General features: G+C 46.3%; 1 protein-coding gene across 3 annotated transcripts; it reads left to right on the top strand.

Moving 5' to 3' along the window:
• Positions 1–73,613: 73,613 nt before the first annotated feature.
• LOC126542473 (lachesin-like) lies at positions 73,614–283,321 on the top strand. 3 transcript variants are annotated; one of them, XM_050189556.3, is made up of 9 exons: positions 73,615–74,320; positions 145,423–145,556; positions 217,857–218,064; positions 222,178–222,333; positions 238,427–238,555; positions 247,218–247,508; positions 264,366–264,479; positions 275,189–275,275; positions 279,679–283,321. In XM_050189556.3, exons 1-9 carry the CDS (start codon positions 74,260–74,262, stop codon positions 279,771–279,773), a joined length of 1,275 nt encoding a protein of 424 aa, XP_050045513.1. In that variant the 5' UTR covers positions 73,615–74,259; the 3' UTR covers positions 279,774–283,321. The 3 variants fall into 3 exon arrangements, with proteins under 3 accessions (XP_054933250.1, XP_050045513.1, XP_054933249.1); XM_055077275.2 differs by lacking the exon at positions 264,366–264,479 and having other exon boundaries at positions 73,614–74,320; XM_055077274.2 differs by lacking the exon at positions 73,615–74,320 and having other exon boundaries at positions 144,843–145,556.
• The last annotated feature ends 5,037 nt before the right edge of the window (positions 283,322–288,358 follow it).

Here is a 288,358-nt window from a genome sequence, read left to right as displayed (position 1 = left end):
TAGTTTTCCGGGAGACGGTCAGAGGTGAACGTGACAGGCCGGAGTGGGGATGAGGACCGGCGGAAGGGCGAAGGTGAGCGGCGTCTGGTGTTGCGGTAACTATTCGGTATCTCGGTTGTTCAGGGCGGAGATGTGGAACGGCGCGGAGGGGAAGTGTAACGCCGGTTTTGAGAACGTACCCAAGCAGAATACGCATCGCCTTCACTCATGTCGTACCCGCGACGCTCATCTTGTTGGCGCTTGCGGCAAAAACGTAAGATGTGGCCGCAATGACCACAGTAATAGCATATAGGACGAGATTGTCGCCAAGGCTGGAAGTAGGGGCCGCTCGATACGCTGGCAGATAGTGCGGTCAGATGGGGCGATAAAGGCTCAAGTGGTATTGAGGGGACATTGGTCGGAGGAGCGACACCAGCCTGCGCGTATGTGGGTAGAGACAACGTTGAACGGACGCAGGTCGGAGGCGCGGTAGCAGCCTGGGCGTATGTTAGTAGGGTGCGAGGATCAGGAGTACCCCCAAAATTAATAATAAGCGTGACTGAACAAGGACGTAGAAAGAGGCAGACACAGAAAGACAGCGCTGTCTCTGTATGTCTGTTTTTTCCTACATCCTCGTTCAGTCACGCTTACACATTCTATCATTGTTAGTTTATTTAGTAAGCGAATATTTACAAGTTTATACGGCTGCTAAAACTACTATCCTTACTTCGTACAGCTATCCACTAATTTGCTATCGCAATCAGTGCTTCGCCTTTCGGGCGAAACTTCGATTTTTTTTCAGGAACCCAAGCTATTGGCCTCAGCAAGGAGACCAAAAGAGTCCCAGTTTATAAAATGGGCGCGAATGTCCTGCCCCTTTGTGATCTACATGCTATATTTTGATCCAGTATTTTTTACCTATGTGTGTAAGGAGGATGAAAGGTAGCACGTAAATCTCTAGAGGGATATTTTCCTAGTCGAGTTAGAACACAATCCTTGAGATTATTAGGGTGGCAAACTGCACGACAGAAAAAAAGAGGTTATCCCCCCTTTCTTTCTTTTTTTTTTTTTGCCGCATAGTTTGTAGCATTGCTTGACTCAAGAATGTAAATCTTCTCGTAAGTCATTTTGTGTTTCACGTATCTCATTTCGCCATCTTGTACCAAAGAACAATTCTTTATTGACTAATTAAAATATCGATAATTGTTTTCCCCTTACATTGTTTAATCTATTTACAAGAAAAACAGACGCATGTGAGTAAGAATCTATATGGAAACTTCCCTACGTCCGTACTGATCGTTTAGTGTATGTATGCAAATATTATTGTTGTGCCCTCATGTTCTTGCTTCGATTGACTTTAACCCTCAAATGCTGCGAACTTGCCTCATGCAGTTTTCTATCTGGTGAAATATTGACATTAGTAGCTCAACTTGAGCTATTTCCTACGGTTAAGTAATGAGAGCGTCACTCATGGGAAGAGAAACATCGGTGCGAAGTGGGGAAGACGAGATTCGACGTTTATACGACCAAAGGCTTTAAGCGGACAGCACCGATATGCCCGACAGGCGTTGGATCGAATCAAATTAGCTTAAAGAAAGGACGTTTCAAGTATTCTTTCTTAAAAAAATAAAGAAAGACGTCAAATATATTTTATTCTTTTAGATATTGCCTTTAATAACTAAACCGTAAATCGCTTCGACGTAACGTTTACTTTTCTAAAGGTTCCATCACACGCATAATGAATGTTCTTTGCGGATCCTCTACACCTTCCGCTTCTCGTTTCTTTTTGTTTCCGTCCTTTCACTCACTGCCGCGCTCCCATTTATTTCCTCCATGAATCCTCCTTAATGGCACCCTTCGCTTGAAGTAGCGATAAGGAAAGAATACTTAAAAGACATAAGATGGAGCTAAAAGGTTTTTCGTCCGATATATCGACGCTGGTAGTTTTAATCAATGCAGCCATACTTTTTCCTGTCTAGGTCGAGTGTTACGGTCCCGTTAGCATGATTGCGCGGGCTGTTTATTGAAAAGTTGGTTCGTACTGCTGAGCATTTTCTTCTGTGTGAATACTGTGCGAGTGAGTGAGTGAGTGAGTGAGTGAGTGAGTGAGTGAGTGAGTGAGTGAGTGAGTGAGTGAGTGAGTGAATGAGTGAGTGAGTGAGTGAGCGTGCGTGCGTGCGTGCGTGTGTGTGTGTGTGTGTGTGTGTGTGTGTGTGTGTGTGTGTGTGTGTGTGTGTGTGTGTGTGTGTGTGTGTGTGTGTGTGTGTGTGTGTGTGTGTGTGCGCGTGCGCGTGTGCGTGTGCGTGTGCGTGTGCGCGTGCGTGCGTGCGTGCGTGCGTGCGTGTGTGCATGCATGCATGCGTCTTTTGTCGCTGTGGAGGTATAGCTGTTGTACAAGTGGGACTTCGTGCGCGTTTGTTCGCACGCCTTCGGAAGTAATTAAACTAGGTTCTTGTCTGACCTTGAGCAAGAGAACCCACTTTTCCAGGATGCCAGATTATTGGTTTTATACTTGCGGGACAGTCGCGATGATCGTAAAAATTTTGGTCTGGTTATAAAAACAGGAAACTAATACGTGGATACATCATTATTGCTGTAACCTTGAGAAATGCGTACATCTTGCATTCTTGTTCATTCAACAAATTTCGTTTAATTTTCTGTGCAGTACTTTAGATGGTGTAGTCGAGTGAAGTAAATGCTGTATGCAAAGTACTTTTACAAGTGCGCGAACTAGGGAATGAATGAATAAATAAATTAATTATGGGGTTTTACGGGCCAAAACCATGATTCGATTATGAGGCATGCCATACTGGGGGACTCCGGATTAATTTTGCCCACCAGGACATCTGTAATGTGCCCCCAATGCGCGGGACACGGGCGTTTCTGCATTTCGCCTCCTACGAAATGCAGCCGCCGCAGCCGGGATTTGATCCCGCGACCTCGTGCTTAGCAGCGCAACACCATAGCCGCCAAGACACCATGGAGGGTGCAAACTAGGAAGTCTGCGAATAGTTTGACTCGTTTCAAAAATAAAGTAAGCGAACGGTGGTGTGTTTGTTCATTAAACTAAAATTAGTTAAGTTCCCTTTTTTTACGTGCCAAAACGACGATCCGATCATAAGGCATGCCTTAGTGGGAGACTACGAATTAATTTTGACCACCTGGTGTTCTACAACTTGCACCCAGGTACACGAGCGTGTTTTGCATTTCGCCCCCATCAAAATGCACCTGCCAGGGCCGGTATTGAACCCACAACCCTGGGCTAAGCAGTGCAACGCCATAGCCATTAAGCTACTGCCGCAGGTAAACCACGTCTCACTTTAGTGAGCATCTATATGCGACGATTGTTTAAGACTGCACGTGGATTTAAAGGTCTTTTAAGTCAACCGCGGCCTATGATTGGAGAAACTAGTGTGTGCGGTCTTAATTGCTTTGGTAGAGGCTTCGGAGAGTGAGTGAGTTGCTTTGAACAGGAGACACGAAAACAAACATATTCGATTCTTCAATGGCCTGCCTCAAATCCATAAATCGTGTCCACTGTGAAGTAAAAATTAACGTCGTCAACAAAAAGCAAAAGCATGGTTTCGAGATATGAGAAGGTATCTAGTAATTGCTCTGAGACAACTACCGAAACTATTGCACCCACTGTTGCATGACTTTTGAGTAGCTTTTCTTTTGACGTGTATTGCCGAATTCCCTTTCTTTCTTTGCTCCAATTAAAGCCTACACAGTTTTGGGGACATGCGTGCTTCCATATTTTGACATGGGCTTTGTGTCAAGAAATCTTTTAGCCTTTACGTTGCTTCGAAAGAAGCTAGATTTGAATTCATGGTAAAATATTCGCTGTCATGTTTCTTCTACCAGTTCATTTGCTTCCTTACCTGTCACGTTTCCTTTTATCCTTTCGTCCATACAGATAACAACCGCTATTTATTCTGCACCTTCCCGCACTAAAAAGAACTATGACAAAAGGATGAAATGGGTGCTATAGTTATGCAGTATCAACAGAGAATGAAGCAGCAGGAGCCGAATAGATTTATTCTCGTACCACCTCTTCCTGAGAAAAAGAAGCGGAATATAGGAGCCGCAAATGTCACGGACGAGTGGGGAGATTAGCAAAAGAAAAACGAAGTTCAATTAAATGTAACGAGATTCATGGGACGCCCATTTCCTCACACCGACCTGATTTCGACAAGAGGTGACAGCCTCTTATCTTGTGACGGGAAGCAGAGAGCTTGTCCGTTCTGTGGACGTACCTATACGTTGTGCACTCGGCTAACTCAGCCTTCAAGATTACAGCACAGGAAAGACAAATGTATTGAGAAGGATGAAGGTCTCAACGATGTAAAGTCGCCAAGACAAAGGAGCCGTCTGCTTGTCTCTTTATTCAGCGCGGAGCACGGATAATGCATTTGAATAAAGCTGCAACAACGGATAAGGTCAGGGGGACTCGTATTCGTATACGAGCAACTGTAATCAGAGCGTCACCGACGGCGCTGTGTTTGAAAATGCGTCTGTAACCCTACTTAGCTTAACTAAGCCGAGCACCCTGAACTGACTCACCTTCCGTGCTTCAACTAACCTGTAAACGTTCGATGATAAATAATCGAAATTCGCCGCACGTAACAAGTGCATTAGTGTCCCGTTTTTCTTGCTGCCGTATTGCACGTGCTGCCGTATTGCAGAAGGGGCTGTCGAGATTACACGTTTGCAAGGATTAATAGAGTGGAACGACATACAAACTTTTTTTTTCTTAGCCTCTTGGCAACAGCACTAAGTTTGTTTAATTCGCTTTCCTTGTGTAACTTTTAGAATTGCTGGTCGGCCAGCTTGTATGCTTGGTGACGATAAGCTTGTGCACTTACCTGGGCAACAGAAGCTGCGTTCCGTCCAATGATGTGAGCCGCCGGAACTTACTGCGAGTGAAAATTTCGACTGGCCTATCTGTACCTAACCGATTATTTGTATGAAATAGACAGTCTTATGCGGTAAATAGCGATGGCTAGCGATTTGATAATTCAAATATTAATCAATGGTATATTTTTTTAGCCCCGTACCTGTACGCTCTGCCCCACTGCAAGACCACGAATAAGCACTTTACCTCTACTAAACTTTGCTGCAGATGGCGCCATACCTCCACGATAGAATGCGTAAGCGCGACTGAACGAGGATGTATAAACAGACACACAGAGACAGCCATACCTCCTTGCGTAACGTAAGGAAGTATGGCTCATAAGCAATCATTCACACCGCGGCTTATTCTGCGCTAACATCAAGTACAGTCGAGTCGACCACAGACGATCCAGAAATTGCGTTCGTTGATACAAGCACACACATGAAAGAGCGAAAAAAAGCTTGTTGCTGAACCGCCTGAACCTCTGATATGGTGGTCGCGAAGTCAATGAATAATAAGATACGAGAAAAAAGAATAATAGCAATGCTCCCTGCTAAGGCCACTGCAAATGTACACGTGCGCTTGTTATCTTTACTTGGTATGCATACTTCATACACCGCCGTGTGGATGCAGCTAATGGAGTCATAATACTAGAGGCTTTCAGCCAGCTTCAATTTTCGATGAGATCAAATCTTGCAAAAGGTAATTACCACTAGAATAGGGTTCCCGTATGTGCATCGCCGCAGACAGCTGTTGGCTGTCGGGGGCGTGCACTCCGTCATGCCTTCGTGGCATGCGCGTAATGGACCGTACACTTACGATCTTGGGCAAAGAGGGGAGCCAGTCTTTCCGACCATCAGACTAATGCACTCTTGCGTCTAATACTGTTGAGCAAACAAAGAAAAAGACTTCCGAAAGATGTCGAATATCTGTTGACATGATAAACATTTAGCGGAATGTCTAGTTGTGTGCCTTGTCATAAGAGTGCTCTTAGACCAATTATATCACCACTTTTTCATCCTGTTTTGCGGCGAGACTGTTTGACTGTATCGTTAAACTGTTTCATTCAGTTCAAGAGCCGTTGAGTACTTTTCGCGGTTTCCAGATTAGAAATATCTTCTGAGTATCCAACAGCGAGTTTTGTGAAACGAGAGATGGATAAAACGTCACCTTTCAGCCATTACGAATGATATATCTACTGCAAGACTAGTATCAATGAAATGACACATTATGTTATCGAAAGTGCATGGTTGCACCGTCGCGTGTCGTGTTGTGTAACAGCGTATGTACGATATCTGCGTGGTTGCATGTAACCGAGGCTCAGGGATTTCAGGGGATGCGATGCTTAGTTGACGAGCTTTTGACAAGGACACTGCTCAGAACAAAGGGATTAAATAAGACAAACATGAATCTCACATAAACAAGCACTGCGCTTCTTTTATCGAGAGAACCTGTTTTTATCCCGTTTTCCTCGTCAACTAAGCAAGTGGCACGAAATAAAGGCAAACAAGTTATAAAAGCTCCCGGTCCCTTCCACGTAGGCTGGTTTGGATCGGGAGCCCACAACAGTAAATAAGGGCTCACAAACAGCTCACACGGGGTTGCTTCCTTCTCGGCCAACGAGCGCGTATAATAAAGATAAGAAAAAGCAACGGAGAAAATGGGCGAAGCGAATCGCCGCAACGGCGGCAACACAATGCAGCACCAGCAACCAGCAGCATCACCCCCATCAGCAGGAGCAGGAGACGCCGCGCCGAAAAAGTCGTTTCAAAATCAGTTCGGTAATTAACCGGATTGAGAGCACGAGAAGTATCGTCGTTCTCCGGCCTTAATTAGGGGTGGGGGATCGTCTGCCACCGGACAGGGGTCAGACCTTTTACGGTCCGAGGGCAGGGAGCGGCTCCGGATGGCTCGCGGGCGCCGGGAATTCCACCGGAGGGTAAAAGGATGCGCCAGATGAGGGTGAGAGGTAAGCTATCTGTGCGGAATCCCGGCGTACAGGCTGAAGGGAATGGGGAGAAAGGGAACAATATATAGAGGGCGTCGTCAGCAGGGCAACAAAGCAAGGCAAGAGCGAGGGGAAAGTCAGCGGCTTTTCGCCTACTGCGCCATCACCGCCTCGGGCCGACCAGACAGACCGGAGACCGAGGAGCTTGGCTCGCGGTTCGGAAACGAAGGAGCTTCACCGCGGGGTCCCATTTAGGAAGTTGCAACTGCGGACCGGCGAGCAGGCCTGAGATTGCGCGCGCACTCGGCAGCCTTACGTTCTCTCCCTTCCCGCGATCTTGCATGGCGCTTCCACGCCGCGCCGCTGTCGTTCTGGTCTTCCCATTGGCGTGCTTTTTTTACCTTCCCTCTCAATACACACCCTCGGGATGCCGCTCTCTCGGACGCGGCTTTGGTCGTATACGCGCCGCGTACGACCATGGGGTGTTTTGGCCCTGAGAACGAGCAATACGCGCGCACCCACCGCTCCTCTGGGTCGTATAAGGAGAAACCCCTGCGGTTGTTAATAAAAGTCGCGCTAGGTTTGGCAGCTAATTGGGAGCGAGAAGGGCTTAATTGCCCGGGCAGGCTTGTAATCTTTCTTTTGTTTTTGTTTCTTTCTATTTGTTTTCAAGGGAAAGGGGAGAGAGCGGGGGCTCACCGGCCGTTTCGCCGGCTACTTTACTGCCAACCGCGCTGTGCAAATGCAACTTATTTGCCGAGTGGTTCGTCGTTCGTGTTCGTCTCGTAAAACTTGAGGAAAACCGCACTTACGACCAAATAATTGGTGTCAGCTTACACGATGTGTGTTTAACTGATACCTTGATATTAGCATCGAGTATGGCAAAATCTGTCAGACAAGTCATGAGTTATTTCAACGACGGTTTCATCTGGGCTAGTTTCGTCACCGTAGGGCACAGCCTATTATCAGGGATAGAAAAAAGGAAGAGACAACACGACACACGGCGTTCGTTTGGCGCGATAACAGGGAGGCACCAGTTACGTGGAAACGATGAAAATTACTGCGCTAAGCGCATTTCTTAGAAGTTGCTGAAGAAATTGCATACTCACTCCCACCTTTTTATTGACCAGCGAGATACGGTTATAAAACGTGCATCGGGGCGCAGCTGGCGGATATTTTTCGGCTCGGAAAATATCTTGTGGAAACTAAATGCAAACAAAAACACTTAAATGAGCAGCAGAGAGAAAATGTGGTGCGCAAGAAGCTTGCATTTACTTCCTTTCTTAACCTCTTTAGCTTTACCCTCCATTCAATGTACCAGGACCGTATCGCTTTGTAGTATTCTGTAACTCCTTGTTGCTATAAGCTATGCTCTCATATTCACAATTTCTGTGAATATGATTGTTAACGTGGTCGTTCCAAGAGCAGTGTCTGTGCACTGCACACTTCATCGTCTACAATCGAATTTGCTTTATAGCAATTTTTGTGGTGCAGGCATTGCTTTCTGTGGTCTCTAGAGCTTGTCCTAGGATACAACTACAATCGCCAATTTTTAAATATTATTTAGGATTCACCCTCGCTACTTCTCGAAGAGGCGCTTGGCCAAGGTTCCGGATAACCCGCCTTCGTATGCATGCGAAGAGCCTCCTCAGTTGTCTCCTTTTATTTATTTTTTCTCACCCTCACTTCCATTTTTATTTATTTCTTCGTAGTACACCACCCTTCCCAAACAACGGCCGGGGCGTTCCGGCAGCCTCGCTCGGTCTGCTATTTTCGTACAGGCCTTCTAAATTCAGTGCCTGCGTCACGCCCTTTCTAGCTCTGTTTCAGCTCATTATTTTTTATGGACCTATACACATCCCTCTGTTTCTAGTCTTCGTTCTCCACCCTGACGTTCTTCGAAGGCGCGTTATTCTGGGTAGCCGTCGATTCACGTCTTCTACATGTATTCCAGGGCAGACCCTCGCTTCTCTTTGAGAGCGTGTAAAAGAGGGGAGCCATTTTTTCCCTTCTCGGCATTCTTCCGTTTCTCTCCGTTTTGATCGTTTTTTATTCAACGTGGTCCGCGTACGCGCATATAATCTCTTCAGTGGCAGACGCGTACGCGTGCTGCAGCCTAGCCTGTGCCGATGGCACGGTAGCATCGGGCAGGCACTTCTTTCTTTCACTATTTCCCCTGTCTTTTTTTCTCCATACCAGAGCGGGCTGAGCCGTAAAGAGGGAGAGGGGGCGAGTGCCGGCCAGGCTTGGCTTTGCCTGGCTGCGATGGCGTGTCGGCAGTGGACGAGGCAGGCGTGGCCGAGGGAACGCTGCGGTAAAGGGGGAGAAGGCGGAGGCTGTATAGCAGGGGGCGGCGGAGGAGGAGGGCACTTGTCTCAAGGGACCGAGACCTGGCGGCGAGCCCCCTAATGGAATCAAGCCCACTCTGTAAATGGCGCCGCCGCTGCGGCCGACGTGGAGCCTCTTTCCGAAGCACTCATAACCATCATCATCATCATCATCGCGGCGGACGCAGTACGGCGCGGGTTCTGGCGGTCGGCCCGGACCACTCAGGCGGAGTTAGCGGTGCGCCGCGCTAAGAAGAAGGCAGCGAGATCCGATCACGTGTGCGGGAACCAAGCAGATACGGTGCCGCCGATGCTACTCGTAGTTATGAGAGAGCGCGGGCACGGGCGAGAGAAAAGAGGAGAAAAAAAAATAAAACACGGCAAAATGGGGGAGTGAAAATGGGGTGAGCGAGGACGAATGCAAAGGGGTAAGCACGAACTGGTGCTTCCCAGAGAGAGCGGCGAAAACCAGGTGGTTCAAAGCGAGCCCAGCATGACAGTGTTCTTCACTGGGAACTCTCTCCTTGCTTGTCTTTAAGGGGGTCAGGGTGAAATACCATAATTGTTTCCCTGTTGATACTCTGTTTGCACGTTTTTTCCTTCATGGTCGAACGTGCCAGTAGTGTTCAAGATATGCTCGTAATGTCGTTTCCAATTTCTTCCCCTTGTCGATGCCATGGAGAGTGATGTAACAGGAAACAATTTCGAACATCACTTACATTCGAGCTATTTGGCTTCTTGAAGAACAATTTCTTTGTTTCTTGATGTTTTTTCTTTCATTTCTTTTTTGTGAGCGTGAAAGGGGTAACACGTCAATGATTTCACGAGCATCACGAACCAACTGTTTTAAAATCCTGTACTTGTGCCACTAAGATGTGCAGTCATATAGAAATGTACGCGCTTCAAGAGTCGATTATTTATTATTTATTTATATTTTCGTTCATTCATTCATTCATTCATTCATTCATTCATTCATTCATTCACAATTTAGATATGTGTAAACATTGTGGGCGGATACTGCCACGATACTTTATTTATAGACGGCTCTTTTAAAATAATATCGTTGCAGATGGCAGGCAGTGGGATTTCCGTTCATTGCTTCAGCCTTGGTGTCCCTCTTTTTTATTTTGCTTTTATTTGTAGAATCACAACGCACGACCAAATGTCATGCATAAGAATGCTGCGTGTGTCGGGTGAAGTAAATTTGTCTTTAGGGCTTCTGAGGAGTATTAAGGCACTTATCGAGTCAATGTGACAGGAGTATAAGCCTTAGTAAAATTCTGATAGAGTGAATTTCCTCAACGTATGTCTGCAAATAACGTTGGATAAAACCTAACAATTTCATAGCCACCTTGTATTTCTCATAGGGCATTTCGCTGTTTATAAACAGATGCTTTGGAAATCTTCCGGTTTGGCCCACAAGAATAGCCCACTGGCAGAAAACACAAATGCGAGCCGTCGTAGTGTGTCAGAGCAGAAACCAGGAGATTTTAAACACTTCTTCTATGCATCTATCGCAGTTTATTTTTCGAAATTTAGGCGAAAAACTTACATAGTTAAATTTAAAGCATGTAACACATTACGTTTAGTTGAAAACGTTAAAAGAGATGTATTATACGTTAAATGAACTTGAAAGCGCGTGTGTTTTCATGGCATAATAAACTGATGGGACACATGAGTGGAATTTCTTTAAGGTTCAGGCTCAATGCTGCCACGGTGTTTTGTTCTGGAAATTGTCGTGCGAGAAGTAACCGGTGAACAATGCCTCAGAACAAGATTATATGTATAAGGAACGAATACGTTTCTTATATGTGTCTCTTTTTGTCTCTTTAAACACGTTTTTTCCTCCCCCTCGTGCAGTGTAGCAAGCCGGATTTTTTCGGGCGATTTCGCTGTCCTTTCTTTTGTGCGTATCTCTCTCTATTCAGGTTGATTGATAGACTTGTACACTTACGTGAAACATGAGAAGAGCAAATCAATTCTTTTTAAATGCCTAACTAGAACTAAGCCGATTTACTTTGCCGTAAAGAGAACGATAAGATGACAAAAATAAAGACGTGCGGCGTCTTTTTGCTGCTGTATATGAATATCCAACAAGCACAAAAATTGTACCGACATATCAGTGTGCTTGCAGGTGATTTCACTATTCATAACTGTTTTTTTCCTCAACTCCATGACTATATGAGCCGTCTGTACAACTCGTTCCTTGAACATAATTGAAATGAAAGCACACCGGGATTAACGCCCGAGGGTGCGTTCTTGTACAGAATATCTTATCTATATGCAGAGACGTAACGGTATAGGATGTCGCCTGGAGCAACTTTCGCTCTGTACAATGTGCCTGGTTTCCCATTTACTGTAGTGAACATCTCGGCAATGACATGCAATGTGTTTTACAGGCGAGAGTAGCGCCTCAAGCCAGCCCCCAGGAAGTATCGAACCTATCCTAGGCATTTTGTTTTTGTTATTTCCGCAGTACATAGGCCAATTGTGTCAACTTGCACAGCATCATCTTCCCACGTTAGTGCTCACCAAGACAGCACATGTTAATGGATGGGACTCACGAAAACTTGGAGGACGCTTTAGCTTGGCCTTTAAGAGTGGAACATGGTATGATTCAAAGATACCTGACTGCTTCGCACGTTCCCGGCAACTGCAGCTCATCCAACCATAACGTTTACAGGGAAACGTTGGCGGCGAACGCTATGCACGAAGGCGAGCTTTCTGGTAAAAACGTGGCCACCTGCCGCGATGCGTGGAGGCAAGTGCCTTCTGGAGGTGTTGCAAGGAACCGGGCAAGCTGCTGTATGATTGGTAGAATCGCTGGAAAAGGGTTGTGTTTCGCGTAACAGAATTATGTTTTCTCATATATTCAAATTACACTCCGACGCTAGCATGTCTGTAGGTTGTGTGTAAGTCGTAATTTGCAATTTTTCTGACGCATTTTACTTTGAGAAGTTCAATTAGTACAGTAGCTTCTTTGAGCTACCCGGAGGGCCTGCGTGGTTGGGCATGCGTGATTCAGAATGATATTTCGTGAAAAGACTGTCGACGCTGTACGCGGGACACCACATCGTTACAAAATTATGTAAAGTGACATCATCATTGCACATGACCATTGTGTACACTGTATATATTGAACATAATTTTGTATAATGCGACAATTAGTTTATGTGTAACTGAGCGTATCCGTGGGTCTATGCGGGTATATGTTAGTGAGTTTGGACTCGGACACTTCTTTCAAAACGTGGCATGTATACAATGCTTCGTACTTTGTATATGTTATCATCCCGATGCAATTGTGCCGTCATTGTAACGCAGTGTTCGTATCATCTTTTGTTGAAATCAACGTTTTCTAAAACAGATATTCTGCGACACGGGACGCTTAGTGCTGTCACGTAATAAATGTAAACCTACTTACTACAACGAGGCATTGGCATTGGCCGAAATGGCAGGGCCGAAATCAGCCCTGCTGCATCGCCTGATCGCTTAGAGATTTTCTCTGCCGCAGTGCAGGCCTGATATGCAGCAAAGTAGATGCGCAGAGGCAGAGAGTACAGTGATGGTAGAATGTCTTGTACGTACGATTAGATTTTTTCTTTGTCCGTGTGTGGGCATTTTTAAGGCGAAAGCCTTAGGTGGCTTGTTGCCCGATGGCCTTAAGAACGTGGCATCTAACCGAGTGGTACAAAAAAAAAAGAAAAAAAAACACGTGAACTTCTATGAGCGCGCAGACAGAAAAAGCAGATGTTGCGTCGCAGACGTCACGCCGCCGCGGCGGCGGTTGTGGCGACAATCGACTGTGAAGCTAGAGAGACGGCGATGGAGGAAGCTCGCCCAGGGCCTAGCGGATGGCGCTGTAGGCCTCGGAAGTACGCTACGACCGTGGATGCTCGCCAATCGAGAAACGAGTTGCGACGTGCGAAGCGGCGGGAGCAAGGTGTTCCACCGCGAGTGCTGCTTTCCCCTGCAGAGAGGATGCACCGTAATTGTGTTCGGCTTGTGTTACGCATTTGTAACACTTACTGGCGAGAAGTATGCTGCACATTTAGGCAGTGCATTAAGTGCTCGCATGTTCCGTTGAGGTCGATCTAAAGCGCCACACGTGTACTTCACACTGCGGCTCGTTATGTCTTGCAAGAAGTCTGTCCCCTCCGACCGTACAACTTGATGCGTTACCAGGTGTGCTGCAGGCTTTCGCCTTCACGTGTTACAAGAGTGTAACATGCTGCTGAACTTTTTTAATTGCGTAAGCATCTTTTGGCGAGTACTCTAACAAAATTTGTCTGTCACGCGAAAAGTGTAATGCCCTGTATCTGCACACAAATGCGCAATTTTCGACAATGAATGGATATAGACATTTAAGACATCGACATCGAAAGACATTTAATCGATATAATAGTCTAAAGGTAGATGATTGGTAGCTTTATAAGCGATAAAGAAGAATTGAAACAAAAAGCCACGGACCTGCGTTGCACACGCAGCACAGTCACAGCGTAAGCTGGAGGAGCGTCTACATAGGAGACCACCGTAAATTGACTGAACACGGTAACTGCAAGTAGTAAGTGTAATGAATGTCGTGCTTTTATTTGGAAACATTTACTGAAGCACACTCAGGTGTATTCTATGTTCGGAAGCGTAGGTCGAGAAGGACATGAAGTGGGGCAATACGGGTACTTTGATGTTTGTATATACAAAGTACAGACAAGAACCAGTGTGCGAAGAACTGCATTACGTATTTGACACAAATTTCACACCGAGGTCTTCTGGGACACAGTGCACGAACCAGGCGTTGTGGAGATCCTTCGTGCTTACGTTGCAAACACCCGTAAAAAGTAGAAGAACATCGTATTGAGGAACGAAGGTATGTGCCAAAAAGACCGTAATCTTCTCATGTTGAGCACCTGGCGACACATACACTGAGGCGACCACAATACCCTCGGAGCTACGCACTGCGCACACGTCCGCAAAGTCTACAGCTGGTGCTCCTACGAGTTTGAATGACACATTCATTTCCTCGTTCGCATATTGTCAAACCCGAGGCCCGGTGCGCGGTTCTATTTGCTGAAACGACACACCTGTAGCCATTGATGTCATGTGAACGACGCCAGGTCTCGGAGAAACAGAGTAGGGACACTCGCATTAAGATGTAGTCGTGCATGACGTCAAACCCGTGTGCGGCCACAGAAAGTACGTTGAGAGAACAAATGGCAAATCGGTGGCGCTGATCGAGCAGTGCAAATCAACGTTGCGTGATTGTGTAAAAGGCAATGTTCTTTGAGTCTATGGAATTTCTCACGTAGTGCTCGATCTGGGTTTTCGGCGGCGTGGTAAAACGTGATGTCGTCTTCAGCGTTCTTGATGTAAAGGCGATCAAGTAAAGTGGCTCGGCTCAGTACCACGTACACCGGTTTCTGGGGGTGACGTTTGTTGTATTCGTAAACAACGCTAGTATATGTGCGACCCTGGTACTTACGAATCGTTATTGCACTAGCCTGCACCGCGGGAAACTGCGTGGTGCGACATGTGATGTCAGCCTTATGGTTCGACATTGTGTTCCCCGTCCGTTGTTCATTTAAAACTTACTCGGGGCGGATCGCGCTCCCGAGTACACTGCGCAACGGTACCGCCTTTAGCCGGGCCATTCCTCCCGTCGCACCACAGTGGAACCCGCGAGTCCCGACTCGTCTACCGAAGTGTGGGCGAGGTTGCCAACCGCACCATTTCCCAGCCCGTCTAATACGTCTATGTTTACGGTTATCACATACGGCGAAGCTTCCGGGCCTCATTCTCGGCTGCTCGCACGTGCGGCTCTGCGCAGCGACACCCCCGGGCATAATTTTCTGCTGCGCACACACGACTCTTCTCGGCGAAGCTGTTGAGCCGTATGTTCGGCTGAGTGCCCTCGGGTGTCTTGGCGGGGAAGCTGCCGGGCCGCATTTTCAGCAGTAAGCACTAGAAGGTCTTCACGGCAAAGTCTCAAGAAAGAACTAAACCGTCCCCCCAGCGTCGACGGCAGCCTGCAGCTTGTGCTGCTCTCTGCACGGTGTTCTGCTGAGCCCGACGTTGCCTGGCTGCAGCCGCACGCCTAGCTCTACGAGTCGCTTCTTCAGCAGCAGTTCGTGCCTTGCGATGAGGCCCCATAACGCGTTTACACAGGTAGCGAGACTACGTGGCGCACATGTCACATCCCTTGATACGTGTCACGATATGATGCAAGTGAAAACTGGAGGGTCCGAAAGACTCAGTAAGCAGGAACAGTAACAAGAACGGTATGTCTTGTCTTGTCTTGTGTCCCAGACAGTGGCGCGTACCCACTATGGCGGATTGGCCAAGGAGCAGGCGGTTTTCCGTAAGGTTAGAAGTATAGAGAAACTAGATTTGAATAGTGGAGCGTGGGACGATAGGACTGTAATTTAGACTTGCAATGAAAGTATTGGTAAGAATGTTTAGTACCGTGCGCTAGTCACTTCTTCCTTTTGTTCGCTATGTTTCTTCTATTTCAATGGCGATATGTCTTCCTTTTGTCATTCTCCTTGCCGCACTACAGACGTGCATTTTCCTCCCTTTCAAAGGATACGCCTTCCCAATGTGAATGTAAAGCGTGTGCATGCAAGAAACTATAAAACGTGGACCCCTTCGATAAGTATGGCTTTATGCGCACCGAAACATGTAACTGCAATTCCAATTCAGCACGTATCGACGCTACGCGGCGCGCCTGTGACATCGCGTGACTTCTCTTGCGCTAGGCGATAGCTGTGACGGACACCGGACAACGGCGGCGGTGGACACCATCGACAGCTTAAACGGCTATTGGAATGAGCCCATAACAGTTTACGCTGTAAAAACGAATTGATCAAATACCCATGTGATCGGGTTTATGCATTCCCGTAGGGATACATAGGGTTCCATAGAAAATGGAAGGGGAAGCTTATAGTAGGGGTGGGCCAAATGAAATTTGGGGGCACGCTTACGCATACTCAGGCAAATCCAATGAATCCAGACGTTCCAGTGGTCGGAACGAAGGCAAATGTGAATGTGAAGTGAAGCAAATGTGAATGTGAAGCAAAATGGATAACAAGTCTCTCGTCTCGGTGGTTGAGCACATTATTAATCTCCTGGTGAAATGCTATAATTTCCATAGCTATGTCGCAGCACCCACGAAGGCCATCTTCATAATGTTGAAGAAACAAGGACGTCATTGACCATACCAGCAAAAGGTATTATTAAGCCTACAGTCAGTTTTATAACGTAGTGGAACACCTAGTTTTGCTCGAGAAGCAATATGCTTAATAGTTGGGAAGACTCAGTGCTCAGAGTTAAGAGTAGTCAAGAACAATTGCCGGTTCCGTCCGTAATGCGTAGAGTGTTGATAAAGCGTATTTGTTTGCCTAGATCCTGGTAACGGTGATGGAGATCGCCTTACAGTCTTGTATACGATGCGTTTTTTTTTCGTCAGGAATATAGAATAAAGAATAAAATGCTAAACAACAAGTTGAGATGGTGGTGATTGTTCTGTTTCAATATTGAAACGTGTACTTATCTTTATCAAGTGACCACGTTTCGCCACCTAACAAATGTAATCGCGCAGCGCGGGACGCGCCTGCATGTATCAGAAGTTTCTGGAAAGTTATCGATGCTTCTACCCGGCTGTCTGTTGTCGCCGAACGTTGTGTTATCTGATTTCATCGCGTGACGCGAATGGTGTAGAACTTTGTGGAAAGTACGCGGGTCCGAACGATTAGTCTGGAACATTCGACGATTGCTGTATAAAAGCCGACGCGCTTGACTCGCTGATCAGATTTCCGACGATCGCCGACCGTGTTCGCCGCTATCGTTCTGCTATAAGTGTAGCCTGTTTTTGTGGGCACAGGTTCGCCCAATAAAAGCTAGTTTTGTATTCCACCGTATTGCTGCTTTCTTCACCGTCACTACCACGTGACAATATACATCTGCAGCTTTACCTCTCTTTGAGGAATGCTTAGGGTAATACAACTGTTATGCTGAACAAAATGTACAGTATAAGATAAAGCAAAGAAAAAGTAAAGAAGACTGCATTGTCGACAGACTTGTCGTCCGTTCAAAAATTGTATTGACGTTTCACTTCGTCCACGCAGGTTACGCGAAAGCCCCCCCATATGAGTGCTATTTCCATACACTTGGACGTAACCCGCGTTCCCATAGTTGGGGTTGGTCAACTCACGCTCTGCCTGCTGCCGCTTGCGTTGCTGCTCCGTCCTTCTTGGTCGCCACTCGGCTTCTCGATCGCCATTTGAACCCGGTACTTTCATAGCGCACACAGAGTACGTAGCAACTGCCATAAGAGGTGAACCCAGCGTGTCTCCACCTACCCTCCTTCTCCGCCTCCTTCCACCTCTTCCCCTCTATCGCACGCTCCTCCGTACCTTCCCCAGCGCGCACTCCTCCTCTGCACCGCCAAGCACACTCCTCATACGGCGATCGCTTCCCTCTCCCAGCTTGGTGGCCTCCGACTTAATCTCGCCGATTTCACAGACGGGACATGGGCGTTTGCGCGTAAAAGTACACTTTTTAACCCATTCAACGCTAATTCTTGGCTCCACGAAAGCCTTCACGAATGCTTGATGTCTTCGCGAAGGAAGTACCAGTGTGCGCAATTATTTACCAATATGTGCGTCTTCGAAGATTCCGTCTCTAACATATTCGCTGAACTCCAGCGCACGTCTGTGAAAGTTCCCAACTAAACACTGCGAAGAGTGAGTCCAACAACGAAGCTGACGGAGCCGCGACCGAAGCGCGGCACTCCCTGTTCGTTACAGAGATCAGAGAGCAGGGGGATGGGTGAAGTTGTTCTGCGGCTTATCGGAAACTCTTAGCGCGAAAACACAAGGCATCGGCCAGCCGCAAAGGGACCAGCATTCGGTTTTCCAAGGCACCAGGGTCAAAGCAAAAGACGGGATCCAAGCTCTACGCACGTACACAGACGAGGCGACTCCCAATGGTAAAGTTGAGGTGTCGAGCGCAGCGGCGTAGATCAAAGCCGTTTGCAGGGGCGGCAGCGGCAGTGGGAGCCCTTCTTCTTCGGTGTGTAGTTTGAGCGACGCACCTCTTCAATATTCCTCAGGGGGTGTGAGGCAGACGGCCGACCCTTGCGCGTCAACGTCTAAAAAAAGAAAAATGAATGAAAGAAAGAACAGTAAATAGAGAGAGTGGCGTGGCTAAGGTTCACCGTACTGGCGGCTGTATAACCGCTGCGCCCATCAAAAATGCGGGCTTTGAAGAAGGAAGGGGCACACGGGAAGTTAAGAAAACCAAACTTCCCACTTCGACCTCACTCGTCGCGGGGCAGCAGGCCGCGTCTTGTCGGCGCCCTTCACCGCGAAGAAGGCAGGTTGCACAGTTGGCATCGAATATGACTTGGCGAAAACGCCGCCGGAATCTGAAACAGAAACTTTGGCCCTTCGAGCTCTCTCTGTGCAGGGGAAGAAAGTGGGAGAGGAGGTAACGAAGAAATCACCACTTCGCTCATATCTCTTCTCCTTTCGGCGCCGACCGCTAAGACGCCTCAGCTCGACCGCAAAGTGTCTGCGCTTCGCCGAACGAAAACAGAAAAATAAAAGAAAAGAAAATGAAAACATTTATATTCTCTTGCCTCCCTCCCTCCCCTCTCTCTCTCTCTCTCTCTCTCTCTCTGTGCTTCCTCCGTCACTGCAGAAACACTGCCTCCGCTTCTTCTTCGCGCACTTTTTGGAGATTTAGGATTTCTAACGAAGTAGAAAAGAAGTTCGCCCATGCTTCTCTGTTTTCACCATGTCTATTTTTCTTTTTTTGATAATACCTCGTTTTTCTTTCTTTTTCTTTTTTGGGAGGGGGAGTAACAACTCTTGTCTGCGGTGGTAGCTAACGCCTAGCACTACGCCGACGAGTGATCGTGACTTGGTATTTAAAAATGCTCCTCTTGCCGAAAGAATAAAGGAATTGAGAAATATATCCTGCTATTGTTACTGCTAAGTCTTAGTGGTATGTCAAGTGCTTGTCAGCTCTTCGTTATTTTCTTTCGGCGTGATCTGGAGGGATGAAAAGAAATATGAAGAGGTGGTTGTGCAAGGGTGAACTAGAAAGAAGAAACCAAGAGGAAGAAAAAAAAAAAACGATGGTGGATGCGAAGTGCGAAGTTATCGATCTCGAGAGATGAATGGGAAAGCCGCCTCTACACACTTCATCGCTCATTCAAGGCATGTTGCCGGGTTTGTCTTTGTTTTCGTTCACGCTATGGTGCATCGCATTATAATTTGAGTTTCATGGTGTCAGCTTTACGCACGCAAACTAAATTGCCTGTGACGTTAAAACGCTCGTTTAACGCGGTTTCAAAAGCAGTGCTCGGCGGTGTGAAAATGAGCAATATTTCATATTCAAAACAACTTTAGACCAGCCGAGCAATATCGCATGAATAACGCCGTAATGGTGTGGCTCAAAGAAAGGTAAGGAACAAGATGGAAAATACATTTTCTTATGTTCGAGGTTAGGCTCTGGTGCATTGGAAGGGTTGTTGCAGTCGAATGAATCCACTTATGCTGATAGGCAAGCTCAAAATGAAATCTCGGTGGCATTTGGAGGGAAAAGTGAAACTTCTTTTCGAGTAGAATTGCTGCCATGCTTTCAAAAAATTATGTCAGATATTTTCCTTCTAAGAGCCGCTCGCTTTGTTTACACAAAGGAAATGCTTAAAGGCATTTCCTTTGTGTAAACAAAGGAAAAGCGCTGTCGACTACGACACGCGGTCTCCGACAGAAGGATATCGCTTGTCGGCGCAATGCAGCTGTCTTGAGTGAGGTTAATTAATGGATTGCTGGACGTCTTAGTTTCCAGAGCGCTACTCACGTGCGTTGCGTGGAGGTCAAGCGCCACACGTTAAACGCTGTCCTAATTTGTGCGCGTTCGTGAATAATGCCTTAACGGCACCACGAATGATGCGGGGCCGAGTGTCACGTGTCTGGCGCTAAGCGAACACATTTGGTCGAGTCGTTGCTACCGAGCTCAAGAGGTTACCACGAAGGTTAAAAAAAAGTCACTTGCAGCAGAATAGGCGGATGAATAATGACGTCAAGAGACGGTGAAACAGAACAGTGTGTTGATTCTCGCCAATTACTCAGACGCGCGTTGTAGCAGCAGTTCCAACGTCCTGTTTTCGCGTTTCATGCTTTCAAAGGGCTCTCCAAAAGGCTGTACTCTCAAATTTTTTATCCGAAAATTAAATTGGGATGCTGCTTTAGTAAGAAAATAGTGGACAGGATAGCTTCGAGAGGCGTCGTTGCATAACGTATCCGGAAAAAAACATATGTACATGGATATTGTAGCGCTCCCGCTCGCGCACCGGGCAACACTGTAATATGGCGGCGAACTAGTGGCCCAAATTTTCAGCTTGCCATTTTCTTGTTTGCTTTGCAAGTTCGCGGCTATTTATGAGATACGCGGGCGATATATAGTCTACTACCATGATACTTAGAGAACACAAGCACCTGCGCATGTCTCACGTGAAGCGGAATCATCTCAGCAGCATATGGGGATGTCTATGCTCTTTGTTACGTTAAAAGCAATTCTGCGGGCGTTTTCTATGGCAAACAACCGTCCAGAGGTGAGCGCTGTTCTTTCGTTAGAACCGCTGGTACTACAAAAGTAGCTTACAACATAGCATAAAGGCTCGCCAGATGGTTAACTGCTTTCGAAACACAACCGTATTTCAATGGAATGCAAATAGCATTCGATCTAAGAGTGCAGACTTCAGGAAGCTTGTTTCGCAATACAGGTTTCCCGTTGTGTGTCTTAACGAAGCCGGTGTAGACCATAATTTCCGTCTTTCGAACTACGTAATATGCTCATCTTCATGAACTCCGAACCCTAGCCGAACTATGTTATGCGTCAGACGTGATCTACCTTCCTGTCTTCTCTTCTCCTCGGACTCTGATGTGCCTGAGTTCGTTGCCTGTAAAGTTCAGTTTAAAAAGCTGCTAGTGACCATTGTTTGCGTTTGCATGCAACCAGCATCGCGCATTACTGATTCAACTTTCATGCATTTCTTTCAAAGGATTCAAGGACCAGTCCTATTCTGCGGTGACTTCAGTGCACATAACGTTACCTGGGGCAGTAGCCACACTGATTCTAGAGGCAGGTCTTTAGAAAAGGCTATAGACTCATGCGGCCTTGTTGTGCTCAATGAGGGATCGATCACCTTTTTAAGAGGCTACAATTACGCTAGTTGTCTTGATCTTACTATAGCCTCCCCTGACCTTACGCGCGATATGAGATGGTGCACAGATTATGAGACACGGTATAGTGACCACTACCCAATCCTCATAGCGCATCCCCTTATGCATCCGGCAAGATCTCCCAGAGTAACTAAACTTACTAATTGGCAGCTATTTCGAGAATATAATTCTGCGGTACTGAACCAAGTGAATGACCTGGACACGTTCATGTCATCGGTACTAAGTAATTACTCCAGGGCTACGCGGTACACAACTGTTCCGGAAGGACAAAACAGTGTCGACACAGACTATGAATGACTCCGAGCCGTTAGACGGAGAGCAGAGCGTTCGTTTCGTCGTTCCGGACGGCTTGAAGATTATCAAGAAAGTCAAGCTACAACCAGAAAATCTAACCGGGACATGCAAAAACTGGGAGAGCAACGGTGGCGTGAGTTCTGTACGTCACTAACCCCCTTCACTCCCTTGGCGAAAATTTAGAGATTAATAAACGCCCTTGGCCATCTGATATCACAATGTAGTCTCTTCAAAAGTCTTGCTACAGCTCTTGGCATATCTGAACGCGAAATTGCAAACACGTTCTGCGCAACACTAGTAAATTTCGCAAATCCTGTATCAATTCAAGATCAATCTATCTTTTCGGTGCAGCAACAGATTGAAAATGCTTGCAATTTACCTCATACACAGTTGGATATTCTGTTTTCTCTAAAAGAACTGCAACACGCTCTCTCGAATACACGCCAAAGAACAGCGACTGGTCCTGACAATATCTCTTATTGTACCTTGAAAAACCTTGGCCCAACAGGCACGTCCACTTTCCTACACATCTTCAACAAGATGTGGGAGGACGCACATGTTTCTATGAGTTGGAGGATCGCTAACATAGTCCCATTGCTAAAACCTGGCAAAACGCCACTGTCTTATGACTCCTTCCGTCCTGTCAGTTTAACGAGCTGTGTTTCAAAGGGATGGAAAAGATGATCGATATTATACTGCAATGGTGGATAGAATCTAGCAGTTGTCTACCAGTTCGAATGGCTGGCTTCAGAAAACGCAGATGTACAATGGACTGCATCTTTGGCTTGGTAACGTTCGTTGACCACGAGATTAGCTGTGGGAGCATTGCTGTTGCTGTGTTTATTGATATTAAGAAGGCCTTTGAATCGGTCAGCCAACTTCACTTTCTGCTTGGACTCTCAACTCTCGGAGTGCATGGCCGATTTCTCAAATGGATCGCTAACTTCTTGAAAGACAGAAAGATGTATATAAATACAAATGACGGCCAAAGCGACGCATACGCCATAAACAAAGGAGTTCCGTAAGGAAGTGTATTAAGTCCACTTCTCTTCAATGCAGCAATAGCAGGTTTACCAGCAGTACTTTCAGCAGACACAAACATATCTATGTATGCTGATGACATTTGCATATGGACATCAGACAAGTCTCTAGAAATTGTGAAGCATCGGCTGCAATAAGCTTTGAACGCAATAGGTGATTATTTAAGAGAACGGGGCATGGAGATATGCCAGATCAGCGGTTCTGCCTTTCGCAATAAAAAAGGCTAGAAATTTTGGTCTTTCAACAGATCGCCATCAGATCGAGCTGGTTCGGAAACATCGTTTTCTCGGCGTGATTTTAGACCACCAGCTTCGATGGACTCATCATTTGACCGCCCTGGAGGACCAAATTAGTTGTGCTATATATGCTCTCCGCAGAATCGCAGGCTGGGGTGGAACAACTGCATCCCTGCTTCACGTCCACTCAGCACTTGTGCGTCAAAGAATTGCTTACTCCGCCCCTATATTGCACAAATAATCTGCGACGTCCCTCCATCGGCTACAGCTATTGCAAGATCGGAGTTTACGAGTGTGCCTAGGAGTCCCACAAGCTACATCCAGTCACCTCACTATTGCAGAAGCGCGGGAACCGCATTTCACGGTGACTCGCAGCCTGGAAACATGCCGACATCTCTTCAGAGTTTCTACTCAGCATACTGCACATCCCCTTCTCTCTCTGACAGAGAACCGTCCGGGTTCACAGATACACGTCTTGTTTCAAGAGCATAAATCACGACTCCTACGATCACTTTTTTGGCACTCAGACCTCGGCTATCCACCATGGCTTCTGCAAGCGCCGAAAATAGAAACGTCAATTAAAGGGCTTAAAAATAAAAGCGACGTTTCCACATTAGCAATAAAACAATTAGCGTTACATCACCTATTTGACAAGTACCAGGAATCTATTCACGTCTACACGGAAGGTTCTGTAATCAAAGAAAGTGTGACTGCGGCTTATGTTATACCATTATTAGAGGTGGAGTACGCTTGTCGACTAGGGCACACGTCGTCACCATCAATAGCGGAATTAGTGGCAATTCTCCAAGCCAATAATTTTATCAAAAGATATGAGACACCAACAATGTGGGTAATTTGCACGGACTCCTTATAGGCTTTGGCATGTCTTGAATATATTGATGACAGCCAACCACACGCACGAATGACATACGCAGTACTGAACAGTTTAACTCAGGCTAATGAAAGGAAACATGAAGTGATATCAGAGTGGGTCCCGGGCCATGCTGGTATAGCAGGCAATGAACTAGCGGACTCATTGGCAAAATCGGCCCAGAAAGATGCAGAAATTCAACTCATTTCTTTATCTCCAATGGACACAAAACTAATACTGATAGTACAAAAGAAAGACTTGTGTATGTCAACATGGTTTATAGAAAACACTAAGGAATCAATCCTTTACGAAGTAGACCCTCAACTCAAATAGCAGCTGGATGTACAACTTTCTAACCGAGACACTAATTCATCGACTGCGCCTTGGGACAGCATACACGAAAAATTTTGTACATCGCATCCAACGGGCTCCTTCCTCGGCTCGCTGCTGTGGCCACGACGATGAGGATGTTCGCCATTTACTCCTCGAATGCCCCATATACGAGATGCAAAGACGGCAGCTAGAACAAGAGCTACACTCCATTGATCCTCACCGGCCTTTCTCACGCGCAAAACTGCTGGGCCCATGGCCATCGAAAATAGCACAGCGAAAAGCATTGAACGCACTTGAAAATTTTTATGATGACTCAGGCATACTTAAGAAATACTAGGTATTGCACTGAATTATCACACGATGTCACTATAACGTTCTTCAATTATTTGTAATTATTCGTGCTTGTATATTACGTGTTATACATTTTTCTTATGCGTGAATTATTTTAACACTGTGTAATTCCTCATCTGTGTATATGCTCATCGAACTCTACATCACGGCTGTTTGTGTGTGTTTGTGACTTGGTTTACGAACTCATTGTGGTGCAACTTGCATTTGACTTTTATACTGTTATATTCATGGGCGTATCTATATGACTGTGCTGTGGATTTCTGACCGTATGAAGTGGTTTCTTTTCATTTCCCTACATATGTTTTTTATATTGTTGTTTCCGCTGTGAGAAAAGTAGTAGCCGTCACCATTATAAAGTGACTACATCTCTTTCTTTTATTTTCATTTAAAAAAAAGGAAAGGTACTTAGGTTTCTGTTGTCGCGGATAGCTTTCTGAAAGTTTCAGTCTTCAGTTCGACAGCCTTAGTCTTAGTGTCGAGTGATTTGAGGCACTTGGCGTAATAGTTCTCCGGAAACCCGCAAAGTCGAGAGAAGTAATTAATAAAGGGAAGAAAATCAGACATCCACCCGTTGGTAGCAGTTTTTACAAAGGAAACCCATACGGGTTCCTCGAAAGAAAAGCCTCGCAGTTTAAGAAAAATTCGTCCTGGTCAGGGACTCGAAGCCAGGACCACCGCCTTTCCGGGGCAGCCGCCCTGCCATCTGCTAGCCGCCTGTGTGCTCAGATGGTAGAGCGGCTGTCTCGGAAAGGTGGTGGCCTCGGGTTCGAGTCCCGTACTAGGACGAATTTTTATTAAACTTCGAGGCTTTTCTTTCGAGGAATTCGTAGGGGTTTCCTTTGTAGAAATTGCTACCAACGGGTGAATGTCTGACATTTCCTTTATTAATTGAGTTGAGGCACTGCATCGTTGTACGCTTGTGGGCTTTAGAAAGCCGTCATGTTCGCATTATAGCGACAGATAATATATGAACTTTTCAGGCGCATTAGTAGCGTCAGCGTCACAACAGCGGGAGTAATTTCCTGGAAGCTCCGTGCAATCTGTTTTCAGTACATATAGACCTGTTTTGTCAGTTTGGCTTATTTTCCATTCCGTTTCCACCGTATTTCCTTAGATGCTGTCCAAGTGCATCCAGCGGTGCTTAACTAGCAGGGCTGTACGAAAGAAAAAAAAAAGCACTAACTTGGGTGACAAGCATAGAAAACAAAAGCAGAGTTCCTCGCAGAGATAGAGAGGCCTTGAAGACAGTGAATTGAAAAGTTTCTACCGGAAGGTCTTGGATCTGCCCAGCGCTGTACCACTGCGCGCGTTGAGCGATAGTCCCGATCTCCTGTGCATAATTTTTATTACAGAGCAAATGTCCTCGGGAATTATTGTAAGTTTTGCTTGACAGTGCCCAAAACCGCTTGCCAGGGATACGGTGCTTTTTTCGCTTTCCTTATTTAACCTGCTCATTTTTAATGGATGCTGACTGCTTTATTAGATACAGGCTACAATTAGCCAACCAGAGTTAGAACGTCTGCCGAAGGTCTACATATATTTTTGCATCTCATCTGTCACAACGCCTAAAGCACACCCCGGGAACTTAACAAGAATAATTTAGGTCTGGAGCGGGAACACCGCTTGTCTAATATTTCGTTTGCGTTCCTGTTCTAGAGCTTGATACATATGAGCGATACACCGGCCTTTACAGCTTACTTCTCACGACGGTGTCCAAGCACCACTAGGAAAGCGCAAGACTGGGCTGTAAAGTAAACGTAAAGGGGAAAAAATAATGGGAATAATAATCTAAGCTGCCAGAGATACGGATACCAGGAGAGAGAGAGAGAGATGAGGGGGGGTGGGGGGCCTCAAGACAGCGATTTGGAAAACGACCCCTGGAAGCCCGCGGCTCTGCCCAATCCAGTTTCACTCCAAGGGTAACACGAGGGCCCTATCGTTCTGGTATGAGGAGGCCATTACCATCGGCCATTAGTTGTCTCAGTGTTCATCCAACGTCCCATTGGCGTTGGTCCGCCTTCTTGGATGGCCGTGCGTTGCGGCCCGGGCTTTGCCTTCCCTTCCGCTCGTCCATCGATCCCTGCCTGCCCATGAGAGTCCAGTGTGTGTGCCTCGCCTCCCTATGATCCCCCGTATGCTGCTCCCTATTCTGAGCGGACCCCAGCTTTCGTTCTCAGATTGGAAGCAAGTATTGCTCGAGAACCTTTGTTGAACGGGCGCCACCCGTTAATGAGAAACAGGCTCGGCGCAGCGCAGTTGCCTGCTGCGGTTTCGGACAGTGGAGGAGGGTTAGCTGCGAGGAGGAGATGACTGCTTCGATATCTCTCCTTTTTTTTTTCCGAATGCGTTTTCTCTCTATTTATTTCCTTTCTTTCTTTCGAATCTGCAACACTCATCTCCTCTCCCTCACACTCCTCTTTACGGTTAACCTTCTTTGCCCATAGCATTCTCCCTTTTGTTCGATCCGTTCGCCCGCTTGTCGCAAGGTCTTAAATGTGTTGTGTGCTCCAGCAGTTGTTCCGGGAGGGTCACATCAGCTCTGAAAACAAAGGAAGCCACTGTGCCCGAAAGGTAGGCGGCCAATGCTTTGGTCTGCACCTACGAAGTCCCTTCGGTGCTGCTGCTGACCAGCATTGCGGGCCGACGGTTTCTATTTCGTGACTCCTGCGCAACAGACCGCCACAAGCGTTGTTTTCTCTTTTACGAAGTATTGGCAGTGTGATCGTGGCTGAGTCACTTGCGCGAAGAAATATTCAGTCCCAGGCACATTGTCTTCATTATTTGGTACATATAGCGTAAACAGAACACTAAATTATTATTGTATGCTAGTGTTGCTAGTGTAGTGTTCACCGTGGCATGCAGTTCAGGCTTGGAGTTGTGGCTCCGGCGCCCCACATATAAATGGGAGCGCAATGTGAGGAGAACCGTGTGCCAGCGCTTTGGGAGTGCGTTAAAGATTCCCAGATGATCAAGATTTTCTATCTATCAGCGGCAGTTTTGCTTTCAGACGTTCTCTCGGCAAACTAAAGAGCCGACGAAGCAGAATGTTCCGCCTACGAACAAGTGCATTAGAGCATTGGAATTACGCGGAATGTGCCAACTCGATGCTGTAACTCTCTTGATCCTTCATCGTGCCTTCGCCTATGGCCTGGTCTGTCTTGACGCTACGCTGCTTTTCTGTGTCGCTGGTGGTTGGGCGTCGCTTATATGCACACCTACTGTTACGGTATCGGCATGATGGGCAATGCCTGTTGCAGTGCTTGTGACTGCGACGAGTCCATACATGTCCTCATATACTGGCCTTGTTTTAACAATAACGGCAGACACTACGCGCCGCTTTAAGCCAACTGGACGACAGAACAGCCACGAGAAAAAAAGAAGTATTGGCACCATGGACTCCGCCGCCATCCGCGCTGCGACCCGTTAGAGCACTGCTGTACTTTTTGGTGACGACTGAGCTTTGCGATGACCTTTGATTACGCGGTGAACGCTGTTATGTGTGCGCGCGTATCATTATTTCAGTTCCTTCTTCCTTTCCTTTTTTTTTTCTTATTGCCCTCTTCTCCTTCCCCCTGTGTAGGATAGCAAATCAGGTGGAACATGTTTAATATCATTGCCTTTCGATTTTTTTATTGTCACTCTCAAACGTTCTCAATATAGAGGTGTGCGCGAACCTCCGTACGACACCTGTGTTTTAGAGGGCGCCTTATAGCGAATGTAGCGTTGGAAAGAAAGGCTAAAGGCACATACCAAGCGGAAGCTTTATAAAGTCGAAATGCAATGAAGCCAAGGAAAGCGCGTGGAAAATTTACTGTATTTCGATTGTGTTTTTGTCATTGTGACCAGCATCATATGCTTGATAGAGGTAAACGGAATGAAATGGGGAGGGAAAGATGACTTGCCGCCGGTGGGAGCTGAACTCACAAAATCCGCGTAACGTGTGTTGTGCTCTACCTATTGAGCTACCGCTACGGCGGTCTCCCCGTCCATTCCTGTTGGTTATTATATAGAGTATTTTAGAACCTATCTCTCGGAACGTAAGTGAGAGTCATTGTACACGTGGCAACCGATCTTTTAAACATCAATTTGCAGAGGAGACAATCGATCCTTTAAATTGTTTAGTTCTTGTCGCTTAGTGGAAGCTTTTCTATTAAGGAGAACTGAAAAACTTCGGACTACAAAGAGCACATCGCATTTTATACTAAAGGTCTACAACGCATCATTGAGACTGCTTTATTCAAATAGACAGCGGGTAACACAAAGAACGCTTGTTGACAAAACATAAAGTACTGCGAAGAATTTTAACGCGAGAACGCCTGAGAATAACGAAAAAAAATATTTCGAAGGTTCCTTAACGCGCACTATTTCTGTGGCACAAGTTAAAACAGCCGCTGGCTTGGGACAGGTGTGACGGGAAAAACCGGAAGAGGCCGTCTTCCTGCAGTGGCCTCAAAAAGGCTTACGCTGAAGTTCGCGGCGAAAGTAAGCGCTTGAAGAGTTAGAGTACTGTAGTTCAGAGCACGGTAACGACAAGAGCTGTTGTGACGTGTAATTTCAAGCTCACGTACCCTTCCTGTCCCACAGTGTTTCCGTTATTACACTGTAATGAGCCGACAGCAAAGGGCAACATCACCCTGGGAGTGCACGGAAAACCCACGGGCGCTCACGCAAGCGATCCATTTGCGAGTGCAGGCTGGTGAGATCGCGACCGCGATCACGGCGCAGCTGTCACCCATCGCCGAAGGGGACTTGCCGAGCCCCGCCGACATGTGGTTTGCGCTAGTCTGGCGGCACCACGCGGTAATACGGGCCGGGGTTGCGTGGCGTGCACTGATCGCTCATGACGCAGCGCGAGGCGTTATGCAAAGTGAACTTCGTTTGCTCTCAAACAACTGCGCGGCTGTACTGTATAGGTGCAGGCTCGCGTATCTAGTCTGGTTGTGTCATTACCGGAGTTCTCGTGCCTGAAAAAGAAGAGAGAGAGGGAGAGAGAGAGAGAGAAGAAATGCTTTATGTCGCTTTATGACTAGTGAGAGAACGCGCACCCAGACTGCAGGATGCACGATAGTGGCTTTCAACTCTATTACCTAATTCCTGCACAGAAAAAATCGATTTGTAACCAAGGACGTTGAAAAAAGAAGGCAGAATTGAGCGATTCCTTCGGCTGTGAACTCATTTAGAGCGACAGCTGCATTTGTTTGGTTTGGTTTGGTTTGGTGCCTACGCATATGGCTCGACCCACTACGGGGGATCGGCCAAGAAGCACGTGGTTTCACATGTGTTTTTATTACAATTATAAAAAAAAAAATATTGCATAGCAGAGTGTGGGTTAAAGAAAGATAAATTTACACACTAAAAAAATAAAGAACCAGTAAGGTAATATTTATTTGTTTGTTTTGGTTGCCTGCGTCTTCATCATATAATTGCATTCAGCCGCTACGAGGAACTGCACAATAACACAGCGGTTATAGGAAGGGCAGTTTGTTAAGGGGTAAAGGTTCGGTGTGTCAAAAATCTTAATATGTAAGAACTAAAAAAATGTTTGCTATAATATTTAAAACGTAATTTTAATTGTACCATAGTACAGAGAGAATAGTGTCGATTAGGAAAGTCCTTACCCTTGATTTGTGATGTGGGCACCTACCTTTCTGCATGACATAGTAATGCATGTTGTGGAATTCAAGCTACGTACATGGATAGACCTCTCAGACTCCACCTGCCTAAGAGGAATATATTTATTTAGTAAGAACGTATAAATTTACCCACCGTGGTGACTTAGCGGATATGGCGTTGCGCTGCTAAGCACAAGGTCGTGTCATCAAATCCCGGCTACGGCGGCCGCATCTGTATGAGGGCGAAATTCGAAAACGTCCGTGCGCCATGCATTGGGTGCACGTCAAAAACCCCCAAGGTGGTTAAAATTAATCCGGAGACCCCACTACGGCGTGCCTCACAACCAAATCGTGATTCTGGCACGCAAGACCCCAGAATTAAAAACAGGAGTGTATAGCTTTATATAACATTTTATTTGCAGTTGTGTGACTGAAAGCGCACGGTAATATATTTTCTTTGCTCGCGCCACTTGAACATTTTACTATTTAAATATATTTGATTCAGATAACCTTGGTGCATCGCGCTTATTCTTGTTTGTTTTGTGTAAGACAATGACATTTCTCTGTTATGCACATTCATTAGGACAACGTTAAGGCACCTACCTGGCCGACATGACTGCAACGTGGCATTTAGACCACCTTCAAATTTGAATCGTTCTTTGAATACCTTTTTTTTTCAATTCTGCTTTTGTGTGAATCAATATTAGGCCGCAGTTGAGGAAGTTGCTGCCTTGTTAAACGCTTCATGGTCTTAAGGCTGGGTGATTCGTTTTGAAGGCCCCGCCTAGGACCTTCACATAGGCTGTGTGGTCAAGACTTCTACTACAACTGATATCACGAGCGAAATGACGCACATTCAGCTACGAGATTTGAACAACTTCATTTTCTGTGTGCATTTGCACGACTACGATGAATTAAGGTGAAGTTAATTAGGGTACACTTAATTAAGTCAGAGTTAATTAAGGCAGTCGAACCCACGACCTTTGGTGGAAGTCGAACCCACCACCTTTGGTGTTAGGGGAAGTTAAATTAAGACGATTGAAAGTGCACAGGCATAGCGCGGTGGTCGCAATGTTTTCTCGTTCATCCCCGTAGGGAGAACTAAGTGCCCTTTGATTTTTTTCTTCAGGATGTTGTCAAAACAAGAGTGCACAATGCTACAATTTTCAAGCTTAGAATGATAAGACACAAATAACGAAATTCGTTAATTAGCTCTCGGCTAGAACTGCCAATGAACCTGCCAGGATGAAAAATACAGCCCAAGAAAACGCAAAGGTAAAGAAAACGTAAAAGAAAAGATATATTGAGAGCTTGTGAGCCAAACTGAAGGTGCTAAGCACTGTAGAAATATTGATACTCATACAGAAGATGGCTTGAGTAGGTCTTCCTTGTCAGGATTAGCTAACTTAACAATATGTTTTGACCAGAAAATGCACGAAGATTAGTTATTCAGTAAAATCTGGTTCACTACAAGGCCTGAGAGAACGGGGCAATGTAATTTACGATGAAAGAGAACAAAAGGGGCAGATCTGTTCATAAATCAGCACAGGAGATGGCCAAACAACCGATAAAGCAGAAGTTATTGTTTGTAGCAAGATAAAGGAAGACTGAGGATCAGGAACTACAAGGACAAGCATAATTATTAACCCCTTGCCCACCTTTTCTAATTAGCCAAAGAGCTTAGCCTTTTCCGATGCATCTTTCTCTTTCAAGTCATTGCACGCAAGAGGGCACATACACTTGCGGGTGTCTCATTTTTGTGTCACACATCACTTACCATCCTTTTTGTTTACAATGGGCTGGCACTAACCTGGAGTGCTATATGGACGTATCTTTATTCTCAATCATGCGAGCAGCAATACTTATGTCGCACAGTGTGAGTTAATGAATTCCTGTATATGGAGCCTAGTGTAGGAAATAAAATCTAACCCAGTGTGTGTTTTACATTAAATATAAAGAATGAAGCAGCAAAAACGCGGTGATAACCTTTTTGTTGAGAACACAGAGAAGGAGAAAATGCTGCAGAAAATAAAAGGGACACATCCTTTTGTGCAACGATCTTTTAACCAGTAAGGAAGCCACCGCGCGGCCAATACGTAATCTGCCCAACAGTTCCTACACTGGCCGTCCCGCTCCGTTTCGGCTCTGAATCCTCCGTGGCCAGGACTCTGCGTCCTCTCTTTCCGCAGTCGGTTTCACTTTGAGGGGTTGTGTGATATCGTGCACCCCAAAATCACCAGATGGCTCCACCGTTCCTCCCCTGTCGGACCCCTCTGTACTTCCCCGCGACATCCCTTCTCATTTCTTTGTCTTCCTCTTTCAATTCACCCAGCTTTCGCTACGGCATGTGCGCGCGACTTTCATAAAGCAGGCGAGAAATTTTCGATCCATCATCCCCCGCTTGTGTGGCGTCCATGCGTGCATCGTCTCTTGTCGCTCTGTGCATTTTTATTCTCCTAATGCTTCTGGAACGCCGCGATCCGTGTGTGGGGTGTTTCACTTTTTTGTGTTTTTTTTTTCCTTCAGGCAAGCGTGTGAGTTACACACAGACCTGTCTGTGGCTAAGCCATACGTCGGGTGTACTGTGAGCTTTCAATGTTATAAAGTTTGAATGACTGCAAGGGAGGCACACTTTTTAGATTGGAATAAGTACATCACTACATGTACGAACCCACCGACCAACCCCTGAGCACGTTTAAATGTATTTTTGCTTGAGAATTTATTTTTATACAGGTCGTCCCTTCAAGCGTTGCTGCAGTTTGCATGCAATTGTCGGCGTTGATGGGTGCTAAACAATGCCGAAATTTTCATGCGTCAGGATTGTGTGCGTAGCTTGGAAGGCCGCGTCGTTAAATGTATTATATCTGAAATGTCGACTTTGTATTGCTATGACAGAGTTAAGCTTGTAAAGCATTCCAGGCAAGAAATGTGGGGAAGAAAGTAAAACAAATGTACAAACTAGCACGCAGCTGCGAGCTTTCGGTATATATAGTTTCATTCCTTGCAGGTGCGCTGATGGAACAATGTGCGTATACCGATTCAAAGCAGAGTCGCAATGATCCGCAAATGGTAGAAATTCAAGCAACGGAATGCGTTTCTTTGAAAATCAGCATTCTGTTTGCATTGATTGGAACCTGCCTTAGACGACACACTTCGATTCTTTGTTGTATTATACAGTCTATATGGAGCCAGTAGATGCAGGCCGTCTGCCTTTTAACAAGAGCGGTGGCGGTGGCCAGCAGAGCAGCAGGCCATCGCCCTGGTTCGGTAGCCTGGAGCGTTCTTGTCCTTGTTGCCTCAAAACATCCCTCTAGCTCACGCCTAGCCGATCGTCCCGTTCATTGGTGGCCATCGCGACCGTCCGCTACTAGCGCCACCGTACGTTCACTTGAGCCGTACGCTGTATCAAATCGAAGAAAGGCACAAGACTACGAAAAGATATACGGCGCACATTGCATCATTTGACCCTGATTTGTCAAGTGATGGGAAAGGAAGCTTAAGCTTCGTGAACGCTGCTCAAACAACGACGAAACCGGCATAGCGCACATGTACGATTTATCTCGGAACATTTGCAGGCTGAGCAGCCATCGTGACGTAACAGCGGATCCGAGTTTCAGGCTTCAAAGCAATTTTTTCTTTGCCAAAGGTGCGAAACAAAGGCCTTCCAACCAAGAACGCGCTACTTTCACCCGTTAGTTTAATTTCGCTAGATTTTCACCCTTTGCGAAGGGATAATGGTCGTTACGTACAAGATACCCTGAATGGCATCGCGTGCAATATTCTATGGGGAAACCTTCGTCAACATAGTGGAAACGGGAGACGGAAGAAATCGAGGAGCGTTAAGCTCACAGATGACATCATCTAGCGCAACGTGTAATTTCGTTGCGCAACCTGGGAACAGAAGACACCTCCTTCCCTGCCTCCCTACACCTCCGTTCTTCCCCATTCGGGTACTAGCCATTGGAAATGCTAGAATAAGCATGCAAGCAGTGAACTTACAGTACCGGCAGAACGAGTCGAGCATCAGACACGGCACGTGCTTCGCCAAATGGATCATTCGTGTTGTGTAGAGTTGTTGCCCTACTTTTTGGACCTAATGTGAGCGGTGGCTGGCTGTGCCGGTTTTTATTGTTTACTTCCTTCCTGACTTTAATTTTTTGACAAGAGCCTTTTTCTGCGTGTTTGTGCTCACAACACATTAAAGGAGCACAGCTAATTACTCTATGTTGAAACCGCAGATAGTATATTGAGTGCAATGGTTCGAAGAATTTATTCTCTTTGCGAGACTGTGTTTGAAAGACTGCAATTTTTCTGGAGAGACGATCCCCTTCTGCCTAACTTGAGTTCCATTGCTCCCATGGCGTAAGTGACTAACGCTGGCGTATTAATGTGAGGAGTGGTGACTATGTGTTTCACAAGGGTGGCCATTCCAAACAAGACAGAATTTCACAGGATGATGTGGACTTGGAGTGATGAGGTGTAGTCGAGAAGGGGTGTCGCTACAGCCAACATGTCGACAAGAGGGCTTGTTGGACTACTGCTCTTGATAAGGGCGGCTAAGTAGGTTTCTAAGGACGCTGCGCCTAGTTCATTGCCTAGCAGCTCTTAGGTGCCAGTTCTTACGTTGAGCGTCGTCGTCGTCGGCGTCGCTTGGTGTAACTGAGTGAATGAGCACAGTGAAGGATGAAAGAGCGAGCGCGGAGCTCAGTGGAGGATGGAGTATGGCGAGTGAAGAGTGTGCGAGGAGGAAAACTGAGGACGATAGTATTTCAAAAGGGTTAGGAGGAAAGCGGAGTGCCGCACGGGACGTGCTTCACGCCGGCGACCAGGCATGCGGCGAGCGCGTCCGCCAATACCATGCACGGAAATAAAGTGCTGGCTTGGGCTTCGGACCCACAGCGCAAGCGCTACTCGTCTGCGCCGCTGTGTCCACCTAGTGTACATGTCCATTTCTTCTGCTGCTGAAGTTCTGGCTGGCTGGGCTGGGTTACGCGTCAGAACAGGAGACAGACACCCTCGGCCGATCAGCCCTTCAGCAGCAGACGAAAGGGACAAGTCCACTAGGTGAACACATACAGACATACCTCTGCTCCACTCCACCACCACTTATAGGCATAGGACAAGACAACGTGTATGCACTGACAGATAAACAAGGTAATGTCATCAGCAATTTCTGATATAGTAAAAGGAGCAGAATAAATTTATAATGACCTATACAGTCTACCTTCATTCGAAGTAGCGATGAATATGACGTGATAGTACTGCGGAAACCCGCAAGGCGGAGAGAAGTAATTAATAAAGGGAAAATCATTGGGTGGATGTTTCATTTTCCCTTTATTAATTACTTCTCTCCGCCTTGCGGGTTTTTGCAAAAATATTACGTCAAACTCTTGCCTTTGCTTCGAGTTGTTGATAAGTTCGACTTCGCCGTGCCATGTGCTAGCCGCCTGGTTAGCTCAGATGGTAAAGCGGCTGCCCCCGAAAGGCATTGGTCCTGAGTTCGAGTCCCGGAGCAAGACGATAGAATTTTCCTTCAACTGCAAGGCTTTTCTTTCGAGGAACCCGTGTGGGTTTCCTTTGTAGCAATTGCTGCGACTGGGTGGCTGTCGCATTTTCCCTTTATTAGTCATGAATAATATACATAGGCTCCCTCTATAACTAGCGATAAAGTTAGGAGCGCCTTGCAATACATGATGCAGGGAAAAGCGGCAGGAGAAGAGGGAAAAGTATGCAGAAACTCCACTGGAGATGTCTAAGTATGTGCTAGCATACCTCCAAATTTGAGTTGGCCCAACCCCAAATTTCAGTTTGCCCCTACCCCAATTTCAACTTGGCTCACCCCCAAACTTCATGTTTGCCCACCCCAAAATTTATGTTCGTCCACCCCTACGATAGCCTTTCCCATGCATTTTCTATGAAGCCCTATGTGTCCCTGTGGGTATGCATGAATCTGATCACATGGGTATTCTCTCTGATCAACTTTTATTTTTGGTTTCAATTGTTCCTTATCACTTATAAAGCACAAATAATCTACACTTACACTGCTATACCGGTTGAATGGGTTAACTTTTCAAATTACGTATTTTTGCGCCGGTACAAGGCATTACACCTTTCATGTGACAGACAGATCTTGCTGGAGTACTCGCCAAAGAATGCTTACGCATTAGTAACAGTCGATTTAGTCGAAAGATGGGGTAGATATCGTGCTATCATGTCATTTATGCGTAATGTCTCACGAGTTCAAGTGTAGCGGAGAGGTGTTAGAATGCCAACATTATAGTAATTCCTAAGTGGGAAGGTAAATAATTGAATAACTATATAGGCCCATTATCTTGCTTTCAGTATTGCATAAAGTATTCACCAAGATAATTTGTAACAGAATGGGGGCAACACTTGACTTTAGTCAACCAAGGGAACAGGCTGGCTTCAGGAAGGGATACTCTACAATGAATCACATCTATGTCATTAATCAGGTAATCGAGAAATCCGCAGAGTACAATAAGCATCTCTATATGGCTTTCATAGATTACGAAAAGGCATTCGATTCAGTAGCGATAACAGCTGTCATAGAGGCATTACCTAATCGAACAGTACAGAACGCTTACGTGGATATCTTGGATAATATCTACAGAGGTTCTACAGCTACCTTAATTCTACACAAGAAAAGCAGAGAGATACCTATAAAGAAAGGGGTCAGACAGGGAGACGCAATCTCTCCAGTGCTATTCACTGCGTGCTTGGAAGAAGTATTCAAGCTATTAAACTGGGAAGGCTTAGGAGTAAAGATCGACGGCGAATATCGCAGCAACCTTCGGTTTGCCGATGACACTGTTCTATTCAGCAACAATGCAGACGAGTTACAACGAATGATTGAGGACCTTAACATAGAGAGTGTAAGAGTGGGGTTGAAGATTAATATGCAGAAGGAAGGAAAAAGTGGAGAAGGAAGGCAGGGAGGTTAACCAGTTTTGCCTAACCGGTTTGCTACCCTACACATGGGAGGGGGATGGGGGGGATGAAAGATGGGGAGAAGAGATAGAGGGCACATAACACGGCACACACATCGTTGGTTACAGTCTGTCACTCTTGTGTGGTACGTGACATCACTGTCACAGTCGCTTGTCCAAGCCCGTATCCTTCATAAACCGAAGTAGTCCCTTCGTCGCCTTCAGCTGCGATGTCTTCAGTCGGCGATATGTGAAAATGGTTGCAACTGACAATGGTCTACTGTCAAGGTGCGCTAGAACGGACGCCATGGACTGTCTCTGAACATTATATTCAGGACAGTCGCACAGAATGTGTTCCAGCGTCTCCTCGCAAAGACAGGCATTGCAGAGAGCGTTGTCGGCCATTCCAATGCGAAACGAGTAAGATTTCGTGAAGGCCACCCCTAGCCATAAGCGATAAAGCAGGGTGGCCTCACTTCGGCGGAGTCCGGTTGGCATACAGAGATGCATCAAGGAGGGCAGGTCGTGTTGATGATCGCTGCGGTTGGTCTGGCTGCTTGGTGTGCACCATAGAGAGAGCGTGATCTCCTGTGCAAGCACTTGAAGTCTGCTGGCTGCGTCGGAACGTGAAAGTGGTATGGCCTCTTCCTGTGTGTCTTCAAGAGCTGTCCGAGCGGCTTTATCGGCGTCTTCATTTCCGATGACGCCGCAGTGACTTGGCAGCCACTGAAACGTCACGCGATGTCCTTTCTCATGTGATGTATGAAGTAGGCATCTAATATCGAATACGAGCTGTTCAGATGGCCCGCGACGCAGAGCTGATAGTACAGATTGTAGGGCTGCCTTTGAGTCGCTGAAAATTGACCATTGTCGAGGTGGTTCCCGATTGACAAAACGAAGTGCAGCTCGAAGAGCAGCTAGTTCCGCAGATGTAGATGTCGTTGGGTGGTCAGTCCTAAAGCTGATGGTAATACCTCTTTCTGGGACGACTGCAGCACCGGACGAACACTGGATGTTTGTGGAACCGTCAGTATAAATATGTGCACTGTCTGCGTACCTCTCGTGCAGAAGAAGCAGAGACAGTTGTTTCAGCACAGGCGACGACAGCTCAGACTTTTTCCCGATTCCTGGCACGTTGAGATGGACTGTGGGGCTGACAAGGCACCAAGGGGGCATCGATGGTTTAGATGCAGCGGTGAAGCCCGAGGGAAGTTTGTCGTTGTACTTGACAATAGTTTTTGAGAATGATGCTTGGTGCCTGTCTGAAGGTAGTGTTGCAAGGTGGTGATAGGGGGCCCGTGCCAAATGTCTGATATGCGTTCTCAGGGTTTCCACCGTGATGTGAGTCTGCATTGGATGGTCCCGAGCAATCGCAATAGTTGCCTCAGTTGACGTGCATCTCGGCAAACCAAGACAAACTCTGAGTGCTTGAGCTTGCGATGCTTGCAGAACACGAATATTTGTCTTGCAGGTGTTGTTCAGTACAGGTAGACTGTATCTTAAAAAACCGAGAAAGAGAGATCTGTAGAGTCTCAGCATTGCGTCTACTGACATCCCCCACGTCTTTCCTGTCAGGTATTTAAACAACTGGGAGGTTGCTGTTAGGCGTCGTTTCATGTAAGCCACGTGCGGGCTCCAACAGAGGTCTCGGTCGATAATTACGCCTAGAAATCTGTAGGTTCTGACATAGGAAATGGTCCGCCCGTTGATTGAGATGACATAAGGCGTCATTGGTTTGCGAGTAAACGCCACTAGGGCGCATTTTTCTGGCGATATGCTGAGACCTTGTTCACACAAGTAGCTCGCTGTCAAAGTAGCCGCTCTCTGAAGCCGTGCACGTATCTGAGGACGTGTGACTGCCGAAGTCCAGAGACAGATGTCGTCTGCGTATACTGAAATTTTGGTGGTAGTTGGCAAGTGTTCAGCAAGCCCAATAAGAGCGAGGTTGAATAGCGTCGGGCTGAGAGCACCGCCTTGAGGAACGCCCTTGCTGGTATAGCGTCGCGTAGTTGGGCCATCGTCAGTTAATACATAGAATGATCTTGCATATAGGTAACTTGCAATCCATAAAAATACTCGGCCACCTAGGCCAACCGTCACAAGAGCGTCGAGAATAGCCTCATGCAATACGTTATCGTATGCCCCTTTCACATCTAAGAATAAAGCTGCAGATAAACGTTTACGGGACCTTTCGTGCTGGACATATGAAACGAGATCAACTACATTGTCGATGGAAGAGCGGTCACGTCGGAAACCAGCCATGGAACTCGGATAAATCTTGTAGTGTTCAAGGTACCATTCCAGGCGGCCAAGGATCATCCGTTCCATTATCTTTCCTACACAGCTGGCCAACGCTATCGGGCGGTAAGAGCTGAGCTCTAGTGGGGATTTGCCCTGCTTCAATATTGGCACCAGGCGGCTCACTTTCCATTCGTCAGGAACATTTCCCTCCTGCCATGAGGTGTTGTAGAGACTCAATAGTGCTGTCCGTGCGGATTCTCCGAGATAGCACAAGGCTCGGTATGATATACCATCTGGACCCGGAGATGATGAGCGCCTGCAGAGAGCTAGTGCCGCCTCGAGCTCCTCCATTGTAAAAGGAAGGTCCATGCGGCAATCTCGGGAATGGGGGACATCATCTCGGGCTGGAGGATCTGGGCGTGTCGCTTGGTCTGCCATTCGCACACAAAAGTCTTCTGCGACATCGATGTCTTGCCGCCCTTGGAAAAGCGCGAGTGCCTTGAATGGAAAACGCTGTTCCGGAAGGCAACGCAGACCTTGCACCGTTTTCCAAATGTGAGACAGCGGCTTGCGGGGGTCGAGTGTTTGGCAAAACGTTGCCCAACGTTCCGACGCTAATCTATTCATTCGACGCTGAATCTTCTTTTGTATCCTCCTGGCTGCCCTAAGGTCATGGATTGATCTTGTACGCCGATATCGACGTTCCGCCCGGCGACGAAGTGCGCGAAGTCGCTCTAATTCTATGTCGAAGTCGTTTCGCGTGTGAGAGATCGTCAGTATGCGAGTGGCGTTCCGCATCGTATTTTTAATTGTTTGTTCTAACCCAGAGGGCAGGCCCTCGCTGCAGGCATCTTCCATATCAGATTTGAAGTTGGCCCATTGAATCGTCCGAATGGTATTCCGTGGGCCAGATCTAGACATCAAGCCTTTGATGTTCAGATAGGTGGGAATGTGATCACTCCCATGGGTCTCAATATCTGGAAACCACTTCACATATCTGGCGAGAGAGTTGGAGACAAAAGCAAGGTCGAGGCAGCTGCCGTATGTCACGCCTCGAAGAAAGGTGGGGCTACCATCGTTCAAGAGAGTAAGGCCATAGTTGTAGGCGATGCTTGATAATCTTCGTCCTCTTGCATTTGTCTTTGTACTTCCCCATGCTGGATGGTGTGCATTGAAATCTCCTATGATGACCCATGGAGCGGGGCAAACACTCAAGATATCCGCTAATCTTTTAGTGTCGAAATTGTTGGAAGGCGATATATACACGCCTATGAGAGTAAACAAGAGTTTGTTCTTTTTAACTGTGACGCATATATACTGATTGTCGTCGTGGGGCGCAATTGGTTGCAAAACATAGGTGAGTTCCCGACGAACAAAAATGATGATTTTGCTGCATGCATTATTTGTTGATGGCATGAAACATTCGTACCCTGACAATCTGATTGGTTTCGACAAGTTGGGCTCACAAATGACGATGAGTGGAAACACATTGGTGTACACATACTGACGGAAATCTGAAATTCGTGATTTTAGCCCTCTGGCATTCCACTGCATGACGGACGCTGCCTTGACTTCTTTTCTGAAGGATGGGGTATGGGTAGCCATCTTTCTAGTTGAGGGATTCAAGCACTGGGCTTAAGGCGTCCAGCACTTTAAGTGCGCTTCGAGCAGACGGTGTCCCCATCTCAACTAAAATCGTTCGGATGGCCTCCATGAGGGAACGTAGCACCAAGATGACTTGATCTGTTTTAGGTGAATCATCAATGGCCGGAGAAGGCTCCGGTGGCGCCGTGACCTTCTGAGGTTCCTTAGCAAGGGAGCGGCTCGGTAGCGTAGGCCATTCCTCTAAAGAAAGAGTCTTATCTGATGCCCTCGTGGAAGTGGTGGGCCCTATCGCGTCGCGACTAAGTGGTACCGTAGTGGAGCGGGTACTATCGCTTCGCTCATGCGCCTTCTTTGAAGACTTACGACGGTGCCGACGTCGACGCCGACGCCGGACTACTTCGGCTGCCTCCCTGTGGGCCGAATTGTCTCTGGCCATTTGCTTCAGAACCGCGCGCTCCCTCTTGATGCGGGGGCAGTCTTTCGACGAGGCTGCGTGAGGGCCGCTACAGTTGGCGCACTTCAGAACTGTGGCACCGCAGGTCACTTCTGCATGAGGTTCAGCGCAACGGGGACACAGAAGCGAGTTCGGACACACGCCCTTTACGTGTCCTAGCCTGAAGCACTGATGGCATTGAAGCGGCTTCGGGATGAATGGTCGAACTGGATGTCGAAAATGTCCGACTTTAACGTGGGAGGGTATGCAATCCCCCTTGAAGATTACTTTTACGCAGCGCGTATTCCCAAGACGGCGCACTTGCGTAATGATCGTGCCCTCGTTTGCCGGCTTGATGAGGCTAGGTAAATCTTCATTGGGAATGGCAATGTCAATGTCGTAAATTACACCGGCTATCGATGTGTCGTCGATCGGGATGAAGGGGCGCATTTTGATTCCGCCAAGCTCCGTGATTTCTTGAAGTGTTCCAAGCGCACTCGCGTTGTACACGTCTATGGCGAGTATATTCTTGCGTGGGTTTATTCTGATGTCTTTAATTTGATCCGGCACCGCACGTTCCAGAAAAATGGATAGGGCTTGCCTGTTCAGCAACCGTAGGTTGCTTGACGGTTCTTCCGGCATAAAGATGATGACGTGTGGCCAGCGCGCAGGCCTTGACTTCATAGTCGTAGTGCTCGCAGGAGGTGACGGCGCTGTGTTGGCGATCTTTCTCTTCGCCCTCTTACTCCGGACGGGTATGAAGCCGTCGTCGGATGAGTCGTCTTCCGACATAGAGTACAGCTCGGTGTCCTCGGTGTCGCTGGGGGAGCCAACTCGCTTCCTTGCGGTTGACAGCCGTGATGACTTCTGGCCAGGAGGGCCTGTGGCATGCTCCGCGTCCATGGTCGCAAGACGGGGAGGTAAGGCACCCCGAAAGGCAAAGAGTTCACCAAAAATGCAGAGAGCACAGAAACAAGCGTTCTGTCAAGAAGACAAAGGTAATGCTCAATAGCCTGGCAAGGGAACAATAATTCATGATCGTCAATGAGCCTCTAGAGTCGGTGCAGGAGTATTTTTATGTAGGTCAATTACTCACAGGACACCCTAATCATGAGAAGGAAATTTACAGAAGAATCAAAAATGGGTTGCAGAGCGTACAGCAGGCATTACCAAATCCTGACTGAGAGTTTGCCGTTATCATTAAAAAGAAAAGTGTACGGTCATTGCACTCTACCGGTGCTAACATATGGGGCAGAAACTTGGAGACTGACAGCGAAGCTTGAGAACAAGTTAAGGACCACGCAAAAAGCGATTGAATGAAAAAAAGAATCTTAGGCGTGACGTTAAGATGCAGGAAGAAAGCAGTGTGGATCGGAGAGCAAACGGGGATAGCCTATATTCTAATTGACATTAAGAGAAAAAAAATGGAGCTGGGCTGGTCATGTAATGCGTAGGGTAGATAACTAATGGACCATTAGAGTTACAGAATGGGTGCCAAAGTAAGCGAAGCGCAGTCGAGGATGGCAGAATATTAGGTGAGGTGATGAAATTATAAAATTTTTAGGCGCAAATTGGAATCATCTAGCGCAAGACAGGGATAATTGTAGCTCGCAGGTAGAGACCTTCCTCCTCCAGTGGACATAAACAAACAGGCTGATGGCGATGATGATACACAAACAAGAACTCTATAAGTAGACCCAGTGTCATCTACAAGCAATCTATATAGAATGTCCACGTTATCCAATTCGGTTCCATAAAATCTGATGAATGTTTTTGTTTTCTTATTTTGGGCTTGTTGCGCTTTTTAATAAAAAACCATAGCCCTAACGAAATTTTAACCACTGTCGTACGTTGCCATGAGGCCACCCTCTGCGATCATCTGCTTGTACCTCGTAAAACCCTGCACAGATACGCTGAACTCAATGTTGTGAGTACTGCCCGTTTATCAACAAAGAGAGGGCAACGCTGATGGCACGTATGGTAAACGATCATGTTCTGCTTGGGAATCACGCGAGCGGATCTTCTGAGTGTTCGTTGCCAAGGACCACTGCAGTGCCTAGTCAGTACATTTCAGAACCGAATAGAAACACGTGAACTGACAGAGTTAACCCCACAGTGATACACAACCTGTCACTTCAACTAATTCATTACAGTGAGCGCTACGCTGTGTAACTGCTAATAGTGTTGTTAATGTTGAATACTAAATATTCCTTACGCAGAATCTTTTGGAGACTTCTGGTTTCTTCTGCAGTGTAGTGTAGTTATTTCAGTACTATGTGGGATTACGTTAAAATAAATAGGGTGTTCAAAAGAGAAATGTTGCATAAAGTGGCAAGGAAGTTAACCAGATGCAGTTCTGGTTGGTTACCCAGCACGGTTGGAGGGGGTAATGACATAGAAAGAGAGAGGAGGGGAGCAAAAATGGCGCAAAGCCCAGGGTACAGAATCCACGGTAGCAGGCAGCGTTCTCAAAGCCTATTATGTAGGCCCGTATACTTCAAGAACATAAGCAGAGCAAGTTACATTCTGGTCAAAGTTAAGTTGGAACGCCGCCTAGAAAGATCAACGCGGCGTTCAATGATTCTATTGACGTTATAACCTTGGACACAACGTATACCGTGCACGTATAGTTGTGGGCTCAGATGCGCATCTTTGTGTCATCAAGCGTGTTTGGCGGCTTAACAAGATAACAGAGAACACAACTTGTTTCCTTCACAACTTGCATCTGCTGGCATCCGGAAAGGGAACGCACATGGCTAACTATAGAGCTCAGAAGGATGACAGAAACAAACGAAACGGAGAGGAAAGAAAAAGAAAATCCGGGATGACGGGGCGGAGAGGCGATACGCAAACACAGAGGGAAGGGACAAAGAAGCCTGAATTTGTGCACGTGTACGTAATGCCCGACGCAACTTTTGCCCAGACGGACGTGCGGCACAAACCATTGATGTCGCCGCTTATTCGCTTTGAGACACAACCCCGTCCCCGCCTCGGCTGGGCTGCTAAAAGTGAGCGGCGCTCGGACGCAGCAGGCGGCACACTCGAAAGAAATCTCCCCGCCAGTCGCCGCCGAATCTCCGGGGAGGCGCAGTGACTCAGAGCGTGTGCGGTGGCGATGGCGAATGAACGAGAACGTTGATTAATCCGACGCGATGGCTGGATCGCGGGGTGGAACTTTGGGGGGAGGGGTCGGGCGCCTGCAAGAGGGAAACGAGCGGCGGGCAACAGAAAGATCGCAGGGGAGGAGCCGCAGCTCATATCTCAAGAATGGGCTACGGGCGAAAGAGAAAATTAAATGATGAGCGGAAAGCGCGATCGCAAAAAAAAAAAAAAAAAACAAGAATGGAAGAATAAAGGAGCAGTTCTGCTGTCCGCGCCCTTTGCACTTTTAGATAATAGAAACTCGATCATGATAACTATAGCTGCTTTGGTGTAGGTTGTCACAAAGCTAAAACAAACTGAACGAATGAGTGAAACTATAATATTGATTGATGAAGAAAAATTTGAAGATCCGCTTTCCGCTTTCCAAACGCATGACTTGCTGACGACATCGGCGGTGTTTATTGTCAGTTATATCAAGTAATTTATATATTTTTACATTTCCAGAGGAAGCAGCTGGCGCACCGATTCATTGCAGGGGCGCTATAATGTAAAGCTATTCCAAACTTTTCTATTCCAATTCTGCAATCAGCTCTCAGCGAATGGTCAAAACCTTTTTTGGACCACCCCAGCTTCGCCTGTCCGCCATGCGATGTCACGAAAACCGCTATAGCTCTCAATCGGGCATGTCATGTACACATTGATTATGCATGATTTGACGGAAGAAACGAAAATAATTTTTTGTGATTCGACGCATTTTGGCCATTAACCTTCTGTTATTTGTCAAAAGCTTTCAGGCCTCACCCACTTCACCTGTCTGTCACTCGACGGCAACAAACCGTGAAAACTCATTGCGTCAAAGTGACGTGCACACGTTAAAGATGCATTCATATGCCGAACAAAACTGGATTTTTTCGCTCATGCACTGGCTACTCGCATCTGCCGGAGAGCATGGGTTTATTTGCGTATAACAAAACTTGTTCCCTGGCCGCATAACGTTATCGAGCCCTTTCGGCACGTATACGACATCACTCTGCCAACTCTTCTTTGCTGAGGATCTGCTTTAGCAGCATTTTTAACTCTCTGTTGCACGCCGCCGCGATTTAGGTAAGACACCACGAGCTAAGTAAGGGAAAGCGGACCGTTCGCAGACGCCGGCACCTCCCTTTTCATCCGGTTGTCTATTTTCAATGCGCTGGATCTGCCCCATCGAATCTTTCTCCACTTGAGCGTGCTCCTCACCTCTTGTTAGCCAATTAGATATAAAAAAAAAACGTTCAATGTGGGCAATGTTATTCCTTTTGAAAGCAAACAAAACTGACCTCCTATAAAGGAGGAGAGCATTTGATTGGGCTGTCCAGGCAACGCTGCGGGTCACCACCCGATGCTTGCGTCAGCGGCTACGTAAGCTTGACGTCAGGGGATTGTAATAAAATCATATTGGGGTAGTTTTACGTTAGAGGGCCCCAGTTCTTCCTAGTAGTGTAGCTACACATCCTGTTACTGGTATCTTTTTCACTGTGATAAGAATCGTAGAAGGAATCGAATTCTTGGGTTTTGCAGGCCAAAACCACGATTTGATTATGAGGCACGCCGTACTGGGAGACTCTGGATTGATTTTAACCACCAAGGGATCTTTACACACGCGTTTTTGCATTTCGCCCCATGGAAATGCGGCTGCCGCGGCGGGATTTGCTTAGCAGCGCAAGGCCACAGCCACTAAGCCGCGGGTAATTGTAGAAGGAGGAGCAGTGGTTAATAATATCTAGGTGCCATAAAACAGCTGCTCGAGTGATTTCATTAAGGAAAACTGAGAAGAAAGAATACCGACTAGGTAAATGAGGGTTGCATTTTGAAACCGCATCATCGCGCAATGGTAATTCAGTTGACCGAATGCTGACGTTTTAATCAGGCAGTGATATGCATCAGATCGCATAAAGACAGTTAGTGGTGTTCAGTCATCAGTTTCATATAATCGTAACAGTGCAACCGAAAAGAGAACAGACGTCAGTCAGTCAGTCAGTCAGTCAGTCAGTCAGTCAGTCAGTCAGTCAGTCAGTCAGTCAGTCAGTCAGTCAGTCAGTCAGTCAGTCCAGTCCAGTCCAGTCCAGTCCAGTCCAGTCCAGTCCAGTCCAGTCCAGTCCAGTCCAGTCCAGTCCAGTCCAGTCCAGTCCAGTCCAGTCCAGTCCAGTCCAGTCCAGTCCAGTCCAGTCCAGTCCAGTCCAGTCCAGTCCAGTCCAGTCCAGTCCAGTCCAGTCCAGTCCAGTCCAGTCCAGTCCAGTCCAGTCCAGTCAGTCAGTCAGTCAGTCAGTCAGTCAGTCAGTCAGTCAGTCAGTCAGTCAGTCAGTCAGTCAGTCAGTCAGTCAAGAACTTCAGTGAGGTCCTGAGGAGTTTTAAGAGTTTGTTTATTGCTGGAGCTCTGGCGAAGCAGCCGAAAGCAACTGACATCACTCTCTCAAACCGTACCCATACTGTTGCTGAAAACACAACTAGTCTTGTAGCGTGGGCAATCATGTTAGAAATATCTCCGGCTCCCGTGTGGTCGAATGCCTTTCCTTGGTAGCAGCAGAACTCGGTTCGTTTAACAAAAAAGAAAAAAAAGAGAAAAAGAAAAGAATGACGGATAACACATTAGAGGCACGCCATCTGAAGTCTCGCACAGAATCTTTGAGCCCCAACTTCAACATAAAATAAATATGAATTGTAAACCGCACACGGAGGCTTGTAATAACAGCTCGAGAATCGACAGAAGTGTGATCTTAGTATTACTACTAGCGCAAGGAACACAGATATTGCAGCGAGAATCGTAAGTGTGAACCATAAAGTGATGTGGCCAACAGAAACCGAACGTTGCACCGCTGAATTCTATTCTTGACTTGCGTGTGGTACAGAGGTTTATTGATAGCAAAAATATTGCCGTAATCCCTTAAAGTCGGGAATAAAACGCTCTAAGATTGTTTCATACGAAGGTGCTAAGTGCGGTAGAAGCATCTCAACTTTAAAGTGAGCATCAGGAAGAGGGCAGCGCCGGAGGCCCGTACGCGTCGGCGAAAGCAAAGACAGGGGATGAAAACGAAGCTCTTCCTCGTTTTCCCTTTCTCGCTCTCCCGCTGGCCTTTCTCTCTAGTGCCTATAAATTTTTCGTGAACAGCCAAGCGCGACGCTCCGTGCTCTCTTCTCTAGTCTCCCCCGCCGCGCCCTGCTCTTTGTGTTTCCCCATTTCCCCTAGGGCGCTCTGCGTGAAATCCCCCGCAGTTTGTATCATGTTTCCTGTAACCCGAGTACACAGGGATTTGTCAACGCTCATCGTCGGATACAGCCTGATGGAAATTTGTGCATTCCTTCGTTCTATTTTGTTCTTTTGTGGGCGTCGGATTATTCCCTATATTTTAGAGTACCAAGGAGGGTACAAAAAAAAAGAAAAAAAAGAGTGGAGGGGGGCGGCGGGGGGAGAGACCGATGAAGATAGGCGTCGTTTACTACGCGCACTCCAGGTATCTTCCGGGGTAATGTTTCTCATTGTAGAAGAACGACGACGCGCTTTTCTCCAGATCGGTAAGAGGAGATGTAAGTAAATCATTAGAACTGCGGTAAGCCTCCTTGCATAAAATCTTTTCTGCAGTAAGTAACGAGCAGCGTCGTTCAAGAGGTTTGTTTTTTAAAAGGTATTTTATAAATTCAAGCTGGTGGTAATAAATCGAAAAAAAAAAACAGGGCCGTTTTGTCCGAAGGGCGATGCTTTGACAGCGATAGCATAATCTCGCGTAGCACCTAGACTGTTTCGTTTGGCGCCTCTGTTATGGGATTCAGCCAGACGCATGTCTGTTCCGCAGTTAAGGAATTTATTATGTAGTCCAGCCGAATGTCTTGTTAAGAATACCCTTCTGAAAATTCCCTTCTGAGAAGGACACTGAGCTAGTGAAGTACCCTTCTATTTGTCATTGCAGTAACATATCTTTTTTTTTTGCGGCTAAGTACAACTCGCTTTGAAGCATTGCACGTTCACATGACTCCCGATTTGAACAGAACAACTGACAAACGAGAAAGCTTGGAAGATAACTAAATGCTCTGGAAGCCCATCGGCTGATTTCACTGATGGTTCGAAGAAATATAATGGCAGTAGTTTCCCCTTCGCGCTAGGCTCAGCTCGCATTTTAATGACCGTTGTGGTGCTTTAGTCGAAACGGCGACGTAAACCAACAAGTACGTGAAGCTTTTCAACTCGATAACGCCACTCAGCTGTTGCACATGGATTCGATGTGCATTGTGCGCCGGGTACAATCTGCAAGTAAGATGCATCCATCCTGTGGAACAGCGCCCACATTTTAGTGACAGCTGCACCGAGTGTTCCGAAACCGATGACAGCAGCTCAGCCACGAGGACTTCACGCGTCGGCAAGTCGGGCTCGTAGTGAGAGAATGCTGAATTAACTCCGAGAGGAGGCAGTCACGTGTTGGTCTCGTGCGCGGCACGCGACAGGAGTCAACCAAAGCTGTAAGCTTGAGCGTGAGAAAGAAGGGGAACGCCTGAATTCCCATGGGTTCTGTCCCACGTGGGCCTCGTGGCCGTGATTTTGTGTGTTGTCTTGTCTACTAGTGGGGCAATTTAATGGAAAAGAGAATGAACACAAAGTAAGTGAAATACATTGAGAGTGCGGGTGTATGCGTGAATGTGGGTTGATATAACAGGCGGCTTCACTTAAACCCAATTGTCTCAGACGGTGGTGGATTGCGCAAGCTTTAATTTATTCTCTTTCCGGGAGAACAGCTATAATATTATAATAATGCATGCATTTATTTTCCTTAATAGACGGCTTTTGGTGATTGAAGGGGAAATAAGAAAAAGTATGCGCCAACTTTCGAGTGAGTGTTTAGCAAAAACACACCGTCACATGCAGTAATAATGCATAATCGTACCGAACACGCTTGGCTTGCAAGTTCACCCATCCAATACGTGAATAGAGTAACATAACAGCCTGATTTCTTAAGCATGCAGTGCAGCAGAGTGGCTAGGATATGGCCGGTATGTTTAATGAAAGAAGCTCTGCAGGTTTTTCCGCTAGTTTTTCTAGTACTTTGCCCAATAAAGCTGATCCACGCAGGCGTCTCTGCAATCATTAATTCTACGGTGGCCTCTCACTTATTGCATTATTTAAATTACGGCCGATCAAACGGCGATGTCTCCCCTGTTTTTATTTTTTTCAAACGAACGTGGGCAACATGATGCCCTGTTTATGTTGTCGCCATGAGGTCAGATATCTGAAACGGCAATAATGAACATCAGTAGGTCCCGCACGTCGCGCTCTACGATGCCATATGAAATTCTTTATTGACGACTGAAAAACACTTTGGCAAGACAAAATTTTTCTTTAGGCGACAGCTGGCCGTGCTGTGAATAGGATATTCTATTCGCTGCGCAGTTAATTAGCTCTCATAGTGTCACGACCAGCAAGGTAGGCGTATTTAAGAGACGGAGAAAAAGTGGGAGGTTCAAAAGGCAATATTTTTAAAGTTAACTTTCCCAGAATGCACGCAACCAAACAGCCGGTCACCCTGAGCAGTAAGATACACCTATTTTCACTCAACGTGGCTATAAACGGTTAATGCGTTGAAAATTTTTAACTCCTATAGTTGTCACTACAAAACGTTAACCTATAAAAAACGTACCAACTATAAAGCTAACCGGCCCGCGTGCTCCTAATTCTACCGTAGTTTAATTCCGTGTACGGAACTCTATCCACGATAAAATATTCATATGCGGTCTACTTGGTCTGTCTTCGCTTCGTTCGTAAAATGACAAAAAAATTAGGTTCATGTTTGTACTCACGCGAGGTTTCTTTCTGTAAGCATAAGACGACAGCATTACCGCTCGCTAGGTTTTCTTCTTTCCCGCATCCCACGCTTCTGACGAAGTTATTGGCCGTTTCCGTCTCATATTATTTCTTCCTTTCTGCAGTCCTTCCTGATGGCTAAGCTCCAGGACTTTTTCGCGATGTCTTAGGTGAAACCACCGAATAATTTATCGCGCGGCTCCAAAAGCATGTCGCTCGGCGGTCCTTAATAATAGAACAAGGAAGGCCTTAGCAGCGGCACCTTCTGCTCCGAGCCGCTCTGCTCTTGCGGCCAGGGGACATCCGAGAAGGCAAGAGTAGAATAACCGCCCAGCTCTACGTCGCTGGCAGGACTTACCGGCCAGCTTTCCGATGCAGCAATGAAAGCTCGTGTTTTCCACGGCACCGGTACATACGTTTTCGCGACGAACGTCGCAGCCGTGTGATTGCTAGGATCCGAAGGCAGCGACCGTACGTGGTCCACGAGAAGTACTTGACAAACGGCGTCAATGCACTGAAAAGCGATTCGTTATTTGGTGTTGAGCAGATCTTCCTTCTTATTTTACAAAATTCTCCGCGGCAGAGCGGTTGCATCAGGTACTGCACGAAACAGTGCTAGGGAGTACAGGACGTAGCACACAGGGCACTGTATTTCGATGGAGGTCATACGTGGCGTTTGACTTTAATTTAGAAGTGCAAGAATGGAGGGAAAAAAGAAGGAACGGCATTTTTATTAATTAACGAAGCGGGGAACCTCTCAGTATGATAAATATCGATAGTACCAAATATCAAATATCAAGGGGCCACGATCAGAAGTTGCAGTTTTTGTAGATTTATGTTTACTCATGTTTCATATTCAGCACGCCTACCTTCATATGTATGATGAAGGGAACACTTCGAATTCGCTTATTATACATGTTTAACTTGATCTGGTCCAGTTGGTCTGTTCCCATTATGAGTTTCTTTCATTTTTTTTTCAGCCATTGTGCGCTCTACTGCCTTCTTGTTTCAAGACGCCAGGTGTGTCAATGATGTTTTTGATGTCACTGTTAGCGAAACAGCAGACGCTTTTGCCAGTGAACCACTTTACGAACAATGGAAGCTCGACGAATCACCAAATATGGGACATCATAAAAACGAATGCCCTCGCGCACTTGCAGAATGGTTGGTTTCGTCGGTAGGATAGTGAGCAAGAAGGTATGGTGACATTTGAGGTAGAGACTCAGTTTACGGACTAATGATGACGCATCTTCGTTACCTGGAAGGAGACGCTTAGGCGAAGAAATTACCTGCCTAGACTGCCAGGCTGATCTCACATGTAACTATCAGCACCAACACCAATACATTAGATGCAGGCTGCATGGTATAGATTTCCCTACTCACGCAAGCGTCATGCGTGCTAACCTCTCAAGAGTAAACAGTAACTTCAGGGTTTCTTGCTGGAGCACATGGCTAACGAAAAACTTTCCATCAGACACGTAGAAGGAAAACACTCGATACACTGCTTTTAATTAATGATGAACATATTGAAGTTTAAAAGCAAAATAACAATCCAGCATGTTTTATTTAAGACATTTATAAAAGCTAAAATTTATTGCAGTGCGCTTTATATGGCTCATTTGCCAAGAGCATTGTTCTATGTCCAATATTTTTCTGTTTTGGTATTATTTACTGGGTTACCTACTAAGAAGTTTTCTACGCTAAGGAGATACGTTATAGTGACACACCATTGCTGATAGCTCGCCTCACCAAATCCTTAGCCCGTTTATGATTGTAGTGCTGGATAGACGAAGCATAAAAGTATTCGGCAATAAGCAGGGAGGCATGCACCTTTATATCATCCAGAGTCTGTGCCTATCCTCTTGGCCGATTCTAAGCAAATTCCGGCACAGGCGGCGTTCTTTGTGTCCAGGAAAGTTTCGATAGAAAACTTGGAACGGGAATGGGTTTTGGGTTTCTTCAAGCAGAGCTTGGAAAAAATCTTATACGTGGACGCTTGCCAAAAATAAAATAACAAAAAAAAATGAAACAGAAAAGAGAAGTAGGTCAGAGAGTTGAGGCAAAATTGTATCGTTAAATTAAGGCACAGCAACAACGAAAACGCTAAGTTGCACTAGTACACAATAAAGATAGGCGATTGTGCTGCAAAAGGATCCTACCATTTACTATCAGGTGTTTCCTTTCTCCTGCCATGACTCTTGCTTTTTCTAGCTCTCTCCCTTCTCTTCTCCTTTGTGCTTTAGTGGAAGCACGCATATAAATCGCAGTGGAATGATTCAGCTGTAACCAAGTCGCATAGGGAAATGGAAAGCCCTGGTTGTTGCCACACCTTGCACTTTTTTCCCCCCAGTTTTATCGCACTATTCTTCAAACGCAGGCCCGTTTCGGTGACAGGGCGAGCCGGTCGAGAAGAAGAGATCTGGTGCACTCGCACAAGATGCGCGCGCACAAAAGACCGCCGCCAGTCGCCAACGGTGGTGGCGGTCGCCGACCGAGTCCACATTAAAGGAGCCCAAGCTCTTCCTGTTATGAAGTTGGTCTCGAAGCGAGGGAGAGAGAATGCACCGTTGCGAGTTAAAAGCGTTTCGCGTACTTATATTTGCGGTTCCCGAGCGCCAACATTGCTCCCCACATTTTTCCGCCCGAAAACTAACATTCGGTCGCACACAGTGGGTTTTAGAAGCTGTATTTCTTTTCTTTCTCTTTTGATTTTTGTTGTGGTACAATTTCTATTCGTAGCTGTTTCGTTTCCTTGCCGATGTCTTCGCCTGCAGGCCAGAAAGCGAGGGTTCGCCAGAAGCGTTGCGACTTCTCCACCACCGCGTTGAATTTGGAAGACGACTCGAAAGGCAAAATTGTGAGCGCCATAAAAAAAAGAAGAAAGAAAAAGAGAAACCGCGGAAACAAACACCCGTATGCAGAGGCGGTTGCGCGCATGCCACGTAAGCCAGGGAACAGGAGCGACGCTCGCGGGAAGAAAGGAATGCGGTGTGCTTTTCATGAGTTTCGATTTTTTTCGTCTTCCTTTGCATACGAAAGGCGGCGCTGTGGAACTGAGGAAAGAAAACGGCACGTGCCGAGTCGGCGAACACAATGGAACGTCTTCTGCAGTTTGTGCTGCACGGATGGCGTACACAGTTTTCTTGATACCCCACGGAAAGCAAAAAAAAAAAAGTACGTAGAGTCAACTTCGGCTAAACTTCTTGAACATTCCCACAATACGGCGCATCTCTCGCTGCGATATCTGTGTTCCTTGCGCTAGCAGTAACACTAAGATCACACTTCAGTCGTTTCTTGAGCTGTTATTACAAGCCTCCACGTGCGTTTTTCTGTCCTTTGCAACTAACTCCGTTGCGGGCTCTCAGTATAGATATGGTTATTGCTGTTGCCATTAGGGGATGGGGAGAGGGAAGGGAGAGCACGAGTGGCTAATATTTTTGTAACAGGACACTGGACTTTTCGGTGCCACGATGCGTTTCTGGAAGTTTTCAGATGTCTATGAAGAAAGCAATTTATGGCATAACACCTTCTGTAAGTGCGCGTGCGTGCGCAACCGGGTGGGCGGAAAGGGAGGGGGGGCTTAGGTCCCCATTTATAAGTTCAGCTGTTAGTATTAGATCTATCTAATAAGTGCATAATTTTTGACAGCCTCTCATAGACAACAGGAAGAAAAAGAAAGTCAACGGAAACGATACATCTATCGAATGGGTCCAACAACCTCACGCGGGCAATCACATCAGGGCAATCACTGCACATACGATCACATGGTGCCGGCACACCTGGGCCTAAATCCGGACTTGCTCACCAACGTCAATGGCATTGCCCACTACTAAGCGCGCGTACTAACTCTCCGCCCGGGAGGAGGTGCTTTGTCAGAATCCAATGTCCATGAGTTCCGGAACACTCTATTCACCTTTAATGAATTCACTAAACATTTCTATCTGGAGACAAGAACCTTTCCTCCACGACATAAAAAGGTCACAAGACCTCAGGCCTTTAGGATGATTCAGACTAGCTCTTATCCTAGTCTGGCCTTCATGCACTGTTTAATCCCGGACGTTTTTAGCTCACAGTGTGCTAGCTGCGGGGGGACATGCAATTTAGATCACGTACTCTGGCGGTGTTCCTCGTTACGAGAGGATAAGGATCGAGATCACTGAACAGAAGTGGAACTCGGCCATCAAGAGCTCGGAATACCATCGTCAGCTTTGGACTGTCCAGAGAGCCTGCGATGCGGCGGTTAGGTTGGGCCTATCTGTCTCCACGTGGGGGCGGCCCGAGGTGTCGCCCTAAGGGGCAGCGCTTCACAGGATGCTTTTAATAAAGTTCTTCGTATCCGTATCCATATTCAGATGGGTAAAAAAGGGACAGGAGGCGGTCTTCATTTGATCGCGTATTCACTACAAGAAGCCTGTACGTATATTGCCGTTTTGGGGAGATCAGGGCCATAAAATCGTACTTAAAAAAAATAATTTTTTTGGTTTTTGGTTGCAACATTACGCGTCAACATTCTGCTTTGGTACGTAAAAAAACCGAGGCGTTTTTTCAATCAGGATACGGTGAAGAAAGACTCTATAGCTGTAATGAGTTCATTTTCCACTTATTCTCCACTCATGACGCTCCCACCGACAAGTTTAGTCCAAAAGGTGAGCCTTCCTGGTGTAAGTACAAGCAAGCACTAATCCTGGCTGGAACCGGCACCACCTCATTCTCCAAGTTTCCCCAGTGTTCTTGTAAAGACCATGCTTTCTACACATAGAGGCCGACGGACAAAAAGTTGCTGTCTTGATATATGTTCAGGGCAAAACCCAAAGCGCGGCTGTCTCTCAAAACCGAGACTTTGTCGCTGTTCCCCAAAACAAGATTCCTTTCACGCACTGTTGCCGAGATGGTCACTTCTGCAGCAGTACTGTAGTTCTAGAAAGGCCCCAAAGGCTTTCGAGGGGTTATACGGGAGCCTGGCGTCCTTCCAACTTGGGAGTTGATTGCTCTGAGCAACCAGAGAGACCAGATTAGAATCGAAAGAATGTCTAGAAAACAGACATCTGAAGCTAAGTCTCGACGTGGTGGCGCAGCAACGAAAGTCCGCCTGTAGGAGGAAGCTCAACAATGTTCTGAAGGTACCACCTACACTGCCGGAGCATTTTCAAGTCTTACAATTCTCGAAAGGCTGGTCTGCGATCTGGCCGAAACACGTGCCAATTGATCATCTTTGTTTAGTAACGCCATTTTGTCTTTATTTCCTTTTTTTTACAAATTTAGATTGTCTTCACTGCCCCTACGAAAAAAAAAAATAAAAAGAACCATTAGTGCATCTAATGTGACTCAGTTTGAGTCAAATTTTGCATGCACATGTACAATGGTGTGCAGAATGCATATATTGAGGTCGTATAGTAATTTGCACCAATTTAGGTTGTGCATTTTTGAGGACACCACTCAAGCATATTCTTGATAAGGCTGCTTGAAATTAAATATTTATCATAATAACAGGCTAAAGGGAAATAAAAGCTTTCAGCTTGTATGCAGTCTGTTTTTAATGAGGTGCAAATATACGTAGACCATCTTATAACACTCTCCTATGCCTGGTATGAAGCCGAAACCTTGCACAAGAGAGCTGATTCTTTCCTCTTTCAGGGGACGCAGAAACATAACCCACTAACACATTGAGAAAATAAAATATATTCGAAGAAAGGAGCATGCATCGCTGGCCTAGTTGTATTAAGATAGTAATGAGGGTAAACACAGCGCATAAAACGAACACAACAGAAGAAACGAGAACACAGCGCTTCGTGGTGTGCGTTCTCGTTTCTTCTGTCGTGGTTTTATGCGCTGCTTTTACCCCCATGACCATACAAAAAAGAAGATTAAATTCAATATTCGACATGGGGAACAATGGATTTCTGAAGATCGCTTCACGTCTTCGTCAGACTGTACCTCCCTTTAATAGCGATGGCATTTTTGGAGTCGCCCCACTATGTGCGCGCATTCTTTCGTGTCTTCACGGTGAACTACTTGTTCGCCTGATTACAGCAGTGACGCACTTCATGCGCGTGTACGCAAGCGCGCGTACGAACGAGCACGACCGCACGACCTGAAATGAATTGTACCCCTCCCGCGCGCGGCGTCCGAGCCCCGTAGCGGCGGTGGTGCGGCTCGTCGAAAGCTCGTAATTGCGTGATTCGAGCGCCCATCTCAATCGCCGGTTCGCAAACACAGCCACACTAGTGACAGACCGGCAGCGAGTTCGTCGAGGAAAGACCGCCCTCTCCTCTCATATCGCTCCCGCCGCATTTCTCTCCGAATGCTTTACCCGCGGGCAACTTTCTGTCCTGTGCTCCCATTGTGGAGGGCGAACGCATTCAATCAGCTCGCCGGACCCCGAAGTTACTCCTTGGCCTCGCCGGGCCACTCAGGAACCCGCTTTTGTGCTCATACACCGCAAACCAGATGGACGTGCCGCACCGGTTGTTTGCCGAGAGAGGGAGAGCGCGACGTCAAATATCGGCGTTCCTCGCAACCGCGTTGGGTTCGAACGTTTCGCGGAACTTGAGGCTGCGTGCGCAACGCTTCGGTTGCGACCGGCTGCTTTCGTACGTTGCATGTTTGATGTGCCGTGAAGAAGCTGTCCTTCACACAGTCGGCACGGTGGCGTCGGTATAGCCTTCTCGACGGCGGCTGGCGCGGAACAAATACTACAGGCACCACCACGGACGGCGCCCTTGCCGGCAAGCGGCGTGTCGGAGGCGACATTCGGAGAACACGTTCTGCTTTCGCGTTGGGTCTCGGTAGATGAGGGCCGAGTAATGGGTTGGTCCGCATTATCATTACCGCAGCGCGCCGCCGCCGTTACCATTAATTCCATCTTGCCATTGTTGAGAGCAGCGCAGTGCATCCCAGCAGGAGGGAGTGCGACGGTTCTCGCGGTGCCGCGGATATGGTTGCCTCACGCAGTTACGTCTGCAGCTGCGCCATGCTGTGCGCGAACCACAAAGTTCGTGGGATCTATTATCGTTCTGTGTTTATTATTGTTGTTAGGCTTTGCTTCATCCGCAGTAAGGTCTTATCGAGGCCTGCTTACATTTATCTTGGCGACATTGCGTCACTGTATTTTTCGGGTCTTTCTTGTGTGAGCTTTTCTTTATTTATCTCAATTTACGACGTTATACTAAAGGCAGTTGTCAAGCTTGCCTGTTTCATTGCTTCCGCATTATTGTTGCAGCGCTCAGAAAAAATTATTTTGTTATCAAGAATGACCAGCTCGATTATGACGCGAATGACAAAGGAATTGTAGCGAGCACGCAGCCTGCGCACGATCTTTGGATAATTATTTAGTGTACCGTATCACTTTAATGAATGCAGTGTTGTATTCGTATTGTTAGGTAATTCATTTGCATCAGCACACAGGGATAGAGCCATTTGGTTGGCACTTGACGATGTGGGCACCTCACCGTGAGGTAAGCAGCAGCTAGAGCCACGAGAGCTAGCGAGAATTAATGGGGATTGCTGGAACTGAAGGAAACATCGAAAGGTAGGCACATTCTTTAATAACCAATAGCAACTATAGTTCGCTCGCGGAAATTGCAGAGCGAAAGGGCGCGTGGTCGGGGACGTTACGGCCGCGCCAGGAGACCTATGCGGAGCTCGCTAGTATCCAGAAGCGCGCACAGCAAGCTGCGTGCAGTAGCAGTTCCCTCGCGGCCAGTTTTCCCAGGTGTTCGAGATTAGGGTGCGCTCACGGCGACGGGGTGGTTTGAGCGCTAACGATGTGTCCGAGACGACGAGGACGGCGACTCGATGGCGCGTACACTTTGTGGCACCGCGCAGCGTTCCACTTTGCGCGCTTCATTTAAGAGAGAGTCGGCAGCGACCGCCATTTGCATACGTCCGGCTCCGCTCCAGGGTCCAGGCCGCCAGAGGCTGCGACGAGGTCGCGACGCGTAATTAGAGAGCGGCGCTCTCTTCTCCGCTGCCCCCAAACCGCTTTGCGCCGCGGCGACGGACGTCGCCAGTTTTCCCTTCTCTTCTGCACTGCTCTTCGCTGGCTCCCCTTCGCGCTCCGCGCGGCGCGGGTATCCGGGCGCCTTGCGGCCGCTGGCCGACTAAATATCACCCGAGGTCTTCCCCACAGCATTTGTGGCTCGACTCCGGAGACGGTGACACGGGCGGACACGGGCGGGCACGGACGGTTGCGCAGCGAGGCACGCGAGAACGCGGTCGTTATTTACGCCCTTCCCCGCGCTACCTCTCTTGGCACGTCGCACGGTACTTTCCTCCACCTGCAGGGTTGGACCGGTTTCATCTCTATTAGCGACCCCGGTGCGGCGTCCTAAATGCGTACTCACAACTTAGTCGATTCTCGTAGCCGATAGTTGCGTTGTACTCTATTGTTTTGACCAAAAAGTGGAATTAGGTGTGGAAGGGCAGCCGAAGATCGACATGGCAATCATGGTGCATTTCGCATCGCATAACAGCAACTGTGCGTAGCGAAAGTTGTGGAATGCTGTCTAGAATACAATTGTACACTCATAATATAATGTACAAAAATGAGGCATGCAAGCCAAGTCAGGAACAGAAATAGCGTTGTGGTTAACAGAAAAGGCTATTACACATGACAGAGTGTGTATGCCGCTATTATGGGACTAAGGTAGGCCGCGAATAGCATTCGATAAAGCACGTCGGCGTCAAGTATAATGTATTTGTACGGAAGCAAGCACTGTACGCAGTAATTCCGGGATAGGAGCCTTCACCGTAGCTTTCATTGGCGTCTCGCTCTGAAGGCGGAGAAGGCGTGGTTGTTAGCCGGCATGACGACTCGTCCATACGCGTCGTCCGCGTGTCACTGTGGAAAACACGACTTGAGTGGACAGAAGGCTTCGGCCCCCACGAGCGACACAATGAGAGAGGGACGGCGGGGTCCGCGGGAACGCCGACACGGTCGTCGCCTGCGATCTTGTCTGGACTTACGCCTCTGAGAAAACTACGCACAAACAAACAGCCAGAACCCCTCGTGGGAGAGATCGCTGGTCGTCGGGTGCACATACACGCACACCCTCGCTCCAACGCCGTCCTGGCGCGGCAAAACGTATCCACACGCGGCGCGCTCCCCTCGGTCTCAGGCTACGAGTCCATTAGACAAGGGACGAAGCAAACACCAGCGGACAGAAACACTCGCGAGGATGGGCGGTGAGGCCGCTTTCTCTGGGAAAGGGGCGGAGGGCCCGTTAGATGGGGAGGCCTCCTTGCGAGGATGTCCTGCGGCGCTGTGTGAGGAGAGGAAGGAGATGCTCTGCTAGAGGGGATGAAGGAAAAGCCCCGGCGTGTTTGCCTGGCCGAGAGAGGAAAGACGAGGCTGGGATCCTAAAATGATGGCGGCGCGCCGCCGCCTTCCCCGCGAATGCTTCGAGTCAGCGGGACGCTGTCGCGATCGACACTGCCCCTCCACCCTGCTTGCTTCTTGCTTGTTGACAGTGTCTTCTTCATCTGCGCCATGTAGCAAGCACAGTCAGCCGCGCTTGTTCCTTGTGTTCTCCTACGCTTTGTCTCACCGCCTGCCTCGCCCCGACCGAGACCCCGAGCCTTTGCTCAGCGTACTTCAGTCTTCCCTTGCTCTGTTTGGCTCCGCCACTCATTTCCTCTGGCTGCTTGCCGCTGATGTCAAGGGTGTGGGTGCCGACTCGCGGGAGGTTTAGAACGCCGGGTTTGGCGGTCGCGGGGTCTCCTGTGTCCCGAGCGAAGTTTCTGTAAGCTGCTTGGAAGTAAGACGAGCCACCCGAGCCATTTCGAGGCGCTTGGTCGCCCGTCAGTTTATGCTCTTAGCGTCCTGCACAGCGTTTCCAATTGTACAACTCACTCAGGTACATCCAAGAGATCGATAATGGTGTGCGCGTTCTCTGACTTAAGTGAGCTGAGTGGCCTTGCGGAGAAACGCATATGAATGACGGTGTCATCGACAGCATTTCTTCCTACTTTTTTTAATGGCGCATGCAATATTGCAGAGACTATCTTTGTCCCTCATTGTGTTGTCGTACGTCTGTTTTGTTATGTACTCCTTTGAAATGATGAAAACACAGTGGAATAGAAGAAAGCGCGAGCCTACGTAGCTATGGAGCAGTGCTTAATGAAATTATAAGCATTTTGCGTGATCTTCACTTCATTCGTATCAACGTAACAACGCCGAGACCCTGCTTTTTATATCCATATTTTGAAAACATACTGCCGGTCATCTCCTGTTGCATGACAGGCAATACAATTGGTTCCTTACCCTTTCCAACTTATATTTCTCTAAGATTTATTTCCAAAGAGGTTCCTACACCAGCAGTCCTGTCTATCATAGCGTTGTCTGACACCTCCACGCACCCGACGGTCACGCCGTCGGGTATAGGCTCTTCTACTTTTTGTTCACTTGTCACGAAAAAAAGAAACGAGGACCACAAGAAGAAAACAAAAAAGAGAAATGTGGGTGAAATAAGGTGGCGCAAGCAGGGTAAACAAGAAATAAAGATTAAGATATAAATCCACTCTTGTCATTCCGAGCACGTCTCTCTTAGCAGCAGGGATCGCGGGGCGTTCGTCGTATTGGGAATTAATGCCTAAATCCATATTGATGGACCCGGGAACCGTCCGCGCGGTGGCAACCTAAAACAAGAAGACGGCACATAAGCCTTCTCAGCAGATAAGAAGGAACAGAAAAGAAAGCGAGTAAACAAAATAGACCGCGCATCCCTTAAGAAAAGAAAAACCCATGCGGTGCAAACGCATCGCAGCCGATTGCCATCCCCCCCGTCGCTATGTGCCTATTCGATATCGTTGCGTATCGGTTTGTCTTTGCTGTAAGATATGGTTGCTTGTTTCGCCTTCCCTCCCGTATCAGCATTGCCAGAAGACACCTCATTTGGCTCTTTCTCGTTTCCTGGCATCGTCAGCGAGGCGAGCCCGAAGGTGTTGACGTGTGGGTGTGTCTGCTGCTCTCGGGAGGTCCATAAAAGTGTATCGTGCCACGCTTAAGCCTGATGTAGCGGAATATGAGCGCCGTTTTCCGGACTGGTTGTTGCTCGCGGCCGTTGGTTTAAACGCCGTGAAACACAGGTGGTGTCGCCCCGCTTGTATAGGCGAGCGCGCAGTCAGCAGTGTCAGCAGGTTAATTGTGTCGTTTCAGGTGTGGAGAAAATGAAATTGAGCCGCCGACGTAGCCCTGCAGTTAGTTTGTGAAGTAAAGACCTGCTTGATTTAAATTTCCGACTTGCAAGCGTCACGTGAACAAATAAATTAAATATGCCATTGCTTAATGGGCCTCATCAGTTTTCAATGAGGAGTACTCTACGCATGTAAGTGCTTTCACCTGTTTCACTTGTCCTGTAAGAAAATTCTTTACGAATTCTTTTCACCACACTTCTTGAGCAATCGCGTTTCCTTAGTGACGTTACGTAGAGGTTATTTTTAAACCTTTGTGTTAAATATATGGAAATCAGAATCAAAATTCTTGTCAGTAATGAGGTAAGATATTTATATAGAGAAGGAGGTCCCATAGTTAGAAAGTGAATTGGGATCTTCTGTGCATGATGGCAAGAATTATTGAAACATAACAGCCATGACAACATCCGAAACTTGTAATATAAAACCCTGCAAAATGTCACGACATATGAATGATCAAAGTACACCGTAATGCTGTGAATAAATGAATTAAGGTGATAAACTACAAAGCTGCATGTCTCAAAAAAGAAAAAAAGACAATCAAGAGACAATAATGCAGGAAAATATTATAAAGACGCGACGAGTTAAAATATACTACGCTAATAAAGAAGGTTAGATTAGTCTGAGATAGCTAAAATAAAACGTTTTAGTTCTGTTTGAAATGTGTGACATTTCGGCGGTTTAAGGAAATTGGTAGTGTGTTTAAGTGATGAGGCTGCAAATTCAATCAATCAATCAATCAATTTTATTTACCAGAAACAAAAGGAACTGGAGGGACACCTGGGCAAAAAGCTGTCGCAGCAGCTTGACGGAGGCCCAGGGTCCCTTACATGGCAGTAGCACTCACATGATATATACACTGAAATCTTTATACACAACAAACATTACAATTTCGCACGTATGCATGAAGATGACATTTTACACTTGAATGCAAATGTACTAAAGTGCCACTATAAAGAAAGAAAGTAGTCACGCAAACCATTTTTATTTAGTGTAGCTGTGTGCTTATATTTGTTTAGTACAGTCGGTATATTATGTGTTAAGGACTGTAGGCTGTAATTGTTTCGGAACCATGGTACCTTCCACACCTCGGGGTTTCGTGTAGTATGTTTCGTGTGAGTGCAGAGTTCTAGCTGAGCAAGGGATGCAATTGCACTGACTGTTTGCCGCAGTTGGCTGAAACATAGGCTAAAATAAACTTCATACTCCCCGGAAGCCTTGTATTGTTAGCATTAAGAAGATATGTTCTTGGGATGGTGTGTACTGGAACATTGCCGTTTAATATCCTATGCATATAACACAAATCTCTTTGAAAACGGTGGTCGTGCGATCAAATTCCGTCCCGCATTTCGATAAGGGCGAAATACAAAAATGCCCGTATCCCATGCTTTGGGGGCACGTTAAAGATCCCCTGGCGGTGAAAAGTATTCAAGAGTCCCCATTACGGGCGTACCCCATAATCAAATCGTGGCTTTACCATGTGAAACCCCAGAATTCCATTAAATTAAATACGGTACTGACGCACTTCCAATAACAAAACGGAACTTAATATTCTGTTTGTTTCTACGGCTGCTAACAGGATAAATGGCGAAGAAGGTGATTTATAGTGATACGGATAAAGCGGAGCAATCGGCGTGGCCACATCTTTAGTAGTCACTGACAACGCCGTCACTATGAACGTCAAACTTCCCCTTTTGGGTCTCTTGAAAGCAAGGTGTCAATTGACTCGTCTACAACGTTCTCTTTCTGCGCACCATGAAGCGGTTTTTGTTTCCTGCCGGCGTAGTTGCATTTGAAGAGTCGCGGCACGTAATAAATGAATAAGTGTAAAGAACAGATAAGATAACCACTTACTGATGGTGTGACGGCGGTGGCTACACCTAAAGGCGGAATTAGCCTAGCGATCGAGGTTGGATATTATTGCCAGTTAAGAAATATAGATAGTCTACTTGACCTCAGAGTCCTGACTACTAGTTTCCGACATATGCAGGGCGTAGATAGATAGATAGATAGATAGATAGATAGATAGATAGATAGATAGATAGATAGATAGATAGATAGATAGATAGATAGATAGATAGATAGATAGATAGATAGATAGATAGATAGATAGATGGATAGATAGATGGATAGATAGATAGATAGATAGATAGATAGATAGATAGATAGATAGATAGATAGATAGATAGATAGATAGATAGATAGATAGATAGATAGATAGATAGATAGATAGATAGATAGATAGATAGATAGATAGATAGATAGATAGATAGATAGATAGATAGATTAACCAGACAGAGAACTTCAAAACCTGGTAGCGGCACACATTACTCTCTGGGCATCTTCAATATCATTATGAAGGAAATCATATTGATGTATAACGGGATACACATCGATCGACGGTGATAGCTGTCGCCTTCTAAATGACGTAGAAATTTCTGCTTTTCTTTGTGCATAATATTGCTTTATTGGCAACTGTAATGCCCTGTAGTGACAGGTATTAAAATAAGGTGCTTCAGCGGAAGCTACGGGCCAAGCTCCGTTACTTGAGACTGTACCCTAGACTATGCTCTAGTCAATGCTCGAGACTGCGCTCGATACTGAACAGATGATGCTCTGACGTGGAGAGACACGTGGCGCATGAATATGTAGTATTCGCGCGATTGCGTTTGTGACTGACTGGCGCCGATTGTAAATTCCGTAATGACCGCACATTTCTAAATCAAACTATAGATATCAACTTACCCCAATGAACCCTGAAAAATGGGTTGTTTTCTATCTTTATTCGGACAGTGGCAGTTTTGTTAAGAGTTGGACAAAATTTTGGGGCCATGCTCTCGTATAACACAGCTACAGAATGTCACAAAAGCACGTCTGCGATTTCTGAACGCAATCGGATAGTGTGATTGTCCAAGACACAGCAGTCTATAACAAATACAGTAAGAGAAACATAGAAGGCGTAGGGATACGTTTGCGCTGCGAAATAAGTATTAGATTTTACGTCCCAAAGCTATAATAAGGCTAAGAGGGGGGCGCAAATTGGGTTATCCAGATTACTTTAACCACAGGCACCACACGTACGTCTTTGCATTCAGACCCTGTCGAAGTGAGGTCGTTGCAGCTGCAATTCTAACCACCAACCTCTCGCTCATTACCGGAACGTCACAGCCAGTGAGCTAACGATAATGGTGCCGTGTGATCAAGGCAATAAACTGCAACGCGTATCCCTTCTAGGAACCGTACTTCTGGGGACCTTTCTGGCAACAGAACTCCCGCACTGCAAGTGTAGGCAGTGGAAATGGAAATGTTCGGTGCCCTGTGTCGAGCGAGATCTTCTGCACACATGTACTGGTCATTTTTATTTAATTGTAAACGAAGTGGTGGTTGGTTACAAGATTAGGGCCCAACTAAGGTCCAATATTTGACCATTTCATCACCCCTAGCATTTATTCTCTCTGGCGCTTTGTATGTAATGTTAGATCTTCTGAAACGCACAAGGCTTGTCTGAAAAGTATCCGACCATGCTCACAGAAAAATAGAAACGTCATTGGCTGTTTTAGTCGTCCTAATCCCTTTCAAAGTAGTTCCCTCCTGCTTCCGCACACCGAGCCTCAAGCTTTTTTCACTTCTCATAACAGACTTGGATCCTCTTTTGGAGCGGTACTGTTAGGGCAGCCGTCGCGTTGCACTTGACGTACTCTCGATTTCGAAAGTGCGTTCATTTCAAGTGCCTTCCAATTTTTGTGCAGAGCCAGAAGTCCCGCGGGCGTATGTCCGGCGACTAGGGAACGTGGCAAACCACTGAAATACTGAGCCGGAGCTAAAAAAAACTACGAAATCATTTTAGCCGCACCAACACGGGCGCTACCCTGATGCAGTTGCCAGGTCTTCGAACTCCTGTGTAAATATCCTTGGCTAAATTTTGCTGGCACCCGATGCGTACTCAAATCGTATTTAAAAACTCAGTCATAGCATCTTTGATGATATTCCAAGCTGTTAAATTTTCTGTCAGTAAACCGGCGATCTCTCTTTATCGTGGTTCGCACTTCGTAAAGAATGGCATCGTTATTGCTTGTTGAAGGCGTCCCATTGCTCGGCTCACTCTCCACAAAGCACATATTTAGCGCCAGCAGATGAGGACAGAAGGAAGACGTTGAGAACTCAATGCGCTCCACATATGTTTGTTCCTTCTTGAAGTGGTCGCACCCCATTTCACTCTGCTTCATGACCATAAAGGTCATATACAAGCGCTGTCCGGATCTACAGAATTGCTTTTGTTTGGCTGTCGCCAGGCTTTGTACACAAATTTAGGCAGTATAACTTGCTTAATGCGCTACGTCCCTTCCGCACACTCAAGATCGCGCCGACACGCGACGGCAATACTCAACCCAACTGCTATGACACAACAGTGCAGCAACTAAAGTACACTTCCACATGCAATCAAAAGATACCACATACCCTCCTCCCATGTCGCAGAGTGCGTCCCACTCACGTCCCTTAGTTCTATATAAAATAAATGCGGTATGCTCCGGATCTGTCTAGGCCTGCCTCAGAGTGCTTCAACAGTGGCTACGATAGCAATCGCTAGAGACCACCTTCTCAAGACCCACATTGAAATTGAAGTACTCAGGACCCATATAAGGCATCTAGACAGGAATCCTCGTCACCATTTAGCCTCTCTACCAGCGGACAGGCCACACACATCTTTCAGCCAAACGATAACTGCATATGATGAATCATTGCCAGCTTGTTTCACTCCGGCTGCGAGACCTTCGATCCCTTTATGGTGCCTCGCTCAGCCAAAAATCAACCTCGCAATACCTGGTATCTCGGAAAAAGCTGATCTGTCATCACCAGCCCTTAGACAGCTCACGCTACTATATTTGTACGAGAACTACCGGGACTCTACGCATATTTACACTGATGGATCTGTCCTTCCAAGCAGCTCCGCGGCGGCAATCGTCATACCAGCGAAAGCTACAACAATCAAATTTAAGACGACCCACGCGACAACATCGACGGCAGCAGAGCTCGCAGCGCTTTTTACTGCCCTTCATCACATTGGTGATGAACCGCCACACAAATGGACAATATTCTGCGATTCGAAGGCGGCACTGCAGTCTCTACTGTCACCTTTACGGCGCGGACCGCACGAACAACAAATATTCCATATTACAGAGACGTTACACCATATAAGTCATGCAGGCCATGAAATAACCTTCCAGTGGCTTCCAAGTCACTGCGGAATTATCGGCAATGAACGGGCGGATCACGCTGCCCGCTCAGCCCATACTGAGGAGCGCCACGTCCCAATTCCTCTTTCTAGAACTGACGCGGCACGGAAGCTCCGCCTATTTGCTCGGCAGTGCACCGCGTCGCAACGGAATGAGCCACATTTAAGAAATACGCGACTGTACTCACTTGATCCAACATTAAGTCTTCGAGCGCCATCACAGCGTCTCCGTAGAGACGCCACGCTTTTATATCGACTTTGGTTGGGTGTTGCCTTTACTAAAGCCTATGCCTTCCGCACAGGGATGACCGACACCCCAACCTGCGACCACTGCGGCCATGAAGCATCAATTGGCCATATTTTGTGCGCCTGCCCACAGTACAGTCCACAGAGGGCATGCCTTAGCCACGAACTTGACCAACTGGACGACCAACCGCTATCCGAAAAAAGAATTCTACAACATCGAAAGGACCTACCGTCACAGAAGAAGGCCGTGCAAGCGCTTTTGCGCTTCTTGCGATCTACCGGCCTGTGTGAACGACTTTAACTGGAACGCCTTTTGTGTGTTTGTCTCCATGTGTGCGCGTTCCTTTCTTTTTTTTTTTTTTTTCGTTTTCCTCTCAGTCATCTTTCTAACCCCTACCCCCATCCCCAGTGTAGGGTAGCAAACCGGAGACTCATATCTGGTTAACCTCCCTTCCTTTCCTCTTCATTCTCGCTCTCTCTCTCTCTCTCTCTCTATATATATATATATATATGCGGTAGGATACGTTTCATACATGCCTTTGTAATTACAGTTTGTTACAAAGAGAAAGCTGGAAATTGCTGCTACGCGAAAACACCATAAAATAATTGAGACATTTTTTGAAAATATAAATCAAGAAAAAAAAAGAAAGATACAAGTCAGTGTAGGAACGCATAATTAGATACGTGCATCGTGCGCGCACCCACGCACGCCCGTGCAGATGTCGCACAGTGCCGATGGTACATTGCGATTTCGAAAAGGTCATGTTTAAGAGCAAGTTTTAGCTCGGGCCCAACTCCAATGCGGCCTATTCAAATATATGTAAAACGCAAAAACGCTTTCCTGAAATAACCCCTGGACCGAGTTTAATGAAATTTGTAGCATGTGAGAGAGAAAGTTAAACTCAAGTGACTGCCGGAAGCGGAATATTGATTTAGGGCCTGCATTTTGTTCAAAAAATTTTTAAGCATTCGCAAGTTAAAGAAAAATAGATGCACGAAGTTTATCAATTAATAGCTCTGCATCAAGAAAAGATATTGTGGTTCTGTAAACGGCGTCCATTAGATCATTCAATGTGGACAAGTCCGATATGACAATTAACATATTACGTGAATTTGTTACCTTGTGTACAAGGGTTCTGCAAAAGCTGTATTTCCATATTACTGAATTTTTTTTTTAGATTCATGTGCAACACGTCAATTTTGTACGCTTTAGATGTACTATAAGATGCAATTCACAGAATTGTGGAATCATTTTTCCTTGCTCAGTTACCAGAGTTGTAAACTTGATATTCTCATTTTCTGAAAATTTTCGTCTTTCGCCAATTTTTAATAAAATATTGACGACTTAAATTGAAAGTTGAAAGCTAACAGTGACTAGATTTTCAGTTTATTTTTAAACCTCTTCATATTTGGCGCAGTGGCTGCCGAGGAAAATGAATTCTCCTTTTATATGTATTTAAATAGGGGCACACGAGCTAAAGCTTCCTCTTAAAGAAGAAGCACGACAGTGCCCAAAGATTTCAGGATGGTGGCGCCTAAAGAGGCAGCACGACAGTGCCGAAAGGTTTTGAATATATTACCTGAAGCCACTAGAAGTCGCTGTGCGCGTTGAGAACGAAGCAAAAGCCTGAGCGCAGACATTGGAACCTTCACTGCGTAACACAAGGTGACACAACGAAGCTTTTCCTTCAGCATACTCTTTGTGAGGAAAAGGACGCTTTAAAGGAAACAATAAATTTCTTGCAGTCATTGTTGCGTTCGCAGAAACAGCGTACTTGACGGTTAACTAGCAGCAGGAACACAGGGATAACGCATCATTCTTATGTTAAACACACTGAATGTTTCAGCGATAGCAGTAAGCAGTGGTAATATAAAAGTTATGGTTTCTTTTATGGGAGCGGTGTAAGCTCTATGAATGGAAACCTCAAAAGAGATCGACATTTGCTTGTCTCCGGATGAGAAGGCAGCTTAATTGAAGATTTTGATACATCAGACATTTGTTATAATATGCACTTTTAACTTTTGTTCGGACATTTCAGAAAGATATTTCACACCTTCATCACGCTTCGCTCCAGCTCCAGCAAATCTCGCCATTGCTTACAGGGGCGCTCTCTTCAGACATAGACACTAACTAAGTTGTCAGTCCTGTCGCTCAGCGGGCTTAACGGCGACCTTTACTTTCACCTCCTATATTATACCGCACCTCATCTGGCTTGGCACATGCTTTTTTGTCTCTTGGGTAACCCTTCGTGCGCATGAATTTCCGGGTTGAACCTACGTTGCGTGTCCATGCTCAATATCAGAATAATAAAAGACTACAGGCACACTGGGCAAAACGAGTTTATTTCCGCTAACCTCCCTTGAATATGCAGCTGAGAGAGAGAGAGAACAAAAAAAGAGAATGAAAGAGGGATGTTAGCTAGTGTAACTGCCGGCTGGCTACCCTGTGCTCGGGAAGGGTAAAAGGAATAAAACGTGAAAGAAGAAACAAATAAAAAAAGTGAAGCGCCTGCAACGTCGCCTACGACGTAAAATATAAAGGGGGGAAGGGGGGGTGCTCCCGTGCCCTGGGAATTCCTCCTCTCCTTCTCTGATTTTGCCGTTCTGCCGTCAGTGCCCTTCTTCAAGCGTGATAGTTTGCCGCCGCGCCAGCCGCCCTCTCGCCCGCTCTCCTCTTACGGCCCGTTCTCTCTCCCTTTTAATGAGCGCTCTGTCGCACGCTAATTAAAGCCCCTGAATAACGGCCGACCTCCGACACAGGCGTGGAGCGAACCTGCTCTAGCCCGCGACGCTCGGCAGCCCCTTCCCCCCTCTTGTCGCCCTCCGCTTTCATTTCGCTCACTTCGACGACGGCGCTCACTTCGATCACGCCACAGCACAGGCAGCGTAGATCGAGCCCACGGCGTCAGGAGCGTGAGGCTGGCTGTCGTGGCAGGGCCGCCTGGCAGATTTCGTTCGCCTTATCACAGAAGGGGTTCTTTAGCAAATTCGCCGCTGTTTACGCCGACAGGCGTTCGCACCGTACTTGAAGCTGCAACTGTACGACTGTTCTCGTACGAGGCGCGAGCTTGTAATAATGCTTTAATTTCGTTTCACATTCCTTCCGAGTAACAATGCCGCTATATTGCCCGATACACTAATGCTTGTTACGAAAGGTTTTAAATAGCTTGAAATTGAAGTGCATGAATGGAGCCCTTGAAAGAAACCTTACATTTCTGAGCCATTGCAATAGCAACCGTTGCGAAATGGTTCCTACTGTTTGTTGAGCATAAGGTACCGTGCCGTAAAATAAGCGCAATTGGGCCTTAATATATTGGTAGCGGAATAAGCGATATCCTTTAGATAAGCTACGAAGATACCATCAAGACAATATGGGTTGGGTAGTTTTTGTTGGGCAACGCGATGTGACATAAACACAACATACGTGAGAGTGAGCTCTAGAGGAGCTGAAAAGAAAAAGAACCATGCAGTAGGGCAGTTTTGCGTTAAAGGTTGGCCATGTAATGTCCGTTATTTCCCTTCTTTATCTTGAATAGGAATGCTGAGAGGTCAGCAAACCACGAGAGGCTATGACCTCATGGCTTAGAACGGCGCGAAGGGGGGGTGATAAAATAAAATAATCGCAGAACTCGTAACTACAGGCATAGGCAACGAATGCGAAAGAGCGACAGCGAAAAAAATTAAACAAGACAAAGCAGTAGCTACTTAATCTTCAGATGTCCCACTTTCAAGTTCCTTTCATCTTGTTCCAGCGCTGCAGCATGAAGGGGAAAGCCCGGAAGAAAAACGAAGTAAAGAAAACGCGAGGTGTAGAGGTAGGGAGGAAAAACCATCAAGCCACCGTACCTTCGCTTCTTCGATTTTTTCTTCTGTTTTGCTTTGTTACCTGACGGGAGTCAACAGGTGTGCCAGCCAGGTGCGGTCGAAAATCGGCGAGGGATGAAAAAGAAAGAAAGAAAAGTCCGCGGAGGGGGAAAACAAAAAGAGTGAACGGGAAAACGAGAGAAACGTGAGGTGAGGGAGCAAGAAGAACGGAAACCGATGGACCCTGGAGTGAAGAGTCTCGAAAAACACTTTGGAGAATCTCCGGCGCCAAGGTGTCCTTAGCATAGCAATTTTCCGCGACACGACTTCCGTGGTTTCGTTTGTTCTTCTTTGCACGCTTCTGCGAGTGCAGGCAGTTGCATTCTAAAGCGATTTTGTTTTTTACTGTACGGATGAGAATATGCAGTAAGGAGTATTAAGTGTGGTGTGGTAGACGAATAAAGAAGTACTGCTCTGGAGCTATCCCTTTGGGAACTGAAAGAGTACCCTAGCTACAATGGGCAACACACAATGTGCTCGATACTCATTCTTTCGCTTAAGGAGAAATTTATTGAAATTAAACAAGAAATATTTATTCACTATATAAAGGTGACGTCTACTCCTCAAATAATAGCAATAAGAATAAAAAAAAATTTAGGATATATACAAATGACGCAGGTTTTAAAAACCTAGAGCAGCGTTGGCTAAAGGAAGTAAATAAAGTTCGCATATAGTCCTTGACGCAGCGTATATAGACAAAAGGCGAGAAGAAGTTGTGTTATTTCAATTCAAATAAAAAGAAAAGAACAAGAGGCAATATACAATTTTCTATATGTCACTTAATGAAGGAGTGCTCACACCAACTCTTAAAAAGCGAAGTGTTCCTTGCGATAAGCCCCAAGGTCAGTGTGTTTTTGTTTGTAAGAGAGTGAGAATATTAACAATTTCGGGAGGGAGATCCTCACTCTAATTCTTGGTCCGTTGTATTAGCAGAAGTTAACTAAGGGCATATAGTCGCTAAGAATATGTTGCGGCAATTCTGAGCGTACTCCGAGGAATTTCTGGAGGATGTTTGAATTAAAGCTGCCGAGACAATTTTCGGAAACGATATGAAGGAAGAAAAAAAAGTCTACTCACAGTTTGGTGCGATCGAGGTGCAATGACAAAAAACCGTTTTAATTATAGTGACGAGGGTTGGATAAAGGTGTCTTCATAGAATCCAATTTGATTCTATGAATCTGGAGAAAGCTGGGAAAACTGCAATGCGACCGGAGCAACACCTGGAGACGTCTGGACAATTTCCAGAGGAAACTCTCTCGGCTGTCGTGATTACTACCGGTCACCAGCACCTAAATTCGACTCGTATTATATGATGCGTTAAGCGTAAGAAATAATGTTGCCAAATGAATTGGCTCTCCATCATCATCATCATCACAGTATGCACACAACGGAGCGCACTGCATGTTGAGTATACCTGCTCCTTTTTCAAATAGGCCTCTGGTAATGAACTGCTCTTGCTGAATTTTGTTTGGGCTCATAGGATTTAGTCCAAAACAAATAGTTTCTCAAGAAGTTTAGCCTTTCCGCCCTTTTAGCTATGAACGACGTAATAGCTAGGGCTGATTCTTCGAGGTGACGCCCCACGAATTTTTTTTTTTTACCCGCGGCGCCATTCTTGGCGATATTGCAGGGGGAAGGGGAGCACAAAGCACTATTAAATGATTCCTCATATTAGCGCGCAACCACATTTGCTTGCGACTTGTTCCATTGGTGTATGTTCCTTAGAAGAAAAGGAATACTTTCAAATCTGCATTGATGCCATATTTAGAAGGAACCAGCTTGAAGAACACACTCTGGAGACACTTTAATACTATCGGCGAAACGGCCAGCAAGGCAAGAGGCTAGACCACATCTAGAAACAAGACGGCTATATGCTTTGCCGCCGTGGAGGATACTGTGCTACGAGGTCGTCGTGCACACGAGACGTCGATGAGCGTCAAAAGGAAAGCACAGAGTTAGGCTGTTTGAAAAAGTGTTTTCATCCACCGAGAAGTGCGTCACTTGTGCGCTGCTTAAGACATAGGGAGTGGCTGATGTGTCTCGAAATGGTAGCAAGAGGGACATGCATCGAAGCAGCAACCAATAAATGAAACCGATCAATACACAGAAAAACTCTAGGATTATTACCTGAGGGGAACATTTCAATAAAACCCAATTTGGAGCGTTAAACGCCGAGATTACAGCACGCTGTTCTTTGTTAAGAGAAGTGTTGTTACACTTATAGCGCCAGTGCACTGAAGGAAGGGAGTCTTTCCAACCTCTCCACCTGATCACCTTGAGAAATTTCGTTACAATAAGGACATAAGGACATGACTTCGCCCTGTTCTCCTCGCGGAAAATTAAGCAACTACTTCTTTGAGCACGCGAAATTTACACGGGCGTCTATTAATATATCGGCGGAGAAAAAGAAAGAAAGGAACAAAAACAAGGATCGCGCCACAACAGACACATTCTAAACAGCGCTGTTATCCGGAGGACATCAACTACTACTGTAATAAAAAGCTGTTAGCACATTCAAGCGCAGACACAGTGTCTCTCCCACGCTGAAGTGCCTCAGTCCGGAGACAAAAGGGCGGGTAGAAAATACAGGAAGTAAGGAAGCACGGGGAAACGAGTAGGGAACAGAGCACGAAAAGGCGAGGGAAAGGTGGGGGCGGATGAAAGGCACGCGCGGTTTGGCGTAGCGGCAGCGGCGGCGCTCCGATCGCAGAGCCACGCGCGAGCGCGCGCGCGCGCCGCCGAGTCCTCAGTTTGGGGCACCGCCCCCCTCTCCCGAAGCGGGATAAAAAGGGACCCGGCGGTCCCGATACCAGTAGCGGAGTGCACCGGCTGCCCCCAAGCGGAGCGCGGAGACGTCGCCCCGGCGCGCGCCCGCCAGACAGACCCGTCAACATGTGAGAGCCGCGGCGGGTGTCCCACCCCCCACCTCACGCCCGGTGTCTCTGCGTGTGTAGTGAGTGAGTGTGCGTGCGCGCTCTCGAACTCGATACTTGGACGCTAGAAGAGGAGACAGGTCGCCCCGGCGGAGGACGTATCTACGTGTCTGTCGCGAGTTTTTGAGACCGGCGAGAAGATCCCGCGTTGTCACTGTGCCCGCGCATTCTCTGTACTTTTCCTGCTTCTTTCGCGTAGCTCTCCCGTGGACAAGCGCTGCTACGGTATCGACTTCTCCCGTCTTCTGTGTCTGCTTAGTTTTCATCCGTTTCCTGCCAGCTCAATCGAGCCGTTGCGATACTGTGCCAAGGGCGAAGACAAGAAAATCGGTTGCGAGGCTCCTTTCCTCTTTTCCCGGTCTAGTTGGACCGCTTTGGTGACGGACGCTGCCTCTTTGAAGCCAGCGAGAGACTTCGAGGGTGATTGTGCACTCTTTACTGACGCCTGGACGGTCGGGCGAAGGTGTCGTGTTGAAAGACGAGAGAGAAGGCAGGACTTGGTCCAACATGACAGGGATGAGACTTCAAACGACGCTCACGGTCTTGCTTGTGCTGCTGGTCCCTTCCGGTATGTGCGAACCATTTTCTTTTGCGTTTGGTCGCGTTACTTTTGTCGGAGACCCAAGGAAACAGGGTGGCCCAACGGCCAGATTTGCTTGACGGGTCCATTCGTTTGTTCGAGAAATTCTATCGCAGAAAAAGAGAAGTGACATAACGAAACAGAAGATGCTAGATTCTGTACTAAGGGATCAGAGGCTGCGGGGATGAGATATCAAGTTTGCGAATTAACAAGAAGTCTAAGTGTCACCTAACACTTGACTGATGTAAAGGCCAGACGGGGGGAGGGGCGGCGTTGTTGGTGAAACGAGGAAGTACGACAGAAGGAACACGACTTGACAGTGGTCATTTTGCCTTTACCGTATCCTGACCTCTCTCAGACCTTTGTCGCGCACGAAACCTGTAGCATCGAAGAGCGAGTGAGCGAGCGACGCAGTGAAAAATATCTCTTGTAGCGAAGAACTGAAGACATAGCAGAAATCTGGGAGGCAAGTTTTCCGCCAGGCCGAAACTGAAGCTGGTACAATTTGCAGTACAATGCAGTACAATGTGCAAAAGTATACAGCCCGCAGTCGTGGTCAGACGTAAACTGATGTAGTTCAGGCAACGTTGAACCGGCTCAGAACATAGTCTAGCTTAAACACTGGTTCAGTTACATTCTAGTTTCGGAATGCCTGTTTCGATTGCCAATAAGGTTTCTCTCTCTCTCTCTTTTTCTGATCTTCTGAGTCTCGAAAACATTTGTGGTCAATATTTTTTTGTATTATCAATGATGAACTGCCATCTTGCACATTGTAGCTTGTGAAGATACATGTCAGTTTGTGCTAACCGCAGTATAAGGAAAAGGCTAGAATATTCCTCTCGTTGGAGGAGAAGGAAAGCGATGGTTGATCTTGTGATGAGTTATGACAGTGCCTTTCGAAGTTTCCAGAGTACTACAATCTAGACGACGCGAGCGCCAAGGGGTATGCTTTTGGACACAGGGCTTATTTGCTTATGAACGGGGACAGCGTAAAGTTTTTCACTGAGTGATATGAACTATACAGAGAACGTAATTAGTGCATAAGCAAGCATTAAGCTAACATTTGCGCCAGGCTCAAGGGCATCCATTTAATTTGTTATTGGACGATTTGTTCTTCAACCATAGAAGCAGACAGGTGAACACCATCTGTTAAAAGTTTGCATGTTCTCTTTGACAGAAAACGTTTGCTGTGCACGTTGCCCCCAAAAAAAAGAAGAAACAGTAAAAGACACAGAAAGACTCATTAGACAACCGCTAGACCGATAAGAATGAAGCGTGTGTTATTCTAGTGCAAAGCGAAAATATTGCAAAACTTTTGTGATTGCTTGGAACGTTCATTTTTTGTGTGCTATCGAAGGTTTTGAAAAAAATAAGAAATAATGAATTCGATATCATGTATAAGAAAACCAACGCCGAGAAACGTTAATATATTAGAAAAGTGCACGTTTAAAATTTACCAATAATTTTAGTATCATTTGAAAAATGAAACTTGCTTTTCACGCAAACTGTGAATTGAATGTTGCGTTTTGCCCCCTTTGAACGCGGTCTCCCCATAGCTGTTTAAAAATATTTTCATAGCTGTTACGTTGCATATATATAAATTAATAAATAATCATGGTTAAAATTTTTATTCTGTTGATTTTCAAATATCTTTTTGAAGTAATTGAACTCCAGAGAAAAAGAGGCATGAATAGAACGATCACTTCATTTAGAGTTATTGTTTTAAATGCCACAAGCTTCATTGAAACTAAATGAACGCTCACCTAAGCAGATAATTTCTACTCTTTATGTGCAATTACATAGGAAGAATGAGAGCAATAGCTTTTTTTAAATAAATAATTAAGAAAACCTGCAGGTTTTTTAGGAGTCTCATAATTTAGTTATTCCCCTATTGTCCTTCACCTTTTTTGCACTAGACATTGACTGAACATGTCATTTATCGACACTCGGCATGGTGATGAACTACTTCTTGTTCATGAACTATCTATGGGGCATTTATGTACGCTGTATATGATTTACCGATGGGGCCTTCACACTATTTATTACCCTAAAGTTGCGTCACGTTCCCACAGTGCTATCTGATACGGTGAGTGTGCAAGCCTTCTTCAAAGTGCGGTTTTGGGCGACGTGTCGCAACAATAAATATAATCCTAATAACCTAGTCGGCATGCTGACGTTGACACATATTTCGGAGAACATAAAACGACATTCGTCAGCATCAAGTTTAGGTGGGCACTGCACGAGCTAACAAGCTTTTACGCCTTTTGTAAATGGCTTCAGAACGGTGCGCAGTCGGGGAAAAAGAAAAAAAGGAAACAATGATTACACCATGAAAGACCGCAGATCGTAATTATCTGTCTAAAAAAAAATCCGGGGAAAAAAAGGGAATGCCATCTTCTGAGCTTTTAAATGTTGCGAAAGTGGTGGCAGTGCAAAAGAAGGAAACTTGAAACGGGCATTGCGCCACACGTTGGTTCCACCGGTACTAAATGTTCTGGCATCGTAAAACGCGCTCCTGTTGGAAGCTTCGAAAGTACAGGCGTGCACTGACACTCCAAAAAAAGAAAGAAGAAAAAAGTTTGAAATAGTGCGTCATTTATTTTCATTTAGAGATTAGGAAGATGAATGAAAGAAGTGCTTCGTACAAGTCATTTCCACTTCATCGTTCAGGCTACATTTAGCAGGCACAGATCATTGTTTCCACCTCGGGTATTGGTGGGACCCGTGAGACCGTTGCAGACTGCACAACGAGAATTATAGGTAGACTTTAGGCTTTCATTTAGCGTCATGTCGATGCTGTATGAATATTTTGTCGGCGATGCTACGGTAGGGTTTGTGTGTAATTGAAGAAGAAACAAAGGAACAGAGCGACCCACAAACCACTGTGAAGTACCTGAAAGAAAGTAATATTGCTTACAATCTTGCGAAGTTCCAGAACGTAGGAACTCGCGAAACTTCTCACTCACGCTACTAGGTCATTACCTTCCGAAGGCCCTAAAGTAAATTTAAGTCATTGGAATGGACCTCTATAACTTAGAAATAACGTATTAAGCGTGCAAATGTTAAAATATATTTTGGAGAGCGTAGTCGTAAAACGACTGCGTGGCACCCGCGGCACTCAATTCATCGCGCGTAATAGTGCAACGCAAACTTTTGAATCTAATCTAATCTTTCAATGGCACTCGTGTACATTCTCCCCTTTCACACACTGCAATGTGGCCTGCATCGGCAGACACAGAGCAGAAAGCGTAAGCTGCGTTTACGTTAACCTGATGCAGTCGGGTCAAGTCGCCTTGCCGGGCCATAATCCGGTCGTCGGGTTCGTGTTAACGCTAGGCGGTCCCGCCAAGCGAGCGTCGGGGTGAGTTCCATTAACCATCCTGCAAGTGTGTGTGTGTGTGTGAGTGTGTGTGCAAAGGAGCGCGGGGGGGGAGGGGGGGTTGACTAGGCCAGCGCACTTCTCAAAATCTATGTAAAGGCAGTGAGGGCGGAGTCGCCTGAAGTTCTGACTCAGCCAACTATAGCGTTGAATAAGTGTAAATGAAGCTGTACCGACGTGGTTTATTCGATACAAGATGAAAAATAATTCTCGCGCATTTAAAAGCGCCCAAGAATGGCCTGGAGCCGACTTCGAAAGTCTTATTTCACGAAATCGTGTTCCACCGATTGTAGGAAGGGAGGGGGGAGGCTTTAGATTTGGGGGAAAGAAAAAAGGGGTGGGGGGAAATGTGCCGCGAAGTTAACTGTCTCTCAGCGAGGACACCTCTACCGCACTGCACTGGGGAAGCAGAGATAAAGGTGAGAGTGCTTGGGAGAAAGGAGCTAGATCCGCTCGGTGAGGTGGCAGTCGTCAACGAAGGTGAGCAGGATGCGGGAGGTATATGTAATGATGGCGGCAAACTGCAAGAACGCCCGTGTGCTGTGCATCACGGGTTCGTCCCCCACCTGCGGCCGATTGTTTTTTCATCGGCTTTCATTTTCATGAATTTTTCAGTTCTTTAATTCCTCAGATAAGTACAGACAATTTTCCCTATGCTGTCCTTGGAGACTTTCTTTGTTGGCTTCTTATGATTATATGACTAATTAAAATTGGCGCTCGGTTTCCTTCTTTTCTTTCGTTCAGTATATATATATATATATATATATATATAGAGAGAGAGAGAGAGAGAGAGAGAGAGAAAGGGTAGATCTATAAGGAAAGGCAGGAAGGCTTGCAGAAGACAATTCCAGTTGTCCAGCTTGTGTTGGAGAAGTCAGATGAAGGGTTAGTTTGTCGATTTGCTCTAGAAAGCAGGCAGTTATCACTGAAGGTATCCGACATTGTCGCCGCCCGAGTTTCCGTACAGCAAGTTGAAATGAAGAGGCAGGAAAAAAATAAAATATAGTAGTCAAGTTGTAGCACGCGCACGCCGTGCAGCTGGCGGCATGTTCACAGTTCTTGAGGCGAACCCGCTGCGTTGAAAACTAGGTACGTGAAAAAAAAAAAAAACGTTTGCGAAATATACGTGCATGTGCCATGCGCGGAATAATGGCTGGTGGGGCGGATCTCCCGCTTAAGAGAGAGCAGCCGTGAAAGCTGAATCGTCAGTGAGCCAGCTTTCATATATAAGGTCCGAAAGTGCCCGCAGAGAACCGCCGCTTTGACGTGTGGGCTGCCCCGACTAGTTGTCACTTTGGGGGCAAGGAAGTCCTGGACGTCCTGCATAATTAACGCCTTTGCGCTCCCTGTCGCCGGAGAGAGCTAGGCGCTCGGGCCTCTGCCCGATTCCATTGAGTTATTATTACGGCTTCAAGCTGTCGACGCGAAATTAGCGGCGCTCCACAGTCCTTCCTGGTTCATCGCGAGTCCAGCAACACACAGTGTCACGCAAGGCGAGCAGGATCGAAGCAGACTGAGATTGTTTGCCCTTTGCTTCTGTCGTATGAATTGCAGACGTGGCACAGCAGCTGGTTTATTTATTTCGTTTAAAGGTGAAGTGTCAGACTAATCGAAATATCAGGCGATAAATTATCGTTTTGCAAGAAATTATGATAGGGGCAGTAGCTGAGAAATTAAGCTTGTATACGGCTATGAAGTAATAAATTTAAGAACAATTCCCCCTTCGTTCAAATTGTGTTTACTAGTTCCCGTCACGTTTTGTTTTAAATTGAAACAGATATGCGCCCTTTGTAATTTTGATAAGGGCAGGATTTATTGCACTACAAAAAAGAAAACAAGAAAACATCGCCCAAGCACACCGTGCAGATGGCTAACCAGCGACGCTGGAACGTGTGACCCCGATGTTTATCACTGGGTTAGTCCCGACAGTTCATTAAATAACGGCTTGGTAGGCTGCTGGATGATTGGTACGCAGTTGCTGCTTCTTGTGGCACAAGTCTGTTCTTGTGCCTGGGCTTCAGCATCGGCACGGCGTAGACGAGCTCGTTTCCGGTTCCATTTTTAATATTGCTAGTTGGTACAGCGGGGTGTGGCGTTCCTCGCGGCACTAGACATTTCTCCGCCTGCACGAGTAAGAGCGGGTACGAGAGAGAAAATCTGGGGGCCTTTGCTCCTTGAATATTCCACTCTGATAGGCAATACGGAGGAGGTTTCTTAGAGCATGTTGCATGCGTTTGTACCTTAGACATGCCGGCATTGCGGGGTGCGGTCGAGTTTGTTTACACTCCGCTGCTGGCTGCCCGCGCGCTGAGGCAGTGGGCAGAAACGCCCCGTTTGGAGTCGCTGTGTCTGAAGGGGCAAGGTTCTGACTGCTGTTGTGTAAGTCGCGGGTCGCTTTTTTCGTCGCAACGATAGATTACATTTTTTAAAAGCACTGCTCCAGGAAGGCACATGTAACCAGCAAAAGGAAGCCTCAGGAGGGCACCTGAGGTTATAATAAAGCAGGCGGCGCAGGATCTCCGGGCACTAAAGGGGTAGCGGGGGGATCAAAGCTGGAAGCAGGGTGGCCCCTGGGTTGGGGCTGCGGAGGCCGAAGCGTGCCAGGGGGTGTGCGCATAACAAATTGGCTGTCCGCGACAGCGGACAGCCGATATTATACATCCCTGGCACGCGCAGCGCTCTCCGAGCCCCAACCCACGGACCAGTCCGGGTTCTAGCTTTGGTGTCCCCATTGCCGCTTTGGTGTCCTAGAAGGGCCGCTAATAATGCTAAATAATGACACGTTGTTTCTATTAATAGAAACCACGAATGAATAAATATAATTACGTCCAGCCTCCAACTCGCGACGCTAAGTTCAGCACTACCGCGCCCCACGACTTCTGCCGGCACGCCTAGGGACAAACGCATACAACACGCGCTCAGAAACGCCTCCGCAGTGCCTAGGCAGAGTCATATATTCAAGGAGCGAAAGTCCCCACATTTTCTCTCTCGCACCCGCTCTTACTCGCGCATGCGCGCACACGTCCATCGTCTCTGCAAGTGCAACGCCCCGCTGTACCTACTAGCAATTGTAAATACGCCTTGTGTTTTTTTTTTCATTTCGTAGTGCACTGTTGGCTTTAGCATACTAGCACTTTTCACGAACACCACATCGTCCTTGAAGGGCAACTACGGCAATTTTTCGATGTGAACGGACGTCGATGAAATTCGCTTGGTACCTTCCTCTGAACACTTCCGTCATGTCCTCAAAAAAGCAGGCTTTAGAGTTGCGCAGAATTTTTACAAATGAATGTAATTAATTGCCTCGAACATCCCACCTTGCCTCCTCCTCAGTTACAGGTCACATTGTGTATGACGTCACGAGTGTTTCATGCACAGCATGCAGACGACAGCGTCGAGAGCGTCGAGGAGTCGACGATCGTGAGCTACTGCATGGCGTGAGAAGTTGCGAGTTGGGAGGCAAGTGATGTTCCGTTGTTGGCTGCACGGACTTCAGCTCTCGCAATCCGCACACACAGTTTGAGCCGATGCCGATCGCGTTCAGCCGAGGTTAAGCCTATATGTCACAGTCGCGTAGTTCATGCGCCTGCTGCAGGCGGACCTGAGCGACTGACCTGAAGCTAATTAAGCCCTCAGAATGAAGAAAACTGCTGTAGATCAGTTTTGCCCTTATGGATTTTAAATAAACCATTCCTCGTTCCGTACACTGCACACACAAAAAGCGAGAAGCGAGGACACGGAGCAGTATCGATATTGGTACGTTGCCGTTTTCGACGGAGAGCTGCCCGCCGCACTCACCGGCGCTTCCCTAAATGAAATGCGACTACGAACATGGGTGTATTTTTGCGTATTGTCATGCAGACACATTATTTAGCTTCCGAGGTGCACTGCTTGCCTCGTATCCCAAATGGGCAGCAAGCGTAGGCCCCTTCGATACAGCGACATAAACAACCGCCTCGTTCAGCTGCCAACGGTGTCTATACTGGCATCGGCGTTTCCGCGAGAAAACTGCGTGTTCTTTAAATGAACGATCACACGCGCAAAGTCGTCATCTATGTCCACTTTACGGAACATATTGTGTGCATGATGAGAGAGAGAGAGAGAAAGCAAGGGTAGGAAAGGCAGGGAGGTCAACCAGAACAGCATCCGGTTTGCTACCCTACACTGGGGGTGGGGGAAAGGGGAAAAGAAAGAGGAAGAAAGGGAGAGAGTAAGTACTGAGTACGTGTGGGAGGGACAGCGTACACAATGACACTATAAGCGGTCTCTTAAGCCCGTGCACTTCAAGTACCGCACTAGTGCACGAATCGCTTTTCGAGCCAGTGACGGTTGTGGCCACGGTCCGAGTATCTTTGACTCGGTGAACGGACTCGAGTCTAGTCTGCGTAAAGTTGCTCGCAGAGAGAGACGTTGGACATCGTAGCGAGGGCAGGTACACAATAGGGGCTCGATGGTCTCCTCGCACCCACAGGAGTCGCACATCGGGCTCTCGGCCATTTCCATACGGTAGGAGTATGCGTTCGTGAACGCCACTCCCAACCACAAGCGACACAAGGTTGCTTCGCCGTGGGAAAGGCTAGATGGCAGTTGTAGCCGTAGCGTGGGGTCCAGTTTACTTAATCTGCAGTCGAAGCCACTTGAAATCCAGAGATCTTGGGACTTCTTGCGCGCAAGTAGGCGAAGTTTCCTGGCAGCGTCCGACCTCGCCAAAGGTATTGAACGCGTCTGGGTATCTTCGATGAGAATGCGAAGAATGATAAGTAGACAGCATAACGCTCCCCTACTACGGTCTGCCACTCGCTGTTCTCGAAGGTGTTTGGTCGCTCATATCAGCACGATTCAGAGTGATGCAACGATGCTTACATGCACAAAATCTGGCTGGTTTGATATGTTCTGACATCATTTGATGTCACCGATGAGCGGGGCTAGCATTATATCTCAAGCGAACGAGTAGTCGCTGTACTTGCCGGTTTAAACAAATGCACAGTTCGGTACTTTGGAGTGTCAGCGGCGTTCTTGCGGGATACAAATACGGAGAGTCGTGCTCCACATCTTACAGTGAGCGTGCGAAGCGCTTCCCCGAGAAGGGGTAGAACACCTCAAATAGCAAGCAGCACGTATAAGATCAGTTGTTAGGGCTACCCTTGGTCTTCATGTCGCAGCACGATATGCAGCGTATGGGCGCTAGCTCTCGTGGTGGCAGGTCGAATGCGAACAGCGATTCGCGGCTATCGAATTCCTCAGAATCATTCGTGAGATCTCTCAATATTTGACAGATCCGAAGAGCTGGTGCAGCTGACATTGTCACCCGAAGGTCCGGCGCAGTCACGATTCAGCCGAGCGTCTGCTCTTCGCTGCCAGCGGGCGAGACCGGCATGCCTAGCGCGTCTTCCCCTGTGGGGACGCTCGTGACGTCACACGACGAAGTTCGTTCGGCCGCTTGGTCAGATTTTGGTTTAGTATTTGCGCTTTTTTGGTTATTTAAAATTATTTTCGAATTTGCGAAACAGTTCTACTATCAGACACGTGACACGGGGGTCTCGAAAACCTAAATATTCCATTACATTGACATGGTCAAAAAATCGCCGCAGTTGCGCTTTAAGAGCGCGCCTAAATGTGCCAGCACGCTAATGGGGCCGCATCCAGTCCCGTCAGAATGCGTCAGCCGTGACGGGCAAAATAACTTGTAACCTTTCACAGAGCGGCAAGGCACGTGCCACACTGATATGCTACAGCAGACAGGAAAAAAGCAGGAAAAGAAGTAATATGAATGGAAACTCTTCAAAGTGGACCGGGCATGAAATGAATCTCTCTCGAATGCTGAACACACCCATTAGGGCAGCGTGCGGCTCCCTTCAGGCGTGTACTAGCTCTGATAGCCGAGCTAATATCGCGCGCCTAGAGAACTATTCTGTGTTCAAATTCATATACATTGCTCCTTAATACTTTCGCCAGTGAAAGAGCTTTGATATATTGTATCTGTAGAGGAACTTTCGAAAGTTCCATTTTAAGATTCGTTGTTTATAGCACAATGTGAATTTTCTTGGATGGTGTTCTGCCTATTATAACTGGCCATCCAAATAGTACAATTTTTCGTTATCCTTTCTTCCCAGAAACGATATATCGCCCTTTTCCTCAGCATTGCACATGAACACTGCACATGAGGTGGAGGTCGGTTCAAAGTGTCTTCCCACTCGGGCCTAATTTTTAACACTATACATGAAAGGGGGCCTAATTTTACTGGGTGCGTTTGCTAAAAGCTGCATTCAGGACGGAAGAACGAAGTTCACATATTCGTTTGTATTTACAACAGAGGATGCGTGTATTATACGGCGTTCTCGCTCCACACACACGCGCACGTACAAGAGCGATAACACGAGCGGGCACGCGTAGGCACACACGCAAAGAAGATTTACTTTTTAATTTTAATTTCTATTGCTTGTTTTCCTTGCCTGTATTTTTCTCTGTTCATGCGACCGTTAAATAGCTCTGAAGAACCGAGAACTGAAATAGGAGGAGAGAAGGCAGGGATGCTAATCAGAAATGCGTCTGCTTGGCTACCCTACTCGGGGTACCGAGAACTGGACATTTCCAATCTGATCTAATCAGTCAGTTATTCAGTAACACACACACACACACACACGCACACGCACACGCACACGCACGCACACACACACACACACACACACGTTCATACGCAAGCCCACAAACATGGCGTAAATACGGGAGGACAAGCAGCAGAAGAGAAGCGACGTATACATTGCCGAGTGAATTACGCACATCTTCATTGTTCTTTCCGGTAGCAGACATCCACTTTTCCTTCAAATATTGCTGTTCTGACGAAATCCTGGCATCCGACAATCCCTACTCCCATTATTTCCTGGTTTCTATGTTCATTCTTTTTTCTCCCACTTATGTTTCCGTCTGACTTGCCTTAAAAGCTTTAAAAACTGTGTAGGCTGCAAGATGCGTGGTCGCAGCTTCAGCAAGGAGCACAAAGAAGAAATTGACGTTTCCTGCGCTGCAGCACAGAGCTCTGGACGAGAGAATACGCGCTGGAGGCAGTTGGTTATAAAGCTGAGCTCCGTATAAGGGTGTTGAAGAGGCGAAAGAAAGAAAAGAAAGCTTTTAAATTGCAAATCTTATGTTAATGCCGAAAGCTTCGCTCTTTCTTTTTTCATCAAAGGCAGGCTCTACGTATTTCTTTATTCTGTTTTTTTCTTTTCGTCATCTCGCTCAGTCTATTCTGTCCACGTGTTTGGCCTAGGCTTGTCTTTGTAGAGATTGCTTTCTGCGGCACTGTAATAAGAGTTGGTCGCCGCTCTTTTGTATCTCTACATGTCTCGTCACGCGCGAAAGATGGAGGCATGGGGAAGGTTTGTGCGCTACGTGGGGAAGGCGTGAAGGTGGAGAGATGGTTTAAGTGCGGCATAGCTGAATGGGCGAACGGAGGCGAACAGGAACTGTGGGAAGAAAAGGAGGGGGGGGAGAGGGGGACTGGCCAAACGGGCGGAGGGGCGGCGTTGTTGGCGAAATGAGGAAGTACGACAGAAGGAACATGACTTGACGGTGGGCGTTTTGCCTTTACCGCGTCCCGACCTCTCTGAGACGTTTGCGGCGCGCGAAACCTGCGGCAACGAAGTGCGACTGAAGCGACGCAGTGAAATATACAGCTCGCAGAGAGAGTTGAAGAACTGGAGAAATAGTAGCAATCGGGGAGGCAAGCTTTCCGCCAAACCAAAAGTGAAGCTGATGCAAAATGAACATGAAATATATAAATGCGCAGTTGGGAGGGACGATCGTAAACGGAAGACACATTCAGAAAAATGAGGGCGGAAGGGAGCTGACTGAAGAAAGCTCCGGGAATGAGGAAGGGAGAGGGGGGACTCGGGGTTGGCGTCTAATTTGCATGCGGCGTTATGTATGCGCCTGGAAATATCATCCCTTGCGATAGCTGTCCCAACATTCCTTTTCACGCCGCCTCGAGCCAGAAGGGAACCCTAATATATTTTGATAGAGCTCCTCTGCCGTCAGGCGCCGCATGGAAAAGCGTTTTGTGTTACCAGGCTCTCTCGCTCGGATGCGCGCGACTGTGGAAGCAGGAAGACGTCGACGACGGCAACAGACAGCGCCGCACTAAGCGCAGTAGACGCTCGTAAAAAAAAATAAAAAAATTCGTAGGTTCGTTCGTTGCTGCAGAGCGCTCCATCGGCCGTCCCAAGACGCGCGCTGTCTGTCACGTCGTCTCTCGTCGCCGTTGGCATTGTGGAATTGCACGTATTATACACTGTGCCGTGGGCCCGCAGTTCTGATGATGTTGCTGCTGCTCCTGATTCACACGTATTTTGAAGTGTGGCTACACAATGCAGAGGAATGTCATCTTTCTCTTTGCTGAGCCATTTTGCTGCTGTCCTCTTGCGAGCATGAGAACTCGCGTGAATTTGGTGAACTGCATCGTTTCGATTATTTTATCATCCAAATTTTCCGCTGGCTGCTTGCAAGGAAGCAATAAATGAAAGCTTTCTGGCGCCAGTGACTACGTGGGGTACCTTGCGTTTGTGCTGTCTCTCATTGAATTTTCCTTCTTCTATCGATCGAGCATACTTTTGCGAAGGCAGATGAAATGAACACAGCGTAGCAGAAAATTCTAAAGCGAGGCTTTCGTTGTCTACTCCGCCGTGCTTGAAGCGGCTGCTATTGTCGCTGCTGGCTGCTGTCAGTTAATGGGTTGGTATATCGGCGGATATGTAGATGTCGATATATGTGCGAGGCAGATAATATGTGTGAAGGTGTTGTCTTGCACCATCGGCCGGTATCAGACATATATAGTGCAAAGTGGCACAGGATATAGTGAAAATTGGGGTGGTTCGAGGCGGAAAGTCATGACTGTCAGCGCGGACGTGAACTGCAACGCAAACACGCTGCCATCGTCATGTCGTAGCCGTTATTTCAGCACCTTCATCGTCATAATTACGTTACGATCGTAACTTCGTTTTCATCGTTCTGCCATCTTAACTATGTCACCTTCCCTCCATTGTTGTTTCGCCGTCGTCATTCCATTCTCCTTCTATCGTCGTTGTGGCATCGAAATTCGGCAATTACCGTCATTACATCATCGTCTTACCATCGTCATCATGCTACCGTAATCACATCATCGTCATTTCATCGTCATCGTGCCATCGTCGCAATGTCATTGTTGTCATCGCGTTGTTGACATACAGTCGTCGAAAATAATTCATAGTCAAAGCCCGTCGTGGTGCCATGGGTGTCTTTCCATCGTCTTCATTCCAACTTAGTCATCCCATTATCGTCAAGCCGTCTTCGTTACTACCGTCGTCAGTCAAGTGTTGTCGTTCCATTGTCGTGATGCCGTCGTCGTCACAGTATCGTAATCGTTCCAGAATCGTCATCCCATTGTCATTATGTCATCGTAATTGCTTCCTCTTCATTTAATTGCCGTCAATATGTCGTAGTCATACAGCCGTCGTTGTGCCATAATGGTCGTTCTTACGTCGGCGTTCTGTGATAGCCATTCCAGTGTCATTATCTTATTGCCGTCATGCCGTCATCGTCACATCGCGCCTTCATCGTCGTCTAGCCAGCATCGTCATTGCATCTTCGTCATCATGTCATCGTAGTGGCCCATCGTCGTCATTCTCTCGTCGTCATGCTGTCGTAGTCATTACTTCGCTGTCGTGCGTATGTATCGCTCGTTCTAGCGCCGCAAGCTTATGCTCAGCGACCCATTTCTCCTTCGTGTGCTCTACATTTGCAAATGGTCGTTAAATCAAAATAGCGTTTTTCGCAAACACCTATGGAAGTTTCGCTGAAACCGATTGTCACAGTGCCTGGGTTCCGCAAGCTCGCTTTGTTGATATAATCTTGCATGTAGCATTGCTGCATCCCGCAGCGCGTCGTATAAGTGCCGTATTTTAGGCTGTCGCATTTTTTAAATACCACTAAACCAAGAATATTTCGCACTTACAAAGCGTTTCGGTGGGACTTACCTAATTAGCTGGGATATAGCCACTTTACTTTGAACCCAAAGGGTGTCGTCTCCATCTGCCCCTCTTTCTTTAGACAAAAACAGTTTCGATGGGACATGTCCTATATTCTTATGAATAACTCCTTCCGTTTGTATGCAGAAGTGTTCCACTCCGTCTCTCTATCATTTGTTTGTTTGTCTTTGGTTTTTTATAAAAACGATTAACCGCACAAGCCGTCCGTACAAATAGCAAAACAGCGAAGCCGAGAAGTGCGGTGGGCTCCGGTGTTTCATGGGGTTTATCCCGCATGATTCCATTGAAATATTTCTCATTTTGCTTACCTCTTGGTGTTTTCTTTACTTTGTTAAGGTTGTTACATACATGTTTATCACGCATGCCGCACACTACCCTTCGAATTTTATCCTGGAGCAGTACCACGAGCGGTTCAAGGTGTTAATGATGCGTAGTTTCCCCAATTTGTTACATTTTGCCTTGCCTTGTAGCATGACCTCGAAGGCTTCCGGATCCTCGGTGAGCAGTTGCCGTTTGCGTTCGGCTGCACGAGCTTGTTCTTGTGCACGTGCTTCAGCATGAGCATGGTGGACATGAGCGCACTCGCGGTTCTGTTCTCGGCGTCTTTCTTCGTACGCGGCTTGCCCTACTGGGGTGCAAACTATATACACGCGGCCTGCCCAAGTCGATGTTGGAGAGAAACTGCGGCGTGCGTGCTCGGCTGCGACGGAGAACGACGACGTCACTAGCAGCTCAGGCAATCACGCGCCTCTCTCTTGCCTTTCTTTAGCTTTCTTTATTGTTGTTAAGTGCTCTCCGCCTACGCAAATGCGCTTGCTCCGTCGGATGCGCCGTTTCCACCTTACCATGCACGTTGATGAAAGAATCTACTTCCGTCATCCTCGAATCCAGCCATTCTCTCCCCTCTTGCATTTACCTTCTCTCCTACGGGGTATTTTCGCGCATGCGCCTGCGGTTCCGATGGAGGAGCTTTCTGTACAAAGGCGCGCACAGAAAGATGTTCGTTTCGCCTAGCCATATCAAGCTCCGCTTTAAAGAGAACACTAGCAGCACTTGCGTCAACACTTTCAGACAGTTATGTCAGAGGGAAAGAAACACAGAGAGCGAAAGGAAGAATTGGAAAGGCAGGGAGGTCAACTAGACGAGTGTTCTGTTTGCTACCTTACACTGGGTGTCAGAAAAGGGGAGAACAGAAAGAGGAAAATAGACATTGAGTGCTCCCTGCGGGCACAGACTGCGCAGGAAAACTATAAACCGCCACTGGACCGGTGCACTTTGAGAAATGCACTAGTGCACGAATAGCCTTTTCTAAAGAAAGAAGGCAGGCGGACAGGAGGGAGGCCTCTAAAGGCTGTTGCTCAGCGGCGCTCTTATTTCTCTGCCGCTGACACGACGCAAATAAACAATTATTTTGCCATGTGTTTGGCCCATGCATTTCTATAATTGGTCTCCCCCTCAAGCATCGCGTGTCCCCTGGCTCCTTGGTCCCTTTCTTGTGCTCCATCTTGCACTATGTATTCCGAGTAAAACCCAAGCGTTTATGCAAACAAGAGGGAAGCACACAGAAAAACGCAGACTTGAAGGGGTCAACAGTTGCACAAGAGTGAATGTCTGAAGCTGGAGCCAACGCTTTTACGAGGGGACTTGGACGAAGACAACCACCCATAGTTGGAACGTTGGATCCCAACAGAGACATATTTGATTCGAAGATTGCTGATCACTCCAAATATTTATACCCTCCTTCATGTGATACGTGGTCATAATCATCACCACCAACATCATCATCATCATATTTCCACTGCAGTACGAATGCCTCTCCCAGCGATGTCCAATTACCCCCGTCTCGCGCTATAGCTGATTCCAGGTTGGGCCCCTCCTCTGATGTTTAGCAATTGTTTTATTGCTGTGGACGTCCTTTTTTTTGTATTTCACACATGCACATGCGCTGCGTACCTTTCCCAGCGTGGACTGTGGTGTTACGTAGAGCGGCATTGCCGCAATGTGATTCACATAATCGTTTCCACGCCAAGTGTAAGTTTCGTGTGTCACGTGGTCTTGAACGTAGCGACCGATCGTGCCTTTTTCGCATTAACCTAAATGTTGCTTTTACAACACATCATTTATTTAAAAGGCATTTGTTGAGCACGCCATAGCGTCCCACCTGCGACGTAGACGAGGACTTAGATACTATCATTTGTATTCGCAGTCGCTTTGCAACTTCAAGGGCTATTTTTAGGAACGCTTTAGAAATGCGACACGACACGTGACCTCAGTCAGCTGCGGGGTGTCCTTGGGCAGCGGAAATGTCCGAAATCTCAACTGCGCTCCACTAAAGCGCTTATAGCATCCCTGCAGAATATAGCAGAATATAGGCTTTAATCAGACTTTGTAAACGACTGTCGTGTTAGTAAGTGTAGTTTCTGCGATTTTTTTTTTACCGCACTTCCTTTTTTTAGCACACACTTGTCATTCCACTTAAAGCAGCATGCCACCTAGGCCTGCCTGTTAATTATTTTAAAGAAATACTTAAACATTCAACCTCTCTTTCTTTTATATCACTTTGCTCCTTCAGTTAGCTGCCTTTTACAGGTGCCCCACAATTGCCGCTCTTGTGCGTTTATGCATTCGATTGCACGATGAAATATATAGCCCAACTTTTTATTGACGTCTACGGTAATTAAGGTTGAGAAGGCTGTTGTTAGTACTTGAATTGAATCCAATTAAAATCAACAAAAATAAAGTCATGGCTGGCTGAATAACTACTCAGCATTCGCAGACTTCCCACAGTCACTAAAAACGCTATCCCTTCACATTTCCATGAGCAGTTAGAAATCTACAAAGGGAGCGCATTGTTGTTCTTGTACTATGGCAGTACTTAACGCTTATACAACTATTTCTGAGTGCAGAATGAACGCGCAAATGTTTGTTTGTAAATTCTTGCGTTCAGCTTTCTGAGCTCTCTGTTTCCAAGTTAACATTTACACATAAACAGCGTCGAAACGCAATCATAAGGATGAACGACTTCTGCGAAGTCGTTCATCCGTTCATAATGTCACAGTCGTTCATAATGTCACATCGACATTATCTGTACAGTATCGTGCGAAAGCAAGAGAAATTAGGCAGAGTCAGAGGAAAAAGAAAGAAAGAAGATCTTTGTACATTTTAATAGAACTCTGGAGTTTCCAAATTAATTTCCAGATCCATACACCTGGTGCCTCCTGCAACCCGCGCAGTCACTTTGCAATGTAAATCCCTTAGGATTCGTTGCTCGACAAATAACCTTCCAGAGGCGAGGCTTCCGCGTACTTAAACTTCTTTTTCCTTTTCTCCTTTCTGAGCGCACTTCCGTACGTACACTTGGAAGGAGGGAACAGGAGGGATTTAATTTTACCGTGAGTTCATGGAATCTTTTTCAGCGGTTGCAGAATTATTCATCCAAAGTATCTGTTCGTCACTGCTGACCGCAGGACATGGACGGGAAGGGAAGTATACAGTGAAAGAACGTGCCCAGTTTATAGCTCGCAAGCTATTTTCGCCCTCCAACGGGGGCGACATCTTTGGTAAGGTATGCAAGATGGAAACCTGGGGGAGGTGGGGGGGGGGGGTAACTATTCTTTTTTTATTATTGTTGCAATTCAATACTTTAACTTGTTCCGAGAGCCGAAAAGAATTCCATGTTGTCGCAGGAAACCTACGTGAATTGCTCGAGAATAGAACGCAAAATGCTGCTTCCATTGACCTTATCACCTGGATAGATTAAACTCGGACAAAAACAACTGGGAAACGGGCTAACACTGCTTTGGTTAATTATTGCGGTTCTTACGACCTGTGTGTATACGCACGTGTTTAGGTATACTGTTGTTTTACGCTTGATGTTCGGGACCGGCGTGAACGCATTGTGTAGAGCCACGCATAAAACGCCAGTGATCACTGCCACAGTACCGTGAAAAGCTTAGAGCCCGGTATGCGACGTTCACGACCAAGCATCATAGAGCCAGGAATAAGAAATAACCATCAGCGAAGTCGGGCCATACATCAAAACCTGGCACGGGCAGGAAATCGAGTTTTAAGCGGAAGCTTTAGCTCGGAGGCTCCTATCTAAATACATGGTAAAAGATGAATAATTTTTGCCGTTAGCAACTGCACCAAATTTGATCAAGTTTGTATCATTTAACAGAAAATAATTTATATCCAGTGCGTGTTAGGAGTGAATTTTTGATTGATGCCGTCAATTGCTCAATAAAAAAAAAAATTGCTGACTATTGAAAATTTCCAGGAAATGGAACTCTAAAGTCTACAACTCCGTAACTCAGTAATAACCATAGATAACGCAATTCTCCAAATTGCATCGAATAGTACTCTTGTAAGCAATGTAACAAATTCAACTAAGAGATGAATTGGCATTACAAACTTGTCTGTTTTGGATGCTCTAACGTATGCAACTTACAGAACTACGATAAGTTTTATTAGCGCACAGCTTTAAATTTGTAATCTGCAAATGCAACTGCAAACTACAAATGCAAAGGGCAATTTGTAAACAGCAAGTGCAATAAATTTCATTAATATCGGTGGAGTAGTTATCTCAGAAAAGCGTTTCTGTTATTTAAATAGGCGGCAGCAGATTTTGGCCCGAGCTCAACCTTCCTCTTGAATCGAAGCTATTTTTGCCAACCCTCCCATACTTTTCGGATTGTGGCTGCTGCCCTGTAGAATATATTTTTGGGTATATATACAAGGGGTTTATATGAAGGTAACCACGAAGAAGTATTTTAGTGATAGGAAAATGTAGAGAGGTCGGCCGGATAATGGAGCATCTGGCCTGCTACTCTACGTAAGGGAAGGGGAAGAGGGGAAGAAAAAGGGTCACAATGGGGGATGATAATGGGAGGAACGAAGTGAAGGACACATTACACAACTGGTATCACAGGCGTGAGTCCAGCCCCGTGTCACCTAGGAAACGTGAAAGTGCACGCATTGTCTCTGTCGTCTGCCAACTCTGTGGCCATGCGCCTAGCAAAAGGTCCTCCGACAGTGGTCCATTTTGTAAATGTCTTAATGTATCAGCCATTGTCAGTCTTTCGCGCGCATACTCAGGGCACACCACGAGCACATGTTCTATAGTCTCTACAGCACCACACACGAAGTGACTCGTATAAACATCGTATGCTGGCCACGAACTCCAAGCTCTGTTTTGCGTAACAATAAGAAATAACGTCCTACACAAATGCTGCATGTATAATGCCGGCGCACAGGCATCTATCTCTAAAGCACACCAGCCTGGTGATGGAATAGTGAATCATATCTTATTATTTTTTTAATTTAATTTATTTTCTTAGATTTAGCCACTCAGCTAGTATGTACCAGCGTCTACTTGACCAATTCTCCAGAATGGTCATGCCCCACAATGTGCAATTCCTACATAAAACGGGAAGCTATAATGTTGGCGAAAAGATATCCCTAAAGCACACCAATCTGTTATTAGTAAGGTTATTTGTATTTCGCCAATTCTTGGATTTACTTTACTTTCTTTGATTTAGGCATTCGGCATGTGCTTATGGGCACATAGCCCATAATGGGTAGTCCCCCAGAATGGGTATGTCCCACTGTGAGAGAAGAGGCACATTACCGCTAAATGTTGCTTCATAAGTGTCGTGCTTTTCCGTACATTCTCCCGTCCTCACCAAATTGTACGCATCGCTGTCAGCTGTAAAACAATTAATCAACCACTTTCCTTAAACTTCGTTTCGCATAGATTCCATCAAGCGTGTTGGATCTGCATGTGTATTTAGTTATGCGACGAAGCTCGCCAAGGAATGGAAGTTTCCCAAGTCGCTTACTCAAATAACAGAATCACTGCTTCTACAAATATGTGCGATACATGTATATTGCGGAATAGTCCGTTTGCAAATACTAATTTAGCCATGAACTGCGTATTCTCATAAAATCCAGAGGCATCACGCTCCGCACTTCGTCAACTCCCACTCGACTGCACTGAGGCAGCCGTATGCAAAATAAATAAATGTGACGATTCACACCATGTATGAACCACCAAGAGTATTATTGCTCCAACACAAACGACTGTCCCAAATTCTGACGACCATTGACAACCACTAAAGGGCAGACAGCAGGTACGCACGATGTTGTGAATGTTTAGCGTATGCTTACTTCTTTCTTTTTTTAAATTCGGCTCTACAAAAGCGGAACATCGGTCGACTCCGGAGTCGCAGCGAGCGCGACCGCCCGACTACAACAAAGGCGTCGCCTACGCCAAAGCTAGCTTGCATCGAGGACCCCCTTAGTAACCGAAGAGTCCGGTTATTCAAGCGCTAAAGGATGCTCCAGTGTCGTCGGCATGAAATTTCCTCGGAAGGCAACAGTAGCCGAGCTCGTCAGAGGATCCACGCGGCTCGTGTTATAGGGGCTCCGGAAACAGAGCCATTCCGGGGATTAAGCGGACTCCCTCTTCATCACAGCCGTAGGATTAACGTGACCCTCAAAGCAAACAATTGTTCCAGCCTGTCCTCACACGATCTGCAGGCGAACAGCTAGTCGAACCGACTTTCTGGCAGGGTTCACTGTACTTTTAAAATCCCAGCGGCGCAGCCTGATCAAAAAAAGAAAACAGAAGACAAAGAGAAAATGTTATCTTACACCCTTTAAAGGACTATACCCCATTAGAGGGTCCTAAAAAGCGTCTACTGCTTAGATAGTTGCGTGGGCTGAGTAAAGTTTCAGGTTAACAGCCAGATAAAGGTCCGCTGCCCATATGTCGCGTTGATTAGCGCTTCGGGGTAATTGGACACGTCTCTGTATACACTTTTGTCTGCGTAAGCTTTACTTTAAATGTGAACCTTGCAGATTTTTATGCATTGATTTCTAAAGTGAACTGGCTCCGATGTTTTGGTTATTCCTTCTCTGTTCAATATGTTTCATGGTCCAGTGTGTGTGATGTATATAAATTTGCTCTATATAGCAGTCTGTCATATCCATTCGTTGCCTTGCAATAACACAACCACTACTGCAATTTGAGCGCAAGCTGCTCCACTATATTTGTTATTTTTTTTGTTTATTGATGTACATACTGCAGACCATGGTTAGGTCCAGGCAGGAAGGGCGCAGTTTTACGAAGGCGAAATCACAGCAACAAAATAATAAGATAATATATTAACAATATAACAGATATATATAGCAATACAGTAATATAACATCGAAGTATACAATATAGTAACATAGAAAGATTGTAAGAGAGCATAGGTTAAATTCAATGGGGTAGGCTAAATGCGGTTAATGAATTCCAGTCACTTATGGTGCGTAGCAAAAAAAAAGAAATTGGTACAGACCGGCCCGTGCAAAAAAAAAAAAAAAGCGGTGATAACAAATCTTTGTGACAGGATCGTGTTTTCTTTTTTTTTTCTTATAATACAAGCTGAGCGAATTGGTACAAAGCAAGGTGAAAGCATAGAGCGCCCTTACTGGGGAGAAGAGAAATTGCAGGATACGAACGAGCGAACAGGTTGCGCTACGTCGCTTCCCGCAATCGACGCATTCGTAGCGGCTAGCCGGGTATTGCGTGGACGCAGAATGAGTATCGGTGCAGCGTTAAGCACAATTCAAAGAGTAAAACAGGACTCAAGTCTTTTCTTCCCAATGCTACCGTTGATCATCAGTAACTACAAGAAATGCCTCTGTAAATGTGAGTGCCGGACGCCCTTGTCAGACGTTATCGGTTAGTATGAAAAGACTGTACCTCCGGCTTCTGTTATAAGGTTCATTTCGCGAGTCATTAGCGCTTGTAGAGCCAGAGGTAGAAGAGTCTCAAATGTTCCCCGCACTCAGCTTTCTGTTGGCTTTCTTGCAGTCATCGCGTTATTTCCCTGAGATCGAAAAACATAAAGAGGTTAGAGAGGAATATTCATCTACTGCAGCTGAAATCAGAAGGAGTAAAATGTGTGTATGTGGTACAAAAAGCGCTCGGCGTTGGTGCAGATTACGAAGGGATTACACTACGCGTTCGTTCTTTCAATTCGAGCCAATGTATAAGAGACTGCACCGGCGCTCTCAACATGTTTACCCGTTACACTCCTTTCATACTTTAATGCATCCACTTGCCGCGAGAGTAGGCTTTATGGGCTGACACCATGATTGACTCCGTTTGTTTATTCCTCTACCAACTATTACATCACACAAGAGCCCTGTATAGCAGGAAAACATGAAGAAAAAAAAGATACACCACTGCACTAAACTCGAGCTCGAAAACAACCGGACAGACAGCGCCAACAAGCAACTCTGAAAGCTCATGCGCTAAGCAGGTTGCGCTGCACGATCGACCAACGCATCGACGTTTCTGAATCGCCTAACGCGCGCTCCGCTCCAAGTTCTCGAACGCGCGAGCTAAGTGCGAAAGAACGCAGCAAACAACAGCAACAAAAAAACAAGAAAAAGAAAAAGCAAACGTGCCACAGTATCAAAGCGCAGAATGATTTGTAAACGGTGGCAGTTTGCGCGCACACACCCACGTTACGCATTTTACGTTTTTCCGTGTGCATAGCAGCGTCACCAACGTACTCGTGCATACACACGGAGTAAGGTAGCGCGGATTTTTCCCGTCAACTGCGCACGGCGGCCTTCTTCGGTGGCGTAAATGCCGGAAACTCAAAGAGGAGTTCGAAGGTCGTTAGCGCTGCTCTCCCCTAGCTGTTTGAATTCCATTCGAGCAAAGTCATCTTCACTTCTTTTTCTCCTCCATTTCCTTTTTTTTTTTATTTGCTCTAAGTTCTCGCGAGAACATGCTAGTTGCGTAAGCTTCGCAGAAAAGCAGTTCTTGATGCCTGTAGCCGATCCCACACACCCAATTTTTAGACGGCTGTCGCGTTGCATATTTGTTTCGTTTTCTCTCTCTCTCTCTCTCTCTCTCTCTCTCTCTCTCTATATATATATATATATATATATATATATATATATATATATATATATATATATATATGTATAGCTGTGACGGCGAAACAAGCACATTGGCTGCCTTAGTATTGCACAAACGAATAAACACGAAGTACGTGAAAACAGGTTCTTTTTTACTGTCATGAGAGAACAGTTCGGAAGTAGCAGAGTTTAGTCGCAGTTGCAAGCGTTTTAGCCCTTTGGAAGAATCTAGGTATGTCGTTAATGTTAATATAGTAAGTTAATCTAATATGACAGTAAAACAGTAAAAAAGAACGTGTTCTCACGTACGTCCTGTTTATTCTTTTGTACCATACCAAGGGACCCAGTGTGCTTGTTTCGCCACCACAGATATATATATATATATATATATATATATATATATATATCTATCTATATATATATATTGGTCTCTCCTCGCCAAGTGGGCCAGGAGAGGCAGGCAGCGCATGTCAGCGTTTGTCAGTAGTCAATCGTATTACCGACGATAGGGATTGGTAAGTGAACGGGGTATACAGTTCGGAAGACTTATTTTATCAATTTTGTTGAAAACGGCAGACATTCATCTTCGAAGTCGTGTGTATGAAAAAATGTACAGGTTCTTATGCCTCATGTACTGCCTACAGACAATTTGCGGACGTTAAGTATGCAGAAGACTATCAACGTATATGGATCTGTGGCATCTCACATTTAATTAAGTGCCGTCTACAGATAATGTAAAAATAAAGAAGTGAGCAATCAGCGCCGACATTGCGTCGTCCGTAGGATTAGTATACAGTATTTTCGCTAGGCTTGACCCATCGTTTTCTTTTTTTCCTCACAGCTTTTTGCATTTCTTGAGGGAGTGCGATTATATAGGTTGATTAGCATTCAGCCTCCAATGAGCAGCACAGATCTAGTGCGCAGGATATCCTCCGATACGAGACGATCAACGACCGCGCAGTAGGTTTGGACCATCGCGTTAGAGAGAAAGAGAGAGAGAGAGAAAGGCAAAGGAGAGACAGGGAGGTTTGCAAGTCATTATCTCTGGTTGGCTACACCTGTACCGCCAAAGGCGAAAAGGGATGCGATATGTGAGATAGGTGAGAGGATAGGTGAGATGAAAGCGCGGTATGCATATGAGAAACGAAATCGAAAGCACGTTTCTAAGCATGCACCTAGTCACGCAAAGAAACGGAATGGCTATGCTGGTGCGCGCCAACAATAGTGCGCCAGAAGACAGAGTTTGAGTTCGCTTGAGTTTTACGAAACATTGTACGCAGCTGCACCCCATATGCGCATTGTTTCTCAAACTCTGGGCGCTGCAGACGACAACTGGGGAGTGAAAAAAACTTTTGATAGTATGTACGCGGCGCCTAGCACATGTGCTTCGGAGGAATTTTGGGCAGACGAGAAATAAACGACGCAGTTGCGTTAGCATCGCCGCATGTGAAGGGGGAAAAGCGCGAACTTTTAATGAGCTAGTAAAGGTGAACCATAGTAAACACGGTGCTCGCCATCTGGATGCGTGCAGGAAAGGATGACTGATGAGCGATATGCTAAATGATGACTAAATTGGAAGAAAACGAATGCAAAAAGATCCCCGGATTACCCAGGTGATCATGCACATTAAGCGGTGCTGAGAAGGGTTGTCGCTGAGCAAACGAAAATTGTTGGAGAAGGCAGGTTTTTTGTCGCTATAGGCGTTCGCTGCGTGACCGAAGACATTTGATTTATGAATGGCGTATCTATCCACACTTTTGTGCTCATCTAAAAGTGCGTATTTGTGTGCACGTGCGTGTGCGTGTGTTTGTGCGTGTTCGTGTGTGTGCGTTTGTGTATGTGCGTGTATGTGTGTGTGTGCGTGTGCGTGCGCGTGCATGCGTTTGTGTGTGTGGGCGGGGGGGGGGGGGGGGCGTGTGCGTGTAAGTATAAACGACAGACACTTGTCTAAGAGATAAGAAAGCGAGACTCCTTAGTTGCTGCCGAAATAAGTTGAAAAGCTGTGCAATGTTATCGTGCCGAATAGGCAGTCTAATTCACCGGTAAGCGCATTTCTTCGCACGACAAATACAAATTCAGACCACCTCGCCTCCTCTGTAATTGCTGCCAATGTTTTCAAGGTTGCTTTCCTGTATTGACACTTATCTCAAGTTTGTTTAAGTACAATTTATATAGGCGGTGATCCAGATTGCAAATAACTGACGAGGTTAGTATGATAAACTTTATCTTTATTCGTATGCAATACCTTCTTGTTTTCACTCTCATGTGATTGTCTTCAGGGGAAAGACGCGCAGAACGTTATTCCAAATACCAAGAGCTTCCTCCAAACTGTCAGGATCACTCGTCTAGAATCAGAATAATGGACACCCTCTTATGCGTCCAAATGCTGGTCATAACCTTAAGCTTCAATAAGGCGACGCCGAATACACGTGAAATCAGCGCGTGCTTATGAGCCCACGAAACGGCCTCTGTTATTTTTGCGAAGCCATGATTTCAGGCAACCTAATTCTGCGTGACTTTTGCCGTAACAAATTCATTAGCGATGGCGATAAGCAAGGCCGGACGAATACCTCAATGGATCCGCGCTGTCCGCGTCTCGATGATCATTGTACATACACACTTACTGGCTTGATTTAGTAACCACTGTAACGGGCAAGGAAGCGCAGCTGCGATAAGCTCGTGTCCGTCAAACTAGTCGAATAGCTTTTGGGAATGACTTGCCAAGCTACGTCGCTAACTGTTTCTAGACGGTTTGTAGCAAGCAGCGGGGCGAATTTGCGAGGTCGACGATGCACGTTCACGGATAAGCATACACACGAGGCTAATACGGTCAGTACGAGTGCTGTCTGCTTCGCTCTCCTTGGTCTTGCTGCTTGCACAATTCAAGCTAAACACAATCTAGCTATATACCGCCCGTTCAAAAACTTCTTCCGACAGTTCGTGTAGAGCAAGTTTGTTTTCACGTAACTGGAAAATTTAAGGACTGTATATAACAGTTTTCTCGTAGGACTGCGTGCATTCGCAAGCTACCTACATACAGCTGCGTACTCTATTTCCAATAAAAAAGTATATATACGGGTTGCGTACTTGTAACAAATCAACCATTTTCTATAGTATCTGAACAGATTACGAATTAGCAAGAGGGCCGATTGTTCGAAAGGTTTTGCAACTGTGAGATGTGCACATGACCCAAGAATGGCCGTTCTAATCTACTTAAAAACGTATCCACTGACGTGCGGGTCAACACGAGGAACGAAATTCATGGCTGACCGATGCTCGAACACTTCAAAGTGATCATTTTGACCTTTAGATTGTATTTTTGAGAGCTGTTCACAAAGTTTGATTTATTCATTATTATGCAGCACTCGTACGCTAATTTAGGTTAGCTGAAGCAGCGGTGCAACCGCAGTCAATCTGAGAGCCAAGGGCGTGGTTAACTTCAATATATTATGCGTAGCGCTGACAGTAGAGGGATAAAAGCAGCTAGCCCCGACCAACGCACAAACTCAGTAGTCATTATTTGTCGCGACTTCACTTAAAGTACATAAATTGGAGATGTTTTTGTCAAGCGTAAATATACAATGCACGCACACGCCATTCAGCAGAGCGTCACAAAGGGGAGCTCATTCCGTTCCCTGAAAATGCTGATTGCCTATAGCTCCCGTATTCATAAACGGGACTCCATTCACGGTTGTTTCTCGTCTGCATCAAGTGGAGGCAAATGCTGGATACTCGAGTGCAAAGGAGACTGCGATTTACTGAAGCTCCTTGGTGATTTCTATGACGAGGAGCTACTTGAGAAAAACACCTTAACTGCAATACTTTCGACTACGCTCAGGCAAAAGTACACCCTTTGGGGTGTATATCTGCCACACAACAATAATCGTCATCTGCCTTGCTTGCGTTTCTTTTCTTGAAAACGCCGCGCCCGCTACTTTTCTGTCGGGAATGCTATGCCATGCTGATAACGCGCATTCCGTTCGTTACTGGGAAGCGCTGGGCATCGCCGCGTTAAACAAAGGAAATGCGGGCAAGACAGATGACGATTATTGTTGTGGCAAAAGGGTGTAATTTTGGATTAAGAGTGTAGGCGCTCGGAGTGCCTAGGTAATAAATGTTGGCTGGCTATGACTGCGGGTGTGATTGAATCACAGTGATCACGTTGGTTGAGAGAGGGTGCCACTATTCGCTTTCCTGAGTAAAGGTAGATTGTCAAATGGTGGGGCGTTCTGTATTAGTCGGGTTCAGGTTAGGTATGCGACTTGAAAGCCATCCGATAATAACTCAGCGAAGGCTTAATTAACCTACGCACGAACACGAACTGTTCATTTGTGCAAACAGTTCTTTTTTTTTATGCGACAACGTCCTCGCTCCTGGAGAGGAAGATCAGCGGAGTCGGGTCACGTCCGAGAATTCACGTATTTCTGATTTCGGTATACTCAAGAATAATCCGGCGCTCTCCGCTATAGCGTCACTGATAAGCCACTCTGCCGTGTCAGAATGTTAAGCATCCCTACACAAGTTGAACAATGGAAAGAACACACCGAAAGCAAGTAAAGCAAAGTGCATTGCTTTCTTTCGGGGTCCTTGCTTTGCTACCATTTGCTCTCATGACAGAGAAAGTGAGTACGACCCGCGCCGCTTTCTATAACCGCCTTTCTTGAACGCTACACCCCTGTACATGTACATTTGTCTTTTTCTTGCATTCGCTACTCCGGTGTTGTCGTGTTTATGGAACAAAGAACCATGCAAAAAGGGGGAAAAACGAACAGGAAACGAAAAGGAAAGCGTCTCTTAACTTTCAGAGTACGATTGTGTATGGGTATTAGTCGCAAAAAGAAAATAACAATAAATACACCCTTTCTCGCATGACCAGAGTGCTGAAGTACATTGGGAGAGGAGGCTGCAACATTAACGGAAATGCGCGGCAGACAGAGGAAGAGGGTGCAAATAACAAAGCGGGGAACGGAATCCGTCGCAAAGCATTTATTACGAGAGGCGATTAATAACATCCGACAACGTGGCCGCTCACCTCTTATTCGCTGCTCCCAACCAGCCCCCTCGTAAGTTGGTTCCTCCTTCCCGCGTTTATCTTATTTTATTTTTGAATATAAAAGCCAGCCCTTCCAGTCAGTTCCGTTCAGAGGCAGACGCGACAATAATATCAGCGCACGACCTGCCAAAAGAAAAATAATCGAAAAGACAGCACAGGAGTAGTGAATGCAGGTGGAAAAAATGTGAGCCGAGCGAAAAAACAGGGAGACGTTGGGCACGCGAACTGACAGCGAAGAAAGCAAGCCGCTGGTGGCGAGGACTTCAAAGAGCCCGGACGCCCTCACTGCCGCGAGCTTTCGGAATGTGAAACATGGAACCAAAAGGCTAATTAGGTGTCGACGGCGGCGGGCGGTGACGCGAGCACCTGTAGTGGTGTTGAGTCGAGAGGTTTTCAGGGAGTACGACTGTCAGCTGAGCTCGCCAATTACGGCGCAAAGCAGCGGCGATGGCTTGGAAACCCGTTGCTCTCAGGAATCCGCTGCGAATGCGTGAAAATGCTTCGCAGAATGGCGTGAGAAAGGTGGGGGCAGCGGCGCCGACGACATGGCGCGTCGACGCAGGCGAGTCTGCGTGCGGGCGTCGCAAATTAGCGCGAGCCGCTCGTGTTATCATGTCTTCGTCCCGACGACGATCGACAAACACGCACGAGTAAGGTAAGGCGTGCGAACTCGGACGACGCTCCCCAAGTGGTCCTTTCCTTCTTTTTTTTTGCTCTGTCTAAACCGGCAGAACGCACTTCGCGATAAATGTCGACGTTAACGCGATTACAGCGTTGGAGCAATGTCCGTGATTTCTTTTGCTGCGAGGGAAAAGGTGCAGATCATGACCACCGAAAGCGCGTGAACTGCTAGGTGTTAACGCGCTGCTAAGATAGCCTTGATTCTTATTTTTTTTTTATACTTCGTGATCCGCTTGCTTTGAAATGTACACGGATGTGCTACAATCTGGGCAACCGAGTTTAGTGTCAAGTAATGGAAAAGAAAAGCACTAAGTTATGTTGAGATTCTAAATCACTGTTTGTGGACCTATAAGTATACAACTCGTGATCTTGTTCAGTGCAGCTGTAGTGCGATGAATTAGGGAAGTCTAGAATTAGAAAAGAAGAATAAAGGATTCAATCCAGGAATGTAAATCAGAAAAATGTTATGCCAGACATTTTGCAGGTACTTTGCTATCTAGCATGGCTTACTGTTCCGCAAAGCGATACCAAGTGGACCAACATGTTCTTATAAATTGCGTAGTTTTCTGGCGGGGTCGCGAGTATACGTGTCTATGCCGAGAACAGCACGACGACGACCCCGTTGAAGACGATCGTATAGAGGCACATGGCATGATTTCTACGCCGCCCATTCGACGTGAGCTCACGACACGAAAATTGATTATTTCTACGTAGATAGCAGACGAGCATAAGCGAGATAAACATGGAATCATTTGGCGTGGTTTAACGAGGAGTGATTTTAAAAGCAGCAGCACGGTATTGCGTCAGGGGGCAAAGTAGGTGTTGTGTTAACGCGACAATATTTGCATCGCATCCGACGTGCGGACTTTCCCGATGGTGATGCGCGCAAAATACATGAGATAGCGGAGCACATATGCTTGTTGCTTTGCATTAATCTCTTCATTGGCGCTACTCAACAACAAAGAGTTCAGTGAAAACTTGTTACTGGGCCATTGACCAAACATATCAACGAAAATCACGGCTCCTTTAGAATATTTAGTTAGACAGTTAACGATGTTTTTCCGTTATGTAGTTAACACAGGCCTAGATTCAAGGCTGTGAATGGGCCCTTCGAACAAGAACGTGTATATAATCACATCCTATTGTGTGTCCTCATAATTACTCCTCAGTGCCCTTTTTTATCTTCTTGCATTTCCCCCTGAGCAGAGTAGCAAGATGGATGGCTATCTTCGTTTCTTGAATATATTCGTCTCTCTCTCTTTCTCTCTCTCTCTCGCAATAACGCTTCGCTTCCCATAGACTTCAGTATTGGTGTTGGATTTCGATAATTATTCTTTTAGAACACGTAAGGCCTGAAGATTAACAGGCGTAATCTTTGAGTACAGCTTAGGAGCAGCGTCGAGTTCCTGTAAAAATAAATTTATGATGTTTTCTTGTAATTATTCTTCTGTTATGCAAATGAGCTTGAACCGGGTTGAAGCGTTATTTTTTTCTTTCGCTCCGGAGTTGAATCGAAACAGAACAGTTTTCGGTGAACTGAACCTAAAACCGGAACGAAAAATATTTCGGTTTGACACTCTTCACGCCCCATCAGAGCGCGAGCTGTCACAAGTGAAGAAGTCGAGGAAGTGGCAGAACGCTTTAAAGAGCTGGCTTGCTTCGGAGCGAGAGAAGCATGCGTGCCATCATGGCCCGTTGGTTAGAACACCGGGCTGCTGTGCTCTACGGCCGAGGTTCGATGCCACAGTCGCTCACACATTGTTTTCTTCTTGATAAAGCGAGGCGACACAGGAACCTACGTGCCACAACATGCCAAGAATGAGGCAAAGAATGCTTCGCATTAAAAGGCGAGTGGAAAGAAACGCTCGAGTGCCTTCATTGCCTTGTGGGCTTACGGTCGCTGAGGCCGGTGGTCAAGCAGCCAGAACGGTGTTTTGCTACTGAGCGCAATAATGTGACGTCGCTGCTCTTTGCGCTTCCGTGGTGTGAAATACCAAAGATGCGAAATAGAAGGGATGACACAAAATTAGCGCCTGTACTGGAATCTGGGACCCCGTTAAACAGGCAATACGTACGCAGTTTAGCTTCGCATCCTTTCTGCAGCCTAAGCAGACTGTCGTTCCATCCACGTTTCAACCGAATCACGGAAATGAAGATGAAAGCGTCTTTGTCGCTTCCGTGAACACTCTGTATCCGATAGCCCGGCGTCGTTCATCGAGGATCGTCGCCACGAATGTGGCGCATTGCGCTTGACAATGACCCAAAACAAGTAGGTCTGCGTAAACAAGACGGGGCGACCCGGAACAGGTTCTCGCCGAGACGGTGCCGGCGCGTATACCGTCGGGACATCAATCTCGACTAAGGACTGCTGCCTGCACGCTTTGATGGATCGCTCTTTTATCCCTTCCCTGCAACCCACGCCTCCCCATCCAGCGCCTGGCTAGACCTCCCCACAGCGCGTCACTCTGACCTATTCTTGCCTCTTTGCCGTTAGATTTGGCGGTGGCCTTCCGCTCACAGCACAGCGAGGGAACAAAACGGGCGGCCTTCCTGCTTCGCTCGTGGGTGGTGTAGCCGCCCCACCGAAGCTCCGGTGGCTTGCCCACTCGGTTCTCTTCTCGGCTTCCCGCTTTCGCTGTTCTCTCGGTGCCGGCTTGCTTGTTGTCAGCGGCGGGCGCACGTGATTCGCTTCAAACGAGCACCCAAGTCACGTGGCAACGCGCATTCTGTCTCTCGCCATCGCCGCGTCACCTTTCTTCTCTCCAAACGGAAGCAAAAGGGGGCGTCGTTTCGTTCCTCACTGATGGCGCCCTCCGCCCAAACTCGTTTGATTGTCTTTCCGCGTGCTCGTGAGAACTAGACGATACCATGGCTCTTGGTACATTCTGTCTTTTGTTGTTCTTTTTGTATGCGGGTCCTCGCAAGTTCTCGATGCCGAAAAAGAAAACAAAATAAGGCAACAACGAGAGTCAGGGACCTTCAACGGCGGAGGTGAAAGTGGAAAGCGAGACGTTTCTCTCTCCTCCTCTCGACCCTATACGCGCTCATTTATCACAGCGTTGAATGCGTTCCATTGTCTCGGCGACCAACTCGGTTCGGTCGGTCGACTCGAAATTAATGGTAGCATTGATTTGCTTGCAGAGAGCGCTTTGACGTCTCCGCCGCTGCCTGCAGCCGCTCGCTGCTCTCTGATTATTTTCCTTCTAGTCAAGCCTGGTCGTTGTACGCAATCGAACCAATATACTCGAGGCTAATATGAGCGACCGAATGCGCGAACATAATGGCCGTTTCCTCTGGCATCCGCTTTCAAGCTTCTCCTCCTTCTCTTTCTCCGCCCGCTCCCAAGCGCGCCGACGCAAACAGACGCACGCAAGCTCTTCCGGAGCCGCCGAGCACTAACGCGGGGCCCCCATGCGAACGCAGTCACTCACCGCACTTGCACCCGCGCTTGCAACACGGCTCGCTTCGTTTGTGTTTGCGAGGCGCGCGCGCGGGACTTTTATTATTTCCTCGGGAGACCCGATGCTTGTCATTGCGTGTATTTCTGCAAGTGCGCGGAGCCGTTAGTTATGATTACTTTTGAGCGGTAAGGCACGAGAAAATAAAAGGGGAGGAGGAGGGGGGGGGGGGCTGCGGCGGGCATTAGCGGACAGAATGGTGGTTTGCGGCACCACGCACGTGGACGGCTCTGTCAGGAATCAATTTGTCGGCAATCTCACAGTGGGGGCCGCACTTACAGTAACTCGCCGATGGATGGTTTTTAAGGGCTGGTCTTAATAACGAGATGGTCTGACAACGTCCCCTGCGCTGCGACGTGTACTGAGGCTGCCTGCGAGAATGCTGAAATAATAACGCTCGGCGCGATTTATGATGCATCGAGGAGCCATATTGTCGAGTCGGTTCGTTTTCGGAGATAAACCTTGAGTATTTTTATTCTATTTTATTCCGACAGGGAAATATATCATTTTAAATATGCAGAAGAAAGAAAGCTTTCACATCCTCGGCGAACTTATAAAAAAATGTGTATACAATACGTGTGTGCTTCCGAATAAACCTTGGTTTGAAATGGGCGACGGTTATGTCCTTTCTTTCTTTTTCTTAGTCCGCGTCTCTTTTGCGCTGTTTGACCGTCAACATGCAACTTTAGCAACCCACCCAGCTTGCCGCGCTTGTCGGTAATGTAAAGCATTACAGTATGGTTGGTTGAGAGAGGACATAGCTGGAGGCCACTGAATGGTGGCAGGAAGACCTGAGGGGTTGCTTAGCTTTTTCTGAGCTTAATTACTTGTCATGACTAATGGGCAGATTAATATTTTTGTCTTCTTTTATTACTTACTTATTATGTCACATATATAAAGCTTACACAAATCGGGTGGCTCAGCTATGGACGATCCTGAATTCATCCCTGCATGCAATTCTCGGCTGAACGAACAGAAAATTTTGTATCATGGCCCAATAATGCATAACTGTGTGCCTAGAATAGGCAGGTACCTGCACTACTTTAAGAGTAGCCATGAACATAAAAAAAAAACTCCTTCCAATGTTTGTTGAAGGGTGGAAAGTATTGTGAACACAAGCGAGTGTGAAAACATTGTCTCAAGTTTGTGTCTGTAGCACCGCGACCTCGCAATTTCTCTGAAGGCGCTGAACTGCGAGCTTCTTGCGCAACACTGCCGCCATAAACACTTGCTTCTGTCAAAATCAAGCATCGGCTAATAAAAAAAGAACATAAGAACAACAACCATCGCTGCTTCGCTTGAATCAATTTGCCAGAATCTTTTTGCTTGAATTTTCAATAAGCGACGAACGTGTGAAGGTGATCCACAGTCAACAACCTAAGGCTGAACGTGCTCAGACACTCTCACTCAGTAGCAGTGTGGTAATACAGCATTATTAGCACGCAGCGATGATATGCAGCGTGTGCTAGACGGTCCACAGAGTTGAAGTATTGTACCTGGTAGACTGCCGAAAATAATTCTCGTGTACGAAGGGGACATTCTGTCTGGGCTTCTCGCGCTTGCAATTTAAAGTCATTTCTATTAGTTTTTCAGGTTATCATAAACACAGAGTAGTGACGCATTCAGCATTTTTAGAGAGTTAGTTGTCACTAAAATTATCGGGTGACGCTGTTCCTTGCTCTGTCCGTTTACTGTCATTTGACGGAGCTGTATTGACGGTTGGCGTGGATCATAAAGCACCGGTGAAGAATTCATATGGCGCGCCGTAGCACTTCCTTTCTCTTCGTCACAGTTCGAGGCAGCCATATTTTCCCTCTGAATCGCGGACTTGCGCCCGCACGCACGCACGAACACGAGAGCGTTAGTTGGCCTCGGCATGTGCTGTCGTGTAGCTAACCTTACGCAAAATAATTTTTGCCGGAGAGGAAGTCCCATTCCGGGGTCATTCGATTTCCGCGCGCCATTAACCCGGTGACACCTGGGCTCCGAGCGCCGCTTTGTCCGCGCTTTCAGCCATTTGTCAAGTGTCATCGTCGCTGGCGGCAATGTCGTCGGCTTGGATGCGAGGGTGGGTTGAAGCGAAATCTGGCGACCGGACTAATCGCCGATCGTGCCGCCATGCCGAAGATAACGCCTTTCTAAAATCAAATGCCGGAGAAATGGTTTGACTATATACGGCGACTGGGCAACGAGGGGAAGCTGCTGCGGAGATTGGAGGTTTCGGCCAGAAAGCTGGAGCAGGCCAATTTGCGTTACTCGAGCACGGAGGAGACGTACGATGAAGACGAATCGCTCATTCCTTGCCTTTCTCTTCCACCATGCGTTACTTCGCCGCGGCCATTTGTGTCATGCGAGCTATAGTGTTTCTTCCGTTGCAAGAGGGTATTAAAATTATCGTACCTAGCAGTATATAAAAAAAATGTGGAAGCTCCCGTTCTCTTGTCAGATGCGCTGCTCGATCCAATAACGCTTTTTGCCTTTTATGCGTTTATGTATTATTAGCTTGCGAGATAAGCTTTCAAGTCGGCATCACGTTCTCTTCTTAATTTTTTTTATTTATATGAATAAATAAGGAGATGTAGGAACCGAAATATGGCACCGGCTACTCTTCTTTACATCGATGACATGCATGACATATTATCATAATACCACAAATTTCACATAATATTAGTTGTCACAAAAGTAAAAAAAAAAGTACATTATAAAATTACACGCTATGAACTGACTCAAGTTCGTGCTCAATTCCAGATTCGGTGAGCTCTAGCGTATACTTTGTGGCTTTTATGCCGCTTGCACTTTTTCTTTCTTTCTTTCTTTTGTTTTTCGGGATCAACAATGACATGCTAACGAGGACAAAATTGGCACTAGCGCATCAGTACTCCGAACACTATGGATCACTAAGTACAGATTTTTTTCTTATGCTCTCGACATTGCTAGGGTTAGGGCACAGCTTCTTGCTCATCGGATGTGGGCATTCGTTTATGTCGCGGAGGTGCTTTTGCGTTTATTCATATCATTACTCGTTGAACCTAATGCAAAGAATGCCCCCCCCCCCCCCCATATCTGATTTTCAGAACAAAACCGAAGGGAGGTTTCCCCATTCAATCCCTGTCACTGGCACTTATATATTTCAACAGAAGAGCCTGCCGTCCCGCGTGCTCGACGGTGAAATAACTTTGACGCTCCACTGCATTTCTCGAAAGAAATGGTTTTCGGCTGTATTAACACAACTTGTGTTAGCGCTGTAGTGTGATGAAATATTCTGCCTCGAGGCGCATGTTTGCTTTTGTCCGCTAAATCTTTCGTCCAATTCGTGAATTTCAACGTTTGTGTAGTCGCTACGCGTTGCCGACTTTACACGTGAGCAATATCGTTGAAGGAACGCCACAGTACGTGATCAAAAAGTTTATGACAAAGTGTGCCTTCAATGTCCTTAAACATGCCCTTCTTTATGTCACGCAGCGGCGCGTAATAAAATAGTGAGAACTGAATTCGGCAACGGTTTTCCTCATTTTGGTTCGCGCACTTTGGTGCATTTCATATCTTCAGGCCCAGAAAGAGGTAATAAATACCAAACGAGATGAAGTAAGCGCATACATTAGCAATGTCCATTCTGCAGGTCTCGCTTGGCAGATACGGTATACATTTCGTCCTGTGGACGACACCAGAAACTGCGGCCTCCGAGATCCGACAAAATTCGTGTTTGGGCCAGTGCAACGGTTTTTTTCCTATGCTCCACAGAGCCTGGCTGCCCGCATACATGCCGACCGCGAGCCTTCCTTTCTGGGCTCCTGCGCGCGAGCCCATCGGTTATTTGTTTCTTGTCTTTCCGCGTCTCTCGGCCTCTCGGCCGGATCAGACGATCATGCGATTTATGCCTCGCATTCGTCATGGCCCCCGGAAAAGCCGCCGCCGGCAGCGTCGGGGTCGTGCTCGGGGAAACGCACACACTCGAGGGGGCAAGCGCGCAGAACGCGCCGTACACCGCACGCCATTTCCTCCCCGTCGCTCTGCCGACGCCGCGCGCGCAGTAGCGCCCTTACTCGCTTTCTCTCGGCCCCTCGCCAGTCGGCCCCTCTCTCCCCTTCGTTACAATGCACTCGGCAGCGAGCAGCCGCGTTGGTTTTGCTGCGGAGGTCTTGCTCCTCGATTCCACCCGCCCCGGTCCTTTCGCGCACATAAGTCAACCGGCGCAGACACAAAAGTATACACACTCGTGGTCACAGGAGCGCGCTCGCGCTCACTGCAGCCATCGGTATGTCTGCAACACGGGCTGCGCGAAACCCGTGTCGGTCTCAGCACGTAAGCGTGTATAGGGAGCCCACCATCCGATACGCGTGTAGGCGCTTGGGCTTCTTAAAAAGCAAGCTCGGGTATACTAAGTAATCGTGTTTTGCAGTCGCTTGGACACGAATCAGCCCCCGTTACAAAGGTACGGGGGGGGGGGGGGGTTGTCACAACTTCCTGCAAAGACAATTTTGCCGTGTTGCTGCTTGTTCACAGGGAAGCGCAACGAGACAAGCTGCCGTTATGCAGCTTTTATCCTGCCATCCTCACCACCTTATGTACATACTTCCCAACCTCTATTTATTTTTCTTGTCTTTTCTTTGTCTCCGCTCTTCTTTGCTCTTTCATTTCGCCTTACCTTTCCCATAGTGCAGGGTAGCAAAGCAGAATCTTCTCTGGTAAACCTTCCTGCCTTTCCCATCCCGTTTATCTCTTTCTCTATCTCTCAGTGCATTTATGTGGTGTATGTACTTCTTATCTTATCTGTTTTGTGAAAGCGCTGTAAGCCACATAACAACGTTGTCAAACGCTTGTGTAAACAAACTGATCAAATCAGACGTGATTTCAACTCGATCATAAATCTCGCTTAAATTTTATTCAGTCTCAAGAGCGACGAGCCTCGCAGTAGGTTTTAAAAGTATTAATGTCGTGCATCCTATGGCGTCAGCGTTTTAGCGACTCGGCATATCAGCATCGCCCGTATCAGTCCCCAAATCATGTAGCGACTCCACTGCTGACTGCAGGTGTTCTTTTTGCCCCATGTTGATCCATTACATGTTCCCTACATCAGATACTAATAAATGCGTGACTTCGTGAAAGTATTCTAGTCAAAAGTATGCGTAAGCAATTATCTTTTTGCGAAACCCACTTTGTCGTAATTTGCATGATGAAGATAATATATATATGACAAGTAACAAATTTTAACATCTGGAGTTACCAAAACGATCTCCCATCCTACTTTCTCCCTTCCCCTCCCTCACCCCGACAAAAAAAAAAAAAAAAAGAGGTACATCTGTTTGCATGCGTCGTTTATATACCTTGCAAACTGCCCTAAAAAAATGCTGATTTAGAACCTACGAGCTCCAAATGCCAAGGAAGAAGGGCGAAATTCGCAAAGCTTGTGGGTGGCAAGGACTCTTTGTTACTGACGGGCTGCATTGGTTAATATCTCGATTGACCGGAGCTTCCCCTTACGAACCACTCTAGCAAGGCCGAACGCTTTGCGAATGCGTGCTCCTATGTTCGCTCTCTCGGCTCTCGTTGCGCATCTAAAAATCAGCGCTTAGAGTAAAACCAACCCGGAAGTGGACTCGGGTTGAACAAGTAAAGCTAACCAGGACGCAACGTCCTCTCCACGCTCAGGTGGGAAAGGCTTAATTACCGGCACCATTTTCCGACGTCAGAGCCCGCGCGCTGTGCCCAGTGGATCGGAGGGTTTGGGGCCAAGTCGGGCGCAAAACGGCGGCTCGCAATTTACTCCCACGTGGCCAGGCCCGCAGCCCTACACTCGCGCGCGCGAAGAATCCGGAGCCGCCAAGCGGGACCTCGCGTCCATCGCGAGACTGCGCTTTTGCCTCGTCGCCGTCCTGTCGGCCGAGGTGGGACGCGGTCCTGCCTGCAGGCCAGGTCGCAGCCAATTAGTTCCCCTTGAACACGGCTCGGTGACTAAGCACTTTTCCGTGTCCGGAGAGAGGCGTCTGGTTTTATTTTTCGGGGCTGAGTGGCTTTCCGCGATGCTCTTGCGCTAATAAGCGTTGCCGAGGCTACACTCATCGGCCTAGTTTTGGTTTGCAGCGTGGCCAGGACCGTTGCTGAAACCAAAATAAAGAAACGAAAAGAAGAAAGCAATGAAAGTAATGGACTCAATCAGTCACATAATTTTTGTTGGTTAATGTGTGTGGCTTTGTCGTGACTCCACGAATGAGTAGCTTGTCATCCAGGTGCCAGAAGTGTGTGTGTGTGTCTTTGTGCGCGCGTGTGCACGTGCTTCTGTGTGTGCACGCACACAGACACACACACACACAGATACACACACACACACACACACACACACACACACACACACACACACACACACGCACGCACGCACATGCACACACACACACACACACACACACACACACACACACACACACACACACACACACACACACACACACACACACACACACGCACGCACACACACACACACACACACGCACGCACACACACACACACACACACACACGCACACGCACACACGCGCACGCACACGCACATGCACACGTACACGCACACACACACACAGAGAGTTTCAGCTAAATTTAGGCAGAGTTTAAAAATATGCCGATGCACTCCAAGACGACGCGACCAAATGCATGCTCTCTTTTGTGTGTAGGGTGTCACGCAGTTCTCTGTATTTTGCTTAATTAGATAATTAGTCAAGATTAATTTACCAACTTCTGAAGCAACGAAGTTATGCAAAAGATTCCGATCAGAAAGTTATAGAGCGCTTTGCAAAACGTCCGATTAGGCAGTTTCTAACCTCCGATCTATTAAGCTATTATTTAGCTCGGGTGCTCCTATGTAAATACATGGAAAAGGAGAATTCGTTTTTCCCGGCCACTACTCCATCAACTTTGGGAAGGTTTGTTGCGTTTAAAAGAAAACTTCAAATCTAGTTTTGTTGAAATCTAATTTTCGACTTAGGTGACACATTTTTAAAAATTGGCAAAAATCAGAAATTTTCCAGAAAACTAAGCTAACCAATTTACGACTCTAACTCATTAGTGAAAAACGACATCACAACTATATGAATTGCATCTAATAGTACACATAAAGCGGACAACATTGATATGTTACACATGAATCTCAAGAAATTTAGTAATATGGAAATACAGCCTTTGCAGAACCCTTGTACACAACGCAATGAATTCACGTAAGATATAAAATCAAGTGCTGCTTGAAGACCCTTCCCATCGCTTGTCGGCCCACAAAGCTGTGAAGGCACTTTTGTCTTCCTTGAGGGCAACCGTCCTATGGGAACTCCTTTGACTCACTCAGGCCCTCCGTGTCCGTGCGCAAGCTCACCGTAGCTTTCCTCTCCCTCTATCTCATCTTTCTATTCCCTCTCTCCCGTCCCCCATAGTAGGGTGAACAATCAGACGCATTTCTGGTTAACATCGTTACCTTCTCTCTTTATTTCCTCCTCCTCCTTGACTAAGGGGTGCGTCGTTGTACAAATGACAGCATAAAATCGATACATGAGAGCTAAAAATGTTAGAGCTACTGGTAGGTTGCTGCTATAATAACTGGCCCAAACGAGGTCCGCAGCGTCAGGGTAATTCCCAATCCATTTCGCTTGGTAAAGATTGTAGGAAAGCTCTTGCGTTCAGAATAACCAGTGACACACATTCACGGCACTTGATGAATGTCGCAGCTCTGGAACTTTTCGTGTATGACAGAGACAAAAAAATGCACAATCGCTATGACGAACGCCGTAGTGGAGGGTTCTGAGTTAGTTTTGGCCAGCTGGGGTTCTTCGCGCCCTGAATTGTAAGTACACGAGCGTTTTCGCCTCTTATCGAGATATGACCTTCGAAGTGAATCTGCCACTTCGCATGCTAAAACACTAAACGCTAAAGAAGGCTAAAGAAGAACGCTAAAGAAGGCTGTTTCACATGGCACGATTTTCACTCAACGACAAAGCAATTTCCGCCGCTCCGTGTCTGCCGTGATCGTCGTAGCTCTCCGCGACTGGGTTCCGACAAGTTTGTCGTGCCGTCACGGAGTCACAGGGATCGGCGCGATTTTGGGCGGTCCGAGAGATAGTGCCGTCGAACTAAGGCTTTTCTGCTGACGTCTGTTTTACGACGTGTTGTTCGGTGTCTCTGCAGTTGAGCAGTAAGCAATCGTAAATGTAGAACGCTATTTATGGTTACAAAGCATTGGCGCCGGTCCTGTCGTTTGTGTTCTTCTTCCTGAGTCCTGGTCTTCTGCGCCTTGCCTTTACTACTTAAAGCATACAACATAGTCTATATTTAAGTAAGTAAAAACATTCAAACGTGTTACCGGTTTCCCTGTTGTTTTCTTGTAACAATAGAGGGTGGGGGGGAATACATCGAAAGCAGGGTTCTATCTTGGGTGTCGCCCTGATGGAAATGGCGCCGTCGCCGAAGCATGTGAAACCTAGCAGCAAAAATTGCTCAGTTACGTGCATGGCAGCAACGAATTTTCTTGCTCGAGTCGCTGCATGCTCCAGATACAATCAATCAATCAATCAATCAATCAATCAATCAATCAATCAATCAATCAATCAATCAATCAATCAATCAATCAATCAATCAATCAATCAATCAATCAATCAATCAATCGATCAATCAATTTCACCGATATGGTTTGCGAAGTCGAAGGTCCAAGTGATCGTGTGGATATATAGAGCACTGAATCAGGAGAACATTTTTGGCACGCTTCTAATGTTTTCAGGGATGCATGTTACCGTGTTGGGATTCTGCTATTTAAGCTATTGCTGGTTTTCAGGAACGCGCCACATTCTCTCGCGACTTCTGTTCGTCCTGCCCTAACGAAACGGAATTTTGTAAATAATATTTTTGAAATGTGCTTATGCGTTTATTGCGATGTGCGTCTTTGCAGGTCTATAACACCGCAAAGAAAGAGAAATAGAGAAGGGGAAGCATGGAAGCTAATTGTGGTTGCAACCGGTTGGCTGTCCATCGCGTTGGGAAGAGGAAAAGGGGAAAAAGTTAAGAAGGAAGAAGGAGAGTCAGTTTGTGTGTGGGGGGGGGGGGGGGGGGGGGGAGGGGGGCATACCCGGAGATGAATGTTTACTCTCAAATAGTCACAAGCGCTTATAGTTCAGTTGCCTTCAACATACGCATTGGCACTTTGCTGGCCTTGTGCATATTAGAGTTCCTCGGCCAAGAACCCTGGGCCTTTAGTAACATCATAGTCATCATGATGCAGTGGTGTTAAGTGCTGACATGCTATTGGGCTGTCGCTCATTGCCGTGAAACACTACACGTGGGTCTTTCAAATCAGGCTGCCGGAATTTCATTTGCAACTTTTTTTTAAAAACTGAGAAGTTTACCGCACTCACGGAAACCAACTTGTAACTTCGAGGAGCGCGAGAAGCCGGGGCGTTAGCGTTGAAAATTATAGCGGGTCAAGCCCCATTTCGCAAAGCGGTAGCGCCCCGTATAAGTCCCAAACTTATCCCTCAGGACCTAAATAAAGTTGCTCATATTATACCATACCATGTATGTATGTACCATGTATTTGTATAGCCAGAAATATTGAATTGTTCGAATTTGGACTACACGAGCCATCAATGGCTCTGGTAAAAAACACATATTCGGTTTAATTGAGAGACCGCTTCAAAATTTCACCAACTCACGCTTGCACTATCTCGACACTAACTTGCAACTTCGCCAGTCACTTGGACTCCCCCGTAGCGAAACAATGTTACTGTGTCGCTGGTGGCTGGATGTCGCATTTCAAAAGGCCCACTCGTTCGTAATAGGCATGACAAACAGTGCGGTGTGCAATTTGTGCGGGTGCAATGAGACGCTAGAGCACCTTCTGTGCCATTGCCGATCCTTTGACGCTCAACGATGTACTCTACACGATAACTCAGCCTCTTAGATAATTGAATTCTCTCGGAGGAAAAGATCTTGTGACCATGGCCTATGCGTTCTTGCATGCGAAAGACCACAAAAGCCCTTGTGCACTTCTTGAAGGCTACTAGACTGTTCGAGTGCCTGTGACGGTGGACATACTCCTGCGACTGACTCAGTGAATGACTGACTCTTTAATATATTTTTTCCGAGGCCCAACGTCGATCTCAACTAGAGCGGCTTACTCTCACGGAAACGGGCCGCAGCATTCTAAACAAGCTTAATATCACCTACCACCGTCAACATGGAGACAAACACCCAATACCACGCGAAATTCAGCAATGGATACACGCCGACCCTATTCCGAAAAACATGCACCCAGACTACAACAAAGAACGCAGGAAGGCACGAGCTACTTCCCTCATCAAAGCTTACGCCAACACAGCGGGTGTCACCTTCGTCGACGCAGCTGAGTACCAAGATGGACGGCGCTTTGCGGCGGTTACCACAGCAGGCGGCTTGCTCCGACATGCTGCCAGCATCATTACAAAAAATGCCGAGACGGCCGAGGAAGTGGCCATTGCCCTGGCCACTCTTGACCCATCCTGTCACACCATACTGAGCGATTCTCGCGCAGCAGTCAACAACTACATCAAAGGTCGTATTTCTCATCAATCACTCCGTATCTTACGACAAGCCCCGCATTCGTCTGAAAATCAAATCACCCTCGTCTGGATCCCAGCACACGCCGGCGTTGTCCACCCGCACCTCACCAACCTCAACGAGGTTACACACTCCGTAGCACGAGGACTAGTCAACCGTGCCGGAGACGGTGCAGGTGCACCCGCAGGGCGCGACCGCCTTACAAGATACAACGACCTTGTAAAGTCATTTTACCTCGCAAGAAGAACCTTCCCCACCCCTCACCGCAAGTTAAACAGGGCACAGGCAACCACCCTTCGCCTGCTACAGACGAATACATACCCCTCCCTCACACGCTATCACACTATATACCCCGACATCTACCCGAGCCAGACGTGCAAGGTCTGTAAAACTGAATCGGCAACACTCCCCCACATGCTATGGGAGTGCAAACGTCAATACACAGACCTTAATCCCGTGACCCTCTCGTCGAGATGGCACGCCGCCCTGCGCAGCTCCCATCTCGACGACCAACTCTGGGCGACCCAGCAGGCCTACGAAGCGGCGAAGAGGCAAGACCTCGACGTCCCATCGTGGGAGGCCTAGGCCCAGCCGACAGAACTGCTGGTGTTCATTAAAGTTTACTCTCTCTCTCTCTCTGCCTTCTTATCTATTCTTCTATTTTCTCCTTCCCCAAGTGTAGCGTATAGCTAACCGGAGACGTCCTTGGTTAAACTCCCTACTTTCCCTTTTCTCTCTCTCTCTCCTTCAAAATTTGTGACGTAGCTTCTGTCACTATTCGTGCACATGCAAATCTTTGTGTTTTTCGAGGTGATTACACTTGAGTGGCATCAATAAGTCAGGAATATTCTAATCTATGGCATAGCATCTGCAATTACACTGTTTTTGAGATCAAATAGCACGACACATATAGCTTTTATTTAACTTTCCTAGTGTTTTTTTTTTTTTGCCCGCGGTACATTTGGTCTGCTTATTGCCTTGTGTTGTATTTGAGATTACGCCAGCGGCGATGAAAAGTGTTGGATGTCGCAGTGCCTTTCGCACGAAACAACTGACCTTAGCAACTCTAGCGCTAGCGACATGTTCACCATATTGAAGCAAGAGGGGGACTCATCACAAGCTAACCTGTTGTGCGCACCGGTTGACTTGCATGAAAACTTCTCGAACGCTACGAAAAGTAGCAAAAGAAGTTTGTCTCTCTTCTTTTTCTTGGTGGGCGTTCTTTAGCGACAGCCACTTCGCAGCGGAGGCGCTTCCAACGCCCGCTTTACTCAAGATGAGCACAAACTTGTTGAGACCTCACTGCGCTGGCAGTATTTGTAGCTCTTGGTGCATACATGCACTTGCCAACTCTAGTGAAGACGCGAAACGCCGTCCTCGCTGGTTGGCCTCTTCAAAGGGAGCCGGCTGAACCGAGTATGGTTGTTGCTATAGCACCGACGCAGAAAACTGTGAGTCGAATGAACGACGTTGTGGTTAGAAAAACGCAACAAAAAGGAAAGAATAGCGAACTAAGCTAACGAAAGGAATGGTACGTGAAATTCAGACTGCTAGGGCTTTCTTATTTTTTCTTTATTTCTTGTAAAAACGCTAGCTCGATACTCGGAAAGAATAACGAATCAACGGGCATATAAATTTGGAGTCTGTAGAGCCCGAGCGGATGCTTTCGCTTTGTGCAAAGAGCGTGTCGTCGTCGTTTCTCCGTACCGAGTGAAAGGCAGAAAACGAGCAGCGGCCCCGTTTCCCCACTTATAACTTTTTTTCGACCGCCGTGGCAGCCGGCGCGTTCGCTGTTGATCTTTCATCGGCGCCGCAAGACGAAACAACGTCGTGCTCACAGTGGTGGCTGCGTCGAGAAGGGCGTGTCGACCTGCTCTGCGGCGCAGCCTCGCTGCTGCTGCTCCAGCAGAGTCAACAAGGGCTTGTTGACGAACCGGGTGCCACACCAAATGGCTCTGGGACAAAGTGAAGCCTCGTCTCGGCTTCGCAACGCAAGCAAGCGCCGCAAAGGCGGCAGGGGGAAGAAGATTCGCGATGAGTTCGCCAATAATGGGAGTCATCCTTTCCCTTCTCACTCGGCCTCTGCGGGTTATCTGGGACATCTGATGAAGACGTCGGGAGCATAACTGTTTCCTCGGCTGTGACAGCGGCGGCCTCTCGGCGCTCCTGTCTCTCCCCGCATGAGCGCCCCTCGCTCCCTCCCTGTGGCTCCTGCGCTGTCGCGAAACGCGTTTGCTCGGAAGACCGCACTTCAAAAGCGGGCTCGTCGGTGTGTGGGTGTGTGTTGGCGTTCGTGGTTAGGTAACTCGGGGTGCACATTCGAGACGAGCGAGGTTCTTCGGTTCGCGGCTTCGTCGTGTTCGCGGAGAAGTTTCGGCCCTGGCTATGCAGCATTAGGCGAAAGTAAAAGACGATAACCCGCGCTACTAGCAACTCGGTATGACTTTCTCATGCGACATTTTTAAAAAAGTCAATGTCGCCTCCTTATTTACTGGCCCGAATCACTATTACGTACGCATGTATAGGAAAGAAGAAGGTAAAAGAACGTGTTTCCTTAATTTATCTTATTTCATTTGAGCTGCATTCTTAGTGACAAGAGAGGAGAGGAGTGAAAAAAAAGAGAGAATGTAGGGATGTTAATAAGGAAAGCGTCTGGTTGGGTACTATACGTTGGGGGAAGCGAATGGGGGAATAGAAAAATGAGAAAGAGAGAGGAGGAGGCGGAGAAGGAAGGACGCGGTGAAATCACGCATGCGCGCGGACAACACCACTTAAGTCATTATGGTGGCAGGAGGAGGAGGAGGAGAAAATAAAGAGAGAAGGTAGGGATGTTAACCAGGAATGCATCTGGTTGACTACCCTACTCTGGGGGGAAAGAGGGAATAGAAAGATAAGATAGAGGAAGGGAAGGGGCGAGGACAGCCACGGTGAGCTCGCGCACGCACGCGGGGGGCCTGGGCGAGTCAAAGATGTTCACATAGGCCAGTCACCCTCGAGAAAGACAAAAGTGCCTTCATAGCTTTGTGGGCCGACGAGTGATGGGGACGGTCTTCAAGTAGCACTTGCTCAGACAACGGCCGATCGTCCTGTCGTCGCAATGCGATAGATAACGTTTGTCTTTCCGACTGAAATTATGGCGAGAGAGACGTAATAAAATGAGTACGGTAATTTTACCTGTAGATAATGATTGCATAACATTCGCGGTGGGTGCTTGACCACAGTGGTAATTCAATACTTCTTTCACATTGATTTTTATCTGTACGAGTAATGCAAACAAAAATTTCGTTTTGTCTTCTTAACGCACGTGTCGTGCCACAATTTTATTTGTATTTGCTGTTTATATCAGTATTTCTTCAGATAATAATGTTTCGTATTTCGCGAAAGGGAAAATAAAGTTGCGTTGTTATTTAGTAAATGATTCCAACTTTCAAAAAAGGACACTCACCGATCAGCTATGCCACAAACTTAAAAAGTAAACCCAATAACTAAAAACTGCATGTGAAAATAGCAATAAAGGGAAAACAATATAGGTGGTAAGCAACATGGATAGAAAGAACAACATCGCGCAAGTCGACCGTAGCCTGCTGTTATAAATTAAAGGTGGACACCAGGCACCTAATGATAGTCAAGGCACACAATATAATTACCGCATATATACGTGCCATCTTATAGTATCTTTCGAAGGAATCCCGCATTCGGTCAGCGCATCAAGGTATGGAGAAAATACTGGCGGTGTCTTAAAATTCTGCAGTGCTTACGTGATGCCACGGTGAGAATGAACATAGCAACAGTGCCGCAGTTTAAACTACCGGTGATGGCCATGTAGAGGTGTTTAGGTATAGGTAGGTAATATTTTGTGTTTCAGTATTGCCGAAAAATATGTGAATAGTGGTGGGTTTTACAGTGAAGGGCGTTGCATAACGAAGTATATTTTTCCGAAAGTGTGTAAAAGAAATACCGTGCAACGACTGCAGATTTCCGCACTGCCTTATAGGACACAGAAGGCGAGGACCAAGCAATTAAAACGATGTTGAAATAGGGCTCGCTATACTTACTAGTGCATTCCGAAGATGGTGGCAAGGTCAGGCGATCGCCGCACTTACGCCACTTAAGCAGATTTGCCGCCCAAACAGCGCGTCAGTAACAGCACAGCATTTACTAACGCGACAGCGTTAAGAGCCTCGTGTAGCAGAAAATCCGTGTTTAGAAGAAGGTTATTTCAACAAGAGACGATACGAAAACTGAGTCACAATGACGGGAAAAATTCCACCAGGACGATCACATATTCAAGGTACGAAGCAATGTATACATGGCACATATTTAGAATCGTGTTCAAAATAGTGTGCGAGACCTCACTACACAGAGACCCACGGAAACGCACAGTTACACATAAACTAGTTGTCATATATATAAAATGATGTTCAATATATACAGGGGTACACAACGGTTATGTACAATGAGGGCGTTGGTGACTGGCGTCCCGCGTACGGCACCGAGCGTCGACAGTCGCTTCGGCAAAATGAATTTCTCCCCACGCATACCCAACCACGCACGCTCTCCATGTGGTGCAAGGAATTTACTGAACTAATGGACTTTCTCAAGGTAAAATACGTAGAAAAATTGTAAAGTACGACTTACACACAACCTACAGACATGATGGCGTCAGATTGTAATTTGAATATACGAGAAAGCATATTTCTGTTACGCGGAAACTCAAACACAAACCCTATTTAACGTAATAGCGTCTTCCGGCTGCCATTTTACGTCTGTCTTAGTAGGGGCGGCGCGGCGCCCTCGGTTCCTTGCACACCATAAAAAAAAAAAAAAAAAGAAAGACCCAGGAAGCGCGCTTTCATGCATAGCGTTCGCCTCCAGCATTTCCCGGTAAACTTTACGGTTACATAAGCTGCAGTTGCTGGGAAGCGTGAGAAGCACTTAGGGATCACTGAATACTATCGCCTTCCTCTCTTAAAGGCGAAGCTTAAGCGTCTTCCAAATTTTGGTGTGTGGCGTGTGCATGGACGGCGTGTTTGATGTTGATGATGACTTCGCTGTTACGTATGAAACAAACAAATAGTTAAAGAAACGTATATGCGTAAGAAAGGACATCTAGTCATCGAAACATTAAACCGGTACCTGACTGAATGACATTAAATACGATTCCCCAGTGTCACTTGCGAGGCTGATATTGAAGTTGACCGCTACTTCGTGCAGGACATTCTGTACAAGTTCTCTTTTGGAACCTACTAGGACCTCAATTTAACCACTGCAGTGGCATGCTTCTCCAGCTTCACGAGGAGCGGCCTAAACGTGACGATTACAGTCAGAAGGGCAGACTACATCAAGAGACACCGCTTCCACCTCGTGAACTGCAGCGATTTACAAACCTACCTCGTGGAGAGACACCGCACAACAACGCGCTGCTGACGCGTGCACGAGAATTCCTGCTAACATGTTTTCGCGGGTCCTCGGAGGCATTACGGGGACTCGTTCAAAAGATATAGCAGAACTTTCGCAGACACGACAGTAATTCAGGGGGCACAATAGGCGCCGTTCAATCCGAGAAGTGGGGTGACGCTGCATACGAGCGTGAAGCGTATGCGTGCCAGAAGAAGTCAGTCAACGAGCTGTGCTCGAGGTGACGAAAGGAAAAAGTCCCTGTTTATTGCGCTGGTCGATAATAGATACACTCTGGGGAACATCACGTGGTAAGTTAGCTGGGCGCACGCAGTTGTTGCCCCGCTATCTGCCAAGACGTAACACGCCGAACACAGGCAGGCGGTAACAGCACAGTAAGTACTGCATTTATGCTTTTTTTAGGAAACATCACCGACCTATACGCACATAAGGAAATCAGGAACCACGCATGAAACGGCAAACTTGAACCGTAATGCGTGGCACGTGTCTCCCCAAATGCGTCCACGACGTGCAGAGCGACGCACTTCGCCAGCTGGGTGGCAAGCCCAACGAGAAGCGGTAAGACCATGTAGAAGCGTGCCAGCTTTCACGTGGTTGGAACGGGAAATCCCACAGATATGCCTTAGAAAAAATGCGAGTTTGATTAGTCAGCACTGCCGTTCGCTGTGGCTACAAATGGCACGTACCCCATCCACAGCTCCTGACACTGTCCATGATTGAACGTAAGGCCTGTCCTGCACACTCGTGCTTCTTCGTTTTCTCGCTGAAGGCCTCGGGTTACGGCATGCGCTGGAAGGGCAGCTAGGAGGCGTGGCGCCTACGTGCTTCCAAAGCACAAGGCGACACTCGTCGGCACGCCGAATCGGTAACAGCCAGTCGGCTCACCCACCACCCTGCATACGCAACCTCCTGTGCAGCACGGAACTCGAACGCTGCTGCAAGTAGCCAAGGGAGAAGCAAAATGTACTTATAAGCAAAACCAGAAACAAAGAGGTGGTTGTTTGAAGCAGGTTGCGAGGCGACTTCTTCCGTTTGTTCGCGCAGTTCGCCAGCCACTGCAGGCGCGATGGTTTTCTGCAAGGTCTCGTTTTGTCTGAGGCGACCTCGAGAGACGATGCCATGCCAGTGGAGCCAGGTGGCGACATCTGGTAGGGAGTAGGGAGAGGAGGGCTGAGCGAAGGGGAGAAAGAAGCGAACGTGGGTCGGGAGCGTGGGAGGCAACGCTTTAGGATAAGTAGCCATTTCACCGCGACAAAGCCTCGGCGCACGGCAGTTGACGCCGGATGCGGCATGGGCTTGCCGCCTCTTGCGGTTCGCTGCGAGAGTCGAGATTACGAGTCGCAGTCACGTTTTCCGATGCCGACTGCCGGTGGCCCAGCGGCATCAGACGAGTGCTGTGGGGGTAGTGATACCTTCCGTTTTCTCTTCGTCTGCATTTTTTTTTCTTTAGCTGCATTTCTTCGCTGTTCTTGATGAATACTATTCTGCTCGGTTTGCACCACCATATGTGTTTCTTTTCATGCTCGTAGATTTTGTGATTGTGTGGACGCTGCGTCTACTGAATCAGTGTCCCGTGGGCATTAAAGACTTCTGTTGAATTCCTCACGCGAATCGCTTGGCATGGCGTTTTGTCTTCAAGTTTTTCCAAATGCATTCACATCACGCAAATTTTCATGATGGCTCGAGATTTCTGTTATCGATGCGAAAAAAGAAAAAAAAAAATCTGATCAAGGTCCTGTAGGGGCATCTTATTTGATAACTGCGACAAGCCTGAAAGTAACGCAAATATAGAAAAAAGAAAAAAGAAAACTAAAATTTTCTTAGCGATCGTTTTGTGCCTTAAGACCTTATCAGGTGTTGTGCTGCAGAAGCAAAGAAAATTATGGTTTGTGGTCACAGTATTTTCTTTTTTTTTTCGTGTGTAAAAATTGCCAGGCGAGGGGCTAAAATAGACAAAATTAAGTTTAAAAGAGGAAAGCCGCATATACTCCGCATTCGACAAAGGAGGTCAAAATACGTTATATAAAAAAGCATGCAGTGGTCGGTCGGTGGGTCGGTCGGTCGGTTTAACACTCATTTTCGCTTCAATCGTTGAATATATAGCGCGAATATATTGATTTAGCAAAACGACATTGTTCATAAACTTTTGCTGAGATGAGCAAAAGAATGGGAACTTGACCAACTAAGTATTGTAAAAACGTACTTTTTCAGGTAATATTGCTAGTAAAACGGTCACACCTTGTTTTCTGCAATACCTAAACTCGCACAGCAACGTATGTAGCATGAAAACAGTATAATACTCCGTCTCAATAAAGAACAGATTAAGCTTAATTAGTTTATTATTCAACAGTTTCTCCTCAGCAGTTTCTTCCTTATTTACCTCGTAACATCCTTCGTGTTACGCATTAGGTTGAGTCAGAGCTGACATATTGGTTTCCTGACTAGATGGTCTCGCTCGGTTTTAACCTAGTCAAGAAATATCCTGTTCCTTAATTTGTAGAAATAGTGGGGTGTGCCTGACGCCTATGTTAAGTGCGGCGTGCACATACGACAAGGGTTACTGTTGTAAAGTGCGCAATCGACTCAACGCGGGGAGAAAGGGAACAAGCAAGGAAACCGGGATCGAGAGGACGCAGAATTACGCGCCCAGTTAACGGACAAAGCGCTCGGGTGGCCGAAAACGGCGCAATCAGAGCCCTTGTTTTCGTTCTTTCTGCTATCGGTGCCGAGACTCGCGAGTCCTTCAAGGAAGACACGCGCCGCTTACAAGGCAGCGACAGCGGGGCGGCAGCGTACGCCGGACGCATAATAAAACTACTTTAAGACGGGTAAAAGGGGCGCCTTCCGCCATCGCTTATGCGCGCGGCGATATTCAACGCTCAGAAACCGTTTATCAGCCGGCCTCGTCGCGTCTGTGTCGAAATCCGGAGGGGCTTTGTTCTCGCTCAAGGGAAGGCAAGAAGACCATTTGGCTTTCCCTCCCCATTTCCTCGCGTTCCACCGGCATGTCTCGTCTATGGCGCGCGCGTGTTTGAGTCCTCTCTTTCTCTCTCACGCGCGTCTTCTTTTTCTCGTTTTCACCCCTCTATCTTTCCTTTCAGACAAGCCTCCGAGGCTTCAGAGACGATGTACACGCCGGATCCATTTTCCTTCGGAGCGGCAGTTTGGCTTAGGACATCCCGGGAGCTTTGTCCTTTCATTCCTTCACCGCATTCGCGTTTGTTTCGTCTTTCGCAAAGCGAAATGGTCCTGCCTTGCCGAATATACAAGGATGGCACGAGAGCGTATTCGTGCCCTGCGCAGCGGCGGTGGCTGAGGCTGCCACTGGTGGCCCGACATTTGCACGAAGAAGAAGAACCGCGCGCTCGGAAGGGGGAGAAGAAGACGACGGAGAAGCGCATACGTCGAACCTGTTTCCACTTCCGCCTTTTCTGTGTACTTCCGATTCCCCTTCAGTTTTCTCGCTGGCCGGAAAGCGCGGAAGTTTGTTCCGGCCTTTGGATATGCGGCCCGTCTCGCTCGCGTATCGGGACTTCGCCGCTCGCTGTCGCTCGTCCTCCGCGGAGCGCGAGTTGCAGCGAGAGCGGCCGGCCGTGTTCTTCCGTGAGGAATGGGCTCGAACGCGCGCGCGCGCTGCGTCGAGGTACACAGAGGCGGGAGGAACGTGAAATATGGCCGAGCGAGCGGGGAATAAAGCCAGGAATGTACGAAAGCGCAGTGTTGGTAAGGGCGATGTGGAGAATACTGTTTTAAACCACTCGTGGAGGACGTTCGATCAAGAAAAAAAATTCTAGCAGTGCATCTGTAGCACTGTTTAAGGGCGGTAAGATTATTAGGGGAAAACAATGACATGTAGTCTCGCCTGTTGTGCGTTAGCGGATGGTATACTACAAACGGTAAGAAAAAAAAACTAACAGTGCTCCTCGTATGAGAAAAAAACTGAAACCCATCAAACGGTTATTAACCAAAGTGTTGATTTGGGCTAGTTGGGAATACAAGATGACAGATTAACGGCGCAAGTAAAAGACACGGACAAAGGAAGCAAGGTTGCTGCCCGTACTTTCTTCGTGTTTTACTTGCGCTTTTAATCTTCTTTCTGCAGAAGGATTACAATGCTCCGCTGAACTCGTTTACATGTGTCATGTTTCTCTTATTTTTTTCTTTTATACAGCGGGGTCGCCTAAATGTACGGTAACGAGGGTGGCCTTGAGAGATTAAATGGTAAAGTGCTTGAGATCCGAAGCGTTTGCAGCTGTCATAATTAGTATTAAGAATGTAGTAGTAGTTTGGCCTCAAAGCAGCCAAGCCATTTTGAAACTTGGCTACGCAATAAATATCCTGCGAAATGTTATTATTGAGGAAACAGGAAAAATCTACGCTGGCTTACAAACAGTCAACGGACGAAAACTGACATCTCAAACAGTTGCTGGGGACTAACGCGAATGTTCGCAGGAAACTTCCAACGAATCAAAAGATCCACTTGGGTTATCTCAAAAAACTTACAACACGTGTAAACATCGCTGACTGGCTCTCACCCGCAGCTGTAATTCGCGTTATTTGATACCCAATACGCACTTTGCCTTCCACCGCATGCAAGCGTCTGCGGCGATTCTGGGCGCCTCTAGCTTCACTGAAAAAGCATAATTATACTTTAGTGCTTTGAATAACAAAAGGTATCGCACACCTTATCGGTGAACTTGAACGAGAATATATTACCCGAGTGAATAAAAGGTGACAGAACATTTTTCAGCGGCTACCGAGAGGGAGGCAGGAAAAGGCAGCTACATAGATCTAGGAAATACTAAGGTATATATCGAGCTGTAGCGCAATGTATGAATAAAAATACGGTTACTGGGTCACCAGGCAACAGCGAACACGGACGCATACCTTTTTTTTTTTTAAGAATGCAAGGAACGCGAAGACTCTATATAGTATGTGCACGCAGACACCTTCAAAGCGCGAAGCCAAACTCAGAGACAACAGATTATATCCAGGTGCCTGGTTTCGTACGATAAGGCGCCTAACGTCTTGGGAACATGAACTGAGTAGTCGATTGAAATGGAAGGGGAATACAAGAACTGAACTCGTAAAAGGGGAGATAGCAGTATCAAATGTTCAGACTTTCATAAAAACTAACGTCTCCTATACATAAAATATACGACGAGAAAACATCCGCAAAGGAAGGCCCCTGCAAAAGGAAAGCCCAACAGGTAGTAACGAAATCCCGAGACAAATAAAGAGGCTGCAATAATGCGAGAAAAAAAAAATGCAGCGGAAATCGCGCTAAGAAGTCGCTATCAAGTGGAAGGCCACGCGCATTTCCGCGTATTCGACCGAACAGGACCATCACCGAAATGATACCAGCTGCCCCATAGGGGAGCACGTTTGCCGTTCCTTGCGTCGAAGGTGCCGTCCTCCCCGAATATTCTTTCTTTTTTTTCTTCTTGTCATGTTCTGCGTAGTCTCTTTCCGTGCCGACACGGCTCCACAATAAACCAACCCAATGCACGAACTGCTGCCACCGCATCCTCACCCAAAAGTGGCGCTTAGTTGGCTTCGGGGTCTCGTTACAGCGATTTAGAAGCCTGGCTCACTTTACACAACTCTCAGGTACAAACAGGACCTTCCAGTCCAGTTTCTTTTTTTTTTTTAGGCCCATAGGCCACCGCGATCCTCGATACTCGCGCACAACGAGGAAACGACGTGGAACACACCCCTCAGCCCTACATCGTTTTTGGGCCCCTAGCCCAGAGTTTTATCTTTCCCGTTATCAAGCACCACGGGTTTGTTTTGGTGCTTCGATGTGGTGGAAAAAGTGGCGTACAAAGGCGATCACTCACATTCGCTGCAATTTATAACGAACGAAATTTCAAGGAAACGGCTACAAGCCAGTCTCTAGAGCCAGTGCGAAGCGTTATTCGGGGCGGAAAATGTCAGGCCGAGTTCAGATAAAAAAAGCAAGCTTAAAGAAGTCTAATGGAGCTTACATTTCTAAATATAACAGTTAACAAGCGCAAAGCGGGCTGTTTCAGCAGTTGATGTATGCAACATAATCGAGTGTTGCTCTCTTTCGCGCACTATGTATGATTTATGATAATGGCAGGGGAACTATGGTGGACATCTTCGAATATGAAATGAAGCGTCGTTTACCAAAATGGAGTTTTCAAACAGTCGCGCAACACGTGTAGGCATGTGTCATGTCGTTACCGTACATTTAGGCGACCATTTAAAACCGTTATTTGGTGCTTCTCGTGCGCTGCATGATCTGTGCTGTGAAACATATATACCGGGCGTTATATTCCAGTTGGCTTTTTTAACAGCACGTCATATGGCCAGGAATAAAATATACATATGCACTTGCATGTCAGAAACAGCCGTTGCTTTCTAGTCATACCCAATTCAACTGCCACACTTGGAACGTTATTTCTTCATGTCTCGAGTAAATGTTTTCTGGCACATTTACTCCGTTTACGTTGTCGTTCAGTATAAATTCTTGCGCCATCTCCAGCGAACGCACTGGGACGTTTCCCAACTTTCTACTGTAGTGGATAGCAAATGGCCCGTCACACCGCTATATATGCGAAATGTGCGTAGCGTTAGCTGTTCGAACACCGACAGTGCAAGCCTGCTACAACAGTCTACATCGCAGGAGAACAGCCTGAAAGGGCAAAAGCACCGTAGGATAACCAGGATAACGATTTCTGTAACGGTGACGCTAATGGCAAATTAAATTGCAGTTTATGCCCACTTTTCTAATCAGCGTTCGTTTTCTCAGCTGCCTAAGATGAAACACATGCATCGTAAGATAGTTGTTTAAACAAGGGATACGAAAAAAAAATAATGGAAGTCTGACATAAACTTTGTCTTGCATTACTGTTCATTTTCCGACACGCTCAGATTGCACCCGGCTGAAGTTAGACGGATTACATTTTCCGAGATTGTGTATTCCGTAAAAGGGCAGCGCACTCAAGTCAACTGTCCTGTAAAAAGGATCGCTTATGCCAACCGAGCGGGAACTTGCAGCCTTCGAGCTAAGTGTATGCTGTTTATCTAGGTGAGTGTGTAGCAACGTGCCTCTATCAAGTTTTTTGAATCTCTGGCTGGCTACAATTCCACATTGTGTCTACTGTCATTGACTGATTAAGTATGGATATTGATTTGTCCACATACCGCGTCCACATTGACTGTTTCGTTCAACCGAGAGAATTGCGAAACCATGTAGCATTGTATGGCTCCGGTCGCGTTTGTTTCGTCGGTGTTACGTTGTGGGCGGATGCCTACTGCTTGTTCTATTTTCCCTTGCCTATCCACTAATTTGAGTGGGAAACATTTAGGTTATTCAGGGTCAGGATAGGGTTGACCAAATTGTGACATCGGGGAAGGAACTGACAGTGTCGAACGAACGATTTCACAAGGAAGTGAAGAATAAACTTATAGACATCCACACTACTATGACAGACGTCAAAACGCGGCTCTCCAAAATTGAGGAACGACTTGAGACTATTGACAGCTTAAGTGAAAGCGTTACGGCTGTCGGTTGTGTTCTTCAGGAATCTCAAGTGCACTTGAAGAGTACTGGACAGAAACAGAAACAACAAGCAAACCTCGTGGTGGATGACCTGAATAACCGAATGAGGCGAAATAATCTCGTATTCCCCTCGAGTCAGGATCAAGGAAGATTTTTCACCGCAGATGCAACTAATTATAAACATGCTTCGTGAGTTCGCGCGCGCGAAGCGACAGCAGAACGGGAAATATAAGCTGCGGTTTGATAACCTTATAATGAGTAACGGAATATTAACCCTTCAAGCAATGAAGTGGTTCCCTTCCCAAGACAAGAGGCTCCCGCAAATGGAAATTGACGTCTCATCTCAGCTGAAGACAAAAAGCTGTCTAATATTCTGGCAAATGTTAGTAGTCTTTTCAAAAACAGCATCACCGTACTGCGTTTGTCGAGCCCTGCTCTACTGAGATCATACTAGGAACAGAGATTTGGTTGTCGTGCGATGTGTCCGACAATGAATTGTCTCTTTCTAAAAACTTTATTTTGGTTCGAAAAGACACAGTAGAAGCGCGAGGCGGTGGTGTTATAATTGCAGTTAAAAAAAATCTTCCTACCGTGCCTACTCGACACGGGCTCCTGTAGTGAAATTTTGTGGGTCATGCTTCAGCTTCCATGTGTAACTTCTGCCGTTGGGGTTTGTTACCATCCGCCAGACTCGCAAACACACTCATAAAGTGCCTAAACGAATCGGTAACGTTTGCATGTAACTGATTTCCTCTTCCACCTATGATTCTTGCGGGCAACATTAATTACCCTGGAATTAACTGGTGGATGGGCACAGCCGTAGGTGGCCTGAGGAAACGTAGATGTAAGGATTTTCTTGACGTCTTTCTTTTTACTGATCAAGCCAAAGAGTTTCCTTGCGAACACGGGGGATGCTATCTTGAACCTTGTGCTGACCAGTGAACGCGTCAACATGTCTGTTCATGTGTTAGCTTGCATCAGTGACCACCACGTCCTCCGTTAGGAATACGAACTGTGTGCAAGAAAAGAAAACAATTTATGATTATGCGCGTACAAATGTTGAAATGACCACCAGTGAGCTCTCGTTTTTTTTTTTTTTGCGTGGGATTCTTGAACAGCATGCATGGTCATGATAGCAATGATACCTGGATGATTGTAACAAGCTGACCGAAGTTAAAGAAAAGTACATTCACAAAATTCAAATAACTCTGTCTACTGGAAGCGTGTGGTTCACCTCTGACGCAAGGCAGTATTCATAAAAATAAATAAAAATATGCACTCGTTCAAAAGAGAAACTATCGACATGTAACGATACCTGCAAGTGCTATCGGGAACAATCAAAGTTATGCAATACCGAAATTGGAAAAGCTAAAGGCAAATTGTTTAACTTTATATTTTCAACATTTTAGCTAACAAGACAAGATAATTCTGGAAATAAACCCCAACCCGTCAGCATCATGCTTCATATCCATAATGAAAGATAACGAGCTCCTGCCACCATCAGAGGTCGCTACTGTATGAAATGCTTTCTTTTGTTCTGTTTTTACAAGTGAACTTCCAGTTCCCGCTAACATTGACTTCGGTGTTGTTATCTCCATCTTGAGTAATATCATAATTACTCAGAAGAGCACAGAAGCTGCTATTGATCGTCCTTCTAACAGCTCGGCTCCCGGTCCTGACGGAACCTGTCCAAGACTCCGAAAAATAACTAAACCAGTAGTATCGCGCATTTTCGCTCTTTCTCAACAATCTATTGATTCAGGGTGCGTTCCTGACGGCTGGATAATAGCTAAATTGATTCCAATATTCAAGTCCGTTGCCTCATCATCTATGTCTCTCTAATTACAGATCCATTTCGTTAACTAACATACAATGTAAACTGTTAGAACACATTATATTATCAGCAATTGTGAAATACCTAACAGAGAACAGTCTTCCCTTCATTAACCACCACGGTTTCCAACAGGGTCGCTCATGCTAGATGCAGTTATTCGAGCTAATCTCCGACCTCTACAAAGTTATTAACGACTCATCACAAATACACGCCATATTTATTGATCTTGCGAAGGGTTTAGACAAGGTAGCTCATAGCTCTTTTTTAATGAAACTTTGCTATTTTAATATACCTATCAGGACTACGAATTTGATTGCTAACTTTTTAACAAACCGGTACCAACTTGTAGGCGCTTATGAATCCTGTTATTCGTGTTCACTAGTAAAATGCGGGGTGCCGCAGGGCTCTGTATTGAGACCGATTTTATGCTTGCAATTTGTCAACGAGATCAGCGATAATATTACATCTACAGGTAGGCTATCTGCAGATGAGTGCGTAACTTATAGACGAATACACCTCCCCCCCCCCCCCGCCCCCCTTCCTCCGTTCAACACTGACACTTTGCAATCTGACCACGCGAAAATTACTTCCTACAGTGTAAACAGGGGCAAGTGGAAATACATTTTTCATAAACTAAGGCTATAGCTTTCACTAGAGTGACTAACCCAAGGCTTACCCTTACTCGATGAAACCAAATGCCCGCACAATTTGGGAATTCCTTTATCTGCAAACGTTTCATTGAATCTACTCATCGATGCGATTACTAGGTGATCGTGCTACAGCAGGCGTAACTTATACTCGGCAAACGAGTCTGCTAAATTATTAGCCTACGCGACACTGGTTTGTTCAAAAATGGAGTACGCGTCTATTTGGAACCCGCATCAGCCGTACCTCATCAACAAGCTCGAGACAGTCCAAAACACAGCAGCCCGATTCATTACGAAAAACTATTCTCGGACGTCTAGCATTCGTAACATTAAAATATCTCTAACGCTACCCTCGGTAGAAAATTGAAGACTGATAGGACTGCATTCCCATTTTCACAAGCTTTATCACTGCAGGTCGTCTTTCAGCGCGTGCCACACAAGGCCCGCCAACCGTCTCTTCCCGCGCGTTGATCCTGCCTTTAAAGTGCAGCCCGTTCTTGCGCGCATTAACTTGTTGAGTCACTCGCCCCTCTTTCTCACAATATGTCACTGGAATATGTTACCGAATGAAGTTGTATCCTCTCCAAGCCATGATAAATTCCTAGCAAAACTATAACATTATTTTATTGAATTGAACTCTGGGTTTTATAACGTGCCAAAACCACGATTTGATAATGAGGTACGCCATAGTAGGAGGACTCCGGATTAATTTTGACCACCAGATCTTTAATGTGCCCATAACGCGCAGGACACGGGTGTCTTTGCATTTCGCCCTCGTCGAAATGCAGCCGCCGCAGCCGGGATTCGATCCCGTGACCTCGTGCTTAGCAGCGCAACAGCCACCGTGGCGTGTTGAAAAAAACGCTATTTTAATGTACGCAAGTAGAATTCTCTTGTTTATTTGTTCATGACGTCAGTGCTTTTTTGTACTCCTTTCCTTGTATAATTTTTTTTTGCATCATACTTTGATGTTCCTTGCGCACTTGGCTTTGTTTTAGATTAGAACCGAGTTCCTTGTACTGCTTTAACTTTTTTTCTGGTTGCGTTATTTTTTTATCTTAACATGCCGCATTTGATGGAATGTGTACTGATATTAACAAGAATTTTCCAGTTTAAATACGCAGTCTAAGCAAACTTGATTTTTTGACACGCCCATTTTTAATGGCCATATGGCTCTTCAAGGTTTAGGACGTGTTGTTATAGCACCTTTACGTTCTCTTTTGCGCGCTTGTATTCTTTTTTTTTTCAACATGGATTATCTGTTTGTATGCGTGTACTCTAACCAACGCTGAATGAGTATAGCACCTCTATGTAATGCTCGTATGGGTCTTTAGGGTACTTGATTAATAAAAAAAAAAAACAGATGTTTACGTGTGCAATAATGGAGAGGATTGGCCATCATACTGACGATCAGACTACGAGGCATATTATTAAGCAGCAAATTAATTTAATCGGTAGCAGTCCGTTATACGAGCGTAAGTATATATGCATTGAGCATGATAAGGTGCCATTAGGAAATAAGTTCTCCAGCTTACTTTAAACGCGCGTGCTCGTTTTCGGGGATCCAAAATATTCTAAGCCTCTGCAATTTTTTTTTTGAGACTCGTTTCTAACAGGCGGAGAAAAAAAAAAGCGAGTTAAAGGAACAACAAGCAAAACAGTCTGCAACTAGTTGCCGAAGGTATTTTAGAGAGGTGAAAGCACACAAAAAGAGTGACGTGTTTTCAAGTCTGCCAGGGACCAAAAGAATGCGCATAGTGCGCGCCACTCAGTAAGAAATAGGAACAGGATCCGAGGAAAATACACCGCATTGATTCGAGGAGAGCTTTTCTGCTCGGATGGTGGATAAGTGTAGCAGAAACTCCACCTGCGCATTCATTCGATGATGCATTTCCGTACCAAGGCTTGTGGAAGTCCTCTTTCCCAGCCGTGTTGTGCTCACTTCGCTTGAAAGGCGTTTCTATGCCTCCCATTCCTCGCCCACTGCAGAAAGCGCTATGGCAAAAAAAAAAGAAAGAAAAGAAGGATAAATCCAGGGTAGGTATTGCGTGGGATAGACAGTAGTAGAGCGGCAGCTTCGCTTCTGTTTGGGATGCAGGTGGTGTCAGGGAGCTAGGGCCAAGGCGGATACCAATATCATCGCAGATTCACGTGTTCCGCTGTCACCACAAAGCTTCCTCAGAGCGCTCACTACTTAGCGCTGTATGACGGCCGGTGTGTATAACGGGAAGAAGAGTGAGCTATATTATGCGCGTTATCACTTTTGGCGAGGACATAAATTATTGTTTTTCATGTCCGCGTGTTTTCTTTTCTTTTTTTTCGCTGCTGGTAAATTTAGTATCGGGATGTAGGTTTACGAGCACGTACAAAACATATAACCTGACTTCTGCGTATTCGTCTTTCGTAGCTTGTGAAGGCGCTGACTCTTATTTGGCCCCGTTGTGAACTATAAAAAAATATAGTCTGGAAATCGTTCTGTCGCCGTGGACAGTTTTGTCAATTTGTATTTGTCAATTCTTAGTTGTTGGAAATGAGGGTGGTGTTACAAAGCTGTGAGTATAGGTACGTGTGCAAGGATGTACGCAAGCATTTTTAATCAGAACATTGGGGCTAAAAGCTGCACTTTGGAAAGCAGCATATCCCCAAGTGGCTTTTCCCAAACATTCGTATTCGATAAAAAAAAAATTATGCTCGAACTCCTCTAAAAATCACTAATTAGCGCATTTGGCCGACGACCTTGGCGCACTTACTGCAATAAGACGTAGCGGGTTACCGTCCGATGCTTGCGTTGGTGGTTACGTAAATTTGACGTCAGGAGATTGGAATAAAGACACATTGGAATAATATTACGTTATAGGGCCCCATTTCAAGCTTTCCCACACTAGTTGTCTTAGTGCAGCAAAGCACGCTTCACAAGGTACAATGATTTTTGTTGCAAGGAGCGGGACGACAAATAATTCTTGGAATTCATATTTATCTTAGTTTATGTTAGATTATAATTCAATGATATATCTAATTCTAGTTGTTGGTGAATATTTTTTCATCTTCAACCAGAAAAATTACCCGGCAGAATGTTCTAAGCTTCCGGAATAACGGGATGGTATTCACCTGCCGAGTTCAATCACTGGACAATGCTCCTCTTACTGCCGAATAAGATTGCGGGCACGCGAAGTAAATATTGTCTGAGAATTTCGTCGCACGCACGGATATATATATATACATATATATATATATATATATAATATTCGCTTTAGCATGCATTCTTCGAATCAAGGGCAAACGGCGGCCGTCCCGTGACGACCTGTGCTCCCAGCCGGATGAAATTAGCGTGTTTCAGCATAGGGCTGAGGTAACTCAGACGTGTACTTAAGCTGAAGGAACAGCACGGAAAAGGCAGTGACGGCGAGTGCGAAATGTATTGCGGAGTTAAATGCTATAGTGAATAATTTTATATTTACAACGAGCGAGAGACTAAAAATATATATATAATGCTACCGATGGAGTGGGCAACGTTACGCGCCCAACAAAGCAATTTTCCCTGACGCTTTTATGGGAGCATTTATTTAAGCAGGAGCCATTTCCCGTGATACTTAATCTGCCCGCGCGCACATTCAGCTTTCACCTCTCTGGCGCGCGCATTCTTATTCCCTGCACTGTCCCACCTCTCGAGCTTTCTTCTATATAAATACATTTTGCTCCTCATTCTCATTGCCTCCCCCCCCCCCCGCTTCACCCTGTCCTTTTCACAGGTACTTTTTTTCCCCCTTCTGTACTTATTTTTTTTCACGCACTTAAAAAAGAAAATCTCGCGTGTGCGCACGGGGGGTGACGTACAAGTGGGTCCATTCGTGGGGACGCTTTCGCAGCCATTCCTCGCCGGAGGTCGCCGAACGTTGACCTTGCAAGTTTTATTACGTGCTCCTGAGCAGGGCCCCGTTCGCCATTCTCGAGCGCGCTGCCGGTCCGCATCCATACGCATGCCGAGAGAGTTACGACGAGACAACGTTGGTTCGGGAGTTGCTCTCGCGAGCAAGCCTCGGCAACGAGGGACTGCCTCCCGGAGCTGCGATTAATGTGCGTCGTAAGACCCTTTCTTTTCTGCGCTCGCGTATGAAAATTACCTTTGCCAGCACAGTGGGTGCTCGCTCGCGCTCAGTAATAACCGGGGTGAGTGCAGGTGGCGCTTAGACTAGGCCGTCGTAGAAGGGATTGGAGAGTCAGAGGAGAGACAGGGAAATCGAGACTTTGTCAAATAGTAAAAAAAAAAAAAATACGGCAAGAAGAAACCGCACACACGCACGCACGCACACTCACACACGCACGCACGCACGCACACACACACACACACACACACACACACACACACACACACACACACACACACACACACACACACACACACACACACGCACACGCACACACAGTCGCGTCTGAAGTAAACGCAGACAGCCTCTCTCTTTCACTACGTCGGATTCTTGCCCGTTCACAGGCCGTTCTCTCAACGCACGGTGCGTGTTGTCTATTTTCCTGTCTTAATCTTTTAAGTTCTTGCTGCCACATATTTTTTTATATTTTTGCGTATTCAGCTGGCAATGTGGTGTCGAGGCGTTACGGCGTTGGCGCTGAATGTCGACACCAAGAGAATGGGCGACGCAGTGAAGGCGCACGACTGGCCGTCCTGCGGTGCTTGTATGGGCGAGCGGCTTGTTACGGCATGGTCTCCCTCTCGCCTGCTCTCGCGGCGCGCGCGCAGTAGCGTTCGCAAGCAGTGACCCACATTTTCTCGTCACCTTCCCTCCCCCCTCCTGCGCCCCTCCCCCCACCCGTTGCTACTATGGTCGCTAGGGCCTCGCGCCTCTCCCGCGGGTTAGGGTTATCGCGCGTGGTCTGAGAAGGTGCGGTGTATGTCTTTGTGTGTGTATGTGCTCCTGTGTATACGGCGCCTGGGCCATGTTTTAAACAGGAGCTAGGCTCCCTTCGCTCGTAGCGGACAAGATTATGCCGGGTCATTTTCTCTGAGACGACGAAAATGACTTATGTTCCGAGAACGCTTGAGTTGCGAAAAAACAAAAAAACGAGCTGCTCTAAGGAAGTAGGACGCGAAGAAATAGAACAAAATCGTATATCCCGTTTCTTCTGCCAGAATTGTCCGGTCCGCGCAGGCTACTGAATTTCCTACGCTTTATCTATCCGTTTGCTTTTGCTGTAGCAAACTCTAGCCTTTACGACTTGCCCTTTTGGGCACCATTTAACCTCTTCTTTTTCTTCTTTTTGTAAACATGATGAATCGCCGATTTTATTTAGCCGAAGAAAGTACTTTGTCTTGGTATGCATAGGAGTATCTGAATTAAGTCACATATCTTTGTGTGCCACTGGTACAGATGCAGTGCCGGACCGCACTATAAACGCAATTCTACCCCATAAACCTAGGCAGGAATATCCTTCGATAGGACTTTTATTTGTAGTTTGTCATACGCGAATAAGCGTAAGGCTTCAGGCACGCAAAGCGCTGGTGAACATTAGGATGCCAGAAACAGAAGATACTGCTTAACGCTGACGCCAAGTTGATGACTACACTGCAGAAAACTCGCTACAAAAATAAAATATATAATGATACCCAGGAGAAGAGACTGACCTTCCTTTTTTAAATCTCACCATGAATCGCAACGTTCTTTTTGTCCTTTTTTTGCAGGTACCTACAGGTGAGGGGTCAGTCACAAAGATATTGTATTTGGAGGTTCAAGATTATCGTTGCAATTTACAAAAATATTCGCTACGAAGAGTAACAGCCACAATTCACTCCTTCCACTGAACGCATAATATAAGAAGAAGAAAAGGGTGGACAACACCGCCTCCTGCTGCACCATTTAAATATTTTATTTAGATCCTAATGAGCGTGAAAGAAAACAGACTACAACGTTAGTTTTGACTACATCTGGAAAAGTTATTGGGCTGATAAAAATAGGAGAAGCACGATGATATATTTCCTAGCATACGCTTTGTACATCTGCGCCGGCAGAAGAGCGAGGCAAAATAACGCAATGCTGCTGCTGATCTATGACCGTGTAAGATGACATTAGGCGTATCGCAGCGCGGGGAAGCGCAACACTGGTGACACGCAGATATGACTGTTGCCGACTGCGGACAAATGAAGGAAGAAGAGAACCCCGCTTCGGCTGCGCCAGAGGAAAGCCGGCAGACAGCGTCCACGGCGGCAGCGCTTTCGGAGATAAGCGTAGCCCGAACGCGCACTCAATAATTTACCGCGCGTGCAATCCCGACTGAACGGCAGAGGGGGAATCGAAGCTTGAGCCCGCAGGGCGCTGCGTCGCATCAAAGATTTACGCGGACAAGTAGTCAGCTGGTCGCCGTGATTCATCTCGACATTTCATTAAGATAAGCCAGCCACCCACAACATTCTCTTGCTTACCCCGCTTTTTTTATCTGGAAAGACCATTACTTGATTTTATTTTAGCTCTGTCACTCTGTAAAAGGAACGTAACACCGCAAGAGGCCGCTCCGATTGGGTTCGAACACTGGTTCCCGCTGAGCGATAAACTAGGTCGGTTATGGTTACCCTAAAGAGGCATAATGGTGGTTAGAGGCGCTCACCGATTCCGAAAAAACGACCGCACGTGCGCAGCCATTTATCTTTTTTTTTTTTCTGTAAGCAGTGGTAGCGCGATATTACCTTTAATTTTCCCGCAGCACGAATGGCAGTTTGAGTTCCGCATATGTAGTGGTAAGGAAAGTGCTTAAGGTGAATCAAAGTGGTCTGGACAGGGGCGTCTAGCACTGCTGTCCTAGAGTAAAACGCGCACGCACGCACGCACGCAAGCCCACACATACACACACACACACACACACACACACACACACGCACACACACACACACACACACACACACACACACACACACACACACACACACACACACACACACACACACACACACGCACAATAGCGAATACTGTCCGTGGTGTTCGATGGCAAACGAAAATAAATAAAAGAACCTCTACTGAAACGACCCGCAAGCGCTGCAATAACTTTTCTTTTGTATTTCGGACCTCCAAGAAAATTGAGTGGAACCGGCGCGGAATCCACATGATTTCCACATGAAGTAATACAGAAAACGTGCATGATTATCTGAGTGCGAAGAATAGCATTTCAACGTAAATAAACCAGCGAACCTTAATCTTCTATATTGGGGCACCTTTCCCTTATACTGCTTCGCACGCAAGGTTTCAAGTGCATCCCGAAGCAAAAGTAATGAGCACACTGTCGTTTGTGCGTCTTCGTATTCATGTAAATAATATGATGCCCTCTATTTCCGTTAATGTTGGGGCTCTTGTAAATGCGAATCCGACCAATGCGTGCGAATATATTGAAAAACAGAGAATGCCGTGATGAACGTCAAAATTGACTTCGGATTTTCACGTTCTTGGCATGATCCCAACACAAACGACATGATCAAAGTCCGCTTAAGGTTACGATACCTTTTGAGCGTACTGATGGGTGCGTTCTACGCGTATGTATCCCCCCGCCCTCTGTGTTTCTATTCTTTAAGCCCCTAGAACTATTTCTTTTATATTCTTGACTTGAACAAGAAGTAGCAGCTGTAAGCATTCAGTAATGATGAAGTCTTAGTCTTTATTTTAGTCTTAATAAAAGAGGAAATAGACAAGATACTAGTAAGGCTTCCTGTTTAATTATGCTCTGTTTTGAGGCTTTATGCACTGAACAAGACATTTCCTTGATTTCGCGATGCTAAGCGTAGGCTGAAAATCGAAAGAAGAGCTGCCTTCTCGTTCGTGTGGTTAATATTTATGTGATTTTGCGAAAGCGTCAGGCGCAATAAATTTTATAATTCAGTTACATGAGAACACAATATACCCTTCTATAAAGGGCTTTCGACACTCACGGGTCTTCACGGTTAAGTTCTTGATCTTTAGTGAGCAGCATACGTGATAGGCGAGGTAGCACGTCGTGACCATTGCGAGGGCGGCGAAATAAGATAAATATATATATATACAGAGTCCGTCGCTGAACAAAAGTTCTCCCCAGTTTAATAAATAAAATGGGAAGTGTACGAAGGCAGCGCTTGGGCAACAGCAGTACATTAAAGAACTGAAAGATGTAAGGCAATTTAAAAGATCGTAAAGGCGCTAGCCTAAGCGGGCCCACTTTCTACGGTCACCCAGTGGACCGTCTTCATTGCAGCTTCACAACTTTCCGCGTTCTCATCATTCAATGCTTTGCCATCACTATACAAACTCAATTGTGTCCTTTACTCCTGTTTTTGCTGCATGAGTGAAGATGTGAATCATGAAACACAACAAAAAGAGGGGAGAATTCAGTGGAAGTAAAGAAAAAAAGAAGGAGGAAACAGCGCGCTTAAGGACGCACCAGATGGGTGTGCAGGACGGGTGGGTTAGGGTCGAGACTAGTTCTAAAATGGCTCTGCCTCGCCGCAGCGTGTCCTCGTTTGAGAAAACGCTGTTCCTCGCCAGTGACGTCGGAAGCATCCGGGCAATCCCCGCAGCGGACCATCACGTGACGGATAGGACCCCTGGGTACCTTAGGCCTCCGGCTCGAACGGTCCTCGCCTCTCCTTTCCGTCTCCCCCGCACGCCCCCTGTACTGTGCACAGTACGCGCCAGTGTTACGTTTGTGTATGTGCACGGGACACTTTGGCTCAGTTGGCTTGCCCAGCTCTTCTTCGTTCTTGCTTTTCAGACTGTGTCTTTCGCTGTGTATTGCTTGGCAGAGTTCGAAAAGGACACTCTCATCGCAGCGCACTTGCGGTCATTTTATTTTCCCAGCGAGCATTGCTGTGTGATCGTCGTCTTTATGCTTCCTTCTCTCGACGTTAACGTGGACACTTCCAGTGGCCTCCAAATTCGCTTTGTTTGCCATAAGTCGCTTCTTATTCATTGCTTTGTATACATAACGCATTTAGCGTCTGGCGGTCTACACCTTCTTGTTATCATGTGACACATCCTAATGCATTTCTTACATGCTTCATAACGTTCTTTCCGATCTCTATGTTCGGTCTCCAAGTGTTGTAGGCGTTTGTGTCCATCGCTAGAGAAATATTTTCATTTTTGAAAGTGTATATACTGCTATAAGAAATCGCCAAATTACTTATACATGCAATGGTGAGGCAACATGAAAGCTGCATATTGCAAATATGTTGCCTTCAGAGGGAGGTTGTTTCGTAGACATAACCACAGTTTTCTCTCTCAGACGAATTTCAACATACGTCACGTTGGCGGAGTAGTATGGCGTATAATTTAAAATTATGGATATTGATGGTTGAGCCAGAATGAAAATGAGAGAATAGCACAAATTTGTTTTCGTTAAGGCTTGTAGAAGAATATCGAGAATAGTGACTTTGTTTCTAAGTGCAAGAAGGCGGGAATTTCATTTAATTTAAACAAACAGTGCTGCTGTAACGTACATGCAGCAGCACACCCTTCTTCCTCTTTTCACACTGTGCACAAATACCTTCTTGCTGGCGCACTCAAACACCACCATGTCGGATATCTAGTAATAAAGAATAATTGTTATTATACTGCAAATCTAATGTATTCGCTAAACTCAATGAAGAAAAATATGACAGAAATATGAAAACTCAAAATAAACTTCAAACGAACTTTGCGCACTCATGTGGTTCTTCAATTACGCCTAACTTGAGAACAGTACGCGCAACCTTAAATAAGAAAGTAATCAACTGACTATCTTGAATTCTGACATAGGTTTAACGCTTACAATCAAATAATCACTTATATTCATTATTTATGCACTCGATCGTGATATAAATCTGTGGCGCAACGGTGGAGTTTTAAATATACAGGTGACCTTGCATTTCCAAGTTGCGCTAGATCATGTTTTGTTCATATAGTTATAAAGGGCCCAAGCTGCGAATTATTTCGTAGCATTAGAACAGTGTGAACCACAGGGCAATTGATTAGTTGTCACGCATCGTGATTATGTTTAGAAGCTGCTTTCGCATTTATGGAGAGTGAACAGGCGACATAAAGAGATATAAAGGAGAAAATAATTTCGAAGGAAACGAACAATGCGTGATATATATATATGTATATAATTGGTAAAGAGGAATTCTTCAGGCTACCTTTTAAACGTAAAGAACTTGAGCGGTGCTACAAGGTAAACAGAAAAAGTATTTGATTTCAACAGTTTCGATCGGTGGACCGATCTTCATCAGCGTTTACAAACCCAAGATTGATTGCTCCTTTCGTGAAGTAGGTGTCGTCCGGGCAGGTGACCTTAATTTGCCCTACACTAAGTGCGTGTATGCTATTTACATTGTCGAATCTGGCAGTGATGTGCTTGCCGAATTGCAAACTCTATTTGGCCTGCTTTGTTTGGTTCTATATGTCCCTGACCCAACCCATGGGTCAAACGTTTTGGATTTACTTCTGTGCAATTCAGCTGGTGTAGTTAGCAATGTGACCGTTGTTCCTGGCATCAGCGACCATCATGCCATAGCTGCAAGAATATCTAAGAATATTCCCCGCGTCAGTATCAACCAGTGAAGGAAAGTTCTCTTCCTGATGAGATGAGAGTATACACACCGATTTCTACAAAGCTAATAGATCGTTTATCGTTTGAATGCTTGGCTCATAAATTTAGCGTCAACGAGCTTGGTTCATTATTCAAACAGAGGGTAAATTACTCCTGCATTCCAAATATCTGAAGAAATAAGTTGAAGAGAAGGTAAAACCCTGGAATAATGGTTTCCGTGTTCGTGTAACGAACAAGCGACACCGGGAATTTTCTAAATAATGCAGCATTAAACACCAGATAACCTTCATAAAATACGCGTTAACATAGCTGTATAAGCGAGAGTCGCATTAAAGTAAAAAATATATATATATGTACAAATTTGCAGAACCTAGCATCTGGCTTCCGTAACAACTAGAAGAAATCGGGCAAAAAAAAAGAAAAGAAGCGGTGTGGAAGAGAGCAACTTGGGATGCCCAATTTATTGCATGAAGAAACTTTAATTGCAGAGGACACGGCCAACGTAATACTGCTTAATTTTTTTAAATATCGCTCTGTCATTTTATGAAATCGGCTCAGCTACCACCCTGTTGTGGACAATACCCTGCTATAGAAGAAGTCACATATTTTTATCAGTCTATGACATAACGAAATTATTTGATTCTCTAAACTTCTCAGAAGCGACATGGCCGGACAGAATTTTTCCGAGGTTATTAAAAAACTTTTGTCACACATTGGCAAAGTGCCCTCTGTGCAATTTATAATAAATTCCTTCTAGAAGGCAAACTTTCTTTTGGTTGGAAAGCCGCTAATGTTTTGCCCATATTCAAGAGCTATTTCAAGAGCGACGTCTCGAATTGGAAAGCTAGTTTATTAACTCATATGTGTTGCAAACTGTGCGAGCTTATTTTGTACTTGGATTTGTTTCGTCATTTAAGCTCCATTGATTTATAAAGGCATTCCACCCTGTTTGAATTTTTCTGAATTTTTTCTGAATTTTATGAATTTTTTCTTCATGAATTACTCACTATCTTGATAACAGAGGTCAATTAGATTGTGCATTTCTAGATTTAAGAAAAGCGTACGATACGGTGTATTACTCACTATTATTACAGACGATGAGCAAAACGAGAACAAGGTGAAAGCAGGAGCCCACGTTTCGACAAGTGGACTTCTTAGAGGCGACATATGCTTTCCTCGCCATAGTATATGTAGGTAAGGTTCTTCTAAAGGGGAGGGTGGGTGCGGCAATGGGAGCGAAGGTGGGCTAGCGGCGAGGGTGTCGAATTTAGAATAAAGGAGTGCTGTGTACAAGGACAGGGACACGGCCGTCTGTGAATCACGTATCAACGATGTGCACAGCAGTCCTCTATTACCTGTTTCGCTGGTGGTCGTGGGCTATCGTGTCTCTGACAGAGATTATAGAAGGAGTGGTAGAAACAGGTGCTCGTGAAAAAAATGAAAGGAAATACTGAAATGGAATAAATAAATAAATAAAAGGGAAAAAGAAAGCGGAAACAAGAATTTTGAAAGCATATTTAGCGCCCGCGAACAAGAAGAAGAAGAAAAAAAAAAGACGCTAAGAAATCAAACTAAGTGTTGAAACATGTAATCGAAGTTTGAAACATGTAATGGTTGACGTAAAAGAAGCAGCGTATAAAATAAGTGTTTTACCAAGCTTGAAGTGTGCCTGTCCTGCGCATATTATTGCAAAAGAAAAAAAAATATGTAGTCTGTCATAGCAAGGCTTGTCCTGGGGAGATACGTCAGCTTCCTAAGTGTAACGGCAGCGAAAAAATACCTCGGTTTGATTCGTTTGTCTGAATGCTGGAGCAGGTTGCGTTCTTAAGCTGCTTTATTCAATTTTCTATAATCGTACTGGAATCTGTTCATCAGGCTATCTGAAGCGCCTACATTATATTTTCTCGCGCAAAGACCATCAACTTAAGGTCAGGCCGTACCGTTCCAGGACAGGTCTTTAAATATTTTTTCCCACGAAGCATTGTCGGTGGGATTTCAGCAGCTGCGGATGTGGTGTACTGCAAGAATGTTATTGTGTTTTACCGCGACGTGCCCCCCACAGTAGTGCATTAACGATACTGATGATCACGTATGAATAAAGAATAAAAAAGTTACTCGACCACTAGAAAGAAATGGGTAAATTGATGATAGATAGCTTTGAGAACCGACACCGATAATAAAATTGTCATCTCACAAGAAGTTAAATAGAGCGCTGGCATTGACCCTCAGATTATTGCAAACAGGCTCGTATCCCAGCCCGGCTTTATTCCACAAGCTTTATCCCGACGCTTATGCCAGTAGTTCTTGCAGGCACTGCAATGACTTCGCTAGCCCAAACAATATACTCTGGCGTTGCCCCTCGTTCTGAGGCAGGGAACAAATCAATGAGGACAAGTGGCTCTCCACTATCAAGAGCCCCGATGCCGGTACGCATCTATGGGCTGTTCAGAGGGCCCACGATGCGGCGGTCGGGCATGGCCTGACTGTCCCAACGTGGGAGCGGCCCACAGCGTGCTGAGTCGCGTACCTCAGGACTTTCATTAAAGTTGGATGGATGGATGGATGAATGGATGGATGGATCCATCCATCCATCCATCCATCCATCCATCCATCCATCCATCCATCCATCCATCCATCCATCCGTCCATCCATCCATCCATCCGTCCGTCCGTCCGTCCGTAAACATTCATGATTTCCGAAAGAGGAACGAATTTTGTGCATTATACTGACCCAAAGTTTGCAGGCCTATGGAAGTTCTATTGACTACACCTTTCTTTTATTCTGCGAAGCGAGATGTCATCGATAATTATATTAGTTTGAATACAAAGCAAACGCGATTGCAGTATCATTGTCTGTTTCCTTGACACCGATGTGTGCACGGAGTCACACATATCGCAGGAATTATTGCGTTTTGTTCAACAACAGCTGCAGCCCTTGTGCCAAAAAAAAAAAAAAACTCATACATCATCATATTCACCAACCATAAATGCTTGAACATAAGCACCTTCGTTGTAGTGACATTTCTTTGTTGTCTTCTTTAACAGGGATCCGTGGCAACAAGGCCGCCGGCACATCGCAGACTGAGCCAGAGTTTGCCGAGCCGATCCAGAACATCACCGTCCCGGCAGGACGAAAGGTCACCCTCGCCTGCGTCGTAGACAACCTCAACAACTACAGGGTTAGTGCACGCCTACCTGTCATGCGGGACGGAGGAGACACTGGCGGGCAATATTACCTTGCAATTCACGGGCGTGCTAAGATGGCAGCCGGCAATTCACGTGAATGTGTATTAAATGCAGATTACGTCTATTATTTTTGGAGGACGGAACATTACCTGCAGCTGAACTCCGAAGGAAGAGCGGTAGTAAGATGGCTTTCTTATAGAAACATGTGCGCTCGCACGTCTTTACAAGGCTGGAGCATTACGATGTGCAACAGGAACAAGGAGAGGCGAAAACATGTCATCTTTACGGCCAATTTGCCGGCGCGGGCTACTACGTGCTTAAGACACTTTGAGCGCGAGCGCTCAACATTACGTACGATACACTTTTGAAGCGGTACTGTAAAACGCAGGAATAGAGCGTGACGAGGCACCGAGAAGACTGCCGCCCGTAACGTATGCTTTTACTGGGGATAGGTTATTTCGGTTTATGGAGGAAGAAATTATATCGGGAGGATGAGAAACAGTGGGCAAGAAGTGATGCAGACAGTAAGTGATGGCACGCATTCACGTGAATGTTCTCCCTATCGGTTGAAAACGATCATACAATCCAGTGTCTTGACGTATCACAATGATCTATGTGAACTGCGTAGATAAAGTCTGAGGCAAGGCTGTCAAAGCATTTGCTTCATGGAAGGTGCGTCATTGAATCGGCTCAGGCTTGCAAGAAACTTTGGTCGTTAAAGGAAGTAATGCAGTGACAGAGCAGGACATTTTTCAAATTCAGGATTTGAACGCGCCACTACGTACCTTTCTAACGGAATAAATGCGCCGATCTCCACCAGCTCTTTTACCAGTGGAGACTGGCGAACTATATTTTTGAATGTGAGGACAGAATACAGTGAGTGAGTCAGTGAGACAGACAGTGAGTGCGCGGTTAGATACTGGGGTGCCACAACGTGAATATATCTCAAACGTTTCTATTCCAATTCTGCAATCATCCCTTCATGGTTGGTCGAAAAATTTTCGGGCCAGCACCGCTTCTCCTGTCTTTCACGCGATGTCACAGAAACCGCAGAACCGCCCCATCTGATACGACATGTACACACTGATTATGCATGGTTAGGCCGAACAAAAGAAACATTATTTCTGATTCGACGCTTTTCTGCCGTTAGCCATCTGCTACTCGTCAATAGCTTTCGGGCTGCGCCCACTTCGGCTGTCTCTCACGCGACGCCACAAAACTGCGAAAACTCACCACGTCAAAGTGATGTGTACGCATTATATATGCATTAATATGCCAAACAAAAATAATTTTTTTTTCTAAATAGCGGCAGACTGCCCCGTTCCGAAAGGAATAGAAGATGGGTGCCCACCAATCGTTCAAGCACTGGCTACTCGCACCTGCCGGAGAGCATGGGTATATTTTTCTACAATAAAGCTTTTTGCATGGCCGTATAATGTTATCGAGCCCTTTCAGCACGTATACGACATCGCTCTGCCAACTGCTATTTGCTGAGTATCCGTTTTAGCGGCATTGTTAAAATTCCATTGCCACTGCAAGCGAAGTAAGGTGTAGCGGAACAATGGCAGACACCGCACCACCCTCCTCATCCGGTTATCTATTTTCGCTGCGCTGGCTCGGCCCCATCGAATCATTCTCCACTTGAGCGTGTTCCTCGTCTCTTGTCAGCCAATTATATAACAAAAAGCACTCAATGCAGGCAACGTTATTCGTTTTTAAAGCAAACAAAAGTGGTCTCCTCTAAATGAGGAGAGCGCTTGTTGGGCTATTAAGACAAGGCTGCGGGTCAACGCCCGCTGCTTGCGTCGGCAGTTACGTAAATTTGACGTCAGGCGATTGAAATAAAAACAGATTGGAATAGTTTTACGTTATAGGGTCTTTGTTGACAACTAAATCCACACACACCGGCCTTTTGCATGGGTGAGTGCACTTTTGATGGTCTTCAGTTTTCTTTATATTGACAGCAGCTGGCACAGGTTAGATTGATTTATGTTTTACACATTGATCATGAGCATGACTTCGTTGTCGTAGACACTATAGAACTTTGACTTCGTTTATATTTCAAAGCTTACCCTCAGGTATAATACAAAGCATGTCAAAAGTACACGAGCAGAATTGACTCGTGCAAAACACCTGGAAGTGAACGATGATATGGTCCATGAACCCAATGCCCGAGGTCAGGTGGGCGGCCATGCCGAAGGTCTGTTGCCAGGAGGTGGCAGAGACAACTTAGGTGAAGTTCGGCGAACGTCCATAATAGGTGCGTCACAGTCGCATTTTGGATATTTGTGTCACAAAATAGGCACGATGCACTGTAAGGACCATGGAGCCTTCAAAGACGGGGTGAGCGTGACCCCGACACGCATCCTCTGTAACCTAACCTCCTCTCGGCGGGTTAACCTACCAGGGGGGGTCTGACCCACACGGAGATAGATATAAGAGCTCGTTTGGCACGTCGGAGATTTTCTTTTTACCAGATAAGTTGTCCGCAGGCGTCTCCAGCAAAATGCAGAAGGGGGTACGTTATAATCTCTGGGTGGGTTGACAAATCTGCTACAAGGAGACACTGCAGGGCTGCTCGAAGCACCCACTGGACGCGTATCTCAATATTCGTAGTGGCAGCAAGGCGGCGAATGCTATCTGAGGCAGAGTGAATCGGGATACCCTACGTATGTCGTGGATGACTGGAGTCAAGTCCGTGCGAATGATGGGCTGAGAATATCGAGCAGTTTGAACAGAAAGGAGCAACGGGGCAAGCTGTCTCGTATGGTGGCAAGCTCGGCAAGATAGGCCGGTGGTGCAGGATCGGCAACATACGAGCAGGTCTGGCCTGCTTCTGGTATCAATGGGCACACAAGAGCTGTGTGACTGGACTGGACTGGAAAACATTATCATTGTTCTGCAGGACGCGCAGAGCTGTGCGAATCATGGTGCCATTCAGACTAGAATCAATGTATGCTACGAGAGTCGCATTATCTTGATTGTCATCGGCACGACGAAGGCGGGAAACTTGAGCATTTGCCTGGCGAGGAGCCGGCCTATATCGGTACTTGCTCTGTTAAATTGCTTCGCAATCCGAAGTATAAACTGTATCGTTTCTATGGCCTGTTGCTTAGCATTCTTGACCCATGGCCCCTAAGATCTGGAAAAATCCATTTCAAAACCGAGTACACAGAGAGTTGAAGCCTCGTGTAGTGGCTACTGGTCCAGAATTAACTGAAGAGGCTGGTGTGCCAGTAGACGGCGCCCATACTTGTTCGCTACACATACGTACATAGTCTTGTCCTTCGAAATTTCAAGCTCTATCTGAGCACACCAGTTGTGCGTCACGTTTAGGGCCTCTTGAAGCGCTTGTTCTTGGCGGTAGATTTCAGGATGAACTGACCAAACAGTGATGTAATCTGCATACATTATGCATTGTGCATGATATATCATCGCTACCTTCCAAGCTAGTGGAAGGAGGGCGACGTTGAGAAAGTCTGATGTGAGCACAGATCCTTATGGGACACCCCAATGCGTGACGGACTGCCCTGCTGCTTGGCCAGCAAGGTGAAGGGAGAAGGCGCGAGCGTGCAGCAAGGCTTCGACGAATGTGCTAGAGAACTGCTGACAGGGCGCAGGCTGCGGGCTCTGCAGGGCGCCGACCGCATTCCATTACTCGGAAGGTGCGCCGAATAGAGGTATTGGATGACGAAGGACCGAGCCAAGAGCACCAGTCCATCCACCGGTCACGTTCTAAGCAGTGTTCATGACGCCCAGCTACTGCAGTAAGGTGTTGGGCCTCTAACCGAAGGGCATTTGATCCAGGATCACGTTCTGATGCAAGTTCTGCTTGGCGGCGCGACACCCAGAGACGCCGAAGTTGCAAATCTGGAGAGGTTCACGACTCATCAATCCGTGACGTAGGTGTTACTTCAACTAGTGCCGCACTAAGACAATGGGACGGGTCCCGCATGGAGTTGGATACACTGCTTTCTGATACTACCCTGTATCGATCACAGTTCACTGCTCGACATAGTTGGCGAAGGTGGCCTATTCCGCCCGAAGATAAGGCAAGGTGATTCGGATGGTGGTTGCTACCCCAGCAGTCGGGTTGACATTACTATGAGACGGTCGTCTGGTGAGTGTGGCAGTGCGCGAGGGTGGTCACGCCGACGGGTAGGCACTGACACATTATTTAGCAGCGCGAACTGGGCGTCTATAAATGTGTCCAGCACACAGGTACCACGCGCACTGGAAATGGCGTAACCCCATGTGGTGTGGGGCGCGTTAAAGTCTCCTGATACCATAATGGGGCAGGGTGTTTCATCGTAGGAGCACCAACCAACCGAGACACAACCCAGCCGCTTGACCACTGTAATGGTGGATATAGCACAAAACGATGATAATGTCCGTGCGTTGGAGAAGAACCAATACGGCCACGACTTCTTGCCGTAAAGTACACCACCCTGAAAGATCAACACGGTTCTGATGAAGAGTGGATCGTACATAAGCTGTATACTTTCCTGGAAGGACATCAAGCGTAGCACTCCTACGGTCCAACATTGAACGCTATGAATATGCCACACATCATGAATGGGGGGCAGACCGATGGATTCTTGAACCAGTAGAGCCCAAACACGCAGCTTCCCACATCTAAGACGCTGGCGCAGCCTCCGACCTTCCCAGCGATGCCGCGGCAGTTCCACTGTGAAATGTCTTCTGGCGCACTTGAAGGCGTATCAGCCATCCCAGGTTAAGGTTGGCCATTAGAACCGAGGTGAGATGCTGTAGGTGTTGCGCAATGAAACGCAAATGTTCTTGGGGGGAAAGAGGTCTCGACGTAGATGCCGAGTTAGTCATATGGGCAGGAATGGACACCGATGACGAATGCGGCGACCGCGCTGCATCATCCCCACGCATGAGCACTGTACGGCGCTCTTTGAGACGCAGGATTTCCTTTTCAAGGGTGGCTAGCCGAGCGTCGATCTCGAACTCGTCGTTCGCCAAAGGAAGCGGCGTGTTTTCTATGGACTGTGATGCCCGTTGTAGTCGTGAAGTGGACGACCTAACAGCTGCGCTATATGTGGGTGTGGCAGCATCACTTGTCGCTGTACTTGCTGCTGTCACCTCGATTCCAGCGAGGCCAGAATGGCAAAAGTGGTTGTACACAGGGACTTGTTTTATCGATGTATCCTGATGGGTCCTGGCTGGCTGTCGAGAACGGCGTTATCAAGCTTTAACAGCGAAGCTGTATACCTCTACCATCCAAGGAAATTTTCGTGTCATTGTGGTAAGCAAAAAACTCCCCATGCGTGGGCCGATGCCGGAGACACTGCAATGCCGGGCCGACCCGCGGCGGAAGTGAAGCAGGCCTTAAGTGGGCCCCATACGTGGGCCGATCCCGAAGGCAGTTCAATACCCGCCCGATCCGCGGCGGAGCTGAAACAGGCGTTAATCCCTCCCCATACGTGGGCCGATCCCTAAGATAGCGGAAAACCGGGCCAACCCGCGGCGGAGGTGAAGGAGGCATTAAGCACCCCCATACGTGGGCCGATCCCCAAGATAGTGCAATGCCGGCCCGATCCGTGGCGGAGGTGAAGCAGGCATTAAGCGCTCCCCATACGTGGGCCGATACCGAAGATAGTGCAATACCGGCCCGATCAGCGGCGGATAATTAGGATTTTGAAGCGCGATTAGGCACGTACAACCATTGCCCAGGTAGCGAGTAGCCACGACCGTGTCCCAGGCACAAGCCTCGGACACGATAGTTCCTGCAGGAGCCTTTGCGGTTCTTCGGCCTGGTCAATGCCCTTAACCGGATAGCGCCTTAAATCAGCAGCACTGGCGAGGTCTGGAAGGACACATTCTTGTGAGACTTGTATCTGCTGCAGTTCTTCGAGCTTATAAACTAATGACATAGCAGACACCTATACTGAAACCTTATTGGTAGGCTTGCGTAAGCGAAACCTTTAAATATAGAATTCTCGAGGCAGTCATCCATTGCCGCTTAAACGATCAGGTTGGGAAGAGTAAACATGCCGTATCTATCAAGAGGCTTGATAACCACTCTGTACCACGATTTTGTTGGAGACACCGGATGCGTATGTGTCGGTCGTGCGGGCAGGCCTTGTGATGAACGAGGTCTTTTTGGCGCTGCTGGAGCTACATTTTCATCCGATGGAAGGCCAATAGCCTTCGTCGTTCTCTTGGCCGAGGTGTGCGCCGTGACTGCTGGGCTGTTACGCTCCATGCTGGTGGTATTCGTCTTCGCACGTTACACTCGTCCCCGAGAAGGAGATGCTCGTGGTTTGGATGGCGGTTACATCGGTAACGTTCCGCTCCCTCGGCACAGTGGACGGCAGCTTGGATGCTATGCGACGACGCGGCGAGTGCCGTGGAAGCACTCGTACTCGCAAAGCCGCACAAGAACTCGGGCTGGACGTCACAGCAGGAGGGTTTAGATGCCGACGAACCTCGTAAATAGGCGCCAGGAGTGATTACGAACCGCTGAAGTTGTTTATAAACAAGAGGGTTCCAGTAGCGGAGAAAACAACAAATGGGGCGCAGAACGAGCGCTGGAAACGCCCCCCCCCCCCCTCCCGCCACCTTAGTTTTAACGTTTTGGTATAGGAAAGTTAAGGCTGGAATATTTGAGAGAGACACTTCCAGCAGAACAATGATTATTTCATCGAATGGTAGAGTGCTCGGCCAAGGCTTTTGCTGCCTTACTGGTGATATCTGTGTAATGTACTATTCGTTTAAAATTTTTAATACGACAGCATTCTTTGCAACTCCTTTGAAACGGTCATCGAGGGTGGGATTCTGCGGTAACTTTTCTTTCTCTGCACCGTCTTTACTGGGTCGTGATAGGTGGCGTGCGAGTCTGTGTGAAGTAGTGGCCCTGTATATGGCTGCCATAGGCGGCTCCATGCGGAAGCCATACACAGGGACTCTACTGTGAAACGCCATCGTCACTAGATTTAGCCAGAGTATTTAAGCCAATGCATCGCTAAATATAAGCAGAATTTAGGCAATCTTTGCAGCAGATGGCTTCAAGTACAATTCCCACAGGAGGAAAAATCGAAGAGTGAGAACAACGCAGTGCTACCGTAGAACGTCACCGCTATTCCATCCAACCATATGCAGCGCGTGCGTGCACATAATACTACGAACGAGAAGGTGGAAAGCACAGGTGAAATGACATAAAAGAGGTTGCACGGTGTTCGCCGCACGAAGCTTCGGAAACAAAAATAAAGTTAGAAAAACTCCCCAAATTTACGTTTGATACGAACCAACAACGTGATGTCACTGAGACGGGTGCTTTGTCACTATTACACAACTGCATTTTTTTATTGGATGTTTCATGGAAATAAGTTATGAACGTGAAATGAACGTGACTTACCGCACTGAGGTTCTTGGGGTGAAAAAGGTAGCATGATTTAGGATTCTTCTCCGAGTTCACAGATTGATTTTAATGAAGCTTACGAAAGAGAGTACCTGAAAATATACCATTCCTTCTTTCTGGCGCTAAATTGAGCCTTAAGGTATCCAGAAGACATTCGAGCAAGCAATACTACCCCTCGTCGTCTTATCGTATCTCGCAAAGAAAAAAAAATCGATTTATAGCTTTACTATGCTACGCAATATACTTTGAACCGGTCGTAGTAAACGTAGCTTAAATGTATTGCATTTATTTTTCATTTATTTACATTGTAGCTTAAATGTACAGAATGGCAGATTAAATGATAAACTGCACGTTTCATCCTCTTCTTGGTTTGTACTGGAGCTGTTTAACGCTGTCATTGAATCTAGGCTGCTGAGCCAGTGACTTTTTTCGAGGAAGGTTCAAGATGCTCTATTTTGTGTCATAATGGAGAAGAATTCGACGTAGGCTTAAATTGTGCTCAGCGCACGTTCTCCAGATTCCGCTTTCACATGATGCGTCAGCGATGACTGTCTTTCAAATACAGTTTCTTTAAACAAAATCTTCACGGACTTATAGCTAACAATTTTAGCGCATTTGTTGTAACTGCGGCAGTGAAATCAGTCAGTGGTCCTGCCACGTACTTAATAGTAGCCCTGCGACTGCCACTGTACACAGGCGAAACTCCCCACCTTATCTTGATCGTTATTTACTTTTTCATTTCCGTATACGGCTCCCCCTCTTCCCCCCTCTTAGGGTAGCAAATGCATTTAGTTCTGTGATTAGTCAGTATGTAGCCCCGCTTTAGACAGGTAGGGGCTCCTTGGTGAGCGCAGTGTGGGACAACACCACAAGGGGTATGATAGGTCTGCCTGAGCTGTTGGGAGAGAACAAAATGAGCAAGTCGTATAGAATTGCAGCCTGATGCCAGAAATGCGTTCCAGCTAGTGTCATTGCACCACCGTAGTTGTATCAATTAAAGATTAGGAAGCAAAAATTAATAATTACAAATCTCATTGGCGATTATCGCACGATATCTTACATCTGCCACGTGGACAAAATTTACCACTTTGTTTAAGTAACTCACCCCCCCCCCCCCCATTTTCCCCACGCTCATCCCCCCATCGTTTTCCCCTATAAAGAATCGCAGCTGAAACATCCAGTACAAGAAACAATGCGTCAACTTGCCATGAAGCACGGGAAGCGCACAATGTTTGGAGCGCATATTCGCGTTGTTCACCGCTGTGCCGGTAATTTTCTCATTGTCAATGTTATCGCACTCGCGCTTCCTTTCCTTATCAGTGTAAGCACAAAACGAGTCCTTAAGCTGTTCAAGCTGCTACTCTGCGAAATAGCGCATGCCGCGTGAGTGCGGAAACGGGCGCTCGCTGTTTTCTTTAGTCGGTCGCTATACTTGTGCAGTCTCTTTTGCCCGTGATGCGCCTTATGTTCTTTTGCCCACGGGCAGAAGCGCCACAATGAGCCGCGCGGTAAACGACGCGAGAAGAGCTCGTCCACCACCGTGCTTGTTAGGAGAATGCTCGTGCACCTTGATCGCCCTGTTATTGATTCACGCAGGAAACGTCGCTCGTTTGCAAATGGCGTTCTTCAAGTCAATGTTTATTTGCGTTCTGTTGAGATGCATCGACTTTTCAATGATACAATGGTCCCATTTCGGAACGTTCTTGCTTCTCGAAGTACATTGACGCAAAGAGTAACTTGCGCGAGTAAAGAAAGAGAGAAGATAGATAACCGGGAGCGGAAAGGGCCCGAAGAAAAGAGCGGAAGTCGTTAAGAGGGGGTAACGACAGGATCGGCATTATGCGGAAGGAAACACTAATATTAATAATAATAATAAAAAGGCCGACGCCGACGATTGCGAAAACTGGGCGAATAAAATCGTCTAAACGGAAGACAGAAAGTATGCGCCATGTTCAAGATACCAGTGAAGATTTCCTCCAAAACGCCAACTCTTAAACAGTTCTGGCTGAAAGGAAGAACACGCTATTGCAGCACCGAGTGAGGCCCGTTTGACAATATCCGCCCCCACACGAGGCAATCAATATTTTGACCGGAAAAATAAGCTCGGTCCGAGCGAAAGAGGTCGCCTGGGGAAACCGGGAGCTCCCCGACAATAGCGCGACGATGCACTGACCTGTGTGTTTGTACGTGTGTGCGTCATAGATTGGACCTTTTTGCAACGCACACACACGCACAGTCTGGAGAGGAGCAAGAGAGAGAGAACTGTTTTAGAAAACGCACGGAGAACGGCGGTCGTGGTGGCGGCAGTAACAAAGCGCCTGCACCCAGACACTGACAAAGAAGCCATTTCGTAGGCGCCAATTTTTGTCGTTGCTTCGGTTTCTGGTTGGCTGTCGTACTTTTGTTTTCTTTCTTAAAATTTTTTCGCTGGCTTTTTCGAAAGATACACACGCACACACACACTCACGCCTCGAAAAGCCGGCCGGATGGGGAGAAAAAGAAGGACGCAATCATCACACATGGCGCGACGGGATTCTCTTAGGCGGCGCAAAAACGCAATTGAGAAAAGGACTCGTCGTACGGCGTATACGACTTCGAAGACCTGTATAGCCTAAATTGAAGACCGCTTTCTCCTCCACACTTTCCCTTACGGGAGCCCTCCCGTCTTTCTCTCTGGTTCTTTCTTCCCTGTATCTTCCACGAAAAGAAGAGGGAAATAAGGAGAAGAATTCTGGCGGCGACCGTCGCCTGGAATGGGCAAACGGAGCTGCCGTAGTAGAAGGAATAAAATAAAGTGGCCGTGACAGCAATGACAGAACAAAGTGAGGCAAAAGTGGAATGAGATCAAGAAATAGTTAGTAGCAAAAATGAACCGAACCAAACACAAATCGCGAGCAGAAAAGAAAGGGAAAAAATGTCAGAGTGGAAGATAAACAATTTCACCCATGACACGGTAAAGCAACAAGGCAAGAGGAGGAAAATTAAGGGAATGAGGTTTAGCTGAGGGAGGTCATTTATGAACAGCGATATGGCAGCGAACAGCCGGCGGGTGCCAAGGAAGCAGTGGCACCTTCTGTTTCGCGGCAAACGACGTTCGTTTTCTTAAGCAGCCTCGAAGTGCATGATTCGAAGGCTGTAGCGGTGGCGGCCAATTCAGAGACCCGGCATGGACAATCGAGGTAAAGCGCACCCTCGCTCAGCCCTTCCTAGCATGAGCTCAACAATGAGTTGCGATAGAGTGTATAGCCGAGGGGAGCAACGAAAAAGGCTCCGCATCCTGTGAGGTAAAGCTGGCTCGCTAGCGTGCTGTCCGGGAATTGCTTCATGTCGTCGAGTGCGAGGCTCTATGCGGGCTCAATTGAGAACATAGCGTGAAGGGGGAGGTAGAAGAAAGACTGAGCGAGCAGTCGTCGGCATCCGTGTCGAAGCCATTCCGCGCTTTTAAACCATTGTGGCCATTGGCTATCCGGAGCTTCTTTATCACACTGACTAATTCATAAGCGTGAAAAGCTCCTATGACCACTTTGAAGCAGCGAAGTCTCCTTCTTCTAGGTTCATTTCTTTAAAAGAAAGCCAACTCAATGTCCTTTTCGTGGTCGTCCTCCAATTTGTTTTTCATGAAAGCCAACATTTTGTCTAGTAAGGTTATTGAGAGCGCGAAGAGACATGTCTTTCTAGTTCACTGCAACCAGTGACACAATGTCGACATAATAGCGTAGATTTACAAATGTGTTGGCGAGCCTCGTTGAATAATGTGCGAAGGAAGACTAGCAGTCACTTCTAGTGCTACCACGGAGGCAAAGAGAGGATGCGAGCATCATGCATATATATAGTATATTAACAGTAGAACGTTTTCGTACTTCGTACAGAGGATCCACGGTATTTGGCCTAGATCTATCTAGAGTCTCTAAGAATTAGATAAAAAAAACGTAGTATGTTAGGAAGCGCCAAGTTAAAGTAGGGACAAATATGGTTTATCAAAGTGCAGAACTCAAAAGACGTCAAATCCTCCTCTCATATGCTACACAGGCGCGCGCGCGCATGACCCGGCATACGCGATAATATCGGGCGGCAAGTGCTTTTATTCTTGCTTCCGACGTACACAACAATGTGTTATAAAGATACACTTATTCTTCATTTTCCTCTTCCCGTTTGCATCATATTGCCCGTTTATTTCTGTGCGACGCGTGGAAGCTTTAGTTCCTAACTATCTCCGCGGCCCGCCGGAAGCCTCTTTCCCCCGCCGATCGACGCTCCAGTATTGTTTCGGGTAGGCTTCTCTGCAGCGCTAGCATAAGCCGGCTTCGGTGTATACTCGCGACCCAAGACGGCAATAGCGCTCCCCGGCACGCAGTAAGGCGCGGGCCGCTCCGTGCAGCGTCATAGCGCGAGATCGCCCGGCGGCCCGCCCTCCGGGGCCCCCATAGATGCAGTTCATCGCGTTAATTTGACTACCAAATGAGCGCCACAGCAGAACACCATCCGCTACTCAAACACGAAAGAGCTGCTGCCTCTTCTTCGCGCGCCACTCGGCCTCGGCAAGCAGTCTTCTCCGCATGGCAAGGCGTCGTCGTCATCGTCGTCTTTTCTCTTTCGTCATTTTCATCTCCTCCCGCGCCTCTTCAACCGTGGCTCCCACATCATCGTCGCGGAGTTCGCGGGCCTGCGTGGCTTTCTCCTTCTCGTGTCCCGTAGCGTGCATTAGGGAGGGCGGAAGGGCACGACGCGTGAGGGAGGAATGGATTGACTTTATGGCAACGCGGGAGACTAGTCAAGCGCGCAGTTTGCGCTCGCCTATTGACATTCGACGCATCGTTCTACATAGCGTCGTTTGGTTGTCCAAACTTCCATGCTTGTTTTTTTCTTTTTCACGTCGCACAGTGTGTCTCTTCTCTGATACTTTCCGTGCGCCTGCGCGCAGCGCGCACAATGGGACAGAAAAGTAAAACGGGCCTCGTGATCCGCAAACTTCACGAGTTCACTTTCCGAGACGTGGGTATCAGGAAAAGAAAGCAGTAAATTATTCTACCCTTAGCGACAATACTTACAGCATCACTGTATTATGAACTACTTATACATCTACATTCGTTTCTGCACAGAGAATGAATGTGGCTTGTGGGCTTGTTGCTTGCACCGCGGACAGGGGCAAGGACGCGAGAAGGCACAAATGAATAGTGCTATGTGTATGTATTCGTATGTGCCTTCCCATGCTTCATGCATTTGAGGCTTCAGCATTCTTATGCACTAGAACTCGCTCTCGCTGCTTTCTCCGTAAATAACGTGTTACAGCTGATGACAAACAGAGTGACTATGATAGTACACCTGAGATTAACGGGACCTGTGGTTCCGTTGCGCGCCTTACAAAAAAAAAAAAGAAAAAAGAAGAAGAAAAAAAAGGCTATTCAATTCTAATATGAATGATGTACCTTGCGCATACTGCAAAATTAATATTTTCTTCTTAATTTTTAAATTTATGTGTTTAGTTATGTTTTAAACAGCTTGGCGGGGGTTCAAATTGTTTGCGCGTTGTGTTATTGATTGATCAGTCCTTGCCCTACCATTTGCCCGCCCGTGAGCAACCAAGTTTCCCGAGCGGCACCGATGCTCTTCATGGGGCCACTAGACCGACCAACGGAAGTGAAATTTTGGCTTCTCTTAGATGGCCCAAGGAGAAACGGCGTTCCATTCCCCTTCTACCATACACCTCCATTACCTAGCAGACTAAACTTCCAAAATGGTACTCTTGAAAAATTTTAGTACGTGTGGTACATGCGTAGCGAACCTTAGCATTTAATATTATACTTTTACGTGCAGTATTGCAACCGACAACATAACGAGACTCAACTTCAGAAATCTTTCATCTCCATGCTAACACTTAGTGGTGTTCAGCAACCGAATTATGGTACAGCCTTTCATCTTTCCTTTCCGTAAGCATTAAATTCATCAGCTGCTAGAAAAAAACATCGAAAAGAGCGCTTCAGGCTTTAAGCGCAACAAAGCGCTCAATTCACCGCGGATTATAGCTTAAACGTGGAGAATAACGAGGCATAGTATCTATTCTTTTTACCTTTGCTCAGTGACTGCAGGGAAAGCGCAGCATGCTTGGAGAGTTCGATTAATAACACTGTATATATTGGGACCGTTTTTCATACACTTTGTAGGAATCTGCGTGGTAATCCAGTTATTAAGGCAGGCACAAAGCAATTGCCTGTCAGCCACTGACAAAGGCCCGAATAGCCTGTCTGCTGCTAGCCGAAACTTTATCTATTGTTCTGTCGTTTATTTGCTTATTAAAATATTCCGTTGAACGCGGATGGTTTTTTATCCTTGTAGTACGTACATAGGAGGGGGAGGAGGAGGTAATTAAGGTGCGTGCATGAATCTTAATTGCACATTGTTTTCTGGAGCATTGCGCAGTTATTTGGCCTCTATTGCGTAAAATTACAACTTTCTTAAGCACGTTTCGTGTGGAGTAATTGGGTTGTATGCTTTTATGTTTTAGAGTGTTGGTATACAGCTGCTATGTTTCGCTTCGTACTTAATGTTTTGTTCCAGTCTCTAAATTACTAGTAAACTTGTTCTCATGAGTCTTCCACGCAAATCGCGTTTTGCGAAAAGTGCAATACTTTGTGCCGCGGCACTGCAAAGGGAGAGAGACAGACAAAAGGAATGCCGGAATGAGAACCAGTCAAGTTCGGTTGCTTACCCTACTCTCAATAAATAGCTTGAAGATGCTGAACCGCGAGTTTGCTTTCACAGTATCACATTTAATAAATGTGTATATCTTGGTACATTGTATGTAGTGTGTGGTGTAACTTGTCCTCGCCTTTTGTCTATGTATGTTTCATTACGTGTACGCGACTGTATGCGGACTTCATTCACCATGTTTAGATAACTCCGCTCTAGATTTTCCGCAGCTGTGACGTTTCTTCTTATAGTAAAATATTTTAAAGCGAAGCTTTCTTTGCCACTTATCCCCACTTTTTGGGTCCTGTCTGTCGTTGCCTTGCCGATAATGCAACTTGGGCCACTGGCTAGGTGTCGGGTGCTGGTGGCTGGCTGCTGTCTCGCGCGATATCCGTCTCAGGTATAGCGCATACCAGCACTGGATATAGTGCAAAGCGAGTGGCTGGGGGTAGCAGGAGAGAAAGAGAGAGAGAGAGAGAACAGGGAGGGAAGTTAACCAGAGGTGAGTTTTTGGTTTCCCACCTCTCACTGCGGTGGAGGATGTAGGCGTTGTGAAGACGACGAAGAGCGAGAGGAGAAAAAAAAAGGGAACAAGAAAAAAAAGAAGGTAAAGAAGAAACCAGTTAACAGAAAAGGCGTTCCAATCACAAGCATTCACAGAGGCCGGTCGATCTCAAGAAGCGCAGTAGCACTTGCATGTCCTTGTCATGGGATTTTAAGTCGCGTCGATGGTTCAAAATTCTTTCTTCCGACAGAGGTTGGTCCTCCAACTGGTTCAGCACGACGGAAATGATTGCATCTGCAGGCTGTACCGCGGGAACTGGAAGCAGGTGCTATGCGCAAGCGCCAGCGTGCTCTCCGACACAAACGCCCTTTCGCCGTCATGTCGTCACCCTCATTCCTTAGTCGTCCTGGTATAGTGCAGACAAAGATACCGGATACGGTCTGTCATTGTTACTCCATCCTGATCATTCTGTTATTGTCTGTTTTTGTCGTTTTTTGTTCGTCACTTGCCGTCTTCGTCACTTCGTCGTCGTCATGCCATTATCATTCTGTCGTATTCACGTTTACGTGCAGTCATACCTCAGTCGTAATCGCGCAGTCGTCTTCACGCCACCAACGACACGCTACTGTCGTCATTCCGTTGTGGTCATGCCATGGTCTTCAAGCCTTCGCGGCTACATATACATTGACTCGCCGTCCTCACTTTTTCGTCGTCACATTGTCGTAGTTACTCCGTGGTCATCACTCAGTCATCGTCATTCTGGCCTCGTCGTTCCCGCAGTAGTTCCATCATCATCGTCCCGCCGTCGACAATACGTTGTGGTTACTCTTTGTCGCTCACGGTTATATTCTATTTATTTCATTTTATTTATTTGCATATACAGAGAAACAAAAACAAAGAAGGCAGATAGAAGTACAAGAACCCTGATGAATACTGAAGTAAATGTAGAGTAGCCATAAGCCAGTGTATAAATTTAATGTACAGAAGACTACAGACGCAAATACGAAGCGCTGATGTAGTTTTCACACACGATTGTGACTTCTAGGCCATTGGCAAAGTGGCCTAGACATCGTGATAAATCCGACGAGGTGACTCGGTCGTGGTCATTCTGTCTTCATCTCTGTTGTCGTCACTCCCATCGTGGTTCCATGGCCATCATTTCGCCGTCGTCAATCTGTCGTTATCATTCAGTTGTCATTATTCCATCGTGGTCATTCAATTGTCGTCCTTTTATTGTTACTTCTTAATTGTCATTCCTTCTTTACATGTCGTCGTGGCTACTTCGTAATCATGCAGTCGTCGGCATGCCGTCATCGTTATGTGGCTATGGTCATTCCGTAGTCATGGTTCCATTGTCATCGTTCCGTTGCAGCGACTCTAGCGTCGTCACTGAGACGTCGTCATTCCATGATCGTCATTTCATTGCCTCATCACTCCTTCGTCATTTCTTCTTCACATGCAGTCGTGCCACTTTGACGATGATAGCAGTCACCATCATAGGTGACTAAGTTTTTTATGTTGTGTTTTATTACAAATTCTAGCAACACCCATTTAACGATGACGTTAATGCGACTAGCACTAAAAAAATGTTGCAAAACACCATGTTGACACCGCGGGCAAACGAGATGGCAATCTTTCTTGCCAATTACAATTCCAAATGATACCACGACACAGTATACTGTATTGTTGTAAACGATGCCTCCCAGTTCAAGAGAGAGACAGAAGAAAGGGGAAAGGCAAGGAGGTTAACCAGACGGGTAGATCCGGTATGGTACCCTACGCTGGGGAGAGAGGGGCCTCCCAGTTGAAACGCCGTATTATCCCTATTATCCTGGCTGCCACTTCATTGCTATGTCTCTCCATAAAGTGGTCGCGTTAGAGGCGTATCTGTCTGTTGTGGATGGGGAGCTATCGCTTTAATATGTTGAAGTCTGCATAGCCTTTGAGTCACATTCGTATTCTTTTCCTCTCTTCTATCGCATCCCTTTCACCCTCTCTCGTTACATGGGTGCGGAACCCCGTTTTTTACTGCTCTCATTTTACGAGTATTTTTTCTTGCTTTCGGGAGACGCCGCTCCCGAGACCTTCGGCGATGGAGGCGGAGTCCGCTAGACGTCCTGAGGAGACAGACGTCACAGCGTCAAGCGCTCCTAGGAAGCGCAATCACCTGATGAGCGGCATAGGCAGTGAGGACACCGTGCTGTACTACTCTGCTTCCGACGAGGACCTATCAGATGACCGTGATTACTCGACAGTTGTAAGGCAAAAAGGGAAGAGGAGAATCGTCACTGCTTTCTCGTCTTCAACAAGGACGACGGCGAGGGCAAAGAACAATGACATAGGTCATACCATCCTCTTCTTCACCGAGACACCGACCGATGACCTGAATCGGCTAAACAGGCAAGCCATATCTGTCACACTGGAGGCTCTTGTTCCGAATGAGATTACAGATATCAGAATCAACAACCATAAGAACATTCTCGCGGTCAATGTCAGGGACAGAGCAGCATTGGATATCTTGAGAACAGTGAAAGTGCTGGGAAAGATTATGGTTCGCACCATAACGCCACACGACAGCGATATTTCATCAGGTGTGATTTATGATGTCGACGAGTCAATCACCGACAACGATTTGCCTATACTGGTTAAACCTGCCACAGCAGATGTCACTATTACTGAAATCCGTCGCCTAGGAGAATCACATTGTGTGAGGATAACTTTCAAGGAAGGAAGCTTGCCGTCACACGAGAAAGATAGATTTTTTCGTCATTCAGTGCGACCATTTGTACCACGACCACTTCAGTGCCGTAATTGTTTGAAGATAGGGCATGTCAGCGGCATATGCAAAAATTTGACCGTGTGCCCAAAATGCTCTGGGCAGCACAGCGCTGATGCTTGCCATGCGACTGATTTCAAGTGTGCGAATTGTTATGGTCCTCATGAAGCATCGTCGAAAGACTGCCCGAGACACAAGACAGAGCTGAAAGTCTTAAAACAAATGGGGAGAGATAACTCAACGCACACATATGCCGCCGCCAAAGTGCGACGGCGTCGTGCCCGCCGCAGACGATCGTCGTCCACTAAAGATACTGAGACCGTCGTAAGAAAGATACTGCTTCCAACAGCTGGTGCTCCCAAGACGCTCACCAGCACTAGCAACACGGGGTCTGGTGACGCATTGAATACGTCTTCTGCAAACGCCTGTCCTGCACATCCGACATTAAGTCCTCCAGCAAAACAAAGATCTACAGTGGACTGCCAACGCATCAATGACGGCACAGATCACGTGCGAGGACAAGACAAGCAAGTAATCGCTATAATAAAGTCTCCAATGAAAGTCATTCTCGTGTTGATAAATGACATGCAGAGGCAATCTGCTCGGGGTGCGCTGCAAGGGCTGGACGGTCTGGATCCGGTTCTTGCGAGCCTCGAATAGCCAGCACAATGGCTCTCCCGCTTCAGCCGTTCTTCAGACAAGTCAAGGAAGCGTCTATTGTCCAATGGAATGCCCGTGGACTGAAGCCGATTTTCGCCATTACATTTTCGCCAATCGACTCCCCATTATTGTCATATGTGAACCGAACCTACAGAAACCCGTCCGGATCTCAGGGTACGAACCTTATGTGTCACCGACTTGTAATGAAATTAGCAAGGTGATCATCTACATACGGTGTGAACTGACTTACATTGTTCATCCAGTGCTGCCACATGACAGTAATCAGTATGTCTGTTTGACCGTGAAAAAGCGCAAACTTTCATTTACTCTAGTGGGCGCTTACCTTTCTCCATCAGGTCGTTTCGACATACAGAGACTGAGTGGCATTCTAGATGCGACTCCTGGTCCATGGATTGTTGTTGGGACTTTAACGCACATAAATCACTTTGGGGAAGCGTCAAGGTAAATTCCACAGGAAGAAACCTCGTTTCCTTTGCCTGTGACCATGAACTTTGGTGTCTAAATGATGGCAGTCCCACGTTTCTGCGCGGCCGAACGTACAGTAGTTGTTTTGACTTGGCTTTTGTCTCGCGATGGCTCACTCGCTGCGTCCTTTGGTTCGCATATATAGAAACCCACGTAAGCGACCACATTCCTACCTACCTGAAGAATAAATGCCTAACCAAATCCGTCCCATCCAGTTTTAAACAAAGAATAGATTGGCCCGTGTTTAAATCACTTATGGAAGATGCGTGCCACGAAGGCTTTTCGTCCACACTAGAAATTCAGGTCGCCAAGGCTATGCAAGATGCTATGCGTTCATTTCGGCCATTGGAGAAATACACAAATTTTGATGTGGAAATACAGAGCCTCCGTGCAATCCGCCGGTGAGCGGAACGACGGTACAGACGGACTAAATCGGTTTACAACCTTAGAGAGGCCAGACGTATTCAGAAGAAAATTCAATGTCGTCTTGCTGTGCTGCAAAATCAGCGCTGGAAATCCTTTTGTGAGTCTCTCGATCCGCGTAAACCTCTGTCAGTTGTCTGGAGAACAGTCCGTGGACTTCGAACAGCTCCTCAACCGCGCCGGCCATTTAGATCTCTAGCCCTCCATCAAGGACGCCGAGACGTCGACGTAGTCGAAGATTACTGCTCAAGGATCGCGGGTCCGGCGTTCACCCATTCACCTTGCGCACCTATTCCTATTATTGTCCCCCCTTGCTCCCGAGATCCTCGTACGGATGCTAGTTTCTCTATCGAAGAACTGGAAGCCACACTTGTTGGGTGCAGACGATCCTCGTCACCAGGACCCAATGACATCACATACTCTGCGCTTGCAAACCTTGGTCAAGAGGCCAGAGATGCACTTGGCCAATACAACGCGTCATGCCGTGACGGTCTGTTCCCTACCACGTGGAAATCCAGTCGCCTTGTTCCACTCCTCAAGCCTGGCAAGTCTCCATTGGAATTGTCATCTTACCGTCCAGTAGCACTGGCCAGCTGTGTCGGCAAGGTAATGGAGAGAATGATCCTTACACAGTTAGAATGGTACTTGGAATTTTACAACGTCTATCCACAAGTAATGGGTGGCTTTCGACGCGCACGATCGTCAATAGATAGCATATTGACCTTGTAACATATCTACAGCACCAAAAACATCTGAAGCGAATCACTGTGGCCTTATTTCTTGATGTTAAAGGTGCGTACGACAATGTCTATCATCATGCGATTCTGGATGCCTTAGAAGCTGTAGGGATTGGTGGACACGCCTTTCGCTGGATACGCTGCTATTTGAATGGAAGATTTTTCATTATTTTGACTGAAGAAGGAACAACGCCATCTAGCTATACCAGTCGTGATGCACCTCAAGGTGGAGTACTCAGCCCGACCCTTTTCCACGTGGTGCTCGTTGGTCTCGCCGATTCGATACCGCAAACCGTTCAGCTCTACGTATATGCAGACGACATTTGCATATGGGCCTCAGGAGTGACTCGTCTACAAGTCCGCGCACGACTTCAGAATGCTTCAACAGCTGTGTCAACATACATAAGAAGGCAAGGCTTGGAGCTTTCCCCTGAGACATGTGCACTCGTTGCCTTTACTCGCAAAGCGATGGCCCCGTATGCTTTGCGGATTAATGACCAAACTGTACGATACAGACGAACGCACCGCTTTCTTGGCGTCATCATTGATAGGGACTTGTCTTGGAGACATGACAAAGCGTTTGGCCGCCATCGTGGACCTTTTTGCATTTCTCGGCGGGATGTCCTGGGGCGCAACAGTACCATCAATGTTGCAACTATATAAAGCACTGTTCTTGGGCTTCCTGCGGTATAGCTTACCTGTACTAGGAAATAATTGCGCTACAAATAGCCGCAAGCTTCAGAGTGTGCAATCACAAGCACCTAGAACTTGTCTCGGTCTCCCCAAAACTACGTCATCGATTGCGACAGTGGCCATTGCCGGAGACACTCCTTTGACAGTCTATATAGATACAGATGTCCTGAGAGCCCATATCTGACACCTGACTCGGATTCCCTCACACCGTCTTGCTTGGTTGCCAGCAAAAAGGCCACATTCAAACTTTGCCAAAAGTGTTGTAAAACATCAGTCCTACTTGCCATCAGATTTTACGCCTGCTACACAATTATCAGATCCATTGTCGTGTCCGCACCGGCCGCAAGTGCAATTGACAATTCCAGGAATCAGAAAGAAAGCTGGAGCGCCATTGCAAGGTTTGAAACATGCAACTTTGGAACACATTCACAACGTTCACAGATTCCAGCAACATGCCTACACAGATGGTTCCGTAAAGCTCAACAGCTCAGCTGCTGTAGTCACCATCCCGGCAAAATCTGAAGAAATCAAATTAAAAACTTCATATATGACCACATCAACGGGTGCTGAACTTGAGGCACTACGTGCTGCACTTGATTTCATTAATCAGGAACCACCGAAACAATGGACACTCTTTAGTGACTCCAAGGCAGCCCTTCAGTGCATACAAGCCCAATGCGCCACGGACCCAACGAACAACTGGCCTATGAAATTCGACACACGTATCATCGTAGCCATGACAAGGGACACAACATAATCTTTCAATGGCTTCCAGGACATTGCAACATCAGCGGGAATGACCAAGCCGACGAAGCCGCGCGATCTGCACATGAAAGTGGTCAAAGTGTCTTGATTCCGCTTTCGCGAACAGTCGCTGCGGCTGCGCTGCGACTGATGTCCCGTGAATGTACTTTGCCTCTGTGGGTCTCGAATGCTTTTACCATGTGTCTTTTGCGTTCGTTGTCTCCGGATACACGGATGCACCTACCACTTGGGTTACCACGACGTAAACAGACCATGCTGTTCCGTCTGTGGCTAGGCGTTGCATTTACGAACTCGTATGCTTTCCTTATAGAATGGCCAACAGCCCCACGTGCGCCACATGCAACATCGATGAGACTCTCGCGCATATTATCTGTGTGTGCCCGCGATATAGTGCCCAGAGACAAGTACTGTGCAGAGTACTGGACAAGTTGGACAATCGTCTACTATCAGAATTGAAAGCTTTAGGCCAGTACTACCTCAGAGCACCCACGCTAAAGGCCTTGCTCGCGTTATTAAAGTTCCGGCGGTCTGCGGGGCATCACAATAGACTGTAAGAACGCCGCCCTCTACCACTCTGTAGTGTACGCGGTTTGGTCGTGCTCGTCTCTATTTCTTTCTATCTCCCCCTTCCACTCTCTTTCTCCTTTTATGCCCGTTCACCCTTCCCCCGTGCAGGGTAGCCAACTGGAACTGCCTCTGGTTAACCTCCCTGCCTTTCTATGCATCCTTTTCTCTCTCTCTCTCTCTGGCTAACCTCACTGTCTTTCCTTTGCCTTTCTCTCTCTTGGCACGTCCATTTTGGAGGAGGAGCCAAGAATGGGAACCTACCAATATCACATATGCAGTGCCGAAGGTGTCCGTTTGGGCACATGCCCAGTGCCACATAATCCAAGTAGCCCAAGTTGCCCAATAAGCCAGACATCAGTCAGCAGCTGGTTGTCTATTGGGGCACATATCCAGTTATTGTTGTTTGCTCGGGAGGGCAGCAGCCAGACCACCACACCTACGTATAGAGGCCCAAGCAAGTAGACAACCTAGGTCGATGGGAGAAAAAGGTTGCACACATACCTCAATCTGCTCAAAGTTCCCAAAGAATGCTAATACATCGAACTAGTGTTATTTATGGTAGCCAGTGATTCGGGACTGCTTTATTGATATTTTTTTTCCTTGCGAGAATGCCATGGCTTAGGCTGCGTACCACGCGCGAAGATATTCAAGCCCCCAGAGTAACTTTTTACGAACACTTGCGATGTAGTAACAACACTTTATTAAATATTTTTTTTCAGCATGGTCGAGACGCGATCAGCTTCCAAATAACAAGGAGAAGAAACAAGCTAAGAAAAGCTCGTATACTGAAGCTTAAATTTTCAGGTGCCACTTGAGGTTCTACAGTGGTTTACAGTGAATGAACGTGCACTGAATCATACGTCGAGGCATGTATTTTACACGATGGGACGCGGCAATACAGGCGTTACTACTAGCCATGTCTTTCTTATTATAATGTTCCTCAGTAGTCTCTTTTATTCGCTTTTATTCTCTCGCCTTCCTTTCTCCGTCTTTTCTTTATGTTAGCACATAAAAGCACGTGTCATCTTCAGACATGTCGTTACCAGTTTGTTGCTCAGTTTGTCTTTCAAAGTAGGTGGCAGCATTTGATATATTTCAGGTGACGCTCGAAGCATCGACGATGTGCTAAAAGCGAAACGATGTCGACGCGCCTGGTTTGTTTGCTTGCTTTTTGCGAAAGTGCGACACTGTTGAACTCAGTCAGAAAAAGGGGAAAAAAGAAACATTCGTTTTCGCACAGATGTTGTCCCTAACGCACGATTCCCACAACGTCCCAAAAACATTAGGAACAGCAATACGTAAAGGTAAAAGGAAAGCATGTGCGTCCACTGGCGCTCAGGCGAACTGAGGAACGAACATGGAATATGCTTCCTCACATATGGGTAAGTTCGGCGAGTGTTGAACATTATGCGCTCTGAAGAAAACACCGCGTTGTCTTCATCGCCTTCCACTGCGGGACGTCAGGGACGTTGAAAGGCTGCAGTGGGTTCTTGCTCTTCTCTGGTGACCTCTCAACCACCTGAGAAAATGTTCCCGTTTCTGTATTTTCTTTGTCATTATTAATATTTCTTTAGGGTGTAAGATAAGTCAAACTTATAGGCATATTTAGAAATTTTTATGAAATTTTGATGACCTGAAGGTCAACGCAGCTTCTGCTTAGAGACAGATGCGACACAGCTGAAATATACTTCGGAAAACCACAATGTGGCAACTACAGCTCCTAAATTGACCTTCATATTCACAGACGAACACGTGCGCTTGAACATTTCATAACTTGGGCCACCAAATTGCATTATCGTGCTCTGAATAACTAAAATAAATGTCCTCATCATAATACACCAGGCTAGGGGATCAGCCAGACCAACATCTCCAGCTTATCGTTAAAGCATGCACCTCTCCCACCATAATACGCCAAGACACCAACTGAAATCGGCACTAACGACGTTAGATTGTAGGCGTCTTAGATTGGTGATGACGTGTTGGACCCGTAGTAAACACCAGGCAAAAGTGTGGTTTACCAGCTTTAAAAATATTATACTAGGCTATTGCTTAGTAGTATTAGTATGTGAATGTGTACGACACGATCTCGTTCTGCAATTGTATATTATTTTGTTATGATATGAGTAGTTCTATTTGTATACCATCGCTTTGTATGCTATGTGCCCGGCAGTGCCGCTACACATTCTATCAATTATTTTACAGCGGAACTGTCTATGGCTAGGATCCCGGGATTTCTTCGGGACGTAACGCCGACAGAAAACTATCATTCTATATGGCTCGTACCCTCGTAAGGCAGAGGCTACAAGCACTCAGCAACGTGAAGCTAACAGTTCATGCATACATTTGGAATCACGCATACAATATACAGAACAGCATACGTGTTAATCAAGAAGGAGCTTAAAACAAGCATCCGAACCATATAGCTGATGATAAGGCGCTCTTGCGCCTACATGCAATGCGAAGCACGTAGCGCTACCCGCCTACGTTCCCGGGTAAAGATTACTGTTGCGCAAGTTGCCGCAGGCCACGACAGCTTGAGAGTTGTGTTGTGACAGTGCTACCGGGAGGCCGCGTATAGTGAGGACTCCTGAAGAACAGCGTGCATAGGAGGCGCGGCTAATTTCTGTTCTCTCTGGTCCACTCTTTGTGGGTGCACGGTGTAGTGGCGGAAGCCAAGTCGCAGGTCATCGAAACGTCTTAGGCCAATAATTAGGTAAAGTTCACGTGAATGTCGCCACGCGAATAATTTCAACTTACGTCGCAACGGGGAATCGTTCTAGTTGTCGTTTACAGCTTCGCTCTCCAACCACCTTCCCATCGTGCATTGAAGATCATTTTTTGTTCGCTCTCCTAATTTGAGAGTTTCTCTCGATGTTGTCACGTTGTTTTGACTGCTGTGTTGTCATGCCTTGTTGTGTGTGCGCTCAATGAAAATTTTCTGTCTTGAGACTCTTTGGTATGTTTCTAATAATATATCGTTAACGCCTGCGAGTCGCCAATGACACTTTTTATCTTGATACAGGAAGACTCTCAGCTAACTCGAAAATATTTCAGACGACACAATCAATTATGTAATGCAGCACAGAACGTGCAATTAGCGGGTGAGTGTCCTCTCTTAGGCATAAATTTATTGACTGCGAAGCAAGGCGTACGATATTGCGTGTAAGAAGTTCAGTAAGAGTTGAACAAAGTGTAAGCTTGATCCAGCGAGTTCCTTCACTTTCGGAAGGAGAATAGTGAACAATAAATTGTTCGTGGCACTTTCTGTAGCGTGATTACTCGAATAATTACACTCTTTTCGTTCCGTGTACTCATCACATAATTCTCATGATTCTTCTTAAGCATGGGTGCCGTGCGTCTACGTGCATTCATTGTCGCATCTTTGCCCACGTGCTGCAGCAAGGTTCACACCACCGCAAGCAAGTTGCGCTCAACTTTGGTCCAAATTAATCTCCCCCTCGAACAAAGCGAGGCTGCTCGCAGCGCTGATTCTTCATCACACTGGACGCACGATGCTACTAGCTACACTTGCAACGCACCCGCGATGATGAAGACCAGTCGCAGCGGTCACTAAACGAGGCAGGCTCATTCGCGAGCATCGCTTAACCCATGACACGTGCTCCGCCGCAACTGTAGACCGCGCTCCCAGAAGTGCGAGTGTTGGGACGAGAGACTCGGCGGGAACAGAAGCGAAGCCAAGCACATTGTTGGGCCAGCGCACGCAGCGTTGCATTTGTGCTCGGCACAACGGACAAGCGAATTCAGCGAAACCCTCGGAGACGTAACGCAGACGAGAATTCGCAACACGTATCGCGCGGCTACATTTTCTCAGAGACGCGCGTAGCCTCCACTGCAGCCGCGGTGCCGTGCCTCGCTCACGGTGGCCGCCTGCCCGCCCATCTGCCCGCTGGTTTAGGGAGGACGAAAATGACAAAGAAACGCAGCACGAACCCTCCACGAGTTAGCTGGTTTCGCGCCTCTATGCATAAGAGTGTGCCGCAACGCTCTCGCGAGGCGTTTTTTCGCAGTGTGCGCAGGGAACTTGTTCTCTAAATGGTTTGCGGCACCACGCCGGTGCTGCGGCAGCTTGCCTGGGAGGGAGTTGCTCGCGCGCCGAGGAGTAGGGGGCGGCAGCTATAGCTTTTTCGTGGGCGCGAGAAAGTTTTCGCTGATGAACTGCTGGTGCAGCAACGAGAGGGCGCTCGCGCGGCTTCTGCGTTGTTTCCCCTGCGCGCGACGCGTTAGCGGTGGCGGCGGATCGGTTCAGCATCTGGTCGAGCGTGCTAGACGGCGTCGAGCCGCGGTAATGGCCGCGCCAGTCAGCTGGTGCGTGAGAAATCCCGCCCCGCTCCGCCGTGTTCTGCGATGCCGGTCACTCCTATATGCTTGCAGCCTTTCAAGGCGAGAAAGGAGTTTGCGGGTCTTTGGGCTAGCGCAATGCAACAACAAAATTTCGTCACGGCACAACTTTTGGGGAGGCCGGTTACAGTCGCTGTTCATTTGTCTCCGCATTCGCCGGACTTCATCACAGTATGCTTCTTTTTTTGCGGCCTGCTCATGTTGTGTCTGACTTTTATTACCTCGAAAATATTGTACGGGAAGAAATAATGAAGAAGGCTGTACTCTGTACGTTTCATTACGTTTCTTCCAGAAGATGTGAATTTCTCAAATTAACACGACGAACAGTCGTGAAAATGGCACATCTCCTTATGAGCACTCAAGTGGGAGTAGCCCGTGATGAATTAATTATATTAGCGCCAGGCTGCGGTATTTCTGGATGTACGCACTAAATTTATGTTGCCAAGTGTGACAAATAATAGCGGCAACGACGACAAGAAGATGTAGAAATGGAATCTAGAGACACCCTTCTAGATCAGGTATGACCCATATTACTTCAGCCCGAGAAGAATGCATACATTTAATTTGAATAATTGTTCATTGCTGCAATAGATGAGATGGGACTTGCCTAGTTTTAAGATACTTTTAGCATCACAGTGTGTGATGTGTTGCAATATCCGTTATGCGTTTTTTAGCATGCAATGTAGAGGATGCGGAAAAAAAGAAAAAGAAATTAGCGAAGAAGACAATGAAATTTAAAAAAAACTCAAGACATAACAAAATTTTATAAGTCTTGAAGTTTTGTGTGGGTTATTTCTTGACGAACAGAATCACTTTACTTAACCGGGTGTTCAAAATTGAGCTTTGTGGCTTTATAAAAATTAGGCACTGGGAGGCACACGCAGATCACCTGTGCAGACAAGATATGTGACCAAGGGGACACAAAGTGAGATGATAATTATCACTGTGAGCAGCCCAGTTAATTAAAATTGAATAATAAACTTTTTATTGACTGCAGTAACTGTGCATGTTTGTATTTAAGAAAGAAAGGCAGTAGTGTTTCTACACAGTATCAGTTGGAAGAATTAACCTAGCGTGTCTCTGCTCCGGGATATTCGAATGCAAATTTTAATTGTCATGCGCGTGATTACGCATGCAAAAGAGTTAGGATCGGCGCGAAGCTCCTTCCTGATGTGACGCAGCTGTTGCATGCGGTGTTTAGTCTGACAACGGGGTGGAGGCATTGGCAAAGAGGATAAATGTCCCCCTTCCCCTCTCGGCTGGCGAAATGAAAAGTCGAAGAACCTGGAACCGCTGCCGTAACACGCGACCGCGCAGCCTGTAACGATAATGGCGCGACCGGAAAAGCCGGAGGGCAGTGCGCGTGCGTATTGGTGACTAGACGAGCGGGCATGGTTCTTGCCTGGGCTACGCAAACAATGTGACTGCTGACTTCCAGGTCTTGTAAGTTTTGTTGAAATCAACAGCAACAACTGCAAGACACACCGCGCTGTCATATCTTGAATTCGCCAGCCGACAGGCTAAGTGGATCAGTTATCATCTTTGCCTATGCCTCCGCCTTGTCGTCAGACTAAACGCCGCACGCAACAACCGCGTCACATCAGAGAGGAGCTTTGCACCGATCCTCACTCTCTTGCATGCGCATTCATGTGAACGATAATTAAAATTTGGAGTCTATTATCTCGGAGCACAGACATGCTAGAAGAATTCTTCCAAGTGAAACTGTGTAGAAACACTACTGCCTCTAATTTTTGAATACAAACATGCAAACTTACTGCAGTCAATAAAGAGTTAATTATTCAGTTTAGTTTATTGGGCTGCTGACAGGGATAATTATCATCTCACTTTGTGTCCCCCTAGCCACATAACTTATTTGCACAGGTGGTCTTCGCGTGCCTCTTAGTGCCTAATTTAAAAAAAAAGCATAAAACCTAATTTTGAACACCCGGTGTACGATGGCGACTCCGATTTCTTAGGCATGAAACTCAAATAGGCGAGTAACAAGGACGTTGGATTAGTTAGGAGAAGCCGACGCCTAAAGGTACCGTCATGTCGCAGGCTCAGATGTGTAAATATTTTCAACGTAGCGTAAACTTAAATAAGTAGCATAATCGAATAAAAAGCCAGAGTGACGGCATCACTGCGTCGACCAATGCAAGATTGCAATAACTGACGCGTTCTCGAATAACCATGTGTTCAATTAAAGGCGTATCGACAGGTAGTCATAAATTTTGAATTGCACAGCTTGAGGGGCTACACACATCTGCCATGAGCATATGAACATTTCATTGAGCAAATCTGAGGCTTATAAATTATTATTTAAGGAAAAGGTAAGGTGGGCATGCCCGCCCTTTAAACCCCGTCGCTGCCTGCTTATCTGTACTTATCTGTTGAAAAGGCATTTATTTAAAAACTGATTATCTTCGTAATATTTTACCCTTGCCCCAAGGGAGAACACACGGATACACAGCGCTCTTGCTGACAGAAATTTTACTTTTTAATCGACATCATAGTAAACATGCCTTCAGTAAAACGCAGGCAAGTGCGATCCGTAATGCTTAGCGTTGTTTACCGAATACCATGCAACACATGAAAGTCAATGCACCAATGGAAGCAATGCTATTACTAAGAAGTGTCGAAAAAAAAAAGAAGTTTAAACACTATAGGTTAAGAAGTGTAATCCTTCGACATGCATGCGCGCAACTGCTGCCGATCATATAAAAACCTCTTACTCAACGCATTATTAGAGTCGGCAACGCGTATGGTTAACCTTAATCAGGTCATTAGGAGGGCGTCCATCCTAATCCTATCATGGGATTACTTCTGAGAGGATTACCGCGCTGAGCCAAAGCTTCCGCGACAAAGTGGCCTAGGGTTCTCTACGCTCGCCGGCGACTTCCTTATTATCTTTTTTTTTTTGATGCCCGTCACCGATCGTCTTTCTTTACTACGGTGTTTTCCTTCCGGGACGCGAAAGAGAAAATTCCCGAGAAGAGCCAGAAGAAAACAAAGCACTTTGGCGGCGAACCAGTTAAAGTATCATCCGCTTGAAGCAAGTGGATTGTCGCTTGACAGAGAACACTCGAAGAATCCCTCCGTGGCGAAATGTGGGAGGAAAGATTGGCGGAAACTGGGTGCGTTTCACGCTTATCTAAATCGGTGAGCGTCTGGCATGGCTTAGTTTTGTCTTTTATGTATTTTTCTAGCAAGAGTGGGTCGACAAAAGCGCACCCGCTCGCATCTTTCCTTCCGCCTCAGACTATAGGCCGAGAATAGCTCTGCTTTGTTCCATCTCTACACCAGATGTACACCTACACCATTCGCATTCCCTTGAGCCGAGGTATCGTGCGTTATGCTAGTGCTTTCGGTTTATTTTTATTATACGACAAAGAAAAGGAAACTACTCCTATTTTCACGCTACTCCTGAGGACTACTTGTATTAGCGGAGCCGGTGGGCGCCAAGCAACTATATACGACGCAATGCAGCATACAGAAAACTATGCAATACGGCGCTATATATTTACTGCCATTTAATGTACGTGAACGTTGCATGAACATTAAAGAACGTTGTGGCAGTGTTATATTTCTTATAATTACCTCAATTGTTCTTTTTCGTTCATTTGCTTATTATGTGTTATAGACAATTTTTCTTTGTGCATGTGTTGCTTTAGAACACGGGGAAACGGCGTAGCCGAGGGACTTGGTGCCGTGCTGTTTCAGTATATCTACTGTAACCAATGTATAACGGAAGAAAACACAATGACACGGGATGACGCCACTTTTTGAAATGTTTGCCAAGCGTGTTATCTCTCTTTTCGTACGCTGCCTCTCGCACGCCCTTCAGAGTAGCGATAGGAGAGCGCCCTGCAGGCACCTAACGCTTCCTAAACACACCGACACGAAACTGTAACGCGCTGCTGCAGCTGTCAAGGGCGGCGCTCCAATATTCATGGGCTAATCCCAAAGACAGTGGATTACCGTGGCAACATGTGATGAATTTTGGTGCTTCATTACAATGATTAGTAAGGCTTCCTTGTGTTGTTGAAGTGCCTGAAGATGTCTCCGGCGTTCTTTCCTGGGCTTCTGCCACGTGTCGATATAGTACATAACAAGAAGTCAGAGTTTTCACCACTGGCACAACCGTGACGAGAAAAAATCTAAGTAAGAGTTCTGCTGGCAAGAGACGTGAGAAACTTGAGGCCACCTTAAAATGAAACTGAAAGACGAGCGCGATGTTGAGTAAAAATGAAAAGAACCAGAAAAATATTCCGCGCCATACAAATACAGGCCACCAGAAAGAAAACCGGGCTGAGAAAATGCTTCGCGCCGGAGATCCGAGTTTTCTGCTTGAAGAATAACTGCTTGCTCAGGCAGATGCCGACACACACACACACACACACACACACACACACACACACACACACACAAACACACACACACACACACACACACACACACACACACACACACACACACACACACACACACACACACACACACACACACACACACACACACACACACACACACACACACACACACACACACACACACACACACATACATGGTATGCAGTGACAGCCAGCCTTCCCCATAGAGAGAGAGAGAGAGAGAGAGAGAGAATGAGGAGGAGGAGGAGTAAAGGGGGAGGCGGCGTGACTCGGTTGTTTAGTTGCTTCATCACGCGCCGTCGGCAGCATTCCGCTCATTGTCGCGAAATTCTTCGGCAGCATGGTGGAACACACAAGCCCAGTAAGCAGCTCCTGTGCTTTCGTACGTACACGTAAAGGTGTCCGAAATCCGCTCCCTCCCACCACCCACCACTCTGCCGTGTGATGCTCCGGCGAAAAAGCTGGCATCGGTGCTAGTTTGCTGGAGAATGCGCCGCAGCTGGCAGATGCCGCCCGTGAGCCTCACGTTTCGCAGGTCGATTGCCGAGCTTGCTAAGCGCCGTGCGCTCAGTCGACGCTCGGGAATCCGCAACCTTGCCGAAAAAGTGGCGCGCGCCCCCGCTCGCTGCTAAGACACATTCAGACCCTCCGTGGCGCTGCGTGAGAGGTGCTATCCTGATTGCAACAGCGCCCGCTGCGATGACTTATTGGGAAGAGAATCGTGATTACTGAGAAGGGAGGAGGAGAAGGAACGGGGTTGTCGGCTCCTTTATGAACCAGTGGAGCAAGTCAGCGGAAACCTCGATTAGAGCCCAGTCGGTTCTCCGCAATCGTGAACGCGCGAGCTGCTCACCGCAACAGGCACCTAACTTCGCTCGGAATGGGCCGACTAAGGCGCGTACTTGCAGGCGAAGACAAGTTACTCATTTAACCATAAAAGGGCGACTTCAATTTCGTCACTGTTCAATTTGAAGATCTGAAACATGAATGCGCAATCAGTATTGCCTGATATTTGGCAAGCAGCAGGGGTAAAAAGACCAGGACGAAGAAAAGAGGACCACAGCCCACGTGCTTCAAGTATGACTTGAAGTGGGGGAAAAAAAAAGAAAGCTCGCATATATTCAGCGAATATCTTGGAATCTTGCGAAGTATAGCTTTCGTGAAGCTGTTGATTAAATGCTATAAAACTAATTTCAATGTGTAACATTGTCTTTATTTTTATCCAATGCAACGTGTAATCTCATTCAATTTGTACGTTTATGCAACGCACAGGTCACAGCAATAATACTATGGAGTGTGTATGTTTATGCACTGCACCACTCGCAACCTATGCCGGTATGGAAACAGCCCCTATATTTATGCATACACACACTGTAAGGTGTCGATGGTGCAATGTCACGAGGACGAAGGCAACGTTCGACGTTTGCCGAGAGAGGAATGTCCAAAAGAGATGGATGCAGAGAGATGTACGATGCAAATTTGAATACGCCTGCAGTGCCTCTACCCGTTGTATAACTGCCGCACACACATTATAGGTTATTGGCCAAAAAAAGGCACGCATTCCATGGAACAAACTCCAAATATATAAGAAATTCAAATAAGCCTTCGCAAGTCATGCGCTATTCCGTTAAGAGGTATGTGCGCTTTATAGATATTTATGAGCCGACTATATTTACATGTTTATGTAATTATTCATTATTTGATTACGCGAAACAACAGTGCCTTAACTGGAACTGCACTGTCAGTTAAAATGTTGTGCTCTTATTGCGACTTCGGAGTGAAGGACGAGAGACAGACTCATGGAGCAGACGAAAGGGAAAAAAAATTATATGGGGTTTTACGTGCCAAACCACTTTCTGATTATGAGGCACGCCGTAGTGGAGGACTCCGGAAATTTCGACCACCTGGGGTTCTTTAAAGTGCACCTAAATCCAAGTACACGGGTGTTTTCACATATCGCCCCCATCGGAATGCGGCCGCCGTGGCCGGGATTCGAACCCGCGACCTCGTGCTCAGCAGCCTAACACCATAGCCACTGAGCAACCACGGCGGGTGAAAAGGTAACGAAAAGCTTTACACAATATATACAGATATAGCAGAAGGTAGCGTAGATGTAGCGGCAAGAAGGCGCCAGACGAACGGCGTGTCTAGTGGCGACTCTCTCTTGTAAAAATGGGCCGGTTCTGCCTTGAATATTTTCGGTGACCCATCGTCACCAGGAATGAGGCGGGGCAGGTGCTGATGTCACCGGCACCGCATTCATCTTTCGTCGCGGTAGAAGTCTTGGTGCGGCGTACCAGCGGACTGCACGGGAGGGGGTCAGAAGTTCCGCGGGACTTTGAAGGCTGTCAATGTCGTAGTCTTGGTGCTGAGCGCCATCGGACTCCTCAGTACGAGCCACGTAAAGGGGTCGGCATTTTCGTGGAACTTTGAAGGCTGTCTGTTGATGTTTGGAGATCAGCACAAGGGCAACCAGTTCAGAAGAACGATGAGGGGGGGAGGGGGTAGCGCTCGTTGCATCGATGATAGGCACCCAGTGAGGCATAACAACCCCATAAGCCGGTTTCCCTACAATCTCCAAATATAACCGGCAATCGAGGTGCAGACGGAGCGACGAATTGGCCGACCAACGCAAAACCATGGCGGGCTACATGCGAAGAATGTGTCACTGTACAAGGCGGATGCCACGGTGTTTTAATGCGGCTTATTTAGAAACACCTCATGATTTGAAGGTTTTGAAGGTCTTATTGAAAAAAATTTGGTCACAGAAAAGTATATCGTAAATATGCATACAGATGAGGTTCCAGAGTTTAAACTGCGGAGGGGACCTCCTGTGCTAATTACAAAAAAACTAATCAAATACAGACAGGCAGTGGTGTTGCATATCAGTGAAACAGTATTAGCAAAGATGAATTAAACAACGAAAATATATAACTTCATTAGAACATCACTATACAGAGAAATATACATAAAACGAATTAGGTACTAGGCGGTATTACATAATGTAAAGTGTAAAAAGCAAAACACGGTTCGTTGTCAATAAAGGCCATTTATTATTAACAGGCTGTTGACCACAAGTGAATTTTCAATGCTTTATGAAATGAGAGTTCTGAATGGACGCACTTGATGCTCATGGGCAATGAATTCTAAAACATTATTCCCAAAAGAGCGCTGTCTGCTTGCCGTAATTTGTCCGTACTTTAGGTAATAACATATTATTTTGTTCCGAGAATGTGGTCTTAGAGGGAAATAACTAAATAAATTAAAGTATATAGACGTGGTAAAGTCGCTCCTGGTGGGCTATATTGTATGCAGCTTGCACAAAGAAACGAAGATGAAATGACGAGTTCAATAAAATGCTAATGTGGGACATTTTCTCCCTCCCCATTGCCAACGAGGCTCCCATATGCACCACTAGCCAACGCGCAGCCTTTCGTTACAGGCTGCGAAGGCCAGAATGAAATCGAATGAAATTAGGTCAAACATTATGTGTCTCGAATACAAGGAAAGGTAATGTCTACTCTAATACCGCCGTGGCACATACACTGTCAATGATTATTCCAAGCGAACGCTTCTAAATTTGCTGAACTTATTGAACTTGATCTTCTAAAAAAGCCAGAAATTATTTAGTAATGTAAAAACAGAAAAATCGCACAGTCTCTCCTCAGCAACACATTCATCAGAAAAAAGAAAGTACGCATATTCAACGCGCATCTTGGAATCTATGTGAAGCGATCGAAGCTTTCGCGAAGCGGTTAACCAAATGCTGTAACTTTGCCCATTTGCTTCCTGCGTCTTTGGCGTAAAGAAAACTGGCGCGCGCACATATGGTCTCGCACAACCATGGTATACGCAATGGGACATTTTCGACAATCACCTCGAGGAGTTGTACGCGTGTAGTTGGCCTTGGGTGCTGTTGAAGTTCACGTGTGACTGCGGTATAATGGTTAGAGCATGGGGGTGCTTTTCTTGAGGTCCGAGGTTTGATTCCTCCTTCGGGAACGTGATTCAAGTTTTTCTTAGACAAGAACTATTTGCCAAGGCAGGTGGCATTTCACCACAGTCAGGAAAGTCCGGGATGGTTTGTAAAAATAAATAAAACAAAAGGGTCGTTTTACAACCAAACGGAAACAAACAAAAAAGAAACCTGTGGTGGGGAACGAAGAGATCACTATTTACTCGCCCTGCGCGAAACTGAATGACCATTAGTTGCCGTCTATTTGGATGCAACTACGACTTTTATTCAACGCCAAGGGTCTCTAAAAGTCTAAAAAGGATGTAGAACGACGTCCATTAAAAGTGAACAGGCAAAAGTGTTATAGTAAAGGAGTGTTCACGCGTATTTAAACAAGTCACTATTTGAGCGAAGACCCGTAGACAATCTATTTCACAAACAGCTGTTCCAATTTGTTTTTGATAAATTCTGCCTCCACGATTACATATAATTTCTATCACACATTATGCCTTATGAGAACCCAGGCGAATAATGACCAAATTTGCTTGAAGCACGACAACACCAAAAAATAAAAATAAGAAATAAATAAAGGAACGGCACCGCGCGAGTTTCGTCTCACGGTATGCTGTGGCGCACTGTACAGCGCACGCATGCATATTCATTCATTTATTTATACTGTCGACCCCCATCGGGCTATTACAGGAGATATTAGTGGATAGTACATATTCTCTCGTATGCAGACGCAACGTATATATTCCTAATATTTAAATTCTACGATTTTACTTGCCGAAACCACAGCATGATCAAGCTGCATGCCTTAGTGTGAGACTGCGGATTAATTCTGATCACCTGGAGCTCTTTGACGTGCACGCAAAGCACGGTACGCGGGCGTTTTTGCATTTCGCCCTATCTAAATGCGGCCGCCGCGGCCGGGATTCGATCCCGCGCCTTCCGGCTTATGCGCGACGCCAAGGCCACCACTGCGCCACCACGGTGGATGCAAGTTATATTACCATTTGTTATTATATGTGCTTCAGGGGATACAAAATAATGTAACCTAACTCGCGACTAACAGACGTGTTCTCTTGCTCATGGCTATGGCTACCATCGGTCTGTGTTAAGTTCGCATCGAATGACGACAAAATGGCTTCTGTGAGAACACTGTCCTCCTGCGACTCACAAACAAACCTGATCTCGAATGGTCGCAGCCTCTCTTGAAGTAACCAGGGTTTGCGCTTCTTTCTTCTTTCTTTAGGTCAAAGTATATCACAAACCTATGGTGTTGGGCTGCTGAGCACGAGGTCGCGGGATCGAGTCCCGGCCATGGCGGCCGCATTTCGATGGGGGCGAAATGCGAAAACAACCGTGTACTTAGATTTAGGTGCACGTTAAAGATCCCCAGGTGGTCGAAATTTCCGGAGTCCTCCACTACGGCGTGCCTCATTATCAGAAAGTGGTTTTGGCACGTAAAACCCCATAATTTAATTTAATTTAATTAATTTAAGGTATACCACTACAGCTTTTTCTCGCGTTCGTCGCATGACCACTTTCAGAGACGTCACGCAACACTACAGATTGAACAGATGCACATACCCAACACCGCACGCCAAACTAAACAAGACACACGCGGTTGACTGGAGGCAATTGCGGACACACAGGTATCCGAACCCGGCGATCCTTCGCCTATGCTACCCCGACCTTTACTCGTCCGACGAGTGTACAGCGTGCAAAGCCAGAGTGACGCTGCAGCACATGCCGTGGAGTGACTCCTAGACTCCTACTGCAGCGAGCAGTAGGAGTCCCCGGCGAACGGAGTAGGCATGGCAGTCTGGAACCGCGGGGTGCGTTGTGAGGTGGCCCTGCTCAGCCACGACCTTGCCGGTCAACTGTGGGCCGTCCGGTACGCTGAGGAAGCCGCCCGTGTCTAAGGACTCGAGGCCGTCACCTAGGCTGGGCTGCTTATGGCCGCACCCCGCCCAAATCGCCGGACATTTCGAATAAAGTTTTCACACACTCGCTCATTACTTTATCTTTCTCTCACTATAATTTCCTCATTCCTTTTCAGATTGTTCACTGTCTTCTATCGGAGGGTCAACGTCATAGACAGGCTATCTTTCCGCCTATATAGGTCCACGCCTGGCTTATTCAGTGTGTTGCCTTATTGGTGGATCGTTTTTGTGTTACCCACCCGCTACCAACCCCGGTCTTTACACCCTCCATCCCCGTGCCATTAGGCCCCCAGGCGTCGTTCCCTCGCACTCCACTACCACTCGCCAACAACCAGTGCCGCCCCATTTTCTTTTTCATAGTTCCCCAGATTGCCTTTCTTTCTTTTTGTCTTGTTCGAGAAGTCAGTGCCCGCCTGTTCTTCACATGGCGCTGTTTTGTTGTTGTTGCTCGCAATTTCTTCTTTCCTTTCGTGTTCCATCATTCTCCACTGCTCTCTATTGCTGCGCATTGCTTTATTTGCTTTCCGCATCATTTGGGAATAAAGGGAACAGCGCGCTAGGAAAGGACCGGCGAAGGCAAGCGAGGGCAAGAGAAATCAGTTCAGTGTCTCTGTAATACTGTGCACCAAGTACGTTACTTAGGGTCCATATTTGGTGTCCATGTGTAACTGTAGGAGCCAGAATGCGTTTTTATGCTCCCTTTCACGTATGAATAAATTGTCAATATGAGAAGCATTCCTCGTTCCCTCAGTCACGAGCAGTCATACAGCATGGCGCATCTCAAGAAATGCAGAAGATTGTATGTAGATTTGTGTGCAAGCGTGCACTGAACGTTTCTTACCGGCTTCTTTTCATCTTTTTGCCCCTTGCCTACCTTACTCAGTGCAGGGCTAGTTAACCCTCCCTGCGTTCCTTTTATCCTTTCCTTTCTCCTCTGAATATAGGGGGAAAGTCGTGCAGTACATTATGACATCCTGAAACTTGCCCATTTCATCATTCGCTATCACGAGTGGCAAGCTCAAAGGTGGCACTAAAACGGTGCCCTATAGTGGCTCAATAATATCTAGAGAGAGAGAGAGAGAGAGAGAGGGAAAGAGGGAATCAGCGCAAAGCTAGGTATAATAAACAGATAATAAAAAAGCCTCGCTCCAAACAGTGACCGAAAGAAGGAATACGCGAACACTGCGACCACACAAGTAGATTCGCAGCCAGATTGCACGCTGCGAATCTACAGAAGTGCACCGGCCTGCGACATGCAGGCCGGTGCACTTCTGAAACTGCCGACATGTGTTAACTCCAAGAACAACCAGCCAAGATAGCCGATAGAAAGGATGAAAAATTTGTCACGATCGGTGCCACAAGAATTTGCTGTTTCTTTAAAAAAAATTCTCGAGAGTAAGTCCGTGTCGTGCAAAAAGCTGTTCGAATCGACGAGTGACACGTGGAGCCTTAGCTGAGCAACAGTCGTCTGATATTACTGTTGCCATTTGAATACCGTGATATGATTTTCCCTTGTGTGTGCTTGTCGACTGAGTAGCGACGCAAAACTGTGATTAGTGCTGCAAGCAAAGGAAGCAATATGCATAAAGACATGAGGGACGTGGTTAAGCCACTGTCCACATAACAAGTCAAGATGAGTGAAGGAAACTTAACTACGAATAAAAGGCTGTCAAAATGCAACCTTCTTTGCAGTTAGAGTTTGTGTAAAATATGCGTGCACCTGACAACGATAAATAGAGACTGGGAGCGCATGACTATCGAGCGACATACTTGGGTAAATAACACGCAATACGTCGTTGTAGAGTTGCGGGGCCATGGTACTGCTGCGCTCTTCTGCAAAAGTATAAAATCGATTTTCTCCATGGCGTGCTTCAGTGCCCGTCCGAGTTCTTGCTCATCAGTTTGTTCCACACTCTTCAATTCGATTCAATTCAATTCAAGTTTATTATGTACATTAGGAATGATACACAGTTGTGCATATACATCACGACTTGCTCAGTAAAGTCTCTCATTTGCTCGCGCTAGCTAGTACAGTGTTGCATGGTTCTTTCTAAAAGTGAGCCTTTCCATTTCCCGTCTCATCCGTGTATAGGTCTGCAAACGCCTTAACTCGACAAACAGCGCGAGCGAACAGAAACGAGCGGTGGCGGTTGCCATGCGAAAGGATCAGGCGGGGAGCCATCCCGAGGCGGCGGTGATGGAGAGGGAGCAGGAGGGTCTCGAGGAATCATGAGGGGTGGACGCTGGCGCAGGGAGGCACCGCGTTTGGCTGTTTGTACGCCAGCTCTCTTGCGTGCTTTGTCGAACGAGCCCGCTAGACGCGTCATTTGCGCTACAGACGCCGCTTCCGCAAGTACGAACGAAAGAATAAAAACGAAATACCAATGCGGGAAGCAAAGGAACACTGCGTGTACTCTAACCAATACAGCGTGGCGGCTGAATCGACACGAGGCGCCTGGGCATTCATTTATTTATTTATTTTATTTATTTCGGCTGGTACTTGCAACCATGGACCTGCATTCGTGTGTACTATGCTTTTTCATGCTGCTTTATACTTTTAACGAAGGCTCGAGCATATACTACCCTGGGTACTCACCCAGAAGCTTCTTTTTTCTATTTCTTTTTTTTTTTCTTAAGAAAAAAGATGGGATCGTTCTGTTCATTCACGCCGAAGTATGCAGCTTCGTGAGGTAGAGCGAGTGATACTCAAAAAGAGAGAGAGAGAGAGAAAGAAGATGTTAGCGCAGCAAGAATGTAAAAATTAAGGCATGGAAACTGCCCTCGAATTCACCTACTGCATATATTGATGCCTAATAAAATAATGCGTTGCATTACGCGAAGCTAGCAAGAGGGAAGGGAGGAGATGAAAGTGCAGGAGAGGCTGACGTAAGGCATGGACAAATGTGGACAGCAAGCGGTGCAGTTTGACGATAAAAGCAAGAAGAAGAAGGAAACTTGGAAGAATCTTCTTTGACAGACAAAACGAAAAACGCAGAAAAGGGAGAGGACGCGCAAGAAAGTGTGTGAGATAATTCTCGCAAATGGCACCGCGGCTACGCACGTGGCGCATGCCTTTGCTAAATTTGTTTGCCGACAGTCGTGAATTCTTGTTTGCGCCGGTTTACACGATGGCGAACCCGGCTTCTCCGGACCACACACGCACGGTAAGGAAGAATAAAAAAACGAGGAAAGGATAAAGCCACGTCGGGATACAGGGAAGAGAGGAGAAGAGTACACGTGTCTGGGGCGCGGCTGCTGGGAGGAGAAGGAAGAAGAGAGCCGTGAAGGAGGGTAAAGAGGACGAGAAAGTTTTCGTGTGTGAAACACTTTGCTCAGGGTTTTCCGCTAAACCTCAGCTGCTCGCCAAGCAAACAGGGGATACGAGAGACGGAAAGGGAGCGGAAGAGAGCCTGCAAGCAGGAAGTAGTGCTTTCTCCGGAAGAAGAAGAAGGAGAAGAAAAAGAAAAGCCAACACCAGACAGCAATGCAATCGTAAAAGGAAGACTGCTCGAGGGGGAGGTGGCGTAGGAGCGCCAGGGAAGAGATAGGATGGAAAAGAGAAGAATGAAGCGAGCCGGGAAAGCAGAGTTTGTCCTGGGATGAGACGAGAAACAAGAATAAGAGAGAAAAAAGACAGGCCTAGATGCGCTCCGCAAATAGAAACGAACAGTGCGTGCGTGCGTGTGTTCGCTTGTGGGCACGCATCCGCGGTAGCGCGCCTGCGCTGAAGAAAGCAAAACCGCACTGCGTGAGTCCTGTAAACCGCCGAGGCAAACACATAGCGGGTGGAAAACGTTGCACAGTACAACGCAGGCAGCATCCCTAGGAGATCGCGAAGGCCGTAAACATGTAAAAGTAAACACTAAGCTCGCTTTCCGGGAATGCCATGGTTTGAGGTAGTGGGAGAGATGGAAGGACCCGCTGGGTTCGCAAAGGCAAAACGAGCAGGGTGGAAGGGGACAGATATAACGGGGCTGGACAGGGCACCGAACAGGAGAGGTACGCGGTTTCTGTGGTCGCACGGAGTCGTTCAGTGTGTTTCAGAGTTTAGACGGCACCGTAGGATTCAATGAACGACAGAGTTGAGCTCTACTGCAGCCCAAATGCACGCAAACCGTGCCTTTGTCAAAGCGCTCATGTTATCCGGAACCCAAGCTGTTTCACACTGATAATGAAAGGTACAGGGAATTAGTGTTGTACAAATGAAGTAGATCTGCTGTATGGTTTACTCAGATGAGTGCTCAAAACCAACGGCCTAGTGAACGCGAATGGACGTGAGAGAAGAAGATGGGTGGATCCTACGCATATGTGGGAATCGGTCGTAGGCGAAGTTTTCTTCGTGTTTACTCAAATGTTTCCACTTCTGTGCAGTTCAACACTCCTCGCTCAACGCACGCCGTAGCCCCATTTTGGTTCCCTTTCTTCCTTTCTTTCTTTCTTTCTTTCTTTCTTTCTTTCTTTCTTTCTTTCTTTCTTTCTTTCTCCGGATTCGACTGCTTTTGTTGCCGACTTCTTCCCTGCTCAGTAGGTGACGTCTTAAATTTTTTGTCTCTGAATTCCTCACTTTCTACCTCTTGCTTTACTTGTATATATCTGAACGTGTCTACCCTGTAGACCCTGCTTATCCTGGGGAATTTACAGTAATGCTCCTACACCCAGTGACACTTGCCCAGTTTCGAATATTCAGTGGCCCATGTTTTCTAATCGGCATACCCAGTGGCACATAAGCAATATTAAAGTTGTTGTATACTGGATGTTCGCGTAGGCCAGTTTCCATGGATCTTGTTTTCTGTCATTGGGTGCTTGTCCAGTTTGTCTAGGGTGGCGGAGAGGACTGCTCTTTGCGGGTCGAAACGAGAGCACTGACAAAGAAGGTGCGCGATTGTTTCATTGCACCCGCAGAAGTCACAAAGTAGGCTGTTAGCCATTCCGATAAGAACAGAGTACGCCTTTGAAAATGCTACTCCAAGCCATAGACGATATAGAAGGGCGCAGTCACGTCGTGGAAGCTCTGGCGGAATACGGTGCTGTAAATTAGGGTCCAGGGTATGAAGGCGTGCACTTGTAAACTCGGATGAATTCCATTGAGCTAATGTCAAGGCACGTGCAAGTGCGGAAAGTTTTTTCGCTGCGTCGGCTCTCGAAAGAGGAATGGCAACGCAGTTGATGCCGTCATGGGCAGATCGGGCAGCTGCGTCTGCTCGATCATTGCCATGTACGCTACAGTGACTAGGAAACCACTGATATAATATATCGTGTCCTTCGTCAACTATGTGATGGTGAACTTCTCTGATCTCTGCGACGAGCTGCTCATGTGATCCATGACGCAGTGCTGAGAGTAAACTCTGTAGGGCTGCCTTGCAATCACAGAAGACTTACTATGCATGGTGGTTCCTCTTGAATGAAATGAAGAGCCGCACGCAGGGCTACCAGTTCAGCAGCTGTCGTTGATGATAGATGTGACATTTTTAGCTGTATTTTGACGGATATTGTTGGTATCACCACAGCAGCAGCTGAACTTGCAGATGTGGCTAAGCCATCGATGTAAACGTGTACGCAGCCATTGTGCACCTCATGTAAAAGTTCTAATGTGGCCTGCTTCAGGGAAAACGATGGCAGCTTAGCTTTCTTCATGATTTCTGGGATGGTGAGGCGTATTTCAGGTCTGTGCAGGCACCATAAAGGTGAGGTTGGTCTTGCTGCAGGCATGTAGTTCGATGGCAATGAGGTACGATTTGCAACAATTATACGACTGAAAGTTGCGTGTGGCCTTTCTGCGGGTAGAGCGGCAAGATGGCGAGAAGGTAGTCGGGCAACATGCCGAATATGCGCCCTGAGAGCGTCGGTTGCCAAGTACGTTGATATTGGGTGATCTCGAGCTATGACAATCGTTTCCGTTGTAGATGCACACCTCGGAAGACCGAGACACGTCCTTAGGGCTTGAGCTTGTAGTCCCTGGAGTACACGCAGGTTTCTTTCGCAGGTGTTACCAAGCACAGGGAGGCTGTATCTTGCGAAACCGAGGAACAAGGCGTTATAAAGCTGCTACATTGACCGCACCGATGTGCCCCATGACTTCCCACGGAGAAATTTGAGGAGATGTATTATTGTCATTAACCTCTTCTTTAGGTATGAAAGATGCGGGCTCCATGATAGGTCGCGGTCGATAATTACCCTTAAAAAGCGGTGTTTCCGTGCACTTGCAACTGCTTGCCCATTGACACTTACAGAGTAACGCTTCATCGCCTCCCGAGTGAATGAAACAAGGCAGTATTTCTCTGAAGACAGCTCTAAGTTCTGTTTTCTCAAGTACAGTGATGTTACGCAGCTGCCTTTTGTAGCCATGCTCTAACCTGCAGTGGTGCTACAGTAGATGCCAAGATGCAGATGTTTTCAGCATAGATTGACACTTGAACTGTGTTGGGCAAGCATATGGCTAAGCCAACGAGCACTAAGTTGAATAGCGTTGGACTCAACACTCCGTCTTGCGGAACTCCACGGAACGTTTGGTGTTGAGTCGTGGCACCATCCTCTATCATGAAGAAGAAATTCCTGTCTGGCAAATAACTGCAGAGCCACTGAAAAGTAAGGCCACCAATTCCGGCTTCAATCAGAGCCTCTATAATGGCATAATGTGCTATATTATCATAGGCGCCTTTTATGTCATGGAATAATGCCGCAGTGAGTCGTTTCAGACGTTTTTGATGCTGAACGGACTTGACCAAATTGATAACATTATCTATGGATGAGCGCCCACGCCGGAAGCCAGCCATAGCATCTGGGTACACGTTGTAATTTTCCAGGTACCATTCCAGGCGCGTCAAAATCTTTCTTTCCATTATTTTCCCTATGCAACTGGCCAGAGCGATGGGGCGGTACGATGACAAATCTAACGGTGATTTACCAGGTTTGAGAAGTGGAACCAAGCGGCGGCATTTCCATTCACGTGGAACCAAACTGTTAAGCCAAGACTCGCTGTAATGGTTTAGCAGCATGAGTCGTGCTTTCTGCCCAAGATTGGCGAGCGCCGCATAGGTAACGCCGTCCGACCCAGGTGGCGAAGAGCACCTGCAAGTCGCCAGTGCCGCTTCTAGATCCTCCACCGAAAACATTACATCCATACGGGAATCCCGTGGCACAGGGGTGGCACATGGTGTAAGTGCGTGTTGGAGGTGCAAGCTGTCAAGTGTTGAGCAAAATTCTTCAGCAATGTCAATTTCGCTGCGACCTTGGTGTAAAGCGAGGGATTTGAAAGGAACACGTTGTTGCGGTGATACGCAAAGTCCACGCATGGTTCTCCATATCTGAAATAATCGCTGACGTGGATACAACGACTCACAGAAACATTTCCATCTTTGAGATTGCAGTGCATCAATGCGGCCTTTAATCTTCTTTTGCATCCGCCTTGCTTCTCTGAGATCATAGATGGATTTAGTTCTCCTATATCTTCTTTCAGCCCACCGGCGAATTGCTCGTAGTCGCTACAGTTTGGCTTCAAATTTTTCATATTTCGGGAAAGGCTGAAAACTAGGCGTAGCCTCTCGTATCTCTTTTTGAATTTCGTGTTGCAGACTTGAATGGTTCCCTTGCTGACATACTTCCTCCATGTGCGACCGAAACGCCAACAAGTCAATTCGCCGGAGGGTCGTGGAGGAGCATTTAGATAGTCCCCTGATCTTCAGCTACGTCGGAATATGGCTTCTTCCATGTGATTCGATGTCTCGAAACCATTGCACGTTTTTTTTCAAGACGTCGAGAAACCAGGGTCAAGTATAGGCAGCTGCTGTATGTAAGCCTTCGTAAATATGTTGGGCTACCATCGTTGAGTCAGTAAAGGTCATGCTTTGTGGCAAAGGATGCTAGTCTCCTTTCCCTGGAGTCCATCTTGAAACTCCTCCAAAGCGGATGGTGAGCATTAAAATCTCCGGTGAGAAACGTAGGGCTAGGTGTCGCTGATAGCACGTCGTGCAGTCGTTTAGAGTCGAAGCTACTTGAAGGAGCAATGTAAACAGTGACGAGTGTGAACGTAAGCTTATTCGTTTTCACAATTAAACACACGTATTGGTTGTTGTCGTAAGGCGGGACTGGGTGCAACACGTATGTCAGATTACATCTAATGTATACAATTACCTTGCTTACAGCACCACAGGTAGAGGACATGAATGCCTCATATCCAGAAATGCGTATAACATTATGCACGTTTGGTTCGCAAATTACGAGAATGGGAAAATGGTTTTCGTAGACAAAGTGTCTAAAATCTGAAATTCTCGATTTGAGACCACGGGCATTCCACTGTAATAGAGATGCTTTCTTGACTTCCTTGTGGAAGCGCAGCGAGGGGCGGGCCATGGTGCTATGCGATGCTTTCAAGCACTGGAGTCAGCGCGTCCAATACTTGCAGTGCGCTACGAGCAGCCGGAGTGTCCATGTTTGTCGGTAGTAGATGCATGACATTCGTGAGCGATTTGAGCATAGCAATCACTTGTGAATCCTTATCTCGCATTTGGTCAACTGAAGTGACATTTGACTTTAAATGGCGAGTCATGTGCTGTGGCTCTGGCACGTGGCATGTCTTTGTAAGTGCTGGCCACACCTCACTCGATGAAGCATGAATAGCATGGCAGTTCTTTTCGTTGACATTCGTGCTCTTACTGGAGACAGGAACAGGAGGCGGCGTTGCCGGACGATAGATTTCCCTTGAACCGGAAGATGATTTCGTAGACTTTCGTTTCCGTGTCGACTTATCGCTGCAGAAGCATCTCTGTGTGATGGTCCGTCTCCGGCCATTTTGCTCAAGACTTTCTGTTCTTTATTTAGGCGTGGGCAGGGTTTTGAGGATGCAGCGTGTGAGCCTTGACAAATTCGGCACTTGAGCTCTGTTACACGGCAAGTGTCAGTGTCGTGTTCTTCGGAACATCGTGGACATATCGTATTTCGGCAGAGAGCACTCATATGTCCAATTCTTTGACACCTTCTGCACTGAATAGGTTTGGGTACGAAAGGTCGTACCATATGCAGAAAGTGGCCGACCTTTACATGTGATGTTACGCAGCCACCTTTAAAGACGAGCCTTATACACATCGAATGGCCAAGGCGCCGAGCTTGCAGTAAGGCAACACCATCTGTCGCATGCTTGAGTAAAATTGCCAGGTCGCTGTAGCTAATCGATGTGTCAATATCATAAACCACACCAGCCGTAGTTTCCTTGTCCTGCGGAATGAGGTAGTGGACATTGATGTTGCCCAGGAGTTTTACTACCATAAAAGCATTGATTGCGCTTCGGTTGTGGACATCAACAGCCAGGACGTTCTTTCGACTATTAATTCTGATATACTTGATTTCTCCTGGGACAAGAGCCTCTAGAGAAATGGAAATCGCTTGTAGATTAAGGCGGTTGAGGTTGTCGGCAGGTGTGTCCGGCACAAAAAGAATTGTGTGCGCCAATGACCTTCGCTGTGGCATGACGGTAGACTTACTTGACGAAGACCGTCCGCTGATGTTTCTTCTCTTGGTTTTCCGGTGTACTACTCTTGCCAAACCTTCGTCACCTGACGCCTCATCGCTTGAGCAGGAGTACAAGCTGGAGCAGGAGTGTTCTCGCTGTCAGCTTGACTAGGCGGGCAATTTCTCTTCCTCGGGCTGGTTCCTGCCGAAGCAGTCACGTCGCGTCGGCATTCTGCCGACTCCATTTCCATTTCCGTGGCAATGGGAGCGTCGTCTTCCGGTAAAACACGGCAGAAATCCGAAAATACTGCAGCGCGAAGGAACAGTGGTCTCTACAAGAATCACTTCGTCTTGGTCACTGTAGATGCGGGTCTGGGTATGTACCACTTTTCAATGAAGCACTTTGAAATGAAACGCCGACTCAGAGCACTGCGTATTTGCCAATCAGTCTGCGTTGGTCTTCAATGAACCACTTTGATGTCAAGTTGGGTCAAAGTTAAGTGCCGGTACGTGTGTGCCGCTCTACAATAAAAAATAAAAAGATCCTTTAAGTTTTTTTGATGCTGTGAGGCATCAAACCCACGTCAGGCGGTTTCCTCAAGGACAGGAACTCGACGCTTTAGCAGGCTGGGCCTCAAATACTCTAAGTATGTGATGTTTTTCAATGAGCGCCTTTCACGCCAGCGCTTTACCGAGCTGCGCCATGAATGCATTGGGTATGCCTATGTGCCGCTCTTCCATGAACCCCTTGCTGCCAACTTGGGTCACTATGCATGTTCAACTGAGGTTGCGGCAAGCGAGGAAACAATTATCAGCGTTCGCAGACACTGGCGCTCCACCCTTCTCGTCTAGGAGGCCACGCGCAGACTTCTTGTCAGCCCCACTAGATGGCGCAGCGTGTTGAGAAATAAACCCGAAAGATGAGCCCGGCAGCCGCATGGCACGTATCTCAGCGTTCCGACATATCGACCCACCAGCGCACCATGCATTTCGGAGGCGTCGAGTCTTAAGGAAGCGCTAAAGAGAAGTGTCGTTGCAGTGCACGCCTCACACATAACTCGTTTTGACAGTGGCAATACGTTGTGTCGCTATTTTGATTCAGTGCTGAGCGCATTACTGTGAACAGTCATTGTGAGCTGGGTTCTAACGAATCTTTATTATATTTCTCAACATCGCAATGCTTTACAGATCTGATAAATATTTGTTACGTTTATTATTGATTGATGGGTATTTACATTTCCAGCCTTGCTATATATATGGTCGGGGAAGTAAGAGAAGCACGAACGAAGTAAAGTAGGTGCTCTTTTTCATTGCCCACAGCACAGACAAGAGGGTAATGCGATTTCGTGTCTAGCACTACGCAACAGGACGCGAAACAAGTTCAAGCAATATCAGAGCAGGGAAGAGCGTTTGATTACACTCTAATAGGTATATACCAACTACCCAGCCACAAGTGGCAACACGGGTGTCTGTGATTTTACGAGATGCGCATGCGCCTAAAAGGCTTGGCGTGACCGTAAGGTACACCATATGTTCCACAGAACTCACACATCAGATGGTGATTGTACCGGAGTTGTGTTATACTTGTCACTAGACACTAATCGATAAGTGTCACTTTCACGAATATAGTACGCGTCACCATTAATGTCGGTAGTGCTTTGTGTAGATTACTTGAAGGACAAGAATTGCCAAAGCTTAATTGCTGCCTCAAGCAGATGTAGATGGTGTGACAAAAACACAACAGGGGTGATGACAAAATGCTAGCACTATCCATGAAATCACGGCTCATATCTTCGATAAGCCGTACTTGATTCTAACTGGTTTCAGACTGTAATTTTGCAAGTTTTTCTTTAGTGCTTCCGGAAGACACCGTTCCAGTGACAGCGTAAATGGACGTGGAATCACCGGGGCCTCCGCCCATACCTTCCAGGTCGACTGCAGTCGCTCCAAGAAAGCGCTCAAGTCACCCGAGCGACGCCGACAGTGAGGAAACGCTGCTATGCTCTTTGGCCAGTGATGAAAGCTATGGAGAAGGTGACTTTGTGCCCATGACAAGGCGTAAGACAAAGAGAAGACTACTTACGTGTTCTCCTGCCGTAAGTAAGCATACCATGATTACGCCAGAGCCACCGGTTCACGCTATTTCGTTTGTACCGATGGATGCTGCTGATGTCTCAACCGGCTTAATCGTCAAGCCACGTCGGTGTCTCTTGAGGCCCTCGCCTCGGGACAAATCACAGACGTGAGGCTCATGGTAACAAGAATGTTCTGGCTATCGACGTTACGCAACGTAGTGCGCTGGAATTATTGAACAAAGTCAATGTGTTGCGGGGCATCAGTGTACGCTCTTACATACCAGACGGCAAGGACTCTACGGCAGGTGTTATTTACGATGTAGACACTTCCATCAGGCAAAGTGACTTTCCAATTCTCATCAAGCCGGTGACAGAAGGTCTTCTGACATTGCAACCCCATCGCTTTGGTAATTTGCGATGCGTAAAACTTGTTTTCAAAGGAGACCTCCTCCTGTCACAAGTCAAAGTTGGTCATTTTCGACATGCAGTGCTGCCGTTTGTGCCAAGACCACTTCAGTGCCGGAACTGATGTAAGACGAGACACGTCAGCACTGTTTGTACAAATTCTTCTGTGTGCTCGCGATGCTCAGAGTAACGCGATACAGACGCCTGCCATGCAGAACACCGCAAGTGCAGCAATTGCCACGGCCCTCACGATTCATCTTCAAAGGATTGTCAAACATGAAGAAGGAGATGCAAGTGTTGAAGCAAATGGTCAGACGGTTCCACCCACAGAGAGGCTGCTTCCAAGGTACGACGTCGGCGCTCTCGTCGGCGGACACCTTTTAGGAAACCTGTTACCGATGCTAGGGATGCGCCTCTCCCACGGACGGTCCACCCACCAGCACAAGCGCCCAGAAATGCCAGCAACAAGCACCCTGAGAAGGACACAAGTATCATTGGTCCACCTGACATATGGCCAGCGCAGCCGTCGATAAACCCGCCAGCAGAGCCGCAAAATCGCTCGTTCAAGGACACTTCGGAACGAGTCTGTGCCAACAAACAAGATAAGGAGGTCACAGCCATGGTAAAAACCCTCATGAATACCATTCACGTGCTTCTAACTAGCATTCGCACTCTGGCTGCTCATAGTGCACTTCAAATATTGGGTGCTCTAAATCCGAAGCTGTCAAATCTGGAGAAGCACCATGGTTCTTCTTCTGTAGCCCTTCCGTAAAGAAGTCAAAGAAGCTTCGATTTTCCAGTGGAATGCTCGAGGCTCTCAACCCCACATTTCGGATATTCGGCTATTTGTATTTGAAAATCAGTTTCCGATTATCGTCATTTCCGAACCACGCTTTCACAATGCCATACGATAATCCAGCTACGAAGCTTTCAAGTCTGCTACTTGCAAGGACTACAGTAAAGTCATCGTTTATATCAGGTGCAAGCTTACTTATATTGAGTATCCAGCAACAACTGATGATAACAACCAATTCATGTGCCTGGCATTAAAACGCAATAGCCTCACTTTCACGCTAGTAGGTGTGTATATTTCACCTTCAAGCCGCTTTGACAAGACGAGATTAAGTGTTTTGTTATCAGCGACACCTGGGCCGCGGATTATCACCGGCGATTTCAACGCTCATTGTACACTATAGGAGAAGATGGATCGTAAGGGGAGACAAGTTTTCTCCTTTGCGTCAGATCATGAACTGTATTGTGTGAACGACGGCAGTCCTACGTTTTTGCGGGGACTGACATATAGCAGCAGTCTCGACCTGACGTTTGTGTCACGTAGCTTAAGTAACAAGGTACAGTGGTTTGCGGACAATGAAACTCATCGAGGTGAGCATATTCCCACCTATCTAAAGATCAAGGGCCTAGGCAAGTAGCACATCGCCGTTTCTTCACACATCGACTGGTCAAAGCAAAGTACAGGTCACTTATAGAGAAGCGGTGTAAGGAAAATGAAGAAGGGGCTCTTGAAAACGTAGAAGGCATAATCAAAGGTGATACTCAAAAAGCTGCCAATAATTTTACACGTTTATCACAGTTTTGCGAATATGAAATGGAATTGACGCGGCTCCGAGCAATCCGTCGTTGTGCCGAATGGCAGTATAGGCGCACGAAATCCATCTACGTTTTGAGGGAGGCGAGACGACTGTAGAAGAAGATTCAGCGTCGAATCAATGTACTCCAGTCTCTAAGATGGAAATTTTTATGCTAGTCGATCGATCAACACAAGCCTCTATGTCAAATATGGAGAATTGTCCGTGGCCTCCGAACATTGCCACAGCAACGTCGCCCCTTCAAGTGCCTTGCTCTCCACCAAGGTCGTCGCGAAATCGAGGTAACAGAATACATCTGCGCGAGGGTTGCCGGTAAGGGGTCCGCGTTCACCGCGAGTAATCTAGGAAACGCACCGATGTCACGAGATTCCCGGATGAACAATCTGTTCTCTGAAGAGGAGCTTCAAGCAGCTTTGGCACCTTTGGCAGCATGCAGTCGTTCTTCATCACCTGTACATGATTGTGTGACCTACATGGCCCTGTGTAACCTCGATCAAGCAGCTCGGCGTGTTCTTCTAACCGTATACAACGACTCGGGGTGCAACGGATTGGTTCCTTCTTCGTGGAAGTCCAGCCGCCTCGTTCCTCTTCTCAAGTCAGGCAAATCTCCACTGGACCTGGCTTCCTATCACCCCATCACACTAGCCAGCTGTTTTGGAAAGGTGATGGAGAGAATGGTACTGACTCGCCTAGAGTGGTACCTGGAGTATAACGAGATATACCCTGATGCTATGACAGGCTTTCGGCGTGGATGGTCCTCTATAGATAATGTTATTCACCTTGTCTCGTCTGTACAGCAACAAAAAGCCCAAAGAGATTATCTACGGCGATGTTCTTGCACGGGAAAAGCGCATACGACAATGTATCGTATGAAGCTATTCTGGACGCCTTGGGTAACATTGGACTGGGGGGTCATGTCTACCAATGGATTTACAGTTATTTGAAGGGCACAAATTTCTTCGTACAGACAGAAGATGGTACAACAACGCACCACTGTACCTGTCGCGGTTTGCCTCAAGGTGAAGTCCTGAGCCCCACTCTCTTTAACCTTGCGATCGTCGGCCTTGTTGATGTACTTCCATGGCCCGTACATCTGTCAGCATATGCAGACATCTGCATCTGGGCATCAATGGTGACGCGTGTACACGTACGTGTCAGGCTTGAGAGAGCAGCGACACTGACGTCAAACTACTTGCAAGGGCGGGGACTAGAGCTGTCATCTGAGAAGTGCTCCCTGGTTGCCTTCACGCGCAAGGCGATGGGCCCATACGTCATTAAAATCAATGGACACGCTATTAGTTATGAGAAGAACCAGCACTTTCTTAAAGTAATATCGCGACTTGACCTGGAGCCCTCCTATTGCCTACATGAAAACGAAACTCACCATGATCACCCATGTGCTGAGAGTTCTTGCGGGAAAATCGTGGGGTGCATCTGTACGAGCGATGCTGTAACCTTATACTGTACTTCTCTTCGGGTTCATACGCTACAGCTTACCTGTGCTGGGCAGGACCCGTAGAACAAACGTACACGTCCTCCAGTCGGCACAAGCTCAAGCACTGTGAATATGCTTTGGCTTTCGGGAATGTGCATCTTTAGCAGTCACTGTGGTCATCGCGCGTGATCACCAAATCACAACATATATTCGCGTCAATGCCTTGAAAATTCACATCAGGCATTTCGCGCGGATTCCGTCCCAGCACCTCGCCTCACTTCCTGGTTCAAGGCGACACTTGGCGTTGAGTGATATTACTGCTTCGCATCGTGCAGTGCTTCCCTCGAACTTCACACCTGGAGCAAGACCGCCATTACCATTGTGGTGCCTAGATCCCCTCCAAGCCCTCCTAACCATTCCTGGAATCCAAAAGGAAACACAGTCGTCATTTTTAGGCCTACAAGAAGCCACGCTACTGCTCTTGCATGAGAAGCACTGATGGTCCAGTTTCTTCTGCAAACTCTGCAGGAGCAGTGGTTATTCCCGCAAAAGCCCGTCACCATAAAATTCAAGACATCGCATTTTGCATTATCGACAGATGCAGAACTCGCCGCCCTCCGCGCTGCTGTTAATGAAGAACCATCACAGGCATGGTCAATCTTCTCCGACTTCAAGGCCACTCCCCACTGCATTATGTCGCCATTTCGTCATGGTCCGAATGAGCAATTAGTTACTGACATAAGACTTTTTGACCACGCCGCAATAGGGAAAAAACACAACATAGCATATCAGTGGATACCGGGCCATTGTGGTATCTACGCAAACGACCGTGCAGATGAGGCCGCCCGATCTGCTCATGATGATTCTCACTGTGTAGCTACACCGTTATTGAGAACAGACGTGGCTACAGGGCTTCGTTCGCTCGCTCGTGAACTTACACTCGCGCAGTGGAACTCGACGAAATTTACCAACGCTCGTCTCCACAACTTAGATCGAAATCTACGGCTCTGCCTTCCGTCAGGACTACCTAGAGTTGAGGAGACGCTTCTGTGCCGCTTGTGGGTTGACATGGCCTTCACGAATGCATGCTCATTTCGGATAGAAATGGCGAACAGCACTACATGCGATAACTATAGCTGCGAGGAAACAATCGCCCACCTTCTCTGTGAGTGTCCCCGCTTCAGTGCGCCCAGGAAATAACTTTTGAGAGAGATAGACAGCCTTGACAAATGCCCTTTGTGGGAGGAAAAGGTCCTGGAACACTGGCCGAGACCGTCCTCAGCATAGGATGGCTTGAAAGCGTTGTTGCGCTTCTGGTCTTAGAGACATACTCTAAGCAGTGCCGTATTCTCCTCTCTTTTATTTCTTTTATTCTTGCTCTTCCCTTTTCTTTGTAATATCTCTTTTCTATTATCTTTTATTCTCCCTACCCCCTTTCCCCAGCACAGGGCAGCCAGCTAATCTGAGAACTGGCTAACCTCCCTGTCTTTCTGTCTATTTCTTCTTCTCCTCCTCCTCCTCCTCCGCGCCTGATTCTGCATGAAGGAACGAAGAAAAAAAACCGTTGGGTTTGCTTCTTGAACTGCATAAAATGGACAACGCCTTTTCTTCTGGCCCGTTGCATGGATATTTATGGTACTTAAGTCAGTTGGCGTAAGCAGGCCTGTTAAATTTTCTGCGCAGAAAAAAATTATTTGCTCTAGCGTAGAGTGCAACTTTTGGTACACGTTATTATAGTGAAAGTTTGATGTTTTCTTAAAGAAAAGCTATCGATAGGTACTTGTCTTTTAGGGCAGGCGTTGTAAGAAGAATATTCTGTACAAAGGTTGACATCTAAAAAAAATTCTTGTAGCACACCACAAAGGATTCTTCTCGTTTAAACTATGTCAACTCATACGTAGAACTTACGAACATGCTATTAGGGAACAAAACCACCTGTCCTTGCTCTAAGAATTTGAGACAACAAACACTGTTCGTTCCCTATTTGGCCCCATCATTTCTACTGGCGCTTTGCATCTGAACGCAAGTTTCTTCCCATGAGTTTATATAGCGAGCCGTGTTTTAAAGTTTCAGAAAACAGCGAAGATACAACCGTATGCTAGATAACATATTTAAAGACAGGACAACCTGAAACAAGCTTTCTTGTACCTTTTCATGGCCTCAGCTCGTGACATCTACTTTCGTCTGCGAAGGCTTTCTAGAGCTCGCACTGTGCGGCAGATGAAGGTCTCGCAGCTAAAGCCACTTGCATCTGAAAGTGGGACAAGATACAGCTTCGTGCATGCGCGTAGCAGACCCTATTTTCATATGTAAGTAAAAAGAAACAAAAGAAAGATAAAATATCGCGACAAAGTTCACTTCTTGTTACCTGGAGCGCGCGATACATCCCCGTGCAAGACCCAAAAACCCATGGACCAGTAAAACAGAAGTAAACGGCGGTGCCCTCAGCGGCGTCTCTAGAAAGCGATGTGGTGGTTCAGCAGACACAGATGAATACAAAACACGCGCGCAGCCACACAATTTCATACTTGGTTTCAGTAAGCGCACAGCGCCGCACTTTGCCAGCGGCACTCCAGCCTCAATAATACGGTGCAGGGCTCCAAGCAGCTAACAACATTCGATAGTGTGCTTTTCTCGTTCTCGCCTTGGTACAGTCGCGCATTCTCACCGAACAGTTTCACTTTATCACGCTGCATAATTATCCCAGTCCACGTATATTATATTGTTTCACATTCACTGCGAGCGTACAATGTGAAGCTGCGAAAGGTCACGTCAAGTTCCAAACAAAATATTTAAAAATTATGGGGCTTTACGTGCCAAAGCCCCTTTCTGATTATGAGGAACGCCTTAGGGGAGGACTCCGGAAATTTTTACCGCATGGGGTTCTTTAACGTGCACCTAATTCTAAGTACACGGGTGTTCTCGCGTTTCCCCCCATCGAAATGCGGCCGCCATGGCCGGGATTCGATCCCGCGACCTCGTGCTAAGCAGCCTAACACCATAGCCACTTAGGAACCACGAAGGGTTGGAAACAAAATAGCCCTGCTACTCAAGAAAAACTGGGAAACGTCAAAGTCGTGCGCACTTCAACATGATCTGGCTGTATTAAACTAGTTTTTAATTATTTGATGCTTTGACATTGAACTACAGACGGATTGTTCTGTACTCTTCTATTCTCGTGCCCAAAGCGGTGCGTCCAGGTTGTGGATTCATATACCAGCTCGTCGGATTCACAAAGTTACAATGGTAACCCGCGCTTGCAACGTTCGTCTTTCTATCGTGTTGCATCTACAGTGTTTTGAGAAATGCATATTTCGTTAGACCTAATGACCTAGTCCAGTCTGAATAAATTATAGCTCAAGCTTACTTCACCTCATGACTGGGAACGCGTACTCAATATACGAGGGGAAAAAAATTTTACAGACTTTTTTGTCGTTTTAACAAAAGCAGTCAACGTAATAATTTGAGCAGACATCTGCTATAACACGGTTAAATGTGCGTTCGTCCACATTAAATCTGAGCTGTTTTCAGAGCTGCAAGATCAATTATATGTTCTTTGAAACTGTAACCGCCACATTGCGTACCCTATCATTTGCTTAATAGAGTTTGTGGTTGGGTTAGACAGTTCGATGAATATGGGAAATCAGTTCCGCAGTAAATCAGTTCCGCAGAACTGATTTGCCATATTCAGGGTCCCAGCGCCTAGAGTTGTCGATTTATTCGCCCTCACTCTGCAATCGGCTAGCCTCCTGGTTAGCCCAAATGGTAGAGGCGCTGGTCCCGGGTTCGAGTTCCAGAACAGGACTAATTTTTCTTCACCTGCAAGGGTTTCTTTCTGAGAAATCCGTATGGGTTTCCTTTTTAGCTTCGTGCTGCAATTCAGGTGAATGCCAATTTTTCCCTTTCAGAATTAAAACAGCACAATCCGTTTTCTCCGTTTCAGTACTAAATACCATATTGCGTGACTTTATACGATCCTCATATTTTACCAGCTCTTCCAAGAATATCATTAGCCTGGTCTTGATCTCTAAGTGGCCCGGTCTCCAATCGATGTTTCTTAACTGACAGAACTCCGCTATTCAGCATTTAACCATGTACGAAACTTCGTCTTCTCCCGCCTAGGAGACGAAGAATCTGGTCTAGCTTATACCTCATTCAGTCGTTATGAGGATTGGCAATTGCTGAGACATGGCCATAATGTGATTGTATATGCATGCATCGCTGCAGTGAACAAGTCCGCAGCTTGTGTTACAGTGCACAGAATCAGTAATAACTCGCGCGAAAATGGTCTTTTCCGGCGCCGTTTTCTTCTTTCTTCTTGATATTTTTTCTTTCCTTTCCACATTAAGGCTTTATAGATTAGCAAATAAGCTGTCGTGGCTACGGCGCGACTCATCTGTTAAGGTTATGCTCCTTGTGGTGCCACAGGACAATTGCCTTGTCCCGAATCCCTCCGTGTTTCGTTTTGCATCTCGTACGAGTGTTTCTGCGCGAGAGCACCGACTGGTGTGGACGACTGCGAAGACTCGCAGTTTTATGCTGCCTCTTGCGGCTTTTCCGTTCCTCTGCTACGCTGTTGAGACACTCACATGGTAGCGTAGACACAAGGTAGCATTGCTGGCACCTCTAATAATGAATAAGGTGGGCGTATGAGACGACTCCTAGAAATGATATCTCGCTTTTGACCGGTATGCTGCTGTGGAAGAAATGACAAATATATGCTCGCATACAGAATGAACAGTGCATGAAAAGTTTAAAGAAGGTCTAGTGCTTTTCATTATTCTTTTTTCGCCCTTCCGGGGGAACGCAAGAGTAAAAGATATTTATCGGCCTGCATTATGTCCGCGCACACAATAACGCTTGAATTTAATTGCAGTCTTGCGCTCCTTACGGAAGCCAGGATAAAAAAAATAATAGTGGAACCACGTTTCCTGTCAAGCTTTTCGAGGTGTCCTTAAATGAGTGGTGGTCCACTATCTAGTCAGAAAATGAAGTGGGGAGAAAAAATAGGGAGAAATAGGGAGAAAGATAAGTGAAAGAGCTGTAGCTTCCTGATGCGTCCGAGAAAAGAGCGAGAAATCCCATCAAGGGTTATGCAGAAAGCACGCTGCTAGAATCAGTGGATAGGCGAAAAGGAATAAATAACACTGCCCGGAAATATTAGCTTTGGGGTGACTGATAATCAAATACTGATCTTGCCGCGTACAAAGTCAGAATCCTTTTAAACATTATAGTTACCTCTCCACAACTAACAAACTGAAGAGGGCTTAGGCAACTCCTTTCAGAGTTCCGACTTGTAGTCCCCATGCTTCCCACTAAAATAGTGAGCGAATGGCAACAATAGCAGTGACTAAGGCGGAATAAGACTTTGCACTAACATGGTGCCTGTCAGGTTTTCAATTCGGCCTAGAAGAGAGAGACAAACGAAACAATAAAAGGAATACTAGAGTTTATTAGAGCTATAACTTTGAACACTGCGCCTGTGGAAAGAAAAGTAACGAGAAACATAGATCTCGCGTATAAACGCTTCCTCTTGGCTAGTCAAATGTAACAAGTATTCCTTAATAAATTAAGACTGGTTCATGTAAACAATGTTCTTAGTCGTTGAGCAAATATGTGCATTTGTTCTGTATACGTATTTCGGGCACTAACCAGGCACTAGCCATAAAGGCTATCGCTCGAACTATTTTGTAGATATTGCTTGAATTGTTTAAATAAAGCTCATTTTCGATTTATTTATTTATTTATTTATTTATTTATTTATTTATTTATTTATTTATTTATTTATTGAAGGCAAGTAGGTTAATCAGATTCTTCAGTCCGGGACGCTGCCCTACACAGGAGAATGGGAGTAACGCGAGATAGAAAAATAAGCGGGAAGTACAGGGGGAGTCAAGAGACACAGAAGAACTTTCATGGCCGGTCACTATCATCGCACACTATCAAAACACAGAATCATGAGCTGCATAATGAACACCAATTCAGGCTAAAACCGTTTATGTCTGCTGTCCTTAAAAGCTGTAGCAGTGCCTTAGTCGCCCATTGGTGCGACAGCTTTAAGGGTTACGGACTGGATTCCGAGGGAAGGGAAGCGTAGCAGGGGGCGACAGAAAGTTAGGTGGGCAGATGAGATTAGGAAGTTTGGAGGGTCAACATGGCCACAATTAGTACATGACCGGGGTAGTTGGAGAAGTATGGGAGAGGCCTTTGCCCTGCAGTGGGCGTAATCAGGCTGATGATGATGATGATGGTGCGACAGCTTATGAGGTGCGGCATTCCAAAATGGTGTGGTCTGGTAATGGTATGGGATCAAAACGAGCTGACGCAGTTGCAAACGATTGTCTCTGTGCAGGAAGGCTGATCGAGGATACGTCAAGAGAAATCCCACGGTTTTTTAACAGGATTAATACCAATCTTTCAGCGCGTCGCCGACGTTCACCCAAATTGAGTGAGAGCAATTTATCAACCCAATAGGTCAGCGCACAGCAAAAAATATGGCTCATCAACACTACCTATAACAAAAGCGTTAATTTTTACCATGATACTCATGATTGTTTGATCAATATTACACAGCAGCTACCGGTATAACGGAGAGTAATTAGAATAAATGCACTGCTGTTCGAAAAGTGGCCAACTGTAGCAATCGAGCAAACAGTATATAAGTGCAAGTTTGCAGCTTTACTGGCTCGTGATTGTTATTTCTCGTACTTCATTTTGTTGTTCATACTTGCGTAATTGAAGGTTGCCTCGCGGAAATTAGAGAAAGCGTATTTATGGGTTTGAATGTCTCAAAGCAACCACATGGGCTATAAGAGGTCGCGAAGGAGGGCTTCGGAATAATTTAAACCACAAAGGGTTCTTTACCGCACACACAAAGCACGACGCACAAGCGTATCTGCATCTCGCCACCATCCCAATGCAGCCGCCGTGGTCAGGAAGCGAACTCACAACCTTTTGCTCTGCAACAGATTGCCATAGCCACGCGGCTAACATGGCGGCTGGAAATAAACAAAGGTGTACTTGCAGAAATAGAACAGACAGAAGAGAAATAGAACAATTCAATGTTTCACATTGAACTGTTGAACATCGAACTGAAATTGAAGCGGCGTGGATTGCGTGGACCCACACGCGACAATATATTGAGAAATGGCTAATGTGCAGCAAACCAGCTCGAACGACTGCTTGTTAGGTCATAACTGTACGAGTGTTTGCTCTGCGAAAGTTAATAAATCGCACGGACATAGCGAACAACAATGATATAGGCCCGATCAGCGTAAACCCGACAATTGTTTACGGCTGTTATCATTTGTCTTTGCCCTTATTGTGAGCGCTACATTACTTTCTTTTAGTCTCGTCTGCATGCGCTATAAACGCTCGCTCCGCGAATATCCTCGACATTTATCACTAATGAACCCATTTATTCTAGAATCACGATTCTTAAAGAAACGAGGTAAAGCTCGTAGTGTATGCAGATATTGAAAAACTAAGCACTGGATAAAGAAAATAACTTTGCAGCGCACTCCCTATTCTAGGCGTCCTTTTTGTAGCCCTCTCTTCTACGTCATTAAATTGTGGCAGCATATTTACATGGTGTGAAAACCGCACGTCGCTTATGTTGCGAAATGGCCCACCTGTTTCGGGCTCCTCAGAGACCTGGAAATTTGTGAGTGCCAGCCACAGAATCGCCTACCATGGGCTGCGACTACACCACGGGTGACTATAATTATACCTGAACCAAACGAATACTGCGAGGTAATGGTTTATTCACTCGTGAAGTGTATAAAAGGGTCTCAACTAGTACGCTAAGCACTGACCAATCAGTACGTGTCACTGGCATCCCACGGAAGCATTACAGGAACTCGGGAAGCTAAAGAAAAAAATTGTACACGGGTCTAAATATAATTGGGTCGGATAGTCTAGGTTGTTTCGTAACTTGCATACGAGAGGGGAGGAGGGACTAAAGAAGGGGTTATTGCTAGCTGCAGATCTGTCTGACGCTGCATGTATAGTGCAGACAATCGCTGCACCCCAGCGTCACTTATCAAATGTGGCAGAGTCTGAAACCCGTCACAATACACATGCAAGACTGCAGCTGATAGGATTGTATTTAACAGGGCGCTAGGATGGGGAGATGGGGGAGCACGCAGGACCGCTGTACTCCTGTCTTTTGAACATGCACAAGCCACCAGACGGAAAGCATAGAGCCGCCCTGCGGTATCTTTGACACTCGGTGAGGAACAAGGCGGGCGAGAATTACATTGTTTCTTAAACGCACATGCTACTGATTGGTAGCCCATTTTAAGCACAAGGGTTGCATCGCATTATGTGAACGCTACTAGGCCTGAATGAGCTCCAGCTACAAATAACTAGATGATGATAGTCTGCTTCCACTACGCTGATAAGGACAAGTAGGGCAGGAGGGGAGGGGGGTGGTCATAAGTGCATTACTTGGCTAACAATAAATGTCAGCTGTTGCAGTGCCTACCAAATATTTGGTATTTTGCACCCAGTCTGACACAATGAACTGAGGTCGCTATATTATTGTATATCCTTAGATTCATGGGGCTTCGCTGCTCCCAGTCCTATAACACTGTCAACAACATCCTCACTTGCACAATTTTTTACGCTCGTCTTTTAGTGCTTGGGAAAACAATTTTGAAATTTCTGTGTTGCCAATGGATGCACCATCGCGCACGAAGTCAAGGTGTATTGGATGCGTACTTTCCGACGCGTCATGATTGTAGCTCCTTTATCCATCTAACACAAATCTCACTGTCTTAGACGTCCAAACTAACGAAGTAGATCGTTTCGTGGAGCCAGTAACTACATTTCTTCTCTTGCACAGCGAACCCACTATTATAGTCAGTATACATATAGCCGCTATGCATAATTTCGTCTTTTTCAACTCTGTGAACCTCTGATTTGCGTTCTTAGCAACTGAGCGTAGGATGAAATCATGCGTACGCTCGTTCTGTATTTAGGACAATTTTTTTACATTCTTTTATTCATTCAATACTCCGTCGGTCTTGCGGTTTTGCTCTTCTATTTTCGTGGGTACATTCGGGCATTAATGACGTAAAAGCCTATCGAAGTGCGAGCTGCCTCGGAGCTACTTCTTCTTTCTGCCACTGAAGCCCTCTCTCGCTCTCTTAGCCGCCTAGACATTACCGAGACCCAAGCAAGGATTCAGTAGGTTCAAGCACATATAGTTTGCAGGTCGCCACAGGGAAGCTAAGAGTGCTCGGGAACGAGCTGTCATACTATTGTGAGCATTGCATCTGCCGTCCGTCGGCTCATCGGATGACAGGCAGATGGCTATAGACTGACAAGCATATGCGGCCCCAGAGGAGAGAATCCGTCTTTTTACTGAAGAAAAAACCGAACAACTGGCTGGATCAGTGAAAAGAAGTGCCTGCAACAGCACCCTGTTGCAGGCACCGACTTCCATTGTCGGTGGAATCTGGTACTGCCTGGACCACACTAAACAGCATGACATCAAAATTAGTAGTTGACGTCCGTTGAAGCATATGTTGGTGACACCAGTGGAATAACAACTCGAAAACAGATATGTTGACTATGCAGGGACTTCCGAAAGCGCAAACTACAGCTGCAGGCAAAATAAACTGGCATCGAAAATAATGTATACATTTAAAACTCACCACCGGCAGAGAGAAAGAGGGAAAAAATATCGCCGATGATCACGATACTCCCTATAATGCGAAATTTGAGTGCAGCTTTTTACATGTTTTCATCTCGTGATATATTGGCTGGCGTGGACAATCGGTCTCGTGCGGCACGTTGAGAACGGAGCGAAGTGTGTCGCCACTGCCTTACTAATCTGCAGATCGCAAGAGCCAGCGCGTGGGACCAGCGCGTGGGGGTCGAGTGGGCGTGATTCACAGAAGTCACCGCCGACAAACCCCCAGACGACGCTCACTGCTCTACTTGTGTTCCAATTCTGGCCAGCATCGAAGAGAGTCTATGTAGACAGCTAATGAGACGGCCGAGAGAGCTTCGAGGACACATAATGGAACGCGCTTCGAAGCCTCTGGAAGACGTATGGAAGACGCTTATGCGACGTGACGCCACCTTGCGGCAACAAGAAAAAGTTGAGAAAAGCACACGCTATTTCTTTGCGCCTGCGAACTTACGAACAACACGAGGTAGCTTACACTAAGGGCATAGGATAGCGTGTCTACATTTTCTTTTGCGCTGACAAGCTTCCTGTCGGGGTTCCAAGCGTCGTGCTCAGCCGCCATATTGTTTTGACAGAGAAGTAGCTTGCATGATTTTTTATTTCGATGCTGTCTTCACGAAGCTGTCTGCTTTGACGTCTTCGTGAGAATTTTAACGAGACTTAAGAGGGCCCCTGTACGCTTAGCCCTCGATCTACTTAGCCGTCTACGGAGAGTATCGGAACAGAGCCTCTGGCGCCATCTCGTAGCCACAGTCGCCGCACTGCGCTTTTCTTCTTACGCTTTAGCCATACCCTCCTTCTCTTTCCGCCTCATCCTTCCGCTGCACCTTCCTTTCCGCTTTCCTTCTCGCGCCTCTTCTCTCTCACCGCTTTTTTCAACCCCCGCTGCGCGCCGCGTTCGCTCTCATCTTTCGCTGTGCTCGTTCGATCGGTTACGCTGGGAACGCCGACGCTCGCCGCAGGATCTGGCGCCTAAAAGATGCGCTCTAAATAACAAAGCGCGCATATGGAGATGCCCGACGGGCAGCCACGCTCAGTGGTACCCTGGAATAGGGGCGCCAACCATGCAAGACAGGAGTCACCATCGACAAGAAAAAGATGGAAGTACCCGGTCTGACCGCTTAATGACTCTGAAAATTAGAGCAATAAAGTGTATCCTATCCTATCCTATCCTATCTCGATACAAAGAGCGGTGCTTGCTTGCAGCATAGACAAATAGAGAAACATTATAATTTCACGTCTGAAATGTATTCGTGAGGCAGACCTTACGAGCACCGATAACATCACCGCCATTATATTTGGAAGCTATGGGAAGTTCCAAGTTTCGCACTTATGTATTTTCGCGCTCCTAACTTACACTCCCACTTTAACAGCCTGCTCATCTGAGTACCCATTCGGCAGCTGAAACGTGGTGCGTACACACGCCGCGAAAGTGTGGGACTGTTTCCCGAAACTTTGTCTTCTCTGACGTGAGTCGTTTCTGGTGCGGTCCTTGGAGAAGGTTTTGGATAACGTATTCTAAGCAAATGATTTTTTTTAAGCAGATAACCAAGAAACAATTTCTGTCATCGTTGGACCGCAAAATTGCACTTACGTTTTGCTACCGAGATGCCCAGTATCGGTGCCAAGCAAAAGTATGATTTTCAGTTTTCGCACGCATTTTGCTGCTACTGTGTGCATAATAAACGTTTTCATATTTCACACGGTTGACGGCAGACGCAGCTTTAGGAAATAATTTTAAGCAAAAGGAAATGCAGCAAAGGCGATAAAGAAGAAGCTCATAGCTATCGCCAAAAGTCAGCCGTACGCCGGTCACCAAAATTTATTCGTGTTAAATTACCATAACAATTTCTTTCAAGCCACGTGCGGTTGACATCGGACCTCGGACGTGCGAGGACCACCGCCCACAAAACCACAGATCGGGCGCCAGGAAAAGTAATAAAACGTCTACGGCTTTGTTCGTAGATGCGATGCAAAATGCGCGACACGGACCGCGCGGACGTGTTGAGCAATTGCTTTTCTTGGCCTAGAAATATACCGCGTACTCGACGCGAGAAATAAATGAAAACACAGAAAGGAGTGAATGAAAATTCTGCAAACTTATAGAGATAAGAAAGTGAGACAGAGCATAATGCATGCTCTGTCCGGTGCACTTGTCTTACGGCCATACACGGCGTTGTTAGATGCTGACATGCGCGGCTGACAGTCGCTCTTAACCACCTCGTACCGTCCAGCGTACACCGCAGCCCAGAGATGGATTCTTTTGGGGGCGTTTGTATGAGCACTGAAAACGCTTCTTGGCAGGCAGAGCCAAAAGTTATTCGAACAGTGCATTCGATTCACGTGGCCTGACACTGCCAGACGCGTTTCTGTGATCATGCAATACATTTCTGCCGCAAGTAAGCAATGATGTTGAAAAAGAGGGCGACATCCTCGAACAAATAAACCCTGTCAATTTACTTTTCATGCTACAGAAAAATATATTTGTATGTTGCTGATTTCCTTTTCGAACACTCACTTCGATCACCTGTGCCTCAACTCGGCCTGAAGGTTCCACATGCAGCTATGGCACTCTACTGCTGAACGCGAAGTCGTCGATTCCTGGCCGCAGTCGACAACAGTCTGACGAGGGCGAAATGCGAAAACACTCGCGTATCGAGCTTTGAGCGCACGTGAAAGAATCTCGGGTGATAAGAACCAGAGCTGCGGAGCGGAGCCCTCCGTTCAATTCCCACTCAATTCCGGAGATTGGAAATCCTTCGTAATTCCACACCATTTAACTCCTTGAAATGATGAGATTTGTACCATTCTCGCTCCTTGAGTGGCTGAGTTGTTCCATTCCGTTTCTACAATTGCAGTAAGCGAAACTCTTTGTAATTGTTTGCTATACTTGGCTCTTGCGTGCCTATAGCCACAAAACAACAACAACAACAACAAATATTTTGTAAGCCTTAACAACGTAATAAACAATGCTACGCACTATTTTTTTCCAATATAGGAAACACTCTTTGTGGCCCCTTATCCCTTCAGAGCATTGTCGCCTCTAATTTTTCTGATTGTTCGTGTAAATCAACGTACATTGAGTCCCCCGTATTAGATTAGCGCAATTATAGGAAGAAGTTGGCAAGAAAAATTATGATGGCGGTATTGACTGTAGAAGAAAGCTACTATCACAATAAGTGAGTTTAAAGCCAATGTAATCGCTGAAGTCGGCTGCCTTTTTTGTTTCGCATTCACTGGCATATCAACCGGCACCATTTTTAGGCAACATCTTGGTGAGGGCTAGCTGGTTCATCTTCATAACTACACTCAAACAGCGCGACTGATACAAGGGCACACAGAGGCACAAATGCCACAGAACAAGCGCTGACTGCCATTTGTTTTTTCCGTAACACCTCTCTGACCGACTGTTATCGCGTCTGTTGGATACTCGACTTGTCCGCCCCCCACCACCAAAAACAAAAAAAACAAAAAGAAAACACACGCACACAAAAGCACACGCACGCGCACAAAAAATAGAACAATGCACATTTTCTAAATCACCGTTGGCCTGCATGCATCCCTTTCTCATAGCTCAAACATGCTCTTGCTAAATTGAACAATTATTGTCAACTTGACTACTAAACTAAATGTTAAGGAGTTCACCGAAGCTAACCAGCTAACTGAACACCTTGATTACAACTTAAGGAGTTTACTAACTAAAAGTGACTCTCTTTATATGAACTTCAGTGTTTCAACAAAGAAAGGCTTCCGGGCCATTAGAAGTGTAGAATATTTAGTATACAGTTTGTAATCACCGTGGAAAAAAATACAATTCTGGGGTTTTACGTGCCAAAACCACTTTCTGATTATGAGGCACGCCGTAGGGGAGGACTCGGGAAATTTCGACCACCTGGGGTTTTTTACCGTGCACCTAATTCTAAGTACACAGGTGTTTTTCGCATTTCGCCCCCATCAAAATGCGACCGCCGTGGCCGGGATTCGATCCCGCGACCTCGTGCTCAGCAGCCTAACACCATAGCCATTGAGCAACCACGGCGGGTACCGTGGAAGAGCTAATCACCTATAGGAAGATACTGGCAGAGCACCATTCATTACAGACAGACAAAGAACTTTGTTTACAAAGCCCTGAGAAGCTTTGCCCTAGAGCAGAGCTGCGGGCAGCTCCCACGTGGGGACTGGTAGGCCGAGCCTTACCGCCGCATCCTGGGCTCTCTGGACAGCCCAAGTTTGCCGTGAAAGTTGTGAGCTCTGGATGGCAGAGCTCCATTCTTGCTCTGAGATGCCATTGGGTCCCTGTAACGAGGGGCATCGCCAGAGCATGTGTGCGAGATTGCTAACAGCCCCAAGTCAGGGCAAGGAGAGCTAAAAGCCTCTGGTGTGATCGTATGGGAAAGGGACAAGTTTGCATAGGACGTAGTCTGAATCATGCATAAAGTGGACGCCAGAGGTCTAGCCAGTTTGATATGAGGGGGAGGATAAGTCCTCCTACCCAGGTGATAGTGCTTAGTGATTTCGGTGAAAGAAATAGAATAAATTGACCAAGTCTAATCCAATTGGCAAATTTACCTGTTTTGTAGTCTCGCTTAAAGTCAATATTTAGCGCCCGGGACAATGTGCCCATTCCCTTCCAACTCCATTCCGGAATCTCGGGCTCTCGTTTTATTCCTATTCTATATGCCCGACTGGTGCCACCATTCATTGCCATTCAATTCTGGGTGTTTGAATATGTGTAATAATTCCGGAATTCTTCCAACTCCGCAGTTACCACTCCGCAACTCTGGTAAGAACTATCCTCATGCCCCCTGCTTGAGCTTCTCTAACCCCTGTATTACTATTTCATGGAGTCTGCGCCGTTAAAGTTCATTCACCGCCATCTTCACCCTCACCATCAACACCCCTCTCCCTCTCTCTAGTCTTACTCCCGTTTCCCTTTCCCAATGCTGAGTAGCCGGTCAGAACTTTGATTCAGGCCGATGTCTCAGCTTTTCTACCATAATAAATGTGCCTCTCTCTCGCTCCCCTGTGTGACTGTAGAAAGTTCAAATCAAAGAGTGTACGAAACAATTAATCGATGGGAGCGCAGTCAAGGCCATATAATGACAAGATAAGCAATGTTCTAAATCTGAGAGCGTTTTCATTGGGGCACAATGTTTTTTTTTTTTTTTTGTACATCCAAGGGAAGCTCCACTGAGATACGAGCTTAGTTCACTTGAAACGGTGATACCGTCATTACATGCACCTCATTGTCTGATAATGTAATGCGGGTAACCAGCAGCAATACGTCGATCTGAGAATTGTTATACATAGTATAGAGAAGATTCAAGTTAAGTATGTTTCTTTTTTTGGGACTCCAGTGGTACCTAAGACTTGTTTCACAACTGAAATTCACAAAGTTAGTTTATCCTGCCCTTTGCCAAGAAAAGGAATAAAAGAAACGCGAACAGAGTCTATATACTGATATATAAGCATACTTCGCATGCGTGAAAATCTTCCGTGCGCTACAAGAACGCTAGTCACGTTACATTTCATGAAAGTAAATAGGTTTGAATTAAACGTGCGTAAAAATTGCCTTGAGAAGTCGTCGCATATCAACATACCTCTCAATGGTGGCGTCGCGTAAAACTCTTGGCCAGACGTTTACGCAACCCATATGCACGGAGAAGACGGCCCAACGCGAAGAGAATCTAGAATCAAAAGTTGTCCCCTCTCAGACTTGCGCCGTAAAGACGAAAGTAAAAATACTACAATAATTGTGACTGCCAAAAGACGCGTGGTTGTCCCAGGTTTTGCGCTACCTGCAAGAAGGGCACACCACGTGCGTAGGGCACGCAGCGCAAGCATCAGAAATGAGGTGGCCAAATGTGTGCCGTATCTTCGAGCGTACATGACATCACTTCTCGACAACGAAGGCTTTACGCGTGAACATATATCCTCCCCGTGCTTGAAAATCTGGCTGGCCATAGGTGGATCGTGCCGTACTCGACGTTAGCAATACGCATAAGATGTTCGCCTTACATTACACAATCAAGTATACGTACTGAATCATCGTCTTCGCCTTTTGTCGTCTATCAGTAGGGTAAATTCCTCTTGCTTTGATCATTGCTATTATCATAATCCATGTACGTGTTCCTGCCAGTTTTTGTAAAGAAGACTGACCTGCCTACACTGAATCTGATTCAAGCAGCATTGCACTTAATGCACGCAGGCTTCTTGTTCTGACTAATTTATCATGTCCGGTGATGACTCGTCCATTCGGGTCAGCTCCACAGGCGCAGTCCCTATCCGGTGAAGATAAATTAACAAAAAGTTCAAAATGTATCTTGTCCCGACATCAAAAAGTTTGGGACGAGTTGTTTTAGATTGCATTGTTGATTATACCCGTTTAATAGCCAGATAATCGCTTAGCTATATTTCGCGCATGTGTCTGTCGTCCCCCAGTCAGTTAGTTCAAATAACATGCGTCGGAGATACATAGAACAAACCACCAAGCGCTCGGAAAAGTAACGTCGCAACATCACATTTCAGTCACTGGTGGTCCATTGCTGTCGTCGTGACAGCGATTGTGTCGACAGGGCTGATTACACTGCAAGTGAAGGAGCCGATTATGATTAGATTCAGTTGTCCGGAACCAACCGAGCATGGTGGATTTGCAAGCTTGACCTTTATAGGACTTCCTGGTTCCTTCTCCACTTTGTCCTTCCTTCCTGCTAATGGCCTTCCCTGATCTCAGCCATCATCGCCTTTCACTCCACCTTTCGATGCAACTGCACCGATTACCTGGTCATAAAAAAACATTACACTTTTGCTGGCACCTGTGCGTTGCGTTCACAAATAGCTGCTCATTCTTGATACGAATGGCTGAAGCCATTGACATCAATGTCTACGGCTGCGAAAGAACTATACATCCCTTATCATATGACTGTTCTTTCCTTAAAGATAAACAATTTACCCTCAGCTAGAGAGGCGGCCTTGCAGATTGTTGCAGCAGAAAGCAGGAAAAGTGCTGCCGCGGTTTAAAGGTGAAAAAAATTTATCGTGAAAAGCTTGAATCATTTAGCCCAGTTATGTTACAGCGAGCCTGTTTATGGCTACGATTTGCCGGATCGCGGCCGCGCGTAAACCAACAATTTTGTCACACGTGGGCCGATCTTGAAGATAGTGAAATACCGAGCCGATCCGCAGGGGTGGTGAAGCAGGTGTTAAGCACTTTTCACACGTGGGCTCGTCCCGAAGATGGTGAAATACCGGGCCAAACCGCGGCGGAGGTGAAGCAGGCGTTAAGCACATTCCATACATGGGCTCATCCCGAAGATGTTGAAATACCGGGCCAACCCCCGGTGGAGGTGAAGCAGGCGTTAAGCATTCCTCATACGTGGGCCCATCCCGAAGATAGTGCAATACCGGGCCGACCCACGGTGGATGTGAAGCGGCCGTTAAGCACTCCCCATGCATACGTGGGCCGATCCCGAAGGTCTTGCGATGCCGGGCCGATTCGCGGTGGAGGTGAAGCAGGCGTTAAGCACTCCCCACATGTGTGCCGATCCCGAAGATGGTGTGATGCCGGGCCGACCCGCGGCGAAGGTGAAGCAGGCGTTAAACACTCGCCATACGTGGATTGATCCCGAAGATAGTACAATGCCGAGCCGACCAAGCGGCGGAGGGGAAGCTGGCGTTAAGTGCTCCCCACACATGGGCCGATCCTGAAAATAGTGCAATGCCGGGCCGATCCGCGGCAGAGGTGAGGCGGGCGTTAAACACTTCCCATTCGTGGGCCGATCCTGAAGATAGTGCAATGCCGAGCCGACATGCAGCGGAGGGGAAGCTGGCGTTAAGTACTCCCCATACATGGGCCGATCCTGAAAATAGTGCAATGCCGGGCTGATCCGCGGCGGAGGTGAGGCGGGCGTTAAACACTTCCCATTCGTGGGCCGATACCGAAGATAGTGCAATGCCGGGCCGACTTGCCGCGGAGGTGCAGTTCGCCAATAAGGGGCCCATATACATAGCTTCGCTGGTCATCCTTCTTCACAGAGTGGATGGACACTGAGTTTTTTTATGTAGGTACAGTATTAAATGAAACAAGTTTTAATCCTTATAAACGCACAGTGTGGTATACGGCTGCTAATGCGTTATTATACACAATTCTTCTTATTGTTCTTTTCGTTTTTTTTTATTGGAAGTCCATCGCTAAGTGTCTGACGTGCATGCACTGAGTTTTTGTGTTTCATTGCCTGATGATCATTGAGAAGTCGTATGCGTAATAGGCTGGTGATTCTATTTACCATCAGTGACATAATGCAAAGCCGGCGAGAACTGTGCAAGTGTATGATGGCAAAACCTATGCCTGTAATAATTTCGCAACTGAACTCCGCAATTTTAAGGGAAAATGGGCGTTAGCAGGGCCTTTGTAACGCGGCATCAGTTCCAGATTTTAACTGTTTTATAGTAAACGATTTTAGGCTTCGCATTAACAACTCGAGGAGAGGGGATACTCACTTGATACCAACAAAGTGCATTTGAGGTATCTACCTGCGCTCCTTGTTCATGTGGACGTCTTCCATGTAGTCTGTACATTTGTGAGACAACTATTGTAGATTTCGCGCATCCAGGTTGTTCGTGATCCTTCCTTAAAGCGGCGTATTTTGCACGTTGTCGACGTTAGCATGCAGGCGAGGTTGCGCGCCTAGCGTAGTATTATGGAACTGTTCCCTCATGTAAATGTTCTCATATATTGCTGGACAGAGGCAGGAATCTGGGTCCACATTTATTGGAAAGTGTGATGGTCAAAAATTAGCGCTCACTTATTGTTGGCAAAGCTACCCGTCGTATAGAAAGAGGGTAAGGTATTGGTGGTTCGTATTATTCACTGAGGTTGGGGCCTACTTATGCTGACAAGTTTCAGATCGCACCATGTGCCCGTTCATTAGTTTCAACATAGCGTATGCATTTCGGTCCATTCTTTCACCCTTACCCTTCAACGAAGTGTTCGCGCTTCAGAAAAAAAAGCAATTAAAAAAAAACAACAGGGACATTCCTTGCGTTTGACACCAAACAATATGTTTTTGCAATAGGAGACACACGTTTTCTTTGATATGTGCATCTGTGCAAGCACTTTACAGCACCTTTATGTAATCTACAATGTACTGGCGCCATTTTATGATGTATAGAGACTGTTCATTTGCTGACAAGCTCTCTGACATGTGTTTAAGGTTTATTATTAATTTCGCCAACATATATGATGCCTCACAGAAAGCGATTCACTTTTTCCCTGCGGCGCATACCAATCAAGTGCTTCCAATGTCAGGCTTCTGCATTCCCCGAATCATGATGCCCAAAGTGACGCGTCTCATGACATCTGTCGTTTCAATTTAGTGCATAGCGCTGAAATGCTAAGCGCCCACAAAGTGACGCATATCGCTGTCTCGCTGCATATGTGTCAAACTACGCTTTTACTATTCTGCCTGTAGGAAGCGACTACCATAGCGCAGTGGTAAGAACTCGCTCGCGACTGAATGTTCATGATTTCGAGCCTTATCGGGAACAAAGATTTTCGTTCTCTAATACTGACGGCTTTCTGACGACAGAAAGACTGAACCTTTCGAAGAAGCATTCGTGATCCGTAGTATGGCTGTCACTATAGAAACTAAACTGAAATACTTGTCGTGTAGGAGTCATGGATTGCGAAATATATGGCCTGCCTGATTATTGTGTGTAAATTGTGCTATTGCTTGGTATAGGGCCCAAGTACTGCCCTTGCACAATAATAAAAATGTCACAGACCTTCCCGGGTCCAAGGACTTCGAGCCACCACCCGAGGCCACCAAAAACCAAAACTGCTGGACCGTTCTTTTTAATAAAGTTCATTTTCTTCTTCTTCACAGGCCTGCGCGTGTGAAGAACACACGCGCAGGCGTGACTCAGTCTTACATCTCACAGGGGACTCTGAAAAAAGAGTTGCCATTAGGTCCGCATGGAATCCGTTATTTCACGATCGAAAACGATGGGATGGCTTTTGATCTTGTTATGCTCCTGGGCCTACACAGCATATAGCGAACTCGGACTGCTGTGCATAATGCAGATAGGGATGTTACACTCGTTCGCGAATATTTTTGCGAATCTGTGTCCCATTTTCTCGAAGTGCAGAAGGTGCACACGTATGTACCGGAGTGAGTTCCAGATTGGAAATGTTGTTGCACATGCCGAAATGTCGATGACTTGTAGTCAGCGAACAGCTGACGGTTCTCCGTATACTGTGATCTTGTTATTCTGTTGTTCTGAGCTCGTAAACTCTGCGTCAAGCGAGGCAATAAAGAAAAAAAATAAAAGCTGGCGTGGCTCAGTGGTAGAGTAGCTGACTCCCACGGAGTGAGCCCCGATGCGATCTCAGCGGCAACTGGGCCTTTTTTTTCTCATTCCCGGCGATAGCTGCTACGGACACCGGCGGCGGCAGACACCATCGCCACCCAAAATGGCTGTTGGAATAAGCCCATAACAGCTTGCGCTCTAAAATAAATTAATAAGAAATCAATGCAATATTAATTTATCAATATTCAAACTTTCCACAGGGCGCCAAATGTGCTTGGTTGTATCTCCGTCCGCTCACACTCTTGGATGGTAATATCTGTTTGTCACGTTCGCGGCTTGTCTTCAGACTAGAAGGCACGGTGATTTTGACAGTGAGGCATGGATACCGCCAGCACACGTGACCCGCACGGCATGAAAATGTCATGCCTGCGCCCCTCGCAGCATTTTTCACAAGGGCTTTCCTTGCATTCCATCCATTCCTTCTTTTTTGAGACATTTAAGGACAACTTGAAATCATTTAAGCTGGTGCTGGAACCACTATGCATTTGGAAAGTGTACTCTGTCTTCTGGAATACAGTAATAGAACTAGTATAACCTCAGCAGCATGTCATAAGATATGTTTGCCGATACACCTGATGGAAAAAGTGTGACAGCAATGCTCACCTTCACGAGCATGGAAGATCAGAACATATATTTGCTTCTATTGCTCTTTTCGTTTGAGTTCAAGTTAAGAAATTTATCTTCAGACTGCAACTTATACCGTACCCTTGTTTTCCTGGAACCAGCTGTGTCGCTAGTATAAACAGACTTAAGGGTACTTTGCTACCTCATGTGCATTGATTTCTTTGGTAGACACGCTAGTAATTCGTGCCCAAAAGTACGAATATTTGCACTCACGTGACACGTCTATAAAACAATTCTAAGGTTACGTCAAAACCATACGATCTAGCCGTGTAGCACAATTTCTCCTCATATGCTGCAGGTGGCCTGGATGTTCGTGGAGAAGTTCACACTGCTGACACTCGCCAAGAGCGTGATCACGCACAACTCCCGCTTCAAGGTGACGCACAACGGCCACCGCACCTGGCACCTGCACATCCACGACGTGCAAGAGCGTGACCGGGGCGCCTACATGTGCCAGATAAACACGTCGCCCATGAAGTCCCAGATCGGATACCTCAACGTGGTCGGTGAGTACGTCTTTTGAAGAGGTGTTGTTTCGGGAGATTAAATCGCAATATTTATTTTTATTTATATCTTACGACGAGGTGGAAATGGTTCAGTAAACCTGTGAAGACAATGGCAGAACACATTTTCGATGTCATCATGCGTCACGGCGTTCATGTGGAGGCCGCCTGCTACGGTATCGTTATTTTTTCCCTCAGGGAGAGAGAGACAGAGAGAGAGAGACAGAGGAAAAGCAAGGAGGTTACCCAGATGCGAGTTTCCGGTTTGCTACGCTGTTCTAGGGGGGGGAGAGGAGATATAGGGGTTGTAAAGACGACAAAGAGCGAGAGGCAGAAAAAAAGGAAGTACAAAAAGAAAGAAAGAAAGGAAAACAGGTAACAGAAAAGGCAAACCAATCACAGGTGTTCACACAGGCCGGTTGATTTCAAGAAGCGCAGTAGCGCCTGGACGTCCTCCTAATGGGATGTTGAGTCCCGTCAATGTTTCAAACTTCTTTCTTCCGACATAGGCTGGTCGTTCAACTGGTTTAGCACGATGTAAAGCAATTTTCTCTGCACACTGTATTTCGGGCACTGGAAAAGAAATGACAAATTGTTTTCGCGTCACCCTAATGGCCACATGCTGCGGTGTCGGCCATCCCTATGCGGAACGCGTAGGCATTGGTAAACGCGACGCCCAACGATAGCCTACACAAAAGGGCCGCGTCTCTTCGGGGAAGTCTTGGTGGAAGTCGGAGGCTTAAGGTTGGATTCAGGGTGTACAAATGGGCGTGCATAAAATGTGGTTCATTCCAATCTGATGTAGTGCATTGGCGTGCAAGTAAGCCGAGCATCCTTGCAACATCTGTCCTAGACAGCGGGATCGATAGGCGGTTGTCTTCTACATGAGCTGAGAGAATAGCTTGATCGACACCTTCATTGCCGCTGATACCACAGTGACTTGGCAGCCACTGGAAAATTATTTCATGTCCTTTCTCAGTCAGATGGTGTATGGCTACTGTGATTTCCAATGCCAACTGTTCATGTGGACCACACCGTAAGCCTGACAATAAACAATGTAGTGCCGTCGTCGAGTCGCACAAGATAGACTATTTCTGCATTGGTTCGTCATTAATAAAGTGTAGTGCGACTCGAAGCGCTGCGAGTTCTGTTGCCGTCGACGTTGTCAAGTGAGATGTTTTCAAATTGATAATGGTAGCTTTTGCTGGAGTGACAGCTGAGGTAGAGCTCTTCCGCAGGACGGAGCCGTCTGTGTATACGTGGGTGTAATTCGCTCGTGGAATTAGCCGCAAGACATACACAATTACGGTCGAGCGGTGTGAGCTGGACTACATTCAAATTCCACATGAGCCAGCTTTTCAGACACAGAATATTATTAACCACGCCTTGAAAGCTTTCTACCCATGTGGAATAAACATCATAACACGTGAACGTTTATATCGGTCATTCCCATTGGGTCCGCGTATTCCGGTTTCCTTTGGCGGAAGGAGGAAAATAGAAGCACTCAATGAACTCTCTCAGAATTTTGTGCGAAGTGTGCGAAGTGCATTATCAAAGGTACACAATGCTGCAAGTGCAGAATGTACAAATGAAGTTTTTTCTGCAGTTCTGAAGCGGATGCCTAAAAAGAAAGATGGGTGCTGCTATCTCAGCTAGCGGAAAGCATGCCGCAATCTGAGTCCTGACAAGCTTACACAAATGCTTTCAGAGCACAGCTTTTAGGCACCCGTTCCTGGGTTGAGCGTCGGCGTCCATTGGCGTAACTGTTCGAACGCGCTCGTGGCACTGCTCGTGCGTTCTTCGTCGTCTTCTTCCCCTGCTGATTTCCATGCCGCTCATCATGCCAGCTTTTCCATACTGCCTCTCCCTCTGAGAAGGCGCTGACGGCATTGGCCCACTGCCAGTCGGTGCGGTGATTTTGGTCTCAAATACTTTGCATCAACATATCGCGAAATGAAAACACGTATTGAGCTGCACTCAAATTTCGCATTAGGAAGTATCGTAATCATCGGACACCATCTTTAATAGTGATAGCATTATAGGCGAACGTAACCAAATTTAGAGATATATAATAGAAAATATGAACCGCGATCCCGAAGACAGCGCAGTCTAACACAGCGTCTCGAAGCGCTAGCCGTCACGGGGGACATTGAGACAAAGTGGCACATGACGCACACGTCGGACGTTTCAAAGAGCGGCTTTGGTCGTGTGACCGTGGACAATTGGTTAGAACATTGTGCTACTGCGCTGTAAAAGAGATGTTTGTTCCCGCCATCAGTCACACATTTCTATCTATTATAGCATTGCAGGTGGACTTCACCCACTTTAGAGGCATCTCACAGAAAACTGCAGGTGTTCTGAGTGTACGCGAGCTCGTCACAGTGTGCGCAAAATCGCAAGTTTGTAAGAGCTGCGAGGTATAGAAACGTGACTTTCATAAATGAGAGTGTGCAATGGGCTAAGTTTTGGCCTAGTATTGTTGTCGTTTAGTTCTTTTTTTGGCATTGTATTGAATAGGTGAAGAAAAACTTGCGTGCGTTCTCGTTGTGAACCATTAGCACCTAAGCAAAAGCCACGTACATACCACACAGATCAATTTGCTTGTATCGATATTGCTCTCACAGCCGTATTGGGCGCTCTAGAGCAACCAATGTCCTTGCTGTATCAATACTCATTGCCTGAGGCCCGCGAGTGTGGCCTGGATATATGTAATTTAATTTAATTTGATTTAACGTATGTATGTATGTATGTATGTATGTATGTATGTATGTATGTATGTATGTATGTATGTATGTATGTATGTATGTATGTATGTATGTATGTATGTATGTCTATGTATGTATGTATGTATGTATGTATGTATGTTTGTATGTATGTATGTATGTATGTATGTATGTATGTATGTATTACGAGAAAGCGTATGATTCTGTCGAAACCTCAGCAGTCATGGAGGCATTACGGAATCAGGGTATAGACGAGCCGTATGTAAAAATACTGAAAGATATCTATAGCGGCTCCACAGCCACCGTAGTCCTCCATAAAGAAAGCAACGAAATCCCAATAAAGAAAGGCGTCAGGCAGGGAGATACGATCTCTCCAATGCTATTCACAGCGTGTTTACAGGAGGTATTCAGAGACCTGGATTGGGAAGAATTGGGGATAAAAGTTAAGGAGGATACCTTAGCAACTTGCGATTCGCTGATGATATTGCCTTGCTTAGTAACTCAGGGGACCAATTGCAATGCATGCTCACTGACCTGGAGAGGCAAAGCAGAAGGGTGGGTCTAAAAATTAATCTGCAGAAAACTAAAGTAATGTTTAACAGTCTCGGAAGAGAACAGCAATTTACAATAGGTAGCGAGGCACTGGAAGTGGTAAGGGAATACATCTACTTAGGGCAGGTAGTGACCGTGGATCCGGATCATGAGACTGAAATAATCAGAAGAATAAGAATGGGCTGGGATGCGTTTGGCAGGCATTCTCAGATCATGAACAGCAATTTGCCATTATCCCTCAATAGAAAAGTATATAACAGCTGTGTCTTACCAGTACTCGCGTACGGGGCAGAAACCTGGAGGCTTACGAAAAGGGTTCTACTTAAATTGAGGACGACGTTACGAGCTATTGAAAGAAGAATGATGTAACGTTAAGGGATAAGAAAAGAGCAGATTGGGTGAGGGAACAAACGCGAGTTAATGACATCTTAGTTGAAATCAAGAAAAAGAAATGGGCATGGGCAGGACATGTAATGAGAAGGGAAGATAACCGATGGTCATTAAGGGTTACGGACTGGATTCCAAGGGAAAGGAAGCGTAGCAGGGGGCGGCAAGAAGTTAGGCGGGCGGATGAGATTAAGAAGTTTGCAGGGACGATATGGCCACAATTAATACATGACCGGGGTTGTTAGAGAAGGATGGGAGAGGCCTTTGCCCTGCAGTGGGCGTAACCAGGCTGATGATGATGATTATGATGATGATGATGATGATGATGTATGTATGTATGTATGTATGTATGTATGTACTTACGTAGATGCACGAATCGCTGTGTTATGCTAACGTATTCGCCCCACAACTGAAATGTATGTCTGTGCCTCCACGCTTCTTATTTTGCCCGCAGTGCCACCCAAGATCGACGAGGAGAACACTAGCTCCGACACCGAAGTCCGAGAGGGTGGCGAAGCTGCGCTGAAGTGCGTTGCCAAGGGAACGCCGGAACCGGAAATCACGTGGAGAAGAGAAGACGACCAGGAAATCGCGTTCGGTCGCGAGAAAGGTCAGTAGCCCTCGCCATGACTTGGAGGCGCTCACCATGCTGCTCAATTCACGGTGGGGGGCCAACCGCCACAGTGGCCTTCGGCACCACTCGGGAGTCCAGTTATAGATCCTTGGCAAAAAGAAACGCCGAAGTTACTGGCCGTCGCCATATTTGACGATGAGCCCAATGCAATTACACAGTTCTGACCTCTGGTAAAATGTTTCTAGCTGTCTATTCGACGAGTTTGCAGAAAGCCCTTCTTTCTAGCTTAATCGTAATAGGTAATGGGAAAAATATGTTTTTTTTTAATTTTCTGTAGGTAGGTACGAGTAACGTGAGAACTTTTATGGCCAGGGAAGATTAAATGAAAGAAAGATCATTCTCGCGCAATTGTTGCTATCTGAGCTCCATTTCACTTGCTAATTAATAAATCATAGGGTTTGGCGTGCCAAAAAGCGCACGGTCTCTAGGAGACGCTATAGTGGAGGGCTCTGAAATTATTTGGGCTCCTTTATGCTATTTTACTTGAATTTGAAGGATATACAGAACGTATCCTGTTCCTAAGGAAACGTTGCGTTAGTGTAAGTGCTGAATAATTTAGTGTGTGGTCAATATTCGGTAAGTTTAGGGTCTGGTAAAATGCCTAGAGTTCAAGCTGGAGTAAGTGAAACATCCTGGTTACCAACAAGGTGATCGAATGATTGTCACATCAGCTGAGAAACAGACAGTGCCCTGCCCACGCAGCTTACCTCGTGTAATGTGAGCGAAAATTTTAGTACTTGCTTCCATTTAGTTCTTTGGATTTTATAACTATTTTTTCTTGAATCATATTTTTGAAGATCGTGACCACTTATTGGGGAATTCGTCTTACAAAATAGTTTAGTTCAGTCAGATTTTCCTTTTTTTTCTTAATAATACTGGCTAAGATTTTTTGTTATTAGGTACCCATCTAAGTGGTCACAGTTCTCTTTTTTTCACAGCTAATAAAGAAATATACTACACAGACATATTTACCATTGTGTAAAAGCTAACATATGCCCACTTACATGTAGAAAAAAAAATTGCACGTATGTTTTGATAAGCATAAACACCGCAGAAAATGAGAATCGTGGTATTCTTAGTAGATTGACTAAATTTCCTTGTGTAGATGCTGTTTTGGTTCGAGATTAGCATGTCATGAACGAAACATGTCATGGAAGAAAATGGCGATAGGTAATATATTAGCGTAAAAGAACGAAAGAAAGGGAAGGTTTGAAGGTGGCAGATATTTGTATATAATTTTAATATTAGGAAATTATTAGGGTTTGGTTGAAGAATTACCACTATAATTAAAGATACCGGTGAGAAAACATTGTCGTACTATGGGTTTGCTTATGCAAATGATGGCGAGGTTAAGTATGACGAAATGTGAACATAATTTGTACTCCGTTAGGCCAACGTGCTTAGCTTCGCTTCTAAAGTTTCTGTGTGACCATAGTTGGGGGTGATCAAAGATATTTCAAAATTATGGGTAATTTTTGTCACTGCTGCTGTACGTGGCGCTGTCTTCACGAATAAGCATCAGCAGTGAGTATGCTGTAGTTTCAACGGTAACTTTGAAGCTTTTTACGAGTGTTACGACGTCACACATACCATCCATATGAACACCAACGTGGTAAATACACCAGCTCTATATAGTAGAAATCTAGAACAGAAGCTAACTGCCCTACACAGCAGAGCGCTGTGTAGTTCTGTTCTGGCTTAGTGCCGCTTCCTCCGCAGCAAACTTTAACAACCGGATTACGCGAACACGTTGTTTACGAATGGATGCCCTATAACGTTAATGGTGGCCAAGATGAACGTTTTAAGTAACGCACTCAATGAAAGAAATGCGGAGAGTTATTAGACGTTACCTGGAAAAAAAAGTTTCAAATTTTTCAGTGCCAGTCTCATCATCAATGGTACAACAGCAGAACGTCGCAACAGCGTGGAGAGAAATGAAATAAGTAAAAGAAATCGAATCAATGGAAATAAACAGAGGTTGAACGAAGTAATAAGAGAGGGCTGTGTTGGGGCATTTCTTTTCGCCGACTTCTGGACCTGTACAGAAAGTCGGAGGTTAAAACAAATGAAGAACATTAGCCGACCTCGCAACAAAAGATGACGAAGTTGCCGTAATTTGTATACTTCAGAACCATGTGCCGGCCACAAAACTCACGCCCAATCAATTTCTCCCCTCTCTTTTCCTGCTCCTAGCTGTGCCACAACACGCGCGAAGAAAGAACGAAGAATGGAGTCGTACGTACACGCGACATTACAAACAATGGCGATCGGGCACTGGAGAAGCAAAAGCCTAGATCGGAGCGTTAAAAACGAGCTCCTCGAAGCCAACGGTTGCAATCTTTTCAAATTAATGGGCCTCGAGTTACAAGCTTTCCTCCCAGAAGGGCCCCTCGCAGTCAGCGGCTGGTGGTCTCCCATTCAACTCTCGCGTCCTCAACAGCAGGCGAGCAACGCCACCGCTAACCCCCCGCCAACCTCCCCTTGCCCTGCCGCAACGGGCTTCGAACGATAACAGCGAACCACAGATGGCTTCGGAGCCCTGCGACTTTTCGAATCAAAATCCCTGCCATTAAACTCGAACCTCCTCGATCGCACTCGCCCAGCGTTCGCCGGCCTTCCTACGGCTCTCTCCGCTTCGCTGGGGCTCTTCACTCTTTCGACCTCGAGGATTCAAGCGGTTCCAGTGCCATCTGTCGTCTCGAAATAGCACCGCATCGGGCGCGATACCCTCGCCTACTTCCGCGCCGTTCTCGTTCTCGAACAGCCTCTTGTCCTGCGAGCTAAGAGCACACGCAGCGAGAAAGCCGCGATGGCCCGAAACGCGACTCGAGCAATTAGTCAGGCGCAGTAAACGGCCGCACCGCCCTCCTCCTCTGCAGCGAGCCTCTAACAACAAACCGAGTGAGCGTATCAGCCACGCTCCGTGCAAAGGGCCACGGATCTGAAGGCGAGGGGAGAAAGGCCTTAATCAATGCTCGCGCGTGCCCGCGCTGTCACCTCGGAGGGTCCCGCCGGTTCCTACGCAGTTCAAAACCCGCACCGCCATTAAGTAACCGAGGGGATTTTCTTCAATAACGTGTATCACCGCTGCTTCCTTTCGAGCGCGACGGCAGCAGCAGTTTCTGTTTGCGGGAGCCCGAAGAGGCGGGCGACTTGGAACGCGCCGAGACATCGCCGTCCAAGTGTCGCGAAGTCGTTTTCAGCGCCTTTCCGTAGAGAGCGGGATTCGAGAACCGGGGAGAAAATAAGGAAGCGGAAGGGCGCGGGTAGCGAGATCGGAGGAAGCGAGAGGGAAGGCGACCGTTGTAATTGAATTTCTGATTACAAGGCGGCCCGAACACCCCCGACCAGATGGGTCTCCCCTCGTATCCAGAAAGGGGACGCCATGGTCGTAATGAACACCGTTGTTCCTCAGCCTCCCCCACCCTTTCTATTGTTTTCTTTTTTTTTTTTTGGTCCTGCTACGCGACTAACTCCATGCGAGCTAGACGACTGCGACGCTGCCACTTGGCGACAAAACTGTCCTTCCTTCGCAAGCTACAGCTGCGCGATCGAAAAAAAAAGGAAAAGAAAGAAAGAAAGATAGACGCTTACAAATTTTACGCACGAAACGAGTGGGGCCCTTGTCGCGAGCAGAGGGGATGGAAGCAAGAAATCGGAGCCGCTTTGTATTAGTCTGACTTCTCGCGTAATGCGAAAAAAAAAAGGGGGCGGGGGATGAAATAAGGTGTCCTGATTTTTGTAATCCCATCTCTGTGTAAGCTGAATAATTTTCTATTTCTTTCTTCTCTAGCGCTATGACAGGTGAGCCAATTTTGCGAGAATTAAGATTAAATTTAAGAGGAGTGGGCGAAACATTTATAAAATTGGTGATGAGTATCGCGAACGTGGCTTGCTGCAAATTATTACTGTATGGTTGTAACTCTAACTCTCGCGCTTCATTTATTGTTCGAAAAATTTGCGAGTTGGAGTTTTTAGGAATAATATTCTGCTTGTCTTTGGATGCCTATGGGCCCCTGAGAGCATGCACAGCTGACGCGAACGCCAAGTTAAGCGCATGTCGAAGTACCCCCGTGACGCCAGTATCCTTAATAACGCTGGAGCGCCCGCAACACTGCCTCGTGTTATCGTATTCAGATAGGCATTATTGCAGTAAAAATTGGCCATTATTTCACACGAAATGTATTAAAGTCTAGTACTAACGCCGAAGGAGGGCTTAAACTTGAAAATAAGAGAAAATTATAAATTGACTGTCTAAATTTGGCAGTTTCAGTGTTTCACACCAGAACGCTCGTTACCCCACCCACTATTACTTTGGCCTTTACATGTGCGACATACGCTCAAATTTTATTGTGCTGGTTTTACAGGTTAGTGCAAATAATGTTGGCCTGACATCTGGAGCAATCTTTTTGAGCAAACCTTCTTCACTGTATCTAGCCACTTTACAGGCCAACCGTACGCTACACATGCCTCTGTAAAAGGGCACTTCTTGAGGTGAAGCTGCAGCTTGGGGAAATCTCTGATTTCCCCATTCAAATACATGTAAAAATGTAGAAAAGCTTTTATCAGACAACCACTGGACCAATTTCGTCGAAATATATTGTTTTTGGCTGAGAAAGTAATATTTTAGCAAATTAGAATGCAATTTTTTTATGCAGAACGTTACACTTTTTTTACAAAAATTGCTGAAAGTAAGTAAATATAAAAAAAAAATTAACTTGGAAGTATACACATTTCTAAATAAGCACTAAAACAGATACCGCAGTTCTGTAAACTGCAGCTTATAGAGCATTTAAAAGAGAAATTTATTGTATGACTTTGTAGCTTTTGTGGAATTGTTCTAATGCTTACAAATGTTTTGCAAAATTCCTACCCACTAATTAGAGATGTATAGATGTATTTCAGGGCGCTGCATTCAATGTTGTCTACCTTAGATTTACTGATAAGCGCAACTTGCAGAATCGTGAGATCGTTATTGATTACTTAGCTATAGAGTTGAAACTTCGTACTGGAGCTTTTTTTTTCCTATTATAAAATGATTAATAGCAGAGGTTGGTACCATTATGGCGGCACCGTCTATACGCCTCCAAACTTATTGAAGAAAACAAATATGTGCAAACCGAGGGAATAATGTCACAAATATGGCACTCATTAGGACACCAGCTGTACAAAAACAATACAGTCGAACAGTGCATGAATCACAAAGTTTTGTGCATGAATTCAGTACACATACCTACATATAGAAGTCAAATATTTTGAATGACCCAAACACAGAACACGAATAATTAAACATGGCACAAAAAAAGAAAAACACGATCACCACATCAATAAATTTTGCACACATTTATATCACTCATTTAGCTTGTCAGGATAAACAGCAAACTTCTTTCTTCCTTCTCCTATTTCAATCCCCTTCCCCAGTGCAGGGTAGCCTACCGGGCTCGGCCTGGTTAACCTCCTTGCCGTTCCCTCATGACTTCTCTCTCTATCTCTCATATTTCCTGGAAATGTTTGTGTCTTCAAAAAACTTTTTCAAAGCAAAAAGTGCTCTATTCTGAAGGGCCGCTGTTGGCCATGGACCAAGTATCTTTCTTTTTTTAGCGTGAATGGCCTTCCTTCTCAAAGCAACAAATTTGCTTGCAATGCCCTTCGTGGTGAATTATAGTTAGGGCACTCGAGGAGGAAATGATGCATATCTTCGACTAAACGCACGTTTTAACCTGTATGAAGACCATCGCGTAAGTGATGTACCAAGCCGCAGGCTAGGCACCAACGTTTCGGACTTTCTTTTTTTCTCTCAGATTTGACTGAAAAAAGAGGAAACAGAATTGTCCAGAGATCATTAACGGTTGTCGTAAATGTAAACGAATCGCCCAACGGGGGCTTCTAGAAAGCTATTCTCTTTATCAAGTGAATGACGCGTTAGAAAGCTTATATTTATGGCAGTTCGGATAATTAAGGAGCATTTGTTGATTCATTGCGTGATTCCGGGGAGAACAGAGCTGTTAATCGGCACGTTGCGAACCTGTCTGTTGCGATAGTATAGGCGGTCATACATATAAGCGGGCGGATCACACGTGTGTGGCCCCCAGCGGCGCGAGCGCCGGCGCGGAACGCGACTGCGAATATCGTCTCCAGCTGCCACATGCCTATCACGCAACTGCCACAGGGAGACAGGGTAGCAGGAGACGATGAGCGCTGTCCTTCCCGAGCACACCACTACTGCACGCAAATATTGAAACGCCCCAAAGCACTCGAGGCGAAGGTGCGCGCTTCGACACCTCGCGGTGCGAGAGCCCGCACGCGTTGCATCGGCTGTGAAAGTCCGACCGTCACGAGCAACTCACAAGGAAAACGGACGATCGAGCCAAAGAAAGCTATTCTCTTAGAAGTTACCTCGTGTACGCTGCGTAAAGCAGCAATTGGGGCGGTGGGGAAAACCAGCAGGCTTCGGCGATGTCTCTGGCGCTGAACTCCTTCACTGCGACAAGCAGCAGGCTCTCATCGCTGGCGCCGCCACCTTCTCAATGACCGGTTATTCTTTACGCTGCAGAAAACGTAGTTATCGTTCACTACAGTGTTGCCTGTCACGGTTTCCGAAATACATGCGCGGATGCTACCACTCACACGGTATGCGTGAAACGCAAAACCGAGCGAACATTGCCTAGCTGGGAAGCAGCGTGATAGTGGTTAGTGCGTCCCTCTCCCAGCTGTATATACATTGCCGCAGGACGACGAGTTCGAATTAAAGTGGCGGTGGACGGCTAAATCTTTTTTTTTGCCTTGCGTTCAGGATGGAGCTGGGGATGAGCGCGGCTTTTCCCAATGACGACACGACAGCGACGTCGACTCAAATACTTCACTTCCTGTATATGCACCTGAAATACATACATACATACATACATACATACATACATACATACATACATACATACATACATACATACATACATACATACATACATACATACATACATACATACATACATACATACATACATACATACATACATACATACATACATACATACGTGAAGTACTAAACGATGACTGGCATCACGGTCGGCCTAAGGGAAAGGACGGACGGAAGGACACAGTAGACTAACTTTCGGTCTTATAACTGCTTCCGCAGTATTTCCTCTTTCTCAGATCTAATAGGATAGCATTTTTTGAAAACTTAAAGTAGTACGCGAAGAGAGAGAGAGAGAAAGCAATGGTAGGAAAGGCAGGGAGGTCAACCAGAACAGCATCGGGTTTGCTACCGTACACTGGGGATAGGGGAAAGGGGAATAGAAAGAGGAAGAAAGGGAGAGAGTAAGTACTGAGTACGTGTGGGAGGGACAGCGTACACAATGACACTATAAGCGGTCTCTTAAGCCCGTGCACTTCAAGTACCGCACTAGTGCACGAATCGCTTTTCGAGCCAGTGACGGGTGTGGCCACGGTCCGAGTATCTCTGACTCGGTAAACGTTCTCGAATCCAGTCTGCGTAAAGTTGCCCGCAGAGAGAGGCGTTGGACATCGTAGCGAGGGCAGGTACACAATAGGTGCTCGATGGTCTCCTCGCACCCACAGGAGTCGCACATCGGGCTCTCGGCTATTTCCATACGGTAGGAGTATGCGTTCGTGAACGCCACTCCCAGCCACAAGCGACACATTCAAGGAAACCTAGGAGGCCACCCGTTTTCTTACATGTAGACCATCTGGATTGTCTTGATTGAGAGAGATTAAAGAAAAAGAAAGGAAAGGCCTTCCTGCACTTCCCTACAACCACCTGTCACAACGTTGAACTGTGAAATGATATTCAATAGAAATCCTCTTGTTTCTTCCCCGTTTTCCTCTATTGTGGCCCCAGTAAACATACTAAACAATGTTATTCTCTCGTAGGGAGACTGCAAATTAAGAGTGACTTCCATAAACAACTTTCGAAACGAAGTTGAAATCTAGGTTTCGCACACACTCCCAGCGATGCATTTTATCTTGGCTAGAGAAAGCTAACTCAGGCGGCGAAAGATATAAACGATGACAGAACATGCAGTGAGAGATTGACTTAGCGCAAAAAAAAAAAAAAAAATGAAAAGAAATGACGAGACCTCACTCCGCCTTGAAATCGAAGCAGCCTACTTAAACAACAAACCGTCATGGTGTTTGAATTTCTATTTGCTGGTGTTTCACGTTCGGAACATGCATTTCCGTGTTTTGTTCGCCATGCCGAAAGTAGGACAGTTCATCCCACTGCGCGTATCGAATTTTACGAGCCGAAAAGTATTTACCTTGGATGTACAAGCAAATACACTTCATCTTGTTATTCCCCTGTGGTGGCAGCGGAAGCGGCTTTCTTTGCCAGCGTTTGTCAACCCAATTTTCCACAAGAAACATAACAAGGAAAAGTCACGTGAACAAGATCGAAGCGGAAGAACTGAAGACCGCAAACTTCCCAAAGTGCTCTCTGCGCTAAATTTGAGATATTTTGATTTTTTGTTTGTCTGTGGCATCATTCGGTAGCAACACTGACTACAACTGCTTGCAAAGATATACTTAGATTGCTGGCGAAGTTACGCAACCACAGGTAATCATGTACCTTTAGTTGTGTTCAGCAGAAGACCGGTGAATCAGCTAATACGTGTGTTGCGTGCCCAGAAAGTCAGTCGCATGTGAACGCTCTGTTTGTCTCGTTCCTGCGTTCGCCTCTTGTCGAATGCGCTGGGATTCAAAACGCAGAGATGTTTTTATTTTGGCACTGCTGAACTGATTCGAGTAAAAATTCTAGCAAAAAAAAAGAAAGAAAAATGAATAAGTAGAAGAAAGTTGAAGTTGTGGTTGCAAGCGTGTGCTTACACAAGTATTGACTTACCTAATAAAGACACTGTCAGAAAAAAAAAAAAACTGGCATGTACTTGAATTAAAGTTTGCCTTCCGTTAACACGTTTCGACAACTACACCTGAGCTACTGTAATGCGATAGCATTATCGCGATTGGCTCACCTATGCCTTTTGTTTCATTGTCTTCGTGATTGGCACTTTATCTTGTGCGGAAATCGGCAGTGAATGTTAGCGTCCGGTAAAAGGCTGTCGCATTAAAAAACTAAGAATAGGGGGCATTAAGTTTACAAGTTAATAAATACAGAATACAAACAGCCGTCAAAATTGTGTTAACCAAGTCTGCTATCGGTTCTTAAGGAAACAGTAAAGGTATGGTAGATATTGCTCTATGTATTGGTAACTGAGGAATCCTTTACGAAATTAAAATGAACAAACTCCCATTTTTCTGTGTGCTCTAATGTAAGGCGTTATTTGTAGTTTTCTACTCATTTAATTTTAATAGACGTTTCTCTCTCCTTCTTTTCCTCTTCAATTTAAACGCTGCTAGATTGAGTTTGCACAATTGTTATGTCTTTTCTTCCCTCCTTCTTATTCTATCTCTCTATTTTCTTTTCTGGAGTTCCGAATTTTATAAACTTCGTGCTTCAAATCTTCGTAAGTTTACCAATTTTGAGCGGTTTCTGTAAGAACTGAAACGCTGACCAAAAGAAAAAAAAGCGAGAGAGAGAAAAAGAGAGAAATAAAGAAGAAATTTCTCGTTCAACAGTTCCTAGAAGTTGACTTCCCCTGTCAAATACAACTTTCATTCGAATCGGTTCGGTGGTTGCGTAACGCGAGCCTTCGTGCTTTTCAAACTTAGCTTGAGTAGCGAAATCGGAAACGGCCTGCGTAAAAAGGCTTTCACAAATATGAAATACGAACTTGCGGAGAGTCGTGAAAGCTTACCGGTCAGTACTCGCGGCATTCGCTTCTTCGGGAAGAGGCCTCCGTAGAGTGTACCGTGAGCGCAGCACTGAGTGTACGTATTCGAAGATAGAGTTCGCCGTCGCTGCTTGTTCTGCTTTAGTACTGACCGCATGGTCCTAACACATTTGATGGTAGATATTGAATGTAACAAAATATGAATGTCGCACCGCGTATTCATAATAACGGTGTATGTCGCACTAAGCCGTGAGTACGCATCCACATCGTTCACCACCAAAAGCATAACTGCAAGAAAATTTTGGTTCGCCTGAATTGGTAATAAATGAGTAGCATATATTACGAAGCAATTTTGGCTACTGCCGGGCTAGCAACTGCCTAATATCCTTATTAGCAAACCCTTATATAGCAACCTAAGCAGATGAAGCATGCGCCTAATGGTTAGCGTATATGACGCAAATCCCGGCACGATGTCTTGGGGACATTCAGTGCTCTGCAAGCGCCTTTTCAACTCTTAGTTCATGCCGAGGAGCCGCATGCACAGGTTGGTGCATGCGTTTTTGCTTCTAAGTTGGTTCCGACGAGCGGCAATAGCGGCGTTCTTCTTGTTCTTTTGTGAATCGAAAACGCCTATTTTTACGAGCTTCCTGTGATGCATCCTCTGGTGCTTCAAACGCAAAGTTTTACATGTAAGCTGCTCCATATCAATACTATCTGAAACCAGGGTTCTTGCGTGGTCCAGAATTTCGCTACCGTTGGCTTTTAGTGTTCGCCGGTTGATCATTTCTTGGTGATTATACACCACTGCGCGAAGCTTGAAATTTCAGATCAAATCCCGGCAAGCGTCAATTATAATGATACCTTAGTATGCTTAACACAAACACGTCTTGAAAAACGCTGGCGACATGTGTAAAAAAGAGACTCCAATGTATCAATGCCTGCTATTTCGAAAGTAATGAAACGCGCCCGTGCCAGCAGTGGTATGTAGCAGTAATGTCAGTAACCGATCAGCGCGTTCTCTTACTAGAGTGACACGTTAATTCATATTAAAAAGATGGATAGATTACATTAGAGTGATATGTAACGGCACGGTAAGGTTCGATGGTCAACGCTCGGAACGCTATCCGAATAAATCTTGTCGCACACTCGTCTTTCTGCTTAGGAGATGAAAGGTAAACGACCCAAGTCAAGTTTACCTAGGGTTCGTCACTGATATCCACGTCTCTCTCTCTCTCTCTCTCTCTCTCTCGTTTTTTTTTTATCTCACTGCCATCACACAGGTCAATCTGAAATAACAAAATTGATTCAGAGGGACGCCCATTAAAGCTTCTCACGAAAGTTCAACGACACCGAGCGTCATTTACGACGAGGTAAACGCAGCCCAGGAAACCCTAGACGCTCGAGTCAATCACGCACGCGGCGGTGCTTGACTAGGTGGCCCCGGGTTGTCGTCCCAGCGCCGAGCGTGCGGCTTGAAAGAAACACGGTGGCTCCGCAGAGCGCGAGGCCCAGATTTGGTTACCGCAGAGGCGCTCCCCCTTCCACGTGTCGGCTCACATGGCGACCGGACGAGCAATCAGAAGCGAAGCAAGCGCAAAACCAAGAGTGAAGAGATAGAAACAGCGAATGTTAAGGGGGACGGAGAATCCCAGCGAACGTGCGCGGAGCCGAGGGCATTGCCGCTGTTCAGTGCGTGGTGCGGCCTGCCTTTTGTCAAGCGCCTAAACAGCGGCTTCCTCTCGTGGCAGCCGTGCGAGCGGGGAAGAGTTAATGCGCGGGCTAGAAAAGAGCGGCGCCAGCGCTGCGCACGAAAGTGAAACAAGAGGAATATTCAATTAGGTAGGCTTTAATGGAATAAAAGTTTTGCGTTTGGCCCTATCAATTTCTCTCGCACCACAGTGTAACCCCAACCGCGCTCCCCGCCACGGGCCTTTGCTCCCTTCGTGATCCCCGCCATTGTTCTCCTTCAACTTCTCTCTTTCTCTCCCAATTTCTAGGGTTAACCCTTTCCCCACTTCTCCATCTATCCGACGCAGCGGGTTTGAAACAAAAGGTCTTCGTGATTATGATCCAGTAGCGAGCTTTTTATCGAGATCGTCCCATGTTTTTACGCCTCCTTTCTCTGCCACAACTTCGTCCCTCGCTCGCCGAGGCCCTGCCGGGCATTTCTACGGCGTCAGTCTTCGAGTTTTTGGACGTGTGTAGAGATATATCCCGGCCCTTTAGGAACAAAAGCATAGCATGTCTTAATAGGCTACAGACACAAATACCGCCGAGAAAAAACTATAATCAGGAATCACCGATGGAAATAAAGAAAAGCAATCCACTGCGTGGTTCTTCTCCGTCTTCTTCAATTCTAGATCCAACGAAACCTTGCAAGGAATAGGAGGAAGGAAGTTAAAGAATGGAAGTGTGCATAAAGTAAAAGTGTTGCGAAAGCTTGTTCAATCATTGCCAAGAGAGAAAGTAGGCTGGGGTCGTGTTTCCATGTTAATGGACGCATAACTTGATTAACGCCAACGTGAGCCGCAACGCGCCCTTCAGAAAATAGCGATAAATAATGGAATTTTTTTTGCTCACCATGGGAAGTCGTGTCTGGCCGGTGTGGCACGAAGCGAGTCAAATTTAACGGAAGGGGAGGCCGTGGCTTTCTTACTTCAATTGAAGCTTCCTTTTCGTTCCTTGTTTCGCTGCCTGTTTCGCATTAGGTTTTTTCGATGCTGACGAAGAAACGTCATAAGGTTTTGTAATTAAGTACAAAACCAGCCTGGCCGCGCTACGGAGGCGCTCAAAAGATTTTCTCTTTCTTGTTGTAATAGGCTGAGGCTGGCTTATTGGATAAGTGGAGACCTTTAAGGCATTATGCGCCGTGCCTATTGAGAAGCACGGCGGCAATAGTTGTCAGGAAGCGCAGGCTTCGCGTTGTCTGTTCACTTGCTTTTCCCTTCGTCATTGCACAGGAAAGCGGGCACTGGAGTGCGAAGATACTTCCTGTCACTTTAGAAACATTGTAGTGAATATTCGAGGTTACCTGCGTGCTTGCATAATACGCTCACTTTATTATTATTATTTTTTTTTTTTGCGACGACCACGTGCTCTAATAGAGTAGCTTTACTTCGAGTAATGAGCGGAGTCACATTGTGGGACATGTATATACCGAGATGGTATCTTTTAAATCATAACCAAATTGTAAAAACTGTGGCGTATAGCGCAACTCTACTTTTTCATCTGAATTGCTCGAAGAGGCGGATACCACTCGCACGGGAAAGTGAAGTGCATAATCGAATAAATAAGAATATTTTTTTACTTGCAGCAACTTGAAATAATTATTTCATGGCGCCTATTTCAACTTAAAATTTAGCGCCGGTGAGTTTGCAATGCATAACCACTTGCAAGAAAGATGTGGGCTCTCAAGTTGTGCGACAAGATGCGTTGAAGTTCTAGTTAAATTTGTCCTGCGGTGATTAAGAAGGCGTTTCATTAACAAAATGTGAATGGAACAGCGGTGCACTTAGTGCCAGTTTTGGTAGTGGTCATCTCATAACTGGTGCTAATTTCGATATTCTTTCCAAGAGGCCGTGTCCGCAGGAACATTCATTCATTCATTCATTCATTCATTCATTCATTCATTCATTCATTCATTCATTCATTCATTCATTCATTCATTCATTCATTCATTCATTTGTCTGTTTGTTCGTTCGTTAAAAAGCGCAAGCCATAATCTCGTCATTTATTTTTGTTTTGCTTCAGCTTCGCCTACTGCAGATGATAAGTGACAATTTCTTCGAAACTATTCCAAGCACCAACTGGCCATGAAAACGGTGGTTTGTTGTTTTCTGCTGAATATCACGTCAACTGCGGATAAAATAAACTATTTATAAATTTTATCTTTACTGAGTGCTTCAAAAGGAAATTTAATAAAAAAAGAATGCCATTATTATACTGTTGAAGCAGAGGTAAGCGAAATGAAGTTAATATTATTTAGAAGCTCTGTATTTTTTCAGCCGAATTTGCCCTTTCGAGCATGTTGGAAAGCAATTGACCGGTGATGACACATTAGAGCAAAGTTACGTTTCTTCGATCGCTGGCGACTCGTCTGTGAAATAACAACCGCAGTTTGGCCTCCAGGGCTTCTCGTAGTACGAGCAGACATTCGGAGCTAGTGTAATTCAATAAAGTTGACCTCTAATTGCCTCTGTTTTCCGTGAACTGAACACCTGCCAAATCAGAAAAATAGCTATACCATCACTGCATATTATTATTCAGTGACGCCTTCAAGTACAATTTCTTCTCACTGTCATCTGCTGGGTAACTGTAATAAAATATTGCTTATCCGTTCTACGTGTTTAAAGGCCATTTGAACTCCACTTCCTGTTCTTGACTGCGCTTTAAGGCGACCTAAAGTTGGAGATGAAAGTTGTTGACGAGTTCGAAGCGCTGTTGATGGCGACATGTCATGTCTAGTGTATAGAAAGAAAGAAGGACATCATGCAAAGATATGGCGACCAACCGTGAATCACTCGTTTTCCGACTGCGCACGTATTACAGAGAAGCTGTTAGCCTCTCGGTGCTCGGCATTTTTTGTGTCCACCCGTGAGCAAAATTATCATCATCAGCAATGGCTCATCCCCCTTGTAATGCAGAGGTTACAAGCATTCCGCATAGTGAACTGAACAGTGCCTACATTCATTGTAATCACGCATACAACGCACAGAACAGCGTACGTTTCAATAAAGAAAAAACTCAAAACAAGCATCTATCATCATCAGCTATTACTCATACCACCGTAAGCAAGCAAAATTGCAATGACTCATACCCCCGTAAACAAGCAACAAATGCAACGGCTCACATCCACGTAAGGTAGAGGCTACAAGCACTCATCAAAGCGAAGCGAACAGTGCATACATTCATTTAAATCACCCATACAGCAACAGAACAGCATACGTTTCAATAAAGAGCAAGCTCAAAACAAGCATCTGAACCATCAATAAAGCACTGCATACCACCCTCAGCAAATGTAGTGGTGGTTTTGCAACAGCTTCGCTTGACATCCACTTTCGCAGGGCCGGGATGGCGAGTCAACGTTTTTTCTCAAAGGAACACTATAGACATATATTAGGCCGAGCTATATTGACAGGTTATTAGTATAAATGTCTATCATCGTTTTCTGCGATACAAGATAGGACTTCTTTATGCTTTCTGTATTTTGAAGACGCTTCACAAGAACACTCTAATTCACATATTTCGGGTGTTAGATAAAGGCGTCTAGAGGATATTGGCACTGCTAAACTCAAAGGATAATTGTACGGTCTGAAGTTTTTGCCAATGCTCCCGTCGCTTTCTGCACCAGCGACGTGCACGGCCACGGCGCCGAATAGCACTGTAGTCCACAGGTCTCCGCGATCGTTTACGAACTTGCTGAGCATCTCCAGATGTGCGTGCAACAACCAGCGTTCTTTCGGTCTCCTCCTTTCTCTCTTTTCGTCCCTATATTCCCTCTTTCCCAGTGCAGGGTAGCAAACCGGACTTGCGTCTGATAAACCAACCTTCTGGCCTTTCCTCTCTTCTCTCTTTCTGAAGTTATTGTTTGCGCTAGTAGCCTGTTGGCTTCGATATCGACAAGCCACTACGCGAATGCGACCCCGCAACTTTGTTGTACACCGACTTCAAAAGGCTAATTTCATCATCTGCAGTTTGAAGATGTTCTATTTTTTCTGATGAAGATGAAGAGAGGAGTATTCGTCCCTGTATTCTGGCGACGGCTAATACTTTTCACTTGCCCAGGACGAACTTGCTCCGTTTTCGCTTGGTTATAAACGTTGCCAAGCAGTGCGTAGTTAAAGCGAAGACCCCCTGTTCTGTTTTTTTAAATTGCCACACTGCTCTCGTTCCTGTCAGTAAAATGCGGATGATGAGCAGAAGTGTAGGCGGGAGCGTAATGTCCGAAAGCTCCTGTTCATGTTGTTGCTGCATGGAACACGGAATAACTTCGTGCAGTTTACATTCCGGCTCGGCGTGCTAAATGAAGCAAAAGTCAACAGAGAAGAAAACTACAACCTCGTACTCGCAATTTATTGCTTCGAATTTGTTTGAGTATCTTCGAAAGTCACTCGTAAGGCAAGAATATTTTGATCCATGGGTTCGTTTGCCGTCCCAAATGCGTAAATAATTCCGACAGCAGACGGTATCCGTCCATCACCTCGCCTTTAATAAAACTCATGTGTAGCGTTTCTCGGCTATCAAAGCTTAAACACTATGCTGACATAAGTAACCGTGATTCGCCAATGCGAGAGTGAAACACGCTGTCCGATCATTCGCTGTTGCAGTTCCATCTGTGAAAGGCACTTGGCTGAACATCACGAAGGTCTCCCGCCTGCACATGAGCGCCTACCTGTGCATCGCCTCCAACGGTGTGCTGCCCTCGGTCAGCAAGCGGATCATCCTCGAAGTCAGCTGTGAGTAGAGCATGTACTGAACCTAATCTTTTTCCACATCTTTTTTTGTTTAATGCTCATTCACCAATTCAAAGTTAATAAACTTGACGCAATATAAATGTACAAGCAAAGGAAGAAGCTAAGAGTGGCCTCACGCTGAACATTGCGTGAGACAATACTGTGATCGGTTAGCTGCACACAGTAGAAGGCGGCAATAAAAAGAAAACAATACAAACAAAATCCACCGTTTTCACCATCAGATGAACCAGTGCTAGAAAAAAGTAGAAATGAAAACGCAAAGTACCGCTTTCTGACATATCCTAGCTGTTTAGCGACACACCTAAGCACGCGAAGGGATCACTTCCGCAGTGGATCACGTGAGCACGTTCTAGCGGTGCACATAGCCGCACAGAGTAACACTTAATAGTAAACAAGCGGCTTGTCTGTGTGTTTCCTTTTTGATAATGCCTCTGCCGAGCTTGATTTTGCTTTTACCTTCTTGTACATGAGGCTGCAAGAAAAGGCGAATTGCGCTCGATGTAATTTAGATAATACAAGGGAAAGCTTTATCTCTCTTTAGAGTCGATAAGCAGTCATCAAAAAGAGCAATTAAATAGTTTGAAACACGTTGAGAAGGATAATGTTTGGGAGGGCTCTCGCTTCGGTGAGTGGCATTACGAAAAAAAAAAATTCGGGACGAAGAAAGACAGGAAACAACAACAAAAATCATGCATGCATAGCCAACGACTAATCACAGCAGAACTTTTTCTATCAATATTTTAAAATATTTTTTTCACTTATCCCATCTTCAGAGCTCGTGCCCCTATCCGTGCCCGAGAATTCGAGCACGGATAACACCGCGAAGAAAAGAACCCATCTGAATCGCTGAAACCATTTTACAGTGTACACGAGAGACGCAGCTTTTAAAGCTGGTGGATTGTCTTCTCCAGTGAGATAAGTTTGTTTAATTTATTGTTCGCGACACCTTACACCGTCGACAAAACAAATTTCAAATGGACGAGAGAACCCTGGCAGCTGAGTCGTTGCCGAGAGAGACGGCGCCCAAATCCCCTGGCTTTGCCGTTCGCGAGCTGGGCGTTAGAGAGGTCGAGAGATAGGCTTTCGCGCGCGCATCTCGAACGGAAATAAAGATTTTAAGCACGTCCTGATATCTCTTCTCCTTTCTTTCTTTAAGTAAAGGTTCGCCTATGCTCATTTCGTTGAAGAGCCAAAAAGAAACGAGAAGAACAAATGAAGCACTTTCAAATGCCAGTTCGAACATCCCAAAACAATATCTTAGGAGAAAAGTGAACCCCGCTGCTAAGGAAGCATGGAAGCATGTAAGGATGCCAAAGCTCACTTTTGTTTGTTTCTTGAGCATAGCTTTTAGGTGCCCGTTCCTGCAGTGAGTGTCGGCGGTGGCGGCGGCGGCGTAACCGAGCGAACGAGCTCTGCGAGAGAATGAAAAAGTGAACGCGGAGCGGAGCGGGGGATGAAAGACGCGGGGAAGAAAACGGAGGAGGAGGGTGCAGGGGAACCATGAGGCGGAAAGTGGAGGAGGAGGGTATGGCGAACGGGTGAGAAGAAAAGCGTGGTGCGGCGATGATGGCTACGAGATGGTGCCAGAGTAGCGCACGTCGTCTGGGAGCTATGTCGGCGGCGCCTGCTGTGAATCGCGCCCACGCGTCACCCACGCGCTCGCTCTCGCGATCTCCAGATTAGCGAGGCATTGGCGCCACACTTCGCTCCGTTTGCAACGTGCCGCACGAGACAGATTGTCCGCGACAGCCAATATATTGCAAAATTAAACACGTATAGGGCTGCTCTCGAATTTCGCATTAGGGAGTACCGTAATCGTATAGGTGAATTCTCTCTCCCTCTCTCTCTCTCTCTCTCTCTCTCTCTATATATATATATATATATATATATATATATATATCTTATTTTTGTCGTTAAAGGGTGCCCTGGTGCTTATGAAATGCCGCCGTCGACGGCTATAGGAGCATTGTTTTACTATAGCACGCACCATTTCTCGTTGAAATCTTCCCTTTACACCAGTGGACGTGGCGCAAGAGTCATCAAAGCCGTGCTCCAGGACTTTACATTGACGTTTCATTATTTAGCCCGTGCCAATTATAGCGCAAGAATAGTAAGTAGGAGCACACTAATTAGTAAATGCTCTGTTGACTCGAACTACTAAGACCTTGCGGCATATTGTAGCTGATGTACTTGTTGATAATGAATTCGTTTGTGCTAGGTCGTCGTTGCAGGCAACCGCGACCACACATATTAGAAGCGGTGGGGAGACCCCAGTGTGGCAACTTTCCTGCTCTCAATGGCTGGATGGCGTTCTCTCTCTTTGTGATTTGGCGCGCTCTCCTACAGCTGCCCTCCCCCTAGCGCGCATCGTGGTTGTGAGAAGAGAGAGAGAAAGCAAGGACAGGAAAGGCAGGGAGGTCAACCAGAAGAGCATCCGGTTTGCTACCCTACACTGGGGATGGGGGAACGGGGAATAGAAAGAGGAAAAAGGGAGAGAGTGAGCACTGAGTGCGTGTGGGCGGGACACTATGCACAGGGACACTATAAACGGTCTCTTAAACCGGTGCACCTCAAGTATTGCACTAATGCACGATTCGCTTTTCGTGGCAGTGACGGGTGTGGCCACGGTCCGAGTGTCTTTGACTCGGTGAACGGTCTTAAGTCTAGTCGGTGCAAAGTTTCCCACAGAGAGAAGCGTTGTACATCGTAGCTGGGGCAGGTAGACAATAGGTGCTCGATGGTCTCCTCGTACCCACAGGAATCGCACATCGGGCTCTCGGCCATGCCCAAACGATAGGAGTATGAGTTTGGGAACGCTACTCCCAGTCGCAAGCGTTACAGCAAGGTTGCTTCGCCGCGGGAAAGGCTAGATGGCAGTTGTAGCCGTAGCGTGGGGTCCAGTTTCTATAATCGGCAGTTGAAGCCACCTGAACTCCAGAGATCTTGCGACTTTTTGAGTGCATGTAGGCGAAGTTCCCTGGCAGCGTCCGACCTCGCCAAAGGTATTGAACGCGTCTGGGTATCTTCGTGGGCAGACCGGGCAGCCTTGTCCGCTAGGTTGTTGCCGACGATGCCACAGTGAGCAGGAATCCATTGAAATATAATGGTGTGCCCTCTTTCCAGAGCATGGTGGTGCACTTCCCTGATGTCAGATATCATCTGCTCGTATGTTCTGTGACGTAATGCAGACTTAATGCTGTGAAGGGCTGCCTTAGAGTCACAAAATACGAACCAGTTCTCTGTTGGCTCTTCTGTGACGTACATCATAGCGGCATGGAGAGCTGCAAGTTCTGCCGATGTCGATGTAGTCGTGTGCGACAATTTAAATTTAACTCTAACCTTCTTGGCTGGAACGACGAACGCGGCAGTTGAGCTGCCACGTGAGGTCGAACCATCGGTATATATATGTATGCGGTCATGATACGTCTGGTGCAGTAACAGGAGCGTAAGTTGCTTCAGAGCCGGCGATGGATGATTGGACTTTTTTGTAATTCCAGGAATAGCAAAATTCACTTGAGGCTGTCGTAGGCACCACAGGGGAGATGAAGGCTTCGTCGCCGGTGTAAAAGATGACGGTATGCACTCTTGATGAGCGTTAATCACTCTTGAACAGGTGGCTTGAGGTCTCTCGGCTGGTACGGAGGCCAAATGATGGTCGGGGATCCTTGGCAGATGGCGAATGTGCGCTCTGAGAGAGTCGACAGCTACGTGTAGCAACAATTGCCATCGCTGGGGACCATATTATCGTGGTTGTGAACTTTTCGTAGGTACATAAGAGCTGCGGAGGAAAGCCCGGATAGCTAATATATATATATATATATCTTCAGTGGTCAAAGTGCGCGTGGAGTGAGCTTCTCTCGACGCCTGCAAATCGCCCGCAAGACTGCGGGAGCACTGCGGCCTTCGAAATTTTCCTACAGAAGTAGTTAACGTGAGCATTCCAACTTAATTAGGTCCGATGAAAAGTAAACATCATATATTTTATTTGTTTCAGCAGTATCTATTCGCTGTGAATCAAGAATTAAAGGCTTGTCAGTAATCGCTGTTTAATTTTTAGCACCAAATAAAACAGCTTTAGTTTTATTTGGATTGATCTTAAGTCGATTCATTTTTCACTATGAGGAAGTCTTTGAACACACGTCGTTAGCTTTGGATATGAAATGATGCAGGTTAACGTCAGATATAAGTATTGTTGAATCAACAGCGCATATTACGTACTTAACTGTTGTGCCCATGTTCACGATATCGTTGACATAAACATTCGACATTCCACATAAGGGGACCCAGAATACTCCCTTGCGTTACACCGCAAGCGAGAGGCAAAAACGACGAGCTACATTTATTGGTGTGTACACTCTGGAATCTATATTGAAGATAAGATTTAAGTAGAGATTAGCAATTACTACGTATGACTTATGATTCTAGTTTGTGCAAAAGAATACTATGGTCAAAGGAATCAAAGGCTGCGCTGAAATCTAAAAAAATACCCAGTGTGAATTAATTTTTTTTTCATTGTGCTGAACTATAGCTACTTTTAATGCCAGCAGTGCAGATTCAGTAGAGCTGCCGCTTCGAAAGTCAAATTGTGCATCTGTTAGAACAATAAATTTATTAGAAAAACACGTAATGCGAACAAAGATAATTTTTTCTAGGCACTTAGTGGAGACAGGAAAGACAGAAATAGGTCTGTAATTACTTTCTATGTTACGATCTCCTCCTTTAAAAATGAGTGTTTTCATAGCTTGTGGAACAACTCCCGATTCGATAATTAAGTTAAATATATATGCAAGAACTTCTGAGATGGAGTATAAAACATGCTTTATTGGAGAGATATGTAAGTTATCGGCATCGAGTGGTTTAGTATTATTTAAGCACATAAAAGTGTGATGCACTGCATTTTTATCTGTTGCATCAAGAAAGATGCTCTGCTTCATATTACCGCATCCAGTAACCAAACCCACATGTTGATTATATGGAGTTACTACGTTTAAGAAGTCGTTGTCGAAGTTATTTGCGAGTGATGTGCCAGTTAAATCGCAACCGCCAAGTGTTAAGGATTCAGGCTGAGAATTTTTATTTTCGCGCCCAAGTATATTAAAAGCTTCTATGTGGCGTTAGAGCGTTGTCGACTAGAATTTTCAAAAAGACGACGATAACAGGCTTCTTTAGCACGTCTAAGTTCAGCATTCATTTGATTTCGAAGTTTCTTAAACTCTTTCAACACTAACAGAGAGCGTGTGAGCAAGTACGAGTGATAACAGATATTTTAATTTTTTTATTATTTTCAGCTGCTCACGGGTGACCCAATGTTCTTTAGCCTTTTTTACAGGTTTCAAAGTTTCGAAAGGAAAATGTTTCGCATAGATACGCATAAAACTTTTAATGAAGTCATCATAAGCGTTATTTGCAGTTTTCTTCTCCTTTACAAATGACCAGCTTTGATTCGTTAAGTCGCTTTTGAATAATTCAATACTCTGAGTTGTAATTTCTCTGTATATTATAACTACACTTTATATTATTACTGTCGAGTTTAAACATCCGAGAGCATGTATCCAAGGGCATGTAAACCCCTGTTACCTTATCATTCATCCAATTCGAAACTTGTTGAAAGAGCAATAGCTTGACAGTGCTTAGATAACGCCCTGAAGAAATCTTGTTTTCATTCCATGGCAAGAAATTTCGAAAGGCAAGTGACACGACTTTTGTCAGCAGGGTATCCTGACAGTGTTCTAGTATCTATAGCTGAAGGGAAGTTGAAAAAAGGAACAAAAATGAAAGATGCTTTCAAGAAGGAAATAGATTAAGCACTGTAATAATTCCGTACATGCACAATACCTCGCACCACCTAAAATTGTAGCAATATCAAAGTAGTGCTTTCCACCCCTGAGAAGCTAGGGAAACTTTGCCAAATGTCTAATCCTTTCCAGAAAAAGAAAGAGCCGTGCACTGTCAAACATCGTGATCCTTTTGTAATGTGTGTGTCTGGCGTGGTATATGAAGTTCCCTTGTCATGGGGTTCCTGCAATATCGGTCAGACTGGAATGTGTCTGAATGAAAGACTTCTAGAACACAGGAGGAAGGTGGGGAATTACGGCGATGGGAATCTTTCTGTACATTGTCATGACTGTGGAATACAGAACAATAAGCCGTGTAAATCCTTGTTCAACATGTGTAAGATAGTAGCCAAAAATAATAATCGGGATGTTAGGGAGATAATTGAAGCACATTGCATTAGAAAGGCGGGTGTGCCGTGTGTCAGCGCACCTTCTGTTTTACTGTCGTCCAAAGTAACTAAGCTTCTAAGCATGGCCACCTGATGTCGGCATTTCGGTCTTGTGACGTCATGAAGGAAAGTGTTCAAATGGTGCAATCTTATAAATACACGATCAGTTGGAGGTAAGCGCTTGTGTTGTCTACTCTTCACTTTTTCTTTGTTTGTGCGCGCTTGACCATGATCTGCTATGCGAAACCAACTAGCCCAAAAGTCGGTGCTCTTGAGTTTAACTAGTTACCTTGATTTGAGAGTCAAATGTATCAGAAACTTTTAAGGAAGAAAGCACTTCGATTTGTTTTTTCAGATCTTTCACTCGCCTTCCTGAATAGCAGGAAACATTTGCAACCCCGGGTATGTTGATAACCTAAAGTTAATCTTAAATAGTTTGAAGTAACCAGGACTGAACTGAACCTGTCGCTTTATTTTTATAGATGACAAAGTAATTTTTCGCGCACCATTGGCTGACAGCTGTTACAAACAGCTTGACGAAAACGAAATCTTGTAATAGGCTGGAATTATAAATAATTTCTTAAATAACTTTTCTGCAAGTTATTGCAGTCGAAGTTGTCTCAGGCAAAGAAGCAAACGTTTCGACAGTGCGTCTTCCACCATAGTTTCGGTTGGTCGCCCACGCCTAGCAGTTAAGCATGGCAGATGTAAGAATCAAGAGTACCAGAAACTTTAATGCTCACATTGTTGGCCTATCTTGAAGCGTCAGCTGGCGTGCGTGTACGTGTGGCAAACCGCGCTTTTGTAACGGCTCAGGCGGCGTATTTTAGTGGGCGCTATGTAACAAGAAGGTGACATAACAATGTACCCCGCGCCCGTCTCCACGAGAACATAGACACAAAAGATCCATTGATTCGCTTCTACTTTCCTTACAACCTTCTGCTGCGCTGTCATGTCGGCTGTGTACCCTAGTGAACGCCCGCAAAATAATTGTTCCCGGAGTCGTGTCGTACAGTTCTCACGCGTCCGTGACCTTGCTCTCCTTGGAGATTCGAAGACACCCATGTATCCCACTGCTGTCGGCGATTTTCTCTCTCAAACGGCGAAGGCAAGTCATGCCAATGCATTGTTCGGCGCAGTTTTAGGCATTTCCTTTCCCATCGGAGCCATCTTTTTGGGATCGGCGGCGCTTTCGCAACCTTAACGTATGCGGCAAGCTTTGGCGGAGTGGTTACACAAGCAAGAAATGCTGCTTCTGTCGTTTGCCCTCCTTTACACTCTTCTTAGTGTGCCGTGTTTAAAGTTTACGAATCATTCGGTCCTTGGCACGCGGTAGACGTACCATTAGAAACCGCTTCGCGCACCACCCAGTGAGTCCCGGTAAAGAACGAAAAAGCTCCGATGCCCTGCTGCTGGGACTTTGTGCCGTCGTCTCGTTTTGCAATCCTAGACAGGTTTGTGGCGCTGGCTGGCTCCTTTCGCCTTGATGGCCGACCGGCGCCAGAGCATCTGCCACGCAACTTACAAGTTTTAATCTTTATGGCGAACACGTACGCGCTTACGAAACCGCAAAAAGAAGTTTTTAAAATATGGGCGCGAGACGTTACACCTAACAGCTAAAGAAACCCCGAGAGATGGGCAGGACATTGCCCGCGCGGGAGACGTGTACAGAATATTTGAGTTTTCAGACCTCGATGGAAATTTAATCTTTACAGATGCCAAATTTGCAGTTCCTATTGATTGTGACTGCTATTACCAACACTTGTATGATTCGGCTGGCTTGGAAGGAACTTGAAGGCAAATTGTAGAAGTCTAGCTGCGAATTTTCAAGTCCGAGACCACTCATTTCTGGTAGCTTCTAAGATAGAGCAGGCTTCATTTGTGCGCGTCTGCACGTTTTCCTGCGCAATCGTGAAGTGGCAATGTTTGCGAAATTGGTAAACCACGTTAGCAAGTGACACACAGAAAATGGATCAATGCTCCTATCGCTGCCCTACTCCCGTAAATGCAATCGGCTTTTTGTGAACTTCTGGGGTAACCGTGCACAATACTGCATTAGGCTGGAAGTGTCTCAATCAGTGCATCATTCTCTCCTTATTCCACATCCTTCGCTATCCTTACTTCGGTCTGTCCCTTCTCCTTCAACCCACGGGGAAGCAGCATTTGAGAGGCGCCGCCTTCCTACCCTGTTTATATTCCCTTTAAGCTTCGCCTAGTGTAGGAAGCCAGCCAAACACTTCTCTGGGTAATACCCCTTCCTTCTCTCTTTTTTTTTTCTTTCTCTCCCTCCTTGTATGGTTGTAACCAATACACGTGCATAATTGACCTGTTTAGCGTTTCTGTTTTTTTACCTTTTCGCTGTTTTCCAATTTTATGCAAAGCGTGAAAATTACGTGCTTTATTTTTTACGGTGTTTTGCAGTCGCGCCCATGATATGGATCCCGAACCAGCTAGTCGGCGCGAGCGTCGATACCGACGTGACCCTGGACTGCAATCTGGAGTCGCACCCCAAGTCGGTGACCTACTGGACTCGCAACACGGACACAATCATTCACCAGAACTCCAAATACTCGGTGGTCACGGTGCAGCACGCCATGTACAAGGTCCAGATGCAGCTCATGATCCGCAGGCTCAAGCCCGAGGACTTTGGCGAGTACCACTGCGTCGCCAAGAACTCACTGGGCGAGACGGAGGGAACCATCAAGCTCTACGGTGAGCATTGTTTCCTCTTGCTTATCGGGGAGATTTTGGCGCGTAAAAAATATACTGCAGACAGCAAACAATATACCGTCCTATTTCAAGACTAGAACTGTTAATTTTGTACAACTATTAAAAGATACTACGAGGTCAATTACCCCAATTTCATTCATGATGACGGCGCTACAAACGAATGACAAGTGCTCGAAGTATAAGCAGACTTGCCAACCTGTGAATTTAAAAATTCGCGAAATTACCACAGACACTACGGAGTATCAGGGCAGGGGAGGGGCGATAGGAAGGGGGCATAGCAAACATTTTTGACAAGTTGCCCCGAGCCTACGGCCTTTGTGGGATTACATACATACCTTACATTCCCGATGATTTACCTTAAGACGCAGCATAAGCATCAGTTGATGCGCCAAAAAGGAAAATAAAGTCTTAGGAGGGAGAGTATGAAACGACAGATCGAGCGCTGAATTTCAACTGATTTTATTCTTCTCCCTGCCCTGCTGCAAAAATAAAATCAGTTGAAGTTCAGCGCTCGATCTGTCGTTTCATACTCTCCCTCCTAAGTCTTTCTTTTCCTTTTTTTTGTAACAATTCATTCATTAGATCCCAACCAACTCGCCCGGCAAGAAGTTCTACTCATAAGTGGATATTGACAAGCCGCACATTGTTTTTAGACCACAGTAACATTTTCGGCGACTTCGCTGCCACCGATTCCGCTTACTTCAGGAACTATTCCAAATAACCTTTCTCGGGGCAAGTACCTCTCTTAATTTCATATGGCATCTCTCGCTGCCGGAACAGCGGCGGCGGAGGAAGCATCACAATTTCTTTTTGGAACGCAGTTCTCGCAATCTTGCACCACCCCATCAACCTACCTTTCGCAGAACTTGACGCAACATTGGTAATATTGTAGAGCGAGCCCAACTTCGCAGACTTTACAAAAATTATGCAAGAACTGGCACGTGCGCATAAGAATAGAACTTGTCAACGTCATGCACGCGGTACCCAATGTTTAGGAGGCGGCAATGAGATAGGCTATAGCCAACTAATGAGAGATTATAAGAACTTTAACATAAAAAATAATAAATATAAAAATGGCGTTTTACATTGCAGTGCAGTACGCGGGGTTCAAAAGAAGCTGTAGTGGGGGAGTGCGAATTAATTTCGCCCGGCTAGTATTTTTGTGAAGGGCACCCAAAGCATGGTGAACAAATGTTCTTGCATTAGGTGCTACAGAAATGAAGCCGCAGTGGTTTAATATTGAACTGGTGACCTCGTTCTCAGCACCAAAATGCAGTTGTCACGGAGTCAGTGCAGAGCATAACGGTAATTGCAATGATAAGAAAAGTTAAGGTACGAAATAGAAGGAAGCGATATTGGCACAAGAAATAGTGGCGGCAGACAATTATAGATGTAATCGCGCTGTCCAGAAACCCAGAATTGCGTGAAGACATTTTAATGCAAAATGACACAAAATGAAAAAAAAAAAACAGTTATATCAGTTGTAGCTGCCATACACCATTTAAAGGTGAGGCATGAGTTATGAATATAATCAGATAAAAAAGAAAAGAACGCTGCACTAGCCTTCTTCCCACTTTCGTCCCCCTATCTTACGCTTATAACTCAAGCTCATAAGTTCTTATTCTTGTTCTCAGTATATCAGCTCTTTCCCTGCTGAAATCATGAGCTATACTCAATGCAGTTTGTTGAGTAGGTATTGTTACTTTCAGTAACGACATGTCCCTTTTATAACCGAGAAATGTGGTGTCTTACTGCTGGAGACACATGCATGTTTGTGTCAATTTTCTTGTTATTATTTTCCGGCAGCCTTGATGCTTTGCATGATCCTAATAGAACTGAATTATTGATGCACAAGAGATCAGGCTTATAAGATGTTCTGAGGGCATCCAGTTTTGAATTACCGCGTTTAACTCGGGTGAGCTGTTAGGGCCCATAATAAACGCAAGCGCCCTTTTGCTTTGTTGAGTAAGAAGTGGACAACTTGTCCAGTGTTATACAAACAATGCCTTCTACATGAGAAAAAAATATCAGTACTATTTAATTTCAGAACCAAATTAGGTTATCGCAGCAGCTGCGGCCGCGGAGTGCCATAGAAACAGCTAAAGGAGCGAGAAAAATCTTTGCAAGTAATGGAATTGAACAGTGTATTGCCAAAGGAAGAAAAAATTAAGTAACAATTTAGCGGTAGGTTGGAGGGAAATGCGCGAGCATTACGTCTCACCTCAGTGAGGTCCCGGATTTATGATTTAAGCGGCGTAAAGTGTTGCTCTGGAGGTCACTTCTCACATCCTGCCTCTCTGAGGAGCGATGTGGATATATATATATATATATATATATATAGAAACAGACAGAGAGTGAGAAGAAATAATGCGCACGCATACGTAAAATGTTCGTTTAGTTGCTCACTTTTCGGCCGTGGCACGGCCGAAGCGTACTTACCTAGACAGGCATTTTTCCTCTTTCGTATGTGCGCTCGCTCTCTCATCATCGTGCATACCGGATATATATATATATATATATATATATATATATATATATATATAGAGAGAGAGAGAGAGAGAGAAACTATATATGCTCATAGAAGACCCGCACTTGTCTTTTGTTGCAATCTCGACAAGGTGCGGCCCTTGCACGGGGGTGGGCCGTTGTGATCCAATTTTTCTGGTCGTGTGTAATACCCTTGATTTCTTTGTGCGAGAAGTGAGCGCTGTTGTCTTCGTAACGCATACATCTGTCCCCGCTAGCACGCCGCTCAGTCGGTGCCCGTATGAAAGGAAGGTAAAAATGGAGAAAGAAAGGCAGGGAGGTTAACCAGTTTAGCTTAACCGGTTAGCTACCCCTACACAAAGGAGCGGGATGGGGGGGATGAAAGATGGGGAAGAGAGAGAGAGCACATGACACAGCACACACATCGTCAGTTACAGTCCATCACTCTTGCGCGGTGCGTGACATCACTGTCACAGCCGCTTGTCCAATCCCGTCTGTTTCAAAAACCGAAGTAGTCCCTTCGTCGCCTTCAGCTGCGATGTCTTCTGTCGGCGATATGTGAAAATAGTTGCAACTGACAATGGTCCATTGTCAAGGTGCGCTAGAACCGATGCCAGGGACTGTCTCTGAACATTATATTCAGGACAGTCGCACAGAATGTGTTCTAGCGTATAGTCCTAACTACTGCAGTGTAGCTGTCACCGCTGCTAAGTTTTGGCGTGGTAGTACACTTGTGGGTACAGTCATCCTCGTGCCCTTCATGGCGTTAGATATGAATGTGACGTCAAAGCTTTTCACAATAGACTTTTAGTACTGCGTCATGACGATACGTAAGCAGCACGCAAGCGCTTTGCGGAACGTATGAACGGGTGTCGCGTCACGGCTTTTAGTACTGGGAAATGCCTACGTACGTAAGCGGGTGCGCGTTGTTAGACGCCGGGCTCGTCGGAGGGCGCTGGCCGCGTCCGCCAGGACGTCGAACCATCAGTCGTACTGTAGACGCTGTTAATCTCGCCAACGTGATGGAACGTGTGCGTGCGTTCACGCTACGTCGAACTATATTTAGGCCTTTAGGAGACTCTACATTTAATACGGATGCAATACACGAATCATATCGAGAAAAATAAGAACCGAGTACACGCTTACTGAGGCGGGAGCGGTCATTTGCACGAACTGCGCCAACAGGAGGTCAAAACCTTGGCGCAAACACGACACACCAAACACATTCTCAAAAACAAAGTTAATATTTTTTTGCTATGCATTTCCACCGTGCAGGATCCGGGAATGGCTTCTGCGCTATCAGTTTAGGCAGCAAAGGCAGGTGGTAGGCTATTGAAAAGTACAGCCTTCCTCTGGTCGCCTTTGACGCCGCCATGTTGCGAAGCTCTTTTGACTCCCGCTCTTCCGAACAAACGAGAACCGCGACAGCAGCACGGAAGGCTCCCCACGTACGCATGCAAGAATCGCATGCTTGCGTACGCAGCGTCCGCGTACGCATCACGCACCGTTCGTGCTGCGTTCTGCACATGCACGCTTTGCAGAACGTAGCGATCTTACGTACGCAACGCCATTGCGTACGCAACTGTACGCAGCGCTAAAACTGTCTAATGGTGTCCGAAGACTGCGCTATAGCCACACGCTCAGAATCCAAGAGCTTGCATACAAGCTGCGACGCTCTTTCCGGTCTTGAAATTTTTTGATTTCAATGTTTTTCTTTAGTGTGTTTGTTTATTTGCATAATTTGGGCTGCCAAGTTGTGAGTGCCTACTATATATACTTGAAGAAAAGAGCGCTACGAAGACGTGGACTGAAAGAGGAACATGTACGACGAACAAGGCGTACATGTTCCTCTTTTAGTCCGCGTCCACATCCAACCAGCTCGCCCACATCAAGCTTCTACTATATAGGCATGCATCTATCGCGTAATCAGCTTCCCAGACTTCAAAGACATGTAACTTTCTGCCATCCAGCACTCCTATGCGAACGAATTAAAAAAAAGGTACATTCCGGCGCATCTCGTGATATCTAGACGCCTAGCGGACGTCGACAAACGCGCCCCGCCCCCGTCAGCCTGCAGGCGGCAGACGCCATAGAGTTTCCTACACAAATTTTTGTAGGAAACTCTATGGCAGACGCCACACAGCTCTCGCGCAACAGCACATGCGTTTCGGGGAGCTACACTTCATTTCACACATCGGGTGCAACGCTGCGGAGGCTAGATTTGCGGTGGCTGCGTTCGCGCATAGTTGTCAGTTGTTTTTGACCGATTTCTCTGAAAATGTTCTCATATAGGGTCGGTCATGAATAATAATAATAATAAAGTTGAATGCTTGGAAACATACAAACCATTTACTTAAACGGCTCATGGCACTTTTTTTTACATCCAATTTGGTTTCCATTGCTGTTCTTCTTGTGCTTATTATTTGCATTCCATCGCGGCAGCCTCAGGTGCATGCTCGAGTGAGGAAACGCCGCAAACACGTAGCTAAGCATAGAAGGAACGCGCGGAGGGATATATTTTGGTTACCGAACTTCTTGCGTAGATTCGACCTCGTTGCACCTGATGTAGGAAACAGAGCATATAGGTCGGCGGAAAACTCGGAGTACAAAAGAGGGTGAAAGAGAAAAGAAAGAAAAAAATATGAAAAATAGGAACAAACGCAAAGAAAAAAAAAACAATTTGATTTAAAACGGAAGAAAGAGGCAAAGAAACAATTTCCGTTTAGTGAAGGAAAGATGGGATATACGGCCTATATATGTCGCAGTGATGCTGTAGGGTAATTGTTTCGTTCAGTAATTCAATTGAGAACAAAGGCGGTGAGCGGCGCATCATTATAGCTGTTCAGCCTAGGGGTCACACGTATACGTCGAGTCGTCTATATGCGTGCTGTCTTGTGATGAGCCATGTCGGGTGATGGCGTACTTTCAGGTCTGCCGGAGAACTCAAGAAAAACCGCTTCCTTGGTAAACGCGTGCTTTTATCCGACTGCGTTACATGGCTTCAAGGATGACACACCGCTCGGATAGTGAGGATAGTTTAGTTAAAACGCGTTTGTTCGGATAAGGTATTTTCTGTTTGCACGTTCTCTTTTACCTTCAACGTACACGTACTTCGTACAGACAAGCCCACACTCCTCAAATCATTTAACCGTGCCAGGCAGCGTATAGGATACTGAGTAAACACGCGTAAGGAACGCGTAGAAATTGTTTTGGATGCTTCGATGGCTAAGCAGGAGTGAGATGGTAAGCACATGTCCGAGTTTTACCAGAAATACACCGCGCTAGAAAAATACTTGAAATAGGTGGTATTATTTCTTTCTTTCAGTTTGCTGTTTACACCAGGTGATGTTTAACATCAGTGAGACGTTTCAATATTTTTCATAGGTTTCACAGCGTTTAGCCCTGTCTGCATAGCTCACAAATGTACAAAACTATAGTCGTGTTGTCCAACTGTATGTGTTTCGCATAGGGTGCATGGAGAAGGTCGATAACTGGCTTACTATATCATTGCTCCAAATATGTTAACTCATGTAGTGCCGATACAACGACAGCCAGGTATACTGTAGTATGTTTTGTCAATTAATATAGGAATCCAAGAAATAAAAAGTATTTGCACGATAAAAATTCGCTATGTCATGAAAATTGTACAATTCGAACAATGAACGACTGGAATCCTCTGCCAGCAGACGCTTCGCACCGCTCCAATCCTAGCCACTTCAAGTCATTCATCGAAGACGTGGCACAAATGTAATACCCACCCTTCATATAAAGCCCCGCACTAGGTGGATTTTAGGAATAAACAAATAAATAAATAAATAAATAAATAAATAAATGAATAAATAAATAAATAAATAAATCAAATTACCACGTATTTCAAGCGGCCTGTAGGCTAACACAGAGGATCTCAAAAATATCCCAGAAAAGAATTACTGCAGCAATAGTTTAAATATGAGAGCACAACAACTACGACCCGTACAAGAACAGTAAATCTGCAATTAAGACAACGGCAGAAAAGATGCAGCACAGTTACGGACTAGTGGAATAGCATCCCACTCATCCCTATGTTGTGCTATCACACTTCCCAAAAGCGCAGGACAGAGCAAGATTACTTTTCTCGTGGAGCAGTCGTTGATCAGCCATAAAAGCGCAGTGGCAGAAAACACGTAATAAATTTGGGCTCTGGAGGCGTTTTCTTTTTCTTTTTTTCGCACGCACATCTGCCCTCCTGTTGTCGTTACCACGCTGAAACGAAAACAGGGTTGCTTACTTTTTGCAGTCAGAAAGGAAAATTTCCCTTGAGCTGCACTTCGCGACGAAGCTGCGACAGATTGCCTTAGAAACTATAGTATGTGCGCTGGAACTGTATGTGACGGATTTCCGTAAATGCGCACTTCAGATAGTGTTAAAGATATGTGAACGGTCCCGCTCCTTCTTCCTGTACCTTACATCGATTTTATGTGGTTGGCTATTGTTTTCTCACCCATAAGAGACAGAGAGGCGCGCATGGAATACTGTATATTGGAGGTGGTTGGAGGTGCGTGCGCGCGTGCTGTATATACAATACTGTATATTGGAGGTATATTGGAGGTGCGTGCGCGCACGCACGCACGCACGCACGCACGCACGCACGCGCACGCACGCACACACACACACACACACACGCACACACACACACACACACACACACACACACACACACACACACACACACACACACACACACACACACACACACACATATATATATATATATATATATATATATATGTATATATATATGCCTGTGGTGGGCTAGACGAAAGGGCTTCGCTTTAAAAACTATTGAATAGCCTAATTATGGCAGGGAGGCAATGCAAACCTGCACACGCCCAGGCATTCTTCGTCACCTTTAGGGACATAGGAGCCGAAATAGCGGAGGCAAATACCAAGAGGCATCAGCGCTGCACTGCGAGAACACAAGGAAACAAAAGGCAGGGGGAGCAAACAGACGGGCGTTCACCTGGGTACCCTACGCTTTGCGAAAAGAGAAGAGAAATAGCAAACGAGGGAGAAAGGAAGAACTGCGCGCATTCCACAGGACGCGCCACAGGAGTGTAAATGGAAGCGCTTTAAACTATAAGTGTGTCGGGATCAGTGCACTTAACTTATAGCCGCAGGCCTACCCCGCGAGGTTGCCGCTGTAGGTTATCGTCACAACTTCTCAATATCTCAGGAACCATCGTATGATGCTTAAGAGCAGCGATACTAGAGGCAAAGCCTGAGTGACTTAATACATATTTCCCACTTTTTGTTTTTCTCGACATCACTTCACATAGTCGCGAACACTGCAAATTTGGAAATTTGTACCAAAATGCGTATAAGTAGAACAGCTTTTCACCGTAAACTACACCATGCCCTGCTTGAACGAAGTTCATTATGGATGGCAATTACGTTTCTGACATTTTCGTTGGTATGGACGGTATTCAATGAGAAGCCTTTGTTTGATGTGGACAGAATTCAAATAGCCCTGTCACCGCAAGGTGATGGAGAGCGCCGCTACCTTTCTTCTTTCTTATGTTTAATGTGGTTGTAGTGCATTAAGAATATTCCTTTGTTTCTCGGCCGCTGGTGCGAGGCCTGTTCCGAGAGCAGCTCAGGGGCACGGTAACTCGTTGGCAGTCCGGCGATTTGCCAGGAATGAACGCCTAAGGAGACCGCGAAAGGAGAAGGAAAGGAAGAGGGCGGGGGGTACAGGGCGAGCCGCCCAGAGGGCATAATCGAACGCGTTCATCACGCGCTCTCTAAAGCACATTTTTATTATTTTTTGCGAGCCATAAAACCGCAGCGGTATTCACGTCAGCTCTCAATTTTCTATGCTCCGAAGCGGAAACGAAGTGCCTTTCACTTCCCACTGTACTTTCCTCCTTTCTAAGCATTCCTTTCCCTTTCCCACAACTTTCTGTGCTTGTATGTGGGTATCTGTTAGTCTGCCTGTATACGTCTGTTCGTGTGTTTCTCTGTTTGCGCTCGCACTTTTGCGTGTGGGCGTGTATGTGTCAGTGCATGTTTATGCGTGTGTATGCGCGCATGTACTCCTTGTTCGTGCGTGCGTGCGTGCATATGTACTCGTAGGTTGATTCCTTATCAGCTCCTTGATAAAGGTCAAGTAAGGAGAAGTAAAACAGCCGAATGAAAATTACGTGTAAGGGGCAAGCGAGAGAACGTCGGGAAAATAAGTGAACAAATATATGTCCGTGAAAAAAAGAAGCATAGCGAACAATAGCACTAGCGTTCCCGATACGGAGCGTTAGGAGGAGAGAGAATGAATCACGCGCGAATTAAGAAGAATAAAGGGCATTTTATTATAGTGCCTTTTTTTTTCCTCATTTGCTCCTGTTCCAGAAAAAAAAATGCAAAAAAAGATGTGATCGTATTTTCCGTCTCACTCAGCACTTATTTCTTTATTCTTTTTCGTCCCCCCATTCCCCGGACTACCTTGCTCGTCGTCCACTCAGTATGCTCGGCGCCTATTCATAACACAGCCGAGGGGGTCGTTCCCTACAGCCGACTGTTTAGGCGGCGGCAGGCGGGGAACTTGCCATCTTGAAAGAAGGATTTGTGGAGAGGAATTTCGCGCTTTTCCCGTAATTAAAACGTTAAACTCCCTTCTTCATCCTCGCTTCGGCTTCCCACAAGCCCGAAAACCTGCATACGTGTATTGTATGTCTTTTTACGCCGGTGGCTCCTCACATGCGTTTTATGTGCGTGTCCGTTTTCGTTTTGTTACTTTTTTTGTTTCGCGGAAATGAATTGCCTTCGTCTCTGGATCCCTGCTAACCACAGGACCTTATATCTTGTTCTGTCCGGACTTAACGCATGGCTATTCAGGAAGGTTTTACTTCGAGTTGCTTTCTTTATATCGGTTTTCTTCTTCTTGAACCCCAAGGAGGCTATATTCAGAAAAGTTCGTTTTTTTTTAAACATTTTTGCCGAGATATGCCGCAAGAGAGTTGGAATAAAGCCTTGCCAGCTTGCTTAACGTTTTGCACGGCTTTCTTGAAGCGAGATCGAGAAATGGAAATTGCGGTTTTCGGACTTCTTTTTCAGTCTATGCGTAGAATGTACACGCGACAACATGACAGGATTGCTCCTTTACATGGCATAATACATTTTCTATTGAAATGGCGTTTAAGTTAGCTCAGGTAAGATTGAGGTATTCAAAGCTTCGTGCAACAACATCGTTATGTCTCTGACTCATTGCATGTATAGCTTTTCTTTTTATATTAATATAAGTGAAATGTACAAAAAAAAAAAAACTCCCACGCGTTTCCTTCACCCGTGTAAATACTTGTATAGGCTGAAGTATAGCAAGAAACTTCTATCAGCCGATGTATGTTTTTGCATTTCTAAGAAGATTGAAACCATGAGCTTCAGCTCTGCTGGGTCTTTACGCTAAAGGCTCCGACGTACGCACGCCATTATTGACGTCGCTTAGTTCTCCTTCTTTTTTTTTTCTGATGTCTCGACATCTTTTATTATATGTACTTACGCAGGAACGAAAAGGCATGAGGCAGTGGAAACACAGAGGAGGAGGAGGAGTAGATTTTAATGAAGAGAAAGGAGGAGAGGTCGGCCTGGAGAGCGTGTCTCTAGCCTGCTACACCTCACTGGGGAAAGGGGAAGGGGCAAATACAGGGAAAGGTAGGTGGCGGGTGATTATGTTATGGTACAATGAGCTACTATGTACACGTTGTCCAATATGCGGATGCGCAGTGTAGACACAATACACGCAAGAGTAATATTGTCACAAAAAGTTAATGCGCGAACACATTTCGCACTAACTGCACGTCTCACAGGTTCTAGAGGCGATCATCTAAACCAGACTCACTTAGAAAGTTCAAAAGTGATTTTATGGCCCGTTGGGCACAGTCAACACTCCTCCACGCGTCCAAAAGCTTTTCTCCCGAAAAGGGGCGGAAGTCCAAGCAGTCAGCAGTAGGCTTGAGTGCTCTTCACTCGGCCACATATTGAGGGCACACGCAACGTACGTGAGTTATTGTCTCGGGAGTGTGACAGGCGCTACAGTCAGAGTGCGGTGCTTGTTCAATCTTGTGAAGGTATCGGTGGGTGTATGCCACACCCAGCCGTAATCGATGAATGAGTGTTTCCCAGCCTCTCCGCAACCGATGTGGAACCCGGAATCGTAAACCAGCGTCAAGTCAATGGAGGCGCTCTTGCCGATGTTCGGATTGTCCCAATGTCCCATAGAAGTTTTGATGGAATTATGGAGCAAGGCGTTAATGTCATACCAGGAAAAATGAATTTTTATAATGTTTCCGTCAGTGTGCGCCTTTTTTGCTTCCCCGTCAGCCTGTTCATTTCCAGCTATTCCACAATGGCTAGGAACAATGGCTGCAGCACGATGGTGTGCCCGGAACGAGATGCCTCAGCAAGCAGAGACATGATATCATAAACCAGAGGACTATATGCGGTTCCATCATTCATATAATTGCTGATGAGTTGCAGTTCTGGTTTTGAGTCACAGAACACTGTCCACTTCTCGAGGCTTTGTTGCAGGAAACACAGAATAAGGCATAAAGAAATACCGATGATGCATGTGAAGCAACTAGCTTTATAAGTAGTAGAATTATGTCTTAATAAGAGGACATGTAGTTTATCCTGGTTTTACAGCAAGGCTAATAACGCGACTAGGTGCAGTGGATAATGTTCGTTCGAAAGCTATTTAAAGAAATCGTGAACGGTAGCGTAACAAAACTCCGGGGAGATATTGAGCAGGGCACCGAAAATTGGCGAAATTAAACAATTTGAAATGTGTAGGCTAATAAGACGTGTTATGAGATATCGCCATGCGCTTTATTGCTTTGTGGGATATTACACAGGGTGCGGCTTCAGAATTGTCAATTTTATTGTGATGAAACTTGACATATAAAATACGTGTCTTATGAAAATTTCGAAGATGTTAGCGTATTAGAAACACTGGAGGAAATTTTCAAATACTATCAGGGCATTTGGAACACTTCTTTGACGTGCAAAATAATTCTCAGTTTGTTGCTGGGAGCAACTGGCTCAACATTCCGGCTTTGAACTTTGCATGTATGCTGCTTCTTGGGAGATTTCTTAGTCCACATTCTGCAGGGACGCGCTAAAGTATACTGAATGAAAGCGTATCATAAGAAGCCAACAAATAAAGACACCAAGAACAACACAGAGGAAATTACTCGTACTTACTAATTGAAACAAAGAAATTATCAATTAATGTAATTGAAAGTGGATGAAAAAACAACTTGCCGCAGCTGGGGAACGACCCCATGTCTTCGCATTACGCCTGCAATTATCTACCACTTGAGCTACCGCGGCGCCGTCTTACCATCCACGTTCTGAGGTATTTATGTGTTACTACTAGAGCTAACCCTGGGAGCGTTAGCCAGCGCCACCATTCACAAACATTGGCGGCGGACGTGGAACATCCTTTCTGCCGCAGGCGTCACGAGTACGTGACCTTTTTAGATGAAGGCAACTGGTCAATAAACCCACACGTGCTACCTGAAGGCATCAATGTTCCATTAATTTATAATTTCTTTATTTCAATTAGTAAGTACAAGCAATTTCCCTTTTTTGTCCTTGGTGTCTTTGTTTGTTGACTTCTCATGATAGGATTAATGAATATCGTGCCCCTTAGTTAATCCCTTCCTTCTTGTTCACTACATAACGAGGGTCTTGAATCCGGCAACATTGATGCCTTCAGGTAGCAGTTGTGGGTTTATTGACCAGTTGCCTTCACCAAAAAGATCACGTACTCGTGACGCCTGTGGCAACAGAATGTTCCATGTCTGCCGCCAAGGTTTGTGAGTGGTGGCGCTGGCTGACACTCCCAGCGTTGGTTCTAGCAGTAACACATAAATACCCCAGAAAATGGATGGTAAGGCGGCGCCGCGGTAGTTCAGTGGTAGAGCATTGCACGCGTAATGCGAAGACGTGGGATCGTTCCCCATTTGGGGCAAGTTGTTTCTTTATCCACTTTCAATTCCATTAATTTATTTCTTAATTTCAATTAGTAAGCAGAAGTAATTTCCCCTGTGTTGTTCTTGGTGTCTTTGTTTGTGGGCTTCTGATGATATGATTAATAAAAATCGGGCCCCTTGATTAACCCCCTTTCTTCTCGTGAATGAAAGTGTGGCACACATAAACACGCATATGGGAGCACTTTTATATAGATACTGGAACACTTCTACACTTATTATCGACTATTGAATATGTCTTTCTAAGTTCACTCTGGTGTAAAGGTTATAAACAGGGACAAGGAGCCCCAGAAAGGCTGGCTTTCTAACATCAGAAATGTTTATTTACTAGCGGTAATTGTAAGCGTTCACAAGCTGCCGTCATATTTGATGCGAACGTTTCACTCACTCACTCACTCACTCACTCACTCACTCACTCACTCACTCACTCACTCACTCACTCACTCACTCACTCACTCACTCACTCACTCACTCACTCACTCACTCACTCACTCACTCACTCACTCACTCACTCACTCACTCACTCACTCACTCACTCACTCACGCAATCAATTAGTCGATAGATGGATCGAACGAACGAAGGAATGGTCGTTTGCCCGTCCAGCATGCCGACGCCGAAACAGCTGTTGTTTCATATATCACGTATCCTACCCACTACGGAGTATTGGTTGTAGTGCTAAATCGTCTCATTTCTTCCTCCTCATGGGAGATCGCAAATTTTTCAGGAAGACCAGGAAGCAGGAAGCAGATTAATGAATAACGGTATCATTTAGCTAATATTAGATTGCTTTTTTATTAAATAAAACACTCGACCATGTGATCTTCGTTGCCGGAACCCCCTAGTGACAAATAAAGGCGAGAAGAAGGCCAAATACAGATGTATTAACTGATTATCGACACCTCATGTTACCTTGAAGACTTACTGTCGTAATAGAAAATTTCAAGTGCTGTTTACAAAATTCCGCCTGTCGAGTGCCTACATTACACTATTATCTGCATAGATCTGGTCTGGCACCCTTCCCCTTGTGCTTATATTGTGGTGGGGATGAGAGAATAGAACACTTCTTATCATGCTGCCATTTCTCATCCTTAACAAAACATATTTTCAGAAGACAATTTCACACTGTTGGATTTAATCTTGCTATTTTCGACACTTTATCTTCAAGAGCCTCCCATCTGGGACCCTGTCACAGAAATGTTGGTGCAGCTGTTGTTAAGTTAATTCACAGCTGAATCGGGATGATTTGCTTGCTGAATGCCTGAATCTTTATCTGATTTTATTTATTGTTTATGTGTTCGAAATTTCTCATTAGACTTTCCTTTTGGATTCGACAAATTATTTTCCTAACTCAACCCATACGTGTCGAATCCCTCATAGTGGCTACGAGCCACTTAAAGTGGATGTCAATCAACCAACTACTTGTGCTGTTGCTTTCCTATCGTCTTTCATGTACATCTCATTATGGCGCTTAGCCACTTGGAGTACAAATAGGCACTAGCGTACAACAGCGTCTCTGCGTGTACAACTGACAATTGCTTTTTGGGCGTCCTCTAGCATGAGTGTAGCACAGCGCTAACGGAACCACCGTGTCCTCGCTAACCAAGTCAACCAAGCCATGCCACCTGCTCTGGCGTTGTTCCCCGAACGGTGTTAGCCGTCCCATACGGCCCCAGTTTCGCAATAGACGTGTACTGGGAGACCACATCGTCGCGCTGCTCGTATCTTTGCGCAAGTGCGGCCGCCCAGCGAAGCGCCAGTCTTCCGCAACACTAATCTCCGTATCCCGCAGTCTACTAAGATACGGTGTCGCCAGGGAAAACCCAGTCGTTGCGCAGAAAGAGCGGCGTATGCGTTGACGGTAGGTTGCTGTCAGTGTAGGAGGTGCCTTCCCGGCGTAATCGAAAGGAATAGTTAGGAGCTGTCCCAGGGTTTCGTCCAAGGCGTGGCGTAACGCGCAAGAGCTCAACAGCCAGAGACTTCGCTGTTCGTTGCAGAGTAGACAGCCAAGATATCGGGCATTGACTTCTGATTACCGCTGTCGTTGCCGGCGACATTACGTGCGAGGAACTCGTTTAAAGACGACCATACTAAGCGTCTAGATTAGAGTCACCTGCAGTTCTCGCAAATTCCCAGACCGCGTAAAGTTTGCACTGATCTTTTTTACCCGGATAAAACCTTATTCTTCTAGGTATATGGGTAGGCTTACTGGAAGTGCAAATGAAATGTTCGGAAGCAAAACGGCGTCACCTATATTTTTCCCTCCCATATTCATCGTTAATTTATACAGTAATATAATATAGACAATCACGCACTGGCATCAATAAATGGAAACACTGCAAAAAGTTGAAGAATAGTTAAAGTGGCCTAAGACTAAATAATTAAGTGCGGAATATACATTCGAAAACGTGACCAAGGTAATCTAAAAATATTTCGTGGCGATAAACTTATTTTCTTCAAGACTTGCAGCAGGCCAAAATCAAAGCATAGTGCCAAGGGAGAGAATGTTGTTGCCTAGTAGTATGAATACGTTGAGCAGCGCCTTTCTTTGCCATGGCAAAAAGCGAGTGGTTCCGCAAATCATGCGTAATATTGACATCCTCTTAGCCATGCATGTATAAGGTAGACCACGTACGATGTAATTTACACTGCGGAACGTGCATGGTGTAATGCTCATTGAGACAGCAAAATGTCTTGTATTCACGTTTCAGTTATGGTACAGCTGTGTCATCAAATGGAGGTGCTGACATGTTCAGAAACAGGAAGGGTATTGTTACACACAACAAATTTAATCATTTCTATAATTGCGTCCTGAAAAGAAATTGAGGCATCTTACAATCATATGGAACGTTATAATGACATACTAATATATCGCAACATATGTATATATATTATATGTAGGTCACAACCATGAAACAAGCTTTTTTTATTGAATCGCAAAGTCCTCTGATAACCAAACCAAGAAGAAAAGAGCAATTGACACAGCCTCCCAAAATCGTTATTTTGAAGCGTTGTTGTCAAGAGTAACATTTTAATACTTTGGTATAGACAGGGGCTAATATATTCTGCATTGGCATTCTGCACAGACAGTGACGATCATGCTTTTCTAATCTTTCACTAATAACTCTAACTTTGTCTTTAAATGTCAAGTGCTTTCGTCATCTCGTGCATCAAATCCTGCATTGGTCTGACGTTGCCTAAGGATTCAAGAATCTTAAACTATCAATAATCTCGAGCCTTCCTCAAAACCCTTTATCAATGAAAAGGACAAAAACATGTAATTGCTTCAATAGGCGTGTTTTTCTATGTTTATATTTTCTTTAACCACAGACAGGCCAGCTGTTGAAGGTCGCACCGAGAGATCATTCTGAAGCAACAACATCACGTTATATCAATCAATCAATCAATCAATCAATCAATCAATCAATCAATCAATCAATCAATCAATCAATCAATCAATCAATCAATCAATCAATCAATCAATCAATCAATCAATCAATGCGCTTTATTTAAACAATTCGAGGAATGCACACAAAGATAGTTGGACCAACAGCCTAGGTGGCTAGTAGCTGGTCAAATATACAAAAATACATATACCATTCAACCAAGTACATATTTGCTCAATGAGTAAGAACATTATTTACATGAGCAAGTATTATTTTGTCTAGGAAGAGTTATTACGTTTGGCCATATGTTGTTGGACAACGTGTTGCCCTTTTTAAGCCCTCTTATTTCCGGTGACGTCACGATAACGCCCATCGCTGATCTACTTGCTATTGACTCGTTCACTTTTCTGCAGCTTCATGCGGTGATATCAATTTTTTAAAAAAGCGCTCCCGCAGTGTTATCCCATTTGTTTACGACGTTTAACATGCTGTAACACTTTTGTCGGACATTTTAGCAATTCACCTGTTGCCCTTCATTCGATATGATTAAAAACGGCATTTATTGGCACAAAGATGAGAACGACCGACGTGACTAGCAGTACTAAATTCCACAGCAAAACGTGAATAAATATTTCATAAATAATTGCAAGTTTTCTTCTCTAAGAAGTAGTGCATCACTATTACATATAGTGCGCTAACAAAGGCAATGTGAGTAGCTACACTTTCTTTGTGTATGTCTTTTTTTCATAGGCAATAAAGACTATACTCGGGCAGGAAGAGCCGTTTCGCTGCATTTAGATGGAATAAGGCAGAAAAATAACTGGGTGCCAGTAAGCTTAAGACTTTCTTTGGCCGGCAGTGATGAGTAGTAAAGAGTGGATTTATTGGCAGAGAGGCGTTTCCGCAAGTATACTGACAGGAATCCACTGCTTTTCTTCTTATGCTGCAGAGATTCCAGCCAGCTCGTCGTCCACGTCCCACTCGCCCGAGGCGTTTCGAGCGAAATCGGAAAAATTGCGCAACGGCCAAATGCGAAACTCCCTGACAAGGCCCAGCGATCGGGGTGAGTGTCTCCGAGCACTCAACAATAGCGCATTCATGCAGGTCGCTAACTTCTCTCATCTTTCGATGAGAAGCAACGACGCGCACGCCAATTTCGGAAGGCAGTGCGAATAAAAACATCACAGTTCACATCTCGACTTGGTTAGTAGCACTCGCTGAAAGAAGCTCAAGTTGTATTATTTCATTTATGTTTTTCTTTCTGTAAATTTAACACCGTTGCCAGCGTCTTTGGGACCCCTGACACAGGAGTCAGTCAGTCAGTCAATCAACCAATCAATCAATCAATCAATCAATCAATCAATCAATCAATCAATCAATCAATCAATCAATCAATCAATCAATCAATCAATCAATCAATCAATCAAATGTCCTTTGCTTTATGAGTCAAAATACTGATAAATTTACTGAAGAGTGCTAGAGCACCAGGCTGTATGGGGTCCAGGCGACAGGAAGTTATATAAACGATGAATGTGAAGTAGGACAGTAGTTACTTAGAAAATGCAGAGTGTTGGAGATTAAAGAAAAACAGTTACGTGTATATTATTCTTACTATGCAAAACAGCAAACAAGTGATAAGAATTCAATGTATATTCAGACAAACTTGGGACGTAGACTGCACCCCTCCAAAATAAGAAAACAACGTACGGTTAAATGGAAGCAAACGTTCTCTACGTTAACAAATGTGTAAATAGTGTAAGATTTGTACTGGAGAAGAACGAGTAGCATGCACTGCTCTGTGAAAGACGACGACAACGAGTTGTTCGAAGCCTTGTGCCCGTGTTGCCTAAGCTGTGTGACCTCTCGCTGCGGTGCTCTGCTCTTTGAGGGCTTCATCAATTAAGCTATTAGGCCTCTTGAATTTGGTAGAGGTTCTGGGCCCCTGAAAAACCTGGAACTTCGCGGCCGGACGTTACGTACCTATTTCTGCCATGTCTGAGGACGTCGCGCAGCCCGATCCTCCCCAGGCATCGCGTGTCGTCTGCTCCGGTGCTCTACGCCAACGAGATCCTCAAATCTTCAGTAGCAGAGACCACCATGACGTGGAGGATAGGCTCTCGTCATACGATCTCGTGAGTGCACATAACAAATGGGATGACACAGCTACACTGATTATAACGTCACGTCATGTTCCATCTTTCTGGAGCCGCTAATCTCTGGTTCCGGAATCATGAAGCCAACCTTTGCACCCGAACAGCATTTACGAATTCTTTCAAAGAAGTCTTCGGTCGCCCTGCTGTGCGCAAGCTTCGCCCAGAACAATGCTTGCGTAGTCGTGCTCAGCAAAAGGGTGCAAACTTCACCAGCTATATTGAAGACGTAGTTGACCTTTGCCGGCGCATTAATCCCGCTATGCCCGACGCTGAAAACAAAGAATGTTCTGAGGGCATAGAGGATGACGGCCTTCCAAATGCTCTTGGCGAAAAATCCTGAAACGGTTGACGAGGTCATTACCCTGTGCCAGCGCTACGATGAGCTCCGAAACAACGCCTCACTACGCGCCGAGCTGCCGCGCCGGGCGACACGGTTTCGGCCCTAACCGACAGTTGCAGTGCTGCTCCCGCCCACTCCCCATTCCTCGACCAAATCAAACAATTCGTTCGCGAGGAAGTCGTGCTTCAACTGTTACTGCTGCTTGCTACCCAGTCATCCGAGTTTTCTTTGTCCCCGGAACTCCAACGGGTCATACATGAACAAGTCAGCTACGTACTTCCTCTCGCTAATCAGCCACCGCCAGCGCCGGTTCCGCTCGCGTACGTTGCCATCGTCGCCAGGCCAAAACCTCTGTCTGAAGTTGCGCACTTCACGCCCACAAGTGATATAAAGTGCTGTGCCACACGTGTCAAACATGATTCGTTCTTTTTATGTTACGTCATAGGCAAGCAGCCTATATATATAGTTCGCTGTCACAGAAATAAACCAGTGCGGTACGTCGATAGCCTAGGAGCACTCGCGCTAGTTTTGTTTCGAGATCGTTCCCCATCGAGTGCTTAAGAAGGGCATCCTTTATTGTGCGGACCGCACGCTCTGCCAGACCATTAGTTTGTGGGTGGTACGGTGCACTACGTAGATGAGTTATGTTGTTGACATTCATGAACTGGGAAAACTGCTGACTTGCAAACTGAGGCCCGTTATCTGATACAACTGTTTGCGGCAAGCCAAACCGCGCAAACAATTCTCGAAGCCGCGCGATTGTGACTTCTGTGGTCGCCGACTTGACGGGAAGTGCCTCAAGCCATTTAGTATGCGAGTCGACGACTATCAACAGCATGCGTCCTTCTATCGGTCCGGCATAATCAATGTGAAGCCTTGACCATTTGTTTCCCGTTTCTGGCCAACAGATAGGAACCTGTCGATGGGGCATTGGCTGAGCTTGTACACATGAGATGCACGAACGTGCAAGGCTTTCGATCTCACCATCCAACCCAGGCCACCAGAACAGCGTCCGAGCCAGTCTTTTCATCGCAGATGCACCCTGGTGCGACCGATGTAGCTCAGCGAGTATGGGGGCTCGCGCTTTGCGGGGTACGACGATGCGATGACCCCAGTAGAGCAGGCCTTCTACGCTTGACAGCTCCAGTCTTCTGCAAAAATTAGGTTGAAGGTAATTGTGACACGGTGACAAGCGTTTAGGCCATCCATTCAGTACAAAGTGCTGCACAACGCTAAGGTTTTCATCTCCGTTCGTCAGCGCCCGTATGGCATCCGCTGGCACGAACGAGCTGTCAAGGGTCTCTGAAGACAACACGTATTCTGGTAAGGTGCCCGATCGACAAACGTCTGTTATCGGCACCGGCAAGCGGCTGAGTGCGTCCGCGTTGGCGTTTTCCTTGCCGGCCTTGTACTCTATGCGGCAGCTGTATTGGCTTAGAAACAGAGCCCATCTCTGAATACGTACCGACGTCATTGGGGGCACAGGTCGTTCTTCTCGTAGAAGTCCCACCAGTGGTTGGTGGTCCGTGACCAATACAAACTCGTGGCCCAGCAGGTAGTCTCGAAACTTTGTTACTCCGAATACCAGTGCGAGCGCTTCCTTCTCGAGCTGAGAATAATTCTTTTCGGCGTGTGTTAACGTGCGTGAACGGAAGGCAATGGGCTTATCCAATTTTCCTATTCGGTGCGAGATTACGGCACCTAAACCCGCAGGGGACGAATCGCATTCCAAGCGCACTGGTTGGTTGGGATCGAATTACGTCAGAACAGGCGAACTCAGAAGTGTTTGTTTAGCCTTGAGATATGAATTTTCCTGCGCCGTTCCCCAGTGTCATTTATGCTCTTTTTCAAGCAGAAGATACAACGGGGCCAGCATCGTTGACATGTGTGGCAAGAACCGGTGATAATAAGTCAACAGTGGCGAGTCGCGTCTTGCTGCTAGGTTCTTCTCAAGCGGATGCAAGCAGTCTTTGTCAATGCGATGACCCAGGTAGACGATTGAGTCCTTGCGAAAATGGCATTTTTCGGCCTTCAGCTTGATACCATTTTCTTGAAGCCTGCGCAAAACGTCCCGAAGCACTGAGTCATTATCGTCTTGACGTTCCGCTATCAATACATCGCCCAAATACACCTGCACGGCTGGAAGACCGGCCAGGACCGTTTCCATGCGCCGCTGAAAAATCGCGGGAGCCGAGGCAACTCCAAACGGAAGACGGTTATAGCAGAACAACCCCTTGTGAGTGTTTATCACGGCCAACTTCCTCGCCTCCTCATCCAAAGGGAGTTGGTTATATGCATCCTTAAGGTCCAGTGTTGTGAAAAATGATCCCCCATGTAGCGACGCGAAAATGTCTTCAATGTTTGGTAAATGGTACTGCTCAGTTATGCACGCAGCATTAATTGTGGTTTTGAAATCGCCGCAGATGCGAAGGGACCCGTCTTTCTTCAGTACTGGTACGATTGGCGCCGCCCACTCCGAATGTGCTATGGGCGATAATATGCCTTGCTCTATAATATGCCTTGCTCGACGTACCCCACTACCGTGCGGCAAGTCTCCTTCAGAGATGCTGCTGAACTACCAAATTCGTTCGCGCTTGGATACCTGCCTCCTTTCTCTACCTCGAAGTCACTCGCAGCCTCCCAGATTCCAGTCCGGCGACCAGGTGTGGGTGCGCAACTTTGGCCAAGGGAAGCGTTGGCGTCCAGGCATCGTCAAGAGCACATAGGGTTCACGGCTGGTAACGGTCGACACTCCAGATGGCCTAGCCCGGCGTCACTTCGACCAAGTTTTCCGTCGCGTGCCTGTGTCACCCGTGACCCCAAAAGCGGAGGCTCCCGACTCGCCTCACCCCAGCCCGGAAAACAAGAATCGGCCCACGCCAACGCCAGAAGGCCGGTGCAGCCTGGCCACTCCAGAACCAACTGGCGCTGCGCCTGTTCCTTCGACAACACCACCGACGTCCCTCCCAGCCGAACAGGCTCTCTGTCCCCCAAGTCCGCCGGTCTTACGGAGGTCTACCCGACAACGAAGACCCGTGCAAAGACTGCAGTTTTAAAGGAAAGGGAGAAGTGACATAAAGTGCTGTGCCACACGTGTCAAACATGATTCGTTCTTTTTAAGTTACGTCATAGGCAAGCAGCCTATATACATAGTTCGCTGTCACTGAAATACACCAGTGTGGTACGTGCTCTTGGATCGTCTCCGTCACTCTGCTACCCGCTACAACAACAAGCGTTTTCTACGCCTCGCCTTCTGCAGCTACGAACTGCTTGCCCATAAGCGGCTTCTGCGCGCCTCCGCAGCCCCTACGCCCGGCTCAGCATTATGCACCCCAACCTAGGTTGACAATCCGTGGCGTACCCAAGACAACCGGCCGATCTGCTTCGTGTGTGGCTTTGCTGGCCACGTGGCACGGTGCTGCCGCCGGCGGGGTTGGTATCCTCCCGATACTGCGAGACTACAAGGGGATGCTCCTGACTCCCAGTCCCGCTATGGGCTACCAGTTCCGCACTTCGCTCCCTCGTCTCCTATTCCCCAAATCTTCAACACTCGTCGGTCTCCACCTCCGCGTCGACGTTCCCTGTCCTCCATCGTCCGCCGCCCTCCAGCTGAGGAGGAAAACTAAAAGGCGCAGTTCCGGAGATAAGAGCTCCGATCTCTTCGAAATGCTCAAGCCCTAGTTTATTCCCTGCGAACGTCATTGAAATTTATGCCGAAGATATCGCCGTTCACGCGCTTGTCCACAGAGGTGCCGCAGTGTCCGTGATTGCCGACCAGTTTCGCCGTATGCTCCCAGAAGTCGCGGCACCGTTTTCTGCCATTTCGCTACGTACGGCAAGCGCTGAGCCACTTGAGCCTTTAGGAACATGTGCCGTCCGTGTCGCCATGCAATGCAGTTTATACCACATTTAGTTTGTTGTTCTTCCCCGCTTCTCTCATGCCATCATTCTAGGATGAAATTTCCTCTAGCCTCATCACGCTGTTATGATTACGCTCGTGCAGAACTTGCGCTGACCCCAGTTTGCGGCAGTCTTTCTGAAGATTTGTCTCTACCTTCTGCTCGAGTGTTCGTCGCCACCAACACTGACATACCTCCTTTCTCTTCCGCCGTTGTATCCGTTTCCTGTATTGCTTTTTTTACGATTCCACAGTTCTCTTCGCGCCGTTTCAACTTGCTGCATGCTGTCATCCCTTCTTGCCTTCCCTTTGCCCCCCTTCCCTTTCACCAGGGCCCCAGCGCACTTTACTTTTCGAATCCGTTTTCGTGTCCATCAAGCTTACATCATGGCGAGTGCTTCGGTTTTGCGGACGAATTCGACACGAGCTCTGTCTTGGATGTGCCTGACGACTCGACTCCTCTTCAGGTTGACGCCATGGCTCTTCTTTGTCTCTGCGTCTGCGTCTTGATGTGATTAAACGTTTGCTCCGTCTATTGATCCCAACCCGACTCCGAGTCAGCGCACGCAGATCGTCGACCTCCTTAACCAATTTCGAGCTTCTTTTGACCTCCAGCAACAATGTTTAGGGCGTACCTCCGCAGTCATTCATCACATCGACACTGGCAGCCATGCGCTTCTACGCCGACATCCATACCGTGTGTCTGCGACGGAGCGCCGTGTCATCAATGAGCACGTAGGAAACATGCTCCAACGCGGCGTGATACAGCCATCACACAGTCCTTGGGCTTCTCCGCTAGGGCTGGTCAAAAGAAAGGTGGGACAATTTGTTTTTGTGTGGACCATCGCCACTCAACAAGATAACCCGGAAAGATGTATATCCTCTTCTCCGTATTAACGACGCACTGGACTGCCTCCAAGGCCTTGAATTATTTTCGTCCATGGACTTACGATTATGTTATTGGAAAGTCCTGTTGCCTGAGTTCCATCGCCCCAAAATGGCATTTGTTACGCCTGACGGCTTATATGAATTTACCGTGATGCCCTTTGGCCTGTTTAATGTACCTGGAACATTCGAAAGAATGATGGATAACGTCCTCCGGGGCCTCAAATGGCAGACATGCGTTTGTTATCTCGATTACTTTGTCAGCTTCTCCCGGGACTTTTATTCTCGCCTGCCCCGACACAAATGCGTGCTCAATTGTCTCGCCGATGCTGGACTCCAGCTCAACTTAAGGAAGTGTCGCTTCGCCGCCCGGCAGCTAGTCATCCTTGGCCACGTTGTTTCGAAAGATGGTGTGCTGCCAGATTCAACCAAACTCCAAGTCGTCGCCGAATCCCACGACAAAAGACCACACAAAAAAAGCTCCGCAGCTTCATCGGATTATGCTTTTACTTTCGTCGTTTCATCCGCAACTTCGCAGCCACAATAGCGCCATTGACGCAGCTTCTCGCGGGTAACCACGACCTCTTGGCATGGCCACCAGTTTGTGATGCCGCATTCACGACGCTGCGTCGTCTTCCAACCCATCCTCCGACATTTTTTACTCAAGCGCACCGACAGAAATACACACGGATGTCAGTGGCGTCGGCATTGGCGCTGGCTTCGATGAATACGTCGTTGCCTTCGCTAGCCGCGCAATCACGAAAGTGGAAGCAAACTATTCCGTTACAGAAAACGAATGCCTGGCTATCATTTGGGCCATAACTGGATTTCAACGTTACCTCTACGGTCACCTGTTCGACGTCATAACTGACCACCATGCACTACGCTGGCTGTCGTCGTTGAAAGATCCTTTACGTCGCGTCGCTCGATGGGAGCTCCGCCTCGAAGAGTACAATATTCGAGTGCTTTACCACTCTGGCCGAAAACATCCGGTCGCGGATGCCTTGTCTCGCTCCCCAGTGTCAGGCCAGCCCAATTATCAGTAAGTACGAATATTCAACTCCTCCCTCACCGCCACAGACATGCTTTCGGAGCAGCAGGAGGATCAATGGATTGTTGCTATGATGGCTTTTCTGTCACACCCACCAGCGCCTTCTCCTGGCCGTGCATTGCGTCGCCAAGCACACCACTTATCTATTCGTGACGGGCTCCTATACCGCCGCAACTACCTCTTGGATGGGCGCAAATGGTTGCTCGTGGTTCCTTGGCACCTACGTTCGGACATATGTGCAGCGTTTCACGATGACCCGCAATGCGCACATGCGGTAGTACTAAATACACACGCGCGCCTGCGACTCCGTTATTACTGGCGCGGGATGTGCCAATTCGTCCGCCAATATATCCGCTGCTGCCTCGCTTGCCAATGCCGCAAGTGTACCCCTCGTCCCTCAGCTGCTCCACTGCAACCATTGCCTTGTTCAGGACGTGCCTTTGACCGCGTCGGGGTTGATCTTTGTGGGCCCCTTCCGAGTACTTCAGATGACAACCGCTGGGTGATTGTGACGATAGATCATCTTACGCGCTACGTAGAAACTTCAGCCCTGCCTAACGCATCTGCGCGTGATGTTGCCTGGTTCCTTCTGCATAGCATCATACTTCGCCATGGAGCGCCGGAGAATTCCTGAGCGACAGAGGCGTGTCTTTCTCACTGACGTTATAGCAGCCCTACTCAAGGAATGCCACGTAATTCCCCGTACCACTACTGCATACCGCCCGCAAACTAACCGATGACTGAGCGCTTTAACCGCACTATTGGCGAGATAGCCATGGACGTCGCATCTGACCAGACCAATTGGGACCGCATTCTACCCTTCGTGACGTACTGTTATAGTACCGCCACACAGACCACACGCGATTTTCCCCGTTCTTTTTTCTTTACGGACACGAGCCTTTCTGCACAATGGATACCATCCTTCCGTTGTAGACTATACCTACCTATTCCCGAACTGGTTCGCCCTGATGTCATAAATTTATGCAACGACTAGCCCAATATATTTAACTAGTATAAAGTATAAGAAATCATGCAAGATGACTATATAACATAGACTTGTAAATAGTCACAGCCTTTTTCGGCATACAGGGAACCAAATTATGTGAAATACTGCAATGTCGCATAAATATTCAACTTCTCCTGCAGTTTCAGGAAAACAGAAATTTAAGAAGTCATTATCATCATCAGCAGCACTGGCAGCAGCAGCCTATTTTATTTCCACTGCAAGACGAAGGCCTCTCCCTGCGATCTCCAATCACCCCAGTCCTGCGCCAACCGATTCCAACTAGCACCCGCAAATTTTCTAATTTCATCACCCCACCTAAGTCTTCTGCCGTCCTCGACTGCGGTTCTCTTCTATTGGCACCCTTTCTGTAACCCTAATGGTACACCGGTTATCTAACCTACGTATTACATGACCTGCCCAGCTCCATTTCTTTCTCTTAATGTCAATTAGAATATCGGCTATCTATGTTTGCTCCCTGATCCGCACCGCTCTCATCCTGTCTCTTAACGTAACGCCTAACATTCTTACTCCCAGTATTATATAAAATATTTACCAAATTAATCTCGAATAGAATAAAGGCCATACTGGACTTTAGTCAACCAAGGAAACAGGCAGGTTTCAGTAAGGGATACACTACAATGGATCGCATCCATGTCATCAATCAGGTAATTGAGAAATCTGCAGAGTACAATGACCCTCTCTATATGGCTTTCACAGATTACGAACAGGCATTTGATTCAGTACAGATACCAGCAGTCATAGAGGCATTACGTAATCAAGGAGTACAGGACGCTTACACAAATATCTTGCAATCTACAGATTCCACAGCTACCTTAATTCTCCACAAGAGAAGTAGGAAGATACCTATAAATGAAGGGGTCAGATATGCAGACACAATATCTCCAATGCTATTCACTGCGTGCTTGGAAGAAGTATCGAAGCTATTAAACTGGGAGGGCTTAAGAGTAAGGATCAACGGCGAATATCTCAGCTTCCTTCGATTTTCATATGGCATTGTTCTGTTCAGCAGTACTGGGGACGAGTTATAACAAATGATTGAGGACCTTAACAGAGAGTATAAGAGTGGGGTTGAAGATTAATATGCAGAAGACAATGATAATGATGAATAGCCGGGCAAGGGAACAATAGTTCAGGATCGCCAGTCAGCCTTTAGAGTCTGTGAAGGAGTACGTTTAGCTAGGTCAATTACTCACAGGCAACCCTGATCACGAGAAGAAAATTTACCGAAGTATAAAAATGGATTGGAACGCATACGGCAGATATTGTCAGCTACTGACTGGAAGCTTACCATTATCATTGAAAAGCAAGGTGTACAATCAGTGCATTTTACCGGTGCTGACATATGGGGCAGAAACTGACACCGACAAAGAAGCTTGAGAACAAGTTAAGAACCGCGCAAGGAGCGGTGGAAGGAAGAATGTTACCAAGTAATGTTCGGATTTAAGTTGTATATATATCCTTCGACAATAAGTCATAATTTTCTGCAGTACAAGTTCTGAGACTCTCCAGTTTGTAACATCTTGTTATATGTATCGTGACATGATATTATATTTAAGAGTTACATCATGAAAAATTTTTCTGGGAATTTATAGTTATTGCTTACGTCTATATCCTTAGGAAGGGCTAATTATTTGGAGCTCTTAAACTACGTTTGCTCTATAAAGAGAACCAACAGATGTTTAATCATATGCTACCAACGGTAGAAGCCATTACTTCCTAACTTTATATGTAGTATTTCTTATACTAACCGCACAGTGGCAAAGATGTTATAACAACACAAATCTTCAAAATGGCTGCAAAAGATCGCATTCCTACCAGATTTCTCATACTTACTCACCAAAATGCCTATCAATTTAGCTAAAAACTATTACTATTTAATGACATGCTGCGCACTATATTCCCTAAATTCTGAAATTCAAACTAGAATTTATTGTTTTTCGTTGGGTAAAAATTCCCTTAGCTGGTATTTATTTTATTGTAGTGGAATCACGAAGTACATAACTGAAAACCGTCTTTTGAATAAAGGTTCTTCAACTTTTTTTTTTCTGAACCGCGCAGGAAAGTGACGAAACAGATAGTAACCTTATCTTCTCTTTGTGATTGCTTAATTTAGCTTCGTGTTTAAGAGATATTTAACATTCATTTTTTCGGTGTCGTGTGCGTTATACAAGACAGCATTCATTAATTTTATCAAACAAGTACTTTTTTGTAGCTAAAATTTTTGTTGCGTAGAATCATTCTCTGTGTTCTGGTATACACACGAATGATTTACATTAAGTTAGCCTTGTATAGTCGAACACGGAAAGTGGTCTTAAATGTATAAATCATAAAAACCCCTTCGGTTAGAACTTCTGTGGCTATGAGCTTGACAAATAATGTGTAAGCTCATATTTTTCTATTTATTATGTTTCAATTCAGCCGTGGTCACAACCAAACCGCAAGATCTCTCCGAGGCTTCCAGAGATCAGCGGCCATCTTACACACCGGCTGTTGTGAAAATTGGAGGTGAGCGTTTTTATGCATTTCTCTCGTTTGCTTGAAGGGTATTTTTTGGGCGTGCTTGTGTGCCAACAAAGGGCTGCATAAAACTCATTAAAGTAATCATTTACTCTGGTGGAACTTATTAGATAAAGAGAGACGTTCACCACCACCTTTGTAAGCAATAAAATTTTGACAAAAATCTAGTACAATTAGCAAAATATGGGGCCCTATAACGTAAAACTATTCCAATATATTTCTATTCCAATCTCCTGACGTCAAATTTGCGTAACCGCCAACGCAAGCACCAGGCGGTCACCCGCAGGGTTGTCTAAACAGACCAATCAAACGCTCTCCTCGTTCATAGGAGGTATCTTTTGTTTGCTTGAAAAACGAATAACATTGCCTACACTGAGCGGCATGTCGTATCTAATTGGCTGACGAGAGGCGAGGAGAACGCTCAAGTGGAGAGGGATTCGATGGGGCCGAGCCACTGCACTGAAAGTCGATAACCGGACGAAGAGGGTGGTGCCGGCGTCTACGATTGGTCGGCTTTCCCTTACTTAGCTTCCGGTGGCTGGTCGAAAATCGCGGCGGCATGCAACGGAAGCTCAAGAATGACGCTAAAACGGACCCTCATCAAAGAAGAGTTGGCAGAATGAGGGGGTAAACGTGCCGAAAGTGCTCGAAAACGTTACACGGCCACGCAAAAAGTTTTATTATCCGCAAATACACCCATGCTCTCCGGCAGGTGCGAGTAGCCAGCGTCTGAGCGATCGGCGGCAGCCATCTTCTATTCCTTTCGGAACGGGGCAGCCTGTGGCTATTCCGAAGAAAATTCAGTTTTGTTCGGCATAATAATGCATCTTTATCGCGTACACGTCACTTTGACGCGGTGAGTTCTTGCGGTTTTGTGAGGTCGCGTGACAGGCAGGTGAAGTGGGTGCAGCCCGAAAACTTTTTACCAATAGCCGAGGGCTAATGGCGAAAAGGGGTCGAATCAGAAATAACTGTTTTTCTTTTTTTCCGTCAAATCATGCATAATCAGTGTGTACACATCATATCAGATGGGGAGGTATCGCGGTTTTCGTGACGTGGCGTGACAGACAGGTGAAGTGGGGGTGGTCGAAAAAAGTTTTTGGTCAATCGTGGAGGGCTGATTGCAGAATCGGAATAGAAAAGTTTGGAATAGTTTTACGTTATAGCACCCATGTATACGTAATAAAACACGTTGAATTTTCGTGGTGTATTCATATTTCATCATAAGTAACATCTTCGCTTCGCAGTTGTATGAAAATGTCGCGTATATCCACTGCAAAGGTTCAGCGCGGAGAAGGCGTCAGGACGACAAACAAAGGACTATCGGAAATAACGACAAAAGGAACGCGTTGCTATAAACACATGTCAGTGTTCTGCAACGTTTTTAGTATTATTAATGATAACCCGCCGTGGTTGCTGGTGACTATGGCGTTTCGCTGTTAAGCACAAGGTCGCGGGATCGAATCCCGGCCACGGCGACCGCATTTCGATGGGGACGAAATGCAAAAACCCCCGTGTACTTAGATTTAGGTGCACGTTAAAGAACCGCAGGTGGTCCAAATTAGTACGGAGTCCCCCACTACGGCGTGCCTCTTAACAGGTCGTGGTTCTGGCCCATGAAACCCCATAATTTCATTTTTCAATTATTAAAGGAGCGCTGACGCAAAAATTTGAAGTCGAGATAACCTGTGAGATCGATTTAGTTGGTCACACACACATCGTCTATAAAATATCAGCGGCGAATATCGCTTAGAACATATTTAAACTCAACCTTAAAGTACGTGCGCGCAGCCAACCGCAAAACAGAGCACCTCGCGACATTGACATCAACTGGGATTGTAAATAGCCAAGAAAACGCTACGTCATGTGGCTACGTCACGAATTTTCGTTGGCTGCCATGCGACTTACATGTGCTCTTCTCCTCTGTTGTTGCTTGTTCTAGCAGTTGTACTTGTAGTGGAACGCTCTCCGTGTCACTGCAACTGCAGTTTTTGTCGTGTCCATCGGGATATTTCCCACACTATCAGCTTGGCTGCGCTGCCACAACGTTCAACGCCGATTTGTTGTGTCTTACCATTGATTGTGGCCGATGCGAGGGTTTTGTTGAGGTTCGTCCTCACCATCGCCGGCCGCAATATCTGAGTCGCTAAGTGATTCGCCACGTGTAAAGCGCGAGACACATGGCGCAATTTTCCGTGCGATCTGTAGCACGGTGCGTCATGTGCGACTTGCCGCATGCGGCGATTCGGGACACATGGTACGAATGAGTGAGCGGCGGCCCAGAACCGGCGCCCCTGCGTGGAAGTTCGGAATGCTGCGTAACTTCGAACAGAAAGTGAAAGCAACCGTATTTGCACAGCTATCTTGTTTGAAACAAACGATGAAAATATAAGCACGTCTATGCGAGCACTGTAGACGTGTTTCCGCAAGGCCGCGCCGCGTTAGCAGTATCGGATCCGTTGACAGCCGCCGATGGCCAAGAGCCGGCAGGCATAGCTCGCTGGGCCATCCAATCCGACACCGGTTGCGCTTGGGACACGATCGCTTGCAGCTCGTATAACAAAGCGCCTATGTTAGTCGGCACAACGTGTACACAGGAATGTCACGCTTAAATTGCAGCACATTTGATTTCATTGGCGCCGACAGAAGCGAACGAGCATGCCAAGCGAGCTTGCGATCGCTGGGAGACGATGTAGGCCTAGCTCGCCGGCCGTCTATCCGGGGCCGAGGGTCCTTGCAATGCGTCCGCAGCTCGTAATAAAGCGCCTAAATTCGTCAGCACAATCAATGCCTGAACATTTATGTTTCTTTTAAGTGAAAATACGGTTAGTTTTCCCGATGCCGTTAGTAGCGATGAGTAAACAGGCCAGTCAGGCCAGCCGCTTCGTATACAGACGATTGCTGGCGCGTCTGCGCTTACCGCGTCCGAGTAGAAATCACGCCAACGATTTAGTATTTCGCACAACGTTTTATAACTCACACTCTTTCGTGATCACTTTATTCTAGAAGTTATTTCATGTCAGAAACAAATTGTACCCCATTTATGTGCCGCTATCAGCGGCGAAAGAGGCCCGCGTTTCGACCAGGGAGGCCCGGCCGGCCCCGGCCGGCCCCGCCCCGCCGGGTCTACCACGTGGCCATGACATTCACGCTACCGGCGCTGTCATTGGCTGCGGTCGTCCGACCGATGCGGCTGTACGTCGCACGACAATATTCAGCAAGTTGGTCGCGCACGCTGGCTGCGCGTCAAAGCAAACGTCATGGCTTTTTGCGAACACGTGACAACTTTGTTTACATTCCCGTTTCTCCCGTCTCGTTGCTCTCTGGAACCGAAACTTCGACTGGTCGCTACAAAAAAGACTGCAACTAATTACATGTCGCGCTCTGAAGTAAATGAGGTTTCGTGCCGTGATTACTGGGTCATTAACTACTTATTAAAGCAGAAAGAACCACGTGGATTTTTTTTGTGTCAGTACTCCTTTAATGATTAATAATAATAGTAATCTGCGCATCGCCAATCGGTGGGCACGTCCTCGACGTGAGGCCAGCTGAAATAAACGCTGAAGTGTAAACGGCGTGGGACGTATTTCCGGCGTATTCACTATCTGCGTCGGCGTGTTCCCTTGGCCGCACGCGATAGCCGAAACGAAAAGTCGCAGTTGAAGTGGATGGTGTGGGAGTGCCCACTTAAAAAAACAACGCCTCCTAGTTAGTGTACAGGCCTGTGCACTTCGTTCCGTGACGTCATGCTACCTTGCCGGACTGCCACAGTATCTAATGGGGATGCTTCTTAGTAAGCCGCGATAATTTGGACGTCACTGCTTTCGTCACGCCGGGCTTGAAAGAGGAAATTTCGATCCAAGTAGCATGACGTCATAAAGCAGGGTGCACAGGACTGTTATCTAGGAGGTGTTCGCTTTAATCGTTAAACACAGGAAGCCAACACCCACAGATGTTACAGCACAGTCATCGCGCCCAACGAAAATAGACGCACCGATGCTCTGTTAAATATGCGTCAGAAATGCCTTCTATGTGGGTGTTTCTGAATTGCGCACCCAATCTGATTTTTCCTGCCACGTTGCCTAGTTACAGGTGGTTCGCTGTGGTGGCTTTATTGTGGCTATGTTTACATTTCTTTTTCTGCTTACATTTCTGACTTCTTGTTGAAATTTAATTATATATATGTACAAATGAGTGATTTTTTTTCTAACGTTGACGCATTCTTTTGTGAGTACTTTAAAGACAGATGCTTGTTTTGATTTTGAATCACAAATATTCAATATACTCTTGTAGTATGGCTTCTGAGGCACTTATTATTTCTTTAGCTTCACCGATTTCACTCATCCTCTTGCTTACTATACTGTTGATCTTCCTTGTTCTCACTTCTGCAGATTTGCAGCTGCATGGTAGCTCAACGCACCTAAAGAGCTCAGTTCTGTCCACGTCGCTGCTTCTCGTCATCGGCTTCGTGTCGGCCCTGTCGTGACGTGTTGCGGCATCGCCCTTGAACGTGCGTCGGAAACGCGACTCTTGTGGCGCTGGCTGCCATCGCCACGCTCGCTGTGGGGGACTGAAACCGCGCCACTCCGGGTGACGGCCCCCGATTGCGGCAACGACACGGGAGGCAGCACGGCGCGCCAACGGCTCAACTGAAATCGAACGGGACATCGCCACCAATCTTTCGTGACGCGAGGCAATTCCCCGAAGCAGCGAAACAGACGACGGACATTGCCATACGCGTTACTGCTGTGCGAACTGGTCATTTTTCCTTTCTTTTCGGGCTTTTGTTTGCCCGCTTTCGCGCTGGTGTGCATTCCGCGCGCGAACGACTGCATAGGTTGGCGCGCCCAGCACACTCGGGCAGCATACGTGCTTATCTCGGTTCAAGCTCTACGACATGTTTTTGACACGAGCTTGGGTGTTAGAATTTACCCGTGGCGTCGTTTTTCTTTTCTCTCTTCACATAAAGGGCGAAGGTGAGGCGCATTTGTCATGGTTGTTACTGGTTATGTTGGGCCCAAACTACCACTTACGTACGTAGCGATTCTGCAACTAGCCAAGAACACTGTAAGGAACACCTTTAGCTACAGTTTCACGCAACATAAGCAATCGACTTTCAGTTGAGTGCACCATAAAGCAACCTAGGACGGGAAATATGTGTCCCTAACAAGAATTTTCCACAGCCGCCTTCCATTGGAAGCTTTTAAATTGGCACTGTAATGAGGTCACCGGTAACATTGCAATGCTGGTTCATTAAGAAGTTCATCTTATTCCAGAACTCTAAAAAATGAACAAAAGATCGGCTATAGAGACGTTTCTATGGCGAGGCTGTGACGCGACGGTCATGTCCATTTTCAGTGATTTCATTTTTTCGGCGTAGTGTCACGTTCTAAGCGTTCCAGTTTCACAAAGAGTTCAAATGAACTGGCGGGGTTCAAATCGCCATTCTGTTTCTTAAACTCTTTTTTCTATTTTCTATCAAATGCATACTTAATCATTCATATCTGCCGCAGCCAGTCGTGAGTGACAGGTAGTCATCAATCACCCTTGCTGTTGTCATCAACGACGGTAGAGGCACTTCGTAGCCTTCTGTCCGTAACGATTTCATTCTCTTTATCAAGTTATCGCTTTGCAAGTACGCATTCTGGAAATATCGTAGACAAGTAGTATATCGATCAAAACAATGTTGTCATTTCGCCGCGCACTTTAGCAGCTTTAGAACCACTGTCACGCATGCAAAGTGAGCATGTACAGCCTATAACAAATAGCGCAACTCCGGCGGCAACTGCAGTTGATATCAGTATTCTTGCACACTGAAGGGAAGAAGAAAAAAGAATCATTAGCAGAGTGGAGTTTGGCACTTGAGGGAGCCCAGAGGCTTAGTGTGTTCGTTTTTCCTAGAAAACACTGAGTGCAATGATGTAATTCTGTTAGAGTGGTGTTGACTCTCAAATATACCTTTCCATGACACTAAAATGAAACGTGCAGCTCTTTCGACCGGTCAAATGCAGTAACTTTAATCAAGTTGCTTGTCACTTTCTTGGTATGTTGCACTCTATCATATTTTCCTTTAATTATAACTTTAGAAAAACTGCGATTGTTGGGTAATTCATATTCACTTTTTTGCTGAATATGTATTTCTCTGGCTGCTTTTACAGTATAATAGAAAATGCTTAAAAATACGCAGCCACTCCTGACATTATATTTGCTTAACAGCAAATATAATGTCGGAAGTGGCTGAGTTCGCTAGGTATAGGAGACAGTTTTCACTAACAGGCTCCTGCTGAAGCACGCATCTATAAGTAATATGTTCTTTATGTTAATGAGACTGAGAGAAGTAATGCGCAAGCGCACATGCGATTCGCTGTAGGGCGTTTATCTGGGTGGGACTTGCGGAAATCAGAAGAGAACCCAAACCCAGAAAGCGTTGTACAATGTGAACAACTGCGTACTCGGCGTATTAAGCATGCCCGAATCCAACATAAAGAAAAGCACGATGTTCCTATAGGAATGGCTAGACACGACAGCGCGCGTTTGATGTTGACGGTGAAGCAAAATGTGGACTATAATTATCTTCTACGCCATGGTCGTCGGTATAATGCGACAAAGTTGGTGTCGTCTCTATCGACTTACTATTAATGCCAGGAAAAAAAGTAGCACTCATTTACCAAACAAGATACTTAGATTTTTTTCATTTCTGTTACATCGAAATTGTGAAGGAACTCGGAAGCTAGCTGTGGTTTCCAGTAAGGGAATCAGGTTAATAGCAATCACATTGTGGCTTTACACGTTCATCATGACCCTAAGAAACAATCAGGATAGCAGGGTTCGCTAACCACTTCGTTGTAATCGCAGTGCGCATACTCGATACACCATCGGTATAGAATAAAACGCATGCAGAATGCACGTCTTAACGTTATCGCTTGGCGAGGAATGAAGACGTCACAACTTCATTTCACATACTGCCGTCCCAACAGTTGGCTACCAGACCAGCACCCTTAAGAATTCGCCGACAGTGTGATTGCTCCTGTGACGTCTTGGATGCTTTCTTTTCTGTCTTGAGCGCACGAAACTTTCAGTCTATCACGTGTTTTGGAAATTAAAGATGATGTACGGTGTGTAAACATTCCTGGCTTAGGAAATCAGCTTAAAACATGTTCATCTTAAGAATGCATGTATGTCAACATTCAGTTCAAGCTTATTATTTAATTGGGGTAGGTGGAAGAGGTGGGGTGAGGGAGATAAAATTTTGAATAAAGTTGCTTACCCTTGCCACATATACACATGCATAGCAGCTGGCCATTAGATCGCTCCACGCACACAGAACTGCTCGCATGCTGCACGCATATGTTTACCCAAAATTACGCTGCCGAAAGTTAGCTGTAATATAAGATCAAGGTCGAATTTTAAAAAAAAAACGCTGAAAGGTGATTGCATTGACATTTATTAGACAACCCACCACCTAAGTAAATGCAATGGTCATAAAATGTCGATGACCGTTAGGGAAGAAACATAATAATCATAATACCTGCGCCTATTCTATACAGAACATCGTGGAAACTTCTTACTTTTTCTGATATTACCGACGGCATATCGTGCGCCCGACTGCTGTTGCAGTGAATACGCTGCAGATTAAAAAACAAGAACATTTCCCATTTCTCATAGCTTACTGCAATTTCAGCTTTGAAGTTTGAAATAAGATGTGGACTATCGAGCTTACCGAAACAGTTGATAATTTTCCCATCAGGATTTGCGCAGCATCGGTAATTCCGCATGTGTGGACGGTGTCAAGGTTTCTTGTAAATAACATACACTTGTGTACTCGCGCAGAAGCTCAACAGTGAATCAACGACGATGATGGCAGCAAGGAAACCAGCAGAAATGTACTTGTGATGATGCTGGTGGTGGTGGTGATGGCAGCAAGAACATGTACATATTATCATGCGCCTAACCGCGTAATTTCTGTTTCTGAAGTGCCAAACGTACGTCAATGAGTACAATAAAGGGAGTCCATCTTTCTTTTTTATGACATCACGAATGCTTCTGCGTGCTTACTTGCTTGTTCATTAGCACTATTTTTTTACTTTAATGCGAGACGGGATAATTAACGATACGGGATAGAGAGAAGGAGAATGGAAACACTCGGTCAGCCATCGTTGCTGAAGAAGAGCGTTACAAGGTCATGGGCGTTTGCACAAGCCAATCATTCTCGAATAGAACACAAGAGCCCCCAGCTTCTTATGAGCATGCGGAGCGGCAAGATCGGCAGTCGAGTAACTTCTTAACACACGGAGACTGGTCGCCCGCTAATGCTAATGTGATGTAAAGGGATTGACTCTATAAGCCAGACAGAGCCATTAGCACAATACGTTGTCGATGTTCTGTTCACAGTTATTCGCAAGAGTTACAAGGTGTGTTTGTACGGGACGAGTGCCGCACTGTCCACAGCACAAATGCTTTTTTAACTTGAGGGCAGACTGCGTAATCCTTCCTGCTTACGTGCAAGAATGTGCGCAAATGTCATTCACCGTTCGGCCCTGAGAACTGCAGCGTACCCGGCCACCCAGAAGACAAGAAATCGCACACTCCTTGCACGCCAAGCCGAGACAAGCATTAAACCACTGACTTGCACTGCAATATTAGTTTTCACTACATGATAAACAAAAATAACATACATATGTATAGCAGGACCACACCTTAACCCTTTAGCTTGTATCAACATATCTCATAAGTATAAATAATAGGCTCCCGCTTTCACCTTGTTCTCGTTTTGGTCATCGTCTTGAATTTCTACCTCTCGCGTTCTCCTGTTTTCGCTGGAGGTCTAAATGGAGGCCACTTATCTATGATGTCACAAGGAGTCGAACTTGGCTTGATGGTATCTGAGAACGACAGGTACCGTAGCGTGACCGCGCACCGTTAGCGATACCGCCATCATTACCCAGCAGCCTTTCGAACAAGGTATTTCTGCGAGACTGCCAGTTATGCCAGCAGCATGCCTGCGTAGATTAGCTAGCACGCGGGAAGGCTAGCTGAAGAACAGGGTAGTATTAGTAAGCGGTAAGTGTATGCAAACACTAGAAAGCTTTAGCAACAGTGGAAGCCAGTGGCTTAGCATATATGATTGGTGCCCCCAAATGTGCGCGCGAGAAGATCAGCATGCTAAGAAGACGGACTATGCATTTTCTTGTATCTTTACTAGACGAGCGGCTCGACTATAGAGCCACCGTCTAATGTACATAAGCACTCACCAATTCTCTTATCATCAACATCAACCACAGTACTTTCAGTCCTCTTCCTTCTTTCCCAGTGCACAATAGCAGACTAGAGCGCGCAGGCTCAGGCCCACCTCTCTGTATTTCCTACCAATAAAATCTATCTAACTATAGGACATGTCATGCGCATTCATTCCTAAAGATAGCCACTCTAAAATGAAGTCACTTATAAGCTCCTCCTAACCGTCGTTGAGAATGACGCATGCCATTTTCTTGTTGTCACGTCAGGAAACTTGCAAGCAGAAGTAGCCTCATGCGCTGACGTTGTTATACGTACGCACCAGTGCTGTATTAAAGAATTTGAGATATGCCCATACCACACGACCCAGCAGAGAGAAAGTCGAATTGGAAAACAAGAATATCAAAGCACCCATTGAAACGCAAAAATGCGATCAGCACTGTTGACCAGCTCCACCAAATGCTACCGCGAAACCAATAACGGCTGAGCCGGAAGGATCAAGCTTTCATCCACCGCCTACCGACCGACGCCAATAAGCTGCCAGCCTTAATACACAGCGTATTTAGGATGATTTAGCACCGCAGAGCAAGACAGCGGTGATTGCTCGGCATTAGACATGGGTCTCCCTTCCGTACACCAGACGACGGCCTACCATTCTGGGTACCCTTACTCTAATACGCCAACGCTCCACCTTGCATCTGTTTGTCATCTCAGGCAGTAGGATGCCTCTCATAGTGCGACTTGTCTGAAAAGAACTGAGGAGTTCCTTAAACCATGATACGTACAATCCGTATTCGCGCCCTGCTGGGCTCCCCTATTCACGAAGAGACCTTGAAGTATGCCACTGCAGTCCTAATCGGATGCGTAGCTGTCGAGAATCGTTATTAGCAAAGTTTATTCAACTGAACCCAATGACACTTAAACTTAATGCAATAAAAGCAACTTTTGTTCGTTTATTTTTTGTTTAGTACATTTATTAATTAGTAAGTTACTATATAAGGCGATCTCAAGGATAGTTGCACTGCTCCATTTGATTTTAAATACATGCCAAGCCCATGCGTGCTCTTTTTTTCTTGTGCCAAGTGGATCGCCCTTCACTCGATGCCCTTGAAGCCCCTTTTCTTCTGGAAGAGGATTACACTAGCGCATTGGCATGCACATCAGGCCGCTCCGTGATCGGTGTACAAGGCCCGAAAATTTGCATGAAAGCGTGGTAAGTAACCCGGAACGTGACCAGCGTGTCTCCGTAGGGCGAAGTCAAGGTTTTGAGGCCGTTCAGGCATTTAAGTACAATAGCCTGAATGTGTTTATGGTGTTTCAATGGCAATGGCTGGGGCAGTAGTGCGAGAAATTCACGATATATCTGTGTCGGGATGTGAAAATTGCGCGCAGTAAGAACCATGAGAGCTCACACGCAGTTTGGATTTTATCCTGAAGAACTGCCGCAAGCAATTAGCGTCTGCTTGAGTCGCAGATAAGGTTTAGAGGGCAAGTAATTTCTTAATAATCATCCAAAAGCGAATGCTGAATGAGATTGCCAAGGGTCCTGAAAGCATATGATGTCGTTGTACGTAAACACACTGATGACGCCAGCCAATCTTCATTTATGTATATCAAATCTGTGGAACTGTGGAAAAAATATGTTTCAGCAATTTCTCTAATTTTTGTGTAGATTGTTTACATCATTTGTAGACCGAGACAGCTGTGCAGCTTCACAAACTAAACGACAAGTTCATGTACCGGCAACGTTTTAGCAATCACGCACTATTTATATCCTAACTGCTTTTAGCAATTCACTGCAAAAGAAACACATCTTTAACGAGTAGAAAAATAAAATGAAGCGTAGAAAAAGATATGGAAAGCCGAATCGTTTCACGTGCTTTGCACGAACTTTACACCAGGTTCTGTTTTGTGGCCGCCTTGATTACCTGGACGTAACGGGGCTATTCAAGCAACCAAAACGCAGCCTTTTCCCGTTTATCGTCACCACTGGGGTGTTCTTCATCTTGTACTGACGTAGTGAAATAAACTAGATTAAATAAAAATTTGAATAAAGCCATTTTATTCCTTAAATATTTTTACCCCTCTTCTGCAACACGTGATCAAGAAGTTCACATGTAACCATGTTTATAGTACAATACGAAGAACATTTCTGCGATCTGTTGCCGAACCCGAGGTCACATGTTCGATTGCTTGCTTAGATCGCATTCTGACGGGGGCGGGCTACGAGAACAAGTGTGTACCAGGCTTTCAGCGCACTTTAAGTAACTTCAGCGGGTTAAAATTACCCACAGGAACCACTACGGTATCTTTCATAGCCACATTCGGTCATTAGGAGAGACCATGGCATATATTGAAATGTCTTATTCGGTTATTTTGGGCTTCAAGTTATGAAAGTTATGAACCTTTCCAAATGTGTTATGGATTGACGGAAAATCACATTTATAGAACTTGAAGAGTGTTTCTCAGCCCAATTAGTCGGGAAGAAAACCGGATCATATCTCTTTTATTCAAGCGGACCTGATATACTACATGGTGCGGTGCGCGCACCCATCGTTGGAAGAAACCAGGCCACTAAATCGTGAGTATTTACGCAATCTCGCTCATCATTCAGTGTAGAATCAGCAGAAATCTTGGCTGTAGAAAGCTCTCGAGTGGAAAGAGGAGTTCGCCTATCTGTATAGCTTTCGAGCTATGCAGAGGCAACAAGAAGCCCACTAGACCGCGCGGATCAGCTTCAATAATGCTCGTATCAGTGACGTCATTTCCTTTGACAAACCCTGCACGTGGCGTTACCGATGCAAACCCGTTCAAGTATGTGTGGGCGCGCGTGCGAAACTTCTTATCTGCTCGAATTTGTTAGAACTTTTTCCTCCACAACAAGTGGACTCGCGAGTCAAAGCTCGCTTCAGATTTTTTTTTTTTTTCATATGAGAGAGGTTGGGCAATTGAAACTGCGTACCTCTATCGGTGTATAACCGATAATCGATAACCACTTATTTATTTATTTACTTATTTACTTACTTACTTATGAGTGAATGAATGAATGAAAGAATGAAGGAAGGAAGAAACGAACGAGCGAATCGATCCAATTAGCCGATCGATGAATAAATGCCATATACACCGAGGAGTCGTACGTGGGATGGTGCACCGGCCAAACGTACAGCCATGATGAACGAAGCGTTAGATTATAAATAGAGTTATTGAGGTCCGTATAAAGAGGCTGCAAGCAGCAAGCTTCCTCCTACTCCATTACTCCTACTCAAATTATGCCTAGTGCGCCGGGTGTAGGTGTTCGCCCAACGTGAAAGCGTATGGCGAAGGCGTGCTTCTATTACTTGTCATGCCTCCCTTGCAGGCTCGGTAACGAAGGACGTCGCTTCTTGCTCTCTCATGCGCCCTTGCGCAAATGAAATGGAAGGTCATTGGTGCCAGCTTTTGTGGCACAGCTGACTTGTTGGCCGCCATACTGTCTGTCCTTGGTGAAGGTTTCCAATCAGAAAGCACTAAAACGTTCGCAGTGGCCGTACTTCGCAAATGCACATTGTTGCACATTACGCGCCTTCAGTTCACCCGCGATAGGATGGTTTGTTGATTTACCAATGTCTGTACAGCCGCCACGGCTCCAGTGCGCTTTTCGCGTATGCGGCTGCAGAAATCTCTACGGGAATACCGACAAGAACTCTGCGAATTTGAATAACCAGTCGTGCACATAGTGATGAGCATCAGGTGCAACCGGCCAATGGTTGCTAACAGCTCAAAGAAGACCGCAGACAGTTTGCATTATCGAATCGGAAACACTGGTGCATATAGGAGAGAACAGAACCCTCTTCGACT

The sequence above is a fragment of the Dermacentor andersoni genome, chromosome 2 (assembly GCF_023375885.2).
Source record: "Dermacentor andersoni chromosome 2, qqDerAnde1_hic_scaffold, whole genome shotgun sequence".
NCBI lineage: Eukaryota > Metazoa > Arthropoda > Arachnida > Ixodida > Ixodidae > Dermacentor > Dermacentor andersoni.
This window is presented reverse-complemented; position numbering and strand designations above follow the sequence as displayed.

Coding starts and splice junctions, on each gene's coding strand:
- LOC126542473 (XM_050189556.3), top strand. CDS start 74,260: ATGACAGGGATGAGACTTCAAACGACGCTCACGGTCTTGCTTGTGCTG. Junction 247,509..264,365: donor GGGAACCATCAAGCTCTACG/GTGAGCATTGTT, acceptor CTTATGCTGCAG/AGATTCCAGCCAGCTCGTCG. Junction 275,276..279,678: donor GGCTGTTGTGAAAATTGGAG/GTGAGCGTTTTT, acceptor TCACTTCTGCAG/ATTTGCAGCTGCATGGTAGC.